Source organism: Carassius carassius, chromosome 3, assembly GCF_963082965.1.
Source record: "Carassius carassius chromosome 3, fCarCar2.1, whole genome shotgun sequence".
Taxonomy (NCBI): domain Eukaryota; kingdom Metazoa; phylum Chordata; class Actinopteri; order Cypriniformes; family Cyprinidae; genus Carassius; species Carassius carassius.
The window spans coordinates 25,570,335-25,858,692 of record NC_081757.1 but is presented as its reverse complement, the minus strand read 5'-3'; the positions used below and the strand labels follow the sequence as shown (position 1 = coordinate 25,858,692).

The following is a 288,358-nucleotide window of genomic DNA, read 5'->3' as shown; positions in this document are numbered from 1 at the left end:
CCTTTGCTGATTCTGCTGGTGGTGGGGGGGGGTTTGTCGCACAGGGCGTGGTGTCCGTCTAGCCAATCAGAGGCCTTTTCTCGTACAAACACTGGCCTTTAACCACCGGCACGGATATAAACAGACTAGAGACAACAAGACCAAACAAACGTCGGCGTACGGCATTGACTTTTAGGCAGCATGGCAAACGTGGACGTGTCAAGCAATCTGGAGCGTCATGTTGCACGTAGGACCTTTCCTCTTCTCGCGCGCACAAAGGTTTGCCGTAACCTCTTCGGACCCGTGGATCACGAGGAGCTGCACGGTGAAATGAAACGCAAACTCCAGGAGATCTCCGAGCGGGACCAGATCCGGTGGAATTTTAACTTTGAGACCAGCTCTCCTTTGCCTGGAGATTACGAGTGGGAGGCTATTTCAGAGGACACTGTGCCGTTTTTCTACACGGATAAAGTGCAAAGAGCTCTCTCAGCCGCGGCGTCTGTTAACGCGACAGGAGACGCGTCCGGCGCTGTTGACTGCGGGTTAAGTGGGGTTTCCAGGGATCCGCTAGTTCAAGAATCCGCGGACGTCCCGAGTCGAGCCAACGAAATCAACCAGGAGAACCTCTCAGGTGCACTCAACTCAAGACCAACTCGGTCTCCGGTCCTCAGAAACAGGCGGAAGAGGTCCCTCATCCCAGAGACCCCCAGACACAGCACGCCACAGATTACAGGTAAATGCCTTGAGAACCAGAAATGAAAACAAAGGAAACTTTTAATGTTTGGATATTTATTGTGAAATGCGAGCAAACGTGTCTAACAGTTTATTGATTTCCACCAGACTTCTTCCCGAAAAGAAAAAGAACCCTGGAGGCCAAGCAGGATGAGCGTAGCTCGCTTCAAGCCGTCACATCCACCAGCATTGAAGTCACGCCACGCAAAACAATACGATGGTACGTATTAACTGCGTGTGTGTCGAAATGTCTGTATCAAGGCAATACTATTAGAATTAATTATAATTATTATTTTTGTTAGCCTGTTACTAATTGTTGTAATCTTTTAAGTGATTGACAACGAATTCAGGTTAATTCTCTTTAATTTAAACGCCAGTACGCTCATGAAAATCTGTTGAACAAACGCTAATTTTGTCGTTTCCTTTGCTTTGCAGATGTTTGCACTACATGCAGCAGTCCACCTGTGTTTATCTGCAGAGCGGATGAAAGAAAAAAAAAAAAAACAAGGAGATGAGATTTGTACTCTCTCTCAACACATGTAGCAATAATGGCTCCGCCAACAGAGACTTTGTTGCAGTGTCACAATGTCTAAACGGTGCAATTTTATATTTTGCTTTTGTTTTAAATGTGTAGAAGGTCTAGGCCACAATGCTCTAAATAGACTGGAGCGATACTGTTTGTTTTTATTTTTTTAAAATATACTAACTTATTTTATTTATGCTCATAATAGTTGGTTCCTCTTTATTATTTACAGTTATTGTTATTGTTTTTTATTATTTCGGCCATATTTTATGTTGTATTTTATTTAAGTTTTTGTTTGCAACAACATGCAAGAATGTTTCTTAGCTGTGTTTGTTCAAATATATTCTGTAGCTCACGCTGTACCTTTGAATCAAAGTGTAAATTAAATTATATTTTTGATAACCTGGTCGTATTCACGTGTGTTCCTGTGAAAGTCATGTTTACTGTTCAACTACATAATTGTGGATCATGGGATGTGGGTAAACGGCAGGGGGGGGGGGGGGGGGGGGGGGGTGTTTGCCGTTCACTTTTGAGGCGTCAACATTTTGCCTGTGACAAAAAGAGTAAAGTTTGGCCTCTAAACAGGAGGGACTCAGCTGTTCCGCCCTCAGTGTTTGTGGGGAGGGATATGCGGGCAGCTGCGTGCTATAGGGAGGATTTAAATGCCATTTTCTTTCCATAATGAAGGAGGCAGGTGCCCTTGGAACCCCGCTTTGTCCACATAAGACCTTCATTTTCAGCACCCTCTCAGCTATCCCGCTAATGAAACACTTACCAAGACTTGAACAAAATGGGCTTCTTCTATTTACACGCCAACCACCTGCCTCCCATCCCCTCCCCCTTACCTACACACTATCTGTGAATTACATTTACTACAGATACCACCACACGCCAGATCTTTATAATGTGATTGAGATAGGAGAAAAGCTAAAGGGAAACGAAACAGAACAAAAAACAATAGACAAAATAATGACCAAAACGAAAAGTAATGGGTGAGCAAAAAAAGGTAAACCGTAACCAAAATATTCAAGCTAGAATTTTTTATTAGTCTGTCCAGTACTATATAGTTATTTTTATTTATTTATTTATGAACTGATTCGTTTAATCTGACCATAGGTTATTTAGAGTAGGCTATCATGATTCTTAACTGCATAGCTCATTGATCTCAAATGACGAAAAAAAGCAACAACCGACGTAAAAAAAAAAAAATTATACCAACGTTATGAACAGCTAAGTTTGTAGGCTAATTAGAGTAATATTTGTAAAACTTTGATAAACTTGGAAAGGAAGGATAAAGCGCTGCTGCACAATAGGGAGAAGGTTTAGCTTATTATTTGGATTTTACACGAAATCGAGAAATATTGGGATTTATAAAAATCAAATAAATCTTCTGGAATATGCTCATCAACGAATTGTACACATTAACCCCCCCCCCCTTGCGTCTTTCACATTTGGTATAGCATTGGCGAAGAGTGCCAGTGTTTCGCCAGATATAGCCTTTCTCTAAAGAAGTTTCCCATTTCCATGACCATCTGGCACCAAAAAAGGCGAAATAGAACAAAGGCCACTAAAGGCGTAAGGCGAAGCGAGTGCCATCGCATTCACCTGCAAATGAGGCTTTGTGCTCTCATAGAAGCACTCGGTGCTCACAAATCCTGTTTGCTTTTGTTTATAGTCCGTATCTAGTCGTGTGCGAGAAAACAGAGATACTTCAGTCCGTCATGCAGCGACTACACGTGAAGCACAGTTTCAGAAAGATAGTTTGGGTAACAGTTTAAATAATCATGTAATTTGAACGTAAACATAATCAAGTAGAATAGTAATTATAATAAAAAAAACGTAATAATTTTATTACGCATTTTGTTACACTCTATATCCAAAACTACCATAGGCCTCGAATTACTACTGATGTAATAGCTATAGTCTATAGGAACAGGTGTAATGTGAGTTTTGTAGGCCTATAAAGGTTTATGCAATAATAAGCATTATGATAAAGAAATGCAATTATTCTATCTATCTGAATTAATTTATCTTTGGCGTGTTAAAATATTATGTTTGTGAACGCTGCACGTACGCGTATAATACATATAGCAGACACGCAAATATTATTACACCACCGTGCTTCATAATTATTAATGAAAAACGAGGATTTTAATAAATGTAATTGTGTTACTTGTAATGTGAGAAATCCCCCAGGGTTTATCTGGACCTCATTATTTGAGCTTTTACACTAAAATCATTATGTCCAGATTGACAGTGTTTCCAATATGTTCCGTTATAGCTCAGCTGGGTTTCCTGACCAGATGGATCACCTCCTCAGGCTCAAGGGACCTCGACTTTTATCAGCAAACCCCACAGAGACACATTCACCCAGCCCGTGCAGTCTGTACATCATTAAATGAAGTTAAGAGCTCAAATCGAATCCTTTTATTCTGACTAAACCATTATTTAAATCGTTCTCGTTTATTTAACTAAAAACCAATATGAAATATTGCGCAATGATGTAAAGAAAAACTTCTGGATTCAAAATACTACAATAAGCTATTCGTACTAAACAAAAAAAATATGATCCAGCAATTGAAATAAGTTAAATTGTTATTGTAAATACAAATATTTTCTTTTACCAATTCTTACAATTTTTTTCTCCAAAAACACTGACATTTTTTTCAATTTCAATTCATGTGAAGAAAACAAATAATATGCCAAATATATATATATATATATATATATATATATATATATATATATATATATATATATATATATAACAATTCATCTGCAATTTGAAGCAAAACCATCAAACCATTCATCTCTGTGCTGTAGCCCTTTTTATTTCAGAGCTGGTTCTCTTTTACTAATAAAACCAATAAAACTAGCAGAGGCACTGGCAAGCTGTGTCTTCAAGGCTGGATACACCTCTATGGGTTCACTAGCTTGAATTAATGGCATTTGGTCCCAAAGTTTGCTCAGCGGTCCCAGAGACAGTGACAGCAGTACGTCCTTTTAAACGAATAACAAAGGCTTATCATTTATCTGGCGGCATATGGGCCAGACCCCCTCTGTAGCAGGCCTGCTCTCTGTGGTGTCTGCCAATACTGTTGTCCTGTTGATTCCTTTGTTGACATAGTTGTCTTGCCATGAGGAGGTAAAGTGTAGCAGGCACTTGTTTTATTCCTCGTCCCGTTTGGGACTATTTATTAATTTATTTGGAAATTAATAAGCCAGATATGAACTGGATTGGTTTTATTGACTTGAGATTAAGTTGGCACAAATGGTTAAAGAGGAAGCTGACATCCTGGTTTACTACTTCAGCTTTCCCAAAATGTAATCCTAAGCCTTCAAGAAAGGCACGATGAAGACAAAATTGTCATGGTTTTCAGGAATGCGTATGTGACGGAATGTCTGATTTGTTGCACATATTACAGGTGACCATGGTCCATACGAGGAGCTGTGCCGAACAAAGGCAGAGTGGACAGCCGTGTTAAGGATAAGGTCAGAGGGTGTGCATGTAGTCATCCCCATAGCAACAAAACCCCTCACCCCTGAGAGCAAATGTATTGTTATAAGATCAGAGGTCACGGAGCTCCCCATATGGTCGTGTGCTGCATAAGTCATTGATCTGTCGGGATGCTCTAAAGGAATTCTGAAAGTGTCACCGAAAGACTTTTAGAAACCAAAAAAAAAGACAACAACTGCTCCCGAATGCCATAAATGCCTCCACAACAGCATAAATAGCACCATTCTGGGTCTGATGGCGAAGGGAAAGAACGGGAAGCCAGATTGCCCACACACTTGTGGCGTTTGACCTCACCGAAATATGGCAGAAATTAAAACACTGCAAACATGGGAAAAAGAAAAAATCAAGATGTTTATTCAGGATAGAACTTTTGTCAGTGTTGCAGTTTTGACAAAGTACTTCATAAAAATCACAGTTTGGATTTTACTGGGGAATTGAATCAGTAGTGTTTCTAGGATACAGTATTTCTTTTTTTTTTGTACAAAAACTAGTACATTCATATTGGTGAATGAATATACATAAAACATGATTGAGAGGACAGAGCTAAGTTTTTATGCTGCTGAAGTTAAGCAGTATTTACACATTTGTGTGCCTCTAAAAGCTTATTAGTGATTCATAATCAAGAGCAAAGAGCACACATTTTGTTCCTGTCAACAGAAATCATTTAAAAACATTCAGCAATTCATAACCCTCCAAAATAAGGTCACAATGTTCACATGTGTACTCCTAAAAATAAAGGTTCTTTATTGGCATCTATAGTTCCATGAAGAATCTTTAGCATCCATGAAAACTTTACACGGCACAAAAACTTCTTTATAGTTAAAATATTCTTCACAATAAGAAAATGGTTCTTTTAAGAACTGTTGAGTAAAAGGTTCCTTTGGGAACCCATTAGTACTTGGCATCACTGCAAAACCCCCTTTTAGAACCTTTATTTTTAAGAGTGTGGAGCAGAAGTAGTCAAACACTCACAAAAAGTATTATTTTAATAAGAAAATAACTGAATAAACAAAAACTCAAAATCATACTTAAACAATGGTATTCTAAAAATATGAACACATCTTGTTGCTTCAAAAGAAATTCAACTGTCTAAAGATGAACAGGATTAGTCAAGATCAGCCTATGCTGAACCTGAGCAAAACTGATCTCTTATATGAATTCTGTCTGAAACAGACCCAGTGTCAGGCGCTCTGTGGTTCAGTGCTGCTTTAGCATCTCAGCTGTCCTCATGAATAACAGTTGGTGTGGACAGTTGCTCAGAGCTGGTCAGGCTGTCCTGTCTGCTCGGCATTGAGAGGCTGAAGGTGGCTGATTGGCGGTGGAAGCTGCTGCGCAGTTCCTTCCCTCTGGCCAGATCTCCCCGTCTCTCCCTTGCCAACATGAGGTTAAGAGATTCTGCGACGCTGTTCAGTGTCCTGTCCATGTGTGTGATCTGTGGGGAAACGAGAGTGTGACCTCAGCACAACTTTCAAAACAGTGTCTAAAATAACTGTCGGTCTGTAAATGGCATGAACAAGAGTCAAACTGTCAATACAAGCTGTGAAACACCAGCGCCTGATATAAGATCCCATCTGTATGAATAGGCTAGAAAAGGCAATAAATCTATTCTTTATATGTTGAAAATGGGATTAACGTTTGATCAGTTAGGTGATGATGAATAGTCGAAACATGAGTAGATTAGGTCACACTAATTTGTTAAAAGTGAATTGTGAGTGGAAACTATTTATAACCAGGTCTACAGTTGAAAAAGAACCATAAGTAACACTGATTTAAATGTAATATTTTCAAGTAGAAAGACTGAAAATAGTATTTTGTAAAGTGGTATTCTAAGTTTTATTTCAAATTTCAAAAATAATGTTTTCTAGAAAGTCTAAGAGCAGTTTATGTTACTGTCTATGTGCATGAAAAACATCATCAATACCAGTGGGGATTCTTGTTAAATATTTAAAGGGATTCTTGTTTGAAAGGAAGAAAACTGTCAGAGAAATACTTTTTATTTTACAGTTGGGGAGCCAAATGTCATGAGGTTCTTTCCCTTGGGAAGAGGCTAAGTGATGTGTGGAGCCAGTGCTGTCTACACCCCATTAGAAATAACCAGACGAGTGTCTCCGTGCTGAACCACAGTTTACACAATGATAGTGGCACCACGGTCACATACAAACACATCCCAACATACAGAGTGCGGCAGGAGATTAGAGCATGTAAACAAATACAGCCGTTCCCCTTATAGACATGAATTTATGGACACTGCTAACCATGCAGAGAAAAACAAGATCTTGAGTCGAAGCTTAAAAGGAAAATTCTTCATAAAATACAAATTCTGTCAATTATTCACACTCCCATACAAGTTAAAAGTAGAAAAAAAGTACTATACTATAAAAGACCACTTTTAATATTTCTACCATATAAACCATAAAACTATTCTCTGTGAAATATTATAAACTTGAAATTTGATGGGAAATGTATTTTTTGATGGGAAAATATCTCTTATCATCCTGAAAGAATTCCAAAACAAACTTGTTATGGTCTCTACAATAATATTAAACAGTACATCCCCCCCCCCCTCTATAGAAATCGCATTCCGGGGGCCTATAGACCGGACCGAAGGGGCACTTTAGCGTCGGCGATTGAAGGGGCAGGGGACCAAACACTGCCTGCTTCCTGTTTACCTCAGAATTATGGGAAGAAGAATGACACTGTAAGGGGCAGGGTATCCTGTTCACATACTCTTCAACTAATGACACATTTTCAAACAGGTCTTTATAGAAAAAAATGTTAAAAGACTGTGTGTCCTGCTGGGAAATACTTAATTTGGCTACTCAATGCATCAGTCACTAGTATTGCCACAGAAATGTGCCATTGTGCCAAACATTAGCAAGCCAATGAGATCAAAACTATCCTAAAGTCACCAACTTTATTATTATTATTATTATTTTCATATATAAACCAATAAAAGGAAACACAACTGAAAAAAAGATGTCATCTCTCCCTAAAGATATGTCAGCTATGAAACCCGTAAAAAAGATCTAATTTCTCTTACAATGCTTTTCTAAACATTCTCAGTAAAGAATTTAAAACATGTCGAACAGGCTATTTTCAGGCATTTCATAAAATGAGTCAATTTGCTTCTTACTCAGACATCTACAAGAGACAATGGGGGAGAAAGAGAGTGAGTGAGTATGTGAGAGAGAGAGATCATGTGAACAAGTGTGCACGCTGTTTCGAGTTCGTGTCTGGGATGAGAGCTGTTTGTAAAAGGATTTATGGCTGGAGTGGCAAATGAACAGGAGCAGAGTGAGTGTTTGTACAGCTCCTGAATCCCCGTCATCCTGAGAGGCCTACAGACCTCTCACGTTTACACACACACACACACACACACACACACACACACACACACACAAACAACCCAGAAAGCTGTTCTTTTTAGAGTCTTAACTCCTTTATCAGCACACATCACTCACAGAAAATGTTTGAGAAGTATTCAAAAAGTGATGTTTGATTGAAGGCAGAGAAAGAGAGAGGTTCCTTCTGTCTCTTGGTTAAGGCTTGATGAATGAAGCTTACAGATCCTTATCAGTAGAGTCCTTGCTGAACCAATTGTGCTGTGTGCATTAATAAACTAAAGAACTGGAACTTGTTATTGTTATACTAATGAGTAACCTCTTGGAAATGCTTGGTTTTCGGAGTTTATAGCGCAGTAAAATTCAAAAGCACATGGTATATACTAAAAAGATGTTTCAGAAACTTCAATCCTCAATAGTAATAAAGTTTTCCCTGTGCTTTTAAAACACAAAAATGCTATGACTGTCCAGTAATATTCAAGCGCTTACCTTCTCTTCCATCCTGTTGAGTCTGGAGCCAATAGTGTTTATGCCTTTGTCTTTCATGCGCTCTAAAAGAGACAAAAATGGTGCTATAAAAAACGCTTGAATGTGCACTAAGACTACAAGACAACAATAAACACCAACATTAAGAACAACAAAGGGGTCAAACTGTAGAAAAACAATGTGTAGGGTTGAGCAATGAGAGAGGGTAATGAGTGACCTAGCTTTACCTGAACTTGTCTGGAAGAAAGACAGCTTCCCTAAGGACTGATCCAGTCTGTCAGGGCCAAGTATGCAGCATGGGAAAGGTTGATGTACAGAAATGGCAGATGAAATGTGAGACAGGGATGGATGTACTCTTAACTTCTCAGCTTTATTTACCCAAAGGTCATGAAACAGTCATTCATTTCGCTATTATAAATGCCATCCATGTATAGAAATGTTAAAGTCCTCATCCCACCTTCTCTGTAGCTCCTTGATGCGCACCATGAGGTTGAGATGACCCTGTGAATACTGCTCAATGACATCCCTCACATCATACGGTTTACGTGCTTGCTGCAAAAACAGCCAAAATGATAGAATATTTCAATTATAATCAAATCGTAATGTTTAAGACAAATACAGTACTATTCCAGGGTTTTGTTAACGTTACTGGAAAAAGACTACACGTATACATACACACAGACATTTGTCTCAGTATTATTTAATGAAAAGTTGAATAGTATGCTCAGTATTCACTTCAAACATAAATTTTTATAGATGTCTTTACTGTCAGTTTTTTTTAGCAGTTTAATGCATCCTTGCTGAATAAAAGAACAAAAATGGTATTGTATAAAAGGAAAGATGTGCATAGGACCTATGTTAATATTTAACTTAAATGTTTATATTTAACATACATTTAACTTATTATTATAGTACATTAAGTTTTTATGATTTTAAGATTTTTTTAATTATTGCATCATTCTTACACTTTGAACTCATATTGAGAGAATGCATTTGTACTTTTCATAATTAAAACTTCCTTATACGTTTCTACATTTTAAACATAAAATCTTGATATGGTCTTGCCTAAGGCCCTACTGGTTGGCCCTGTATATGAGTGAAACTTTAGGTTAATAAAGTCTGAAGAATCAAATCATCATCAGGGTGAACTCTTTACTTCATACAACCAGCCTACAAAATCAAACCAGCCCAAAGGGGAAATATTTCCTTTTGATTGTCAACTTTAAGGAAACGGATTCTTATCTGCTGACACCAAACTGATCAAACGCTTAATCACTGCTCTCAGAGCATAATCGAGCACAGGTGATGATGCTTATGGCTATTTCAATTTATTTGAGTTCCTGACTAACCGGGAAAATGTGTGAAGCTCCACGTTTGCTACAGAACTTAAACTCAGTTTGATTAACGTCAGTGAAATAACCAAACGTTCACACATCTCCGGAACAAATTACACACTTCAGGAGAAGCTTAATCCATTCAAAGGAGGGTAAACACCGTCATGACATCAGACAGCAAATCTAGCCAGCAGCATTTGACAAACAGTCCAAAGTGCGTGTTCTGTGTCGCAAGAGTGTGTGAGAGGAGGGCAGAAGGACTTGGAGAAAATAAGGGGATTGAGAGATGACTGAGGCTATAGCGGTTCAAATGAAAGGATGGTGAGAGGATGGGAGGGCAAAGGGAAAGGACAAACAAAGTGCAGTAACGAGTATCAAGTGTCACGAAATCGCACAAAGAAGAAGAAACTGTGTAGGACAGCTATTAAGGTTAGCAAGTATTTTTAAGGACTCCGGCAGAGCATCTGCTATTACCAAATGAGTCTCAACTCAAGATCTTCCCTTCTATACGTTTCAAAAGGCAACTTATTCACTGCTTACACTGAAATTCATTAAGGAATGTTACTTGCTGGAAACGTGAATTTAAAAGTCACAGATGTTTCTTTATTATCAAATATGCATAATAGCATCACATTCACGAAACATCATGCTAATTTGATTACATTTTTGTTGTTTTTGCAAGCAGAAAAAATTAAATCTTACCTGGAAATTCTTTCTGGCTACAAAGTAGAACATTCTCTGGATCACACGAATGGCAGCTCGGTGGGAATCCCGCAACCTGTGTGTTTATGTGTCATGATTAGTATGGAGAAAGATACTTAAAGCCCATTTTAAAGGGACAGTTCACTCAAATTGAAAACTGTGTTATTGTATGACTTTCTTTTTCAACTGTGCAGTACGGATCCCCGCACATGTCATGCAGGAAAAAATAGTAGGCTAAATTGTGTGCACGATTTACTAATTAATTCCCTCAATGTACTAAAACGTGCACACGATTACTATTGCGTTCCCTCAATTTACTATTTTGTTTACTCGATCGAGTGATAGATCACTTAAAAATGAAAATTATGTCATTAATTACTCCTGTCATTCCAAACCTGTAAAACTTTTGTGCATCTATTCTCCTGAAAACATATTGAAGACTGACACCGAAGAGAAGAAATTGTTGAATTGTTGAAAGATTGAACTAGTGATTTCATATTTTGACAATGACTTTCTATCTTTCTGGGCCTTAAACATGGCAGTTGCATTGCTGTCATTCCAGTATCAGAAAGTTCTCGGATTTCATAAAAAATACCTTAATTTGTGTTCTGATCATGAACGAAGGTCTTATGGGTTTGGAACGACATTAGGGTGAGTAATTAATGACAGAATTTTAACTTCCCTTTAAGTCTTAAGATTATTGAAGAATTTTACAGTTTTAGGAAATGAAAACTGCATTTCTGATATAGATGTTTTATCTGTTTATTATTTGTTCATAAACAACATTATGGTTGTTTATGTCACCCCTAACTAACGAAGCACAATCAATGACCTTTCACATTTTCAAAACCATTTGCAAAACAATCCTATCAGCCGCCTCCAGCAGGGCCTTCAGGTGCAGCCCAAAGCCACTCCAGATGCTGTTTATGTGGTCAGGACCTTTGCAAGTGGCCATTGAGTACAAGGGTCACGACCAGGACACAGTGTCTAAGAGAAAATACAAGGCTCTCTTTGCTTTTCAAAGGTTTCAAAATCCACAGCACTGAGATTTGATCGGGGAAGGGCGCTGACTCCCAGGAGACCCAAGGTTAACTAGAGGAACAGGACATTTTCTCAAAGAAAGCTTAAGTATGAGAGCTACACTTTCTATTGCACGTCGGCTATATACGATATGTGCCTGTATCATGTTAGCATGCTAAGGCTCGTGTCTGTTGCATGTCACTCTGACAAAAGATTGAGTGCACTCACACAAGTTTCTTTAAAATGCATTAGCAGAAGACTGGCTGCAGGCTATCAAGCCTCATTGACTTAATGGACATGGCTGGCTGACAGTTTCTGGTTTCTCCCTTGCTGCGGGCTACAGGGAAATGAGGGATATGCCGTGCTCCAGGCAACTGCCAATTTACTGCTCTTTGGCAGTGCTACTCTAGACTTCAAGCAGCATCCCTCTGGGTTATTTTGCCAGTGGTTAAATAGCAAGCCTTCATAGCTTTGAGCATTATCATACAAATGGTAATGCAACCCCTGTTAATAGAGAAGAAAAAGAGGTAATGGAAAACTTCAGAAAGTAAAAACTGATACTATTTTGCATATTTAGTATAACTTAGTTTATGATCTATTTCCATGAATATATATTCTTAGAAACAGATACACATTATAATTATGATAAAATAAACAAGACTAGTATAACAAAATTGAAGCTTGGATTTCCTCTTCAGGAACTTAAGCGTGACCGGCTCTGAATCATGTGTGTAATCAGACCAATGGATGTGCGTGACGTCTTAGGCGGGTGATGTCAGACACCAGAAAGTTTAAAAGCATGTGCAGCAAAGCCGGCATTTAGCCTCCTGTCTTTCAGCAAGTGCTCTGTGTGTGTCTGTACATATTAGTCTTATTTAGGGTTGTTATGTCCCTCCCAACATGTCAAAAACACCTCAAAAGACTAAGCACAAACTGGGTGAAGGCAGGCAGCATTTCAAGCTGTGTGTTCCTCACTGCCCGCAATACACTACGATTGGGGATACACAAAGTTTGTGTGCTGTCTGCCTTGGAGCGGAGCATGCAGAGTCACAGTTTGATCTGGCGGAGGGAATGGAGATGGGCGAGTCCCTATCTTCTTCCTCACATGCCAGATCCAGTACCCATTCTCAGGGATCCGAAGCATGCTCCAGCGCTACTCCCCCCCCACCCCCACCCCAGGGAGAAGGCTCGATGCTTCACCTGTCTTCCTCCAAGGAGGTTGACGTGGTAGGCGTTGATGAGGATTCGCCCCCCTCAGTCACCCCAGTATGAGGAGCTGCTGGAGATGGTAAGATGAACTTCGATTGGCCCACGGAGAGATAGATTGAACCGCAGAATAGCAAGTTGGATAAGCGCTTTCTGCAAACTAAGCCACAACCTCCACACCGTAGCCTGCCTTTTTTCCACGATTTGCACACCGAGGTGTGTAAATCATGGGCAAAGCCCTTCTTGTCCCAGCTCTTTATTCCCACTTCTGATCATTACGGCAATGTAACGGTGATGAGTGAGCGCAGCTATAAGACTGTCTCCCGGTACGTCATCATCTTTGAAGGACCCGTCATTGCCCTCCAAGCCACTACGTACCACCTCAGCGCTGGTGGGCAAGGGGTACTCAGCAGCGGGTCAGGCTGGTGCATGTCTGCACACCATGGCAGTGTTACAGGCATACCAAACCGACCTGCTGAAGGAACTAGTTGAGCATGAGCATGAGCATGTAAAATCTGAGGATATCCAGGAACTCAGAAGTACCCCAGATTTGTCTCTCCGTGCTACCAAAGAGAACACCCGTGGCATTGGGCGATCTATGGCAGCTATGGTGGCTGTGGAGAGAATTTTGTTGCTGACTCTTTCAGATATGAGGGACAAAGATAGGGTCTGCTTCATGGATGCCCTGCTTGTGTCCTCGGGCCTGTTCGGCAACACCGTTAATTCCATTGTTGACAGGTACAAGGAGGCTCACAAACAGGTGGCGGCATTCCAGCAGTTCCTCCCTCATCGTTCTTTAGTTCTAGAAGCTGCCGGGCGGGGACAGCTTCCGCCGTGTACCAGCTCCTCATACAGGGAGACACAAAAACCATCTCATTATAAAAACTGCTTTCCTGTTGGCGATATCTTCTCTTAAAGGGTTGGTCCACCCAAAAATGAAAATTATGTCATTAACAACTCACCCTTATGTCGTTCCAAACCAGTAAGACCTCCATTTATCTTCGGAACACAGTTTAAGATATTTTAGATTTAGTCCGAGAGCTCTCAGTCCCTCCATTGAAACTGTGTGTACGGTATACTGTCCATGTCCAGAAAGGTAAGAAAAATATCATCAAAGTAGTCCATGTGACATCAGAGGGTCAGTTAGAATATTTTGAAGCATCGAAAATACATTTTGGTCCAAAAATAGCAAAAACTACGACTTTATTCAGCATTTTCTTCTCTTCCATGTCTGTTGTGAGAGAGTTCAAAATAAACCAGTTTGTCATATCCGGTTCGCGAACGAATCATTCGATGTAGGCGGATCTTTTTGAACCAGTTCACCAAATCGAACTAAATCGTTTTAAACGGTTTACGTCTCCAATACGCATTAATCCACAAATGACTTAAGCTGTTAACTTTTTTAATGTGGCTAACACTCCCTCTGAGTTAAAACAAACCAATATCCCGGAGTAATTCATTTACTCAACAGTACACTGACTGAACCGGTGTGAAGAGAGAACTGAAGATGAACACCGAGCCGAGCCAGATAATGATTCGTTCACGAGTCAAGAACCGTTTCTGTCAGACGTGTCCGATTCGAGAACCGATGAACTGATGATAATGCACGTGTGATTCAGGGAAGCAGACGGACACACAGAGCGTCTGAACCGAACTGATTTTTTTGGTGATTGATTCTGAACTGATTCTGTGCTAATGTTATGAGCACGGGTAAACCGAAGGCTTGAATGAAGGGCAATCATCGCCAATGACGGCATTACGTCGAGCACAAAAGAACCGGTGAACCGTTTTCTTTAACCGGTTTATTGAATCAAACTGTCCGAAAGAACTACTGGTGATCCGAAAACCGATGCAACCGGTTCTTGACTCGTGAACGAGTCATTATCTTGTTCGGCTCGGTGTTCATCTTCAATTCTCTCTTCACAGCAGTTCAGTAAGTGTACTGTTTGAGTACATTAATTACTCCAGGATATTGGTTTGTTTGAACTCAAGAGGGAGTGTCAGCCACATTAAAAAGGTTAACATCTTAAGTCATTTGTGGATTAATGGGTATTGGAGTCGCGAATCGTTCAAAACAATTCAGTTCGATTTAGTGAACTGGTTCAAAAAGATCCGGCTACATCGAATGATTCGTTCGCGAACCGGATATGACAAACTGCTTTGTTTTGAACTTTCTCACAACAGACACGGAAGAGAAGACAATGCTGAATAAAGTCGAAGTTTTTGCTATTTTTAGACCAAAATGTATTTTCGATGCTTCAAAATATTCTAACCGACCCTCTGATGTCACATGGACTACTTTGATGATGTTTTTCTTACCTTTCTGGACATGGACAGTATACCGTACACACAGTTTCTATGGAGGGACTGAGAGCTCTCTGACTAAATCTAAAATATCTTAAACTGTGTTCCGAAGATAAATGGAGGTCTTACTGGTTTGGAACGACATTAGGGTGAATTATTAATGACATAATTTTCATTTTTGGGTGTACTAACGCTTTAAGAGAGTTGGGGACCTACAGGCCCTCTCCTTGGCCCCTTCCTGTATAGATTTTTCGCCTGGTCTGGCCAAAGCTTTTCTCTACCCTCGAGTGGGGAATGTGCCTAAGGTCCCCTCTTCTACACCACGGCCTGTCATACTCTAGGCCTTCAGTCTTCCCCCCTTTAGGGAGCCAGACCAGAAGAAGCTTAATTGTATGTGTCCAGTGTGAGCAGTTATTAGTTTGTTATGGTCCCCCTAAGAGAGGTCTTTCCGCTACAAAGCAGACTTTCAGTTGGTGGATAGTAGATGCCTTCTCTAAAGCCTACGAGTCCTCTGATCTCCCCTTGCCCCTGGGGGTCAAGGCTCCCTCCACCAGAGATGTGGCGGCCTCCAAGGCCTTCTTAGTGGGTGTCTCTATGAAGGACATCTGTGATGCTGCGGGTTGGTCCATGCCCTTAACCTTTGTCAGGTTCTATGGACTAGATATGGGAACCGCTCCAGGCTATTCTGTTCTCTCACCCTAGTTCTGTAGTTTTCCACACTATGCAGAGATTTGTAAGTCTGGCAGCGTGGGTGTTCTTGTTCCCAAAGCATTCTCAGACGCAGCTCGAGTTCCTGAAGAGGAACATCTCAGGTTACACATGTAACCATGGTTCCTCGAAGGAATGAGATGCTGTTTCGCAGTGCTACACTTCCGGCATCTGTGCCAGGGCTTGCTTCATTCCTAGAGTCTAAATGCCGGCTTTGCCACACATGCTTTTAAGCTTCCTGGTCTCTGACCTCACCCGCCTATGATGTCTTGCCCATCCATTGGTCTGATTACACACGATTCAGAGCCTGTCACGCTGAAGGCATTCCCAAAGTGTTCTCTGATGCAGCTTCTCGTTCCCTCAAGGAACCTTGGTTACATGCATAACCTGAGACGCTATGCTGTAAACAACAGTTTTTATTTAACAAATATATATTACTGACTCTTTACTTGTTTACCGTTTTTTCTTCACTCTCCAGTCCAACTTATCTATCTTAAAAATACATAACAAATATAATTAATATATTAATTTTGTAGAAAAAGTTGTATTGGAACAACATAAATTTGGCAAATGTGAACTATTTTCTAGCCTAATATTAAAATACTGCATTTAAATATATAAACCATGAAAGGTCTTTATACCATGAGAAATATTCAGTCAGATATGTGGAAACCTTTATAAATACACTACTGTTCGATGGTTGATTAGTATGCTGTTATTTATCGATGAACAGTACAATTTATAACGCTTTTCTAATATAATATAATATAATAATTTTAAAATGAATTTTTTGTGATCGCAAAGCTTTGGTGTCACTTTCAGAAATCTTTCTAATGTGCTGATTTGCAGCTGAAGAAAAATGAATGAATAGAAAGCTGAAAAGAACAGCATTTACTTAAAGGGTTTACATCATGTGAAGCGCTGAATGACTCTTGAGCAATAAATATTTATGGTATAATGATCAGTGTGACATGAATCTCAGAGATAGATATGGAAGGATGATCACGTTTTGGTGGAACATTATTTGAAACTACAGAAGCTAAATTGATAAGCTCAGGTTGGAATCTGCCAGCGATCTGCACAGAGTTCAGGAATCATACCTCCCTGGGTGTTTGTCATTCCAATGGAACATGCAAAGATGACAGAGAGAGAGAGAGAGAGAGAGAGAGGTGGAGGACACAAGAGATAGAACATGGGAACCACCCCATCTGTCCCTAAGGCAGTGCCACTTCCTCTCTCCAGTCATGGTTACCAGCATAGCAACGCTGGTCTCATGACCCCAGCAGGGTCACCATCTGCCTCTAGTGCTGGCACAAAGCCTGGCTAATGGCGAACACTGGTGGAGACGTACGCAAAGGGAGAAAGACTCCCACTGGGACAGAGAGAGAAAGAAAAAAAGAAAGAAAGAAAAAGATGGAGAGAGACAGACAAACAGACAGATAGGGAGAGAAAGAGAAAAGGAGACAATCATATGATGTCTTATTTCTGCCAAAGGCAGACTGCAAATCTCTCTTCCCTTCCTAATATATATATATTTTTCTTTTTTGAGCCTGCTTAACAATAGCAGCCAGATGTGAAAGAAACTGCAAATCCACTGGAGGGCCATAGATCACTGAAACATACAAAGAAGTTTGTCTAGGCAGCATTAACCCTACTGACATTGTGATTATTACAAAACAATAATCCCACAACAAGCAAGACAAAATCAAAGGGATAGTTACCTAAACAAATGAAAATTCTGTCATCTCTTATTCATGTCGCTTCAAACCTGTAAGCATTATTTTTAATCCTTTATGTATAATGCATTTTAAAGGTAGTCATAATATATATTATATATATATATATATATATATATATATATATATATATATATATATATATAAACAGCATAAAAGTCAAAACAGCATGAAAGTTTATATCTAACAGCTCACAACTTTTTTTTACACACACATACATACACAAACATATAAAGGAGAGAGAGAGAGAGAGAGAGAGAGAGAAAGAGAGAAAATTCAAAGAAAAACAGGAATTGTGAGATTGTAAGAACTTTAAGGCATTGGTTCACATGTTAATGTACACATCACAAATTAAATCCATTATGAAATAAAAATCAACCAATTTTTTTAAGCAAGCTGAAGATCTGAGTTTGTGTGCCTGTTTATGTGAATAGCAAGTGATGTCGTATTTGTGACAAAGGCTGTCATAATTGCACCAAATAAAGATCAAAGACGTGCGTCATGGGACAGGAAATAAACACGCCATTGGTACCATCAACACATCAGGCCAAAGGCTCAATCTCTCCACATCCAATTAACTCTAACAGGGCGTGTTCAGCAATATTTGGTCTGAGGAGGTGATCTCAGCTTGGCCAATTGTGTTAGGTAAAGACATATACCCTTCTGTGCATCTAACCCTCATTAGTGGAGGGTGGATGAGAGAACACCTTATCCAAGGTCAGCAACCGCTCCTTAGGGCAACATGTGCAACATCTTTTGCATTGATTATTAGTGCTAAAGTGATTTAATTTTGGGGACGGAGGGGAGGAATTCAGGGGGGAAGGAGAAGCTTAAGCGATGAGGACATATAACTGACTAAATTATGGCTTACTGTGTATAAACTGCAAGAAATAACTGAATCTGCAAAGGTGATAGAAATTCAGTGGCATTTTATTTGATTGTTTGTAAGGTAGGAAAATGAGCCTGTTATTTGACCTCCCTCTGCTAATCTGAGTGTAATTAAATGCAGATAAACAGAAAACATAACAATCACCGGGCTTCTCTCTGTTCTTATCACTGGAAAGCATCCATGTACACACACACAAACACTCTCTTTCACACCAACATGACCTCCGTGGTACTGCAAAAGACAAACCCAGTCAGACAGATTTATGACTAAATGAGAGCATGCAAAATTACAGAAGCATAATGGTAAATTTATGTCCAGCACATAAAAAGAAAGAGATTTATGGAGATAAATTGTTACTATACCTACTGGATCCATTTCCATAAGCTGTTTTATAATGTTTTCATAATTATTAAAAAATTTCAGAATTGTACATTTTACTAGATTTACATTTTTGGCAAAAATCTTTTTTCCACTTATTAAAGAAATTATTACTTTTATTCAGCAAGGATGTATTAAATTGATTTAAAAGTGACAGTAAAGATTTTACATTGTTACAAAATAAAAGCTGTTCTTTTCATCTTCTGTTAATGATTTAGTTTAGGGACCGATTCTCACTTAGCATGCCTATTATTAAAATATTGGCTGTTTATTAGGACTTATAAAGCATATATTCTGCATAGGGCTGTAACGATTTACAAAATTCACGGTTCGGTTCGATACAATACACTGGTGTCACGGTTCGGTTCGGTACGGTTCGGTACGTTTTAGATACAGAAAAAAGAAAAAATTGGCAGATAAATTTCCTTGATTTTTAAAAAATGTTTTATTTATTAAAACTAACAAAGTATGTTTTTTTTTTTTTTTACATTGAACAATGATGGAGCTATTCTTTACCCATCTTCTATGGTGTTTTCTTAGCAGCATACTGAATAAAACAAAAACAGCTCCTTATAAAAAAAAAAATGAAAATGTTATATTAGTTATGAACAAATACAAAGATGTAACTTTTTATATGGAACTCTATAACTCTTTATATTGAGTGTGTATTTACTCAGTTGGTTCTCTATAGGGCTTATGTTTTTTGGAACAAAGCAGGAATTACGGTCTGTCTGAAATGGGCTCGTGAAGGAATATTGTAACGGGGCTCAATTACATTAAGCATGTTCTTAAAACCTACGTTTTCCACTACAGAGTAAGGCGCTCGCTCACTCAGTACGCGCTGAAGGCTCGTTGCAAAATGGCTAATGCGTTTAACAGACCAGAAATAGAAGATCCTCCAATAACCAACAGGTCTGGTGTTTGGGTGCACTTTGGATTCCCTGTAAGCTATAATGGTGATGATAGAATGAATGGTAAATAGTAAGGTCTCATATCCGCGGCTATAACGTAAATGTAGCCTACCAATCGCCGTGGTGATGTCTTTTGCCCTGTTTGAATCCGTTGGAAATGTCTGTCTAAATGCTGTGGGGATAGTTTGTTGCGTGTATGTTTCTCCTTTTTTCCGTCTTATCCCAGATACTGACACACTAAGGTGATGTCGGTGTAAATGAGTTGACATGTTTCAAGTATCCCCGCTGGTGTTTTTTTTTATCCACCACTCTCTTGCCATCACCATTATAGCTTACAGGGAATCCAAAAGTGCACCCAAACACCAGACCTGTTGGTTATTGGAGGATCTTCTATTTGTGGTCTGTTAAACGCATTGGCCATTTTGCAATGAGCCTTCAGCGTGTATTACTGAGTGAGCGAGCGCCTGACTGAGTAGCCTAACATAAACATATAAGTTGGTGTTTTTTTCTTCTTCGGGGGTGTCAGGGGCGTTGCCTGTTACGTCGTTTGGGTTATTGGGCTACCTTGTTGAATGCATATCATTATATTTCACTTTTTTTTTTATTTTCCAAATATAATTAATTAGTCCAATGAACCGTTCTTTCCATAATGCGTACCGCGTACCGAACTGAAAGCCTCGTACCGAACGGTTCAATACGAATACGCGTATCGTTACACCCCTAATTCTGCATGATCATAGGCTGCATCCCTAAACTATACCTAAACTCTACAACCACCTTATAACCTATTTATATGCAGCAAATTAGGAGTTTATTAAGGCAAAAATTGTGGTTCATGGTTTGTTAATAGTTAGAATTGCACCTTAAAATAAAATGTGACCCAACTTTCTATTCATTAAAGAATCTTGAAATAAATGTATCATCATTTTAACAAAAATATTATTCAGAACAACCACTTTCAACATTGATAATAATAAGAAAATGTATCTTGAACAACAAATCAGCATATTAGAATGATTTCTGAAGGATCATGTGACACTGAAGAACAGACGAAAGTCTGCTAAAGATCCAGCTTTACCATCACTGAAATAAATTATATTTTAAAATATATTAAAATAGAAAACAGTTATTTTAAATGTTAATAATTGTTCATATTACTGTTTAACTGTATTTCTGATCAAATAAATGCAGCCCTGGTCAACATAAGAGACTTGTTTTCAAACTTTGGTATGTGTGAGTATATATACTCCTTTTAACTGATTTGATTTTAAAAAGCAGCCAATCTGTAGGAATAAATTTTGCCCCAGCAATTGTAATTTTAGATATAATTTACAACTCAATCATCCCAAAGTAGCGACCCACATACTCAAACCCTCCCTAATGTTTTGTTACGTCATATGATGAATCATAAACACATGTCAATTACTACAATACCCCCCTCCCATTGAAGCCATTTGCACTCTTGTGACTCATCTCAGAGAGTCAAAGCATGAAGACCTTTATGTGGCGGTGTGCACCACAAGCTGTAGGATCGTGGCACTGTGACACTAAAAGGCTCATGGGGGCCCTGTGTGTCTAAGAATAGCTCTGTGGACGAGGAGGGGAAGAGTGCTCCGATTAGCTGCCGTCTGAGAATCACAAGGTTTAGAGGGCACGGCTGCGCGGTACAGGGCATTATCCCAAATATCAGCTCTGTCTTCCCCCTCAAGCTCAAATACCTCAATGACATTTTAATAAGTGGTCAGCTGAGATAAGGCCACTGAGGCAGTAATGACTGATAATAGTTGACCAGAGGCTGGATGTTGTATGCTGGGGTAATGGCCCGGGGCGGAGTCTGGGCCGCTGGCTAGAAGCCATCACACACACACATATGTGCGCACAAAGGCGTGCGGGAGCAAGATGCTCGCACACACACTCAGCAGGGGTTCCTCTGGCTTCAGCCAAGCAAAGATCTCTTTCATCCCGAGCATCAAAGCGGCAGGCGAATATGGAGAGTATTAAATGTCCTTATGAGGAGTGACACACAGCGAAGCAGCATTCACTTTGACATTGAGTCCTCCGCTACTATACACCATGACTAAATGGCTTATGTCCTATACTTGTGGCCTCATATGATCCTAAACATTACAGCAGCAAAGAAACTGACAGAGTTCATTTCAACGCAAGTCCTTATACATCACCAGGGGCCTCCGAGCCTTTTGTCATATCGTGTTGCCAGCTAACAAAGTCACTAACTTTGCCGGGCCGTCTGAAAGAAACCCGATATGGAACATTGATATTATTTTCACAAAGTGAAACGGAAATATTAGTGCTCAGAGTTGTTAAATGTATTGTTAAGAAGGCAAATGTATTGTGTGAATTTTTTTTAATTTTACAATGTTGATGCAAAACCAGAAATTCTGTCATCATTTACTGTCCTTTCTCGTCATTCCAAACTTGTATAACTTTTATTCTTCTGCAGAACATAATAGTATTTTAGTATAGTGAGGTCCGAAACAACACTCCACCACATTGACCTTCATATATATATATATATATATATATATATATATATATATATATATATATAATATAACATTGAGAATTGTTTTTGAAATATATTCTTACATTTATTCATTTAGAAGACACCTTTATCCAAAGCAGTGCACAAATGATTCATTAGGCAATTACTGATGCAAGCAATACAAGTTTCAAACATTGTCCAAAACAGTACAAGCTTAGGAGAAAGTGAACGGAAAGCATTGAAAAATAATAATAATTATTATTTTTTATTTTTTTTATTTAAGTCAGCAGGATGCAGTTAGGTGCAATGAGTTTCAGACATGTCTTTAATATTGTCTTGGATTTGTCTGGCAGGAGACAGGTCAGGTTTAGAACACTAAAGCCTGGTTCACACGGGACGATTTTAAAATTGTTGGCCGATTTTCCAAACCTGAGAGACCCCACACACGGCGATAAAAAATCACGGCTCTAACAGTTTTGGTCATACAGTGTGTGGTGTGCAGCCACACGGCAAAATCAACACATCACACACGAACCGATTTGACACCCGAGCATTCCCAGGTCAGACGGGAAGTCTCGCAAAATCCCTCGAGATCAAACGTGACTTCAGAGTAAACAATCATGGCGGACGAAGACGATGCAGTGGCCATAGTTTGTGCTTTGTTTGTAACCGAAAAAAAAAACATAAGAAAAACAAGAAAAGGCGATGGTCAAAGAAGTGGAGACAAAGTCCTCCATCTCCGACGTCCACCGGACTTTCTGGTGCGCCATGCCGCCGGCTGTTTTGATTTTGTTTCCCGGTACTTCCTCGCCACCTCGTCACCTCGCTTTCTGATTGGCTACATGCCACAGTCCACAGGCTGCATGATCGTTTGTCCTCGGGGGACACCACACACGAGAAGAAATCGGGCCAAATAAATCCAACATGTTGGATATCCCCGATTTGACATCGGAACGGTCCCGATGTCCTTCCGAGCAGAGGAGAGCAGTCTTAACACACCACACACGGCAGGAATATCTGATCAGATTATTTTACGATAATCAGAGCATCCTTAAGATTGTCGGAAGGTGTCAATCGGGGCTAAAATCGGCCTAATTATCCTGCCGTGTGAACCAGGCTTAAGAGAGTGAGTAAATAATGACAGAATTTTTGCATCAGCTATCCATAATGTCCAAAAAAAAAGCTGCCAACTGCTGCTAACAGGAATTTTTCAGATTAGTTGTCAAGTTCACCATGTGCAGTGTTCTGTTACAAACTTCTACAGAGAGCCTTGCTGGGCTTTTGGTCTGACAGCAAATGAGAGAATCATCTGGGATGTGTTCTTTCTTGCTGTGCAACTCTCCCTCTCTCTCTGTCTGCCTTTCACTGCTTGGCTGACTCTCGCTCCATGTCCCTCGTTAGCTCTAACACACTGTAACGAAACACAATTACTGTTAAGGGGGGAAGAAAAGGGGCCATGACGGGCAAGATAAAGAAACTTGTGCTGGCAAGCCGCGCTGAAGAGGCATTAGTGAGCCAATGTTTCTGTGCCATTCAGCACGCCTCACACTCCAGATCACACAGGCATACTCTCATCACACACACTAGACTCGGTTCTAACAGGCAAACCCGAGTCTGTGTGTGGGAAATATTTCATATATTTAACTGCTGAATCAAAAATACCATCATGAACATGGTGTCACTCAAAAATAAATAGCTTAGTAGTATGTTCAGCTCTTAGGAAAATTTTTATATAATGCAGTCACATTTAGCATTTCTGTAAAATTACCAGCATGAAGATTATTGCTCTGGAAGACAAGAGTGTTTCCAACAAAAGTCACTGTTGCACTATTTAGCCCAGAAGCCCATTACGACTTGGACCGCTTGTCAATCAGGCTATTGTTGGCGTGTGTAGAGCTGCAGACAATGGCTCTTTGTCTCTGCACCAGTGTAGACGGCCAGGCTTGGCCTCCGCCACTAGAAGTCCTTCTCTGTTTACTGAGAATAAATCAATCTTTTCAGCTCAGGTCTCCTTTGGTAAACCTCACACCACAGCCCTACAAGACTGCAACAGCAGATACGTGCGAGTACAAATGGGCACTTTCAGACACAACTGCGTTTGCTTTGATTTCATCTTTATACCGGTGTCGCTCTGGACGGGAGTTTATTTTCTTTGATCCAGGCAGCTGCGAAAGACACCTTTGTATTTGAAATGAAAAAAAAAAAAACATCTATGACTACTTTCTACATTCAAAACACTTCACTTCAAATCACAAATTCATTAGTTACCACACCTCATTGTGCCACAACCAATCCTAAATTAAATATTTTGTAGTAAGAGTGTGTAGGTAGTGCTGATATCCTCCAGTGTGTGTTTAAAGAGAGATGTTTCTGTGGCATTGTTCTTTCCCCACCCCCAACGCAGCCCAACTGTTTCAGCTGCAGGCACGAGGAGGCTTTTGTGCCTCTCCCACCTCTAGAGTTAACAGCCTGGGTCAAAGATAGGAGCAGGACAAATGTCCTAAAGGAGAGGAGAGAAGCAGACAGGAGCAAAGAGGAGAAGAGATTGAGTAAGAGGAGAAAAGATGAGCAGAGAGGAGAAGAGACATTATGGTTCTGGTCTGTTTGAATCCCCACCCTGCTCTGCTGGACATAAACAAATAAACATGTACTCACACCCACATTGAGCAGGAGAAGAAAGAGAGAGAGGGAGGGAGAGAACAGCCAGCTGTTGCCATTGCATCTCAGTGTGAAGGCGAATGAAAGCTCATTAAACTTCAAAGATCAAATGAAAGCATGTAGTGACAAGGCTCCTTTGTAGAGGAGATGCAATATGTCTCTTAAGAATGTGGATTTAGAAAGGAATCCTACTTATGATACCTACCTAATTAAAATTCAAATCTCTTTTAAGTTGCTTTGGTGGAATCCACCTACATTTTTCCAGATGATTACATTAATCTCAGCGTATAAGCAACATGTAATTGTAGCAATTCTGAGTCTGAGTTTAATATTCTAGCTACTTCAGCTACCGCTTCAGCTCCATCAAGGTCAATGTAAATATGCAAGAACTGTGCAAAGATTGAAAATCAATCTTAGACTACAATAGCACCCTGATTTTTTTCCCTCATTTTCTTCCCACGCCACCCTGTATGAATATAATACACATTTAAACCAGCAATAGTACGATTTTGCCACTGTATACTCAGAGAAACTCATGCTTTGAAGTTCCAGAGAAGGGTATGGGCTACAAAACTCCACTGCCCTCTTGTGGTTTCTCAACATAAATGGAAAAAACCCTGAATATCTTTGTATTTTCCTATAATCAGGTAATAAGAGGCCCTAAGGTTAGACAATCTAGAGTGGAGGATCCCATCGCAAATGGAAAGAGGCTCTCTGGATAATCTAATGGGCTGTATACCCCCAACAGAGACATGGTTCATTAGATTATTCAGAGACGGGATTGCTGCATTGCCCGTGTAAGTAAATGGTTTGCATTATACACAGGCCCTGCGCTGTTCCACATGCTGAACAGCTAATGGGCCAAAGAGATTCTGATAATGACCTTCTCTCAGGCAAAACACAGCCTGCAACATAACCACACTTCATGGGAATGCTTTGGGGCCCAGAAACATACACCGTGCACTTCTCCCAGCCACGTTTTCACTTGAGGTGGGTGGGCTTGGAAAGCTGAGATGTGTTCCAGAAGAGATGGCGCAGATGTGTTAAAAGTGTTTTAAAGATTTGAGCTGAGAATCCAGTGACTGCAGAGATTAGCAGGATGATTAGACCCCATTTGCATTTACAGAGGCAATATTGTGAGTGTGGATTGTAGGGGTGTGCTAACTCTGACACCATCAAGCTAACACTTTTTTAATTGCCTATCCTCTAGATATTGCATGACATGCCATCCAGGAGAGTTCTGAAAGGTTGTAAGTAGCGAAACTTTCTGAAACTTGAATAATTGACTGTCTGCTGTCTACAGTTTGGCAAATGGACTCGGTTTAAATTATGCTAAAAATGGTACGTTCTTACTCACTGAGACACATGAGTGACTGGAACAAGCGATATCTCTCGCTCCAGCTCGGTTTCCATATCATCTGCAATGCTGCTGCTCCTCTGGAGCGTGGGCCGAGGCTGCACTTCCAAAATCCCAGGCTTTCTCCCTAAAGACACACAAAACACACACATAATTTCAGACTGAGATGTCTTTGCATTTCTCCATTTCAGCAAGCCAACAAAGTTTTGATACCCACCTGGTGGTGTAGGGAACTGGAAAGAGGATAGAGAGTTCCAGGATGGCACCCGCTCTGTGAGGAGAGAGATCAAGCTCAATGCTTTTAAAAATAGCATGAATGATGGTACATGGATATGAAGCTTCACATACAAAAAATGGCATGTGGGGAAAATATTTATTTGATCCCCTGCTGATTTTGTAAGTTTGCCCACTTACAAAGAAATGAAGGATCTGTCATTGTTATGGTAGGGTTATTTTAAACGGATTGAGACAGAATACCAACCAAAGAAATTCAGAAAAAAACACATTATAAATGTATAAAATTAATTAGCATTTCACTGAGTGAAATAAGTATTTGATCCCCAAGCAAAACATGACTTAGAACTTTGTGCAGAAACCCTTGTTGGCAAGCACAGAGTTAAGACATTTTTTGTAGTTGGTCAAAAGGTTTGCACACATCTCAGGAGGGATTTTAGTCCACTCCTCTTTACAGATCATCTCTAAATCCTTAAGGTGTCTTGGCTGTCGTTTGGCGACTCTTAAGTTTCAGCTCCCACCACAAATTTTATATAGGTTTGAGGTCTGGAGACTGGCGAGGCCCCTCCTGACCTTAATGTGCTTCTTCTTGAGCCACTCCTTTGTTGCCTTGGAGGTATGTTTTGGGTCATTGTCATGCTGGACCCATCCATAACCCATCTTCAGTGTTCAGGCTGAGGGAAGGAGGTTATCGTCCAAGATTTCGCAGTGCATGGACCAATCCATTTGCACCTCAACGCGCTTAAGTTGTCTTATACACCTAATGAGCTGACATTAGGAGTAACTTCTTAAAGTGGCAGGACTATTCTGTGTTCCACATGGGCACATAACCAATCTGTGGGAGCCAGTATTCTTGCTGGTTGGTAGGGGATCAAATACTTATTTCACTCATTTAAATGCAAATAAATCTCTAACGTTTATATAATTTGTTTTTTTTTCCTGGATTTTTTGGCTGGTATTCTGTCTCTATCCATTAAAATAAACCTACCGTAAAAATGACAGACCCTTAATTTCTTTGTAAGTGGACAAACTTAAAAAAAAAAATTAGCAGGAGATCAAAGAAATATTTTCCTCACTGTATTTGTCTGTGAAAAAAAAGCAATAAAAACAGCCATAGAGGGAATGGTAGTTATCAAGTGAGTACAGACACATAGACACTAACTGGAGTGCACCACATCCTCTGTGTGTGTTAGCCCCTTCTGTGAGAATGGAGAGGGGAAATCAAGGATATCAGAAGGAGAGATGCTTCAAGAGCATGAAAGGTAAAAAACAGAAAAGCGAGAGAAATGGTCAGCAGTATCTTAGTTTATTGCTGGCAATACCTGACTGTTGAATACTGCACACTGTATCTGGTCCACCGTCCTTCCCATCATCTAAGGAGTCATACGTTATGGAAGGTATGGTGGGAGAACTCAGTCCATCATCCCTTTCATTGCTCTTCATTTTCTTCCTCATCTTCACCTGGCCAAAGAAAAAAATGACAATGATTTTTTTTTTTTTAATCGAAGAACTTTAGAGTAACTTTAATGGTACTACTTATTCTTTGCTGGTACTCATAGACTATTTTATAATTATTTCATCACATAAGTGAGGATATCTGGCCCTCACAAGCATAGTTAAACACACACACATACAATGAAAATTGAATGAAAGTTTTAGTTTTTGTCAATTGAAATAAAGCTGAAGTAAAATAAAATGATAAACAAAAACTTAAAACCAAAAATGTTGTTTTGGCAACTAATTGAAATAAAATAAAGTTGAAGTATTAAAATGGTTAAATCTGAAACTGAAACAAAACAATAAATTATAGCTAATATTTCTTAACAAAACTACTAAAACAAACTAAAATGAAAACTAAACTAAAAATGAAAAATAAAGCCAATTCCAAAGATTAATAAATTTGACCCTGGACCACAAAACCAGCCATAAGGCTCTTTTAATATATATATATATACAGGTCTTTCTCAAAAAATTTGCATATTGTGATAAAGTTCATTATTTTCCATAATGTAATGATAAAAATTTAACTTTCATATATTTTAGATTCATTGCACACCAACTGAAATATTTCAGGTCTTTTATTGTTTTAATACTGATGATTTTGGCATACAGCTCATGAAAACCCAAAATACCTGTCTCAAAAAATTAGCATATTTCATCCGACCAATAAAAGAAAAGTGTTTTTAATACAAAAAAAGTCAACCTTCAAATAATTATGTTCAGTTATGCACTCAATACTTGGTCGGGAATCCTTTTGCAGAAATGACTGCTTCAATGCGGCGTGGCATGGAGGTAATCAGCCTGTGGCACTGCTGAGGTGTTATGGAGGCCCAGGATGCTTCGATAGCGGCCTTAAGCTCATCCAAAGTGTTGGGTCTTGCGTCTCTCAACTTTCTCTTCACAATATCCCACAGATTCTCTATGGGGTTCAGGTCAGGAGAGTTGGCAGGCCAATTGAGCACAGTAATGCCATGGTCAGTAAACCATTTACCAGTGGTTTTGGCACTGTGAGCAGGTGCCAGGTTGTGCTGAAAAACGAAATCTTCATCTCCATAAAGCTTTTCAGCAGATGGAAGCATGAAGTGCTCCAAAATCTCCTGATAACTAGCTGCATTGACCCTGCCCTTGATAAAACACAGTGGACCAACACCAGCAGCTGACATGGCACCCCAGACCATCACTGACTGTGGGTACTTGACACTGGACTTCAGGCATTTTGGCATTTCCTTCTCCCCAGTCTTCCTCCAGACTCTGGCACCTTGATTTACGAATGACATGCAAAATTTGCTTTCATCCGAAAAAAGTACTTTAGACCACTGAGCAACAGTCCAGTGCTGCTTCTCTGTAGCCCAAAGTGGCTTGACCTGGGGAATGCGGCACCTGTAGCCCATTTCCTGCACACGCCTGTGCACGGTGGCTCTGGATGTTTCTACTCCAGACTCAGTCCACTGCTTCCGCAGGTCCCCCAAGGTCTGGAATCGGTCCTTCTCCACAATGTTCCTCAGGGTCCAGTAACCTCTTCTCGTTGTGCAGCATTTTTTGCCACACTTTTTCCTTCCCACAGACTTCCCACTAAGGTGCCTTGATACAGCACTCTGGGAACAGCCTATTCTTTCAGAAATTTCTTTCTGTGTCTTACCCTCTCGCTTGAGGGTGTCAATGATGGCCTTCTGGACAGCAGTCAGGTCGGCAGTCTTACCCATGATTGCGGTTTTGAGTAATGAACCAGGCTGGGAGTTTTTAAAAGCCTCAGGAATCTTTTGCAGGTGTTTAGAGTTAATTAGTTGTTTCAGATGATTAGGTTAATAGCTCGTTTAGAGAACCTTTTCATGATATGCTAATTTTTTGAGATAGGAATTTTGGGTTTCATGAGCTGTATGCCAAAATCATCAGTATTAAAACAATAAAAGACCTGAAATATTTCAGTTGGTGTGCAATGAATCTAAAATATATGAAAGTTTAATTTTTATCATTACATTATGGAAAATAATGAACTTTATCACAATATCCTAATTTTTTGAGAAGGATCTGTATATAAACGGTGGCCGAGAGAGCTCAACGTGCTGCAGATTGCAAAACACATGCAAATTGGAAATACACCAGCAAATAAAAAAAAACTTCTTCATCAGTTTGTGATGCAAATCCTTCACAACACATGCATATAACGAAACGCGCTGCAAATCCTTCACAACACATGTATATAACGAAACGCGCTGCAAATCATTACAACACATGCATATAACGAAACACGCTTCAAATCCTTCACAACACATGTATATAACGAAACGCGCTGCAAATCCTTCACAACACATGCATATAACGAAACGCGATGCAAATCCTTCACAACACATGCATATAACGAAACGCGCTGCAAATCCTTCACAACACATGCATATAACGAAATGCGCTGCAAATCCTTCACAACACATGTATATAACGAAACGCGCTGCAAATCATTACAACACATGCATATAACGAAACGCGCTGCAAATCCTTCACAACACATGTATATAATGAAACGCGCTGCAAATCCTTTACAACACATGCATATAAAGAAACGCGCTGCAAATCCTTTACAACACATGCATATAACGAAATGCGCTGCAAATAGCACTGACCACAATCGAAATGTTTCAAGGAGACCTCAAAAAGTGTCGGACCGGCTTGGATTTGCTTATCATGCAGTGGCTACTGGTCAGTGGAGTTGGTGAACTGAAAGGTGAGTTTTTTTTTTTTCATGGTGTTTTTTTAAACACCATGATTCCTTTATCTTTTGGATATTATTAGCCTGAATAAGTTGAGATGTCTTTGCATTTCTCAATTTCACCAGAACAGTATGGCACCAGGTGTCTTCAGTATTGAACCTTTTCACAATAATCTAATTTTCTGAGATACTGAATTTGAGATTTTCCTTAGTTGCCAGTTATAATAATCAAAATTAAAAGAAATTAACATTTGAAATATATCAGTCTGTGTGTACTGAATGAATATAATATACAAGTTTCACTTTTTGAATGGAATAAGTGAAATAAATCAACTTTTTGATGATATTCTAATTATATAACCAGCACCTGTATATTTCTGAATAAATAAGCTTTCCAGTGATATATGGTTTGTGGATAGGACAATATGTGGTTGAGATACAACTATTTGAAAATCTGAAATCTGAGGTTGCAAAAAATAAATAAATAAATCAAAATATTAATAAAATCACCTTTAAAGTTGCACTTAACAATGCATATTACTAACCAAAAATTTAGGTTTTATATATTTACGGTAGGAAATATCTTCATGGAACGATCTTTATTTAATATCCTAATGATTTCTGGCATAAAAGAAAAAATGATAATTTTGACCCATATAAAGTATTGTTGGCTATAGCAACAAATATACCTGTGCTACTTATGACTGGTTTTGTGCTCCAGGGTCACTGTAATTTTTATTTATATAAATTATACTATAATACTAATTAGAAAAACAAGAGTGGAAAATTCTGAGTACTACTGCTCTTCTCACACAACATGCAAAGTTTTGTGTTTGTAAATTGCTGTAGTCTGTTCGATCTGTGCATGCATGCTGAAGCAGGTAGGTAGCCTACCTTTAATTTAGGGCTGGACACTGAGCTTCTCATGTTCCTTTTCACAAATAACTTATAGGTGGCCGAATCACGGTTCTCTAGGGCAAAACACCTCCAGGATGCCTTCAGCATGAGAATAGAAGAAACTGATTGACTCTGGAAAGTCTGACCATCCTCATGACTGACAAATAATAAGCAATATTACACCTATAGGCAACAGTAAGGCACACCTGTATCAGACATGCAGCTGCGGGAATTTGCCTGTTGAAATGTTTTTGTCTCTGTTTCTGCTGCACCTTCAGAGCAAAACCGGAGCCTAGGATTCCCTGTGGAGAAATACGATCATTCTTCTCATACACTGGCCTGCTGTGCGAGGAACAATTGTTCTGGCTATTAATTCTCTGTAACTTACAGCAGGGAGGGCAAAAAAGGAGATGGCAAAGACAGAGAAACATGATGCAATGGTCTTCCCTATCCAAGTCTGGGGGACCTTGTCTCCGTAGCCAATAGTGGTTACTGTCACCTGAGCATATGTACAGAAAAGACATTGACATGCAACGCCCATTACTCAACATGATCCAGTTCATTGATGTATGCCTGATGTATTATCCATGTAATAGCCATTGTGTCTGTGAAAGGTATGGGTGGGGATCTACCTACCACACCCCACCACAGAGCATCTGCATAGCTGCTAAACTCTGTGAAACCACTATCATCCACTGCATCCTTCTCTGCCAGATACACGAAGTAGGAAGAGAAGATGAGCCCAAGGAATCCGATATAAAGAGTTGTGATCAGTTCCTAGAAAGAGGAAACACTGTTACTCTCTACAATGTTAAAACTAACAATTCTTCAATTATATTTTGCAGCTTTAGTGCTGGGTGGAGATTCAACTTGATTCCCAATTATTCAAGTGTTTCAAGTTATAGTGTTCATTTTGCTAACACTTTCATTATAAAATGCCATCTTTGCTAATGCTGTAAATTAGATTATAGAGGGTAATGTTTCCTGCATATTCATTCTGAATTATTTATTAAAAGTATCAGCTAAGAGAGTCATTTGTTTCCAGATTCTGTCTTCACTTATATTTTTATTCACTAAAAAATACACTAAACTAATTACCTAAATTAGCAAATTTGTTACAATACACTGTTTTTAGGCAGATCCTGCAAGGACAACTCAATAGAAAGATGTTCATTGCCATTATTTAGTGGTATACTGTCTTTAATGTATCACATTCATATCATTCAGACTGCAAACTTACACTGACAGTAAAATATGATTCATTAAAGAGTCCCACTGATGTTGAGAAGTGGTGCAGGAAACACTGATACTGAATTTGGTACTTTATGAAAATATTAATTTAAACCATTAACAACAAGGCACAGGTCACATCAACAGAATGCTGTTACATCTACAAGGGTCAAACTCTTTAAAAATATATTTTCAAGCAGCTACTGATAATTGATACAGAGTAAACAGGATTTTATGAATCAGTATTAGGACCGTTCAAATGAAGATCATTAAAATGAATATTTAACCCAGATAATGTCCTGCTGGTTTTCATTTTAAGAGCATAAAATTTAAATAAATCCTAAAACACTGGCATATTAATGGACAACTCCTCAGGGTAATGGATCCTTTTTACAGACTAGGAATGCACATTTCCATGAGAATGAACACTGTGAATTGAATATAGTTCTTTTATATTATTATTATTTTAATATTTTTCTTTATCTTGTACATTTATAACACTGTTCATATTAAATGTTAAAGAATACTCATAAAACACTTCTGTGAGGGGATAACTGTACATTTATGATATTTTTTTCTTCTGACCATACTGCATGTCCCTATATTCCTCTCTTTGAAAATCCATTGACAATTGGATTTTATTAAAAATTTTGTCCTTTGCTGTTGAAGAAAATGAGCTTTGGTCTACTGAGTACCTCTACAGAAATTAATCACATAAAACATTCTTAAAATGACATCTATGGTTCTGTGAAGAACCTTTCACATCATTCCAAACCCAGGAATGTGAAAAACAAAACAAAATATATGCCTCACCTGCCGATGAATGAAGACTACCGATCCAAGCAGCCGCCAGGTTCCTCCTTGTCGATCCACATGCAGCATTCGCAGGATTTGAAGAAAGCGGACTCCTCTTTAAACAACAATGCAAAAGACTCTAACTCTCATTAATCCTGTGCCACATGGACTTGCCATTATAATATTAACCTTACCTGACAGTAGAGGTGGCAAAAACCTGACCTTTAGAGCCAAATGCCAGTACAACAATGGAGGCCACTACCACAATCAGGTCTAGAGCAAGAAAAACAAATGGACAGGTTGATAACAACAACTAGAAAACTCAACAGGCCATCTTGAAAATGAACTTACATACTCACCAATAACAGAAATGGGCTTTCGGGCAAAGCGAAGCCTGCCCAGAATTCCCACATATTTACTCCTGCATCCAGCTGACCACAGACGTACCACATACTCGACACCAAAGAACACTACCAGTATTAATTCCTGCAGAATGAAAGAGACAGACACACTATGCTTACACAAAAGATCACTGAATGCATATATTAGTGATATTATGCACTCATGACAATGATAAATGATTGTAACTGAGACCTAATGTGAGATTTACTATAGAACATAACTATGTACGTATAAAGAGCTAATTGATTCGACAATGACAATGTAAAATGCTGTGCTACAATATAACTCTGTAAGTACAGGGAGGTAATTTATCTGAGCAATGAGACGTCTGCTTTGAGAATGGGTTTAACAAAACAGCATTATGAGGAAAATGTGAATGGTTGTCATTGTAGAGCTCTTTGGCGATCTAGATATTCCTCATGAGGAATAGTATTTTTTTAATATTTATGAGGTATGTCCAGAACAAAATCCTCCACTGTGTGCTGTGCACCTATTGCAACTCAATGCTGAAATCCTATGACAGAGATACATCAGCTCAACAGACAAAAATCCATTGAATTAATCACATTTGTTGTTTGTATTGAATAAAAGATAATAGCTGAATAGATAATTTAGTCACGTAGCATTTGGAACGTAGTTTGCAATTCATAAAGCATATAATACTAATATACAGTACATGGGATGCGTGTAACAGAGGCATATTAACACTGGCACAGGGCTGTGTGAAAACACAGGACGGCTGGTTCATGGTCATGGCCAACAACAGCAGTTGCCCTCGTCTCCTTCTTAAAGAAGAGAAAACAAAGGAAGGCTGAGAGTCTGCTGAGCGCAGGCCCTTTGAGAGCTGCGAGGAACCAGACATGTATGAGTTATGAGGCTGGCCGTGAAGCCCTCTGTCACATAAGCAGTCTGGAGAGCTGGATCCGGGTCTGAGAAGAGGCTAAGAAGGAGCTTGGTCAGCTGCCTAGGGACGGCTGCTGGCACAAAGCCGTGAGTTCACTTGCCTAGCCTGTCTAAAGCTCCTCCAAAATGAAATGAAATTGCAGGCACAGCCCTAGCCTGTGGGAACAGACAGAACATGAAGTGTGAAACAACTCACAGTAGCAGAAAAGTGAGTTGAAGCAGCTGAGGTCACAGCAGAGGAGAGCAACTGCAAGCAACTCGACTGAAAGTAGGCCAACTCACTGTTTATCAAGTCAAACGCAAGTTATAATTTTTTAGGAGCATAATAATCATTTCCCACTCCTCATTATTTATTTATTCTATTTATTTATAGAACAAACTGAAAACTGCCAATAGCTAAAATTATAGCACTTATGTTTTAAAGTTCTAATTTTTGAAATGTTTCAGTCTTTTCTAACTCTCTAATTAGATGTCCGATTAGTAGTTCCCACTCCATGCTACAGTTACTTGCTATCTAATTAAATCTAGGCCTGTGATCACACCGACCAGCTGGCATTCGAAAGGTCTGGGTGGACGGCCAGTGGGCGACAGAGGCCATGGGATCAGTTTTGGTGGGGGGGGGGGGGGGGGGGGGGGGGTTGGTGTAGGGTGAGAGGAAACAGGACCCCAGATGCAAGGGCCTCTCTCAGTTACCATGGCAATGAGATATCCCATCCAAAACGCAGCTGTAATGCGCTCACCAGGGTGAGCAGAGGGAGGGTTCACTGTAATAACAGCAAGGGCCAGCTGACCCTTGTCCTCAATCTTATAAGATTACATATAATATTAAAAATGGACTTACTATGAGCTCGTGACTTGGCATTGAGTGACTTCTGCTCATAAATAATACCTGGGCGGCATTGACTAACCCTTCACACTCTTGAAAAGAAAGACACAAAGTAAATAAACTACTGGTGTGGCACTATGTAGATTTTTAAGGAATTATTTTGGAATTAATGAACTTTTATTGGGAGAGTTCAACCAAAAAATGAAAATTGTGTTATCATTTACTAACCCCCTTGCCATTTCAGATCTGTATGACTTTATTTCTTCCACAGAACACAAAAGGTGATATTCTGAAAAACGTGTGACAGAAGAACTTTTATGTTCCTCAAAAGAACTCAAAGTCAGACAGGTCTGGAACAGCATGAGTGTGAGTAAATGATGACACAATTTTCAATTTTGAGTCAAATATTTCACTTTAACTCCCCTGACTGAAAAGTCACACATTAAAATGTTGTTTGAGAAGATCCACAGATTTATCTGTATTCTTCTTTACATCCTGTCACACACAACAGAAAGGCATGTGCTACTGTGTTTGGGGAGGGTAACTGACTGGATGCCGTGACTTATCAGTGTACATGAGATAAGGGTGATTTGTCCTAACACCTCAAACAACACCAGCATCAGAAATGAATATTTAAAAACTCCAGAGGGGTAGGAAGTCCTTTCACTTCATAACAGTGAATATCACTTTAGGCAAATAATCACACCTCATGCCTATTCTCTGTGGGACATCTTTTGGAAAGCTGAAATGCACTGGATAATGTTTAGATTCTATTAGTTGCATGAATCACAAAAAGCATAAAAGCTCCTTTGACCCAGGGTTAAAACATTACCGCAAATTGCTCAAATACAGCAATAAATGCTTATTGCACATTCATGAAGATTTTAAATAGGAAACATTTCATCATTATAGGCTTTTGTTCATTTACAGTTTTATTAGCCATTCATGGGGGGCCTCGGTTAACACAAGGCCCTTACTGACAAAGACAGACATCTGTGTTCTGTCCAATTAAGGGAGGGTTCTATCTGTAACTGATAATTGCCTGGAAAATGGGGTTAGCAGCACCTCATGGCAGGACTACTGTGCTCACAACACCTCGAGACAGAGCTTGATGATGTGGTATCACACTTAGCATATGGAGGAAGTCTGATGACAGCTAAGACGCTTCGTATGGGAAGCATGTGAGATCACAACCCTAGGGTGTGGGATTTCGCAAGGCGTGTGGTGTCGGGACAGTGTGGTGTCCTGCGTGACTTCCAGCACCTGTGTGTGGCGTAACGTCCTGTGTGAATATTGCCACCTACCGCAGTTACGCAGGTAATGATCAACCTCCAGAAGAATGACACACACAATAGTCTTTTTTTCGTCAGTTAGTAAGTGTCAGTGGCATGTGTGTGGCTGTAAGTATAGTGCTAATGTGCAGTAGCTCTCCCTGCTCACGGTGAAACAATGTCGGGATAATGTGGATTAACAGGGCCTATCAAGACTATTAGTGGCTGACACTGGAAAAAGAGTTGAACAATTGATCTAAGTTAATGATTAATCTGTGCTTAGTAAGATTTGCCTGATAAGCGTTAGCTTCATTTACATAAGCACTTACTCAAAGTAAAAAAAAAGAGAGAGAGAGAATCTGGGGATCTAAAACATGATATCTGCTAAACTGTTAGGGTAAATCATGTGTTCAATTAATTTGTTAAAAAATATATATGAAAAATGAAATACAGTGACCTCATAGATGAGTTTTCCTTTTTTTTTGCATTTCTAAATTTTTTTTTTTCAATTATCATTGTGGGACACTGTCTTGATATCATAATGAAGAAATGTAGAAGAAGAGGAGCCTAATTACGGTATACCTGTGAAATGTTATCAAAAAAAAAAATGTTTTCAACAAAACTGCTCCACTGCCTATTAATATACAAAATAAACTTTTGGTCACCATATGGTTCAACCTACAAGCATAAACACAAAACAGGAAACTATATACATATATATACAAATTAGCAAGACTTTTCTTCATTATACCATCAGTTTACCCCCTAAAATACATATTAATATTAATTTTCTAAAGTAAAAAATATGCTTTATCAGTCAGTGTATATATACAAAGGTCTTTTTTTTTTACAGATCAACATGTACCTTCATGTGTTTCACAATACAAAGACTTAATTTCAAAGAGTATTTATTTTATTTTACTTTTTTAATCATGGACACTCTTATATGTCTGTGACCCATAAACATTTTCATGTTGTAAAGAACTTTTGATCATGGCTTAGCAAGAAGTTTGAACGTCATGAAAAGACAAGGGGCAAGTCTGCTTTTGTTCGCCTCAACAGCTGTGAGACGCAATGTAGAGGGCCGTGTCTCATTAAAATAGGGTGTGAACTGGGTGGGGGGTAGGGATGACATGGTGTTTGGGTCTAAATGAAGGGTTTCAGCCCTTAAAAAAGGCTTCTACTTCCTGTGAGAACACCCTTCTCCCTCAAGTTACTGTAGTATCCACCCGTGCTAAAAGTATACTATTTGATTTTTGATAGTTACCCTTAACACACAATAGACAACAGCTGTTGTAAGCTTGGTTGAGCTCAGAGCTGTTGAAGCCAGATAGCTAATCCAAAAGTGCCTTTTCTGCATCAAGCCCTAGATTGTGGATTTAACTTGTGATGCGAGGCATCAGCTAATGAACACAGCGCATAGATTTAATCCCATTAGCCGGTGGTCGGATTGACCTCTGACATGCAGTCACTAGTTATAATCTCTATCCCTCCCTTTCTACTTTTTCTGCCAGCCTTAGACAATTGATTCTCTTTTGTCTCTGTTCTTCGACCTGTAAACAGGCAGTGTAAGCTTGCAAACAGGCATATTGCATGCTGGGAAATATTGACTTATCTAGACATATGGCATTGAGGCTCCGGACCTTTGACACAAAAGCTAGCTATTGTTTTTGAATCTGGTATTGATTATATTCATATTTAACATAGCCTCTGTCAGGAGGAAATGCTTCGACGAGCACAATAATTACTTGACAGACTGTGATCTGAATATTGATCAAAACAAAGTCTCAGTTGTGCTAACAAGGCCTGAAGCAATTATTGCTTAACAGAAACACTGCCATGGATTATTGAACAAAGTAAACAGAATGATTTAAGAGTGCCAGCTCAAGCTGCCATTCTAGACAACAGAACACCTTCATCTTCTGTGAACTGAGCAGCTTCACAGATACTACTTTGTGGTGTCAGTGTCAGTGTTGAGAGTATTATCAGGCCTTAAATACATCAAGGCAGTGGTTCTCAAAATGAAGTTGCCCACGTTCTCAAATTGTATTCACTTTTGCACATTTAAATATGCCAAGTACCCAATTTCATATTCCCTTTCTCCTTCTAATTGTGTTGACTGGCCAGTTTTGAAGGCAGAATAAAGAATTATGAGTAAATAAATAACAACTTTTCCTCACAACATATGACTTCAGAAGACCTGGAATATAGGGCACAGATAGTTTATTATATTTTTAGACTTTTGGGGCTTGGCAATTGTAATCTTCCCATCTATCATTCTTGTGTTCCACAGATTAAAAAATACCAAACAAAACAAAAAATAAAAAATAAGTAAATGATGACAGTTTACATTTTTAGGAGCATTTTCCTTTTAATGTTGCTCTTATGATTAATTACATGGGTGTTTCCTTTTCCTAAGTTAGATGGGGGCAAAGGTCGTTTTAGTTTCAAGAGGGGAGTAGCAAAAAATGTAAATCTACCGCATCAAATGACATGAAAAGTGATGACCTGCTGCCCTCTGCTGGACAACGCCGCTGGAAGCAGACATTCTGGAGAACAAGCTAAACATTGAGCTGCTGCATGCAAATGTTAACATAATCAATACCATATTCAAAAACAATAGCTGCTTTTGGGTCCAAGGTCCAGATCCCAATGCCATAGGTCCAGATTAGTTAATGAACCCTATACCTTAGTGTTCCTGTGGCTGAAGTGTTAGAGCATGCTGTTAGCAGCGCAAGGTTGTGGGTTCGATTCCCAAGGAACATATGTTAGTTAAAAAATGTTAGCCTGAATGCATTGTAAGTCACTTTGGATAAAAGTGTCTGCTAAATGCATAAATTTAACTTTAATTTATGCATTATGCCTTTTTTCTATGTATGCTACCAATTTACAGTTCAAGAAACTGGGACATCAGTTATCCAAGGTCACCAGGTATTATATATTTTATTAGGCAGCAAAATGATTTAGATTCATTGAACAATATCTAACACACTGTAAGTGTAAAGCATTGAGACTCACCACCCAGAATAGTGTTTTATTAGCCAGTGTCTGATACTCATCAATGGTGGACAGCACACTGAGGATCAGGCAAGAAAGCACAATAAGAAATCTGTAGAGAGCAAGGAAGATATGTCATTTTAAAATGTATAATAATAATAATAACAATAATAAAACATTTCAGATTCTTCAGAGGACATTCAAAAGTGAACATTACGTATAATGTTTGCGAAATGAAAAATGGAATGTTCCCATAACCAAGAAAATATATTGTTTAAAACATTTGAAAAATAACTGGACATTTTGAATGTTCAGAGAAATGGTCAAAGCATTCTTAGAACATATTTTTGTCAGCTGGAATCAGCCTGAACATATCCGGAAACGTATCTTTTCTCATATTCAGTGACAACATTTTTGAGAGAGAGAAAAAAACAAAACAATATTGCATGTGTTGTAAAGGGTACAGATTGATTTCTAAGCCCCTGTAACAGTACTTTAGGTTTAACACATCAGGGCAAGGTCATTGTGTGCTCTCAGTCTAAACCAAACAAAGGCTTTGTTGTAACTTCTGAGAAAAAAGAAAAAGTTATTCTTTTGTGGAGAAAAGAGAGTTTGCTCACAGAGAGCTATGTGATTATTCTGACAAAATAAATCATACAAACAACATGATTTTAAACATGGCTTTAAACTTATTGAGCAGTCAGTCTAACAGCATATGAAGGAGAGCACAAAACAGCTTTTTTTGTATATAAAGATGTTATTGATTAATTAAAATGTAATCGTTTAATTAATAATGTATGTTAATCAAATTTTATAATCTAATCTAATAAGAACCAACAGCACAATATTCAGTACATGCTTTGTTAATTTGTAAATACTATTTCTCAGTGTTTGTTTTTTGGAGTGATGCTTAACCCATTAGAACAGCTCTATCAGCTCAATAATTCATCAGTCTGTCTGCATTAATAATAAAAATGAAACACCAAAAGGTATGAAACCCAGCTGCCACAGACAAACAGTGCCCAGCTGTTGCCTGTCATCACAAATTCAGAGGGAAGGGCCAGAAATGTAAGTAAACATACAATCAAAACCTTGGGGTAAGATGGCCGCCTGACAAATATCTATCTGATTATGTAATCGTTATTGCTGAATGACCTTGAACCTGCCGCAAACAAACTGTGAGAGAAGTTAAATGTCAAAAAACATGCCACGGGCTACCGTGCAATGCAACAAATAACTAATCTACCAGTCCAAGGCGATCAGTCAGGGATGATAAAAACAGCAAACTATTATGTTGCTAACAGCAATTAAAGGTAAAATCAACAGAAAATAATCAGAGCAATGAGAAATAGTATTTTGTAGAGTGGAGCTAAACAGAATCAAATATGCAGCAGGCTATTTTAACAATTCATACCTGCAGAAGCCACTGAAATTTGTAGTATTTAACAGAGTGAAAAGGAAAGTCTGGGGAAACAATGCAACAGACAGAATCAATTGATGAACCAAAACTGGGTACATAATTGTCTGAAAACTAGTATTAATCAAATCTATCAGATTCAAATTACAATTCAATTAGAACTGAATTTGAAATGAGGTAGAAATTTGATTCTTCAATAAAGAAATTCATATAATCATTTTTACCAGAAAATTCAAACTTGCCAATACAAACTTAAGAGTTTTGACTTAATAACGCCTTGTTTGAAAGTTCTGAAATACTTTTAAAAACCTTGAAGTTTGACGGTTTGAAATATCCAGATTCACAGACAGAGAGACAGGCTAGCAAACAGATTGTAGATCGACAGACAGATTCCTAGACAGACAGACAGACAGACAGACAGACAGATAGATAGATAGATAGAGATAGATAATAGATAGATAGATAGATAGATATATAGATAGATAGATAGATAGATAGATAGATAGATAGATAGATAGATAGATAGATAGATAGATAGATAGATAGATAGATAGATAGATAGATAGATAGATAGATAGATAGATAGATAGACAGAAAGCCAGACACACAGAACAAAATGAGATAGAAATTTGATTCTTCAATGAAGAAATTCATATAATCATCTTTAACCAGAAAAATCAAACTTGCCAATACAAACTTAGATTTTTTTGCTTTATAACACCTTGTTTGAAGTTTTGACGGACGTGCAGACAGACAGATGGACAGATGGACGGACGTGCAGACAGACAGACAGATGGACGAACTGGCGATCGGACTGGCTGACAGACAGATGGACAGAAGGACTGATGGACAGACAGACGGACGTACAGACGGTTTGGACTGGCAGACTGGCAGACAGACAGACAGATGGACGAACTGGTGGTCGGACTGGCAGACAGACAGATGGACAGAAGGACTGATGGATAGACAGAGAGATGTACAGACGGTTTGGACTGGCAGACAGACAGACAAAGGGAAGTACTGGCAGACAGACAGACAGACAGACAGAGGGAAGTACTGGCAGACAGACAGACAGACAGACAGACAGACAGACAGACAGAGGGATGTACTGGCAGACAGACAGACGGTTTGGACTGGCAGACAGACAGACAGACAGACAGACAGACGGATGTACTGGCAGACAGACAGATAGACAGACTGGCAGACAGGTAGACAGACAGACAGACAGACAGACAGACAGACAGATGGACAGACGGACGTACTGGCAGACAGACAGACAGACAGACGGACGGACGGACAGACGGACGTACTGGCAGACAGACAGACAGACAGACAGACAGACAGGTGGACAGAAGGACTGATGGACAGACAGATGGACAGAAGGACAGACAGACAGACAGACAGACAGACAGACAGGTGGACAGAAGGACTGATGGACAGACAGATGGACAGAATGACAGACAGACAGACAGACAGACCTACTGGCAGACAGACAGACAGACGTACCGGCAGACAGACAGACAGACGGACGGACGAGACAAGACCACAGGAAACAGATGATTCTTCTGCACAGTCTGACTTTGCTGCAGCCTGGAAGTGAACTGCTGGTTTCGTCTGGTCAGAGGAGAACTGGCCCCCCAACTGAGGTTTTTTTTCTCCATTCTGTCACCGATGGAGTTTTGGTTCCTTGCCGCTGTCGCCTCTGGCTTGCTTAGTTGGGGTCACTTCATTTACAGTGATATCTATGACTTGATTGCAAATGAATGCACAGACACTATTTAAACAACAGAGATGACATCACTGAATTCAGTGATGAACTGCCTTTAACTGTCATTTTGCATTATTGACACACTGTTTTCCTAACGAATGTTGTTCAGTTCCCTGTCAAGGGAACTTCGAACTGCGTCCTCTGAGGGGACACTATGGGGAACACCTTGTCGTGACCCATGTCTGAAGCATACTTTGAAAAACTCCAACGTGTTGGCCGGCGACAGCCTCTGACGTCACTACCAGCGCGACTATAAATACGCGCCTGTAGGACCTGTCACTTATCTTCTTCCTCTTCATTGACTGTTTTGTTTGAAGCGACCAAAACGGTAAGAGCATAATAATCTATTATTATTATCATCATGGCTTCCACTAGCAAGGCGTTTAGACAGTGTGTGCATCCGTGTCAGCGTTATCTGAAACCCGATGACACACACTCTCTTTGCGTCTCTTGTTTGGGCGAAGAGCACGCGCGCGATGTCCTTGAGGGGGCGATCTGCGTGCACTGCGAGCGTTTTTCTGTGAGAAAGCTCCGCTCTCGTTTGTCTCTCTTTTCGAGGAAAGAGGGACAGCCATCTGGATCCCGCGGCTCAGGACCTGCCGTTGCCTAGGCACGGAGGAGAATGAGCTCGTGGGGATCACAGGTGGATATCCCTGAGGAGTGTAGAGAGGGACTTTCCCTTTCACACTCTCCAGCGGCGAACGAGAGTGAACTTCGGGAGGACGATGCGTTATCATTAACCCATTCTGACACTGAAGTTAGTGCTCTGCTGGGTTCTACGCAGAAAGAGCAGGAGATGTCTGAGAGTGGCGAAGAAGCTAAGGCTGAGCCTTCTCAATCCTCCTGCCCTGCGTATGAGGAGCTGTTAGAGGTTATGGATCGCGCCACGGCAAAATTAGACTTGCCATGGAAGCGTGCCAGAAAGGTAACGTCACGAGGTCGCCTCGATGAGCATTATTTGTCTGACCATAGCCCTCCAGCCCAGGTGAGCCTTCCATTCTTGCCTGACTTGCATGCAGAAGTCGAAAAGGAATGGAAGAGGCCGTTTTCCTCTCGCATCCACCGGTTTCAGCATACGAGCTATGCTAATATCGAGGGCATGCACGAAAACGGCTATGAGAGGATGCCCCCTGTAGAAGAGACGCTAGCTAGCTATCTCTCTGTGGGGGAAACGTCCTCTCTTAAATCTCCCTCTTTGCCATCTAAGCCCCTCCAGGATACATCCCGCTTAAATGGCAGGTCATACGCGGCAGCAGGTCAGGCTGTGGCTTCGTTGCACACGATGGCGGTGCTTCAGGCCTACCAGGCTGACCTGCTGAAGGACCTGGATACAGGCGAGGGCCTTTCACCTGACCAGGTAGCCAAGCTGCGCCGCACCACAGACCTCTCTCTCCGGGCTACCAAGCAGGCCGCCTCCGCCATGGGCAGGTCTATGGCTGCCATGGTGGTAACGGAGAGACATCTGTGGGTGAACCTGGCAGACATCGGGAGGGAAGAAAGGGGGTTTCTTCTCGATGCTCCGGTCTCGCCTTCTGAGCTTTTCGGTACCTCCGTCGAGATGGTGGTCGAAAAGTTCAGGGAGGCAAGGGCGCGCTCAGCTGCTTTTAAATCCTAAATTCCACGAAGGTCCAGGTCCGAGCCCGAACAACAAAGGGGTCCTGGCCCATCTCGATCTGAGGATCGTAGACGGGCGCAGAAGGCTAGTGTCGCGGCTCGCACTCTTCTCCCGCCTAAGGGCAGCTTGCTTGGGAACCTTTCTGTACACACTGTAAGCCTGTGTACTTTCTCAAAACCACATGGTGGTCAGTGTGCATGTGAACATTGTGCACACTGTCTGAAATCCACGTAAGTGATAAGTGTGCACGCAAGACTTTGCGCACTTTCTAAAATCCTGTACGGTAGGGGTTACGCGCTCCGATTCGTTCCCTTTCTTGAGATGATTAGCCCCGGTGTTCCTTGGGCTTCATCCAACCGGTGTGTACTTATTGTACACCTCAAGCCCCCTCAACATGGGGGGCTGTGTGGGCAATTCTCGCGGTAGTTTAGCAGCGCTCCCTTTTCTGAAAGGGTCACCTATGAGCATGCTGCTCGGAGCTCTGAGTCCTCCTCTCTTGGGAGGCTGATTCTCGGTTCTTTCAGAGCGCTCCAGTACTACATATTGTTTTGAGACACACTTTGAGAGCAGACATCCTGCTGAGGCAGGGGCTGAGGCTCGGGGAATGGCGCCTTCGCACCAAGATGTTGAAGCAGAGTTGGAGAGGTTGGCCAGACTTGGGTGGATCGGTTTTGCGGCTCGAGAGAGCATCGCACTATCCCCTCTGGCTTCCTCTGACTCATCCAGCTCCATTGGGGGCTGGACAACATGGTACAGGCGCGGCCGAGGCTTCATCTGTACGTTCCGTCCTCCAATTGCTCTGCTTCCGGGCCATTCCTTCTACAAGCTGCTCTATCAGAGTTCCACGAGAGCCCCTCCTTAGAACAGTATTTGTAAATCCATGTTATGGTAAGTGTGCATGTGAAGTCTTTGCACACTTTCTGAAATCCACTCTGTGGTAAGTTCGCACGCTAGTACTCTGCATTCTTTCTAAAATCCTATATGGTAAGGGCTTCGCGCGGCTGCTTTGTGCCCTTTCTTGAGTCGGTTAAAGCCCCGTTAATCTTGGGCACCACTCCACCTAGGTATCCTCTGATACCTATCTAGAACAGGGCGCCGCTACTAGAGTACTGTTGGGACAGCTCTTTCGGCAAGTTTTTGCGAAAGCTAGCAGTAGCCCCTGTGTGACAGGCAAAGACTTGGTAGAGGAAAGTGCCAGGTTCTTAGCCGTATCCCTTTAAAGGAATCTTTTGTGATTCCAAGCCTTCAGCTCTACCCCGGGCCAGGGCCCTACAGGTAAGTTGGGTATGTAGCTTAGGCCTTTGGCCGTAAGGGATAATGTCATAGACAGCCGTCGAACCGTCCCAGGGGCGACTCCCGGTGAAGCGGTAGAGTTGGTACTTAGTGTTTGCCATGATTCTGGTCTGCACTCCCCTCAGCATGGCGGCGTGGGTATACTGTTCCCCATACTGTCCCCTCAGAGGACACAGTTCGAAGTTCCCTTGACAGGGAACGTCTCAGGTTACGAATGTAACCATGGTTCCCTGAGAGGGAACGAGACACTGTGTCCTCTAGCTCCCTGCCATGCTTCGGACGCAAGCTTCACGAAGAAGATAAGTGACGGGTCCTACAGGCGCGTATTTATAGCCACGCTGGTAATGACGTCAGAGGCTGTCGCCGGCCAACACATTGGCGTTTTTCATAGTATGCTTCAGACACGGGTCACGACGAGGTGTTCCCCATAGTGTCCCCTCAGAGGACGCAGTGTCTCGTTCCCTCTCAGGGAACCATGGTTACATTCGTAACCTGAGACGTTTCTTTGACGCAATGTATTTTGTTTAAAGGGCTATATAAATAAAGGTGACTTGACGTACTGGCAGACAGACAGACAGACAGATGGACGGAAGGACTGATGGACAGATAGATGGACGGAAGGACAGACAAACAGAGAGATAGATGGACTGGCAGACAGACAGACAGATGGACGTACTGGCAGAAGACAGACAGAAAGACAGAGACAGACAGACAGTCAGACAGGCAGGCAGGCAGCAGACAGACAGATGAACGTACTGGCAGACAGACAGTGAGAAAGACAGACAGATGAACGGATGAATGGACGGACTGGCAGACAGACAGACAAACGGACAGACAGAGACATAGACAGGCAGATAGATAGATAGATAGATAGATAGATAGATAGATAGATAGATAGATAGATGGATAGATGGATAGATAGATAGATAGATAGATAGATAGATAGATAGATAGATAGATAGATAGATAGATAGATAGATAGATAGATAGACAGGTAGGGAGGTAGGTAGGTAGGTAGATAGATAGATAGATAGATAGATAGATAGATAGATAGATAGATAGATAGATAGATAGATAGATAGATAGATAGATAGAAAATGTCATTCTTGAAATATCACTGACATGAACATTTTATTTTGTATTTATTTAAACTGAATTCTGTATTGTGTGATTAACTCAGTTGTTTCTACCTTTCTTCTACATTTTTCTGTTGTGCTTAGTAAAGACTGCATGACATCGAGGGAAATTTCATTTACATATACTGCTGGGCAGATAACAATAACAATGTACGGCACGCAATTACTAGTTTTTCCAACAGCATGTGCACATTTACACAAACAGGGGTCATGCTTTTATAAGTGCCTTTCTTTCCCCCATGGCTTTGCAGGCTTTTAAGCTGTGAAAAGCTTGTGCACATTCTTGGCTAACATAGCCGGCCTCCTACACTCACACAACCAAAGAACGCTTCCGTATTCAGGTGAGACTCTTCAATTTCCTGCTGAAGCTAACAGTGTGGTCAAGTGGTCGACTAATGCTCAAGGCCCTGGGCTAGTAATGCAACAGGTGGGGATGAATTACACACTGAGGAGCCCAGAGAGCCCAGATGTGCCCTTAAGCGATACAATTAACCTAAATTTGTTCTATAGGGACCATCACAATATTAGTACACCATAAATCACTTTGAATAAAATGCATGTGCTACATGACAAGACACCAGTTAATTACAGACTAACCTCCAACCCTCGGCCTCATGCTCATCATTCTTACAAATGCATTAAACAAGTATCAGTCAAACGATCCACGATTAGTGAAGCTGTTAACACAGTTTCTGCAGGACGATGCTGCATTTGACACCCTCACAGATTCCCATGTTCTCCTGGCATCTCTGCCAAACACAACTGAGTCACAGGGTTACCAAACCCACAGGGCCCCTGCTGAACAGAGTCACCTCTGCAGCCAAGTTTAGCCGCCCGCTATCACCTCCTCTCCTGCTAGAGATATCATGAAAGGTACAATGAGTCCAGTCAATTTGAGAAATACAAAACAACTACATTCTGCTGCAAAGCATCCTTTTAGGTTATTCCTTACACTCTAAAGATGATCTTATATCAAGGACTTGACCCAGTTAGTGATTGCAATCATTTTTGTTTACTTGCTATTCCAAACTTCTTGCAATTTACAGAATATTAAATAATGCAGCTTCTATGTTCAGTAATCTGATCTGACTTTTTTTTTTTTTTTTTTTTTTTTACACTTTCTGCTTTTACAATTTTAGTGAGTGTAGTGAAGATAGAAACGCAAGGCTTAGCAAGATGATTGGGATAAGGACATACAGTAATATGCTTTTTCTGTGCACAGGCCACTGCACCACAATTCTTTCTGCATTTTCTGACTTTTTAAAATCCAACCAACTAGCATTGTAGGTTAGCTGGATTGATGGATGTTTTGAGTTTAAATAAAATTGTTTATTTCCATTTTATTTCAATTTTTTTTCCAGTGTATCAGTAATACATCAATTGGTTAATATTTAAACCACAGAAAAAACAAAAAAATAAAAAAATAAATAAAAAAAAATATATATACACACACACACACACATATATATATATATATATATATATATATATATATATATATATATATATATATAGAAATCAATAATAGTCTAAATGACATAAATTGCATTAAATTAATTAAACATTGTTTTGGAAGACTTAATTTCTGTATGCTGGAAGGCTGCACTAAAGGGAAAATTATTTTATGCTGAATTAAAAGTGACCTTGAACGATCATCTTGCATAACACTGTATGAAACATTAATAAAAGCGGTGCCTCTTGCAACAATACGCAAATATATATATATATATATATTTCTGAATAGGAAAACATGTTGATGTTGTAGACTATTTCTCATTCTCTAGAGCAATCACAGTTAAATACTCACACTGTAAAATGATACACAAAGCATTTCCAACCTGATGGTCTCTCCAAAAAATTATATACACGTCCTTGAAAGTAGGATCTAGAGAGAATGGGACGGGTGGCGCTGTACACGGACATGCGGGGATGGAGGTGAGATGCCTGGCGTTGAGTGATCACTGCCGGCTCGGCGGGCGCCGAGGGACTCCTGCCGAACCACACGCTGTCATTTCGCATGTGCAGACCGTCGCTCATCCCCAGTTCTGTAGGTCCAATAGTCCACGAAGACTCCGTCGCTGTACTGTGAGGTGGAGAGGTCATGCTGCTACTGAGAAGAGACTTTCACGGATGATCTCTCACCCAGTTCAAAACTACACCAACTTTTGATGTGCCGACAACTTGGTTTATGTTGGTTTTATCCTATGCTTCGCCTGCGCTCAAAAAAGTAAAAAGCACTTTTTGCATTGCTTCATTGGTGTTTCGGGATGAACATCAGCATCCGAGAATGAAGTGCAGCTGGCAGGACAGGAGGCAGGCAGCATAACGGCATCAGCAGCGGCACTCCACTGTGTCTGCATGAAACTACAGCCATAAATACTCATAACTCAGCAGTTAGTGACGTACCAGGAAACACATAGCCACATGCCAACAAAGACAAATCATTGATTTTTCTTTCAAATAAGTAAAATATCAATATTACATTTATATAAATTGAATTCTATGAAATCAATGTTTAATATTGATAAATATATAAACATATGAACCAAAAATGAACCTTAAACCCTAAGTTTAAGGCTATTCGTCTAAAGAAATAAAACAGTTAGGGATTATTTGTTTTTGGGAAAGTTGAAATTGCAGTTGCATTCAGCATGACCTTGAATTGATACCTCACCTTGAGAACTCAGGAAGGTATTGATTCACTGAGACACAGGTTTCAAATACTGTCATGTGGCAGTGAAGTGATGACAGATACTGTTGTCAAGTAGATATTAAGATAGGCCAGAGTGAGATGTAGGTAGAGATCATATGAACATAGTGTAGCTTATCCTCAAATACTTTCAGCACAACAGACAATGGTTAGACTTGCTATAAGGTCAGATAAATGTATGATTTCTTTTCAGTTGATGCTATAGAGGAATAACTGTGGTGCTTTTTCAGTTACCAAAGAATGACTGTTGAGAATCATCTGTATTGGTGTTTCTTCTATGAAAAAAAGAGAGAAAACTTGTCTGATAAACATACTTTTTGTGTATATCTGAGTTTAGTTTTAGACTTGATAGACTCACTTTTTTGTAGTCACCAAAGCCTGAGTATTGCACCATACAGACTGATCTCTGAAAAAAAAACAAAGAAAACGTTTTTGTAGGAAAAAATTCAGCTGCAGTGTCTTACAATATACAGCAGAGAGCAGTATTTTAACTGACCTCTCCTCCCTTCCTGTGTCAAAACAGCAAAATATTATCAGATCTTACTATTCATCTGATCTCCTACTCTACTGGCTTGCTCTGTTTGAGTTTACACCTACCTGCTTAAAGTGAATAAATTATTAGAGTGGCATCGCGGAAAACAGCATATGCCTGCATAAGCCTAAAAATCTAGCAAGAAACAAAGTAGATACTAAATGCTATATTCTTTATGAAAAAATACAGTCTTCCTGAGAAGATGTTTCCCCTGTATGGAATAGGAAGACATTCACTTTAATAAATGGGTTACTCACATATTGTATGCTCTTTATATCTACAGGCTCCAGAGGGGTTTATTTCTGTAAAGAAAAAAATAAATTCACCTTGTGCTTTATTCCCAAAATGCTGCAAGAGTAACCTGTTACTGTTCATTTTTGGAAGTGCTTATATGACTTGCATTTGACAGCACTGTGACAAATCAAGCCACATATAATGTTATTTGTCAAACTTAGTATGCCCCTTGCTGTGAAGAAATCTTCCCGAGCCTTTCCAGAACAACCTTGTTTTTAGAAGTTCTTAGCACAAATGGTCTCAATGGCTCTCAGCAGCAGGAGCTTTTTCCCTGGCTTGCTACATTCTGAACTTTTTGTAGGAACTTTTCCTCCCCTACTTTTTGATCCCAAGGACAGAACATCAGTAATAATAGCTAGAATGGTGATGCAAGTCCCTTACTTTGACTTCAACACGGGCTGTAAGCTTTAATTAGATCCATCTGCTACTTGGATCCTCCACAGAGCCCTCTAATGGAGGTAAACGGAGGTATTGGATCTAAATGGCAGAATATGGATCTGTAATGATCCATTTTGCTTGAGAGACAGGGAAGAATGACTATTTTTGTCCTTTATGTGGTTTGTTTTGATGTTTGGAGCAGATGCTAGAGCTACCTATGACTCCCTGCTGAAGAAAAGTGCTGGCTGGTGAAATGTCATGAACACTTTCTTTATATAGTGGATTTAATGCAATGCTTTTGAGCACCAACCATACAATGAACTGTATCATAAAGCACCTATTGGGGTGCCTATTGATTTAGCCCTGCAGAGCTCAAATTCATTATAGCTGGAGAGGCTTTTGATGACATTTTTTATGTATTGCCTAGAAAAGTGCTTCTCTCAAACTGAGTAGACTCTGTCAATTCTCAGAAACATGAAATTAACCATTGCCAACCCTCAAGAGCAGTTACCTCGCTTCACTCCAGCACACCTTGAGGGATTAAACTCCTCGCTTTGCACGACTTTGTAAGCGTGAGTGTGTGGATGTTCTGCGGGAGTCTAAGGTAAAGCGTGGCTGCATTGAGCTCCTACTCAGTGAAGCGAGAAGAAGAAAAAAATCACTGGATATTTTTATCCTCAGTGCTGGATTTAAACAACTGGAATGGGCTGGGAGTGAATGTTGAGTGTCTTCATGAGATAAAGAGGTTTTGTTATAACTGACGAATTCCCAAGAGTTTCTCTGATCGGGCTGGTGGGTTACCAACAGATCTCCTGTCCTGGGAAGAACAAGTATATTTGCTTGGGAATTCAATGGTTTCTGTCTTTTATGCCTAAAATCATTGATCTTCAATGCATTTCATGTTAAGCATGTCAGCGATTGGCTGGGATGAAGTCCCTGGGGCAGTCCGTGAAGCTGTACAAAACCTTGAACAGGTACTGACTAAAAAGAGAGGATTCATTGCTGACATCAGGAATACTAATGCGGTTCAAGGTTTTTTACACCTGAGATGAATTGGAACAGAATAGCTCTTCAGCGCGCCCTTGCTTGTCTATCTCGTGGAGTGTAAGTGCTTTCACCTCTCCTCAACTCTCAAATGTTATCGAGGCAATATACATCCAGACTAATGGCTTATAAACGCTCTTGTGCCGCCACGTCACCGTGTTGAAAGAAAGTGTATGTCGGGGAAAAAGCACAAAAGATGGTGACAAGTGAATGTCTGGAAAGAAGTTGCATGGTGTCTCAGACCATTGCAAAAAATTTTATTAAATAAAACATAATACAAATGAGTACTTTTTCTGTGAATCCATTACAGACAGTGTTTAGTACATCTAGCAGTAAAATGTTTTTTAAACGTTATAACATTTACCAAAAAAAAATACTTTAGAATAGACTATTGACAGTAGTTAATGTAATAGCTAAAAGCATGTAATAATGTAAACAGCTGCACTGATCTTGGTTAATGTAATGTTTAATATTAATATGTATATCAATTTGTCTCTCTATACAGTCTATAGGCCTAAACATAATCTGGATTAATATAAATTCATATTAATAAATTAATATATAATAATGCATATTAATTAGTTTAAGTTGTATAAATTAAGTTCATGTATTATAAATCAGTATGAATAGTTGATCATAAAAATGAACAATACTATTATGAACAAATATAAAAAATTAATATGAACAATAGTGCTTTTATAAATTAGCATTAATCTAGATGAATAAGTTCAGTCAATATAAAATCATTGTACTAATCTGAACTAATTTAACCTAATTATACAGTGTTATCTTTAACTGTTCATATGAATAAATAAACATCTAATGGGATTCATATTGCTCTAAACCGGCTGCACTTTTGGTGTGAGATATCACAGCATGTGTATTATTTGTGTTTCTATGCTTTGGTCCATTTTTAGCCTAGGTCTAAATGGTTTCCAGTATTTGGTTCCATTGATTTTTCTATCTCAGAGATACTATGTTTAGACTCACTGTAAAAGTATCTTCGATTACTTTATGAGTAAGTGCTCCTTTGGTGGTGTTTCACACACACATACGTACCAGAACAGATTCATGTTGACAGGACAACGGGGGCTCTTCACCTCCCAAGAGCTAAGAAATGGAAGAGTTCACCATTTTGTGACATCACGCAGTAATGGTTGAGGAGAGGATAGGTTGGTGAGTCACTCTTTCCCTCCAAGACACTTTTTATTTCATGCTGTTAAACTAATGGGATCAGCACAGAACTACAGCGACTCTGTTGAATATGCCAGTCTCAGACAGATCAGGGGTACGGCTCTCAGCTCACGCTACTGTCACAGGCGCCATCGTGCAATGGCACAAAGTGACTTATGGGTCGACAAATGAAACATCACGTCTCATGTGGCTGGGGACGGAATTCTTGCAGAGAGGTGATCAATCATCAGACCCATGCAAATGTAGCCTTTGTTTTGTTTATGCCTCAGGAAATTCAAAATAAGCAACATGTGATGCATAACAATTAAGAGTTACTTTGGATTCTGTCTGTTATGACAACATGAAAACTAATCTGCAAAGGAGGAAACATAGATTTGCACTTCGTTTTCTTCAGGACGAACTGTGAGGAAGGTTAGATACTTTGGCCCAAACTCGTGTGAGGAAGCAGTGAAGTAGAGGATGGTGACAAAATTGGAGTTCATAATGAAGAATTCTTCATACCCTCTCCACAGTCTGCTATCTTGAATCTATCTGCTCTAAGGAGCACTACTGGGAATCCTTCCTGTCTGCGACCATTAGGCTGTACAACACTGTTTCCTCCTCACATGCTTCCCCACACATTATTCCTAGTCAGGAGTAGTGACATTGAACAAGGTCACTCTTTCCTATGCAAGAACCCATTACCATTAGCGGATAACACATTCATATCTCTCACTGTAGGTAATGGTATCTCACTGCATGTTCAGTTTTTTTTAATTGCCATAGGGGGATATATATCATGTGAGCTTTACCCTGCTCCTAAATTTCCCGCAGGGATCAATAAAGTACATCTATCCATATATGCCATAGAAGTAAACCTTATATTTTGACAAATGCGCTTGAAATCAGCAATGACAAGTTGTCCAGTGTTCTGTGGTCAGCTTATTTTTTCATTTTGGAGAATTTGTAGGAGAAAGAAAAATAACACATTATCTAGAATTCTTGTTGTATATAGGGGATTTAAATATTTAAACAATACCACAAGGCTGTTGTGATATTACAAGAGTGATATTCCTTATATACAACAAGACATGAATATTCATTTCAGACACAATATTTCCATTTGCTTTGTCTATTTTTGCTCTGCCAATGAAAACTGATTGAAATAAAGCTATGGTAGAATTAAGTGTCTGAATGGATCAGTGTTGGGAACAAATTGGTAGAGCGAATGATTCAATGAGTCACTGGCTTCGTTCCTGAATGAACCACTGTATTGGAACAAAATGATACTGACTCTACATAATAACTTAGAGTACCATAATGTTTTTTTTTTTTTTTTTTCCCGAATGAACCAGTGTTTTGAATGAATTGAATAAACCATGCAAAAAAATAATAATCATTTGTCCCCACCTACTGGTGTAATGGTGTAACCTGCAGGAAGAGTCACTGAAATTCACTTTAAAATAATCAGAAAAAAATATTTTTCACTTTAATAAGACACATGATAAATCAGTTGCAGTCATTTCTAAAAAATGTTTAATGATAAGCATGAAAACCTTCAGCAAATTAAAAAAACCTGCAGCAACATAAAAAGGTTTTATTTTTTTTGCCACTTCAGAGAGGGGCAAAAAGACGTGATCCTGTTTCAAGTGTGAGAGCTAAGCCATAAATGTGATGTCTAGATAAGTTGCCATCAAGGTGATCTTGTGATAAGGGCAAGAAGTGACATTTAGCACTTGACAGAGTTTGTCTTGCTCATCTGCCTTCTGGAGACCTCATTTAAACATGCCTCTGAAAGTAACTAGACACATTTAGATTGAACACAAGCGTTTGTTCTTCCCCAGCCTAAGCCATGTACATTTTTAAGCTGCATTGTTCATAAGAGAGAATATGTGTGAGACATTTACAAAATATGTTTCTGCATTATCCTGATGTAGTATTTATGCCCGTCTTCAGTGTTCAATTATAAGAATAAAAAAAAAAACCCACAATGGCACACTAATGGTAATGAGTGAATAGACATAGTGTGCTCTGTGATGCCCTTTTGCATTCTACACCAGGAAGCCAAAGTGAGCCTGTTCTGATGAATACCAGATGAGCTTTGGCATCTTTCAGCAAGCAGGCCAGTTTAATTAATGCATAAAATTCTCTCTAGTGGTAAATGCTAATTATTTTTGGCAAACCAGTTGCATTACAAACTCTGTATTTTCTTATTGTTCTGTTTATTAGAGAGCATTAATCATGTTCCTAAAGCCATAAATGGAGGAAATGACAGATCAACGGGGAAAGGAAACCCCAGAGTAAACACAACAATGGCTGCACTGTTTGTTGAAACCATGATATGTGGCAGTGAAATGTCTCTAGTGTGTTGTGGGGCTCAATCTGAAAGATTCATTGTGAGATATGCCAAAGTGGAGCAGATGAGCCTGTCAACAACCCTTGGAAAACCGAAGCAGAATTGTGCAAATTTCGGTGGACAGACCCGGAGTTGTGTCAGCCTGTATAGCAACTTCCCACTGACAAAGCTATGTCATGTCACAGATAATGAGAAGAAGATATTCATGGCACTCTGCCTGGGATCACAATCATTGCTTAGAAGGCTTAACTATTGAGAGGCATGAAATGATATAGGGTTCGGGTCTTCAAGGATTGACATGGACTAAAATAACACGGTTAGAGAGTCCGAGGCAGACAAAGACTAACAAAAGACAAGTCTCTTTGCTTAGAGGCATAAGAGAGGATTAATATGGCTTGAAATTTAAAGTCTACTTTTAGAAGGGAAAAACCTTTACCTGCGTGTCTGTGAAATTAGACCAAAAAGATTGTGCCACAATGGAAAAGAAAGTAATAAGCACCGACAAGAATGAAAATGTGCCTGTTTCATGTACGGCACTATTTTAAAGGGGCATTCGAAGTTGAAGCGTGTAATTTTTTCGATGTTAAAATAAATGTTCCTTTCCTAGCTTAAAACGCAGAGACAGCTAAGCTATAACTAAGTCATCTGTAGGTTGAGTTCCCCAGAAAAGTCACCTGAAATCTATCATAAAGAATAGCTCTATATGCACCAGCTTGAGGAACATTGCTTCAGCCAATGGCTCAGGGCTCTGTGTTTGGATGAACAATGGAAGACAGTGGAAGTGTTTTGGGAAGCCTGTTTGAAAGGAATCATTATTTTTGCACTTCTATTGAGTTTAAAGCTGCATATTTTCTGTCTCTGGCAAATGGAGAGTGAGCTGCATGGAGTTCTGTACATATGGTAATAATACACATTTTCAGATATGATTTGAGTTTTGTTTGTGGTGAAATATTTTAAATGAACTTTTGTGGCTTGATCATATGCAACAAATATACATTTTGTAATCAAAACGATGAGTGCAAGGTGAGAATTACCAATGGCATTCGCTTATCAAAGTGAAGTCTTAAAGCGGTACCAAGATCAGTTGAGTAAACTTCAAGCAGTCAACGAGCACTTGACGAACTACATCCAGTCGCTTCCATCAACCATGCCTAGAGCGGTGAGTTTTGCACTACCCGATAAATTTGATGGTTCAGCTGATAGATGTCGGGGCTTTGTTCGTCAGGTGAAGATTTATTTTGACAATCAGGAAGACAAATTTAATTCTGACGAAAAGAAATGTGCCGTCATGATGTCTTTATTGTCTGGGAATGCGATCAACTGGGCTGCAGCCGTTTGGGATACTGACATGAGATTCAGACGATCCTTTGACTATTTCCTGCAACAACTTCGAGAAGTGTTTGTATATCCCACCGGGGGCAAGGATATATCAACTCAACTTCTGCAACTGTCGCAAGGAAACAGAACAGCCGCAGTGTACGCCATCTTGTTTCGCACCCTCGCTGCTCATAGTGGGTGGAATGTCGCTAAAAGCCATATTCCAGAGAAGCCTCAACACGGATCTCCAGGCAGAGCTCGTATGTAAAGGAGAAAATTCATTGTTTATTGACTTTGTCTCGCTTGCAATCAAGATGGATAATTTGATGAGACAAACTCTGCGAGGAAGGTATGTGAAAGGAGATACCGCCTGTTATCCCGACTGTAATTAAAACACCCGAAGAACCCATGCAAGTCAACGATACCAAACTTTCGGAAAGTGAACGAGCACGGCGATGCCATCTCCATCTCTGTTTTTACTGCGGTGAACCAGGCCATCATTGCCAGAGATGTCCACACAAGGCCCAGAAGCCCATTTTGGTAAATATGTAACACTTGTCGATCCCAAATAATCAATCTTTCAAACTTCCCCTTACCTTAAAAACTGAAGAACTGTCCATCTCATTGACAGCAATTATCGACTCCGGAGCAGCATTAAATCTCATTCATGAAGATATCGTCAAGAAGTATAACTTACCCGTCCAACCATGTAACCCACCCATTAAAATCAAGGCCATCAACGACACAGCAATGGAACTGGCATAATTCAACAAACTAAGACTCTTACATTACAAGTGGGGTTATTTCACCAGGAATCCAAATCCTTCTATGTTGTTAACTCTCCTAAGCACGAAGTCATCCTTGGATTCCCATGGCTGTCCATTCATGACCCCGTCCTGTCCTGGCATCAGGGTGAGTTGACCAAGTGGTCAGCCTTCTGTGAAAATAACTGTTTCTCGTCAGTGCCCCAGCCTTGCTGTAACACTAGTGTTGAAAGCCCTTCAAGCACCAAGACTGTCAATATTCCCCCCTGTTACAATGACCTAGCAGAGGTATTTAGCAAAACTAAGGCAACACAACTACCACCTCATCGTCCCTGGGACTGTAATATTGATTTACTCCCCAATGCCATGCCTCCCAAGAGTCATGTATATCCCTTGTCTCGTACAGAATCCCAAGCCATGGAGGATTATATTGAGGAGGCCCTAAGTTCAAGACTCATCCAACCTTCCACTTCTCCAGCTGCAGCAGGGTTCTTCTTTGTGGAGAAAAAGGACAGAGGACTCAGGCCCTGTATTGATTATCGGGGATTAAACAACGTCACGATAAAATTCCACTACCCTTTACCATTGGTCCCTTCAGCTCTGGAAGAGCTCCGTGAAGCAAGGATTTACACCAAATTAGACTTACGAAGTGCATACAACCTCATTCGCATCAAGGAGGGCGACGAGTGGAAGACTGCCTTCCTCACCACTAGAGGGCACTATGAGTATCAGGTCATGCCGTATGGACTTGCCAACGCACCTGCTGTCTTCCAGTCTTTCATAAACGAGATCTTTCGGGACCTGCTTAACCAGTATGTAATTGCTTACATTGATGACATTCTCATCTACTCCAAGTCTAAGGCAGAACACGTTAACCATGTCAAGACCGTCCTCACTCGGCTCCTGAAAAATCACCTGTACGTCAAGGCAGAGAAATGTGAGTTTCGCGTCAAGCAGACATCATTCCTGGGTTATCACATTAGTCATCAGGGTGTTAAGATGGACGAGGCCAAGGAAGGCAGTAAAGGAGTGGCCTCAACCTTCTACTATCAAGGAACTTCAGAGATTCCTGGGATTTGCTAACTTTTACCGAGGGTTCATTAGAAACTACAGCATGGTTGCAGCCCCACTGACATCACTTCTCAAGGGGAAACCTTCCAAGCTCAGGTGGAGTGAGGAGGCTAGTCAAGCATTCAATGTCTTAAAAGTAAAATTTAGCCGTACTCTCTCAGCGCCATGGTCAACCGGGTAAACTGTACCCTTGTGCTTTCTTTTCCAGGAAGTTAACGGCAGCCGAACAAAACTATGATGTAGGGAATAAAGAACTCCTGTCTATGAAAGCAGCAATAGAGCAATGGAGGCACTGGATCGAGGGAGCAGTCCACCCGTTCCAAGTGATTACTGATCATAAAAACCTAGAGTACATTAAAGGTGCAAAACGACTCAACCCTTGCCAAGCTCGATGGTCCCTCTTCTTCACTCGCTTCCAATTCTCAGTGACTTATCACCCAGGAAGTAAAAACAGTAAGGCAGATGCTCTATCCAGGCAGTATGATCTCCTCATTGACAACAAAACCCCAGAATACATTCTTCCCCCATCAGTAATCATTGCCCCAATTACTTGGGATATCATGGAGGAGATTCAACGAGAACAGATCCAAGATCCAGCTCCTACCAACTGCCCACCTAACCTCCATTACGTTCCACAAAGTCTGCGCCCCAGAGTCATTCAGTGGGTCCACTCCTCAGTCAGCTCTGGCCACCCAGGGAGCTCTCGCACTCTACACCTGGTACGTAACTCATTCTGGTGGCCTTCAATGTCCAAGGACGTCACTAATCATGTCAAAGCTTGTCAGGTTTGTGCTCAATCTAAGACCCCCAAGGAATTACCCTCTGGACTCCTGCAACCTCTGCCCATTCCACAACATCCCTGGTCTCATCTCTCAATGGACTTTGTTACTGACTTACCGCTGTCCCATGGTTTCACGGCAATCCTTGTTATTATTGACAGATTCTCCAAGTCCTGCCGGTTAGTCCCCTTGAAAGGACTCCCCACCGCCATGGAGACTGCTCAGGCTATGTTCCACCATGTGTTCAGGAACTACGGAATCCCGGAGGATATAGTCAGTGACAGAGGTACCCAGTTTAGAGCTGGATATCAACGTCAGTCTCACTTCTGGTTATCATCCCCAAGCCAATGGTCAGGTGGAACGCTTGAATCAGGAACTAGGCAGATACCTACGGTCCAATTGCAGCACAGAACAGCATCATTGGTCAGAATTCCTTCCATGGGCAGAGTATGCACAGAACTCACTGACTCATTCGTCAACAGGCCTAACCCCTTTCCAGTGTGTCCTCAGATACCAACCGCCTATGTTCCCGTGGTCTGGCAAACCATCATCAGTCCCCACTGTGGATGACTGGATTCGTCGGAGCGAGAGGGTGTGGGACAGTGCTCACGTCTGCCTACAACGAGCTGTCAGAGTACAGGAACTCCAGGCTGACAAGGCGACATCAACCACATCCATCCTACCAACCAGGACAACGGGTCTGGCTCTCAACAAGGGATCTCAAGTTGTGGCTAACGAGCAGGAAGCTCAGCCCAAGGTACATTGGCCCTTTCAAAATTCTAAGAAGAATCAATGAAGTCACGTACCAATTAGAGCTTTCTGCTAATTACCGTATCTCTCCCTCCTTCCATGTCTCACTGCTGAAACCGGTCCACACGGATGCTGACCCCAATCATGAGGCTCAAGAGCCACCACCGCCACTGGACATTGATGGAGCACCGGCTTACACGGTCAAGGAATTACTGGACTCGAGAAGGAGAGGGGGTCAGCTCCAATATTTTGTGGACTGGGAGAGCTATGGACCTGAGGAGAGGTCATGGGTAGCCGCCAGCGACATTCTGGATCCGTCTCTCATGGAGGACTTCCATCGAGCCAGACCCGATCAACCAGCGCCATGACCACGGGGACATCCGCGTCGAGTGCCAGGAGGCAATCCTAGGGAGGGGGATTCTGTAACGCCACACCAGCAGAGGGAGCCCTCACCAGAGTATTGACTGTTCACCACTCCCTCTGCTTCTACAGTCTTTTCCTGCTATTTATTTGACATTACTATTCTAGTATAGTATATAGTACTATAACTATTTAACATGTTCTAGCATGTCACTTCACTGCAAAGTATTGCCAGTTAACCTGCCTTACCAAGCGTTTTCCTTGTGAGTATTCTGACTGCCTGTTTGATCACGTTTCTGCCTGATATCTCGTTCACGTCTCTTGGATTGTCCCTTTGGATATATTGCTTGATTGGACTGATGTTTGTGTTTGACCTGTTCACGTTCGCCTGCCTACTCGTCTCTGCCTACTGGATAATCCCTGTGTATGTTGAAAGATCGGACTGCCCTTACGGTACTGACACATTGCCTGGTAACACGACTCTGTTTGTACCATCTTCCTTTAATAAACTCCTGCAAATGGATTCACATTCTGCCTCAGCCTCTTCGTTACAGGCCGGTTTGAGAGTTCTGTGACTGCCACTAAAACAGCAATCTGTGTTATATACAGGTCTGCGATCTGTGTTATATCTATATGTCTGCGATATATGATTTCGTCATATTAGTTTTTGTAAAACAATTACTCTATAGCTCAAATAAATAAATAAATAAATAAAAATTAAATGTTGAGTTTATGTTAAATAGTTTAATATGTCAAGAAACTTCAACCATATTGTATTTGTTTAAATGTACTTTGTAAGTGTAAGTTGAACTAACTTATTAAGGTTGTGTATTTCATATCTTTCAATTACAAACCTTGAGATTCCACAGCACATAGCTATTTGTTGAGCGAAAGAGCGGTTATGATGTGTACAGTGCATGACAAATATAATTAATATTGAATATTTGCATTTGACTTATATGGAATTAAAATGCGCAACTCAAATAATTATAATAATCCATTTTAATGAAAAACAAATAACTCTGTTTCATCATGAACAATGTATTTGTTGAGTAATTAGAGCGAAAGGGGATTTAATAAAAATCTGCTCTTTTGACTTTCAGTCTTGACTGTGATCCATTTCTCACTGCCATCTGCCCAGCAGTGTGAGTTATGAATATGTCTCTCTCAGACTCTCCAGCACCAGGGGGTAGAATCACTGTCCTCCTTTTCAGCCTGTTACTTTTCACATGCCTGCTAACAACACTCATGCAATCGCACTGTAATTAAGCACAGCTCCGAGCCCAGCTCTTTGTTCAGCATCTGTATCATAGCACAGGAGAAGGAGGTTGGCCCGTGCCTCTTTTCTGTTCAGCTGTCCCTGCGGTGACATCTGCTGCAGTGGAAAAGGCAGAGTGTCTGGTCCCCGCTCTGCTGGAGGACTCTCATTATGGACACCATACTGCCGCTATGCCTGGAGGCTGCGTGAGCTATGGAGGCCCCTGCGCTCTCTTTTTTCCCCTGTTCTTTGCTCCCCTTGCTCCCTCTCCCCATCCACACAGAGGGGGTTGTGTCATCCGTGATGCACCACTCAGCTCCGGTGCTTCAGGGCAGAGCTGGAAAACAATGCCAAACCTGACAATCAAGTCAAAGACCCCACAATTGCTATTGGTTTGCGAGCATAAACAAGGGACCCTCAAAACGTAGCAGTGGTAATTACGTCTGTCATCTTTATGTGCACTGTTTAAAACCTCAACTAGGGTGAGCTGCTCCCCCAGGCTGACCTCTGACAAACATAGTTTGGCACCAGTAGAGAGTAATGCTCCCAGACAGCTGTTTCCTCCTTTCCAGGGTTTATGCTTTTCCTGCAGAGAATGAGGCTTGACGACAGGGTACACGCATTACATGGGATGAATTAGCTAGAAGTTGAATTTGCACTCTAACAGACTGCCTATTTAAAATGAGTGCAGATGCAGAACCCAGATAAACAAACATTTATATCAGATAGATGGGTGAATAATGGATAAGCCATTTAATATTAAATGACATCAACTGGGCTAGAAATTATTTTGCCATGGTATTGCTTTGGCAGGGCCTCTGGAGTGATGCCATGATTCTCACTATTAACTCAATCACAATTTTCTGTCAAAAGAAGCTGAGCAGTTTTTCAGCTATTTAGAGCCACAATAAATATCTCAGCGTTCAGTGTCACATGATCCTTCAGAAATCATTTCTAATAGACTCAAAAAACATATTTAGGCCCAATTAAGATTTATGTGTTTCAATTGCATATAAAATTTCCAGACATTTTGATGACATATTTTTTACTTTAACAAACTAATAAACTTTATGTAATGCAAATTTGCCAACTTTAAGTAAATGAAACAAGTAAGTAATAAGACTTATGTAATAGTACCAATAAATCCAATTTGTTTTAAATGCATAAGAAACACGTGTATGTATTATCAGGTAATAAATCCAAAGTACTTAAAATTCATAACATTTAAATAATTTTTATCATAAATCCAATGTATTTCATATATTTAATCCTACCCCACCCAATCTGTACTACAACAAAATCTAACTACTACAGCACAAAAAAGCAATACCTCCTTTTACATTATATCAATTTATTAAGTGTATAAGAGTTCATACACTTGTGTGCAACAACAAGTGCCTTCATATTTACATGCACATTAAGGTTGGACACTATTTTTATACATGTTTGCCACAATCAACCTTTCTGCAGAAATAAATGCAAAAAAAAAAGAAGTAAAAACTGAAAAACAAAATGTAACCATTTTTAACAGAAAAAAATGCCATAAGGCTCAAGGGTTGAGTGGCTCTGCACCAGCACACTTTCCATGCATATTTAATTACATGAGTACGAAAGGAACATTCTACATCTACATTTTAAACTTTTAACACTTAAATAGACTCGAGTACAAAAATTTGAGAGTTCTTTGGTGACAGCTTGGTTGTATCAAGGATTTTCTTCAAACGTGTCCTTGAGCTCCGTTGCGTAGCTTCAGTTAAGAACTTAAACCAGTCCAAAAAGCTTCAAACACCCAAGAGTGACACTGCAGAACTTCCACACCAACATCTGCAGGTTTGTCTCCAGGACCAACACCAGCACCCTCTGAATGAAAGATGTACATGTCCACTGTTGTCTGTACAATTCCAGACTCAGACTCTGCACTTTCACAGTCCTGCAGGATAAACAAAGAGAATGAGAAGTGTTCCAATGCCAGTCACAGTGACGTATTCAGAAACACTGTTTACAAACTCTGACATTTTGGATATGTAGACTCATTCAAATGTACATTGCCTGGTCAACAACAACAACAACAAAAAAGTAACCATTTGGATTTAAATAAGCAAATGCTGAAGAATCTAGAATTGTGTGATTATTACAGTGATTTTTTATGTTTCCTTCTTGTATTTTGGCAATAATTATTTTAACCCAAACTGATGCAATGTGTAGCTTTTCATCTCTTAAACAACCACATCGAAAGACGTACCAATACACATTCCAGCAAGACAATAATAAAACTGATCAGGCTCAATTTGTGAACCAGTGGTTCAGTGAGCACAAGGACTCATTTTCATGTATGAATTGATCACCAGTCCTGAGTTTAACTCTACTGAGTGTCTTGTGGATGTGCTGGAGTAGACTTTACAGAGTGGCTAGACTCTCCCATTGTCAATACAAGATCCAGGCCAAAAATGAATGCAACTCTTGATGGAAATAAATGTTGTGATGTTGTATAATGTTGTTTAAACAATGCCACAACAAAGCACAATGTTATGAAAGTAATAGGTGGTCCATTGAAATATTAGAGTGTGCAACTCCTTTTTGGACAGACTATGTAAAGTCGACTCCAACACATCCTTAAGACTTTCAATAGGGATTAGGTCAGGACTCCGTGGTGGACAGTATTTCACAGTTTGAGCCTGTTATCCTGGAATGAAAAGACATGGGTATGACTTCTGACCTAATTGTTTGAGAAATAAAAGGCTACGCACTACATCAGTTAGGCCTAAAAGAATTATTGCCAACCACACAACATGCCAGAAACATATTAATCACTTCAAGTAATCAGTCAATCCAAGTATTTACTCATAAATCCAGACAGCCACCTTTTTTGGACTAGCAGTATAAAATAAGAATTAAATGTATAGCCAGTTATTCTGAACCATAAGGAGAAGAAAATTCTGATGGAACACAGCCAAGATTAAAATTGGCTAACTTGCTGCATACTACACACACATGAGCAAAGCAAGACTGTGATGCCAATAAAAGAATTAACATAACTATCAATGTATATATATCCATAAGACATTTATAATGTAAAAAGAGCAGGGTAACATACACTTACCACATATTCTTTAATGAGTGTCTCCATGTCTTCATTGAGGGGGATACTTGGGCTCCTTGGGATGTAATTGCAGTTGATTTTAGTCTTCATTCTCAAAGATACAGAACAACAAGATCCCAAAAACACGACATTAGTCATTGATTTACTCAGATATAAAGTTAAAGCGGAGTTAAAAATCTTGCTTACTAATGCTGCAACTGTACAATAAATCCTGTCAATTCTTACATTAGTATATTACAGTGATTTGTAAAGAAACTTTTAAATTGCATGTAAGGCAGTTTTTATATTATTATTATTTTTTTTTTACATAATATTTCTAATGATATTATTATTCTTCTCCAGTTTAAACAGTGGATTTCATTGCTTGTTCTTTATTCAAAATTACATTAAATATTGAAGAACAGGTTAAGTAAAAAATATAATTAATGTCAATTAGCAAAATTATCCTGTTTGTAAAATTTTTCTATTTAAGTAACAAGTTTAGAGTTTATATTCACTCAATGGATTTCTGTGACATTATTTACAAGCCGCTTCTTTGAAAAATGAAAGTCATGACATTTGCCAAGTATGGTAGCCCATACTCAGAATTGGTGTTCTACATTTAACCCATCCAAGTGCACACACACAGCAGTGAGAAGTGAACACACCCCTGGAGCAGTGGGCAGCTATAGATTCAGCACCCGGGGAGCAACTGGGGGTTCAGTGTCTTGCTCAAGGGCACTTCAGCCATGGGTATTGAGGGTGAAAGAGAGGGCTGCTCATTCACTCCCTCCCTCCTACAACTCCTGCCAGCACCGAGACTTAAACCGGCGACCTTCTGTTAACTAGTCTGGCTCTCTAACCGTTAGGCCACAGCTCTTTGATGTCTTGAAACTCTGACTGAGTGGTTACATGAGATGTGATTCTGTTTCGTTCAACACCTTCTGATGATGGTTCATGTTTATTTGCTGTGGTAACTAGAAGTAAAGAGGAAAAGATGATCGATTCATCCGAGTTCTGCACTGCTGCTTGTACTGAGGTGCTAAAATTATCTTTCACCTTACATTTATCACCAAAACTGTATTTATTGTAACTTTAGTGATACAACTGACAGAATCTGATATCTAACATTTTGTTTCATATCACAAGTAACAAAACTTACTGTGATTCATTGTGTTTCATTAAGTTTTGTTCACGCATCAAGTGAAAACAGCATCTATCGATTCTTAGGATTTACAATGAGACCACAATGAGAAACAATTAAAAACGAAAAACAGGTTTCAACCCTCAACGTTCAAAAGAACAGCATTTATTTCAAACAGAAATGTATTTCATTGAATAAAAGTAGCTTTTTTATTTCCTTTTAAACATTTTTTTTATGAAATGCTATGTTAATAATGTTAAGCCCCCACGTTTATTATTTTTTATATATATATATATATATATATATATATATATATATATATATATTTTTTTTTTTTTTTTTTTAACCAAATATTTATTCCTTATTATGGTGGATTTTAGAGCTTTTAGGCATATGTGTAAAATAATAATAATAATAATAAAACATAATATTTATACACTGCAATTTTTACAATAATACCCTTACCCAGCTGGCCTTGCTTTAATTATTTAGAGTATTAAATGGTGTGCCCAAGGGGACAGTGCTTGATTCATTATTATGCTAACCACATTGTATTATTTTGTACTGTTTGACGTTTGACTCTTTCACTCGTTGACTGCAGTAACATTTCTTTTCTCCTTTTCCCATTTCTGAAAGTACAGATATATTTGCAGGCCTGCGAGTGGCTACTTGTATACTTACCACCCACCAAGAACCAGATGTTTCACCTTGTCAAATCTGAGCTTTCCCTAATGCAGGATGTCACCTTTGAAATTGAACATTTGGACTTAGTGGCCACGTTTTCAATTGAACTTACACTAGATTAATTGCATGGACGGTCCCTATGGAGCAACTTAGCTAAAAGTGCTTTTCTCAAGGACATATTGACGGCAGAGATGGATTGTGATGTCAGTAACCCTCCAGTTGCTGGCTCCCTCCCATTACCCAGCAGGGGAGCCAGCCCAGATCTGTAATTTCTGTGCTATGACCATCTCTATCATTCCCTTTATTAATGAAACCTGAAAGTAGAGTTCTTTATATCCATATACCTGAGCATGTGCACATGTGAGTGATGATACTCATGCAAATCAGCCGCTCCTGCCAAATCTCTTGTGAAAACATGGGAAAAAGACTGATCTACAATGACAAACAACTCTAGTCAGTTCTTGGCTGTTTCCTTGAACTGTTGGAACTCCCACACTGCAGGCCAATCATTATCTATTACTTGACTTATGAAACACATCTAGGACACTGCTACATATTTGGACTTCAGCCCTTAAACCCAAATGAAATCCATTCTCCTAAGTATTACTTAAAACATGCATTAACAGAATTGTGTACTAATCATGACAGCCTAACTTTTGCTTTTTCCTGAGCGTTCCAGACAAACTGTCAGTGGTAACACTACTTGAAGCTTTTATATAATGCATTGTAAAAGTAGTTTTAATTAATTAATTATGCATTGCAATGCACCTTGTAATGCATCTCATAATTGTGATCCCATGAATAATTGCAAAGGTATAATACACTAAAATACTTTTCTATTCATTGTTACAACTTTGGAAAGTATAATGCATTAAATCAAAACCTTCAAATATTATAATACATTTGAACTTTGATTACAATTATTTATGAAAATATATAATGCATTACGATATACATTATGAATATCTTTATAATGCATTTACATAAAGGCTTTACCCTGTCAGTTTGTGGAGACTCTTTCTGCAGTTTTTTATTATTTTGAGACTTTTAACTATTCATTTATGCATTTTATTCAAAAACTGATGCTTTTAGGATCAACTCACTGATTTGTTGCCGAGAACCATTTATCCAGCCGTGCCTTTGTTTGAAACTATTTTCATTTGCTGAGCTAAAATAGACAAAGTAATGGCAATATTGTGTCTAAAACATGATCTACTTACTTTTACTTTCTTATTTATGGATTGTTATCAACTGTTTTGTAAAAGCAATATCACTCTTGCATTTGTACTGTGGATATGAATTTGAGCTGTAATTACTTGCAGCCTCATTCTATCACAGCTGATATTCAGAACAACTGTTCAAAAAAGGGTTACTGCTGAAATATTTTATCCTTTTGTCACAATATAAATGTCCATGTGTGTGTTTATTGCCACATCCTTTAAATGCATCAGTATTAAAACACCAAATACTTATTAATGAACAATTTTGCTCTGAATATGTATCATACAATTTCTTTGCAAAATGGCAGGCATCTCAAACGTGTCAGACACTAATTCTCTTATGTAAAGTACCTTTGGTTTGGCACAAAGTTATATTATTTACCAAGGGCAAGATGAAATCTCTTATTCAGAAAAACATATCTTATTCTTTGGGATTTAAGTTATAAAACTTAGTAGGTAATTTGATTTATGCCCATACAGAAGTCTCTAATGAATCCTCAATATGCATATTGAAAAAAACAGTAATTTCTTCCCACAAGGGGCGAAAAAAAAAAATCCAGAATAAAGAAACTGTAAAACTTACTAACAAGACCAGAACTTAAAATCAATGGCCTAATCACAGGGAACCTGGTGCATCAGTTAAAATCGATTCCATGTATGCAGTGGTGAATAAATCAATCTGAAAACATGTCAGTAATACATCTTTCCGGGAAACTTAATGTATGTGTTAGGGGTTACTCAAAAGAAATTACTCAAAACAGGATGAAATTAAATGAAAGTAAATGAAAGTAATCAATAAACACTGGCAACTGTTCACAAGAAGCTGCATGCAGATAAAGCAAATAAATGTGCCTTTTAGGTCAAGTCTCATTTATTTGTGCATTGCTGTATACAATACAGATTGTTTCAAAGCAGCTTCACAGTTTTAAAGAGGAAAACAACAAAACGACTTGGTTAAACTTCTTCAAATCTGAGGCAAATTCTAAAGCTGCTCTAAATCAGCAGTGGTTTATTATTCAGCCCCAGTCAGTTCAGTGTTGATTCAGTTAAGTTCAATAGTAGTGTTGCAAAATTCATCAATTATGAAACCAATTTGATTCAGGCCAAACTCCATGATGTAACAGAAATGCAGGGAGGGCTGGTAAACATAGTGTGATTTATGATTCCAGGCTGCATCTCAAGTCAGATTTATAGATTGATTTTATTCAAAAATGTTGCATCCATCCAGCTCCTTCTGCTACTTGATACATCATGCTGGCATTAGGTGAGAAAATGGAAGAAAGTGTCTATTCATCTATTCAGCATAAAATCTAAACCACAGAAGAATCTTCAGTTAAATATGACATTCCACAGATGCTTTTCATATGAGACAACTTAAGCTCATTTCAATTTGTTCTAAAGTGCCTCACTGAAAGGTACAATAAGATACTTAGTGCAGCTTGCCAGCTCACAGGTTGCTCCTACAAACCCTCACGAAAGCAGAGTTGTAGCACCAGCGAGTTCTATTTTTGCCCCATGGTTCTTTTTAATTGGATATTTTATCCAACATGCACAGATGAGCTACTTAATTTATCAACTGACACACACAGATGTAATGGCATAATCCCTGGAAGACACCACTTACCAAGCCATACACCCCACTCTGAAGCATATAATCTCTCTCAGGGAGAAGAGGGTTCCTTCTTGCCAACATATTATTAGCAGGAGAAAGCTTCATTTGAGGAAAGCAGAAGGGAGCTAGACATTAGGAGAAGCGTGCTGTTGTGGCTGTCAGTGCTTGGTGATGCTTGCGATGTCTGCATCTGGGAGCTTTCACGAAAATGTGCCTGTGTACCTGGTAATGGGAGTGACAGGTCTAATGAAAATAGGACAACGTGCATGGAAACAACCCAGTGCTCACAGCGTGTGTGAATCGCAAGGGGGGCGAGGAGGGAGGGTGAATTGAAATCTAAATTAGGGGAGACGGACATCCCTAAAGGATGCGTTGATAGAGTTGCTTATGAGAGTGTGAAAAAGAAAGCCTGGGAGGACATTTTTTGAAGGGGACATATGGCTGATTCACTCAAATCCCACAGACTGGTTTTTACACAGCGTGGGTGAGGCCTGAACTTGTCACTGCAGGAGCAAGCCACAGTGGGAAGAGAGGAAAATCAATATTTGCTCTCGGCAACCATGTCTCTGGCCCGACTCTTAGCATGTTCTGAAAAGACCTTTAGAGTCCTCCACTATTGTTGAAATCTTTCGAATACAGTGGCTAAAGGACTGCATTTTTTTTTACCATCGTAGTCTTGAGATATATTCAGTTTTTTTACATTTTGGCTAATATTAATAAAAATGTATCATTTTAAGTTAGGAATGTAACCCAAATCTTATATCCAAACCATTCTCACTCCAAATGCGTCAAAAACCGAAGCATGGTCAAGCACCTCTAGCGTCACTTTTATGACTCCAAATGTGCCTCTCGACGTCGCAATATCGACGCACTACGACCTTCATTGCTTTCAGTGGGAAACATTTTAGCGTCAATATTCGGACGCGAGAGCATGAGATGTTTATCGCTATGAATTCACGTTCAAGAAGTCTCATTCAGCACACATCGCGATACTTGCCATCAGTTCCACAGTTTGGGTGAGTAGTCATAAATACGCTCTTTTAATGCCTGTTATAAAATGTATTCTGCTTCTTTATTAATCAGATTAGCGCCATATATTTAATCGCTGTATTATATCGGTCATCCGCGGCTGTCTTTGAGTTTAATTGTGTTTAACTAAATGAACACAGCTGCTAACTAGTGTGATTAAACTCTATCGGTCACGTGACGTGCCATAGACCTGGGATCCGTTTTATACAGAGGTGGAAAGAGTACAAAAATATTCTACTCAAGTAAAAGTACCATTACATTAATGAAATTTTACTTAAGTACAAGTAAAAGTACCAGTCTAAAAATCAACTCAAGTAGAAGTAAAAAGTAGCTCATTTAAACTTTACTCAGAGTAAAAATTACTTAGTTACATTTTAACAGTGGGAGGGAGTCAAAATGGGACAGGCCAAGGGTGTCAAACTCAGTTCCTGGAGGGCCACAGTCCTGCACAGTTTAGATATAACCCTAATTAAACACACCTGATCCAGCTAATCTAATCATTTAGGTTTATTTGAAAACTACATGATATGTGTGCTGGAGCAGGGTTAGAACTAAACTCTGCAGGGCTACGGCCCTCCAGGAACTGAGTTTGACACCCCTGGGATAGGTCTATTAATCTCAAACTAGTTGTTTTTAATTAAAGGAATCAGTTATTTAGAATAATAAAACATTTGGGCTGTTACCAGGCAAATCAGTATCAACAAACTCATCTTTTAATGCAGAGGAAATGCAGAAGATTCATTGGAAGTGGCATTTAGATGTATTACACTGTTTAGTGCAGGACAAGAATGCATTTAACCTGCAGTTACAAATGCATGAATAATGTTTTGATATACAAGACATAAAATGTTGAATACTCATTTGAAATGATTAGAAATTAATTATTTAAAAAAATCAAAAGATACTTTAAATGTGATATTAAAATGGCCAGTATGTGTCAGCAAGTCACTGTTAATAAGTGAGTCATTGCGATTGAACTGAATCATTTAAACGGTTGATTCATTCAGGAACGAAACACTTTAATGTTGCTCAGAGACGCAAAACTGTGCTTTGGTGGCTGTGTTTGGAATTATTTTCTGTTGTAGAAATAGAGCTAAAAAAGGCAATATTGTGTCTAAAACGCAAGTCTCTTAATTAACTTGTTTACTGAACTGTTATATATATATATATGTATGTATGTATATATTCATGATGATTTTTGGAGGAAAAGAGGGCCTTCTTATTAAAATTATATAAATATGTGAATTTTCTGCCCCTATATCTTCAATTTTGTGATCATTCTAAATGCATTTTATGAGACTGAATCACACAGTTAAAGAACGCAATATAAATGCGCGCGCACATCATTAAAACAAAAAATATGATATTATCGCAGACGATATATATAACACACTCCTCACCACTGTCTTTTTGGCTAATTTGTGGAAAACCTCTTGCTAACATGTCAAAGCTTCATTTTAACCACCAATGCAACGATGCAATTATTTAGCTTACCTCTACATTCTTGTGAAGGGTTGATGTCTTGTCGAGATTTTATAAGCTGCTAGTTTGGTCTTCCTAGGCAAGTACAGCTTACACTGCATAATAGAGTGTACATATGGCCAGGGGTTCACTTAATTTCCTTCGAGTTCAACTTCAGAATATGACGGGGTTTCGTTTTCAGCGGTGTCTGCACCACTAACGCCTGTTTTGTCCGTCTGCATCTTTCTTGTGATTTTTGCGCCAGTTTGCCCTCCTGCCCATTATTTACTGACGTAGTTTCCAGGGAGCGATTTATTTATTTTTTTTACTCAGTAATTAATGTGTTTTAAAATGTAGCGAAGTACAATACTTTAAACAAAATATACTTAAGTAAAAGTAAAATTACAGATTTAAAAAATTACTTTAAAAAGTATTAGTACACAAAAAAGCTACTCAATTACAGTAACGCGAGTAAATGTAATTCGTTACTTTCCACCTCTGGTTTTATATTAATTTCAGGTTCAAAGATGTAGGTTGTATTTGTAGTAAAATTATCGTAATCACGACACTTACAATAGTAATAAATGAAATTTAAAGTTAAAACAGTAAACGGGACATTTACCATGTTTTTACCACAGTAACTGTAGTTTTACTATGGTATAGTAATGGTAAAATAATCACCAAACTATGTATCACTGTAATGTTAGTGTTTTATGTGCTTTTATATGACAGATATCACAGTAATCATATACAGTACCATGCTTTTAGTACCTTTTAATGTAAACCCAAAACATTAAACACATTAAAAATAAATAAATAATAAAACAATTATTTTTTTCCATCTTGCAGTTCATTCATATCAGTTTATATCTAAATATTTTGCTCACAGATCATTATTAACATTCTGTATATAATTCTATTTTATTTTCTATTATCTTTTATTATTTGTATTTTTATTTTTAGCTGAAAAGACGTAAAGGAAGCAGTCATCCCAGTGGTGTTTTTGGAGCGGTATTCCTTCAGAAATGGAGAGGACATAAAGCTGCGGAGGCAGACATTTGCAGCTGTAAGTCTGTGATAGTTTGTCCCTTTTATCAAACATTCCTGCTGTTATCATTTGTACAGCATTTGTTGTTTCTTAAACTGTTGCACTGTCCAAATACCCACACTTGCCATCTTTGCACTTCACCACTTGATTACTTATTTGACGTCTTTTCTGTATTTGGCCTAGTGTTCGAGTGAGCATGATGACCACAAGTGTGTGTCGAAATTTTCATGACCTGATGGTAGTGGAGATGTTCAAGATCATCATTAGACCCAGCATCAAATCTATTAAAAAATAAATTTAATCCATCTACCCATGTATGACCACCTGGGACAATATACCTTCTTACTTTATTTTCATGTCCAGACATCATATTTAGATCTTTCCAAACCCCTCTCACATACTTTTGTTGTAGTTTCTGTTCCATTTTTAACTTATAACTCTCTTTCCCCTCTCTAACCTTAACTTTCAATAACCTCTGTACTCTCTTTTGGTCATCCTTATCACCCACTAGAAAGGCCCTTTTTTCTTGTTTAATAATACTTTTAACTCAGAGGTAACCCAAGTGCTTATTGTTTGAATAACATTTAATCTTAGCGATAAACATCTCATGCCCTCGCGTCCGAATATTGATGCCAAATGTTTCCCACTGAAAGCAATGAAGGTCGTAGTGCGTCGATATTGTGACGTCGAGAGGCACATTTGGCGTCATAAAAGTGACGCTAGAGGCGCTTGACCATGCTACGGTTTTTGACGCCTTTGGAGTGAGAATGGGTTGTTATATCATATAGCTTATCTATAGTCTTGGAATTGGAAACTTGGTTGTCAGAAACGTTCCAAAATTTTTGGGAATTTTCTGCCCCTTTGCTCAGTGGCAGTTCTACACGGAGGCCTAGGTAGGTCACACGTGCCTCTGTACACATGTCCCTGGCCACCCCTGTGGCCACCCCCGCGCTGTATAAAAAAATGTAAAATAATAATAAAAAAAATGTAATAAGATTTTACACGCGAGCGCCAAAAGCGGAACTAATGCGACGCAACGTTCTACACGGGTAAATTAGTGCAGCGCATCCAAACACTGTTGCCTGCAGGCGGGAAGGAAGTCGACCGGAAGTTGAAGTCGGCCGCATGCCGCCATCTTGTAGCAGAACTTCACTTGCGTTAGCATTCCATTGACTCCCATTCATTTTGGCGTCACTTTGACAGCGAATAACTTTACATCTGAGGCATTTAAAGACTCCATTTGTCCATTATTTATTTCTAAAGATACACGACAATGTATAAAGGGCTCCATTACCTTCTATGTTACATTATGGCCCCGTAGAAACAGTTTTTGTAAAAATAGGCTAACGATTGCGTCATAACCACTCGACTCTCTGTCGCACAGCAGAGAAATTACCGTACAGACAGGAGGAGAACCTCGCAGGCAATCGGGGAGACGTCAAGAGAGAAGCCCATATCAGAATAATCAGAATACTTACTCCTGCTCACTCACGCCAAAGAACTCCCCGCTCAAGCTCGCCGTCTCTGCAAGATTAACGATGGCAGTTTGCACGCACAGCTACTAGAAGATTTACATCTGTCAGACAGGTTGCTGACGTCATCAAGCTTAGTTTGAGTCTGCGCGTCAGAAACGGAAGTGCTAAAAATCGCTAAAAATGGGCTTCACTTGTCTCAACTGAGTTCCAATGGGGTCGCTGTGTCCATTTCTTTTACTGTCTAAGGTTGCCTGCGGTGCTGCTCAGTGAATGAGAGCTCAGCAACTACTGGAGAGAGGAGTTACGATTTCTTCTTTTGCAAGAGTCGAAGGTAAGCAAAATTATTTTATCTCGTAAGTGACTTGTTGTTCTTGGACATAACCGTGTTACTTTTCTTCCTCAAACTGATAATGAAATCAAGTTTGTAAATGTCTGGTCTGATATGTTTAGAAACTTAATCATATTCAGGGATGCAAACAGCGCGCTTTTTGGCGCCTCCCACTTTTTTCACACCAGTTTGGGTGACTATGATTTGGTGATTATAATTTCACAAAGTCATCTGAAGCCATTCCATAGCTTAATGTGAGAGACAGAAGACTATTTACATCATTAAATTAAAGTTTACGGAAACCTTGTTTTCCCTCCTCTGCGGCTGTCAATCATTCTCCATTCAGTATTCAAACAGCGCGCGCACGCTACGTCCGGTTACAGCAGGATGTACAGTAAAACTCTCTCCAATATGATATATTCACATTATAATGCTTGATCTGTAGATAAAAAGGCTGTGGATTTGCATAAAATGACTTTATTTTGTGAATTTGTATTTTATGTTTGTTACTGTTTTTAAATGACTCGCTTGTGCCTGTTAGATCACACACATCACAACGACTATGAATCAGCATCAAATGCACAATAACTGGAATTTAAAACTGTGAAGAAACAAATGATAAATAAACTGTTGGACAGATATACACTAGGATTTGTGCGCTCAACATTTCTTTGCTTTGTGCCATGAACTTTTAAATGCTTTAAAAGCCATGAACTTTTAAAAACGCTTTGTGAGCTGTTTTGAAGCGTTTCATATTATCATGGTTTTGCGCACTGAAAGCTTTTTAAAAACGTATATATTTTTGGCCTGCACAATACATTTAAAATAAGCATAATTTAATTGTATATTATTTCTGTGTAGTGTAAGCATTATAAATATATACACTTCGGAATTCTTGACATTCATATATAAATATAAAATTGTGAAATGTATGATTGCCTGATTGAATTTTATAAGTGTACTAATAGTAATTTGTTTTTATTAACATGTTTAGATTGTATAAAATTTCAAGAATTTTTTCAAGAATTTCTTTTTGCTGCTGATACACTCACTAAGTTTAATAAAAATACATAATACATTTATTTAGGTGTTAACTGTAATCTTACACTGCAAAATGATAACTTACAAAGGATTAAATTCATCACAATTATGTAAGTATCTGGATATTGCCGCGGGGCTTCACCATTTTTAATGTGACCCTCTGGTTAAACACTGGCCCCTCCTTGGCCCCCCTAGTAAAATTTGTTTGGAGCCGCCACTGCCTTTGCTAGCCTATAGTCTCTTGAGCTTGCCAAAGCTGCAAAAGACAAGAATAATAATAATAATAATAATAATATTCTGAAATATTAATGCAACTTAAAAAGGAACTCTTTTCTATTTGAATATATTTTAAAATGTAGTGTATTCCTATAATGCCAAGGCTGAATTTTCAGCATCATTACTCCAATCTTCAGTGTCACAATCATTCTAATATCTTTATTTGGTGCTCATGAAACATTTGTTATTATTATCAGGGTTTAAAAAGTCTTAAAGATACAGTAAACCTATTTATAATGTTACAAGATATTTCTATTTCAAATAAGTTGATAATAATTTACTATTTCAAATAGATTCATAGTAATTGAGCACCAAATCGACACAGAATCACGTGCCACTGAAGTCTGGAGTATATTAAATTATTAAATTAGAAAACCGTTATTAACACACACACAGTACACACACGTGTCTATTACATGTAGTGAGTAAATGTATTTAATGCAGTCGTTTCTAGGGCTCTTTTTTAAGCGGAGAATGTGGTTGTTTTACACTGCTTCATTCAGAATACATTGCTGTTTGATTTGTTGTATGCTAGGATATGTAGCTTTTCCAGGAGCTTATCATTTGACAGACGGGATGCTTTTGATGCAAGATGCTTCATAATGAGGGATGCAGTCAAAAGACAGGAGCTGTCACAAGCGTAGCTGCTAGAAAAAGGCAAAGGAAAAAAAACACAAACAACAAAAAACCCTTTCCCTCCAGAGAAGTCGCTTCTAACATTGCTTTGTGTGATTTTGTGAGGCTATCTAAAATGGTTGATGGAGTTTGTGTTGTCTCTCACCTCCTGAAAAGCACTGGTGACCTTTCATTCATACAGCATGATGACTACTGAAGCCCTCTTTTATAAGCGTGGATGTACCTTTGCTGACAAAACTCCCATTTCCCAATGTTTTCCCTTTGTACCAGTATATGTTCTTGCTCACAGGCTGATTGGTGGCAGGTAATCAGGCAGTTTGCATCGGTCCCAGTGCTGCTAATATTGCTGACCACTAATGCTTTATTTTAAAGTTTGAAGAGGCAGAATAAAAACAAAGGCAGGAAAGGTTAATGTATTCAATTTTCTTACATTGTCCATTTTAAGGGGAGTGTGTGTGTGTTTGTGCGGGGGTTTACTCATCTCGCACTCACCTCTATGGCCCATTTGCATTAAAATACAATGGACTGTTAAACAGTTTCATTATTACACAAATGAAATTGGGTCCACAACAAATTATCGGAATCCAGATAGTACTGGATATACAATGCAGTCCTGCTGAACAATCTCAGTGGACTGTGTGTGTTTCATTCAGTTCTCAGTACCAGATTGACAATGCATTTGTGCTGTTCTTATTTCTTTTATAGAAAAATATCAAATGTAACCATAAGTAGTTGCTTTTAAGATGCCATAAATTCTTTAGGATATTGTTGTCTTTAGTATATGTTTTTATCAGCATAAATCTTAATGCTTCAGTAAATCTTCAGAACATTCTCATTATATAAAAATATTAAATGTAACTATACCATAAACAGTAGCTTTAAAGATGCAATAATGTGTCAGGATATGGATATCCAAATAATATTAAGAGACTATAGCCGCTTCAGCTGTTCAAAGCAATAACGTCTATTACATTGATCATATGTGCTTCAAATCCTCTCTTTCCATGGCAGTTCCACAAACATTTTGAGGGAATGCTCCCTGATTTTTGTCAGCAGAAATCACAATGCTTCAGCAGTAAATCTTCAGAGCAACTGCAACAATTCCGGCTGACTCAAAAGACCAATTTAGCATCTACAACAACACAATCAACTGCAACAGCAACAACAACATATCATACTGAATTTGTGACAATAGTGTAAATAGTTGTTTTTTCATGTGAAATCACAGATTCTTTGGTTCTGGCTCTTTTCTTTTTAATCTATTTTCTCCCAGCTGGTGTAATAGTGTTACAATAGAATAGACCATAATTGGTTGCACTGGGTACATGGAGAAAACCAGCTAAACTTATTGCCAGACAATCAATCATAACTTGTGCATTTCACAATATCACGTGTTCAGGAGTAATACAATTAAACCACTATTACTGTGTGCTAAGCTGGCATTGCTGGTGGACTATTACAATGAATTTAATGTGAATCATCCGTGCATGGACTCAACATACAAAACTCAATTGAGGCAGTTATCCAGCATAAGGGTCAAGCCACCAAATTAGTGCCTTTTGCGTCCCTAAGTATTAATCAAACATAGATTTTATATAGCAACAAATACATTCGCAATTTAAAAACATAAAAATACTATGTATTCTTTCATCAATATTACATCAAAAAAGTCAATTAAATAGTATTTTAAATTATTTAAAAAGCATCATGTTGATAAGGTTAAGGTTTTTGGCCTGTCCCAAACTATGATTTTTCTTTTGACATTTAATTTGCAAAATGAAGGCAAAATGATATAACAATCACATTTGCATATTGCAATGTTTTTAGCATAAGTATGCTTTTTTTTTTCTATAAATTAGAAATAATTTTATTGGTGTCCCCGGATTTCATGTCAGCCTTTTTACCCTCATCAAAAAACCCTTGTGAAATAACATTCATTCATTCAAGCAGTGTCAATACTGTTACCATTTTTTAAAATGTATTTAAACAATGAATTATTACATTTAATATAATCAGTGACTTCAAGTACCATCATTTCATAGAGTACAATGTGCTTTTGAGAACTTGACTAATTAGCAAATTAGTTTCAAATCGTCAAACCTATTACTGTCATCTCTGTTATTTTTCAGGGTAACAGGTTTTGACATTTGTGTCTGGAATTCATGGCAGCTTTCATTGGCCAAGGCCCCGCCCACGAGGCCGTTTGACCGACATGTCCAAAAACCAATCATAGTTTTTACAGTTATTGTCGCCACAATAACAGACCGGTGTGTAAAACTCCCTGATGTATTTTAAAGACTTTATGCTGTGAACTTTAAATATTTCACATACGTTTGAAAAACAGTTGTAAACACGAAAGCTTTCTTTTTTCGTGAGGGGGTTTGGCGCCACGGTATCTTTGTTTCCAGGTGGAATGTTAAAGAACGTGACACACACGTCTCCCGGAAATCCTGTAGAATTCAACCATTCTGAAAACGACTTTGACATTCCTGAAGTGTTTCCACTTTTGTGTTCCATATGCATCAGACATTTAGCAAACGGTTCGTGGGCGTGACGTCTGAGGCTGAGACTAACATAACATTTTAAAGATTGTCTGTGTAAAATTTTTAAAGGTTTTAAAGGTCACCCTAGCTGTATTAATAAGCTAATGCCTATATCATTTAGAGGCATATGAGCATCAGTTAAATTTTTAGTTAGTATTGTCTGTATATTGTTACTATTACTATTATTGTTAATGGATGGGATAAGATGATCAGTCTCAATAACCATGAAACAATGAAACAATTGAAACGATCCCAGTGAAAAGAGAGACTAAATGCTGCTCATATATGTGAAAATCACATAGTTATAATTAAACTAATGTAATAATGCTTGTGTTGGTATCGGTTGACAAAAATACCAAAACATGAGGTAGAAAAATACTCATAAAATAATAATTTACATAGTCTGAGATGGCACAATACAATTTCTTGTCTTTTTAAGGTGTCTTCATTTTACGTATATTAAATAAAAAAGTTGATTAAACTTGGAAAATGCACAGATTTTGTGGAATGACCCGTAATTTTACATGATCATAAATATTATTTAAAAAATCATTAAAAGTGACACCAGCATATAGACCAGACTTTTAACTGTATATGTATTTATTTATTTATTCTGTGCTTGTCTGTGTTCACAGCAAACCAGACTAGAGTAGGTGAGAGCAGGGAGAAATTTAACACATTTTGCTAATTTATTCATAATCTATTTAGCCTAAGACATCTTGACATATTAACAGTCATTAGCCTTTACATTTAAAGGCTATTTAATTAAATATAGATTACTTAAAACGTAATACTATAATTCTAACCATTATAATTGTATGTGATAAATGCAATAGTAAATGAAAAAGGTAATAAAACTAAAGATTAGTTATATTTTATGTGCACATACTAATGTTAGTCAATACACAACACATGCTCAATCACTAGGCATATTTTAATAATAACAAGGAAACTTGCTGTGTTTTACTACAGTACATGTAAACTCACAGCAAGACAAACAAGCCAATTTGGAAATACATGTTTTAATCAAATTTTAACCTCAAAGACACACTTTATAAAACTGGATAATAACAGAATTAGTTACCCCCCATTCACAGTGTAATATGAAAAGTTATGTCAAATGTATGCTTAATGCATTCTTCATGTGCCTTATAATTAATCATTGAATTGTACATGCTTGACGGCCCTGCCTTTAGCTAAACATATAATTTTGTGCATGTCATCTGAAGTGGATGTAGTAGTAAAGTAGTTCTGTGGCCACAGGAGATCTACAAAGTGCCTCTGAGCTGTGTGCAATATTTCCCTTGGAAATTACAGTGCATAGACTGCCTTTAATTGTGTGTTCTAGTTCATTTTAAACTCCAGCTGAGATGATCTCCAGCACCCTCACTGCTCTAATTAATGCACAGTGAATAATTCCCTTTTTTCCTTTTGGGTTTTCTTTCCATTCCTGTTGACAGAATCAAGAATCATGAAAAAACAATGCAATAATGCTTTTTGTATACAGTGTGCAGTGTACAGACTCAATAAAAGTGTACCATTTATTGTACTAGCCATCAGCCATCCTGCACAGCCATCTTTTTTTCTTTATTTATTCCAGAAGCTATAGCAGCAACATTGAAAATGTCAATGTCCACTGGCTTGCCATGCAATATAGTCTTGCCATGTGCCAGTTACTTTGACTTGATTATCTTGTAATGTGTGCAAGGTTTCACAACCTGCTGAGTGTCCAAACTTGCACAGTGTATGCCCAGTTTTACTTGTTGCAAAAAACGTGGACACCCAACTCAAACTCATGTGCCCCTGCCCTTTTTCAATGATCACGAATAATAATCAGTAAAACAAAATATATTTTATTATAATTACATTAAAAAATATATTTAAATATTTTTATGTATCTGTCAGTCTAAGATGTATTGCTATAGGTTGTGTGTGTCTTACTTTGAGCATGACTGAAAGACAGGCACCTGACAACACAAACTTGCTTTCTAACATTGTTCAAGATTTTTATTTATTTTCTGCTATAAAAACAAAATACAATGCATCAGTAGTTCCATATTCATAATTGTTACCACATCTATTTACAGCAGTGGACGGGAGCCTTGGTCGACAAGCTATATATGGCTCTTTCTGTGGTTGCCTATGGCTCGGCAGCAGAAAAAAGTAAACCAAACAACTTTTCATCAGTACCTTCAATTTTTCATTACATCTTTTTTCATCAATAACGTCAAATCTGCCATTTTGTCAGACAGGAGAGTAGATTAAAGTCGGTGGACTTGAACTTGAAAAATGGTGTTTATTGATGTCTTTCCGCTGTTGAAACAAGAGACCTTTTGATGTTCATTGATGTTTATTTTGTGCTATAACTAGTAAAGAGCGATGATCGGTTCAAGTGCCACTTAAACTGATGCACTACAGCGATCTGTCATGACACATTAAAGAGCCACAAAATTGTATCTTTTGTTTGACAAAATTTTAAAACTGAGTCTTTGTTTCATACCAACAATAACCTGCTCTGTCTTGTCTGTCGGCGCATTCTCAGTTACCTCTTTGTTCTGCAATGTATTTCTCACTGTGTGAGAACATGATGTGTGGCGCGAGAGAGACACACAAACAGTTACTAAGGAGGTCAGGTCTTTGTGAAGGTGTCAATTTAATAAAAAATCCCCAAATTACATAGTTTGGATTGTTAAATAGTTTAACAATGCCTGTTTGTCATGTATACATCAACAAAACAAGCTCAAATGTCATAAGACAATGTAAAGTGAAACGGTAAATTCCCTGTCTTATTCATAAATCGGTTAAAAAATATATACAGAAGCTACTGTCTGTTTTCATTTCTGTTTTTACAAACATAAAATGGCTAAAAGAAAAAGACGACAAGCATTGCTCTTTACAGTCAGAATGGACAGACGAATTTGCATTTGTGGAGCGATCTGGATTGTCTTTTTTACATTTGAGCCCCTGCCCCTGAAGAACTCTCTGCACATCACTGCTCAAACTATCATCTGTCATATATCTCAGACACCCTGACTATTGATTTTTGGCATATTCAGACAGTCCCAACAATAGTGTTGGTGATTGCTCTTATAGAAAGTCACAGCAGTTGGCATTTTGGTATGGTAGTCCTCCCAATCATACCCAAGCTGGCATCAGAGGCCTGTCATCTCCGTATGCAGCACAGACACAGCTGGCAGCACCTATCAGAGAGGAAAAGCATATGAATTACTTGATTACTTACTGCTGTTAGCCACATGGGAGCGGTTCCATTAATTCATATTTCGCCTCCTCACTTAGTACTCTGCGATGGTTAAATACCACTTCAGCATGTTCATGGTTGGCAGTATCTCACTCTGTAATCTAATATAAGAGCCAATGTGCCACCTGTCTCCACTGGTCAATCGGGATGAAAACTGCTCTGCACTCAAGAATATAAGCGCACTGAAAGTGCATTTGATGGACATTATGCCCAGTGCATTACTGTGGAATGAGCTGTGTGATGCAAAAAGTCTCCCAGCAATGTGACATTTGTAGGGTTTCACACTGTGACAATAGGCTAATCTAAAGATCTAAAGATTGTGTGCATCCCTATATGGCTGTACAGATATAATTTCACGAGGTGGTGTTAGTTAATTACATCTGCAGAGTATGCTTTTTGCATACAACTGTGAATATAGTGCAAACTGTGATGGCCACATCACAAACAAGGGACTCTAATGAACCTATTTTGTTTAATGAGTTAGTCAAAAAGATACACAAAACAGTCTCTAACTCATCTGTCATTGTGCAAATTCCAATGGGAAGTAAGCATCCATATGGCATCTATGACCTCAACTTTATAAAATGTGCATATCCACTATTACATATTTCTTTATTATGAAACTTATTTAAACTACATACTAATAAATGGTACAATGTGTGTAATATATCACAGCAAAGATAAACTACTTGAATTCTTCATACACGTTTAGGTAACACTTACAGTAAGGTCCAACATGAACAGTTTGAATCTGACTCTCTGACTCTCTGAATCATTCAGAGGCATTACTGAATCCTCAGCGGACTCATTAATCACTGCAAGCATTTTCGTTATGTCCAATTTGAAAAAAAAAAAAAAACCTGTGTCTTAGTACTGAGGTTCGATTGTAACGTAATAAATTATATGGGAAACCTTGTACGAGAGTAAAACTGAGATTTTAATATTTATTTACAAAAAGGCAAAAAATGTTTTTGGTTGAACTTAATTTTAATTGTCTACTTTAGACATTTTACTAATAAGGAACTACAGGTTAACTAATTTATTGAAGTATCAGTAGATACTTCACTAATAGGTTAGGAATAGTGGAATAAGTTACTTACAGTTCATAGAATGTCTTTTTGGGGACAGTCAAATAAAGTGTTAATAATATTACACACAGTCTTCTAAATACTCTAATGACTGGTAGTTGACATGTAATTTGTAATTGGACTATCTAAATAAAGTGTTACCATATACCATATTACCATATTTCAAAAATCAGAGTGACATTTATATGGGATAAATACAAAGATGCTCACTACATTGACAGCTTTTTTCTCTTAAGGTGATCCTGACTGTAAAGTATTATGTATAGAGAATGTACAAGGAATAGTGAGCCCATGTGGTGAGCCTGTGACACCCTGATGAGTGCTATTCTCCTCCATCACACATACGCTTTGTGTCATTGGCTCTCAGCAGTGGCCAATCTGCCTGTAATTACTCTCCTCTGCTGCAAGGCTCTCTTCCTGCATCACCATGGCTAAACTGATTAGTAATCTAAGAGCTAAGTTTGATTGGTGAAGCTAATTTTTAAAGGAAATGATCACGCATCATTATTAAGTACAACAGCTGTATATAGAGTTTACACTGAGGGCTTGGCTCTAAAGGACACCAAACAGTGCAACTTCCATTATGTGACTCGTAGGTAATGCCTCAAGAAAAGTAACACAATTATGCCCTGTTTGCGAACATTACAGAATTACTCTACTTGATCCCAGCATAGGGGCTGCACTACAAATAAAACTATTCTGAGAGTGAGCCATTTTCCTTGCTGCTTTATGCATGAAGAGCAAGACCACAATGCCAGAATAATTCACTCTCTATACATCTACTCTTCCAAGGTTGATTTTTTTTTCTGTTAGCACCTCAAAGAAGTGAATAGCGACATAAAATCATACTGTCATTCCTTAATCTATATGTTTTGGCTGAGCTTTAGCTAATATTATGTATTTATAATTGTTCGCTTTAATTCTGTGCCTCATGCAGCATCCCTTCTACAGTTTATTAAGATTTCTTGAGATGTAGTAAACACTTAATCGTAGGCTAAACTGCTTTTAGTGCTGTATGCTGTTGCTCTGTGACTGCATGTCAACAGTTAAACAGACTGAAAAATATAAAATGGATAATTCAAAATGACCTTGACCGACACCTCCATATTTGATAAAAGCATATTTTTGATACAGAGAGGAAATCCTACTCATGAGTGATTTTTTTTTTTTTTTTTGTAATCTTTAAAGTTTAGGTTTAGATAACATTGCAATGATTACATTGTAACCTTATTTGACCAATCTTCTGTTTATCTTATTTTCAACCTTTATGTCATCATATACAATCTATATGAATATTTCAGTTGCAAGGGGTGACACTATTAACAACAACATTCTTTTGAATATACTAGAAAATTATATTGTTAGTGGAATTGCATTGGCATGGTTCAAATCATACTTATCTGACTGTCTGATTGTAGCAGTGAATTAAGAGGATTTATTTTGATTACAAGTGCAGTATGGAATACCACAAGGCTCAGTACTAGGACTTCTGCAACATGGTGTTAGCTTTCAGTGTTATGCTGAAATATTCAGCTCTATATTTCTTCTCTGCCTGAAAAAAAACATACCAATTTGAAAAGAAAAAACAGAATGCATAGTTTGATATTTTAAAAAAACTGGATGACTAGCAATTTCCTACTAATAAATTCTTCGGACAAAAAAACTCTGCATGTATATAATAAAGGTTCAACTTAATATGTGTGTGTAAAAACCATTAAAGAATAATGTTATAATTTAATTTGAGAAGGTTACTTTTACTCGTGTTAGAAATTACATATTTCCACCTCAGGCCCAAAGTATTGAATATCATACTTTTTTCTTCAATGGCCAATTCTTAAATATGAGGAAATAGTAGCTTCCTAAAACAATAATGCAGTGTTACTGTCTTACCTCTAAGCTCTACATTATTTCAGTCTCATCACAGAACTGCAGAAATTATGTACTTAGGTAGTGGGTAGTATCACTCTGGGTTTCTTGTACTAAATCACACTGAATCACATATTGAAAAACAGAAAATAATAACCCATGACATTTCCCTTTTAAAACATGATTTGTGGAACACCATTAATTGTTACAGAAAAAGAGGTTGAAGAAGGTGAACACAAAATTGACTAATGCAGGCCTTAACTGTAAAAATCATTGCACATTATTCACAGTCAATAGTTCTGTTTTTTTTTTGTGCAAAAACTGATCACTGGTGCGAGGTTGAAAATATAATAGAAAGTCAAATTCTGCAGCAGCAAGTCTAGTATAACATTATCTATCTATCTATCTATCTATCTATCTATCTATCTATCTATCTATCTATCTATCTATCTATCTATCTAATCGCACACTTTTTAACAAATCATATCATGATGCTTCCAACATTATATGTTTTCACTGATCCAAACCTGCATGTAGCCATCATCCTCTCACTGTAAGCCATATGAACAAGTTCTTTATAAGTCAGAGGCTTCATACAAGAATATGCTCCTCAAGATAAATGAAGTGGCATAATCTGACATAATTAAAGACTGGGCAGTTCCCTTCATCTGCATAACAGGAACACTTACATCACAAGACGTCATAGCTAATGAGTGTTAGTTTATCCAAACAGCCTCTAGGATTAACAAAATGCATGACCATTTTGTGTAACAGTAATCTACAAGTTACAGTGACAGAAAGCTTCATTATGATCAATTACAGTCAGACATGCACGTTGGTTTTAAAATATGTTAGTGTATTATTAATTAATTCAGTACACCATAAATTTGTATTGAAGCTATGAAATAATTACTGGATTACATTTTACAGGAAAATGCTATCTCAGTCTTTCTACTTGGAAAAAAAAAAATTAATTTAGTGCATTACCTGCCATTTATTTGTAAAATAGAAAACTGTTTCATAAGGACATTTAAACCATTTTTTTCCCTCCAAAAATTGTAGTAAAACCACTAGACGCAAGACCAAGTAGGCAGAATATATGAATTTCCAACAGAGAGAAAATAATCCTTGTCATCTTTTACATTTAAATTCATGTTGTATTTGCAAATAGTTTTTAAATATTTTAACCAACTTTGTATTAACTTGAATAAAAATTTTTTAGAGTAACAGCCTCTATTACCAGCTTTGTTCTTAATGGACATACCTCACTAAATATTAATTCTCTCTATTCTTTAATTTCAGGCATATGGAGTACACAACCTATAATTTTAGGTTTATTTAACACTTCAAATCCATTCTCACTAACGTCATGATGTGTTCTACCCATTAACACTGAAATGAGTGTTTACAGAGAAAAGATGTTTTTCAGAAAATGTTGAATAGTAATATGGTGTGTGAGGGAGAGCGGAGGTTTTAGGAGTACATTAGTGAAGCATCTCTATCTTCCTGTGTATCTTACCAGCTCTCAAGGTTTAATTCATGGAGCAGAGCAAAAGAAATAAGCAAAGACATTGAAGTATAAAAGCTTGTCATTTTAATATGTTTTACAGCCATCCATTGTCCCAAAATCAGCACTGTAAGTGTTTCAAGGGTTGTAGAACACATTTACCTACCGAGTAACTCCTGCCTCGTGAGAGTGGTAGAAAATGCATCATAGAATGGCAAATTGACGACATTTTGATGACTAAATCAATAAAATTGTAAACTTTTTACCAGTAGGTAAAAAAAATAAAATAATAATAATAAATAAAATAAACAGATCTGTCAGATGGATAGTAGTTTAGTGTAAGTACAACCACAGGTCCGATAGTTTTGTCATATGTTCAGTCAAAGCAAATGGCTTTAAATTCAAAGCTACATCTGGCTTTATGATACTATGTAAGCTGTCAAAATTGAAATCGCACCATCAAACCATATTTCATGATTAATACTTGACCTTTGAGATATTAATGATTGTCAAGCCTAATCAATAAATCATTTTAAACAAATTAAACTCTTATAAAGAGTTGGTAATGGACATTTACAGTGATTTATTTAGACCTATACACTTTGCATGTATCTAGATATTGCACATGCACTCCAGTAGGCTCAACAACCCATAACCTCTGATTGGCTGCATTCAACCACTGTATTGCCCAATGTACATCGAAATAGTTATGTACAGAAAAGAAGACAAAACCTCCTGATTCTGGCTTTCACACAAATTTCCACAGTACTATGTTTTTCAGCACTTACCCAAACAAGTACACAGATTTTTGAAAGCCTCAAATGGCCTGTCTGTTTTCCCTCTGAGGACACAATCCCTGCGTGATTGATCTGTACAGTCTATAAAAAAAATGTAAAAGGATTTTTCCAGGAACATTGTTCTTTTCACAATTCTGCAAGGGGTTCCAAGGTTAGTCAGTTGTCAAGAACACCTATTCACGTAATGCACACACAATGGCAATTAGTCTTTTAAATCATCTTCATACTGATCTTGTGAGATCCCTCAGTCGGGCTGTTTTCTCCATCTACTTTCCGTGGCACATACTCAATCTCGATGTTTGGCTTGGCATTGCCTTTCCCTCGGCTCCAGAGGAACAAGAGCACCAGACAGAACAGCACCACTCCGAGGAAAGAGATAAACCCCATGGTGGTAGCGATAATGAGAGTCTTCATATCAAAAGGAAAGGGATTTGTCGCACCAGTTCCATTGGCACTGTTATCATTGGGCAGGTTCGAGATGAAGGCAAAGGTCTTATTGGGCTGATGGGGCCAATTGGGAGAGTAGCTATGAACGTGTAGGTGAGCCAAACGGGTGTCGTTTCCTCCTGCATTGACGGCAATGCAGGTGTATGTGCCATTGTCTTGTATTTGGGCGTATCTAACCTCGAGGGTGCCATCTGGAGACACCGACAGCCGGCCAATGCTTTTAGTAGTGATGAATTGCTTTTTTGGAGACTGCCACATAATCATGGGAGCGGGGTCTCCATCTGCTTGGCAAGGAAATTGGACAGTGGTCCCCTCATCCACAAATCTATGAATGGCTTTGTGATCCCTGACCTTGGATTTCTGACAGGTGAAATAATTTGGTGGGAGAACATCCGGGAAGTCTTTGAATTCTTTACCCTGCAAAAACTCTGGCGATTCACAAGATGGCTGCTGGCGGTTGAAGTTAAGTCGCCATCGGCGGCGAAAGACCCAGAGGAGACGACAGTCGCATGCCAGGGGGTTGTCGTGAAGAGCCAGTGTCTCCAGGTTGCCGACAGAGTGAAAGGCAGATTCCTCTAAAGTGCTTAGACTATTGCTGGAAACATTGAGAACCCGAAGGTAGTTGAGTCCTCTGAAGGAATAAGGCTCAATGCTGACTAGCCGGCCCCCAACCAAGTGAAATGCCTGGAGCCTCAGCAAATTGTGCATTTTGTTGCCCTCCACAACCTTGATCGGATTGAAGGACAGGTTGAAAAAGCGAAGGTACACCAGGTGCTGAATGGCCTCATAAGGGACGGCAGTGAGATTGCAGTTTGTGATGCTCAAGGTTGTGATGTTAAGTCCATGGAGGGACTTTGTGGTCAAGGTTTCTAAAAATGGCCAGTTTGCTATCTCTAAGACTTTGAGTCGATAGAGCCTCCTGAAGGAAAAGTCTCGAATGATGTTGATGTTGAGATGCCGCAGCCTGAGGTTCAGCAGGTTGTGAAGATGACTGAAGGCCTCTGTTGGCACAGAGGTCACGTTGCATCTTTCCATAGTGAGTTGCTCTAGGCTGCTGAGGCCATGAAAAGCTCTGTGAGAGATGAAGACCAGGTCGTTGTCCCCCACCTCCAGTTCTTTCAGGTTGTAGAGATCTTGAAACATGTTGTCCAACAAAATGACAATTTTATTCTCACTAATATCTAATCGAGTGAGGTTACTGAGGCCAGTGAAAACACCCAGCTGAATCAACTTCAGCTTGTTGTTGCGTAGCCCCATTATTCGCAAACCAAGGAGGTTGCTGAAGGCTCCTGGTTCAATGACGGAAATGATGTTCTCGTTGAGCTGTAGCTCTTCCAGGTGTTGATAGTTGAGGAATTCCTCCGGGTTGATGGCTTTCAAACGGTTCTTGCTGAGATCTAACAGCCGTGTGTCAGTGGGAATTCCCTCGGGGAGGGTGATCAGCTTCCGCCGATGGCACACAACTGAGCGCTCTTGGGCACTGCACTCGCATCGAGAGGGGCAGCCAGTGGCAGAACCGGACAGCACGGTACCCAGCATCAGGATGAGAATGGGCTGCCAGCACGCCACCAGGTAGCTGTGCCCACTTGCCTCTCTGGCCACCATTTTGATGGTAACCTGCTGAGAAAAAGGATAGAGAGAGATTGGGTTTCATTCCAAGGAAGAGAAAGGCAAAAGAACTGAGAGACAATCACATTGCCTCTTAAAATAGCAAGAGATGGTTTTGGAGAAAATGCTGACGCTTGAGAAATGTAACAGACTACTGCACTGGAACATGCTGCGTAAAGGCAACTCATAGCTTTGATTAATGATATAACAGAGGCATTAAAAAGTAAAAGATTGTTTGAGAAAAAGAAAACAACCATAAACAACACTGACCATGAAGACGAAACAGCCAGTTTATAAGGCAGTCCTATAGGGGAGATATAAGTATATTGGCTACATTTACAGTGGAACAATTTTGTTCTTAAAGGGTTAAATCCAAATCAACTTTGACTTACACTTTTTTACTGTGCATAAGCCCTGAACCTTCAAACTTGACTTCCCAAATTGATCGAGCAAGCTCAATTTCAATCTCACAGCCACTTTCAACTGTGTGCTTTGATGGAGATCTTGGTTTAGGGCTTGTGAAGGGACTTGTGAAAAACTGACATGAAGGAACTCAAGACACACATAGGACTTGCCAAAATGACACACGAGTAACATTCCATGAGACACGAGGTTGCTAATTAAACTAGTCAAATACAAATCATGTTAAGTACACAGGCCAACTTTAATAATTGATTAGGTAAACTTTAAGTAGCTCCCATTTGTGAAGCAAGTGAAAGTGACCCAGAATTAAATATTTCTTGCATCAGTGAATTCACATACATTTATGCAAACTCAGAGGATGCATTATGATATTATTTAGGTTCAAGAGTAGAGTGCATATTTTAACACAACTTGTATTTACACATTTGCAGTATCATATCTCAAGGGTAGCCATTATTTTTTTTAATATATTTTACTTAAAAAAATATAACTTCCCCAAACTATAGTGTTCTCTGAGAGAAAAGTAGAACACAACTCAAAGCAATGTGAAGCTAGGGGGACTTTTGAGGTCTGGTGCAAATAAGACATTCAAAAATACATAGACAATAGGCTCATATGAATGCATCAATCATTAAAAGATTGTGGTCTTCACTCGGAAACAATCTTATTCCTTAAAAATGATGATTCCGCTATGTCTAAACCTTTGAAATTACAATCACATGGGAATTTTTATACCTCATCCAGGGAGAGTTATGAGTTGCAAACAATAACGAAATAATAATGAAAGTATTGCATCTTAAATTCATTTAAATTAATGCATATTTTTAAATAGACTCATTTATGGCATTAAATAAAACTTTAGCCTACATATTATTTTATTTGTTTATCTAATGTTTTGTCTCAAAATCATGGGAGAAACATGATCTCTATTCTAAAAATAAAATATCCAGATACATAGCTTAAATTATCATTTATTATAATTATAACATTACAATGTCAGTTTTCATCCAGTGTGCCAAGTTCTGCAAACCAACAACCCACCCCCCCACACACACACCCTGGTCCCCCTTTCTTTTGGTCCGTTCCGATCCATGGCTCAGACTATTTTGATCAAATGAAACTGCAAAGAGAGGTGAAAAAAGGCCTAGATGCAGCCATCTGTCTAATGCATAGTTTTGCTGATTCCAATTCTGATTGTCTTCAGGTGTGTCAGAAATGTGTAACAAAAGAAAATATTCTTTTGAGTTCCGGCGTGAAATAAAGGAAATGGTTTCAGCGATAACGGTTTCATATTAGTGCTCCTCAGCTAGATCAAAAGGGCTGTTATTGTCAAGGGTGCTTAATCCCTCGTTTATCTATCGAGTGTGATCTGCATACAGTTGTGGAGCAAGGCGATCAGGGTACTGTGAGAGAATTACTACATCGATTAAACGACTCGTGTGGCATGAGGAGCTGTGAGGGTGAAGGTCATGACGTAAACAGAGCTGCCAAGAACGGGATGTTTTAATCACGCTGAATCTATCACTTTCTTCCCCGGCTGAACAGGCATCAAGCCTCTGGAGGCATAGCAGGATTGTTTAAACTGTTATTATGTGTGACATCTCCTGCAATGCAAATTTCTGTTCAATATGCATGGCTCCCAAATATCTGCCAAACAACCACCTTTGACCTTTGACTATAATTGGGAGAATTTGTCTGAGGAGAGAACAGGTCAAAGGTGTTGGCTCATTAAAATTATTGACAAATTTGCCTGGTGGTTTTAAACAAGCAAACAAAAGCAGATGGAAATCATTTTAAAATTATGGTAGGTCTGCATGGTGTGATCACAGTTTCCCTTATTAAACATGGCCGTTGCTTCCAATATAAAAAAAATCTTATTTTGTTTACTGTTGTGGTGTCACATAGCACTCCCACAGGAAGAAATTAGCTCGGCTCATGGGCAGAAATATGTACCTGTTTTACCACTGATATAAAAGCAAACTGTAAACATTTATGCTGTTATTTCTTGGCCTGCAACTTGTAAATGCTTGCCAGTGGGCAAAGTGAAAATTATGATAGTTTAAATAAAAAAGAAAAGCCAAAAAGTGTAATTATCATTTAGCACAAATGCTGTGGCTGATTTCTGTTTCTTCTTCAAGATCTAAATGTTGCATTACATACACACACACACTTCCATCTTTTTTCCAAATCACTGTAACCTTTGTTTTAGCCCAAATGCTAAGGTATGCAAATGCTTTAAAACTAATTTGGCCCCGAGTGGTCAACTGATGGCAATTGAAAAGCCACAACACAAAGTGTTGGATTTATAATCCAATTAAAAGATTAAATCATCGCTCAGAAAGCCCCCATTCTGTAAACATACAAATCGAAGTCTGTCAGGTGACTATGAATAATGTATGAAGAAGGAAAAAAAAAACTGCTTCTATCTGTTGCATTGCTGGAATATTGCATTGACGTAGTAATTCTCAAAGTAGTAAACTCACTCACATGGTCAATAGCTCACCGTTTTAGTCAACAATCCCGCATTAATTTCCATGCAGAGAATTGTGTCTTTAAAGGCATATCTACCTCAGGGCCGTTCCTGGCATGCAATAAATTCAGATGGAAATGTGCTCCACCAAGCAGCACACTTGTATTAAATTCTTAAATTTGAGCCAGTTCTGTAACAAGTGTAGTGCCCCCTGCCCTCTTAAGATGGCCTGACCCAAGCTCTATCTATTTCTTAATCAATAGAATAAAGCTACGCTAGTAATAACCAATAGGTAAATTCAATATGAATAAGTACAGATCTTAATACTCAATGTACAATATGAATACACAGAATAAAATAAACAATGTATCCCCTATGGAAATGTACCCAAATCGATGATTTTCAAAAAACTTTAACGTGTCTCACTCATAAACTCATAAAGTCAACTCATAAAGTGTAAATTCACAGTGAAATATTAAATTCAGTAACTCACTTAACACCCAGTGCACTGATAACCAAATTATAAAGTCTCACAGTGAATATTTTCCAAGCAGAGGGTATAAAGTAAAGTCTTATGAACTGTGACAGTAAAATGGTAATACGATTTCAATAAACAGATTGTAAACCAATGTGGGCAGTAGCACCCCACTGCGAACACAAGATATGGGGTGGAGATTGTATGGAATTACATTTGGTTCATTAAAAATGAACGCAACTTTATAAAACTGAACGTAACTTTTTCAGAAACTATCAAAAATATGCCATTACAAAAGAAGAAAAACACAATGAAAATGAAAAAAAAAATGAACTCAGTTTAGAAATGTAGCAGGCTCTTCAAATATGCCTCATTCTTTGTTAATGTTTTTCAAAGATTCGTTTTCGCTAATCGTGGATTCTGAATGCATTGCCACAAATTTCGCTTATGCTTTGCAGTTTTTCGTTTGGTGTTTTGACACAAACCTCTCATGGGGGCAGGCTTAACAGTGATCTACTCTGATTGGATAGCAAGCTTTTGATGGACAATTGCTCTCTGACCGGGAAGTACAGACGCCACTCAGTGGTGCGCATATTGGAAAGCTCTCGTGGATGTGGTGATTTGTATTACTAAATATGTAAATAATATTTACGTTCAGTTTTATAAAGTTTCGTTCATTTTTTTTGAAGCAAATATAATTCCATAAGATTGGTAGGTTTAGGGGTGGAGCTCTGGGAGATGGGTAGCCTTAGGGGTTGAGATGTATGAGATCTTACTTGAGAAATCAAGTAAGGAGCCATTGGCTCTTATAAGGAAAAAATGTAGGCGCCAAATAATTTATTTTAGGTGCCACAGAATGAACATGTTTTATTTATTTTATTATTATTATTATTATTATTATAATTTTGTTACATTTTAACATTTCAATCATACTATCATGTGTTAATGTCTCATCTTTTCTTGACTTTATCAGCATTTTAATCCACCTTGTAGATGACCTGGGAACTAAGGTTCACTTAAAGTGGGAATTAAATGTCTTTTCCAACTTGAAATATAAAGTCACAAAGAATTATTCAGTACAAATCTGTATCTTTACAAATATCATGGACTATAAGAATAACTTGGTCACTGAGCGTAGTTTATAGTCACTGAGCTCCTCCTCAATACATCCTGTAAATGTTGTCATACACTCTTTAAAAATAAAGTTGCTCACAGTGTCATAGAACCTTTTTTGTCTAAATGATTTCATAAAGAACCTTTAACATCTGAAACTCTCTTATTAAATAGCCTACCTTTTCAGAGGCGTTATGCCCATTCAAAGGGAGGGGGCACGTGCCCCCTCTGATTTTTGAGCCAAGTGGATTTTGAATGCAGTTTCTAAAAGACAAAAAATTGCCGATTAATATTGTCTATATTTGATACAATCAAACCGGTGTGATTAGAACGTTCAGTGCATCTTACCATTGGCTGCTAAATTCAAATCTGATGTCAGCTGCGCTGAGCCAGAGACACGCGTTTTTACAGCACTGCGCATTAAAACCAATCACACACGATTCTGTTGAACTTATGAATGCTATGGCCAATCAGAGGTGTTTTCCGATGGGTCATCGCTAAGGCTGGTGCTTCACTCGTTTGCTGACTGGATACCTCTTTCTGTCGAATTCTCTCATCAGAAACAACAAAGTGCAGATTTGTGTACGAATCTGTAAGTAAGATATTGATTTCACACTGTAAACAGCTTCAGTGATTTAAATGGGAGTGATTGAACTCTAGACTGTCTGTGAAAATGTTCTTTGATAATGCAAATGTTCTTTGTTCTCTTTCTGTACAATGAAAGATAAGTACCCTAACTTACAACGTTTTTATTCACATTAACTTACAATGTTAAATTCAAATTTAAACACAAAAGTATTAAAAATATGTTATAACACGACACCCATATCTGTTAGCCTACTTAAAGGAAAACTTTTCAGTTTTTCCATATTCCACTATGTTCTTCCCTCAACTTAGATGAGTTGATGCGTACCTATCAGTGCGTGCACTCACTCACTGTAGCGCGCGGCGCCAATATACTAGCGTTTAGCTTAGCACCATTCATTCCTTAGGATCCAAACAGGAATAGAAGCTACTACAGTACCAAACACTTCCATGTTTTCCCTATTTAAAGACGGTTACATGAGTAGTTACACGAGTAAGTATGGTAACACACACACACAAAAACATTATGACTATAATGTATGGCGGAAGAGCACTTAGCAGCACTTCGACCTCGGCGCAGCAATATCATCACTCCTGAAGTGTAGTCAGTAGATTACATTATTAAGCTATTTGACCATTGCATATTAACTAACATTTTCAATTGTAGGTGAGAATCTTTATATTTCATGATATAGTTAATGCGTTTGGGAATGTTTCAGTTAAAAATAAAACAAATAAAACACAGGCTAAGTGCTGTGGCTGCTGTGTGTCACATGAACCCCCACCCCCCAAACCGTGCCCCATCAAAAATAATTAGTGCTTGACGCCCCTGCTTCTGATGTTAATTCATGTTCAGGGCTCGACATTAAGGTTTGACATGAGCTTGTCCTTCGGACAAGTAAATCAACCATTTACTTTTAAAAAAGTTACTTGTCCGGGGGAAAAAAAAGGGAGAAAATGTTTTTTTTTTTTTTGCCACAAATGTAAATTATTCTGAAGCAGTCTTATCAGTGCTCTATCAGATATTACTTTAATCAGCATATTTTTTATATCTGCCTTAAATTGTTTGCTGTTACACTTTTTAACTTTATGAAGGACAATATTTTCCTAAACTGATTAAAGGCACATGTCTCCATTTACATTGAATTCTTACATGTGGTCAATAGCCTACATTAAGTTAGAATAATAAGACACTATGGTTGTTACTATTCAAATGAAATCATTATCAACAAACTTCATCTGTCCAAATGTATAAATAATGTTATTAGATTAATGTTTTACTTTTTTGACATACAAATATGAAAAGTTGGAAAAATGCAATGATACTTTTAAATATGAAATTAAACCACTGGTAGGTGGTGGCAAGTCACTGTCTTAGTGACTGAATCATTGAATCAACCGATTCGTTCAAACGGCTGATTCATTCTATAAATTAGAGTAACCGTTTTTATAAATGGCTCACGGAATCATTGACTCATTCAAAAATGAATCTCTACCACTTGCCCGATCGTGCCTGCTGTATTAAAGAGCGCCAAAAAATTTATTTATTGTATTGTAAAAAGTAACAAAACACAAAGCTTTTTGCGATTACTGGAAGAACGCTTAAGCATACAGTTGGTGGTTGCCATTGACTTCCATAGTAGGAAAAAATACTATGTAAGTCAATGGCAACCACTTACTGTTTGATTACTAGCAATCTTCAAAATATCCTTTTTTATGTTCAGCATAAGAAAGCAACTCATACAGGTTTGGAACGACATGAGGGTGAGTAAATGATGACAGAATTTTCATTTTTGATCTATCCCTTTAAATCTAGCGGGTCTGTTGTTACTTGTGTTGCGATTTCAGGTAGTGACGATCAGAGATCAGCAGAGTTTACACATCATGTTTCGGTAACAGTACGTTTGGCTATTTTAAAATGAAAATTATATTTCAACACACTCTTTTAAGGGAAACTCATCTACTTTGCTGTGAAGCTACTTTTAGCTTATATAAGTATATAAATATACATATATAAACTTTCCTGATAAGGGGGGTGCACAAGCGAGAACATCTTTATCGTCATAAATTTACCATTCCCTCAAAAGCAAACTAAATGTGCAGTTGTTTACATTAAAAGCGTAATGTGTTTAGTATATGCATCAACATTCCCATTTTAGAACGGCACTAAGCATTCTCTTTGTTTAATAATTACTACCCAACATTCAGTCACACGACAGGCTGTGCGCCGTCTAAAGCGAGTTGCTCTCCCAAGATCTTTGCGGAGGAAATTACATTTTCTCCTCTGTTCTTTTCCCTCAGTAACAGGGGAAGGTCATACCCATTCAACCCTGCCCGCTAGCTCGAAGGGAAGAAATAAAGTGTCAACCACAAGTTTATTTTAACATAGTGCTCCTCTGAGAACAGGACCCTCAAATGTAATGCCCTATTTTGCCATTTTGCAACATCCACTGTAACTCAAACTCAACATGGCCTGGGTTTGCAGAGGAGAAATTCAGAAGACTGTTGATCAGTCGAGTTTAATCAGGAAATAAAATATGAGCAAGTTAATTGAAAAGTCAATTTCCGGTTCATACTCAAAGGGTCTGCCAACACGCTTTTCAATTATCTGTTGTCAGCAGGTGGGAGGAATTAGCAAGGCTTCCTTCTCACAAGGTGTCCGCCGACTGATGCCTCCTTCCTTTCCTAATGGAGGACTAGATCTCTTTTAGATTACTGCACCTTCCCAACACTCATGAAGTTAATAAGTGTTGCGCTTCAAAGATTTGTCCTCTTCTTCACTATTTGTTACTTTCAGGGATATCTGTCAAGCTAGAGAGCAAAATCAATTCTGCCTCCAACGTTGGAAAACGGAGCTATTTATCTGTTTAAGCTAGAGACCCTCACGGAGAAATTAATGTTTAAGGTTGAAGCTCTGAACAAATATGAGGATTTACCTGTCAACAAAAAAACAATACAAAAAAAATGTTTTCCACAAATGTTTTGTTTCGAGGCAAATTACACAGACGAAACCAAACACGTCCATCATGGCGGTATCGAGATTTATCGCCATCTGAAACCATAGAGGATAGCTTTCAGTTGAATTGATTTTATATTTTCATGTTACTCCGCTCATGTTTTTGAGTCCTCACAGGATGATATTCTGTCTCTCCCACTCACGTACAAATGTAATTCAACCCAAAGGTCCATCTTCCTGCTCTCTCTCCCACTCTATCCCCTCTGTTTCATCCTGGCTATAACCTTGAGAAAAAATATCACGTCGGACCATCTACGCAGTCTTCTTATTTTCTCTCCCTATTCACCATCGTACTTCTGACCTTGCCAGTAAGCTTCTGCTTGACCAAACAAGACAAATAGGCAAAGCTCGGGAGTGACCCACTTGCACATTTCTGTTTATTTTGGTTTTATAGGCTAAAATAAGAGTTTCAATTGACAAAATATATATCATATTGTACTTTTGGTCATAATAAAACAATACTTTCAAAACACAACAGTGTTTAACTAGAGAATATAATGTTTCTTCTTCCTACATTTGTGCTAACACATTTAAATTGCACTGGGTTTACTTCAGTTGGAATGGTTTTCTCTCTATGCACATTAAACACACTCCTGTTGTGGCAAATAAGTGTTTCAGTCAGGGATTTAGCTTCTAGTTTAGATAAAACAGTCATGAAACAACATGTTTTAGATAGTAATTAATACCTTGTTTTGATCTCCAGAGAGTTAAAATGTGGGGGAGAAAAACCATTTCAGTTGGGCTTTTGTGCTTTTTATTAACAATATTATATCAAAGAAAGAATGATTTGTTAATGGTGTGGTGATTCATCATTGTGTATTTTTTTATTTTTAATTTTTGAATAAAACGTGTTATTTATTGTACCATAGTGAGTGAAAACAGATTAAATACAGATTTTTTTTTTTTTATTAAATACAGATTAAAATTTTCTAGGCTTTAGAAACTTTAATTCCAGTTAAATTAAAATTCATGATTCATAAATCATAACACCAAACTGTAATCCTGTTTATAATATTTCAAATATTTCACAAATGAAGAAAATTTATTGAGAGAAATATTGAAAATAAGCATCGTTTTGAGGTTAACCACAAGTAAAAACTATTTGCAGTCACAATTATAAAATGTTTCATTTTACTTTGATTTTTATTACATTCTTTCAGAGAAGGATAAAATAATGATTCATTTGTGCCAGCAAATAATACCACTAAGCATAATGTTTTATAATAAGCACAACAGTCTAATAGAAAGCTACTGTGAGTTGAAAGTAAAGCGAATGTAGAGTGCAGCAACTAATTGGCTGTACTGGCCTGAGGGAGTTCATTTTGTTCCTTCTTCCAATCTATTTATTCATCATCCCGTTCCTTCTGCCTGTCACTCTCTCTTTTTTTCCCTCTCTGGCATCCCTGATCACACTGCACACATTTCATGGTATGAAGCAAATCAGTGGTTAACAGCTATCTAAATATTCTCAATACATAAATAGTTATCTGCAAAATTGCTGGTAATTGGCTGTCTGCTCTCATGCAGTCTGCTTGTGAAATGGCATGGGTGAACCATTCGTTATACAATTCATTTATACCCTGATCTTAAGAACTTTTATGCAAAGAAATATTTTATGGATACAGTTGTGACAGCTAGAGTCACATTCATGGGATCACTGTGTTGTTTGCAGAGTAGAATCAACCAGTGTTTTTACTCTTTATTTTTATTTGCTTTGAAATATATGTTGGTCAGTAATTGTTATAGGCACAACTTATTAGCAAAGTGGAGTAAAAATGAAATAGTCTGTTTAGAAATATATCTGGATGCTAGGTCACTGAAAATATTGTAAAGGCCACCCGAGTTGTGAGTGGCAAATCAAGTTGCTACCATTCATCACAACATAAGCAGGTGTCTTTATCGGTATTTACAACAGCACTTAATCAGTGAGGACCTGAGCCAAATCAATAATCAGCTCTGCTTGCCCCATACATTTGTCTTCTTCCTACCCCACACAAACAACTTTGTATACCAAATCAGCTTGGGTTTTAAGCCTACGGATTTAGCATTCAAAGCAGAGACGTATCTTCCAACTGTTTGTTTCCATTTGACTCCTCTCTCTTGATCTTGTTTTTTGATGACAGTAAGATTTAGATCAAAGCCCAAGGTTTGGAAAGCTACATTTCACTAAAGGAAAAACTAACATGAACCTTGATGTCGAAACATAGGGAACTCTAGACTTATTGAAGCGAGAATGTCAAGCACTACGCTGAAATTTATACCAATCAAACAAAAGCTATGACTAAACTGTCAAAATGAGGCTTTTGCATTAAGAAGAGTATTATATAGACACTATATGGAATTGAAAGTAGCATGCTGATACAACACAAATATATATATATATATATATATATATATATATTTATTTATCTGAATACATATTCTCCATGATTTTCCCTCACAGCTTGGCACTCTTTTACTCTAACAGCATTTAGAAGAGAAATCCAAAGAGAAAATGAAAACCGGTATAAAAAAAAAAGACCAGGAGCAACCTTCTTTGTGCCAACTGGTGGCCTGGAAGTTTCATGCTATCATAAATTGAGACATGATTTTTCAAGTCCAAGCAAGGTTGAGATTAAATATTAGTCTTCTTACTAACTGCCGATGGAGCAATGTGTGATGCTTGCAGTTTAAACAAGCATCCTTCAAGGGCTAGAAATGAAACAGATGCACTGCATTACTGTCTCTTACTCTTGACAATAAAACACATCCATTCCTTGTAAGCGGCATCAGCATGTGCCCACCCATCAGCCAGCTGAAGCATTATAGGTTATTTCAGCTCATGGTCTGGCTAAATTTGCAAAGCTATGGCTGCTGTCAGTTACCTTGTCATGGCGCGAAGTCTAATTGGGCCCAGTCCCATGTCAATCCTCCCCTCAGCTTTCCGGCAACGGTTAATAATAATTCCATAAAGTGTTTTTCATTCCTCATTAATGCTCTTGAGATTCACTTTAAATTCACCACTACCAGCAGGCAAAGCTGGTAATTACTCCAACCGCTCTTCCTCTTTTAAACACAGGGCTCTTTGTTTTGGGTTTAATTGAAACAAAAGTAGAGAGAAAATGTGGAGAGAATATAGGACGACCGTAATGCCAAAAGCAGTCTAGCTCAAACCGTGCTCCTTGGAGTTCTTTATCAATAGTTCTATTAGAAAGGAGCTTATCTCACAAAATTAGCCATGGGATAATCACTCTCGAGCTTTCTGAATTATGTTAGCATTGTTCCTCTGACCAGCACTCCATCCGAGGCTAATAATTTGATTAGTCTGACTGATATGATCAATGATATCTTCCTCTCGTCTTTCTCAAGGCGCAAATTTACCCATCAGCAAACACCCAGATGATCGGTGGAGATACGAAAGCATCGCTAAAGACAAGTAAACATAATTTTAATTCACGTAACTCTTAGAAACGCGGTAGCAAGAAAGGAAAGCATAGGCCTAGTCTCGTATTTTTTTACTTTATACATAAAGCTGTTATGATTAAATTTTAATGGGAGAGTCTGCTGCAGAGAAGCGACTCTGTGACCTTCTGAATACATTTGTGGGAGGCTGGAGTGAGTTTGCACTGTCTGATATGCCACTTGGTCGCCTCTCACAGCAGCCCCTCACTGGCTTTCCCGCCATGTACAGCCCATTTCAATAGTCCCTCATTTTGTGTGACAGAAACAAACTGCTGCGCTGATGGCGTCCGATTCTTCACATCACTCCACAATGAGGACAAACGCACATCCGGTCTGTCCACCGTGGCCGAAAGCAGGCCCTCACTCACTGCTTAAAAAAGTGAATAGAAGAGAATGAATAGGGAGGCAGAGAGGGATGTGGCAGGTTCACAATCGGATTTGAATTTCAATGATTTTTGGGATTTGGACCCTTTTTTGTGCTCAGGCTGTATCATTCACAAAAGCTGTGAAAACACGAGGTCTGACAGGCACAGGCTCTAATCTATGTGTGAACGCACAGCACAAGAGCGTGAGGTGATGCAGTTCTCCTGTAGCACTGCCTTATCTTGTTTCATCTGTTGTTTGTTATCAGACTGCAGCATTATCATAATGGCTATTACCATCAGCTGAGAATCTGCTCAATGAGGAGATTGCCTTTTTACACAACCGCCAGCATACCGAAACATATCTCAATTTATAGGCTGTTTTATTTGTATCACTATTCGGTGCTAGATTTTCAGCCACGGCTCTTGTATTTTGGCCTGGATTTCTCCACTGGCAGCTACATTATCTTCAAAATTTGGCCAGGATACTGTTGCCATGCAGTTGTTTCATGTTCCCATCTTCCTACCCAACACAAGCCTATATGCATATTGCAGATGCATTGTGTTTTGATGGATAACCCTGTGTTCGGGGGGGAGAACAGCAGAAGGAGGTTTTTGCAGAGCACATGGTGTCTTGGATTTGAATCTGAGAATTAGCTCACACCTCATGTGAAAATTATTGGACTGTGTATATATTAAGGTGAATAATAAAAAATGTATCTTGGTTTTACAGATGTATACTGACAATGCACCTTTACATAAGAAACTATGGATCTGACAGCTGTAAAGGATGTACCATTGAGAACACTAAGATAGCATGAATCTTTGATGCATTCAGTAAGACTCCTCTTAATGTATTTTTGACAGCCTGCCAAGATTAAGAAATTAAGTGTAATGTTGTTATTCCTTTAAACGCCACATTAGCTGCAGAGGAAGTTGCTTCCAAGCGGTAAAACAGGGAGAGAGGAAAAAGAGAGCAAGAAAGAGAGAAAATTAGTGAGTGAGTGAGTGAGTGTGTGTGTGTGTGTGTGGGTGAGAGAGAGAGAGAGAAAGAGAGAGGGAGAGAGGAAAAGATGAGAGAAATAGGCTCTATAATGAGGACTGTGCATTAAAGACTCAAACGCGTCAAAAGCAAAACACTATTTTCTTCCATAATGCATCTTGCAAAATAAATATCATTGAGCAATAAACCATGACAACAGCACCAAAAATACACTCAGAAGTCTCGCATATATTCAATCATACACCACAGACAGCATGTATCAACCTGACCATATAGAAATACTCAAAAAAGATGAGGAAGGAGGGTGGGAGTGAGATTTTCTTTCTTTTTCTTTTTTATTTTTTTTTAGAAACATTGTGCAGATGAAAACATGCATGCAAGCCCACACAGCCAGATATTAATTTGTAGCAAATTACCCCCTTCTTGTGCAATGACAGTCTACGGTATTAGGTCCCGTGTCTAGTTCAGAAGCATTATTCAGCATCTTTTCCTCCGGAGCCTCTGCCCTATCCTTCTCAGACACATTACCCCCCTGAAAATCCCAATCTTGTCTCCCTCTTTCAGACCTTTGCAAATTCTTAGAGTTCTCGAAACGCTTATCTGGCACTGAATGCAAACTGCTCTTACCAGAAACGTCATGCGGTGGAGTCTAAATTTGGCAATTCCATTCTGCCAGAGTGCAGCTTAGATCCGAATCGCTCCAGAGTGGCAGGGTGGCACACAAGAGGCCTTTGAAGAATTTCATGAGTGAGAGGGAAAACAAAAACGGCACACAATTCCTCAAAGCAAGCAAGGGGGTTCAGAAATTTCTCAGAGTGTGGAGCACGAGCAGCTACAGTCCCCAGAATGCGTGAGAGTCTGTCCCAGGCATGCATGTAAACAGGAGTGCACCCGCTCACATACATGCCATACCCAGCAGAGTGAGAGATGGAGCGTGAGTGAGTGAGGGAAGAAAGATGGAGAGGGAGGAGTCGACGCTGTGCAAGGTGGAGGGAGGAGCTGTGGCGCATTGAGATGGAGAGATGGAGGAAACGGAGGGAGCGAGGGAGGGGGAGAGAAAGCCTAAGACTGGCAGGCAGAGATGGATAAGAAGTGAGAAGGAGGGGGGAGGAAAAGAGAAGCGGCACAAAGCTCATAACAGGGACAATGTAACTAATGAAATTCAATTCTGCTGTTCTTTAGACCGACTGTAGCGGGAAACAGGAGCAGGGACAGAGGGATGCCGGGGTGGGGGGTTGTCCCAGAAATTTGACTATACCTTTGTGAAACCAGTCTCTACCTCTCCGTCATCCTGTCAGAACACAGCAATTAATGCTGGGCTTTTATGCAAAAGGCAGCGTTCGTCAAAAGCTACTGGGAGCTGCAATGTGACAAATGGATGACTCATGGAGGTAAACAGGCAGGGTGGATAAACAACAGCCAATGGAGAGAGAGTGAGCGAGAGCCGGAGACACAAAATGGAGAGAGAGAGAGAGAGAGAGAGAGAGAGAGAGAGAGAAATGAGGAATTTGTCCGAATGGGCTGAGTCTGCTTAGCCAATCGCAATAGTGAACTGCAAGGTCAGTCTATGGGGGATTCGCCCTGCGGGATAAAATCAGGTGTAAATCCTTGTAAGTCCACACACCATTATACTAAACAATAAGCGAGAGGAGGTGGCGCGGCAGGTAGAGAGACGAGCGAGATTAAGGAGGGGGGGATAATCAAATGCAGATTTTATGGGGGGGGGAGAGGGGTAATGTGGAGCACGAGACACAGGGGTTGTTAAGCTGCACAAACAGACTGAAGAGGTGCCTCAATATTCCTCTGAGTGAGAGGGCAGAGGAGGAAGATGGAGAGCAGCAGAACCGACCCTACATGTGTGAGGGATTTATCTCAGCACAGTACAACCAGATCAAGGCTCGATGTGGGAGAGGGAGTGTGTGCGTGTGTGTGTGATCTGCTGTGGATCTGTCCTAGACGTTTTGTTAGCACTCTAATCTTCCCATGGAACACCAACGCAGAGCTGGCGATGGTGTGACTTATTAGATGAGCTGTTGTGTGGTACATGGCACCAGTCGAGGTTCTTGTGATAGAATTATCACTACATATTACAGAGCTGTGCATTACATCAATGGCAGTTCCAAAGTGGCTTTTTGCATGGATCCTCTGAACAAGCTGCTTTTTCAAGCAGACAGACAATAAAAGAGTCTAAAAAGAAAGAAAATCGGATAATCATACCACAAAAGCATTAGTACTTTGTGGCTGCGATGCTGCAAGCTGCAGAGCAAAATCTCAATAATTGCATAAGTGTAAGTAGACTTATGTATAACTAACTCCATTTCTGCTTTATGTATTTTTACAAGGGGTGTAACGGTACGCAAAAATCACGGTTCGGTACGTACCTCGGTTTTAAAGTCACGGTTCGGTTCATTTTCAGGGAAAGAAATGCAAACATTTAACTGCAGGTTGTTTATTACTATACACTTTAAAAAAAAATACTTTTTAATAGAATATATATAAAACAAAAAAAGAATAAGAAATAAAATACTGCTGCAAAGTTCTCCACTAAATAAAATACTCTCAGTCTCAAACCAATATCATATAATAAAATATAATGAAAAATATAAATAAATAACTATGATTACAGTGCAGCATTACCAATCCCAGCTTGTAGGCGTTCTTCAGCAGAATCGTGCCAGACGCGGTGCTGGCGTGCTGCTGCTACTGTAAGTGACATAGAGGGAGACCACCGACAGACCAGGCTCTTGTCTTCATGACAACAATATCTATACTTCATGTTGAGCATAAATATAAAGCCTACTGATAAAGGACACCGTCAACAGTATTGACGACAAAATAGACTGTTTGACAGGTGCAATATTTGAAAATTGATAATTATTGATTTATTTTTTAAATTACATTTATATCTGAATTTATGTCAACCTGTAGACTTTCCAACATCAAAGTGTCATGAATTAATATGTATTTGTGTACAAAATGACATATAAACATATTTTCCTATTCTATTTTGCCTGGAAACGCTTCCAACATGCTTGCGTGTCGCGTGAAAAATAGGCGTCGGTTCTATTTCTAGCATGCACGCGTTTTCCGCGTGGCTCTGAGATACGCGTCTCACGCAGGCAGTCTGCAAGCTCTAACCTGTTAACATGGGAGCCGAATTAAAAACGGACATGACACGCAGCTGAGACGCATGCTTGCGCCACGCATCCAGTGTGTCGCCGGCCTTAGAATCAACTGCAGGGCGGGATCAGGCGGGATTTGCGCTGAACGCGGAGACTTCCGCCACTTAATATGTTCGTTTGGAAACACGAAAATGTACTTATGTTCCGCAAACAAAATATTGCATTCCGTTATTCGGTACACACGTGCACCGTACCGAAAGCCCTGTACCGAAACGGTCCGGTACGAATACACGTACCGTTACACCCCTAATTTTTACACAATTAGTTCACAGAAATAACCTGATTTGACCTGGCAAGAAAAGGTCTCAAGTGCCCATGAATCTCTCCTGTGTTGTGTTTTCTATTTAAAGCAGGAAGTTTCGACAGGACCTATTGAGTAGCCTTTGAACCATGATTTGCTAGATAGAAGCAAGTGGTATTAGCAGGAGGGAGAGCATTGATCTGACAAAACATTACACCCTTTAAAGGGGTCATGAACTTAAAAATGTATTGTTTTTATTCAGTGGTGGAAACAGGCTTCCATATCATTTTTACTATAAAAGCATCCTGTAAGTTTCAGAACTCTATATATAGTTTAATATAGTTTAAGAAATTTCTCATTAGTCTAAAATCAGCCTATATTGAAGCCAATCTGCCAAAATGACAGGTTTCAGAATTTGCTACTTTATGATGTAATAGTGTGGCTAAATACCACCTCCACAGAAGAAGATCGACGCCTGCTTCTACATCGCTACATGTTTAGCTCCGCCCACAGATTCAAACAGCTAAATGACAAGAGTGGCAAATGCAGGTCTACACAGAAACCAAACGATAAAACATGATTAATTTTATTTTTAATGAAGTGCCAGACCACATCAGTAAGAACTTGGTCTTGTGTTCACTTAATTTTACCACGGATTTGTTTACAAACAAGGCACAATTTATATATATTGGATATATAATATATTGGATCCAACAGTAATGTCACATCACACAAGTGTGAGTAACTTTTTATTACGTGGTCACTATTGTTTTGTCTGTTATTAATTGCAAATCATTAGATATGTACTGAGTGTTTATGCATTTCTAACCTAAAACACAGAAGGGTCCATTTGTGAAGGATGTAGGCTGTCAAACTCGGGAACTGTTGGCCAATCATAGCAGTGGACATTTATTTCTACAAGTCTACAATCCACCACGGCCGTTCAAACGTTCAGATGAGGGAGATTAAAAGCAGAACAGAAAATAGCCTGTTACCTCTTAATTCTGATGTTTTTATGTAAAAATCTTGATAACATTATAAGTGGACATCGAGAACAGTACAGAGAGAAAAAGGCAGTTCATGACCCCCTTAATGCAAGATGAATCATGTGTTTTGTTCTATATTCCCCAAAACAGCACGACTCACAGTGGTGGATCTCAAATGGTTTTGCTGCAGAATCCAGATTTTACATTGCCATGACCCGACCCAACTCTTGTCATTTACATGACCCAACCCAGCACCAAGATAACTAATAAGTAAACAAATGTATAACTATTTATATAATATATAACAATTATATTTACAGTGGGTACGGAAAGTATTCAGACCCCCTTACATTTTTCACTATTTGTTATATACACTATTTGCAGCCATTTGTTAAATCATTTATGTTAATTTTTTTCCTCATTAATGTACACATAGCACCCCATATTGACAGAAAAACACAGAATTGTTGAATTTTTTGCAGATTTATTAAAAAAGAAAAACTGAAATATCACATGGTCCTAAGTATTCAGACCCTTTGCTGTGACACTCATGTATTTAACTCAGGTGCTGTCCATTTCTTCTGATCATTCTTGAGATGGTTCTACGCCTTCATTTGAGTCCAGCTGTGTTTGATTATACTGATTGGACTTGATTAGGAAAGCCACACACCTGTCTATATAAGACCTTACAGCTCACAGTGCATGTCAGAGCAAATGAGAATCATGAGGTCAAAGGAACTGCCTGTAGAGCTCAGAGACAGAATTGTGGCAAGGCAAAAATTTCTGCTGCACTTAAGGTTCCTAAGAGCACAGTGGCCTCCATAATCCTTAAATGGAAGACGTTTGGGACGGCCAGAACCCTTCGTAGAGCAGGTCTTCTGGCCAAACTGAGCTATCTGGGGAGAAGAGCCTTGGCGAGAGAGGTAAAGAAGAACCCAAAGATCACTGTGGCTGAGCTCCAAAGATGCAGTCGGCAGATGGGAGAAAGTTGTAGAAAGTCAACCCATTACTGCAGCCCTCCACCAGTCGGGGCTTTATGGCAGAGTGGCCCGACGGAAGCCTCTCCTCAGTGCAAGACACATGAAAGCCTGCATGGAGTTTGCTAAAAAAAAAAAAAAAAAACACCTGAAGGATTCTCTGGTCTGATGAGACCAAGATAGAACTTTTTGGCCTTAATTCTAAGCGGTATGTGTGGAAAAAACAGGCACTGTTCATCACCTGTCCAATATTGTCCCAACAGTCAAGCATGGTGTTGGCAGCATCATGCTGTGGGGGTGTTTTTCAGCTGCAGGTACAGGATGACTGGTTGCAATTCGAGGGAAAAATGAATGCATTCAAGTACAGGGATATCCTGGACGAAAACCTTCTCCAGAGTGCTCAGGACCTCAGACTGGGCCGAAGGTTCACCTTCCAACAAGACAATGACCCTAAGCACACAGCTAAAATAACGAAGGAGTGGCTCCGCCCAACAGGAAGTTGGCTATTTAGGGTTTAGTATTCATATTTGTCGTCAAAGTTTTGGTGGCTTTTGGGGTCCTTAACATGCTCAAAAACTCTTGAAAATTTGCGCACACCTTGGAATCTGTGGCCTTTAGGAGGCCGCAGAGGCTGGGACCCGGGCGTGCAACAGGGACTCTACTGCGCCCCCTGGAACACAGTCAGAAATGTTGATGTATAGCTCACACATACTTGCACGTATTAATATGAAACTCATTACACATATAGTTCTCATTTTGCCGAACAATTTTCTTATTGCATGTCATAGGCTCCGCCCAACAGGAAGACAGCTATTTAGTTATGTAAAAACCACATGCTCTGGAATTTGATATACTTGTCATAGGTTTTTTTTACCCGATTGCCACCAAATTCAGTCAACATGATCTCAAGACATTGGGCATGAAAAATTGCCAGGGGATTTTTGATAGTTTGCTCGTGGCGAGGCGTTGAAATTATGGAGAGAAATGATAAACAGGAAGTGTCTAATACCATCCACATACATTTCCTGATTTTAATCAAACTTCATCAGATTATTCGTTGTGTGATGTCAATCGCATATATGTGACTATTAGGAGTCAAAGTTATAGCGCCACCAACTGGCAGCAGGAAGTGTGTCATTTTCAAAATGCTTTGAATTCAGCATCTTATTTTTACTCGATTTGCTTCAAACTTCATCAGAATAATGATAAAACACAGCTGATATAAATCTGCAAGTAGTGATGGCAAAATCGAGGCCTCGTGAACCAATGAAACAGTTGAACCAAATGTGCCATATTGTTTCGAGGCTTCGAATCAATCCGACACCCGTCTCAACGATGACACCTAGTGGTCACTTGCAGGTGTTGATCTGAAACAACCTTGACGAGCCATTAAAAAAATGTGTTGTTTTTTTATTATTATAATGTTCTAATATGTGAAGCTTGTAACCTATAGGCTCCTCACTGTGCATAATGTTATTTTGGTCATGAAAAATGAATATTAATAAAAGAAATCAAGCCACAATGTCTCACTTTTTTAGAGATAATTTTTTTTTAGAAAAATATTAATTTATCTGCTGTGGAAGGACTTAGCCTACTTCTTTTTTTACAGATAATTTCTCCAGCCTTTGAAAAAATCCTCTCACAAGGGACACTTGTTGCTGGCATACAAAGATATTTTTTTGCAAGGACATACAAATGAGGAAAGATTACTGCTCTCTCTTTCCAGTAAGTTAGTGGATCATGAGTTCTGGGTAAATACGCATCGTTGATGTATTTTTTCACTTCCACTGTGGCATCAGCTGTAGCATTGTGTATCATCTTGGTTTGATGGATGCGAGTATCAAAAAGTTCCCATAAACTGTCCTGTGTTTCTACTGGTGTTGATGTTGATGGTGATGGTGATGATGATGATGATGGGTGTGATGTTGACATTTCTGGGTCTGAATAAAAATGAAAACAGCAATTAGTAACAAATCCTAAACTGACGGCATATATAAAGGATATATTATATTACATGATTCAGATTACATAACATAACACAGACTGAAACTGCTCACCAGGATTTGTGTTTGAACGCATCAGTGAAGCACACTCCAGTGTGATATGCTTTTCAGCTTCCTGGGCTTTGGCAGCATTTCCAAATGCCACATTTTTGAACCTTGGGTCCAGCAGTGTAGCCAGCGCCAAGGCTCTAAAACTCTCATAACCTCCACATCTGGAGTGCAGACCTTCTTGCAGATGTGAGCCTATGAGCCAAAACAGGAGAAACACATATTTATAATAATGACAATAATATGACAGTTATGGCCAATCACATGGGTAGTATGGTCATTGTGGCCTACCTAATTGAACAGTTGATTCCTGCGTTGCATTTCCTTTTTTCTGTGCAAGCTTGTGCTGCAACATCCTGTACAGTGGTATAAGCTTTGAAGCAGACACTCTCTTTTCCTCTGACATCTCTGTTGTTGCGAGTTTGAATGGTTGCAGTATTGACAATGATTGTTTAATAATGTCATAATCAATACTTGTCAGGGGAGCAGCATCATTGTTTAAGTTGTAAAGTGCAGCAGCCACTGGTTCACGTTGGTCATACAAGCGCTGTAGCATGTCAAATGTGCTGTTCCATCTCGTGTCAACCTCCTGTATCAGTTTCAGAGTTGGTCTTCCCATCAAGCTCTGCATCTCCACAAGCTTGTCCTTTGCTTTGCAGCTGGATCTGAACAACCCCACTATCTTTCTGGCCTTCTGGCGTATTTCATTGATGACTGGGGTTTGATCTAGTGCCTTTTTCACAATCAAATTTAAAGTATGAGCAAAACATGGGACATGGCGAAGGTGGAGTAGCTGGGCACTTAGGATCATGTTAGATGCATTGTCAGTCACCATGCACTGAACTTTGGAGGTTATTCCCCACTCAGCCATTAGCAAGGCTTTAGCCTCCATGAGATGCTGGGCTGTGTGGGTTTGGTAAAAACTCCTTACACCCAGTACAACAGTTGCCATTTTTGCCTCTGGTGTTATGTAATGGCAAGTCACACCAAGATATCCATCCATATTAATGGAGGACCACATGTCGGCTGTAAGGCTAACAAATTCGGCCTTTTGTAGGTCCTCCATTGTCTTCTCCTTGGCTTTGTTGTACTTTTCGCTGACCATTATTTTAAGCACCTTCCGGGATGGGAGGACATAGCTTGGATCAAGCTTGTTCACAAATGCCCTGAATCCCTCATCGTCCACGATGGTGAAGGGCTGCAGATCCTTCACCACCATGTTTATAAGAGCCTCATCCAATTCCCTCTGTCTGACTTTTAAAAGAGAAGACAAAACATACTTTCAGACAAATACATTGGAAAAATACAGCTTCAATTAGTGCACATCTATTAAAAGTATAGCCTACTGGTTCATTATTTGGAAACCTTCCAGTGTTTATAATCAGTGCTTTATATAACTTATAAACTTTATAAACAGTGTCCCAAAAGGTTGTAATTATATTTCAATTATAATTATATCCCAAACAATGCATACCTTGCTTAGATGGCCCAGCAGTGTCAGTAGCAGGCCTAGGTACAGGGGGAATGCCATCCTCTGCACCCTGCAAAATGGCAGGATGAGTGCTCCTCAAATGGCGCATCATGGATGATGTATTGTTGCAGTAGGCTAGCTGCCGATCACAATACACACATCTCACTTTATTTGGGGTTTCTAAATGGAAATGCTCCCACACCACAGATGTACGGCATCTCTTCTGGGGAGCTTCCATTTTATCTATCTATCCAAATCTATCTATCTATATATGAATCGATCTATGTATCTAAATATGTATCTATAATCTATGTATCTAGATATGTATCTATAATCTATGTATCTATATATGTATCTATCTATAATATATGTATTTATATATGTATCTGTAATCTATCTATATATGTATCTATCTATTAATCTAGCTGTCTATATATATTTATATCTATGTATCTATTAATGTGTCACTATATGTATACTCGGTCTGTCTCTAGCCTCTCAGTCAATGTGTTGTGTAAATTTAAATGTAAGTCTAAATTGCCTATAACTAATCAAATCGCACTATGTCACTATATCACCAAAAATCCGCTATCTCAAAGTCAAACTCCTCTCACAAAAACCCACGAGGTCAAAATGCGTTTATTTCACTTTTATACAGATGTGCAATTGTGTGGTCTGTTCCCGACCGTTCCAATCAAACGCTGATTCGGCGGACCACACCTGATGAAACAATTAGTGAAACACTTCGAGGCTTCGTTTGGTCATAGTCACGTGACATGGGTGTTTCGAATCACGCTTCGGATCAGTGTTTCGACACATCTGCGCTTCGGGATCTCGCAAAGCTTCGGAACGACTGTTTCGCTTCAGCCATCCTTATCTGCAAGGGGGATATTGATATCTAAAATATTGTTGCCGTGGCAATATGTCAAACTGGAATACTTCTCAGGTGATTTTGAGGCATATAACATACTTAGAATTTCACGAAACTCAGAACACACATCAGTATTTCTGATAGCTAGACACTGGCAAAAGCTTATTAAAGGGCGTGGAAGAGGCACTCTATAGCGCCACCTTTGACAAAAGTGGGGGGTTAGTTTTAGCTACAGACACCAAACTTGGTACATATATTGATCTTATCAAGACGGACAACTTTCTAATTCACAGTCATCAGCTACGACCAACAGGAAGTCGGCTATTTTGATTTGAATATGGATTTTTGTAAAGCTACAGCTATGAATTACTGCATACTGCTCAGAATAGAAGTACACCATACACACCAAACTTTGTCTACATGTTGCAAAAACATTGAGGAACTTAAATTGTGAATGGATTTTGGATAGCTTGAATGGTTTTGCCGTGGTGATTTTTTGAAATGACCGTAAAAAGAGAATCATTAATTGTATTGTATTTTTAAATTACAGCTTCCAAACACGTCAAATAATTTTTTCATACAGATGAAAAAGTCATTCTGAGGAAATATGCATAGTTTTACGACTTTACAACACTGTATGGATAACAGAAAATTAAAAAACTGTCAGACATCTCATCTCACTTGTTCCTCTGTTTGAGTATATGTGCTTAGACTTCCATTGTCTGAGAGAAATAGCGCCCCTACAGGTGCAATTCCCGGACTGAAAGGGAGGAGACTCTTTTTTAGTTTCACTTTTAAATCGGTTAAAAATACAAATAAATACTCAGATATAATTCACACTGACAAGCTAAACCAACATATATGATTATTACCGGGTCAGGGCTCATTAATAATTTATGTGTAGTCAGTGATACGTGAGAAATAAGAGAGATGAATCACCGCTCATGCTGTGTGGAATGACGAGCTCAGAAAAACGAGTTTATTCTTGTTTTATAGCTATTAGAAATAAAATATTACAGCGATATCACACAATTCACCTAGAACACACCAAGAGCTAAATTCAGATGTTTTTGAACTGTTTGTGTGAAAATTAAATATTTGCGGCTGCCTATCTGAAATCACCGCCTCCGATCAGCGCGTACAGTTTCACGAGCTCAAAACAAACGAATTTATTCTTGTTTAAGAGCTTTTTAAAATAAAATATTACCACAACAAATGCACACAATACACCCATTATAACACAACAAGAGCTAAATGCAGGTGTTTGTGACCCGTTTAAGTGTGAAAGACTGGCAGAATAACATATATCTATAACATATATATAACATATAGCTGCAGGATTCTGCCTTTCGTCGTACGTACGAACGAACACATCACGGACAAGATTATTTCGAAATACGTAATAGCTTGGCGAATATAAACGAAAACAGCCACATGAACATAAACTGTTGAGAAATAAATCTGAAGTGGATCTACCCGATTTGAATATTAAAGTGACCGCATTTACCAGCTGCTTCAATTTTAATCTATAAAAAAAATACAGAAAATAATTCGTCTTGGCTGCTTTTTTTTTATGTGTGTACGTATTTATTTATTTATTTATTTATTATTTTGCTCTAACAAGAATTAATCTATATTTAATTAAATCAATTACATTTTATTTTACATTTGATTTGTCCATTTCTGCATCTAAACGCCTAAAAACCTAAAACATGCTCTATTATACTATTGTTAACAATTTCTTTATCGTCCAATTTATCTGGTGTACACACTTTTTTTTCTTAATAACTTGTTTGTTAGATTATAGACAGTTACAGTGGTCTATAATAAATATTAACGGGCTTTATTCAAGCTGTTTAGAATGATTGCAGTAGGCAAATTTTTTTAAATGTAAATCCAAAAAAAATAAATTTAATAAATAAATAAATAAAAAACATTGGAAAACAATAACTGTTGTACTTTTTTATACATTTTGTATAATTTCATAGTTTATGTATTATAATTATAAAAACAAAAATAAATTTAGCCACTCACATAGAAATATCTTAGGCCTTATCCTTTTCTGACAGTTTTAGGGATTTTTTAAAATCCTAAAAAACCTTATTTGTGCTGCAAATAATAATTTCAAACTCATTTGATACTAACCTATGACATCCTGTGACATGACATTTATCTGAATTTACATAATCTCATGGATGTAACAGTAAATCTGTTCAGCTCACAGATGAAGACTAAGATGTAATGCAAGCAGAACTTTCACAAATGCTTGTAGGTCAATAAAATCATTACAAAACACTTATAAATCATTTAAGGATTTGATAACACTGTAAAATAATGTCTAATTTGTTAACATTAGTAAATGCATTGGTAACACTTTATAATAACTGCACTCATTAGTAAATAGTCAGTTCATGCTTTATAAAGTCTTGTCCCAACATTAATAGTCATTAGTAAGCAGCTTATAAATACAGCTATAAATAACTTTTTCTTGGTTTATAAGGACATATATTAAAAAGGAGAGTAAAGGGTCAGTTATCTTCCTAAGAAAAATAAAAATCAGCAAACACAACACAGATTGATAAAGAGCTCAGAAATATTTATTTCAATATGCAATAAAAGGAAACCATACACTTGAATTATTTATATATATATATATATATATATATATATATATATTTATATATTTATATATATATATATATATATATATATATATATATATATATATATATATATATGTGTGTGTGTGTGTGTGTGTGTGTGTGTAGTAGGAGCCATTTTGGGGATGGTAAAGGTCTTGTCCACTGGGTGGTGCTGTGGCTATGTTTAATTAGAGCACCTGAGCAACATGTGAGTGTGTTGGTATTTGGGAAGCACAGTTTTTGAGCGCATGGCAGAGAAGCTCGCAAAGAGGATTCTAGTTGTATGTGGTCCATAAGGTATGGCTTTGTGTGTACATGTGAACAAGGAGAGAACACAAGAAGTTTGAGATCATGTTTAATGGAGCTCAAGTAATAAAGAAAGACATTTTTGTTATGCATCTACATCCGTCTGCATGGACTCTGTTTGTACGTGTTTTAAACTTGCTTACCCCTATTATTAACGGCATTGGAAAGCCAGTACACACACACACACACACATATATATATATATATATATATATTAATTTTTTTTTCAAGTGTACAGCTGTACAGTTTCATTTTATCAATCTTGAAAAAATATTTCTGTGTTCTGTATCCCTCTGTGTTGTGTTTGACTTTTTAGTTTGGTAGATGAATGTTCCTTTAAATCTCCTTTGTGAATGCTTTAAATGTACAAATAGTCCTCACTTTAGATGAGTTCACAAAAATAGATAGCTGGAAACTAATAAATGTTTTATAAAAACCTGACTTTATCATGAATTACAGCAGGAATATATGTTAATAAAGCAGTTATTAACACACTGACCAACTATTATCATGTGTCTAAATAATAAGATTTATATATTTACACTAAAATAGTTTATTAATCATATAATTTCACGTTCTTAATGATCTCATGAGGCACTGACAACTCCTAAATAACTTGTTTGAAAATAACGTTATTATACTTCAAGTATGAAAATACAATGATTGAACTTTATAGCTCAAGAACAAAACATTTATAGCTGTATTTATGAACTGCTTAATAATGCCTATTAAAGGAGTGCTATTATTATTTTTCACTTTTTCAACTTTAGTTATACTGTAATGTTGCTGTTTCAGCATAAAAAAAGTTTTGCAAAGTTACTAAGCTGAAAGTCCAATTCAAAAGGAGATATTTTATTTAACAAAAAACACTTTATAAAAACTATAATGAACAATTTGTTTGGACTACAACAAATATTGTCCGGGATTTGTGATATCACAAATATGGACTAATAGGATGAGAATTGGTTGAGCTGCACTATAGAAAGCAAAGAGTGTGATATATATGTAGTTGACCATGAAGGCTGGAAGAGAAAAACAAAACTCCTTATTGTCACGATCGGCGTTACAGGAAACACAGGAGAGTTCACTGGCACCTGACTCGACTCTGGAGAGTTCACTGGCACCTGACTCGACTCTGGAGAGTTCACTGGCACCTGACTCGACTCTGGAGAGTTCACTGGCACCTGACTCGACCCTGGAGAGTTCACTGGCACCTGACTCGACTCTGGAGAGTTCACTGGCACCTGACTCGACTCTGGAGAGTTCACTGGCACCTGACTCGACTCTGGAGAGTTCACTGGCACCTGACTCGACTCTGGAGAGTTCACTGGCACCTGACTCGACCCTGGAGAGTTCACTGGCACCTGACTCGACTCTGGAGAGTTCACTGGCACCTGACTCGACTCCGGAGGGTCAACTGGCACCTGACTCGACTCCGGAGGGTCAACTGGAACCTGACTAGACTCCGGAGGGTCAACTGGAACCTGACTCGACTCCGGAGGGTCAACTGAGCCGCTCATCCTGTGCAGCGGCGCTGGGCAAGCAGCCATTTTAGGCCATGACTCTGGACAGGCGGCCCTCTTGTACTGTGGTGCTGGGCTGGCGGCCATCCTGTACTGTCGCGCTGAACCGGTGGCCAATTTGGGCATTGGCGCTGGGCTAGCGGCCATCTTGTGCTGTGGCGCTGGACTGACGGCCATCTTGTGCTGTGGCGCTAGGCTGACGGCCATCTTGGGCTGTGGCGCTGGACCGGTGGCCAATCTGGGCATTGGCGCTGGGTTAGCGGCCATCTTGTGCTGTGGCGCTGGACTGACGGCCATCTTGTGCTGTGGCGCTAGGCTGACGGCCATCTTGGGCTGTGGCGCTGGACCGGTGGCCAATCTGGGCATTGGCGCTGGGTTAGCGGCCATCTTGTGCTGTGGCGCTGGACTGACGGCCATCTTGTGCTGTGGCGCTAGGCTGACGGCCATCTTGGGCTGTGGCGCTGAACCGGTGGCCAATTTGGGCATTGGTGCTGGGCTGGCGGCCATCTTGGGCTGTGGCGCTGGAACGGTGGCCAATTTGGGCATTGACGATGGGTTAGCGGCCATCTTGTGCTGTGGCGCTTGGCTGGTAGCCATCCTGGGCAGTGGTGCTGGACTGGCGGCCATCTTGGGTTGTGGCGCTTGGCTGGTTGCCATCCTGGGCAGTGGTGCTGGGCTGACGACCACCCCGCCGGAAGAGACCGAAGTGGCTGGGGCATCCCACCGAAGCCGATGCTGCAGGTAGCGCACGAATTCCCAGAATTCCAGTGTCTCTAACTGCGCCATCTCCTCCTGAGACACTGGATCATCCAGCCCGCCATTGAAATAGTCCTTGAGGGCCGCATCGTTGTAGCCCATGCCCTCGGCCAGGGACCAGAACACCTGAGCCAGGGCCCCCACTTCATTGCCCTCTTGGCGGAGGGCGATCAACCGAAGGTACTTGGTTCGCCGCTCCGCCATCTTGGCTGGGGAACGGAAAAATGACATACCACTGGTTCCTAATGTGACGGAGTCCTTCTCTAATGTTGAAAGTTTATTCATGTCCGTCGCTTCTTGCCTTGACTTGCCTGCAATTGGTTCCCTCTCCGTGTTTGCTGTAACACCGAACGTGACACTTATATTCAGGTGTGAAGAATTATTAGGCATTTTTTCCTTTACAGATAAAATGAGCCAAAAAAAGAGGTTTAACTCAGATTGAAAAATGTGTTACTAAAGTTATATATATTGTTCTGTGAATGTGATTTCAAAGTCTTGATGATTCGGATTAACCCTTTAACTGCCGTATCCCTTAAAACCTGACTGCCAGAGGGCTATTGTGATTGCATGTGCCCGCTGGGCACAGTTAACTGATGCCACCAGGGTGATGTTGCACTGATGGCTTGAGCCCGCCATCGCTGCTTGCAGCTATATTTTAGTTTTTCTTTTTTAATAAATGTGCAAAAATGTCAACAATTCTGTGTTTTTCTGTCAATATGGGGTGCTGTGTGTACATTAATAAGGAAAAAAAAAGAAGCAAATGGCTGCAACATAACAAAGATTGAAAAATTTAAGAGGGTCTGAATACTTTCCGTACCCACTGTACATATATATATATATATATATATATATATATATATATATATATATATATATATATATTAGTGCTGTCAATCGATTAAAAAGTTTAACTAGATCAATCACACATTTTTTCTGTGATTAATCGCAATAAAAAAAGAAATGTTTTTGTACGTTTTTAATATATTTTTTAATGTAATAATTTCACAGTTATATTTAAATACTTGTTTAAATGACATCTTTTTATGAATGAAGGCCAGTATTACTGATATTAATACAGCTACTGATTTTTTTTTTCTTTTTACATTTATTACTAGGCTTAAAAAATATAACAGTTTTTAATTTAAGTAAACTTAAAACAATGCTAACATAAACCCATAATAAATGTCATGTTTACTCCTGCCCTTCCTGTCTTAACAGTTAGGAAATATACAGAAATTTAATAAAGTTATCAAAATTATATGCAGTCTGCACTGCATAAACTATAAATTAAATAGTTAATCCTTATTAAAGCTACAAAAGTTATTTAGTCAAGAGCAGCGAGTCATTTTCTCTGTTCCCTTTGTTCTTTAACTTTACTGACAGGAAGCTTTATTGGCTGCTGTCCCTTTAAGAGCAGACAGACACGCGGATCTCACCGTTTATATACTGTCTATGGATCTCGCCTCATTCTCTCACAACTCTTTTTGTTAATTTTAGACTTTATATAAATCATTTAAGATTGCTCTTATGAGGTTAATCGACAAAACTGGCACTTTGGGATGTTTATTGTTAGTTCAAGCGCTTAAGAGAACTGGATTCTGGCGCCCTGTCTATGCATTGTGTGTGTGTGTGTGTGTGTGTGTGTGTGTACGTGTGTATGTGTCACATAAGGGCATACACAGACAGCGCATTCTCTTTTGTCTTGCCGCGCTTGAAATGTTTAAAAGCATATAAATGAATAAGAGCGTGATCATATAATGTAAAGCTAGCCAACGGATGGCAGAAAATACCGATGCTGCGTTAATTGCGTTAAATATTTTGACACGTTAAACCAGACAAAAATTAATCTCATGCGTTAACGCGTTAACGTTGACAGCACTAATATATATATATATATATATATATATACATACACACACACACACACACACACAACCAGTCAAAAGTTCAAAAGGATTTTTACAGGAGTTTCTTATGCTCATCAAGGCTGCATTTATTTGATCAAAGAAAAAAAGTGTATATTGTGAAATATTATTATGATGTAGAACCGTGATCCTTTTTTTTAGGTTTCTTTTTTGAATTAAAAGTTAAAAAGAAGAGCTTTTATTTAAAATATAAATCTTTTCTAACAATATACACTACAGTTTAAAATTTTGTGGTCAGTAAATTTTATTCTCTTATTTTTGAAAGAAATTAAAACTTTTATTCAGCAAGGATGTGTTATATTGATAAGAAGTGATAGTAAAGATTTATTGTTAGAAATGATTTATATTTTGAGTAAATGCTGTTCTTTTTATTCATCAAAGAGTCCTGAAAAAAGTATTGCAGCTTTTGCCAGAAAATAAAAATAAAATAATAATAAATAAATAAATAACTGTTGCCAACATTGATAATTCAGAAATAAATCAGCATATTAGAATGATTTCTGAAGTATCAATAGATACTTTATTGGAGTAATGGCTGATGGACATTCAGCTTTGCATCACAGAAATTAATTATATATTAAAGGATATTAAAGGGATAGTTCACTCTCAAATTAAATTTTTATATGTTTTAGCTTACCTCAAGGACATCCAAGATGTAGGTTTCTTTGTTTCCTCAGTATTTCCCATTTTTATATTTTTAGGTCCAACCATTCTTGTCTGTGACTCACATAATGGATGTCTATGGTCACCTCCTCAAAGAGCATGCACAGAGAAGTCCAAATTAAACAATTCCCCATCATAAGTACACATTGATGACCTAAGACACGAAACGAGCGGTTTGTGTAAGAAAACGAACAGTATTTATATAGTTTTTACCTCTTGTACACAACCACGTCCAACTGATCTGAGTGTGCGAGTGCTTCCCGATGTGACGTGCGCGCGCGCTCTGGCTTAGTCTGTGCAAGCACGGAAAGCCCCGGATGTGATCTCTCGCGCATGCACATCACTCATTGTTTACCACACGGTACGCCACCAATCTGCACTGTCTGAAATATAATGCAGTAATTGTAATAAATTAATTTGTTTATAATGCACCCTATAATCGTTGCGTTTATAATAAAAATACAACACATTACTCACTCTATTGACAGCATGCCATTGGGTCCCTCTGGCATTGGACGTCGCCTCCAGTTTATATGTGGCAAACTAAACACAATGTGCAAAACGCTGGGTCTCAACAGCGGAGAAAACTCAGGATCTTCAGTCAGGCAGGTATGTGATGCGATTCTGTCAATGTCCTCGTCGTCGTCTTGTAGTTGTTCCATTCGTGACAACATATGCTCTCCACTTCTGTTGGCATCTCACAACACTTGCTACTAAAACACCACCAATTTTGAAGAGATCTCTGTCTCTGAGGCTTGAAGACGTGCTGCTGCAGCAGATCGCTCCTGAGTACTTGGTCTGTGTATTCTGTTTCAAATAAATATGGTTGTGAAAAAAATTCTACGTTGTCTATGGATATATTGAAATCGTCTTCCATTGCAATTTCCTGTACGTCTAAATATGTTTAGATCTTCACAGTGAAAGGTAATACTTCCGAAATCTGTGTAAACCATGAGCTGTAAGTGTAAACAATGAGTGATGTACATGCGCGAGAGATCGCTTCCGGCGCTTTCCGCGCTTGCGCAGACTTACTAAGCCAGAGCGCGCGCGAACGTCACATCGGGAAGCACTCGCGCACTCAGATCAGTTGTACGTGGTTGTGTACAAGAGGTAAAAACGATATAAATACTGTTCGTTTTCTTACACAAACCGCTCGTTTCGTGTCTTAGGTCATCAATGTGTACTTACGATGGGGAACTGTTTAATTTTGACTCCTCTGTGCATGCTCTTTGAGGTGGTGACCATAGACATCCATTATGTGAGTCACAGACAAGAACGGTTGGACCTAAAAATATCAAAATGGGAAATACTGAGGAAACAGAGAAACCTACATCTTGGATGTCCTTGAGGTAAGCTAAAACATACCAAAATTTAATTTGAGAGTGAACTATCCCTTTAAACTAAAAACCATTATATTGTAATAACATTTTGCAAGATTACTGTTTTTTTCTGTATTTTTGATCAAATTAATGCACCCTTGATGAGCATAAGAGACTTCTTTAAAAAACATTACAAGTCTTGCTGATCCCAAACTTTTGAACGGTATATGTTGACTGGAATGTGCATTATATGCTTACATTGCACAAAGTTGCAGTGGGTTGAATTGTAATATCCTCCTGATCATGAATCCGCTGTGGAGCAGATTTATTATTTATTTTAATTTTTTGATGCCTATAGGTATTCTTGGGTTGTTGGATAAAATATATACAATGACAGAAACAAATAAAATATTAATACAATGTGTTACAAACAGCCAGCAACAAGTATTATGTGGTCAAATCTCAAAATAATGAATATATCATACACAAGAGACTCTGCAAGAGAGGACCATTGAGAATCTCTCTTTTTTTCTGTAATATTTCTCAGTGTCCCTCTCTTTTAAATAATGCAGGAAACAGAAATCAGATGAATGGCATTATGGATGTCAGTAGTGCAGTAGAGGCCATTTTGACATAGGACATTTTGACATTTAAGGAATAAGCTCATTCTCCTGAGAGTCCCTGGAATGCTGTAAACCCTGCAAATGGGTAATAAGAACAAAAAAGTCCTGCAGCTGAAAATGCCCTGAAGTATTCACACCTGACAGTGACAGTGATGGAAGAAAATAGGCTTACTTTGGGGATGTGGTCGGTAAAGATGTGCTTCAAAGGGAAATGCCATCTTCCTAGCAGCTCTCCCAATTGTCTCCTGAACCTCTCGGGTAGGGACACACAACCACAGGTGGCAAATGACTACATCAAAGTCTGACTTTAATCAAACTTGGCTTTTTGATCCTGCCATTTATTTTAATGAGTCTTGGCTGAAGAAAAGGAAATCAATTTCTCTCATTCTTGACGTCTCTAAGAAACAATCTTCATGATGCTCATGGGTTCAATTTGGGCGTTTCTGTTCTATTTTGCGTGCGCTCCAAATAATTTCTATTTTCATAGCAGCTGTTTTATGGTTTGAGGCAATTTAATTTTAAAATACATAATGCTCATGGTGTATGTAATACCCAGTGCCATCATAAAACAAATCTACTCTGTCTACAGGGGCATCAAGTGATGACAAGCATATGAAAACATCACGCATGCTATATTTAGCTTTCCACAGTTCAGAAACACAATGTAAACCAATTTTTGACCATAATATATAAACAAGCATCTTTTTGACACTATTACATCATCCAGCTAAATAGGTGTGTATATAAAGTATTTTCCCCTGTGTCTTTTACAAGTGGAACATGCCATGTGGGATCATCATGGTTCTGAACAAAATAGAAATAAAACTTTAAAGTATAAGTTTCCATTAATTAAAGACATCTATTAAAGGGGCCATATGATGCAATTAAAAATTTTCCTTTCACTTTGGAGTGTTACAAGCTCTTTGTGAATAAAGAAGATCTGTAAAATTGGAAAGACAAAAGTCTCAAATCCAATTCCTCACTCTAGCCCCCAGCCGTTCCTCACTCTAGCCCCCGACCTTTCCTCACTCCAGCCCCCGACCTTTCCTCACTCCAGCCCCCGACCTTTCCTCACTCCAGCCCCCGACCGTTCCTCACTCCAGCCCCCGGCCGTTCCTCACTCCAGCCCCCGGCCGTTCCTCACTCCAACCCCCGGCCGTTCCTCACTCCAGCCCCCGACCGTTCCTCACTCCAACCCCGGCCGTTCCTCACTCCAAACCCCGGCCGTTCCTCACTCTAGCCCCCGACCTTTCCTCACTCTGGCCCCCGGCTGTTCCTTACTCTAGCCCCTGGCTGTTTCTCACAGACCCCGGCCATTCCTCACTCTAGTTGCCGGCTGTACCTCACTCTAGCCCCCAGCCGTTCCTCTCTCTAGCCCCTGGCCATTCCTCACTCTAGCTCCTGGCTGTTCCTCAATCTAGCCCCAGCCTCACTCTAGCCCCCACTGTTCCTCACTCCAGCCCCCGGCCATTCCTCACTTCAACCGCCGGCCATTCCTCACTATAGCCCCTGGCCGTTCCTCACTCTAGTCACCAGCCATTCCTCACTGTAGTCACCGGCTGTTCCTCACTCTAGCCCCCCGGCCCATGTGGTGCGACACACAATAAGTCATTATAATCAGTAATTATGTCCCCAATGGATGCAACAAATGCCTCATTTGTAAGGGGTTTTATTGTTTTTGTCCAGCCACGCAGGTGTTCTGAGTATCATAGTATGGTAAGTGGCATAACATTTTCTTCACACGCTTGAGGCATTCCACCAATCCCAATGCACTGGATAGGTAGCCAACTAGAGCACACCTCACTTTTCAGACCGATGATTTTTGTAAAAAATGACGCGTTTCAGAAAAGTGGGGCATGGAGGAGAAACGATAATGTACAGTATGTGGAAAATAATGTGTAACCACAGAAACAAATTTCATTACACTAAATAAACTAAATAATGTACTTTTTAGCATCATCACATGACCCCTTTAACACATAAGAATTAAGAACTAAAAACATGTTTTTATGTACAGTATTATGAATTCATGTTTTTTAGACTAAATTATATTCATTTATATAATCTTAAAATTATTATTATAATTATTAAACATTAGCCTAGATTAATAATAATAAAAAAAATGTATTAAAGGAATAGTTCACCTCCCCAAAATTTTTTCCCCTACTACGGAAGTCAATGGGGACCATCAACTGTTTGATTACCAGCATTCTTCAAAATATCTTCTATTATGTTCAACATAAGAAAGAAACTCATACAGGCTTGGAACGACATGAGGGTGAGTAAATGACTATATATATATATAGTATATGGAGGGAGAACTATGTCCCTTGAACTAATGCCAACACAATGTGTCATAGAGGATTCAAACAATCAGACATTTAGGCAGATCACAGACTCACATTTTGCCCCGGTTCCAGTGTTTAGTCTTTTAACACCCCAGTGTGGTATGTGTTTATAAAAGCAGATGGATTTTTACCACACAACAAAATGTCTTCCAACTTATAGGGAGTTTCACAACTCCATGAATTATTAAACACCACCTGCAGCAAATTCTTTTCTTTTGTCCAACTGTCCGAGAGTCACAAGTACTGCTCTTCAGACATTATTTATGCCCGTAATGAAGTTGTATGCCGCGCAGGGCTATTCTCTGAAGGCGTCATATCCCACTGGACAAATACGACAACAGTTGTTATACCCAATTGAGTCCTTGGCCAGTGAAGCAAATGCCTGACAGTTTGTGGGAGCTGAGAGCATGATCTTCAGGCCAGGCGGATGAATTACTATTCAGCAGCTTGACTTGAGGACAGATTCTGTATGTGATCTATAAACATTTTCACTCAAAAGTGTCATATAATCAACAAATACGTTATTCTTTAATTTAAATACTTAAAGAGTTGGTTCATCCAAAAATGAAAATTATGTCATTAATGACTCACCCTTATGTCATTCCAAACCCGTAAGACCTCTGTTTATCTTCGGAACACAGTTTAAGATATTTTAGATTTAGTCCGAGAGCTTTCTGATCCTCCACTGAAAATGTATGTATGGTACACTGTCCATGTCCAGAAAGGTAATAAAAACATCTTCAAAGTAGACAGTGTACCGTACATACATTTTCAGTAGAGGATCAGGAAGCTCTCGGACTAAAACTAAAATATCTTAAACTGGGTTCCGAAGATGAACAGAGGTCTTACGGGTTTGGAACGACATGAGGGTGAGTCATTAATGACATAATTTTCGTTTTTGGATGAACAAACCCTTTAAAGTGCCTCTTACTTTATCTACTACCAAACTGGGGCTCTGTTTTATTTCAGTTAGAGTATTAAAAATGGAAAGGTTTGAGTAAAAAAATGAGTAAATGAGTAAACGGTAAATGTTATCTCAAACTACCAGAAACCTTCTGGCTTGCCTGGCGGGCGTGCTTCATTTTACATTAGAATTTCATTTCAGGAAATCAGAACAAAATAACAGTGGTGTCTAAAACAATTACAGAAGAGAAAAGAAATGCTCTAGCATATGTCACTCTTAGTCATTCACATTCCGGTTGGTAAAAAAAAGCAAAACAACAACATGCGATCCATCAGAAATGCATTCAGCACTTCATCATGCAGACAAACTGCTCAGGGACAAAACCAATGAAATTGAGCTGCGGAAATCATCAGAATCATGACAGGCTGCCATTAGCTGAGACGACTCTGTCTGTTCTGTCATTATGAGTCAGGTTTGCCGCCAGCCACCCTTTGTTCCCAGGCCGCCCAGCTCTGCTGCATCAAAGGACGATGAATGACCTCATTACACGCAGCAGACTGCAATATCAGTATCACCAAACAAAGGTTGCCTCCAACATCCCGGCTTCTTACATCACTGGTAATTTATGGATGATACAGGTAAGTGGGGCTTCTGGTTGGTTTGATTTTAAAAAGCTAATGTAGGACAGGATTTGTAAATGTTGATCCAGAGGCCAAAATTTACATTTCAATGAGAAGGTGTGTTGCTTCGTAGATATTGCTGTTTTCATCTGGCCTAGATCCAACTGCACCCCAAAGCAGCCCTCTGGTAGATCTCCCAGTCTCTTGAACAACCTAGAAGTCTACATTAAGGATAGCTAAATGTTGTGGAACATTAATATTTTTAACCGCACATACACTGTGGGTTTGAGAAACATGTCAGGGGAAAACAAGACTAGACTAACATAAAAGCAATGTGGGTCACCTTAGGCAAAACTTAGTCATTTTCTCCTAAACAGGTTTTAAGTGCACTAATAGAATAAAATAAAGACATGTTGATATAACTAGAGAGAAATACCCATGGTGGAGAACAATGGAAACAGTTTTAAAGTTGGCCAATTGGTATGCTTAAGACTAAGATGGTTTGTAACTTTGTGTGAGACCCAAGGGGCATATGAAAACTAGAGCTCTGCTGTCCACAGATGTTGTGTGTTTAGGGCCCTATTAAACCTGCGGGGGAGTAGATTTGCTTAGATGGAAAGATAAATAATAATGTGTAGCCTATTACCTGTCCTTTTGGGGGTGATTGTAAATGTTAGGACACATCTCTCCAGAAAACCTGCATTTAGCAGTCAGATATTTCCTAATATTCATTGTTAGGGACAACGCTGTATTAGACCACTCATTTTGGTAACTAAAACTGGCACTACTTTCATGACTCTCATATCACATCACAGACTTGCTCTCTCATTTCAAATGCAATTGCAACTATCTTGCATCTCTTGTTTTTTTTTTTTTTTTGACTGTAGTGGACATGCCCTTGGAGGACTTCAGTTATAATATTGCTCCAAGTGTTCATCTTGTTGCTAGGCCAATTGTTTCCTATACCCTAGTGGTGTATGTTTTATGAGAGGAAGATAATGAGGCAAAATTTTAAGATCAATATTTAATTTCCACTTATTTGGTGAGCAGCCTTGTAACAAGCAGGACAATGTACAGTTAGCAGGTCATTACTGCATAATAAAGCTCTTCAGGCTGATAGAAGACCCTTGTGCTCCACACTGGGGTCCAGACCACAATGTCACAGTTTCTTCTGCAACAATACTCAACAGAGTGTACTGTACATACTCTATACAGCAGGAACATCTGCATTGTTGCTTTTCTACTGGATTGTGATTAAGGGTTGAGGTCAAATACATTCTGCGTCACCTCATTTAGCTGTACAGAGGCACACAATTTACAACTCATGACCTCAATGACACTTTAAGTACTGTATCAAATTTAGCTACTAAATTAAATTTCTTCCTTTTATTGACTGAGTTGCAACAGAATTAACCTCAATGGAAAGGACCAATGTCAAGGTATATAGCCTTTTGCTTACAAAGTAGTCATGATTAACTGGCAATGTGCAACTTTGTGTGACCCACACAAGACCGCAAATATACAAAGGCCTAAATGTTCAGAGTTTTTCTTCACTGTGAGAGAACACAGCAAGCCGTCAAAGCTCAATGCAAACCTCAGGAGGAAAGGACTAATATGTGTCAAGCAGCAGCAGCCACTCATCCATGCCCTCCTCCAGAAGTAAACAGCATGATGCCAAATAGCATGGCAAGCTGGAAGACAGCACTGAGTGAGTCAAAACAAATGAGGTGTTTCACTCCATGAGACCATGGGAGGATGAAGATAAGCCTAGGCAATTCAAATATACCCATCTGGAAAGCGTTTCTTGTCATTTGTGTATTTTGGCTGTAATAAATTACTCTTTAATGCTTTAATCCATCACCTTGTTTCACGGAATGCAAATTGATTGTTTATTTTCAGGAGTTATCAAGCTCTGCATTGTAAAGAATCCAACTTGTTAAAAATCTTCCTGACAAAAGGAAACTGAGCAAAGGTAAAACCCCAACTAATAACAGTTGTGCTTATTACATGCAATATCATGTAAGGTACTTCATCTTACTACTGCTAGCTCAGAAAGCAGGGCCGTTTGTAGCTTTTCATCATTACTGGGGCACAAGCCCTCGATCAAAAATGTATGCCTATATTTTAATACTTTTTATTTGATACTATCGTGGATATAAATTGTCATTGACTGTGCTAGAGTCATCCACAAGCTCCATGTGCAATAAAGAGCTGCTTCGTCATTGACAACCAATAGAAACATTAGCAAGTTTTGTTTCCTGGATTGTGGCTTATTCTGTGCTCTTTTTGTATCCTGTTACCATTTTGGTCTGAGAAACCTCTCCAAATGATTCAGTGAATGAGTAAATGAGCCTAAATGTAAGGAACCCTTAACTGGACTGCTATTTTCTCCTGGTCGGCAGGTGGCACCTCTCACCAGACTCCTGCTAAACACTATCACTCATTATGCCTGATGCATCACACCTGTATCTTGCCCTATTTAAGTGTGTTTGTGACATGCCTTATTGTTCAGTTTTGAGTCTATGTTACCTGTTGCAAGCTAAGTCTGTTAAAGTTTAAGTCTTTGGACCCTTGTGTCTATTTTTCTTTGTACTGTTTCTTGGAAGCCCGGCTTCTCTTGTTTTGCTGCACTTTTTATGAGTAAAGATCCATGACTCCATGCCATTTGATAACCCCTGCTCTTGGATTAATTTAGTGGGTAGTTAGCTCAATCCGTTAACTCCGTGACTTTGAACACAACAGACCCGGGTTCAATCCCCCCTAGAACAGCCCCTTTATTGCAAAACTGAACCCCAAAACATGAATCCAGCGGAGGAGAGTCCCCCACCCTCTGTGGATCGCATTCTGTCTTCCATGTCTGGTTCAGCAACTTGAGATTCTTCTACGTTTAAATCTTCAGACTCCAGTCTCTTCTTCACAAGAGCCTCAACTGTCACATGGTAATCCTTATCAAGCAGTGGTAGCTGCCCTGTCAGAACCAAAATTACCAGCACCAGAATGATTTGAACGCAGTCCTGAGAAGTGTTGTGGGTTTGTCACTCAATGCACCCTAGTATTTCAGTTACAACCTGGCAGCTTCCCCACAGAGAGCAGCAAGGTTGCTTACATCATCAGTAGCTGCCCTGTCAGAGCCCAAATTACCAGCACCAGAAAGATTTAATGACAGTCCTGAGAAGTGTTGTGGGTTCGTCACTCAATGCACCCTAGTATTTTAATTACAACCTGGCAGCTTCCCCACAGAGAGCAGCAAGGTTGCTTACATCGTTACCCTTTTTACTGGCAAGGCTTTAGACTGGGCCTCGGCTTTGTGGGACCAACAGGCACCACTCACTGCAAACAGTGGCAGCTTCATTGCAGAAATGAAGAGAGTCTTCCACCATCCAGCCAGCACAGGTGATGTGGACTACCGTTTGCTTCGACTATCTCAAGGCACTCGAAGTGTGGCAGAGTTTGCCATTGAGTTTCGTACCCTACCTTCAGAGTGGTTGGGACCAGCGAGCCTTAAGGGCCAGATTCCACCAGGCCTTGTTTCCGGAACTCAATGATGAGTTAGCTTTTAGAGAGCTTTCTCTGGATTTGGAATCCCTAATCGAGATGGCTATCCGAATAGATCATTGTCTCTGAGATCGAAAACAGGAACAACGTCGGGATACCAGCGTGTATCGTCCTCAGGAATTTTCCAATACTGTTGAACCACTTGGGAAGCCCAGTGATCTGGAGGAACCCATGCAGCTGGGTCGAACCAGATTAACCCAGACAGAAAGGGATCGACAGATGAGGGAGCGAAGCTGTTTGTACTGTGGAAAGTCTGGCTATTTCCGATCCAACTGTCCTGAATTGGCGGGAAAAGCCAGTTCCAGAAAAGTCATCTTACAACATCTGGAGTTACTATACAAGCCACCATCTTCCACAACAACCAGAATTACCAGCTTGGTGCTTTCATCGACTCTGGGGCTGTGGGGAACTTTTTGGATCTAGATGTAGCCAGGCGTTTGGGCATTCCATCCGTGCTCCTCCAGAAACCTCTAACCACCATTGCTCTCAATGGCAGACCTCTGGGGTCGGGACAGGTTAGTCCCGGTCCCTGCACTTCATTTATTCAGTTTGAAATTGGGGGTCACAAGGAACTAATACAGTTTTTTATTATCCAGTTATCAGAACTCCCCTTCATTCTTGGAATTCCATGGCTAACTTGTTACAACCCAAATATTGACTGGTCGAGGTGTAGTTAAAGGTTGGGGAACTAACTGTTGTGTTTCTGCTCTTTCTTTTTGCCGTTCTACTGAGAAACTGGAGGTATACCCAGGGCCAATGTCAACACTATCCAGGTGGCCTGCCAATCTCAATACAGACAGGTCTCAAGGGCTCACTCAAGGGCTACCTGTTTCTCAGTTTAAATCTGCCACCATGAAGTGCCCAGCATTTCATCCTGAGTCGTCTTGAGTTCCCCAGGCCACGCATGCACCACAGCTTCCTATTTCAAAAACCCAGAGTATTATGCCCCTGTGTTTCACCCTGAACTGTCCAGAGTTCCTCCAGAGTAGGCTGATCTCAAGGAAGTCTTCGGCAAGCCCAGAGCAACCTCCCTTCCTCCCCACAGACCATATGACTGTGCCATAGACTTGGTTTCTGGAGCATGCCCACCGTGGGGTAGGCTTTACTCTCTTTCTGCCCCTGAGAGGGCTGCTATGGAGAAGTACCTCAAGGAAGCCTTCGATAATGACTTTATTCTGACTTCGACCTCACCTGCTGGAGCAGGGTTTTTGTTTGTTGAGAAGGATGATGACCTCATGTCTTGCATCGACTACAGGGGTCTCAAAGACATCACCATAAAGAATCGCTACCCCCTGCCCCGATGACCTCTGTTTTTGAGATCCTGCAAGGTGCCAGCATATTCACTAAATTAGATCTCCGAAATACCTACCATCTGGTCAGGATTCGAGAAAATGACTAGTGGAAGATAGCTTTCAACACCCCGATAGGCCACTATGAGTACAGGGTAATGCCCTTCGGCCTAGTCAATGGCCCAGCAGTCTTCAAGGCATTGATTACTACTGTCTTGAGGGAGATGCTGAACAAGTTTGTTTTGTCTACCTTGATGATATCCTAATTTTTCACGCAATTACCAAAAACACATTCAACATGTTCGACAGGTCCTGTCCCAGTTACTTAAACACAGCCTCTTCGTCAAGCTGGAAAAGAGTGAATTTCATGTGTCTTCAACCCCATTTCTTGGCCTCATCGTTTCCAAGGGCAACATCCAGATGGATCCTGGCAAGGTGCGAGCAGTTCAGGAATGGCCTCAGCCTAATTCTGTGAAACAGGTACGTTTTCTTGGGTATGCAAATTTTTATAGAAGATTTAGAAGAAGCTTCAGCTCCGTTGCAGAACCTTTCTCTGCACTCACCAAGAATTCTGCCCGATCATTCATGTGGACTGAGAAGGCCAATCCAGCATTTAACAAGCTGAAGACTCTTTACATCTGCCCCTATCTTAACTCTTCCAGACCCAGAGTTGCCCTTTGTGGTGGAAGTTGATGCTTCTGATGTGGGGGTAGGGGCAGTCTTGTCCCAAAGAGCCATGGTCAACATCGGCTTCACCCATGTGCTTATCTGTCTCGTCAATTAACTGCAGCAGAGAGGAATTATGATATTGGAAACCGAGAGCTGTGGGCACTTAAGGTGGCATTGGATTAGTGGAGGCTTTGGTTGGAAGGGGCCAAGCACTCATTCCTCATCTGGACAGACCACAGAAACCTAACCTACACTGTAAAATCCAATAGTTTACCTTACTTAGATTTAATTAGTTATCTTTACTTAGTCGGTTTTTACTTACTAGGTTTTATTACGTTTCAGCTACTTTCAAGGCAAATAAAACAATTTACTTACTGTTTTGAGTGACACTTACTTAAAATATTCAAGTAGCCACAAAGGAACCAATGACATTAATAAACCAGTGAGAGGCAGCAGTACACTAATATGTTGCTAATTGCCGTTTATTTTTTTTTTAGCTCACCATTATAGTTATTAGCATTCCCTTTGGTTGGGCACTTGAAACTTAATTTATGTTACTATAATTTTCTCTCTATTAATGGAGAAATGCATCATGAAATCAGAGTTATATGATTTCAAAGAAAAGTAATAAATAGGTTGCTTTTATAAAATGACCTGTTTTTTAATAAAAGCATTTTTATGTGTGTGTTTAATAATGACCTTTTTGAGTTTTATTTTTCATAAATACCTTGATATGCTTTTTATATAATCCTTAAATAGTTAGTGGTAATATGCTGAAGTCACACACAGACTTAAACATTCATCACGTGAATGACAACAATGGTAACAATTAAATTTAATTTATTTTCATTAATTGTAACAATAGCCATTTTATTTGCTCTTTTTGTTGTGCTACTGCTGACACAAGACAGCAAATAAAATTGGCAAATAAAAACAACAACTTTAAAACAAAGCAACTGCATAATTTATTCTGCGCAGTGCATTCTGGGAGTCAGTGAGTAGCTATACTAAGTCATGAGTAAACCTAAATGAAAGGATCAAGTATCCCCTACAGTTCTTTTTTAGTTACTAGAACTCTTGTGTAAGTAAACTATACTAAGCATTTGTCAGTACAACATACTATTCCTATTTCACTTTACTTAGTTTTTTCAAGGCAATCAGTTTGCATGCTTTTTTTAAGTAAGCCCAACTTATTAGATTTTACAGTGTACATTTGGGAGGCCAAGAGACCGTATTCCCACCAAGCACGCTGGGCACTGTTTTTTAATCTGTTTGACTTTGTTCTTTCTTACCGTCCAGGTTCCAAGAATTCAAAACCAGACGCACTTTCAATGCAGTTTGACTCCCCAGAGGAGGAGGCCAGACCAGAACCCATCCTTCCCACCTCCAGAGTAATAGCAGCCATCCAGTGGGGCATTGAGGCTGCCATTAAGAAGGCCCAACGGCAGCAGTCGGATCCAGGTAATGGTCCAACAGGACGTCTTTTTGTTCCTAACCGACTACGTTCTGATGTGTTGCAGTGGGCACATGCCTCCCTCCCCTCTGGTCATCCTGGGTCCACTAGAACTTGCAAGCTCATCCAGAGGAGATTTTGGTGGCCAAAGTTGCAAAAAGACATCCGTGATTTTGTCGCTGCTTGCATTGTGTGTGCCCAGAACAAGGAGCTCAGAACCCACCCTCAAGGACTACTGCATCCTCTACCTATCGCTAAACATCCTTGGCTGCACGTATCTCTGGACTATGTCACAGGTCTGCCTGAATCTCAAGGTAATACTGTCATTCTTGTTGTGGTGGATAGATTTCTTCCAAAGCCTGTCACCTCCTGTCATTACCAAAACTTCCCACAACTAGCCAGACTGTAGAGCTCCTAATGCAGCATGTGTTCAGGATTCATGGCTTCCCCCAGTATATCATCTCTGATAGAGGTTCACAGTTCACCTCCCGGCTCTGGAAGGCTTTTGGCTGCCTCATTGGATCTGACATCAGTCTGTCATCTGGTTTTCACCTTGAGTCTAATGGGCAGAAAGAGAGGGTGAATCAGGAGATATAGAAACCTTTGAGATGTTTGGTGGCAGACCACTTGGAGCTCCCGATTAGTTTGGGCAGAGTTTACACATAATACTCTCTACCATTTTTCCTTAGGCATGTCCCCTTTTGTGTGCCAGTACGGGTTCCCTCCCATTTTGTTCCCTGGACAAGAGCCAGAGGTATGTGTTCCTGCTGCTGCTCAACTGGTTCGCCGTTGTCAACGGGCTTGGAAGAAGGCCCAGGCAGCTTTACTGAAAGCCACTCAACAGCAGCGGAGGCAGGTGAACCGGTGTCGAAGGTTGAGACCAATGCTTCGTCCGGGTCAGAGGGTGTGGCTCGCAACCAGAGATCTGCCTCAGCGAGTGGAATCTCGTAAGCTGGCTCCATGTTATATTGGTCCTTTTAAGATCCTCAGGAAGATAAATCCAGTACCTTACCGCCTACATCTGCCCTGGTCCATGAGGATTCACCCAACGTTTCATGTCTCTCGGTTAAAGCCTGTTGTTTGTTCTTCTCTGTCCCCAGCTCGCAAACCTGCCCCAGCTTCCCATATCGTTGACGGACAACCAGCTTAAACTATGCATAGGTTGGTGGATTCATGTCAGGTGCGTGGAAAAGTACAGTAATTGGTCGACTGGGAGGGTTACGGCCCAGAGGAGTGTGTGTTTGTGCCATGCCTTATTGTTCAGTCTAGAGCCTATGTTACCTCTTGCAGGCGAAGTTGGTTAAAGTTTAAGTCTTTGGACCTTTGTGTCTATTTTTCTTTGTACTGTTTCTTGGAAGCCCGGCTTCTCTTGTTTTGTTGTACTTTTTATGAGTAAAGATTGTCTTTTGTTGAAGATCCATGACTCCTTGCCGTCTGATCTTGGATTAATTTAGTGGGGAGTTAGCTCAATTCGTTAACTCAGTGACTTTGAACACAACAGACCCAGGTTCAATCCCCACCTAGAACAGCCCTGTTACACTGAATGCATCAACTGGAAAAGTAGTTGTAACAATACCAAAATTATTGGAGATAATTCATATAAAAAAGCACCAATGCCAGTTTAATACCATACTAAAATCCATTGGACCCCACTAATTTTAGCGATATCAGTATTTGAAAATTATAGCCAATATAAATGTATTAACTACTTAAGCACTTATAACAGTTCTAAGTCAATAATTTGCAATAATTAGCAAATAGCTTTCAATTACTTTTCAGTATAAGCATCGCTATAAAAGAGTCAGTAATAAGAAAAAGAACATAAACACATTACAAGTAAAAGAACAACAAGTTTTAATAGTATTTACTGCATCGCGGTTTCACTTCCAGTTGAATGCATTTGTCAATCCCAACATTTTTCATTTTATGATGGTCATCTTAGCAACATTTAAAACAAAACTGATACATATTACATACGGAAAGTGATCAATGTAGCGCTATCGAGGAAACCTAATCTTTTCATCAAGTATTTATCAGTATTTTTTTACTGGGGTATTTGACAGGGGTTCTTGCCCCAGTAAAAAGGCCAAGCAACACCCCTGTCAGACAGTAGTACTTCAACCAGCAACAGCATCAAGAAATCATTAGTGTTTCTGAGGAATTTTCTAAATTCTCAGTTTCAGTCCTGTCTCTGACATATCAGCACGGCACAACATGATTGTTTGCCAGGAGATTCAGCTTATTGAGGCCTCTCGATGGATATGTCCATCCTTAGATATGAATGCCTCAGCAAAGGCAGAGGAACAATAAAGGAAAACACAATCTCATCCAGAGCTGTCTGACAGAGCTGGGCACCATTATACATCACACTTAGAATGGGCACATGTACAGGAAGAGCCTGAAGAGAGGGAAATGGGGAGTCGGTCCTGATGCACAGGGCCATTTGTCAAATCCCTGTAATGCTGGCAGAAATCTGATTACCCAAGATAATAATGGAGGTATGATGCTTGGACTCGAGTGCACAGAACAGAGAAAGGTCTCGAACTGTAAGTTGCCCAGAGGTATCGCTGTTTGGCTGGACTTCTGTTCTCACACCTTGCCGAGCCATCAAACAGGTCTTGTATCTGTTGTCAGAGGTCTCCAGTCTGAAGAATAGACAAAGCACAGGGGACCTGAGGGGAGTCTGATTTGCCAAGTGGACACGGATTGGGGACAAGCGACAGAAAATCACCACAGGATCTCAGCTTGAAAGGAAAATGAGACACAGGATATGTCATTGAAAGGACAGAATAAATTGAAATCTCCTTTGAAATCTCCCACCTCTGAACATTTGTGTGAGTGAATGAGTGAGAAACAGTTTTGAGTTGGTTTTTAATGAAAACCTGATTTTGATCTTAGAAGGGTCCCCCTTGTTAATTGCAGATTTTAACTATAACCGTTTTTCCACATACCTCATTGATACAAGTGGTTGTCTCTCTTTTAAAGGATTATGCCCTTATGATAAAATCATATTTGTCTTTGTGCAATTTACAGATCTCGAGAGATTGTTAATGGAGCTTCAAAAGACACACTGACAGAGTCTGAAATGGAGATCAAGATGTGACAACCATATGTATGGGTCATCACCACAGCTGAGGGCTCATTTGACCTCCACTACGTTAAATGAGTATTAAGCAGAACGACTACTTGAATTTGCATTAATCTGTCGTTTCAGATCATCATGCAATTTCTGATGCCCCCACGGGCAAATGTCACGCTGAGGGTAAAGTCGCAATGAGACAGAGAAACGTATGAGCTGCTGAAATCACATTACCATATGTAGAATATTGCCTACATATTGCAGCATTGCAAAAGCAATCCAAGTAAATGCTTTAGAAATACTTCAAAGCTGTTTTCTTCACATCATGCTACAATATTTAGTCAACACATAAAAGGAAGAGGTCACAATGACTAAAATTACAGAGAACCAGTGTTACTAGACTGTTGCAAAGCATTTGTTGTGTGGCCATGCATAATTTATGCACCATTCAGTAAATCTACTCTGTCATCTTTATTTTCATGCAATCTTTCACTTATGTATTCACTTTATGCCTGCAGCCTTTCAAATTGCCTTACTTTCACATAATTTTCACATGTAACATCTGCAACCTCTGCCTAAACTGTTTAATAAAATGTGTGTTGCTGTTATATTTCACCTATTTTGATACAGTCACACAAGAGAGGATTTTCAAGGCTTATAATGCTTCATTTTTATGGAGTATCATGCCCAATTTAAGATCTATCACAAGGAGTCATCATGAAGGGCAATAAAGTAATTGACATGGGGGATTCATTGCTATAGATGTCTGTGGATTATGTTCAGATTTTAATGATATTTTTCAAGAAAGAGCAAAGAGTACAGACACAAAACACTGATCATATACAGAAAAAAACAAATGCATAATAATAGAACACATTTTATGGAGAATCATGCACAATTTAAGATCTATTACTACTCGCAAAAAATGCACTTAATTGCACTGAAGGCACTAAAGTCTAGATGTATTTGCATTATTATATATGCTTCAACTTCAACAATAAAAATAGCTTCCAATTCCTTTGGAACTTATATATTTCCCAGCTGAAGTATATAAGCCCACCATTAGACCAAGCAGTTTTGCATTGAGGCCAATCAGAATTTTCAAAACAGTTGTTTTTATCTAGAACCACACTGTTATGGGAAACAGGTCAATATTGTTCCTGGACAAATAGTGAATTGATTGTGCTGGCCTGCCTGAAAGCATCCAATAAGAATGATGCCATAACACTTTCAAGCCCACAACAGGGCCTTTGCCAGTTCATTTAAGTAGTCTATCTCAGGTAATCAGATATCTTGAGATGAGCCAGCATCCATCCCTCACACTGCTTGTCTTAACGTAATCAAGACAACTTGTTTCCCTCAACCACAGAAAGCTGTGCAGCACCTCTGCTTTACATTTTGTATGTACTATAGACCAATTTTAGGTTTGTAAACATTCAGGATGTGCGCGCATCATGGTTGCAGAAAACCCAGGAGCGAATAGCCTTTATGGACAGAGAATTACACGGATACAGTATAAAATTGTTAGATTGACAATTATATTGATTAGATGTTATTTTCAAATTGTTCTCTGCATATTACAAGAGCTTGTCACTCAGTGATAAGCACGGTTATTCAATGAAATTGACGTTAGATAGTGGGATAGTCTTACTGATCCGAAACAGGGATGACATTTTTTTGTGTGCAGAGACCATCTAGTGGCAGAAAATTACGGTTTTCAACTGGAATAAAAGAATAAAATAAAAAAAAAGTAAATTTGATTTTGTATTTCAAAATTCGGAGTTTCGAGATTATATCTCACAATTCTAATAAGGAGAAACAAATCGTCATTCTCTCTTTTCCCCTCAGCGCTTCAGGTTTTTGTTTTGTTTTTTTCTCAGAATTGACAAACTCAACTCAAACTATTCTTGTTATAAAGTCTTCATTTGGATATATAAACTTGCATTTGCGAGGAAAAAAGTCAGAATTGTGAGATTAATAAATGTTATGTAAAAATGTTAATAGTAAGGTTTGTAGGGCTAATACAATACATCATTGAACAGCAAATGTGAATATTATGTAGACCTATTGTTTAAATCAAATGTATGCTGTAAAAGTAGAGTAATCATAGCAGTTTTCGTCCAAAATATGTCAATTTAAACGTCAGCTTTTAGCTTCAAATGGTGTCTTAGACGACAGTATTCTATAAAAATTATTTGCATTCCGATCCTGACATCAAAAGGCACAAAAATATTTTTTTTTTTCTCTTATTCCATGGATTTTACCCGTTTACCTCCACTTGTTCCCAGTGTTTTTCTGCAACCACTATGCACGCGCAGCTGCAAGTGACGTAACTGTGACGTAATTGGTCTATATGTACCTCGCCATTGCATTTACTCAATAAGACCAGAGGGAAGCACAAAAAAAGCACATTTAATTCAGACTGTCATAGGCTGAAATAAACATTATACACATTCGTAATGAAAAACAAACAAACAAAAAACCCACAACAGTACATCTAAATTAGTAGGCTTTTTGTTTCCAGGAAGCAGTGAGTATTGTGGCTCGCTAATTACCTATGAATATATAAGGTCAATGGCCCTCTACAGACCACAGGATTACTTCATTACAGACTTCTAGAATAGTGGATTGGGACTTGTCCCAAATAAATCTGTGCCAGTCTCACCTAGAAGACCTCAGTGAACTAACTGGCCTCTCAGAATCAACATCTTATCTCGTGTCCCCTTAAAAACAGAGCTGAAGTAATGTGAGAGAATAATTACAGGGCTTTTAGTCTTTTCAACAGTAGAAATCCCCACTGACTGTGTGAAATTGTGCCACTGCTCCAAAATAACCCTGACAACATGATGAATATTTCTCTAAAAGAATAGTTTACCAAAAATCGAAACAGTTTTTTGGAAATTGACGCGTTATTGGCACGTTTGTTCAACATTTGGTGTATATCATGGAAGTTTGGTACAATGTGAGGCTGAGGTAATAAAAAAATGCTAAATGTTTGGAAGAAATATTTCTTCGAGATGATGAAAAAAGGTCAGCAGACTGACAGTTTCCTATTTTTCCATGTAAGTGCACTGTAAGATCATCTCAAAAGTGAGAGGATAAGCCAGCGACTCTTCTTGGTTCCATTCCTAGGGCAAGATCAAACCCAACTCAATGGAGTGTTCAACTGACCTCCCATCTGAGGGTTTCCCTAATGGCCAACATTCCTCCATCTGCCAGTCTTCTAAATATGTCTCAGTGATCATTTTTCATCTCTGCAAATAGAGTTAACATTTTAAAGCACAATAGTTAAATTCATAAATGTCTAAAAACATGTTTTAATACAACCCGAATTCCGGAAAAGTTGGGACGTTTTTTAGCCATTTGTTGCCCCCGTCCCAACTATTTTGAGACCTGTAGCAGAAGTCAAAATTGAAATGAGCTCATTTTGTGCATAAAATTGTAAACTTTCTCAGTTTAAACATTTCCTATGTTATCTATGTTCTATTGTGAATAAAATATTGGCTCATGTGATTTGAAAGTCTTTTAGTTTTCATTTTATTAAAATTTAAAAAACGTCCCAACTTTTCCGGAATTCGGGTTGTAGTAACAGCTTCTTGAGGGTGCAAATGTCACTTCTGGAGCAGAATATTTCTCTCACAGTCAGCAACTGTTGTCTTTGGTGCTCTGGAACGGCTCCAACACTCATATGCCAACAACTGTTCCTGCACCACTATAACTGGCTTCACTCACTTGCCCTAGAAATGTCCACAGTGCCATATTGCACTCACTGCTGAAACTTCTCAGCTCACCAAATTGTTAAAATATTACTTAAAAACTATTGCACAAAATCCAACATGAGGGTGAAAAAAGGCTGTATAAGAATGTGACATCTCATTTATCCCGAATCAGCATTTTGTCTGTGCCACATCAGAGAATTTCATCTAAACCACAGTAAATGTTACAGCATTGTAGCTATAGCAGTGGCGGGATGTAGCCCCTCCAGGCCTTTTAAACTTCAGCATGACTCCAAAGTAACATTCTTCTGAACAACATCTATTACCTGCAAAATTATTTCCTGCTCATTCAGATTTCTGTTGTATACCTTGCAATAGTTGAATAGTGTTTATAGTTTTGAGAAATTAGTCATGGTGTTAGAAAATGTAATTATAGTTTGAGTTTAGAGTGTGTGAGCAATTGAGAAAAACTCTCAGAGCTGATTGGGAACTAGTATAAATTTGGACCCACTGCACCAGTTCAAAATGCCCATTTGTGCAAATCATTATTGTTGATTCAGTAACATGCAAGGAAGCTAATTTTATTTACTATGTCCTTAAAGTGAGAGTCTCCCTCTGCTGTCGTGGGCCCCTCCATACAGCACTGTTCATCACAACTTCAACAGAATCTCCAATGTTCTCTGACATGTCAAAATAAAATAATAAAACTACATATTTTTACAATTTCAAATATTTCATTGTATATTACTAAATTATATGTTTTAACAGTGAGAGATCTTTGAAGGGCAAGAAATATGTCAAGAAAAGAATTCTAGTCAACAAATTTGAAATGTTAGTGAATATAATGGCAGTAAATATTCTATGTATACTTACACTGTACGTTTTATACCACAATAAATGCTTCAGTACAGCAGCAGTTGTCATTTGAGTCATGACCTTCTATCATGACTTTTGTCACATCATCCTTATCACATATTTAAAGATGCCTAGGATATAATATTTGGAGAAAGCTATTTGTTGGCACACATTAATCTCATTACTCACACATGCCTGTAGACTGAACACATAATGATCATGTGCACAGTGTCATCGCTTTCACATCTTTTCAATGATTTCAACGAACCCACAGAAGAAAATCTTAAATCAGCCATCTTTGCTCATGATGGCTCATAGGTCTGCTGCCAGGTTGTTCTGAGTCAATCACCTTGAGCCATAAATGCCATGTGACTAATTACATTGGAGCCACACAAAGCCACGATGGGACCGCAAGAATGTGCACAGTCCCAAAACCTTCACAAGTAACTAGTCTGAGAATTGGAAATTATAGTAAAACATCTTTTATAAAATCATGAATTATTATTATTTTATTTTTGTTTTTTCCAGATGTTGCAGAACACACAAGTCATTTTAAATGGCCATCGATGTTAAAAATGCTTCTAGGTCCAGATGGTGTAGTTGTGTCATCTACGAACCTGAGCTAAAAGAGTCATGCTAACCAGGCAAATCTTTTAATTAAATCTTTTGAAATCGGTTTAATTAAACAAGTTGCATCCATTTGTCATCTTAGAAATAAAAAGGTTTGTTTGCATTTTTATGGCCTATATGTAAAAATGTATTCACATTTAGCAGTCAGAAAAAAAATGATGACATGAATACATTTAAAATGACTTCTGGCTCATCTATCATACTGAAAATGGAAAGTCAAGTCAAGCGGACTGTATTTGTTGGATACAGTGCACCATGCATACAGACAAATTGTATTATGTTCATATTTTCTGTAGCAATAGTAAGTATGGTAGTATGTTATTCCAAATAGAGCTGTGTATTTCTCTATGTCTGCAGTATTGCTTACACTGATCAGTCACAATACTAAAACCACCTTTCATATCATGCAGGTTCCCCTCATGCTGCCAAAACAGCTCTGATGCATTGAGACATGGACTTCACAAGACCTTTAAACATGTCCTGTGGTGTCTGACACCAAGGCAGCAGATCCTTTGAGTCCTGCATGTTGGAAGATAGGGCCTCAATGGATTGGATATGTTGGACCAGCACAACCTACAGTTGCTTAATTGGATTGGGATCTTGGGAATGTTTAAATGCCATGCCAACACCTTGACTTTTTTGTCATGTTCCTTATAATTCCCACAGAAATTCAAATGGTTGGGGGGAGGGGAGGGGGAGGTCCTGGTTGAGTGCATCAGACAAGACAACGAAGAAGTAGTAGTTCTGGTGTAAAGTCAATTTATTACACATGCGCCTGAATAATTATGTATGTAAATATGTATGTTACAATTATGAAGACGTTTTTATAATAAATTGCTGAAACTGTCGGCACAATACTGGACAATGATAATCTGCAGAATTTACACTTCAATTATGAGAGTGTGGGCGTTTTTATATTACTGTATTTCTAAAGGAAACCAACTGTCTTCAGAAAATTGGATGTCATAGCGCTTGTGAGAGGAGTGCTGCTTTGTGTACAACGGTTACCAGGGAAACCTCAATCTCTACCACTCCAAGAATGAATTTGCATATATATGCCACCACAAATAGATTAAGTATTAAAGAGACAGAACGCATTTTCTGCAGCGAAAGGCGCCTTTTTAAAAATTGTTTTCTGTTGGCAGTGAGCATTTTGCATTTTGCCCTTCATGACAACTGTGAGGGGTGATTTTTTTTTTATATAACTCATCCGTTTAAATTATATTAAGCCTTAAAGTTCTGCATAATTAAGGGCGTGGCCACTAGAGTGACGCTGCTGTCACCACCGTTGACCTACGTGGGCTAACTGGGCTTGGTTTCAGCAACCAGCTCCTACCTCTTTGCCCCTTTTCGATTGTCCGGGAGTGACGCGCTGCCAAGATGGCAAAAAACGCTACAGTCTGTGGTTCTAGTACACCCCCCAAAACAACTTAAAGACTTTGTAAAAGAGTAAAATAGCACCCCTTTACGATTACTTAATTTTAAAGCAGATACACCACAGCCCTTGCAATAGTTAACATTTTCATTATGTAAGTGTAATTTAATTTTTTTCTCAGTAACAGATTACGGTTACATTTATTTTATAATTAAATTATGTAATAATATAGTTTCTAGTTAGGGAAGAATGCAATTGAACCATAACCAATGTAACCTGCAAAAGAAATCACTGAATGCAACAGCCAACATGTCTGTTTTTGAATCCTTAGTGAACGGATTCAAAAGAATCGAGTCACTGAGATGAACCACTACTTTTCCTTTTGTCAGAGAAGGCGGGAGGGTAAATCCCAAGCGTGTACGTCTGCAGACTGCAAGACGGGGGCGTAACTTGAAGTGGGCGTAACTTGAAGTAGGAGGCGTAACTTGAAGTTGTCCAAATCACACAGAACCACGCGAGATCTCAAAACGATAAGTTGTTGGCAATATGGCGGCTTTATTTAGGGCACAGAGTAGAATATTGATTACGTTTAAGGGGTTTTAGGCAGGATTTGATGCATGATGAGTGTGTAGATATTAATGTTAGGGGACAATGTGAGAGATGTGTACGTTTTAGTAGGAAAACGTATTATCTGATCCACACTCCGGAACAGAAGAGCGCGGTAATGCACCAATAAGCTGGATGCCAACCGCCGTTAAACTGGAAAGAAGACGAATATGACAGCTTGCTGTGAGAGACAACGGTGAGAATATTTTTTTCCCGAAATAATTATTTAAATTGAAGTGTATAAGTCATTTTCATACAGTGGTATTGTTTTTGGAGTTAATAATTTATTAAAACTAAGGCGTAAAGTAAGCAACCTATAAGCGAAAGGTCTAAAGACGCTATCCTCCGGTTTCACAGGCTTAAAGGGATAGTTCACCCAAAAATGAAAATTATGTCATTAATAACTCACCCTTATGTCGTTCCAAACCAGTAAGACCTCCATTTATCTTCGGAACACAGTTTAAGATATTTTAGATTTAGTCCGAGAGCCCTCAGTTCCTCCATTGAAACTGTGTGTACGGTATTCGGTTGTTAAGTGATGACGTAAGAAGCGCTGTTTCCGGGTCCAAGCCTTAACTCGCTTCACTGGAGAATACGACCTCAGCAGCCGTTTATGAGCACTGTTTATTCATATTAATAATTTAAGCTAAACGCTTTCAAACTTACGGTATACTCTACAGTCTCCGTGCTCACAGCGTCCCAAACACAAATAATTTGTATATTTTTTTTTTATATTTATATTTTCATTGTGTGCCTATCTGGGACATCGGTATGGAGTTAAAGGCTAAGATTATAACTTTTTCGCTAGTATTCTATCACATTGTGAGTTTATATTAGCACCTTTTGTTGTTTTCTCGTGGTAACTGATAGAGCGTTTGGACACGGAAGCGCTGCTATGTGACGTCAGACTTAACAAGCGAATACTGTCCATGTCCAGAAAGGTAAGAAAACATCATCAAAGTAGTCCATGTGACATCAGAGGGTCAGTTAGAATTTGTTGAAGCATCGAAAATTATCTGGCTCGGCTCGGTGTTGATCTTCAGTTCTCTCTTCACAGCAGTTCAGTCAGTGTACTGTTTGAGTAAATGAATTACTCTGGGATATTGGTTTGTTTGAACTCAGAGGGAGTGTCAGCCATATTAAAAAAGTTAACAGCTTAAGTCATTTGTGGATTAATGCGTATTGGAGACGCGAACCATTTCAAACGATTCAGTTCGATTTGGTGAACTGGTTCAAAAAGATCCGGTTACATCGAATGATTCGTGCACGAACCACACGAATGACAAACTGCTTTGTTTTGAACTGTCTTATAACAGACACGGAAGAGAAGACAATGCTGAATAAAGTCGTAGTTTTTGCTATTTTTGGACCAAAATGTATTTGATGCTTCAAAAAATTCTAACTGACCCTCTGATGTCACATGGACTACTTTGAAGATGTTTTTATTACCTTTCTGGACATGGACAGTAGACCGTACACACAGCTTCAATGGAGGGACTGAGAGCTCTCGGGCTAAATCTAAAATATCTTAAACTGTGTTCCAAAAATAAACGGAGGTCTCACGGGTTTGGAACGACATGAGGGTGAGTTATTAATGACATAATTTAGCAAATTGGGCGAACTAACCTTTCAATCTAAACCCTGTCTGTGACCTATAATATAGCATATTTGTGATTTTGCTGTAAACATGTTTTATAATGCATAACTAACAGGGGAGCTCCATTAAGTACACGACTCAATAGTGGATTTGCATAAACCATATATACTTCTTTTACTATTACTAAAATGTCTATTTATGATCTGACTGGATAATGTTTGATAAGAATTGTAGATGAGCACATCTAACAGACATGAAACAGGTGTCTGAGTGATGTGTGTATGATATTGTGTAGAATTCACTTTTGTCAACACTGCTATAGAGGAGTGCAAGTCATGTAAACAAACAAATCTATGTAAAGTAACTAAACATAAGTTATCTATTTTATTTGTCGATTTGCAATATTGATAATTTAAGGAACATTTGTGTTGGATAAAAAGTGAGTTACATCAGTTATTAACTCAACATATAAATGCAGTATATCACAGATATATGACAGAGGAGACTGACTCTTGTCTGGATGTTACAGGGACAGATGAGACACGTGTGTTTTTCTGCTGCAGAGACACTGATGAAGGAATGCTGCCATCAAAGGATTTGTGTAAGTACACTACAAAAATAAATGAAACATTTTAAATCTTTTTAGTTGTATTTTATTTTAATGTAATTTTAAACAACTATTACACTTCTTTTCTTATTCTTGATTTCTGTGCATTTGCCGCAGATCTTTTGTGGTGGAGCAGGACCTGCAAGGAAAGGTGAAAAAAATGGAAAACCTGAAACAAAAGAATAATGTAATGACTTTTTGTATTGTGTATGTGTATTTTTGTAGGACATGAAAATGTGTGTAGACTGGTGTGTGCACTGAGGATGGAGAAGACCACAGCATCATCCTTGAAATGATCGAGAGTCACAGATGAGACGCTCCCTCACTCCACCTGCCCTTTACTGCATGGGTGACTAATGCAAATCAACAGATGAGGATCAGAGAGTCACTTCCTGTTTGTTGTTGGCGGCTGTACTGCGTTTGAGCTCCGTCACTATATTCTTTTCATTGACTATTTTTAACTCAAAAATCAATTGTATACATCATCGTTTCCGTTTATATAACGAGTGAATATATCCTCTATTGTATTCTACAACAAAAACAATCAGAGCGCCTCGCTATCACTAGTTTTATTTTGATCTGCCGGGTCCGCTATTAGCTTTTAGCCCGTTAGCATCAGCGGCGTGGTTGCAGCTAACTGCGCTAACATTGCTAATACTCTATTCACACACATTACCACTGCTGTACTCACTGTTACTTGCTTTAATGGCGGATGAATGTCTCCACTCTGTGCAGCTCGAGCTCGAGGCCGTGGGAAAGCAGATTCGCGACCTGGAGGTGAGGCAGGCCCAGCTGAGAGAGCGGAGAACCGCGCTGGAATCATCCCGGGCTGACGCTCACAAGTCCGGGGTAAGTATACAGCGATCTGTTAACAGTCCCACCACGTCTACTCCGTGTGTTTCTCTGCACAGGCCCGGTGCACCCAGGACGCGATCTTCCCAGATGTCCTTCACTGCGACGCCGGGACACCACGGACCCTGGGTGCATCCACAGCGGAGGACGCGAGCCGGGTCCCGGGCGACGACTTCTCCCCCTCCTGCCTTCAACATCTCCATCCGGAACCGCTTCGCTCCCCTCCGCGAGACAGGACGCGACGCTGTGATCATCGGAGACTCCATCGTCCGACACGTAAGTGCTACGTTAGCCGAAGGTAAAGTGCACACTCATTGTTTGCCTGGTGCTCGTGTTCTCGATGTTTCTGCGCAGATACCCGCGATCCTGAAGGTCGACGAGAGCCCCAGAGCGGTCGTGCTTCACGCCGGGGTTAACGACACCACGCTGCGGCAGACGGAGACGCTGAAGAGGGACTTCAGCAGCCTGATCGAGACGGTTCGCAGCACGACGCCCGCGGCGACGATCGTCGTGTCAGGACCACTGCCCACGTATCGACGAGGACACGAAAGGTTCAGTAGACTTTTTGCTTTAAATGAATGGTTGTTGTCATGGTGTAAAGGACAGAAACTGCTATTTGTTAATAACTGGAATCTTTTCTGGGAGCGTCCTAGGCTGTTTCGCGCTGATGGATTACACCCCAGCAGAATCGGAGCGGAGCTGCTCTCTGACAACATCTCCAGGACACTTCGCTCCATGTGACTAGTAAGACAATTCTCTAATAACTATTATGATGAGTTTTGTTCCACCCGCTTAAATGATAAAAGTACTTGTGCTGTAAAAACTATTAAGACTGTGTCTGTTCCCCGAATAGTGAGGTCAAAATATAATGTAGGATCTAGAAAAAATCTTATCGTAATTAAACCAGAAAAATGTAAAGTAAATGAACAAAAACAATTTTTAAAGTTTGGGCTCATAAATATTAGATCACTCACACCCAAAGCAGTTATTGTAAATGAAATGATCACAGAAAATAGTTTTGATGTACTCTGCTTGACTGAAACCTGGCTAAAACCAAATGATTATTTTGGTCTAAATGAGTCTACTCCACCAAACTACTGTTATAAGCATGAGCCCCGTCAGACTGGTCGTGGAGGAGGTGTTGCAACAATATATAGTGATATTCTCAATGTTACCCAGAAAACAGGATACAGGTTTAACTCTTTTGAAATACTTCTGCTAAATGTTACACTGTCAGACATGCAAAAGAAATCTAATGTATCTCTTGCTCTGGCTACTGTGTATAGACCACCAGGGCCGTATACAGAATTCCTAAAAGAATTTGCAGATTTCCTCTCAGACCTTCTAGTTACAGTTGATAAGGCGCTAATCATGGGAGATTTTAATATTCACGTTGATAATGCAAATGATACATTAGGACTTGCGTTTACTGACCTAATAAACTCCTTTGGAGTCAAGCAAAATGTCACCGGGCCCACTCATCGTTTTAATCATACACTAGATCTAATTATATCGCATGGAATCGATCTTACTGCTATAGATATTGTACCCCAATGTGATGATATTACAGACCATTTCCTTGTATCGTGCATGCTGCGTATAACTGATATTAACTATATGTCTCAGCGTTACCGTCTGGGCAGAACTATTGTTCCAGCCACCAAAGACAGATTCGCAAATAACCTGCCTGATCTATCTCAACTGCTATTTGTACCCAAAAATACACATGAATTAGACGAAATGACTGACAACATGGGCACTATTTTCTCTAATACATTAGAAGCTGTTGCCCCCATCAAATTGAAAAAGGTTAGAGAAAAACGTACTGTGCCATGGTATAACAGTAATACTCACTCTCACAAGAAAGTAACTGGAGAGAAAGTAACTTGGAAGTTTTTAAAATTGCATGGAAAAACAGTATGTCCAGCTATAGACAGGCTCTAAAAACTGCTAGGGCAGAGCATATCCACAAACTCATTGAAAATAACCAAAACAATCCAAGGTTTTTATTTAGCACAGTGGCTAAATTAACAAATTACCAGACGCCACCTGATTCAAATATTCCACCAACGTTAAATAGTAATGACTTTATGAATTTCTTCACTGATAAAATAGATAACATTAGAAATACAATAGCGAATGTAGATTCTACAGCATCTAACACTTCAGTTTCATCCATCGCACCCAAAAATAAACTGCAGTGCTTTACAAATATAGGACAGGAAGAGCTAAATAAACTTATCACTGTATCTAAACCAACAACATGTTTATTAGATCCTGTACCCACTAAATTACTAAAAGAGCTGTTACCTGTAGCCGAAGAACCGCTTCTCAATATCATTAACTCGTCGTTATCTTTAGGTCACGTCCCAAAACCATTCAAGCTGGCGGTTATCAAGCCTCTTATTAAGAAACCAAAACTAGATCCTAGTGTACTGGCAAATTATAGGCCTATTTCAAATCTTCCATTTATGTCTAAGATTTTAGAAAAAGTTGTGTCTGCTCAATTGAGCACCTTCCTGCATAAAAATGATCTGTATGAAGAATTTCAGTCAGGTTTTAGGCCCCACCATAGCACAGAAACTGCACTTGTTAAAATTACAAATGACCTGCTTCTTGCGTCAGATCAAGGCTGCATCTCATTTCTAGTCTTACTTGATCTTAGTGCTGCGTTCGACACCATAGATCATGACATACTCATAGATCGATTACAAAACTATACAGGTATTCAAGGGCAGGCTCTAAGATGGTTTAGATCCTACCTGTCCGATCGCTACCATTTTGTTTACTTAAATGGGGTGTCATCTCATTTATCATCAGTAAAATATGGAGTGCCACAAGGATCCGTCCTAGGTCCCCTTCTATTTTCAATATACATGTTGCCCCTTGGTAATATTATTAGAAAATACGGAATTAGCTTCCACTGTTATGCTGATGATACTCAGCTATATATTTCAACGAGACCAGATGAAACTTCCCAATTATCTAAGCTAACAGAGTGTGTTAAAAATGTAAAAGATTGGATGACAAATAATTTTCTCCAATTAAATTCGGATAAGACAGAGATATTAATTATTGGACCAAAAAACACCACACAGAATCTTGTAGATTACAATCTGCAACTAGACGGATGTACTGTTACTTCCTCTACAGTCAGAAATCTGGGTGTTATATTAGACAGCAATTTGTCTTTTGAAAATCATATTTCCAATGTTACAAAAACCGCATTCTTCCATCTTAGAAACATTGGCAAGCTACGAAACATGTTATCTGTTTCTGATGCAGAAAAGCTAGTTCATGCTTTCATGACCTCTAGACTGGACTATTGTAATGGACTTCTAGGTGGTTGTCCTGCTTCGTCAATAAACAAGCTACAGGTAGTCCAAAATGCAGCAGCTAGAGTCCTTACCATGTCAAGAAAATATGATCATATTACCCCAATTTTACAGTCTCTGCACTGGCTACCTATTAAGTTCCGTATCTGTTACAAATTATCATTACTTACCTATAAGGCCCTAAATGGTTTAGCTCCTGCGTACCTAACTAGCCTTCTACCACGCTACAACCCATCACGCACCCTAAGGTCACAAAACGCTGGACTTTTGGTAGTTCCTAGGATAGCAAAGTCCACTAAAGGAGGTAGAGCTTTTTCACATTTGGCTCCCAAACTCTGGAATAGCCTTCCTGATAATGTTCGGGGTTCAGACACACTCTCTCTGTTTAAATCTAGATTAAAAACGCATCTCTTTCGCCAAGCATTCGAATAATGTATCTCTTAAATTGTGAGTGTAGTTGCATCTGCATTTTTATTCTTTAGCTTGGGTTAAACTAATTTTACTTTGTTGGATCAGCAGCTATGCTAATGATGTCTCTATTTTGTTTCTATGTTTTGCGTAACTAGGATTTACACAAGCTCCAGTCTGGATCCAGAACACCTGAGAAGAGATGATGCTGACCCTCAGAGGACCCCAGATGATGCTAACCTTGAATCAACAAACAGAACTAACAATTATTGCTACATGTGTGACTGCATCCTATAATTACTATTAATTAATAATATTGATAGTTCATCATCTAGCTGACTACGTCTTGTATTATTATTATTATTTTTATTTTTCTAAAATCCTGTCAAACGTGCACAAACTACTAGCTACTACTAAATATTGTAGAAACATAATTTTCTGTAAAGTTGCTTTGTAATGATTTGTATTGTAAAAAGCGCTATACAAATAAACTTGAATTGAATTGAATTGAATTGAACTGTCTCATCGGGACCAGATGCTGCTGTGGTGTCTTCATCCTCAGTTCGAATACCAGGGAACACTTGTTAGGTAAAAACAAGTTAGTAGTTAGTCTGAATGCACTGTAAGTCACTTTGGATAAATGTATAATTTATTTATATATTTTAACCACTTCAGTGGTTTAGCCCACTTCAAAAGTAATAAATCAATGCATGTCCTTGTAAAACTGTGTAAATGTTTTTCAGGTAGTCGTGCTCATGGGGTGCAGGCACATGAAAGTTTGGAGCAGACACAGCAGTCAGATTCTCCTGCACGTGTTCTTCTGCTCTCGCTAAGAGGTTGTGTGGTTCAGAGAGCCGACATCATGGTCTTCCTCATCCTTTTGCTCAATGACATCCCCATTGAGAAGAGTGAGATTGTGAAGTGCAGCAGCAGAACTGTATCAGCTGTGTTCAGATCGCAGGAGGATGTTGGGTTCACCATCTGTAAATACTTGATTGTTAGAACAATAAGTTTGAATGAAGCTTTGTTTCATGTGTTGTTAACTTGTACATGTTTGCATTTATTGTGATGCTAACTTTTATACATTGTTTTAATCATTTAGACATGTTTTTTGTTCTCAGTAAATAAAATATAAATATTTTATCCATTCATGTATTAATTGCTTGACTGAAAATTGATGTATTCACATCGACTGCATTTGTTTAACTAGTATATATTCATATATAGCTATGTCACAAAAGAAAATACATTTTGCTTCTTTTACTAAAATGTAATTTAAAAAAAATTATATAATTATTGGTTGGCATTTATCGTTATTATTGCATGTAAGTGTTGGGGTGGTCAAAATATGCAATTCATTAAGGGGTAATGTTAATTTTTGAGTAGTAATACTTACATTTTTAGAGTATAAAATCAACAATCTTCTCCAAAGGTGAGATCTTCGAGCAGCTGATCGAAGTACCCTTTGTGCAGATATTGCAGAGTCGCTGTGAGGTGTTTGTGCACCTGACCCTCTTTTTTATTATTAATGCCAAATTATTACATAAAAGATCATGGTAAGACGGTTGTATCTAACAATAAACAATCATAATGCCATAAATCAGTAAATTAAAAAAAAAAAAATTCATCATAGTATGAGATACTATACAAGAAATTTTTTTTTCACGTAAAATAATTGAAAAAAAAAAAATATTCAAGAGATAACGATTTTGGGTTTTCTAATAATAAAAAAAATGCTTCAAGGATAACACTTGATCACATTAGTGGAGTTAAAAATATAAAAAAATTAAAACCAACAGTATTGGCTATACTACAATCACAAAATAAAAAGGCAGCCGTTTCTGCAACACGACTACAACATGGGCAATGTTCTTCATTATCAAGATACTTACAAATACATTAATTAAACCTGTCACTTTTTTATGTTTAGTTTTTATGCTTGTTTTAACTTTGTAGGTCACATGATCAACATAGCGGATGATGATATACAAATTGCATTCATACTTCATACATACGCATTTAGGCTGTAGAGTACTCTTTTAGAGTTCGTTAAGTTAGTACTTATTGAAATTAAGTGCCTAATTAAAGGGTATGCGGTTTCGAACGCATCCCGACAAAATCTCGTTTTGACATCTCGCGTGGTTCTGTGTGATTTGAACAACTTCAAGTTACGCCTCCTACTTCAAGTTACGCCCACTTCAAGTTACGCCCCTGTATTGCAGTCTGCAGTAAATCCTGCAAGAAACTGGATATATTCGAATTTCACCAGCGCGCCACCAATCGCTGTTCTCGGTTGGAGTTTGTTGGTACCGCCTCCTCCACGGCCACGCCCCCGACAGAGAGGATCCTCCTGCTGTGGTTGTTTTCCCATGTTAGCCAATTAGCAACCTAGCTTGCAATTTGAGGTCTGGCGTCTTGAGTGAATGGTGCATTTTAATTTACCATTCAAATCCGAACCTTACACGATTCAACGTTTGAGAGCGCTTTTACCAGGCTTCACAGGCTTTGATTTCTCGGCGGAGCAGAAAGAAGTGATCCGGAGTGTGTTGGGGGGTGAGTTGGCTCTGCGTGCTAGCGGACGCTCGCTAGCTGTCGTCGTCGCAGTGCTTCATTCAGGCTAAAAGTAGCTAACTCTCACAGTTAATGACGCGAAAACAGCTGTCCTCTCCAAATGGCCAGTAAATCACCCGGGTGACGTGAAATTAAAAGATACCGACATTAAATCATGTTTGTTTTGAAGTGATGTATGTCAAGCTAGTGATTATATAAGAGTATTTGTCGAGGCGCTAGCTAGCCGCACTTAACTTAGCCTGAATGGCTACACAAGGTTTTTAATCTGTGCTGTGTTGATCAGCTGCTCATCCTGAAGGTCTAACTATCATTTTCTGCCTTTGACCTGTCAGCGATCAGTGCTGGCTTATTGGAGTCTTCTGAACTAACCGTACTGCTTTGATCAGCGAGCAGTTGTGTGTTTACCGGCAGAAACCATTCAGCAGGACTTCCTGATTTGTAGCTAGAAACACTTGGCAACATCGAGTGCTTATCGAGTCTTATCGCATGTTCTGGATGTTTGGTTGGTAATTAGATGTTATTTGTCGATTTTTATCAATTAGGGAAGAGTTAGTGATCGAATGTTGTTTTTATTTTGGTGTGATCAGTTTGTGTTGTTCTGAACTCTGCATCGGACAGAGGCGGTTACTGCTCGCCGCCTGTTTTTACTCCTCGATAGAGGTTTCAGACTGCGGTGAAGTTAGTTTGACGTTTGACATTCATTAGACATTCGGTTTTATACCAGTTAAACTCTTTGCGCCTGTTTTGTTTTTAGGCCGAACTAACACAGATAGACATAAATATATGCCCTTTACTTTGCACAAGGCTTCATTTCTAGAAGAAGAAAAAAGAAAAAAATACCATATACATTAATTAAACAATTTAACTACATGACTTTATACTATAAAACCAATACTAAAATGTTCAGGAAAAACATCCCTGATATTGCACAACGCTCCGTTTTTGGAAATACCATTTTATGTGTGTTATAATAATTGTAAAACTTGTATGCAATTTTTTTTCTGATTATTCCTGTGTTGTTTTTATATATGTTACAGAGACCATATTTTTATGTTTAACATACTGTACCTACTTTAATTAACCTCGTGACACTGTTTGAGATAAAGCTATCAAAACATCTGTAAAATATTCAGAATATTATTCGCTGTAATGAGCAAGGCTTGTTTTTTTCATATTTTGCTAGTATTGTTTTTATATACAGTGCTGACAACATATTTCTGATGTGGTTAATATACTATACTTTAATTAAAATCTGACACCGTTTGAGATAAAGGTATCAAACCACCTGTAAAAATCTCTAAATATTATTTAGGCTTATTTTTCCAAATTGGACCTTTATTTTTTTTATAAACAGTAGTGAAATCTAATTTTTATGTTTTATATACTGTACCTACTTAAATTAAACCTCTTTCCTCATTGTGCTTGTATTGTTTTTATATACAGTAATGGCAACATATTTTTGATATGGTTAATGTACTGTACCTACTTAAACTCTGACATCGTTTGAGATAAAGATATCAAACCAACTGTAAAATATTAAGAATATTATTCCCTATAATGCAATGCTTTGTTTTTCAGGTTATGCCTTAAACCATGTTTTTGATATGTTTAACATACTCTCCACTAGATGTCACACTCTTATTTACCTTGCGTGATGTTACAACGGAAAGCCTGTCATTCATTCAGCGCTTATCGTGGCGGAGATACTGTTGATGAGAACCAAGAGTAAAGCCATACGCGTCATTCACAATGCTCAGGTGTAATGCTAGGAATACTATAAATCTGTGGAAGCATTTAATACCATGCATAAGGCTCCATGATTTCTGCAATCAATGAATAAATGGTGGATGCCACGGGGCACTGTTTTGTTTACTGACATACATACCGTATTTTCCGGACTGTAAGTCACACTTTTTTTCATAGTTTGGCTGGTCCTGCGACTTATAGTCAGGTGCGACTTATTTATCAAAATTAATTTGACATGAAATGAGAAATGAACCAAGAGAAAACATTATCGTCTACAGCCGCGAGAGGGCGCTCTATGCTGCTCAGTGCTTCTGTAGTCTACACTGAAGACATAGAGCGCCCTCTCGTGGCTGTAGACGGTAATGTTTTCTCTTGGTTCTTGGTTCTAAATAAATGCGACTTATAGTCCAACTTATACGTTTTTTTCCTCGTCATGACGTATTTTTGGACTGATGCGACTTATACTTAGGTGCGACTTAGAGTCTGAAAAATACAGTACTAAAGCACGGATGACGCTTGTGGTGTTCTCAGCTTCTTCCGTCTCAATATGATGGTATGAATACGCGAATATCATCTCCAGCTGCTCTGAGAGTCACTTCATTAGCTTTTTACCGTTTCAACCAGTCAAAAAAAAAAAACGTTTAACGTTAAGAAATGTCAGAATATATTACTATTTAGCAGTCTTAAGACTCAAATGCTACTACTGCTGATACATATTAAAGGAATAATAACATTTGTTTTCTTTTTTTAATTTTAACAGTAAACCTCTGTTGTGCAGCACTTTGTTTGCCAAAAAATAAAAGGGTTTAATTTTCATTTGATAAGAATAAATTAAATTTAATGTTTTATGCCTTCATCTGATTACCAGAAAAAAAAATAAGAAGAACACTTTATAGGTCCCTATTATTGTTTAAAAAAAGACCCTATACAAAAAAAAAAAAAAAAGGTTTTAAATACAGGCCTGTGGTTCCTAATTCCTTTTTATTAATTCACCATTTGTAAGCTGATTTTTTTTTTTGAAATGTCAATAGCATTTGTATTAAAACTATATTCACTGAATGTAATAAAAAAAAAGAAAATCGAGTATCAAATGGAGAGCTTGCAAATCAAAATCAAATCAAATCTGGACATCTGAATTGATACCCAGCCCTATATGTAGAGATGTATTATTTTGCAGTTGGTTTAATACTATTAGCTAGTGCTGGGCGATTTGACCAAAAATGTATAGACTGTATTTTTTTTTTTTTTTTCATAGTTATACTGGTTATATATATACTACTTTCATGCATAATCAGGTGTACAATGCATTTTCTGCTGGTTAATATTCCAAGACGTGCTTGCGGCTAAGGTACTGGAGCAAATTGCTCATGTTGCCGCCTTTGGCGACAATTTTAGCCCGACAGCACTTGCATAAAATGGATATTATTTATGCTTAATCTGCCTGCAGTGCACATGAAGTCCGCAGCACGGACTTATTGTGCTTTCACACAGGATGTGTTTGCAGTCCGCTACTGATCCGCATTGGTTTAGTCCACAAACACAACATTTGTTCATTGTTTTGATTTCATATCATGTAAAAAAAAAAAAAACATATATATATATTAGAGCTGTCAACAACGCGTTAACGCATGCGATTAATTTTTGTCTGGTTTAACGTGTCAAAATATTTAACGCAATTAACGCAGCATCCGTATTTTCTGCCATCCGTTGGCTAGCTTTACATTATATGATCACGCTCTTATTCATTTAAATGCTTTTAAACATTTCAAGCGCGGCAAGACAAAAGAGAATGCGCTGTCTGTGAATGCCCTTATGTGACACACACACACACACACACACACACAATGCATAGACAGGGCGCCAGAATCCAGTTCTCTTAAGCGCTTGAACTAACAATAAACATCCCAAAGTGCCAGTTTTGTCGATTATCCTCATAAGAGCAATCTTAAATGATTTATATAAAGTCTAAAATGAACAAAAAGAGTTGTGAGAGAATGAGGCGAGATCCATAGACAGTATATAAACGGTGAGATCCGCGTGTCTGTCTGCTGTTAAAGGGACAGCAGCCAATAAAGCTTCCTGTCAGTAAAGTTAAAGAACAAAGGGAACAGAGAAAATGACTCGCTGCTCTTGACTAAATAACTTTTGTAGCTTTAATAAGGATTAACTATTTAATTTATAGTTTATGCAGTGCAAACTGCATATAACTTTGATAACTTTATTAAATTTCTGTATATTTCCTAACTGTTAAGACAGGAAGGGCAGGAGTAAACATGACATTTATTATGGGTTTATGTTAGCATTGTTTTAAGTTTACTTAAATTAAAAACTGTTATATTTTTGAAGCCTAATAATAAATGTAAAAAAAAAAAAAAAAAAAATCAGTAGCTGTATTAATATCAGTAATACTGGCCTTCATTCATAAAAAGATGTCATTTAAACAAGTATTTAAATTTAACTGTGAAATTATTACATTAAAAAATATATTAAAAACGTACATAAACATTTCTTTTTTTATTTCGATTTAATTGCGATTAATCACAGAAAAAATGTGTGATTAATCTAGTTAGTTTTTAATCGATTGACAGCACTAATATATATATATATATATATATATATATATATATATATATATATATATTTATGCATTTTACTTCTAGGTTTGTATAATAAGCTGCTCAAGCAAGCGGCAAAACATTTAAACACAATAATTAGCCTACTTTTCTTGTTAAAATATTTAAAATTAAAACACCACAGACAGAAACCGTCTCGTGCATTTTGCATTTAAATCTTTATCACAAGCAATCCCATGGGTCTTAATGAACTTTGTTTTTCTTCTTCCATAAAAGTAAACCTATATATTGTTTATCTAAAAGTGCTCTTATTCTTTTGAACCTAGCCAAAAATTTTCATTTTTCCCGCGAACAATGCGCTTTCACTTTAATTCGGGGCCTGCAGCACAGCAAAAATAGACTCGGTACGTTTACAATCGCTGCACTGCTGCAGACGCACCGCTCCTTGAACACCCTGACCACAACCTCGTGCAGCTGGAATCCGTTTATACGCACAGCAGACAGACTATGTGTGAAACAGGCGTTATAACGTAACACCAGAGCACTGCTGAGTTTACCCTCACCACGCATCGCAGTCACAGCTTAGAAGTGCAACATTGTAAAGTGTCCGTCTGAAACAGTGTCGCGCGGCCGTGGCGCAGTATAACGTTCGTTCCGAACGCTGAGTAATTAAATACACCGGTATGGCAGTATATTCAAAGTTAACATCGTAACGAAAATATACACCGGTTTTCGGTATGAACCGGTTTACCGCCCAGCACTACTATTAGCAGTATTATATATTTTTATAAAATACATGTAGGTGGGTGAATAATACATCCTGCGGATGCACTGGGATGCATCATCAGTGATGTTTCCTGGGGTCATCGGGTGTTTCAGATGTTTCAACATAATACGCCCTCACCCAGGTGACCTGGCCTGGGATGATCAAGACCCAACCTGCTTCACAGCATCGTTAAGCCATGGATCACCCCTTTTTATCCACTGCAATATTGAAGCTCTTTCTGCAGCCTCTGTAGCGAGTCTAATGGCTGCTGTCTTCTGTTGTCCACTCAACCCTAGTGCAGTGAATGCTCTGTAGAGGGAGCGGCCAGCAAAGCCCCTGCATCCAACCTCTACAGGGAAACCGCAAGCTCTCCAACCCCTCACTCTGTACTGATCAATCAGCTCTTTGCACATGGCACTTTTCCTCTGGAATGCCTCTTCCATTAGATCTATCCAGGGTACATTCAATCATATCAAAGCAAGCTGTTCTGAAACCTCAAATAAAATGATGATGTCAGGTCGCAAAGATGTTACTACGATGTGTGTTGGGAATTTCAGCTGCTTCTCCAGGTCAACTAAGAGCTGCCAGTCCCGTGCTGTATGAAGAAGGCCTACTGGAGCTTTGTGCTGTTGTGTTGGCTGTAGGGCTGGGATAAACGATTATTTTTATTATTTATATTATTTTTTAAACGATTAATCTAGCGATTATTTTTTCGATGCACCGATTAATCTAATGATTAATTTTTCAGACCGATTTGATTTCGATTATCTCCCCATTAATTGACTACTAACAATTTATACATGTTGATTTACATATCTGAATGAAAAAAACATCAATTGCTTAACATTGCAACATATGTTTATTGCTCTTAAAATTACAAAATAAAAGACTGACTAAGAATGCATTACTTTGCACTTGTATAGAGATCGCATTCAATAAAACCTTGAAACCTTGAAAACACATAGCTTACTGAAACAAGCTTACTGAACACATAGGGCCTAGCTTATGAAAAAAGAAGTTCTTTCAGATGAAAATAACAACAACTTGATGTCTAGTATTCAATAAAAAAGGTCACCCAAAATACTTGTTTAGAGCAATTGAAAGAATACAGTATGTAAATGTAAACTTGAGGGCTTTAAGCTAATACAGAGAGTGCTTTTACAAAAAAAAAAAAAAATTAACAGTGGGAGCCAGCAGCCTGTCATGGAGAAAAAAAATCTCTGATTGCTCCACGTGAAACTTTGGCGTTCCGCCCTTTTTCTAATATGCACAAGGGAGGGAGAGAGCAAGAAGCGCTCGTGTAGTTTGAAGACTGTGAGTGCGCGAGCGCGCGTTAAACTTTGGTGTTTCGCTCTTTTTCTATCGTGTTTAATGATTTTGATTAATATGCACAAGGGAGGGAGAGAGCAAGAAGCGCTCGTGTTGTTTGAAGACTGTGAGTGCGCGCGCAGCCGGGGCTCTCTCTCATACGCGCCCTGTCACTGTCACTCACCGATCAAATAAGGCTTTGACAGCCGCCAAAAAAAAAGATCAATGCAGAAAAACCCCTGGATTGGTTATATAACGTTGGACAGAATGTTGATCCGGCCATCGCGTATATTCAGCGCACATAAGGTAAACGTTTTGCAAACGTTTTTTAGAGAAATAAAAACAGGTCGACGAATCGATGCGCATATTTTGCGTCGACGTATTTTTTGCGTCGACGTCATCGATGACATCGACGCGTTGTCCCAGCCCTAGTTGGCTGCTCTCCTTCTTTCACAAAGCGTATTTCCTTCCTAACTCGATGATGGTGCTTGCTATTTGCAATGGCCAGGGATACACCCTCCGCTATTACCATTAGAACCGGGTCATGGCACCAGCGATAGCAGCCATCCCCAAGAGCCTTTGGGCAGCAACTCAGAATGTGTTCTAGTGACTCTTTTCCACCTCATCCATGCCCCTTGTTGCCTCATGCCTGCCACTTTACTCATGCAGATTTCTTCCACTGTTGCCCTCAAGTCATCCTGCACAAGGTATCGCTTTTCCTTGTCGCATGATTTGCTGTAGTTTGGCATTGGGAAACAAATGAGCCCTGCTCTTTCCCAAGCCACTGCCCCCTCCAGCTCCCTTGAGGCTTTCCACTTTTTTCCTGTTCGGGGTCACTGAAGTCTCTATACTGCATTGTTTCTCTGGTGCGGGAGACCATGAACTTTTCTGTAATGCTGCTGAAAGTGAGCTGCAGGGTGTTACTCTTCCCATACAGAGCTGTAGTACTCAAGCTGCGAGGTAATCTGAGCCATCTGCAGAGATAGCTACTAACTTTCCTCTCCATTAGTTCAACTGATGAAATCGGCACTTCATGTACCATGAGGCGATAGAATCCGTGGCAGGATGCCATACTGGTATATCCATCACTTGAACTTTTCAGGCAAACCAGATTTATCTACATTTTTGAACCACTTCTCAAGCTCACCGATGGATGACTGGATAGCGGCTGTATCTCGGATGCTGTGGTCAAAGAGGTTTCCGAGACTCTTCACTGGCTTCTCACTAATGGTTGGAATTGGGGTGTCCTCCAACATGAAGCAGAACTTTTCCATGATTTCTTCAGGTAAAGTGATCTAGATTTGGCAAGCTTGAAGCTCATTCTTGCCCACTTGATGAGCCTCTCCAGGCCTTGAAGGATCCATCTGCTGCCTGTCGAGACTATGAGGTCATCCATGTGTAAGCTCTTATCGGTGGTTGGCGCACCCCATCTTGGACAGCGGGTCTCTGCACTCCACCTAAACAGCTTTGGCATCCATTTTCATGGCCAGTGCAAAGAGGGTTACTGAAATTGTGCATTCAGTAATGATACCCTTCTCCAGCCAGGCATCCCAGAAGTCCCTCCTTTCTGCACCGATGTATCAATGTTACCATTTTTAAGCAGAAAGTCAGTCATCCGCTTGGACAGAATGCTGAAGAAGAATTTGCCCTCAACACTGAGCAACGAGATGGACCTAAATTGCTCAATGTTTGTGGAATTATCTTCCTTGGGTATCCACACACCTTCAGCATATCTCCACTGGCTTGCAATAATTCCACTATGCCATATTGTCCACAAGAGTTTCCTGAGCAATCGCAGCAGATCTGGGCAGCAGTTATAAATAACAGGGCACGCCACTTGGTCCCGGGGCTGAAATGGATCTAGCTGTCCTCACCACCTCCTGGATTTGAAGTCAGCCTTTAGGGCTGGTGGCTCAAGAAGGGCCTTTTGCTGTTCCAGGTCCAGCTCCCTATTGGCATCATGCAAGGTGTCATAAAGGAACTGTAGTCAGGGCTTGAGGGCGACTGTCCGCATCACCTTTCCAAATGTTTGACGCAAGCTGTGGGCTGTTTCACTCGTACTTCTTGGTTTACTCTGCCTGGGGCTGGGGCTTCTGTTGCCTGGAGGTACTGGGCATTGTGAGATGATTCCGGTGATCTCTGTGCATTGCACTATTGGCTCTAGTGCTGGGAAATAATTTGATAATGATAATTATCGTGATGTAATTTTCCTCAATAAAATGATATGAAGAGTTTCATAAATGTTGGATGTTATAGTTATGCATCAAATGCGGAACGAAACAACGTGATCCATCTGAGACACGCCACAAAATTCAAACTGTCGTGCAGCGCGAGCTCACTAGAGCAGATGTGTTTACTCGGTCAAGCGAGCATTAAGTAGCGCTGTGAGATCCACTGTTTGAATTCAGCGATGAACACAACTGACTTCTTAAAAGTAAGTTTAAACGGGTGAAACACTGTGCAACGAGACAGTCAGAAGGCTTTTCAATCTAAACATCATTTACCAAATAGTTATGTTTTTTCCCATGGTATTGAGGTGTTATGTGTGGTTTTAACTGTGTCCATCATGATTTAAATGTATGGTACTATGGGAGACCAATGCTTAATTAAAAAATAAATAAATATTTTTTTATATTTAGATGTTTATTTTGTTAAAGGTATAGTTCACCCCAAAAATTTAATTGTCATTTATTCAACCTCATGTAGTTCCAAACATGAATGAGTTGCTTTCTTATGTTGAACATAAAAGAAGATATTTTGAAGATTCCTTTGTAATCAAACAGTTGGTGGTTACCATTGACTTCCGTAGTAGGAAGGTATTATAGTTGCCGTCTTGCCGTGCTGTCAACTGTCTCTCCAGTAGTCACTGACCTGTTTGTGGTTGTCAACCAGCCTACTCCTGGCAGGCCCTGGCACAGCCAGAAACAATATGTGAATAATACATTCTGCAGGTGCGCTGGGACACATCATCAGTGATCCTTCTCATATATACATCAGATTATTAATCAGGACAAATATGCCATGAGCATCAGTTGAGTAATTTAGAGTTGGTTTGATTCCTTTATTTGAAGTGGTGTCCCAAGTTTAATGGATTTAAATTTGTTTCCAGGACTGCCTAAAAAAATATCAGATTAATGATAAAAAAGCCTTCTGCAGAATAATAGGGTAATTTACAGTTGGTTTGACACCTTTATCTCAAATGGTGTCCGAGTTTAATTAAAGTAGGTAGAGTATATAAAACATGACACATGGTTTCAGTTCTATAAATAAAAACTATAAAGACATAATCTGTAAAACTAAGCCTTGTGCATTATAGGGAATAATATTCTGAATAATTGACAGATGGTTTGATACCTTCATCTCAAACTGTGTCAGTTTAATTTAAGTTGGTACAGTATGATAAACGTATCAAAAATATGGATTCTGTACCATATATAAAAACAATACAGGCATAATCAGAAAAAAACAAGCCTTGTGCATTATAGGGAATAATATTTAGAGATTTTTACAGTTTGTTTGATACCTTTAGATCAAATGGTGTTGTTGTTTAATGGATTTGTTATAGAATACATTTAACATTTTTTAAATTACCGTATATTCCGCACTATAAGGCGCACTTAAAAGCCTTTACTTTACTCAAAAAACGACAGTGTGCCTTATATATCCCTTGTGCGTTGTTGAGGACGTTTTCGTCCACTAGGGAGTAAAGTTGAGTCTTATTTTGGCCACAACTTTCTCTGTGTTTGAGCTAATGGAATGATTTTTGGTGACATCTTATTTTGACCCATATTTTGGGAAAATGCTTTGAAATTTTTCAAAAACTCAACGGTACACTGTGGGCAAATTCACTACCCTTTCGGGATGTTCGTGGATGAAAACATCCACTAAATTAAACTGCTGTAAAAATGTATCAGATAAATATTTCTTTCATTTTTTTTTTTGCATAAATCTATTAATCAACCTCAGTCCTGATCAAAACTACCAAATTTGTAAAAAAATTCCAAGATTTTAACTTTTTAATTATCAAGTTCATAAATGATGTCACTGATTTGGGAAAAAACACACAAAATTACATATTTTCAATATAAAAAGTGATTGTGGACTGGATTTTTTTTAACCTTTTATCACAGTCTTGGGCATGTCAAAGATTAGTAACAAGATTGGCTTTGATGCATTGTTAGTTTTTGTGCAGCATTAGATTTACATTTTTTCTCCCTAATTTGTTGTTGTTGGCTGTTTTTGCCCCATTGACTTCCATTATAACGACATTTTTTGATTGCAAAGCCATGACACCATATAATCATGCATTGTTGATTGTTTGTGGTTTTCACTTTTGGGAAGAGGTAAAAAAAATATTTTTACAGTTGATCACTAGGTGGGACCATTAACCCTTTAGATAGGCCTGTGCAAAAAAAGGCTTGGTTTCTGGCTTGTTTAATTGGTTAATCTTTTCTAATGTCTTCTTTTCCCCCTTCGCAGTCAATCAATAGGCCTACTTTCCAGTGCTTTGTGGCAAGCTTAATGTGCGCGTGAGCGTGCAATAGGCTATAAATGCCTATTTATTAAAGGATGATTTAATAGGTTATTATATTAATCAATTTAATATAAACATGGGACTAGTTGACTAGGACAAATAAAATAAAGAACGGTAGCAAAAACGAAAATATTACCAGCGCAAACGAAGCACAAATCAAAGATGATTTTGGGTAAATTTGGAGCATGTGGGGTGCTGAGTGACATCAGAAAATGACCAGTAAACATTATTCTAATATCTTAAAAACCTAAGCAGCACAAACAAATGTTTTTACGCGGCACAAACCAGCACAAAGGACGCACAAACAAACAAGACTACTTTCGTGAATTTGGAGTATGGGGCTGAGTGACATCATCGCCTATAACTCAATATCTAATATTAAAAAAACCGAAGCAGCACAAACGAAAATATTACTGGCACAAACCAGCACAAACAAAGCACGAACAAACGAGTCTATTTGGGGTGAATTTGAATATATATTGAATAAATATTACCGGCACAAATGATTAAACTTGTTTTGGTGAATTTGGAGTATGTGGGGGGGCTGAGTGACGTCATCACCTATAATTCAATGTCTAATTATGTAATTTGAATTATATTTGTTATTTCTAAAGGAGGGAAGATAGATAGAATGTTAATTTTAACAGCACAAATGGGCACAAACCAGCACAAACGAATGGTGCCGGTTTGAAGGGATTTGGACAGTATGGGGTGGAGAGTGATGTCACTGGCCCATTTTGTATTTGTTATTTTTGAGGACAGGAAATAGATCAGTGTAAATTTGAATGACACAAATCTAGCACAAACGAATGACACCGGTTTGGAGAGATTTGGATGCCATGGGGTGGAGAGTGACGTCACTGTTCGTAAAAAGTTTATTTTTGTTATATAAAAAAAGTGGTCATAGTTACAGGGTTTCTTTTAACAGTACAAACCAGCACAAATCGAGCACAAACGAATGACACCGGTTTGGAGAGATTTGGACGCCATGGGGTGGAGAGTGACGTCACTGTACAGAATTGTTTTTGTTATTTCTATGAAGATGAAATCTATTTGACGTTCATTTCAACAGCACAAACTGACACAAATCGAGCACAAACGAATGACACCTGTTTTGTGCGATTTAGACGAACTGGGGTGGAGAGTGACATCACAGCCTCCGAAAATATTTTGGATGTATCTACGGAAGGAAAATAGATAGTGTTTGTTTTAACGGCACAAACGGGCACAAATCGAACACAAACAAACTGCGCTGGTTTGGAGCGATTTGGGCGACATGGGATGGAGAGTGACGTGACACGATCAAAAAAAGAATGTTTAATATCTCAAACACCAAACCAGCACAAACGTTCGTTTCTGCAGCACAAACGTAGCACAAACGAATGGCATAATTTTGGTGATATTTTTCTTTTTATGGGGTGCCAACTTCACGGAGGTCAGACAAAGCCTTATTTTGTTTATATGAAGAGATTTTATTTTGTGTTATTTATTTGATTTGGGGCTTGTTTTAAAACTTCAGTCTAGTTTTCTTATTTACATTTACATTCTATGTAGGATATTATTATAGTTAAATTTAAAATTCACGAAGAAATAACGGCATTTTGTCCAAGCAATAATAAATGGACACATTTAATTCATAATTTGTCTTAAATGTCATTTTGTTTAAAAAAATAAAGTAAAATCGTAAATTGATTCGAATCGTGGAATCAAAATCGTGAATCGAATCGTCAGTTGAGTGAATCGTTACATCTAGAGCTGAAACAACTAATCAATTTAATCAGTTAAAATCGATTATTAAAATATTTGTCAACTAATTTTGTCATCGATTAGTTGCTAAACAAATTTTATTTGCCATTTTGTGCATATTTTAAATCTGCGGTGACCAAAGTGTGGCAGTAATAAGCCACCGCAGGTTTTACTCAGCCAGTACAGCAGGAAAAGTAGCGAATAGCCAATAGCTGGCCTCGTGTTATGTCACGTGCTTCCCGAACTGCGTCTGCTGCATTCAGCGAGATGGTGGAGACAGACGGCAGTGGAGTAAGCTTGAGAAAGAAAGAGAAAGAAAAAGAAAAAAGCGGAAGATAAAACTAATTGAACGAAGTCATCCAAAGTGTGGGAGTACTTTACTTTGAGCCTTCAAAAAAGAAGAGTAACCTGTTAACTCTGCACAACTGAACTGTTTAACTGTTTAAGACTTTTATTTGTGCAGATTCTCCAGTACAATGTTGTTTGCAAATGTTTCGTCATAAAAAGCTAATAACATTGCTTTTTAACAGTTAACATTTAAAGATTTACAAACATGTTCTGTGATCAGTTTGTCGTTTACTAGTTCATAATTCAGTCTTGCAGCCTAATTATGACTGAATGAGAGATGTAAATGTATTTGAAATGCACTTTTTTTCTAAGTATTCACTGCTCTTTTTCACACAGCAGGTTTTTTGTGTGTCAATTTTTTTTTTTCTGGACAACCTTCTGATTGATTTTACTTTAAAATGTGAGTTCCATTCAGGTTTCATGCCACTGGCACTTTATTCGAAGGATTGTTTACAATTTCACAGCATAAGCTATAAAGTTGTGTGTTTACAGGAAAAAAATAATAAAATGCAATGTTTTATTCTTATTCTTCATGAACATATTTTCTGAAAGATTCCTTAAAGGGTAACTAAACCCCTGGTCAAGGTCTGACTCCACCCATTGGCAATATTTGAAAAATGCTGAAAAGTGGGCAGATCACAGCGGAGATAGAGGGGACGAACCTAGGGCGGGGCTGAGCGAATGCGGCGTGAACCTGAGACCCGCCGTGATGGATTGATTGACAGCTGCTCTCAGACGCTAAAATGGAGAGAGACTGTAATGACGCAAGTAGCTTTGCAACGGAGTGATCATTTGAAGTAGAGGACTTTTCTCCCCCACTTTTACCTGAAGTGGAGGGTGTCGAGGTGTCTGTTCATATCAATTCAAGCCGCTGGCTCAAAATGCGGTCTAAACTCCCGCACCGCGTCGCTTTTCAGCGCGAGCTGTGTGGAGAAACCCAATTCCACTTCCATTGCGTTGGAGAAGCAATCCCGCGTAAAATGAAGTTTGCACACTCCAGCTCTAGGCGGGAACTCGCGGTTTTCCAGGCCAAGTGCATGCAACCAGCAACACTACACCTACGTACCATCCTGACCACTGTACTAAATACAGATAAATCTACGCCAACTTGAAGCTATTCTAACTGATGCAATACTATGCTACTAACTAACTGTGTTCAACCTGAAGGGGGCAGCACTCAGACGTTTTTACACCATATATTGTAGAATTAAAACACTTTATACTCAAATGTCAAAAAAGTTACTCGAATCAATGAACCGCACTAATAAAGCCCCATTCTTATAGATCATTAACTAAAAAAAGTTGGTTTAGGGTTTAGTTAATCTTTAATAAGCTTTGTTCGGGATGTTAAACTACTTTAGGAGCCCTAAGGACTGCCATGGTGAAAACATTATTTGAAATCTCCTTGTGAAATTTGCTAGAGTATGGGTCAATGTTTTGATTGCAGAAGAGTTTGACAAAGGATTACTAACACATAATAAAACAAAACTCCAGGTATATTTTTTATGAGGATATGACCATGCAAAATGGTTAAAATCTCTATAAAATCCATGTTGAATGATAAAGACCCTTTGTTAATAATTTAATTGGAAAAAATGGGCAAAACTAAAATATAAGTACCTAAAGATTAATCGATTAATCGTAAAAATAATTGACAGATTAATCGATTATCAAAATAATCATTAGTTGCAGCCCTAGTTACATTGCTAATCATTAGAAACATGAATTCAGTCAAGTGTGTCCAACGTTTTGTCTGGGAGCGCATGTATATTTAGTGGTAACTTTCATATGAATATTTGCTATTTGTTTGTTGTAGATTCCACCGCAGTGAGGAGCATGCGTACATAATGAAGCGGCGCTTGGAGGATCAGGACACCGTGATCGGCTCTCAGCGCCAGCTACCCGGGGGTGTGGACAGCTTTCAGCACCGCGTCCTTAACTCTGCCTCCTCCCTCTACGAGACTGCACCAGACAACATGCAGCCATCGTCCAGCATGCAGTATTCTGTCTCACAGACCTATCAGGTACAAACGCCATCAACAGTTTTGCATTATTTTGGTAAATATGACTTTGTTTTTATGTATTAAATATTATAAATAAACATATATATAAAATAATAGTGTAAACTTTATTTAAAGAATATGTATATACAGAATATGTGAGTATATACAGTGGCATGCAAAAGTTTGGGAACCCCTTGCAGAATCTGTGAAAATGTGAATAATTTTCAAAATTTAAATAATTTCTGAAGATCATGTGACAAGACTAGAGTAATGATGGTAAAAATTCAGCTGTGCATCACAGAAATAAATTACACTTTAAAATACATTCAAGTAGAAAGAAGTTATTTTAAATTGTAAAAATATTTCAAAATTTTACTGTTTTTGCTGTACTTTGGATCAAATAAATGCAGGTTTTGTGAGCAGAAGAGACTTCTTTAAAAAACATTACACATCTTATGGTTCAAAAACTTTTGTCTGATAGTGTATATAATATATTTAAGACCCCAATTTTTTATATTAGAATGATGAAAAATTTGTTTAAATCACTGATTCAACGACTCACTCATAAACCTACTTCACTTGTTTCATTACTGGATGAATCAGCGTTTTTGAACGATTCTCTTGAATGAAAATGTCATCTGTTGACAAATACATTTTTAAGACACTTGTCGCCACCTAGTGGTGAAATAATGCAATTGACACGAACATTATTTGAAGCGCAGTACATTCAAAAGGGGATTTGCTCTATTTTGATCGCTACAATATAGACATCAATGTTTATATCTGAACTATAAACTTTATCCCAGTATTTCTGTGATAATATGAATGACTGTAAGACAGAAATAATATTGTGTAGTTGAAAAGACAGTTTGTGAAGATGTTTCTTAACCAAACATGCTAACTGCTCTCTCTGTGTCAGCAGCAGTGCGAACACGGATTTAAATGATCCGGTAACGCCCGTTTCACACATACTCCGTCTGCAGTGCGTATGGGTTGCGTATTTTTTTACGCACCCATGTTAACGGATTCCAGCGTTCATACTGCACGCGGCTGCGGTCCGTCATTGCGTTCCAGGAGCAGTGCGTCTGCAGCAGGGCAGCGATCGTTTACGTACCGAGTCTATTTTTGCTGTGCTGCATGCGCTGAATTAAAGTGACAGTGCATTGTTTGCAGTAAAAATGAACATGGATTGACACGGAAATGCACTAAATTAAATTAAATTTATGCATTTAGCAGACGCCTTTATCCAAAGTGACTTACAGTGCATTCAGGCTATCAATTTTTACCTATCATGTGTTCCCGGGGAATCGAACCCCCAACATTGCGCTTGATAACGCAATGCTCTACCAATTGAGCTACAGGAACACTAATTAAATACTAATTAATACTAATTAAAGCCTACTGTGTTTCACACGCAACACATGGGTTTTGGCTAGATTTAAAACAAGAAAAAGAGCAACTTTAGAGAAACAAGGCAACATTATATATGCACTTTTATAGAGGCAGAAAAACAAAGTTATTTAAGACCCGTTGGATTGCATGTAATAAAGATTTAAATGCAAAAGGCATGAGAGTCGACTGTTTCTGTCAGTAGTGAGTTTTAATTTTAAATGTTTGTGATAGCCTAACCTAGCCTAGAGCCTCAGCTCTAGTCCTGAATAAGATATTTTACATAAAAGATGTTTGCCTTTAGTCCGCAAGACAAACAAATGCTGAAATTATTAAAATAAACCCATTCAAAAGTTTGGGAATCCTTCGTTCTTAAAGGGATAGTTCACCCAAATAGCAAAATTATGTCATTAATAACTCACCCTCATGTCGTTCCAAAACCCATAAGACCTCCGTTTATCTTGGGAACACAGTTTAAGATATTTTAGATTTAGTCCGAGAGCTCTCCGTCCCTCCATTGAAGCTGTGTGTACGGTCTACTGTCCATGTCCAGAAAGGTAAGAAAAACATCATCGAAGTAGTCCATGTGACATCAGAGGGTCAGTTAGAATTTTTTGAAGCATCGAAAATACATTTTGGTCCAAAAATAGCAAAAACTACGACTTTATTCAGCATTGTCTTCTCTTCCGTGTCTGTTGTGAGAGAGAGTTCAAAACAAAGCAGTTTGTCATATCCGGTTCGCGAACGGATCATTCGATGTAATCGGATCTTTTTGAACCAGTTCACCAAATCGAACTGAATCGTTTTAAACTGTTCGCGTCTCCAATACGCATTAATCCACAAATGACTTAAGCTGTTAACTTTTTTTAATGTGGCTGACACTCCCTCTGAGTTCAAACAAACCAATATCCTGGAGTAATTCATGTACTCAAACAGTACACTGACTGAACTGCTGTGAAGAGAGAACTGAAGATGAACACCGAGCTGAGCCAGATAACGAACAATAGACTGACTCGTTCACGAGTCAAGAACCGGTTGCATCGGTTTGAGGCACTGAAACACAACTATTAAAAGGTTCAAACGTTCACTGATGCTCCAAAAAGAAACAAGATGCATTAAGAGCTGAGGGGTGAAAACTTTTGGAATTCTAAGATCAAGGTAAATTGTACTTCATTTGTGTTCTGGGAAACATGTAAGTATGTTCTGTTGCTTACGAAGGGCAGAACTAAATGGAAAAAAATTATATTTCAACAAAATAAGAAAAATTTGGATATCTTCATCATGTTCAAATGTTTTCACCCCCCCATCTCTTAATGCATCTTGTTTCCTTTTGGAGCATCAGTGAACATTTGAACCTTTTTAATAGTTGTGTTTCAGTGCCTCAATTGTCCTCTGTGTGAAAAGATGTATCTCAAAATCATACAGTCGCTGCTGGAAAGGGTTCAAATATGCGAAAGAAGCTGGAGAACTGATTAATCTGCAGGACCTTAAAGAGTTTTCTGAAGAACAGTTCTCAGTTTAACTGTTCAGAACAAACAAGGGACTCATGCACAACCATCACAAAACAGAAAGACAGTGATGGATCATCCAGATAACAGCAAACAGTATTAAGAACCAAGGGTTCCCAAACTTTTGAATGGGGTTATTTTAATAATTTCAGCATTTCTTTTTGTGTTTTCAACTAAATGTAAACATCTTTTTATGTACAATATCTTCCTCAGGACAGTACTAAATAAAAACATAACATGCATTTAGTATGATCTCTCTTATTTTGTTAAAATGATTCACATTTTCACAGATTCTGCAAGGGGTTCCCAAACTTTCGCATGCCACTGTGTATATTGGAAAACATTTTAAAAACACTTGGAATATCTAAGAGGTTTCAGTTGTTTTTGTTGAATTGTCCTCTACAATACCCATAAAATGAACTATTGCCTGAACTACCTGCGACAGAAGGAATCTGGACAGTTTTATTGTACATTCAAAGGAAAGCCTTAAAGCACATTTTGGGATATATTGAAATGAATGAGAATTCATCACATAGTGTTAAAGGGAAATTACATTTCACTTTATGTAAGCAGTCCTGATAATTAACCATTTCTCCTTCTGCTCTAACAGTTATCAGTGGCCCAGAGTTCTGGTGGACATGGACATACCAGCAGTTCAGCTGTGCACACTGGGCCTCATCACCATGGGCCAGCTGTCCAGCCTGTGGGCCAGGGTCATTCTCATGCTACCCCTACCTTTACCCCTGCCCCTGCCCCAACACTGGGTCAGCAGCAGTTTCAAAGGCTCAAGGTAAGAGATCTGTTTAGAAGAGCATGGGAATTATCTGCATTAATTTAGATGGATTGAGAACTGAGATGTATGAAATTTCAGGTTGAAGATGCTCTTTCCTATTTGGATCAAGTTAAACTTCAGTTTGGCAATCAGCCGCAGGTCTACAATGACTTCCTGGATATCATGAAGGAGTTCAAGTCTCAAAGGTCAGTTAGAGTTTTGTTTTTTTTAGATTTTTTGTTTTGTTTCTGTCCCTTCTAGTTCGGTCTAACTCCATACCTCGAATGGGTTGGTCTAGTTTTGGTGAGCGCCCTTGGGACTTTATCCTCTGCCAAGGTAGCTGAGAGATACTAAACCTGTCTTTGTATGTGTTTGTGGCTGCTGTTGTACTCTGGCCCCTCTTTCTTTGTCAGTGATAGAGGAGAGGAATTGTTTGTGCCAGTAGGCCAAGCATTGAAGACAGTAATTCTTCATTTATTTTGAAAGAACAGTAATCATACCTGTGTGCAGTACTTTATTTGTTATTTTCTTTTAAAATTCCTTTTTGAATTACTGATGAATTATTTTCTTGCTTCCAAATGTTGTGCATTTCCAGATCAAAGTACAAATGCTTTGCAAGGCAGCCAAGTATATTATTTTAAGGTGTCAAGCTTAATGTTAAATTAGAGCTGCTCATTGCACTCAGTATTGATCTTGAGTGTTAGAATCAACAAAGCACAACAGTTTTTGTCACATCACCAGAGATCAGTCACATCACCAAATTTTTGAAGAGTGTAGTAGGGCTGAAACGATTCCTCGAGTAACTCGCTTACAAAAAATGATCGAGGCAAATTCCTCTTTTTTTTTTTCAATTCAAGTTTATTTGTATAGCGCTTTTTACAATACAAATCGTTACAAAGCAACTTTACAGAAAATTATGTTTCTACAATATTTAGTAGTTGCTAGTAGTTTGTGCACGTTTGACAGGATTTTAGAAAAAATAAAAAAAAATAATAATAATACAAGACGTAGTCAGCTAGACGATGAACTATCAATATTATTAATTAATAGTTATTTTATGATGCAGTCACACATGTAGCAATAATTGTTGGTTCTGTTTGTTGATTCAAGGTTAGGATCATCTGGGGTCCTCTGAGGGTCAGCATCATCTCTTCTCAGGTGTTTTTGGATCCAGACTGGAGCTTTTGTAAATCATAGTTACGCAAAACATAGAAACAAAATAGAGACATCATTAGCATAGCTGCTGATCCAACAAAGTAAAATTAGTTTAACCCAAGCTAAAGAATAAAAATGCACATTTGATCAGATGCAACTACACTCACAATTTAAAAGATACATTATTCGTATGCTTGGCGAAAGAGATGTGTTTTTAATCTAGATTTAAACAGAGAGAGTGTGTCTGAACCCCGAACATTATCAGGAAGGCTATTCCAGAGTTTGGGAGCCAAATGTGAGAAAGCTCTACCTCCTTTAGTGGACTTTGCTATCCTAGGAACTACCAAAAGTCCAGCGTTTTGTCACCTTAGGGAGCGTGATGGATTGTAGCATGGTAGAAGGCTAGTTAGGTACGCAGGAGCTAAATCATTTAGGGCCTTATAGGTAAGTAATGATAATTTGTAACTGATACGGAACTTAATAGGTAGCCAGTGCAGTGCCTCGAAGCCTCTTTTAATTTATTTTAAATCTCACATCAGGTTCTTTCGCAATTATTTTTTTAATGTGACACAACTCGTTTACGTCTCTCACAAAGCGTGCAAGGAGTCAGCAGTGTTTTGATTTGAGGGCGCGGGCAAAACGTAAAGAGAATGTCGTGGCGTGTGTCCAGTGCAAGATAGAGCTGGCATACCACAACTAGGGCCCTATGATTTCCGCGATGCAGAAAACGCGGAGGGAATCGCAGAATCCAGTCATAAAAACGGAATTTACAGTTTAACGCGGAATGGCACGGAATTTGCCAAATTTTGAATGATTTAATCAAAAATAGGTCATTGCACTTAAATCAAATCATGATATGGACTAATATCTGTAAATATTAAGCCGGAAAAGTCTATTTAAATATGAATCCTACATGTTCTGCGTGTCTGTGTTAATAAATGGAGCAGAAGCGTGTCTTCATTCATTAAACACACGGAAGCGCACGTGACGCTCCGGTGATTTCAGCTTCTGCTGTCTCACTACATAAGGACGTAAACACATGAACAACATCTCCAGAACTGCTCTGACAGTCACTTCATGAGCATTTGACCGTTTGATTTGAGTAAAACTAGCATCACATCACATACCCAGAACTGTAAAGCTACGTCAACCCGTCAAAATAAAAGTCCGGTTTAGTTTAGTTATTGCGGTTTAGTACCAAAAAGTTAAGTTTGCTTAATTTCAATAATTAAAAGTTAAATAAAATTAATGTTTTATGTGTTTAATGTGCATCTCAGAAAATGCTTTATTTAAAACCCCAACTGAATGGCACTTAAATGCACTTAATTTATCTGTCAACTTTATTGTCATTGTTCACAGTACAAGTACAGACAGAGAAACAATGGGTACTAATTAAATGTTTATTTTTGATGTATGCATTGCATTCTATGCATTTAAAAAAATAAAAATATTTTTTTTCTAAAAAAGGAAACTTAGTTGTTCATTTTAAGTGACCCAGGAGTCTTATTTTCTCTTGCATAATTTATCAAAATTAATTTGACATGAACAAAGAGAAATGTGTGTGTATATATATATATATATATATATATATATATATATATATATATATATATATATATATATATATATATATATATATATATATATATATATATATATATATATATATATATATATTATACAACTGATTAGTAACTTTTGATACTTTGCGGTAAAGATGGCTCTCTGATTGACTCTGCCTTATCAGTGCGGCTCCCATGAAAAAAAAAATAGTGAAGACCTCTGACAGTCCTACAAACATTGATAAGAATGTAACGTTACATTTTATGTTATGTCTCTGTAAAGGCAATTTTATTATATTTTATAATTATATTTTGTATTATATACAATCGTGGCCAAAAGTTTTGAGAATTACATAAATATTCGTTTTCAAAAAGTTTGCTTCTAAACTGCTTTTAGATCTTTGTTTCAGTTGATTCTGTGATGGACTGAAGTATAATTACAAGCACTTCATACGTTTCAAAGGCTTTTATCGACAATTACATGACATTTATGCAAAGAGTCAGTATTTGCAGTGTTGGCCCTTCTTTTTCAGGACCTCTGCAATTCAACTGGGCATGCTCTCAATCAACTTCTGGGCCAAATCCTGACTGATAGCATCCCATTCTTTCATAATCACTTGTTGGAGTTTGTCAGAATTAGTGGGTATTTGTTTGTCCACCCGCCTCTTGAGGATTGACCACAAGTTCTCAATGGGATTAAGATCTGGGGAGTTTCCAGGCCATGGACCCAAAATTTCAACATTCTGGTCCCCGAGCCACTTAATTATCACTTTTGCCTTATGGCACGGTGCTCCATCGTGCTGGAAAATGCATTGTTCTTCACCAAACTGTTGTTGGATTGTTGGAAGAAGTTGCTGTTGGAGGGTGTTTTGGTACCATTCTTTATTCATGGCTGTGTTTTTGGGCAGAAATGTGAGTGAGCCCACTCCCTTGGATGAGAAGCAACCCCACACATGAATGGTGTCAGGATGCTTTACTTGTTGGCATGACACAGGACTGATGGTAGTGCTCACCTTTTCTTCTCCGGACAAGCCTTTTTCCAGATGCCCCAAACAATCGGAAAGGGGTTTCATCGGAGAATATGACTTTGCCCCAGTCCTCAGCAGTCCATTCACTATACTTTCTGCAGAAGATCAATCTGTCCCTGATGTTTTTTTTTGGAGAGAAGTGGCTTCTTTGCTGCCCTTCTTGACACCAGGCCATCTTCCAGAAGTCTTGGCCTCACTGTGCGTGCAGATGCGCTCACACCTGCCTGCTGCCATTCCTGAGCAAGCTCTGCACTGGTGGCACTCCGATCCCGCAGCTGAATCTTCTTTAGGAGACGATCCTGGCGCTTGCTGGACACTCTTGGACACCCTGAAGACTTCTTTACAAGAATTGAACCTCTTTCCTTGAAGTTCTTGATGATCCTATAAATTGTTGATTTAGGTGCAATCTTAGTAGCCACAATATCCTTGGCTGTGAAGCCATTTTTATGCAACGCAATGATGGCTGCACGCGTTTCTTTGCAGGTCACCATGGTTAACAATGGAAGGATAATGATTTCAAGCATCACCCTCCTTTTAACATGTCAAGTCTGCCATTCTAACCCAATCAGCCTGACATAATGATCTCCAGCCTTGTGCTCATCAACATTCTCACCTGAGTTAACAAGATGATTACTGAAATGATCTCAGCAGGTCCTTTAATGACAGCAATGAAATGCAGTGGAAAGGTTTTTTTGGGATTAAGTTAATTTTCATGGCAAAGAAGGACTATGCGATTCATCCGATCACTCTTCATAACATTCTGGAGTATATGCAAATTGCTATTATAAAAACTTAAGCAGCAACTTTTCCAATTTCCAATATTTATGTAATTCTCAAAACTTTTTTTGGCCACGACTGTATAAATATATTTAATACATACACATAAAACATCTCTCATAAATATTTACATGCATGTGTGTGTGTGTGTGTGTGTCTATTGATATCGCATATCCTGCCTGAAAAGACCATAAACGTTACTACAATTCACGTTTGAAGTAATAATTAACATACATGAATCCTAAAAACTAATAATGCATGAGCAAACATTGACTTTTCACTTTACACCTACCTTTAACTAGACATAAGATTTAGTCTGAGATGTAGTACTACGCATAGATTGTGCAACAGGTATTAATTCTACGCACAACTTAAAGGAGATTTTACATCCAGCCTAGTGTTACTACAGGGTGTATATCCTGCTGGTGCAACCGGCCCTTGGGTGTTTTCATTGTCTGCCATCTCACCAAATGAGGACATAAATACATGAACACCATCCGCAGAAGTGCTCTGGGAGTCACTTGATGAGCATTTTGCTGTTTCATTTGAGTAAAACTATTGTAAATCAGAGCAGAGCTCAACACTGAGCCGCACGGTGAAACATCCAATCAGAGCAGAGTTGAACATTATTATTCATGACCCTTCCAAATAAGGTAAAAACAGACCCTTTCTTTCTATGGACAAATCCTTGGGCAAATTTCACGACTTTCACTTTCTATGGCATTTTACATTTTTACGAACTTTAAATAAATTTGTTAAATTGTATACGTTTATTGATTTTTATTTAAATATATTTTATTTAAACATTAAAGAGGAGTCCAGAAAAGTGTAAATGAAAAAACAACAACAACAGGATTTAAAAATAAATAAATCAGAATTTAGAAAAAAGAAAAAAAAAAACATTTCATAGGGCCCTAAAATAGATCCTAGAAAATCTATTCAATATGCACATAGATGTAAGAGAGTCACAAATCGCCATTCCTTCACTGCTGTTGGTTAGTTTTGAGTGGCCAGTAATCATTCTGTCTTAGTGTAAGGGAAACGGGTCAATTTAGCTCAAAGGGAATAATTTAAGATTTTAAAAGGAATTTGAACAGAATCACTGTTTCACGGCTGATCACTGAGACGCCCTGCGATTCACTGAACAAGCCGTTTAACATCAAATCTGCACTGGATTTTAATATCAAAAGTATAGTGAAAACACTATTAATTAGCACAGTAACAAGATCGGCAGTTTAAGACATTAACTTGTAAGCAGAAAACACAAGATACTCTTTTCAATATGTATAAGGCTTTATTAGATCAATCTAAGACATATAAACTAACACATAAGCACACGCACTCACACATTCACACAAGTTGCAGGAAGATCGAAAGTTAGGGAAAGATGAGTTTAAGAGAATGGAAATGTGGAATCCCAAGTTTACAGCAATATGTGAAATTGCATAGACATGAACAGCCATCAATCACTTAATTAACCCTCGCATTGAGTTCCTCAATGAGGTTAAAATTATATTAGATACACCAGTACAGATCAGAGTCTGGAGGTACTTGCGTCGCCTGTGTAACAGGGTTCCCATTGATGTCATTGAAAGGGGGGTTTCCCGAGGTTGCTGATTGGCTGGAAGTTCAGTAGTCGTTGAAGTGACGTCTTGGGAAGCCCGTGGTTGGGCGTCATCTGACGATGCGGCGTTGTGGGCTGGTTGAAGTTGAACGGGCACTCGAGGTCAGACTGGGAGACACAGAGTTACAAAACTTAACTCAGAACACGAAACTCTCAACGGAAAAGAAAAGAAACTAAAGTAAAAGAACAGAAGTAAAGTTTGATGAGACTAGGTGGTGTTTCTACTCATCGTAGCTAAGTAGCAGCAGGCGTGCAGGCCGATGCACGCTGGCACCGTGCTCAAAGAATGCTTAAAGTGATGACTAAAAGCAAAAGCTAAAAGCAGGCTAAAAGCCGGCATGACTGATAGCAAAAGCTAAACGCAAGCTTAAAGCTAAAAGCCAAATTTGATGGTGTCCTGAGCATTTAAACTGGCCTTTTGGCCACACCTCAAATGTTGTCTTGACCAATTAGATATTGTCTTTGCTTGGGGAATCATAAATCATATGTTATCCTATCAAGCATGTGGTCCGAATTTTCCCGCTCTTGCAGGGTATTATTTTTGACATGATTTCTATAACAAGAATATGATACATTTTACAAATAACTGATGGTCAGAAACATTTCAAGCAAGCAGTACATACACAGAAACACATACATACTACATACTTGAAACACATACATACTGTAACGATAAAACCTTCATATTCATCCGGAAGAAGGAGGCGGGAACCGGCGGACAATCAACAACATTTTAATAAAGCAAAATAAACACAAAACCAGCGCACCAGCCCCTCACGGACGACTGGTGCGCGCAAATAAAACCCAAAACACAACTAAAAGCCCAGGCCTGGTCCTCTCTCGTCCTTCACTGTCGTCGCTCCAGTTTTATATCCTTCCATCTCCTCCATGGGCCTCGAGACCGGTGGGACGAACAGGTGTAGTTCATCTCCAATCACTCCCCCGGCCTCGCTCCCATGTCCCTCGGCCCCGCCCCACTCGTCACACATACTAAACATGAATATGAATCCATAAACTATTCAATAGTTATAAAAAAGGCATACACAATAAGTGATTAAAAACATGATAGTCAAATGTGTGGGTTTCATTAATGATATGGAGTTAAGCAATGGACTGATATTCCTTTAGAAGTCCTTTTGAGTTCATTTTGGTACATCTATAAAAGACAGTTCCTGTGCCATTCTCTGACATAAGTATGTTCTGTGGAGACCAGAGGTTAAAAGGTCCGCTTAGGAATTTCAGTCTGGTTCTGCTAGGTGGGGGGAAGCCAATCCAAGGATCTTGTTTACTCTCATGGGTTTACATGTGATGGTCGGCTGTGCAACTCTTTGACCACCAATCTTGATTACTTGCCCCAAATTTGACAATCTCTTCTCCGAATTGAATTTGTTAATAATTGTTCTAACGGTGTTAATGTTGAAAGCTGTTCTGTGAAAGAGTTGGTTGGTTATCTTGCTTCTGACTTGTGGCACTAGGAATTGATTTACAACATCCTGTCATTTTCTGAGGAATTCGGCTCCTCATGTTTCAATGCTCCTGATCGACTCTTTAATTTGTCTGGTTCGGGTCTGATATGCTATACTTAGTAAATGGGAGATTTTGTAATTTTCAGCATTACATTTCTACAGTATAAAGTATACAAAAACATAACTTTATTATCATGTTAAAATTAAATAATGATATGATTACAAATGTTTTAATGAGGTGTTTTTAATTGCAGATCTTTAATTCTTGGTGTTAAGAATTTAGGAGAAAGGAATATCCATAGAGTGCTTTTCTTGCAAGCACTTTTATGATTGTGTTCTTAAACTCAAGGATACTGCAAATCAAATACCATAAATGTACTGCTCCTGTGTTGTCAGCATTGATACACCAGGTGTGATCAGCAGAGTCTCCCAGCTCTTCAAGGGCCATCCAGACCTCATCATGGGCTTCAACACCTTCCTGCCTCCTGGCTACAAGATTGAGGTTCAGACCAATGATCTGGTTAATGTGACCACTCCCGGCCAGATCCACCACATCACCCCGCATGGTATCTCTGTTCAAAACCTTCCCATAACCCAGCCAGCACAGCACCAGACTCAAACAGCGGCTCCCACCAGCACTGCAGCCTTGGTCATCCCTAGCCAGCCAACCCCTGCCAAGATCAGCAAGGTAAAACTGAGATGTTTTACCCTCTGTACATATTTACCCTTGTACATTTGCAAAGTTGTTTAAATTCATTTTATTTTCCACAGCCAGTGCAGTCTCCTGCACTTACCCCAACGAGCCAGCCTAATCCGTCCATTCCTTCATATGCCTCCCCGCGCTCGCCTTCGGTCCAGTCCCACACTCCCATCAGCAGCAGCACTGCCGGTTCAACCCCGCTGCAGAACAACCAGCCTGTAGAGTTCAACCACGCTATCAACTACGTGAACAAAATCAAGAACCGTTTTCAGAACCAGCCAGAGGTCTACAAATCCTTCTTGGAAATTCTGCACACATACCAGGTGAGAGCTGAGGCACAGAGGACAATATCTGTATGTCAGAATGCTCTGTACCGCTGTGTAATACAACCAACCTTTTTACTCACCCAAGTACGCTATCAAAAGTTTGGGTCAGCAAGACTAATAACACAGTACTTTTTTTTTTTTTCTGTATTTTTGTTCAAAACTTTTTAATAAATCCTACCAACTTCAAATTTTTAAACACTAGTGTGTAGGGATGCACCAACATTTTTTTTTACCTCTACCTACCACTTACCACCTGATCATAAACCTTCTTTTTAATATTTTGTTCCTCAGATATATTCCTCTTTTTGTTTACCTGCCATCTCTCTCCATCTATAGTTGATCTGCTAATATCCGTCCTGTGCTCTCTTCTTCTCTTTCATTACAAGACACGTCCCCTTACTGCTGATTGTCTACAATTGTGATTTGGGACTCGGTCTGTGATTTTTAAAAGCGTTTTTCAAATATTGCTTAGTGCACCTTTAATTCTGAATTTTTTTTAACATTCTAGCAGACATCATACCAACAAAGCACAGTTTAACTTGAAATCAAAAAAAAAAAAGAACTTCAATTTATTCATTTTATTTTATTAAAGAAGACTGCTTTTTGTGGTCAACAGCAGATTTATTAATAATGTTTGTCACACATATCACACAGTCAGATGACTTCATAAAAGGTTACTGAGCAACTGAGGAGTATCACTGTTTCAGGGCAATTTTTCTTTGGACTTTGAACCCTGACTTACAGGCAGATATCACTTCGAGCTTGTGGCGCGCTGCCAGAAAAGATGCAATACATGCGTGTATTTACTCATTTGTATAAGGACGTTTCGTGATTTCAATCATCTTACAGTAATCAATGACATGAGATACGGCACTAAACAGTCTCTCGCTGTCAGTGCCTGTAATGATTTTTGCGTCTTCCTCCGACAGTTATAAATGCCTCCACACTGCTGACATGTTTGCTGCATTAGTGTGCACGTCTATTTGATCTCGTCTTTCTCTTATTTCTGTTATCGAACATCCGGTGCATCCCTAGTGGTCTGTGTTTACAGGCCTTTATGCTGCATGCTTATTGTAAACTCGTGCTTTGTTTGTTGTATAGAAGGAGCAGCGCAATACTAAGGAGGCAGGGGGAAACTACACACCCACTCTCACAGAGCAGCAGGTCTATGCTCAGGTGGCCCAGCTCTTCAAGAGCCAAGAGGACCTTCTTTCAGAATTCGGCCAGTTCCTGCCAGATGCTAACAGTTCAGTGGTAGGTTTTGAGATCTGGCCTGTTGAGATCTGTGGTAATAATATCTATATTATTATATCTATAATATCTCACTTGGTGTTTTTCTCTTATCCTCAGTTATTGAGTAAGACTACAGCTGAGAAGGCTGAATCTGTTCGTATTGATCATGGGGTGACCGTAAAGAGACCTCAACTGAACAATAAGCAGAGGTTTAATCAGAATGGCTGTCCAATTCGTAGACACCCAGGGCTGCCCACTACGCCCCCTGTTAAGGTAATTTTGAGTAAAACGTAAAATTAAAACATTGAAAATTGCTGTTTTTTTTTGTTTGTTTGTTTACATTGTATTATCAACCAGCATTATTCATCCTCTTTTAACTCTTCAACAGAAAAAGCAAAAATTTATGGTAAAAGACCATTCGATGGCTGAAGCCAGTAAACTTGGAATTGGTGCTGAATCTCTCTTTTTTGAAAAGGTGATTGCTTTTACTATGGTCTTGCAGTAATGCAGTGGAATGCAAAAATATGCGAATTAAGTTGGTACAGTAAATATTACAAGGATTACAGTGAGTTATGTGGCTTGTACACTGTGTTCCCTTCTCAGGTGCGGAAAGCTCTGCGGAGTTCAGAGGCTTACGACAATTTCTTGCGCTGTTTGGTCATCTTCAATCAAGAAGTGATCTCACGGGCTGAACTTGTGCAGCTGGTCTTACCATTTTTGGGGTGAGTAGAATTCAACTGAATTTCATATTGACATACTTTCAGTCTGATTTAAAGGCTTTTATGCAGCCATTATTTCATTTCATTAATTATAAATCGGAACTCAATAAAACTATTAGTTAAATTAGTTCTGACATTTTTGTTATTATTATCAGGAAATTCCCTGAGCTTTTTACATGGTTCAAGAACTTCCTCGGCTACAGAGAGTGTGCCCTTATTGAAAGCTTTCCCAAAGAGCGAGCCACTGAAGGCATTGCAATGGAAATTGATTATGCATCCTGCAAAAGATTGGGCTCCAGTTACAGAGCCCTTCCCAAAAGCTTCCAGCAGCCTCGATGTACAGGCAGGACTCCATTGTGCAAAGAGGTGAGTTCACCATCCTTTCACACCTAGTACAACTTTAATTTATTATTTTTTGCAGGCTTAACACTCAAAAGCTAAAGATTTTGCAGCTGGTGTTGGTTGATGGTATACTGGTACTATGGGGTATCCATTTGCTAAGGGTTTGATTATTTCAGCTAATGTTGAATAATTTTCAGGTGTTGAATGATACATGGGTGTCATTTCCATCCTGGTCTGAGGACTCAACCTTTGTCAGCTCCAAAAAGACCCAGTATGAAGAGCATATATATAGATGTGAAGATGAGCGATTTGAGGTAAGCAGAAAAAGTGATATCACATGTTTATATTATTTCAGTTTACCAAAGCTTCATTGTCTTCAGTGTAATAGAATATTCATTTCAGTGTCATGTGTCGTGCAGCTTGATGTGGTTCTGGAGACAAACCTCGCCACCATCCGAGTTCTGGAGGCTGTTCAAAAGAGGCTCTCGCGCATGACGGCTGAGGAACAGGCCAAGTTCCGGCTGGACAACACCATCGGAGGCTCCTCTGAGGTCATCCATCGTAAAGCTATTCAGAGGATATATGGTGATAAAGCTCCAGACATCATAGATGGGCTTAAGACGAACCCTGCTGTCTCTGTACCAATTGTACTCAAAAGGTCAGCATAAATGTTAATGTCTGAAGGTGACTCCTTCCTAGCAAATTCATAAAACTATAAAAATGTCATGCACTGTGGGGAGAAAAGGCTCTTTCTTTGAAAGAGGACAGATTAGAAAGTTTTTAAAACTTTTTTTTCTTTATAGTACAATTTAAATATCATATAGTACATGATTATGGAAATCATTCAAAAGCATATAGGGCTGCACTGTTTTTCAAATAAAAATAAAAATTTTGATTTGGCCTAATGCAATTTTTAAACCTCAAACTTCTCCAGGTTCACTTTCATGGCTTCTGTAGTTTCGCAACATAAAGTCTTAAATGGTACAAGAAAGTCTTAATTATGATTTTAAGAGGTCTTAAATTTTTAAGGACCCACAGAGAATAAATGTGCATTTTCAGTCAGCCAAGAAGCGAATGCATTATACAAATCTAAACCATTTAGATACTAATTCCGCATTTCCACCGAAATTACCCGGAACATTTGTACCAGGACCTTTTTTTCCCCAGGAACTTTTTCCCCCCAGACCTGTTGCTTTCTGTGATTCCACTTCAGTCTAAAGTACCGGGAAGATTAGGCAAATAGTCTGGTGATGTAGGTCTGCACACGTTTCTCGATACAGAGTACGCTGATTTTGGACTTGCATCCTCGGTAGTTCAGACTTTGCGCATTCGACTCGGGAGTGTTATGTCCACGACAACGTAAATCCGGTAATTCTGCAAACGGCAGCCTACTTGATAACATCAGTCAGCTCGCCTTGGCTACTGCAATTTTCCTCACTGTATATTTACAATAAAATTAAATAGGATATCAAATACCACTGCCTCCTTTCATTTTCATTTAAACATAATAATAGCCATTACAATGAAATGGAATATTATATCATTTTGCCTTTTTTATTTTCATTTTAAAGGGATAGTTCACCCAAAAATGAAAATTGTCATTAATCACTCACCCTCATGTCGTTCCAAACCAGTAAGACCTCCATTTATCTTCGGAACACAGTTTAAGATATTTTAGATTAAGTCCGAGAGCTCTCAGTCCCTCCATTGAAGCTGTGTGTACAGTATACTGTCCATGTCCAGAAAGGTAAGAAAAACATCATCAAAGTAGTCCATGTGACATCAGAGGGTCAGTTAGAATTTTTTGAAGCATCGAAAATACATTTTGGTCCAAAAATAGCAAAAACTACGACTTTATTCAGCATTGTCTTCTCTTCCATGTCTGTTGTAAGACAGTTCAATCGAATGATTCGTTCGCGAACCGGATATGACAAACTGCTTTGTTTTGAACAGTCTTACAACAGACATGGAAGAGAAGACAATGCTGAATAAAGTCGTAGTTTTTGCTATTTTTGGACCAAAATGTATTTTCGATGCTTCAAAAAATTCTAACTGACCCTCTGATGTCACATGGACTACTTTGATTATGTTTTTCTTACCTTTCTGGACATGGACAGTATACTGTACACACAGCTTCAATGGAGGGACTAAGAGCTCTCGGGCTAAATCTAAAATATCTTAAACTGTGTTCAAAAAATAAACGGAGGTCTTATGGGTTTGGAACAACATGAGGGTAAGTTATTAATGACATAATTTAGCAAATTGGGTGAACTAACCCTTTAACATATAGATAAATTGAATACAGACCAAAGATTACCTGTTAGATTTACCCAAAACAAATTTTATGTTTAACCACTAAAGAGACATCAGAGCCAGCGGCACATATCAGAAGGTCTAGCCGAGGTGAGGCTGCTCTCAGCGGATACATGAGCACTGAGCTCCCGCTTATCGGGTGGAGCTCACCGTCTCCTAAATCAGCGAGAAACATTTTTAAATAGGCGCTGTCTTTATAAATAAACCACAGATTTGAGTTTTAAACTACATTTTAAAATTACATTTCATGACACAGTAACATTAATATTTTGAAAATGATCCGAATAAATGGTGTTTGAAATCACAATGCTGCGTGAACTCAACCAATCAGCATGTTTAGCGCCCAAGTCCTACCCCCGAAAGTTCCGTAACTTTGAAAAAGTACTACCTCGCCAGCAGGGACTTTCTGAGGGGCATTTTTTTTACTTGGAACTTTTAGTTCCTGGTTCCTGCAGTGGAAACACACCGAGTACCAGTCCAATGTCCCTAGTTCCTGGGTAAAGTTCCTGCGGTGGAAATGCGGCTTTAGCGATGTATTTATATGTTAGGTTAATATGACTACTATTTGATTAATATGAAGATTAATAATTGTTTAAATTAATGTAATTGATACTTTTGACATCCCTTTAAAAAAATGAAAATAATAATAAATGCTGAATTGTAAAGTTCATCATTTTATAAAACTTTTTTTTTGTTAAAGCCTATATATCTGAACTGGAAATCATGCTTATGTTAATTTTTTTCAGTTCCTATGTTACCATAAATATTGTCCTACCTGCTCATATGGTATTCATTTTATTAAAAAGCCTTTAAAAAGTTTTGCATTTGATTTTAAGCCTGCAGATATCCTGACTTTATTTGAAGGAAGAACTAATAGCTACAAAAATATTTTAGTTTCTGAACACAGTAAAACTAGAGACTTTAAAATATATATATATATATATATATATGAATGCTGTTAAGGCCAATTCACACCACACAGTCAAACACCAACAAACAAGTTGTCTCAAGTTAGCTCAAGTTGGATTTGGAATTTATTTGAGTTCACAGTGCCCCAACAAACAGCAACAAACTTTTAGTCAAAGAGAGTCATGTAACACCGTGTCTACATCAGTCGCAACAGTTGTCGCATTGTGCCACATCCACTGTAGACCGCATCAATGATTACAATCAATATAACTTCATTGTATTTTGCCTCTCTCGTCCGGTGTAGATGGTGTAACACCAGGGAAGTCTGACTGGGGAAGAAATTAATGATCCTGTCGCCAAAATCAAAAGTTTACTGTTATTAATGTCTTTGCGTGTCATTTTTTCGCCTGAAAGACGCCAAATAAAATGAAAGCGTGATTGAAGCTCGCTTTGAGTGAAAAATGTTCATCGTTGAATTGAACTACTGGTTTCGTCTGGTCAGAGGAGAACTGGCCCCCCAACTGAGCCTGGTTTCTCCCAAGGTTTTTTTCTCCATTCTGTCACCGATGGAGTTTCGGTTCCTTGCCGCTGTCGCCTCTGGCTTGCTTAGTTGGGGACACTTCATCTACAGCGATATCGTTGACTTGATTGCAAATAAATGCACAGACACTATTTAATTGAACAGAGATGACATAACTGAATTCAATAATGAACTGCCTTTAACTATCATTTTTTCATTATTGACACTGTTTTCCTAATGAATGTTGTTCAGTTGCTTTGACGCAATGTATTTTGTTTAAAGCGCTATATAAATAAAGGTGACTTTGACTTTGATCGTCATGGAAACGGTTCATGGCCACATCAGATTACGTCAGAGTTTTGTTGTCGTTTGTTGGAAAATCATTTCACGCTGCTCAGACATTCCACGATGCAGTCCAAGTACCAAAGTAATTACCATATTATTGCTATCCAGTAGCATCATTGTGTTTTCTAATCATCTCAGATACTTTTTTTTTTTTTTTCGTATAGAGAGAGCTCGGTCTTAAACAGTTCTTTTCATTTCAGGTTTTGCTCAGAGAATTCATTATGTTTGTCGTCTTAGGCTGAAAACTAAAGAAGAAGAGTGGCGAGAGGCACAGCGTGGCTTCAATAAGATCTGGAGGGAACAGAATGAGAAGTATTACCTGAAGTCTTTAGATCACCAAGGTATTAACTTCAAACAGAATGACACAAAGGTGTTTCGCTCCAAAATGCTGCTCAATGAAATCGAGACTCTTTATGATGAGGTATGAAACGTTGCAAATGTATGTTTTCAATCAAAAAATTTTAAATATTTTAAGTGTTGTCTGGCTGCACATAATGGCCTTTTCATCCACTTAGCGGCAAGAGCAGGCTTCAGAAGACAACGCTGCCCCTCCGTCAGGTCCTCACATGACAATCATGTATGAGGACAGCCAGATCCTGGAAGACACGGCTGCTCTCATCATCCACCATGTGAAGAGGCAGTCCGGGATCCACAAAGAGGACAAGTACAAAATCAAACAGATTATATACCATTTCATCCCCGACATGCTGTTCGCCCGACGCGGCGAGCTTTCTGATGTGGAGGAGGAGGAAGAAGAGGAGACCGAACCAGATGAAGACGGGACTAAAAAGCACAATGGGACTACGTCAACGAAGTCTAAGCTCCTCTTCAGCCATACAGCAGCTACCCAACAGAAGCTGAGTAATTGTGACGATGCCTACAACCTCTTCTATGTCAACAATAACTGGTACATCTTTCTGCGGCTGCACCAGATCCTGTGCTCCCGACTGCTACGGATCTACGCGCAGGCGGAAAAACAGATAGAGGAAGATGCCAGAGAGAGAGAGTGGGAAAGAAACACGTTGGGAGTGAAAAGAGAGAAGAACGACAGCCCGGCCATCCAGCTGCGTTTGAAGGAACCCAGTAAGTTTCAGATTTCACTCAGATTTTAAGCAGGTATTCAAAAATGATGTTATTGATTACATGGTCATCAAGGATACACAGAGCGAATCTGGCCAGCCATGCCTTTGTTTTCAAAAGTCTCTTTTTTGGTTTATTTACACTGAAACGCAACACCAGAATTTTCAAACTAAAACGGGGTCTGCAGCATTTTCAAATAACAGGCATAACCATAGAACGCATAGAAGTTATGCATTTTAAAACAAAACGCACTAGTGTAAACGGGGCCTACAGGCCTTTTCACACTGAATGTGATAAAGCAAAACGAATTTCGGACACAATGACGCGCTGTAATAAAGCAATATATTTCTATGCATGCTTCCACATAGGCTGCAAACATTCGCTCACCAAAATTGTGAATTGTATTTTATTTTTCTCACCAGTCCGACGAATCTTTTCAGTATCGCAAAGCGAAAACACGGGCCGTACAATAAGATTTGAGCTCGTAACCGGAGTAGCTGCTGTTGCACTAAAGGATGAGAATGGTGGCGCTTTTAAGAAAACCAGCTAAAACAAACACAGAAGAAGGGTATCCCGCATAAGAGAGTGGATGCTGAGTTCTTGTTACCATTGGTATTTAAGAAAACAAATGTATTCTCACGTGTTCTTTACACAGAATAACATTTCTATTAATTGTCCATTAATTGTGATCTGTAGAGCACTGTCCGTTTTCTTCCATGTGCACGAGTGTTACAACTCAGGGCGCGTTCACTATTTTTCTACACATAAAATATGAAAGAAAATAGACACGATTATGACAATATATTTTCTGTATGTGTTTTGTATGCAGCTCATGGTATTTTTTTATAGCAATAAAGGATGTTTGACAAATATTAGCAGTGTAGCATTATTAAACATACAAAGAGTGCATGTGTCTGCTTATTATAGAATCATACTATGTATCATCAACTAAAGATCAATCGGAAGTTATTAAAAGCACTCAATGATTGTTTAAAGTAGGTAAGCAAATATATTTTCGAGTGTAGATTGATACTAATTGTACTTATTATATTTTAGGATGTAGCCTTCTTGTAGCTATAAGCATTCTAGATAGTTTGTTTCTGGTGTAGAACCTTGTTTATCTTAATTTAATGCTTTATATTGAGCATCATATGTATACGAGATGCATATCTGAGGAAAAATGCATTGTTGGCCAGTGCCACCTAGCATGCAGGCATGAATTAGCAGAAGGTGAACAATTGTTTCAAGCTGGTGTGAAAGCACTGTTCATCAGCGATTTGCCTCCCTTTTTCTCATCATGCTCAGTGTGGAAAGGCCTTTAGGCTGTAATTTGTTTATTTATGATGCTAGAGTTGGAGATTGATTCATTAGAAATGCCCTGGTTGTTTTTACAGTGGACATCGATGTTGAAGACTACTACTCTGCCTTCTTAGAGATGGTGCGAAACCTCCTGGATGGCAACATGGAGACATCTCAATACGAGGACCAGCTGAGGGAAATGTTTACCATCCATGCCTACATTGCCTTCACCATGGACAAACTCATCCAGAGTATAGTGAGACAGGTAGGGTTTTTTTGTTTTAAGTTTTAAGTAGAGGTTTTAGCAAGCGTTTTCAGTGTTTTAAAATCTCATCTAACAGTTAATCTTTCTTTCTTTTTTTTTTTTTTTTTCACAGCTCCAGCATATAGTAAGCGATGAGATCTGTGTACAGGTGACTGATCTTTTCCTTAGCGAGTTTGCCAACAAAGCCACAGGTGGGTCCCTGTCCACCCAAGCTTCTAGAGGAAGTGCCGAATCAGCCTACCAGCGCAAAGCTGAGCAGCTGATGTCCGACGAGAACTGTTTTAAGGTATGACTATCTCTTTTAATTTACCAAGTCGCACTTGCTGAATGTCAGAAACCGCGTAGGTACTACATTTGAATTTGAACTTGCTTTGCGACCATTAACAAAGATTGTTCTGTAGAGTATGAATATGGGAAGTGATCATGAAATTTGGAGTTCCCTTTTAAGGGAACTTCGAACTGCGTCCTCTAGGGGTCGCTATGAGGAACACCTCTTCGTGACCCGTGTCTGAAGCATACATTGAAAAAACACCAACTTGTTGGCCGGCTACAGCCTCAGACGTCACTACCGGCGTGACTATAAACAGGCACCGGGAGAACACGTCATTCTCTTCTTCATCTTCACTGACTGTTCTGTTTGAAGCATGCATCTGAAAGAACTGGTAAGAGCGCTCTTTCTCTGTATATCATGGCGACTACTAGCGTTTAGACAATGTGTGCATCCGTGTCTGCGTTATTTGACACCCGATATCACACGCGGTCTTTGCGTCATTTGTTTGGGTGAAGAGCACGCACGCGATGTCTTTGAGGAGGCAAACTGTGTGCGTTGTGAGTGTTTTTTTCAAGGAAAAAAGCTCCGCTCTTGTTCGTCTCTCTTCCGGGAAAAAAGGAAAAAAAGGCAGCCATCTGCTTCCCGCGGTTCAGGACCTGAATGAGCTTGTGAGAATACAGGTGGATCTGTTTGAATGTTTTAAAGAGGAATTTTCCCTTTCGCGCTCGTAATAGCGGCGGAGGAGAGAGAGCCTCGGGAGGATGATGTTATATCTTTAACACTATCTGATACTGAGGTTAGTGCTCTGCTGGGTTTTTACCCAGGAAAAAGCAGGAAATATTTGAGGATGGTGAAGAAGCTGAGGCTGAGCCTTTTCAATTCTCCTGCCCTGCGTATGTAGAGGTGTTAGAGGTTTTGGATCGCGCCACGGCAAAGTTGGACTTGCCATGAAAATGCGCTAACAAGGTGACGATGTAAGGCCATTTAAAAAAAAAAAAAACCTTTGAGCGTTATCTTTTCTGAACATAGTCCTCCAGCTCAGGTGAGCCTTCCATTTTCTGCATGATCTCCATACAGATATCAAAATGAAATGAAAGAGGCCGTTTTGTTCTTGCATCCATCGCTTTCGGCATAAGAGTAAATCTGCCGACATCGAGGTGATTCGCGAAAGCGGCTATGAGAGGATGCCCCCTGTAGAAAGAGCTAAAAAAATAAAAAATGTCTTTCTGCGGGGGAGACATCCTCTCTTAAGCTCCCTCCTTGCCATCTAAGCCCCTTGAGAAATTCATCTGGCTTAAATGGCAAGGCATACGCAGCAGCAGATCAGGCTGTGGCTTTGTTATACACAATGGTGGTGCTTCAAGCATATCAGGCTGATCTGCTAAGAGACCTGGATGGAGGCAAGGGCCTTTCTCCCGATCAGGAAGCCGCGCCGCACCACGGACCTCTCCATGCTACCAAGCAGGCCGTCTCCGCCATGGGCGGGACTATGGCGGCCATGGTGGCAGTGGAGAGACATCTGTGGTTTAACCTGGCAGACATCGGGAAGAAAGAAAAGGCTTTCTTCTCGATACTCAGGTTTCACCTTCTGAACTTATCGGTATTTCCATTGAGACGGTGATCGAGAAGTTCAGGGAGACAAAGTCGTAATCTGCTGCTTTCAGATCCTTCGTTCCACGAAGGTCCAGGTCTGAGCCTGAACAACATAGGGGTCCTGGCCTGTCTCGATCTGAGGATCAAAGATGGACACAGAAGGCTAGTGTCGCGACTCGCGCTCCTCCCCCACCTGCATGCAGGGGTAAGAGGAATCGTGGGTCATGGGGAAATAAGCAGAACCTAAGGGATGTGATCCAGACGAGGCAGCATTCTCGTCTGAATCAGAGTGATAGAAGGGATTTTGCACTTCTGCTTTTATCCTCCCCTTCCTAATTCCCGTGTAACCACCAGCTCTCCACCTGATCGAGGTTAGGTGGAAACCTTTCGCATAACACTCTCCTATGCTGGACCTATAATGTTTTTGGCTGGTTTTATGTTCTTAGCAACCACCTTACTGATGGTCCGGACTAAAAGAAGGCGCCCCTTGAGCGGGGCTCCAGCGCAGGAGGGTGGGTGAGTATGTAACCCTCTCCGTATATACTTCTGTATATTAAATTGCTGGTGGTTATGTGTCTACTAATAAACTCTGTGAGTTTCCTTTGCAGTGCTCAATTACAGTGTTTACTAAACACTCGCCAGCACCAGCCATCCGGCTTCATGTTCCGGTATTAGGTGGCTGAGATCGCAGGCTTCTGCGGGAGCCTCCTTGATCATCAGGCCTGGCACAGCCCTGCAGGGAATTTCATTGATGTCCGCCAGGTCACCCTGAGGGGTCTCCTGGTCGCTTAGTGGTGCTGTCGCATCTAGCGGGAATTGAAGGTGGCAGTTACAGAAGTCTTTTTGTATATGCTGCCTCAGGTGATGCTCTCCTCACCTGAGGTTTGTAAAATTGAGCTTGCCTCTCCCGTGCGATTCAGCACCTCTGCGATGCTTAGGAAACTTTAGGTACACACACTAAGCTTTGTGTACTTTCTCAAAACCACATGGTGGTCAGTGAACACTTTGCACACTTTCTAAATCCACATAAGTGGTAAGTGTGCACGCAAGACTCTGTGCACTTTCTGAAATCCTGTAAGGTAAGGGTTACGCACTCCGCCTCTTTCCCTATCTTGAGATGATTAGACCTTGGTTCCCTGGGCTCCATTCAGCCACTTTGTATTTGTTTATACACTTCAAGCATCGCTTCCCTCAACATGAGGGGCTATTTGGGTGATTCTCGAGGTAGTTTAGCAGCTCTCCCCTTTTTCCAAAAAGGGTCGCCTATGAGCGTGCTACTCTAAGCTCGGAGTTCTTCTCTCATTAGGAGACTGAGTTCTCTGTTTTTCCAAGAGTGCTCCAGTATTGTTTCCATAGAACGATTTGATGACTCTCAATCATACTGTGTTTCCATCTATGAGCTGCTCTATCAGAGTGCCACGAGAACCCCTCCTTAGTCACAGACAGTCATCTAAATGTCCCAGGGGCAACTCCCGTGGAAATGGTAGAGTTGGTACTTGGTGCTCGCCATGATTCTGGCCTGCACTCCCCTCAGCATGGCGCCGTGGGTATACTGTTCCCCATAGCGACCCCTATAGGACGTAGTTCGAAGTTCCCTTGTAAGGAAACGTCTCAGGTCTCGAATGTAACCATGGTTCCCGGAGTAGGGAATGAGACACTGCGTCCTCTAGCCATGCTTCGGATGCAAGCTTCAGACGAAGAAGTGAATGACGTGTTCTCCCGGTGCTTGTTTATACTAGCGCCGGTAGTGACATCAGAGGCTGTAGCCGGCCAACAAGTTGGTGTTTTTTCAATGTATGCTTCAGACACGGGTCACGATGAGGTGTTCCCCATAGCAACCCCTAGAGGACGCAGTGTCTTGTTCCCTACTCAGGGATCCATGGTGACATTCGTAACCTGAGACGATCTCTGCAATGTTACTGTCATGTGACCTACCTGCATCGGTTCACTGCCATTCATAATCCTCTCTCGTGGTCTCATGGGATAGTAAAGTTTCAATCAAATGCACACTTCAAAATTTCACTGCAAGTAGAAGGTCATCTTGGTACCATACTCAGACTTTCTTTTCAAATACCCTGAATTTGTATGTTTTACCATTTCAGGTTACTGTTTTTCAAATATCATATAGTGGGAAAGTTTTTGATTTCAGACCCAACAACTGTGTACTTCTCTCTTTATTATGGAATTGGTATGGTATGGATAAAACTACCAAAGATGTACATTTAAAGCTCAAAGTATACTGTAGTTTTTAGGAATAATCTAGGTAAATATCGTCTTCAAAATAGTATTGTATACATGCTGTACTGTACACATGCAGCCTGATTCTTCTTACCTTTTTTCACAAGGTGGCAACACTTTCACAAGGTGGCCCAGACCACTATTTCAAGTCAAAAAAGAAAAGTCGGAGACAGAATAACAACTAGAGAGTACTAGAAGTACTAGAGGTGGTGGCAACAACAATGTCTTTGTTGATGAGTACTAGTGTCAGGGCGTTAAGAGACACTCCGTTCTAGTTTAAATGAGTACAAAGACATGTTTATAACTTAAAGGGTTAGTTCACCCAAAAATGAAAATTGTCATTTAATAACTCACCCTCATGTCGTTCCAAACCCATAAGACCTCCATTCATCTTCGGGACACAGTTTAAGATATTTTAGATTTAGTCAGAGAGCTCTCAGTCCCTCCTTTGAAACTGTGTGTACGGTCTACTGTCCATGTCCAGAAAGGTAAGAAAAACATCTTCAGAGTAGTCCGTGTGACATCAGAGGGTCAGTTAGAATTTTTTGAAGCATCGAAAATACATTTTGGTCCAAAAATAGCAAAAACTACGACTTAATTCATCATTTTCTTCTCTTCCATGTCTTTTGTGAGAGAATTCAAAACACAACAGTGTAGTGATATCCAGTTCGTGAACGAATCATTCGATGTAACCGGATCTTCTTGAACCAGTTCACCAAATCGAACGGTTCACGTCTCCAATAAGCATTAATCCGCAAATGACTTAAGCTGTTAACTTTTTTAATGTGGCTGACACTCCCTCTGAGTTAAAACAAACCAACATCCCAGAGTAATTAATGTACTCAAACAGTACACTGACTGAACTGCTGTGAAGAGAGAACTGAAGATGAACACCGAGCCAAGCTAGATAATGAACAAAAGATTGACTCGTTAAAATCACCTATTTTAAATAAGTATTTTTTTAAACAGCCTGATGTGCTTTTATAATAAAAAAGTTATTTTAGCACAAAATAGATTTGATAATTTTTATGAAAATGTAGCCATGTGCAGTAATATTGAAAACTGAGATTGTGACGCATTGTGATATTGAGTTGATAATGATAATTGGAATTGAATTGTGAAACTGGTGAAGATTCACACCCCTATTTTTAAGATGGCAGTAGTGACATACAGAGATTCCAACTATAAACAAAAAGCATAAAACTGCAATTTTGTTTAAGATGTAAAGTTGTAAAGATGTATTTGCAAAGCAGAAGAATTAGTTGGGGAAAAAATGTACATCAAGAATCATTTTGTAATCGGATCGTGACTCTCGGGATCGGATCGTAAAGTGCCTGAAGATTCCCACCCCTAACAACATTGTGATGCATAGATGCATCGTTAATCATATTCTAATCGAATCGTGGGTCTTTGAATCGTAATCGAATCATGATATACCCATAGATTCCCACCCCTAGACATTAGACGAGGACAAAATTTTGTAGTGTGCTTAAAACTTTGAGGTTTCACATTCGTTTGCATGGATACACTAAACATTTTTCAAAACTGAAGCATACTTAAAGTTAAAGTTTTACACATTCCCCTAAGGAAAGCAATTTACAAAAAGTGTTGTAGTATCAGTGGTATAACATGGTTATGTATATATTGTGCCATTCTTGCCAGATCTATATCTTTCATTAAAAGTCTGTTTGCAAAGCCTGCAAATAAATACATTTACGTAGTTGAAATGAGTCCTGAGTCCTTTGGAAAGTAATGTTACATTTAGGGCTGCCCCCTAATAGTCGACTAATCGTTAGTTCTTGTTCGACAAAAATGTTATTAGTTTCTTTGTTACAGAAAAAAAAACAGGGCTTAAAGTTCTCTGTCACCGTGCCGGATTTCTGGCGTGCGGCGTTTAATAATAATCTTGTTGATTGATATCACTTTCGAGTCCATGAGTTCGCCTACCAATGGTATGAGATGAGCAGTTTTCACTCTCAACCAAGCTAACATTACTAGCCAATCAGAATGTTTTACTCTTATAAACACATGACACATATAATATAGTATCCAATTGCAGAGTCGCAGTCCTGATGTATGGAGAAGTGCGACAAAAAGCTGCGAGTCGCAATGGTCAAAGATGTCCATCTAGGGCATATTTACATAGAAAAGCTAAGTATAAAGCAGCGGAGCTTTGTAAACAGCTCAGACTAATCACATCATCTCCATAAGAACGATAAGAACATATTCACCAGGTGTTTTGAAAAGGTCCTGTTCACACATGATCTCTTAATGGTAACTTTACGAGTAATTTACCAGTAAAGACTGTATGTGTGAAAGGGGCTAATCTCTTCCTCTGTATACGCTGTGAATTTGAAATGCTGAACGTAATCTGAAAAAAAAAACTGTGCATTATCTCACCAGATTTGTATCGTAAATCATTTATAAACCTTTGCCAAAACAGAAGAATACATCAACCTGTCTAAATATGTCAGGTATTGTACATCGCGATTTCAAAATAAATGTTGCTGCATGTGGCCAAATATTAAAATGTAATGGATTTTAAACATTGTTTAATCACGCTGTAAAGTGAAACGTCACCAGGCCGTGGGAGCCTTCTACAGGTATTTGTTTTAATACATGTACCGTACTTTTCGGACTATGAGTCGCACCTGAGTATAAGTCGCATCAGTCCAAAATTACTTCATGATGAGGAAAAAAACATATATGTCGCACTGGACTGTAAGTCGCATTTATTTAGAACCAAGAACCAAGAGAAAACATTACCGTCTACAGCCGCGAGAGGGCGCTCTATGTCTGCAGTGTAGAGTACAGGAGCATTGAGCAGCATAGTGCGCCCTCTCGCGGCTGGAGACGGTAATGTTTTCTATTTGTTCATTTCTCTTGGTTCATTTCTCTCGGTTCATGTCAAATTAATTTTGATAAATAAGTCGCACCTGACTATAAGTCGCGGGACCAGCCAAACTATGAAAAAAAGTGCGACTTATAGTCCGGAAAATACGGTACATGTACTCAAGTCTGTTAGTTAATATTATATATTTTAACAGTGTTGTTCAATACAATCATGTAATTTCTTGGTTTTTATATTTTATTTGAGCCAATTATTATTGCCTCATTGTTAGTTTATATATTAATAGTCAGACTAAAACCTGATTTTCACTTAATCTGTTTGTTACTAAAAAATATCAGGTTGCTCAGTTGTCAAAATAATCAGTAGATTCAAATAATCATTAGTTACAGCCCAAGATTAGTTAAAATATATCTAAATACAATTGCATTGTTTTACTTTTTGAAATTAAAAGACAAATATTTTTTTATAGAAAATTTCTTGAAAATAGTTTTCAAATATCGACATGTTCTAGTGAACCAAGTATCTGTATTTTGTCTCATCTCATGAGTTAAGTGATTCTCAAATTCTTAGGTTATGTAATGATCTATGTGAAACCTGCATACAGGCACATCCACTACTGTGGAGATGACAAGAAAGCACTTGTTTATCAGTGTATTACTAAAATGTTAATGCAGCCTCCTTACTGTTTTTCCCCGACACATTCATAATCATAGCTTTATGAGTGTGCTTATTAGACTTTGTGAGCAATTAAAGGATCATTATAATGATTTAAATGGTTTATTAATAAACGTGCGATTAGTCAACTAATGCTTAAAATGAACAACTACTAGTCGACCAGAAAAATCCTTAGTTGAGGGCAGCCCTATTTATTTTTAGTCCAGTGATCCTGCTGTAGTATTTCTTCTGTCTGTATAACAAATGAGTGGGTGGGGCTTAATAGACAATGATGAAGTAGTAGGCGTTGATCTGTCTGTGCAGATAGTCTTCTGCTGATATTTTCATCTCTATTATGTAATAAAAACCTGGAAGCAGAAAACGAGTCATTTTGGCAGCTTGGATTCAATATACTTGTGTATATGTGTTCAGTTGTATGCATATGCCACATTTCCACATCAAAACTGAAGTTTACATTTGGATTTTTATGCTTTCACTTTTGAGAAAAGCAAAAAGGATTAGATTTTTATCAGTAGTGTAGATGAGATATTATGGTGTGTTAAAAGAAATAAAGTGCTTTTTCTGTACTACAGTTGTGTTCACAGTTACAATGTTGAAGTCACAGTAAAAGATGGTTGTAAAGGAAATGCTGATAAGAGTTTTTCAAGCAAACCAATTGACCATCCATCAAGCTATCAGTCAAAGTGGCTTAATCGGCCAAAATCACTGCTTTTTGTTTTAATGACCACATTTTTCAATTTCACGCTCTTATCTGCTGCCTCTTTTTTTATCACCTTCTCTTTATTTAACTACTTTGTTTAACCACAGTTTCATCTGTGTAGATAGATACGCATCTATAGAGTCTTTTTTCTCAACATTTTAGGTTAAATCCTGTGAATTTATTAGGGAGAATGAACAGCTTACATGGTATACCTAGCATGACTCCTTATTAAATATTATTTGCAAATGAAAATATAGTTCAGATTCCATTTAGTCTCTCTATTTATATGAGTCCATAGAAACTAAATGTATTATTATAATTAGTAAAATACAGTCTACAAATAGTTTTAGATTATGGGTCTGCTACCCATGCATATTTATACAGGACTTTTTTTTTCTTTTCTTTGCAGTTATTGTTCCAGAAGTCTAAAGGGACTGTGCAGCTGGCCGTGGAGCTGTTGGACACAGAGGAGGAGAACTCGGATGGACCTGTGGATACTGAGGTACATGCCTGATACTGTGCTAAAGATTTTGAGTGTTAACCTATTAAACCTACCTGGACTGCTGGTGAAGTGTTGTGGCGACATCCTCCGCCAAGTTTACTTTGCAGCTTATTCAGTCCAAGAACCTACTCATTACTGGAGCTCTGTTCCATTGTGCTGCTTTCTGTGCTGTGCAATAGGCATTCTGCTGACTCGTTACTTGAAGGCTGAAATCCATCCTTTAGAGGAACAGATTTTGTCATTCTGCTGCATCGCTTTATCCGACAACATCTGCTACATCTGTGCCACCTGCTGCTGCAAGACTTGTTGAGGGGAAATGACGAAAATGGTGTCATTTCCTTATTGCTCTTTCTTGTAGCACCTCAGAAGAGAGGTGACAAAGTTCATGAAGCAGATATTAAGCCAACAGATGTTTCTGACTTGTAAGAACAGCTGGGAACACACTAATGTCTAAATGGCCCCAAATATAAGAAAGAAATGATGTGCCATGGCAAGACTTTGCATTGAGCCAGGTCTGCTCAACAGACTATTGTAGGAGGTCTCTTCTAGCACAAATCATGTCCTGCACAAAATTCCTGTCTGGTTTTGATATGGTTTGTATAACAGTATTTCTGAAGATAGACTCCATGAGGAATGTAGGGATGCCCGCAAGATGACTTCTTGCTTTACAGATCATTGCTGTTGAGAGCTGTACTTCAACCAGCATCAGAAAAAAACCCACAAAGTTGAACAAAAAAACATTTGTGTGACTCCATTTGTGCTTGGGATTGTGGAGGGAACATCTCTTTAAGCACAGTGCATTTTGAGTTATTACTCTGTTACAGCCCTTGTGGATGAAAAATTGTTGGACTGACTACAAGCTTTTTGTTGACGAATCTTACACCAGTTCCTCACTCCTCAGGGACTTCCTTAATTAATTGGTTCAGGCTTGTGGCACTGTTTGGGACGCAGGACAATGTGTCCCGAACAGCTGAACCAAGGGACCCTCCCTGCAGTAATATCCGTTGGATCAGAAACAACAAGGTGCTGTTTAATGAATGGAGGAATATGTGGGAAATACTGATCCTTCCATAAAACCTACAGAGATAGTGACAGACAGTGGACCCTTAAGGATGGGATGCTGTGAATGTCTACATGAAATCAGACAGTGGTGTTGGATTCATTGCCATTATGAATGCCTTCAGCATACTGACAAGGCGAAGAAGACCCACACAGAATTCTAGGGTACAGTGGTTGTGGGTCTTGCAGGAAGATGGTTGTCAAAGTACATTCGCTTCTGCATCAGCTCGTATGGTTCTTCAGGATTTTCTATATTCTGAAGCCCATCAGCCCGTCAGTAGCACAACTGGACGGCAAAGGTGCAGCCCCAGCCACCAGCCAGAAAAAAAATGTGTGTGTGTGATATTGCAGTGTGTTCACAACTGAAGTAATATTTGATTCATCTGTGCATGTTGTTAAAAAAAAAAAGGTTGGCTTGATTGTAAAAAAATATATATATTGAAAAGAAAAAACACGATTGAAACAAATTTTTAGTTTCTGCAATTTATATTGCTTTTTCAAATATTCAGAGTTAATAAAATAATTCTAAACACCTATTCTGTCCTATAAATTTTTGTATAAAAATGTAATACTATTATAAAAATCATAATAATTTCTCATTATTATACAATTATTTGTTTAATTCATTAAGGTCATTTATTAGGGGCCAAGCACTGAAGGTGCGTAGGCACCTATTGTATCTGTTGGCGCTCTTTTTTTTTTTTCCTCTTTTCTGCTTCTTCTACTTCTACTATTGAGTCTATGGCAGCCAATAAAACCGCTTGCTGGAAAGTTGTTACACTAATGGAGGAGAGTCCCAACAATAACCATAGCAAATTTGAAGTCTCTAACTCAAACTCTTTAGCGCCACCACTTGTCCAAGTTTGCACTCATGTTTATGCTAATAACTTTCGAACCATAAGGCACAGAAGGAAAATTGTTTCAAATTCTTTTCAAATGTAAAAAAATCGTAAGGTTTAGTTTTTTCGCTAATTTCAATTGTTCGAAAAACCTACTTTTTCAAACTTGTTTTAGACGGTTTGTCTGATTCTCAACAAAATTGGCTCAAATCATCTTCAGACCATGCTGGCAAAAATGTATGGAATTCAACTTGATTCGTCCAACCATTGTCGAAAAACTTGCGAACCGATTCGACGAAAAGCACAAAAAATGGATGTGAGGCTATATCTCCACGTTTTGGCTTATTGAGACCAAACTTGGTGTGTGTAATAACAAGCATGACCTGTGACTACCTGCAGTGTTTCGGCACGGTGCCACCTAGTGGTCAGGAGATAAAAAAAATCATGTTTTTGCTTACTTTTTATAGTTCTTTTATTCTGCTCATTTTACATTTGACTATGTCAGTTTTGGTCTTGAGCTTCAAAAAGAGACAATTTGTCAAGAGGTAAAATTCATGAATAGAGCTGTTGCATTATATATGAGATTCATTAAAGAAATTAATCTTTCCAAATACAACACACTAAAATGCCATGCAGGACATATCCTGAAGGTTATTGTATTTTCATTTATTTCATGTATTAACAGTGACTCTTACTTCTGTAAAAGTAACTTTGAATGTCTGCCTGTGTGTTTCAGCGCTGGCCCGACTACGTGGAGCGATATCTGAACACCAGCTCGGCCTCTCCAGAGCTGCGAGAGCACCTCTCCCAGAAACCCGTGTTTCTACCCAGGTGAGGCTCAGCCAAGTACACCCATCTTTAGAGCCGCGAGTCCTTTAAACTTCCCATGAAGCGTCAGCTCAAGACAGGAACATCCCAGGAATGCTTTCGGTAGTCTTTGGAAATGTCTGGGAGTCAGACTGTACAAGTGCTGCCTGTATAATCACCTGTTTTTGTTGCTGTTGTTGTTTTTTCTACCCAAACACACAAGCTCTCCGCTTACTTGCATTTGCACTTTATTGAGAATTTATTTCATGAAAATTCATTGTTAGGCTGTTTATCTTTGCTCAGATGTGGCCACAATACAGGCATATTGTTTTTTTTACGCTTATTTATAAATTGTAAGTATGGTGTGTTTGTGGGAAATGTGTGCAGAGGTTTAATCTAAAATGATGTACCCCTTTAATGAGGTGAAAATTCCATTTCATTTTTAATAATTGTTTTTTCATCTGAGAATATGGAATATGGAAGATGTTTTTATATACCTGCTTTTAACAGGGTTCGGTTGAGACACCATGTTCTTTGGAAGAGCAACTTTCTAAAGAGGCTGAAGACATTTAGATAAGATGAGCCTGTTCTCAAAAAAAGCAGAGTGCTTTGTTCAGATCTGTACTTTCTTTTGAATAGATTTTCATAATCTTTTTAAAGTAGCCCACTTTTGGGTTTCAGACAACTTCCTTGCTTTCTCACATAAAGTGTGCTGTGGTCTGTTTGTGTAATTCTGTATGTGACCTGATTTCATGATTGTGTATAAATGCTTTTATAGTCTGTAAGATTTGATGCTGAGATCTCAAAGACAATGTGTCCTCCCATTGCTGATTCGAGATTGAGTTCAATTGGGGTTGTCAGTTTACAAAGTGGTGTTGTGACTCGAACTTAAATTTAAACTCACCACGGTCTGACGGCTGTATTTCAGAGAGGGGCTTGTCAATAAAACTCTGGTCTGAATTTTATCCTCAGATGTGCGTGCAGTCTATTTCTTTCCAACAGACGTTTGAGCTCTAGCATGGGAGGATGATTGATTTGCTTGTTCGTAATGCATGTTTTATGCGCAGTGCCGGAGAGATGCTCTTGATGTCTCCATGTTCATCCACAAACTGACAGTCGAATTTGTATTTATTTTTGGATTGATTCATTACTGTTTACGTGCAGTGCAAGGTTGAGAAGCTGACATTTGCACCACCCACTGTTTTTGCTAAGAGAATTAATGCAACAAACACTTCTAGTGCATGGTCATGCAATGCATAATGCTCAATGTCAACCCATATCCTGGCCATTTAACCTTACTCCCTACCTGGTTTCTATTTTTTGTGTGACGATTGGCTAGTTTCTTTAAGTGAAGTCCTGAATTCAAAATAAGAGTCATGGTTTCTATGCCCATTCACATCTGTAACCTTTGGTGAGTACACTTCTAATTTTAGTCTTTAATTGAAGCAGGGAAATTACCTTTTTTTTTTTTTTTCATCCAGTACCTTGATTTGGCACTTGATCAATACGGTTTTGCCACGGATATGAGTTTTCAGTGGAGATTATCACTTTTGTTGATAATTTATCATATCTATTGAGACCCAGGTGCACTGTAGACAGTTGCATTGGTGCATAATTTTTCTTTTTGATTAGGATGTCCGTCTCTTTAGGCTGTCAGATGCTAAGCCTTAACATGTTTGATAGCATTTGTACTAAATTTAAGAAAGATTAAATTGTTTTGAAAATTAAACGATGTGGATTTTTCTTTTTAAGGAACCTGAGGCGAGTCCGGAAGTGCCAGAGAGGTCAGGAGATGCAGGTGAGAGAGGCCAAAGAAACAGCCAAGAAATCCTCCGAGGGTGGCGAAGACTCAAAAATGGAGTGCATGTTTAAGCTCAACTCCTACAAGATGGTGTACGTCTTCAAGTCGGAGGACTACATGTACAGACGCACTGCACAGCTGAGAGCGCATCAGGTATATAGATGATGGATCAATGGTTCTCAAACTTTTTGATTCAAGAGCCGCCAATTGTCCGATTCAATATTTGAACTAATACATATTAATACATTTCTGATGTTTCTACTGCATTTATTATGGTTATTTTTTTATTAGCAGAAACTGGGAGTGTTGATATATTGAATGAATAGTCCATCCAAAAATTATTTCAGCATTTATTAATACTCAAGTCATTCCAAACCTGCATGACCTTTAAGTTCTACTAAAGAAACAGAGATATTTTGAAGAATAATCGTAATGAAATGGTTTCGGTTCCCATTGACTTTCCTTGTATGGACACAAAATACCAAATGGCAATTGGAAATGTTTGGTTAGCAATATTCTTCAAAAACAATAGTTTTTAAGAGGAAAGTATGATTTCAGCTTGAATCTTTTTTTCATGTATTAGCATTTTAATAAAAATTATTTACCCCACTTGAACTTAATAAATTAACTTACCAACTTTTTTACTAACACGATTGATTGATTTCTGTTTATCTTGATGATTTTCAGTCACATCAGAGAGTAAGCACTCGTCTGCATCAGCGCTTTCAGTTGTGGCTAGACAGGTGGCAGAAAGAGCATGTGACCAGCGACATGGCGGCCGCCACTTACACGTGGCTGATGGGCGAGGGCCTGGAGGGGCTACTGCCCTGCAGAACCGTCTGTGAACCCAAGATCCTCCACTTCCAGAACATCAACAAATACAAAGTCACCTACAGCACTACGTTGTAAAGCTCAAGTTTTTAAGAGAAGGAAGGGCTTTTCCCTCCATTTTATGTTGTTTTTACAATGACTGTAGCACTGAAATTAAAATCTGACCGCCGTTGAGGACATGAAAAATGCTCAATTTCGTTCCTTTTTTTTTTTTTTACCTTTTTAAATTTTTAGATTGCTGTCTCCCCCATCCCCCCTGGACTTTATACTCAGTTGTTTAGTGACCTTCAATCATGAGGGCAAGAAAACACTTCTTGCAAATGCTGCAGCTCTAGTCAGACTTTTATTCGATTTCCAAGAAGATAGGAATCGGTTTGGTCTTTTTGAGCGGCTTTTTGTGAAAGGATGGTTTACAAATACAGGTCAAGATCATGCCCAATTTTCTATGTTTTTTTTTTTTTTCATCTCTTCAAGGTGAATAGTAGTTTATTAGCAATATGTCTTCTGTGGTTCAACTTCAACCACGTACATGTTCAGAAAATGAGAGAAAATCTCAAATTGGTTTTTAAAAAAGCCTCCATGTTTGAGGCTATGCAGCTAAACCAGGACTGGTGATGTGAATTTCCCAAATGTATTGTTCGCAATATACATGAAATGTAATCAAGGTCTCTTTTCACAGGTTAATTACAGCACCATTAATGAAGGTATTACCGTTAATTAATAGACATCTAAGATACCAGCCACAATGTGTCAATCAGGAAAACCAGAAATAAGTACAGTCACAAAAGCTCTTGTGATGTAAATACGATGTATATATGCCAGACTGTTTATATTCAGACAACCTTCACTGTTACGTAGTTCAGTTTTTAGGCTTCCTTATCAGCTTAGTGGAGGAGGCTAATGCTGGGATGTTTAAGAAAACACTTTATGACTATTCTTACCAAAGGGAGTTCTTGTTTAAAGTGTTTGTCTGGTCACTCTGTCTCCTCTCGTTATGTAGTCATGAAAATGTTCGTTTTCGGCAGCTTCAAGTTTGTCCAGAACCTGAGATGTTGAATAGGATGATGCTATATTTGGCCCCTTATCTGAACTTGTATTCAAATTTGTGATATCACTGCCTGTGTTCTGAGTAGAACTTAGAAACAAACCTGTTTGGTCCCATTTTGCCCTCTTGTACCGAGAAGTCTGGAAATGTAACTTGGGGCACATTTGTATGTGCTTTAAGGCTTTGGTTTATGCTGACAAATATGTAAAACATATTTAAAGAAGGCAATGACAGCATGTTTCTATGTTCTCATGTACAGCCCTTTTATATTATTCATTATTGTTTTAAAGATTGAAATAAAACAGAATTGTAGTAGATTACCCTGCTGTGTGTCGAGCTGCCTGGAAGTATAAGGATCAATAATGCATGTGTGTTTTCTCACTGAATTACACTCATGTACTCTTGAGTGTTATTGAGAATGCATAATTCATGTGCACTGAAACCCACTGTGTAGTTTTCCCACACTGGCGGCAGAGGGAGTGTTTGGACATTCTCCTGGGGTGCAGTATAATGTTTTACACTCAAATGTGACTATAGTTAAACTTAAAACATTAGCCAAACTCTCATGATCACATTGAGGCATGTAGTTATTAATTTGCAACACTGGAGCTCTTACACTAAATCTCTACGGTTTTTATTAGGAAATGCAATTAACTCTTAACAGTCTTTAGAGATTTTTAAAATTGTGTAATATTATGTTTTCTTTTTTTGCCCAAAAAAGGAATAAGCGTTTAAACACCAAAGAGAGTAATAAAAGTCTACAGTGACATTTAACCTACCAGGAGAAAAAAAAAAAGGAAAGGTGTTCGATATGGTTCATTATTTAATTAGGATTTGACCCCATATTATAATTAAGCGGTCCCTGGAGTAATGGCTGCATAAAATTTGGGTTTGCCACTACAGGAATAAATTAAATTTTAGAACATATAAAAATAAGAGTTTTAAATGGCAATAATATTTCACATTCTAAAATTTGGGGTTATTTCTTAATGGGTTATTACTTTAAAAACATTACCGATCCTCAAATATTTGAACAGCAGTGTTGTCCTCTGGAAAACATGCATTTTATGTGTCTTCTAAAGGGCAGTACTAAATGATGTCACTGTAGGATCGTTAGCTAACTATGGTTGCGAGCTCCATTGAACTCTTAGCAATGACGGAACTTGCAACCATAGTTGCTTTTGAGAAATACACCCCAGGACAAACAAGGGACTCATAAACAACTATCACAAAATATATAAATAAAAAAAACACAGATTCAATAACACAAGATTCAAGTATATATAAACGTAGGTTTCCAGTGAAACGTGCTGGTTAAAGAGATTTAAAAATGCACAATCATATCATTAACAATTATATGCCTTTATTATTTCATGCACAGTCAATGACTACAAAAAAGTTAATAAAGATTATTAGACATTGCTGTAGTAAACCATTACAAGTGTTTGTCAGATATAACCATGAATGTAACTAACACCAGGTCTGCTCAATTCCTCAACTGTCCGGCCCACCTAAAGTCATCTTAGCGCTTGAGCCAGGCCTGACTAACACTACATTAAAAACATTATTAAAATGAATCTAATGATTAAATTGAATAAACATAAATGGTGATAAAGTTGGAACAGAAAAAAGTATCAACTAACACAGAACAGTGCAAGTTAATCACAAACAAAAATGTTATTCCTCCAAAGCTGCAAGTGCTGGAATCTCCCTCCATCCAGTGCTTATTCACGTACATAAATCCGTGTGCACACCACGTCATCGGCCCCAAAGGTCTAAGCAATGAAAATAAATAAAGAGAGAACGCCATTAACTCATTCATTCTTTCAGTGTTACTCACAGTTCATTTTGTTCACCATGATTTATTTGCAGTCATAGAGTGATTATATGTGACACTCCTAAAATGAAGACATGTAGCTCTGATGTAAACAATTTGTTTGTAGCTTTCTGGAATTGTTTATCACTCAAGTGCTTTGACCGATGTATTGATGGGATTGAGAGGAAGTGCCTCTGACTTCTCAGTGCGGAAACGTTTGGAAATCACATCAAAACTGAACTAGAGCAGCTGACAACACCATAGACCAGCTGCGCTCCAGAGTAGGACCACCTCACGCACTCTTGAAAAAAATGTTATTAGGAAGGGCCATCTGCTGTGTGCGCCCGTGCCGTGGGACACATTAGAGAGAGGAGTGTCAGGCCCTTACACACCGCCAGATTCCTACATCTAACATGATCAATTAGACCCATTTGCAAAGCGTTTTCTGGGTCTGCCAGCAACTTTGCTCCTTGATGCCAGCTTTACTGAAATGTGGCCGTTTTCACAAAAAGCCACACACATTAATCACTAGAATGAAAAAACAGGCAAAAATTAAGTAAACTTCATGTAAACCATTTATAATGAATGACAAATGGTTTCAAGTGGTTAATTTCAGTAAACAAAAAGACAGAAAGCAGCTGCCATTATATTAATATGCAACGAGGCATTTTTTTTTTTTAATTAGCTGCAGTTGGTCATGATTATTCAGCTCATGACAAAACAGCTGGTCGTGAATGAAAAGACATGCATCACCATCATGCATTCAGAAGTCTTCTCCTCATGAGCCTGAAGGAGTCTTGATGTGAGCCAGCTGCATTACCTGTTCACTGTGATGCATTACATTTTCTGCTGTGCCTAATAAGACACAGATGTGACTTCAACATGTCTTGTCCAGCATGCTGTAATGCCACCAACTGTGTCAAGGTCCATGAGCGCATTAATGTGGACCAAAAATACCACTGAATGCAAGTTGTGCTGTGTTAATGGTTCAGCGTATTTCCCTGTTGAGCTCATTTATTTAGCAATAACTTTCCATGAATAGAGCACAGCACACAGGGTCTGAAATGGCCTAGTAAATAGCTTTTTCAACAAATGTTATATGAATGGCAACATAAAACAATGCAAAATAAAAGAATAAATGCATGCAAACTGCACATTTTGCCTATTGCTATCACTCAGTAGCAGCTACTGCTAATTTGGAACCAAATGTTGGTTTGTTGTCAATATATATATATATATATATATATATATATATATATGTTTCCCCCCAAAAAGCAAGATGAATATTTGTTTTGTCAAAAACTTGAGTAACAAGGTTGAATGTTTGTTCATGATGGAGGCCATCAGTACTTAAATGTTTTTTTTTTAACTATGCAAATGAAATTGAATCTATTAGAATATTATGTACTTATTTCCTGTCAGTGTGTATAAAGTGTCAAAATAATGTTAGATTTTAGGTCTAAAAAAGACCTAAGATAATGTCTGAGAGGGCTCTGGGTTGTACACAAAATTGGTAACCAAAACTTGTTAATTAATACATATATATATATATATATATATATATATATATATATATATATATATATATTTTTTTTTTTTTTTTTTTTTTTTTAATCGAGTATATCGGTTCAATAATCAAATTAATGTTATTTGTTGTGCATAGTACAAGTAACATTTCATCTTAAAACTTCTCAAGCAGGACAGTTCAATGTTATGCAAGATAACACTTAGTTTATATATATATATATATATATATATATGTATATATATATACACACAGTACAGACCAAAAGTTTGGAAACATTACTATTTTTAATGTTTTTAAAATAAGTTTCTTCTGTTCATCAAGCCTGCATTTATTTGATCAAAAATACAGAAAAACAGTGATATTGTGAAATACTATTACAACTTAAGATAATAGTTTTCTATTTGAATATACTTAAAAAAAATAATTTATTCCTGTGATGCAAAGCTGAATTTTCAGCATCATTACTCCAGCCTTCAGTGTCACATGTAACATCCAGTCTATCACATGATCCTTTAGAAATCATTCTAATATTCTGATTTATTATGAGTGTTGGAAACATTTCTGCTGTCTAATATATTTGATGAATAAAAGGTTTAAAAGAACTGCATTTATTCAAAATAAAAAAAAAATTCTAATAATATATTTTGTTTACTATCACTTTTTTATCAATTTAACACATCCTTGCTGAATAAAAGTATTGATTTTATAAAAAAAAAAAAAAAAATTACTGACCCCAAATTACTGACCAGTAGTGTATATTGTTATTACAAAATATTTATATTTTAAAAACATAGCTTCCTTTTTTTTTTTTTTACTTTTTATTCAAAGTATCCTACAAAAGTATCACATGTTCTGAAAAAATATTAAGCAGCAGAACGGTTTCCAACTTTGATAATGAATCATCATATTAGAATGATTTCTAAAGGATCATGTGATAATGATCCTAAAAATGCAGCTTTGCATCACAGAAATAAATGATAATTTAAAGTATAATAAATGTAAAAACAATTATTTTAAATTGTAATAATATATCACAATATTACATTTGTTTTCTGTATTTTTGATCAAATAAATGCAGGCTTAATGAGCAGAAGAAACTTCATATATATATATATATATATATATATATATATATATATATATATATATATATATATATAACATGGTGTTTGTGCTTCCATGCTTTAAAAGAAAAGGTGAATTTTGCACAAGTGATTACTGAACACTGCATAGTAAGCAATTTCAGAACTGGGCCTTGGTTTTAACAGAGCCTCTATAAACTTTTAAGTATGGCCTACACATAATGCTACTTATAAATAGCATGAACTTTATCAGGATGCATGTGAACCACAGACGAGTGCCACACAAGGTTAGATGCTACTGTAGGTTGTATTCGCTTGTTATGCATCAGTTACTTTTACTGAATGCTCATGAGCTGCTTTTTATGGCACATATTTTCAGTGACCCATGTGAAGAATGTGAGCGAGTGTGAGTGTTTCACCATCACAAGTCCTTCCCAAATCTGCTTTAAAGTTTACAACAGATACTTGAATGAGAGAGAAGACATTTGATGTCCCTCAGGGGCAGCGAAGCCAGTGAATAAAGCCAGTAATAAACCTCCTCAGTTATAAGGCCAGTTTACTGTTGTCCATCTGGCCTATAAAACGGAGCAGGCCAGATGTTTATCCAATCCTGCATTTTTGTAAAAATTCCAAACAAATCCAAGCGATCAGTTTCTCATGGGTGTCAGTAATCACAAAGCAGACTGAAACATGTCACACTCCGAGACATTAAGCACAAAACACACAGTGACAGACACAGAATTGTTTTAAAAGCAACTATCAAAGCTCCTCACCAGAATGAGTTCGTTCCCTCTCAGCTCTCGTGTCCAGTACGTCTTGGGGCCGTTTCCATCCAGAAGGGTTTGCCTACAGGTCATCTTGTTCTCTGTCTCCCATGTGACCAGGCTCTGTGGACAATTACAGGCAAATGGCAATTCCCCAACTGGATCACAATCTGTATCTACATGCACTGCACACTGGAAGAACATTTTTTATTTTTCTCAGAGGAACTCGTCTGTCCATTTGCACTTGAATTATGATGTCCATTGAATTTTAAAAGCTTTTAGGACATTGATTTGAGAGAATGAATCATAAGTAATGGAGTGAGGACAGATGACCACCTCAGGTGACCTGCGACGTCATGCCAATGAGTCATAGCTATATACATTTTACCACCCTCTGTTCTTAATCTTTTGTGCTGCGTTTAACTAAATACACAGTTTTCATTGTGTTCATTTAATGTTGCCCTTGCCAAATAACTAAACAGTAAAATGAAAAATGCTTGGGTGTCCGTTTCTGTCAAAAACAGATGTTTATTTTGTGCTAGGCCTGTGGTTGCTTTTATTTGCTTGTAAAAAGGCAGCAGTCATAAAGGTTAGCTTGTTAAAAGGCTTTCTAGCACATGACAGTTCGGCCTGTCGCCACCCATTGCCCTTTCAGCTGCCTCTGATGGGTTGACAGGCTCAGACTGAAAACACATCCTGCTCATCGGTCTTTAGTATGCTAACATTATCTTGCACGGTGCTAGGTGTGATGAGAGCAGCCGTTTGAGCCGGAATCCCATCAGATCCATTCAAATCCGGGAGATTAAAGGTGGAAGGCATAAGGGCGACTGTAGCTAGTTTAGATAAGCCTGCAGTGTTGCTTTGATGCACTTTGTGTGTCATATAATCTATTTTACCAAACTGTCTGTGACCTGCCTTAGAGGTGAAAAACAGATTATTACGGTCACAAACTGTCTATTTAGCTTTAGTGATATTCTTCCATTTCATATTGTGCTGTATTGTGCTTATTACTTTTTTAGTTTTAATTAAGACAATTAAAACAAAATTGTAAACATCTTGTAAGTAATTTAATTCTTTTTGCACACCTCTGCACTACACACACACACACACACAGGTTTCCATTTTTTATGGCAACATTCTATAGATGCAATGATTTTTATTCTGTATTATACTATATTTATACTATACTATATACTGTATTATACTATATTTTATACTATATTTTCTAAACCCTTGCCCCTAAACCTACCACAACATTTTCTCATGGGGACCAAAAATGTTCCCACAAGGTCAATAATTACTATCATTGTGGGGACATTTGGTACTGTATAGGGAATATAAGACACACACACACACACACACAAGTAAAACAAAAAATTGGGTTGGTAAGACCTTAAAAATATTTGTGAAAGAAATCTCTTTGGCTCAGCATTGTGGCATTTAAAAATAAAATACAACAAAATTAGTACTATTGTGAAATATTAGTAAAAACCTACTGTTTTTATAACCGTTTTTGATATTAATGTTGTAAAAAATTATTTATTCTTCTGACCTTAAAGCAAAATTTTCAGCAGCCATTTCTCCAGTCCTCAGTGTCATTATTTATTTATTTATTTATTTGTACCTATTTTGAAGAAGCCATGATACATTTTTTAGGATTCTTTGATTTACAGATTGCAATTTTTTTTATCATTTTTTGAGTCCTGTCTGTGTAATTTCTGTGTGTATATATATAATATATATATATATATATATATATATATATATATATATATACACACATATACATATATATACATATACATATATACATATACATATATATAAAGGTATGCAATAAGGTTTGACATGCTAATCTTTAAGCAAGTACGTTAAATTATGCCCTTCCGATGCAAATATATATAATATTAAAGAACAAGTGAATAGTACTATATATATATATATATATATATATATATATATATATATATATATATATATATATATATATATATATATATATATATATTATATATACATACATCTCTGTATTCTGTATTCTCATTTCTATAGAATAAAGATACTGATCAAAAAAAGAGAAACCTTGCACTTGCGCCCATCTACGGTCTCCTCGTTGAACTCTTGTCCTATCTGGAAGTTAATTTCCGTGGTCCTCACGGTGGTGGAGGTTTTGATGTAGAACTGTTCGCTGTTCTGGCGGATCTCCACATGGGGTTTAGAGGCTGCAGCACAGGCCACCTTTCTCAGCATAGCGTTCACCCCTGCATTACAGGAAACATCTCATCACGCCACATGAGTTACGTCAAATTCACCACTTTGCTTCTTCAAATGTTTTCAGTTTTATGTCACTGATACAGAATGAAGAAAACAAAAGTCTCCAAATGAAAAGATTATTATATACAATAAATGATTGAATAACCCCATGAAGCATTCATTGCTCGACTGTGCTGTAATTATACACTTGTATATCTCGCTCTAATTCCCTCAAGATGGCTTACATCATTTATTTGAATCTGCTGCAATAGATACTGAGGCAAAGGGAATATCTGACCTGCTTTCACTTGTGTGGCTTTCATGTTTATAATGCGACTGACGTTAATTTTTCCTAGTCATAAGTGGGGCAAGTTAAGCATTCATACAGCCACGGTATGCCATATTTTCTGCATAAATAGTTATTAAAGTGACCACAGAGTAGATTGTTATCAGCAGATGTTGCAAATAAGGAGTTGCAATGACAGGGTGTTGACTGGAAGGAATGCCACGGCTCTTGGACTTGTGCAGCACCTACATGGACAATCCTGAATCTACAAGTGCTAACTGCATGTTTGTGGCACAGAATTGTAGTGTAAACTCTAACCACTTTCATAAACATTTCACTACTCAGAAATGTCTCTTTATGCTTAGCAGTTTTCTGGGGAATTGTAGTCGTCAGTTTCACTCTGATATCAAAAAAAAAAAAGCTCACTACCATTTAAAAATATGGGGTGAATATAAAAATAGTTTTATATTTGAAATAAGTGCTGTTCTTTTGAACTCTCATTTAAGAATACTGAAATCATGTATCACCGCTTATACAAAAATATGAAATACTGTTCGACATTGATGATAATAATAAGTAATGTTTCAAATCAGCATGATTTTTGAAGGATCATGACGCTGAAGACTGGAGTAATGGCTGCTGAAAATTCAGCTTTGCCATTACAGATATAACTAATATTTCTAAACAAATTAAAATAGTTAAATATATATATATATATATATATATATATATATATATATATATATATATATATATATATATATATATATATTATATTATATATTATACTAAACCATTTTTTACTGTAGGTTTGATTAAATAATTGAAGCCTTCTTTGGCAGCTTTTTTCAAAAACAAAACTCTTATCCCAGACTTTTGAACCTTAATGTAAAAAAAAATAATAATAATTGTTCAGACCTTTTGATCAAATCGTAATTTCTGGGCTGCACAAAACTTGTATTATTATTATTGGTATGAAACAATTACATTTCATAAAAAAAAAATCTATTCCACTTTGTTGGTGCATTTTTGTGCCCTTGCTAAATCTCTGCACTGTCTCTGTAGCTTTGAGAATTTGAATAAGAATCCAGGCAACTCATGCTGCCAAAGAAACAAAAGAGACTGAAGACGTAGTCCAACAGCCCGAAAATAATAGTGATTTACTCTTCACACTAGTTAATCCATGAATATGCTATTGAAGACTAAACAGCAGAAGAAGAGAGTATTCTGGACGGGGCCTAAACAACAGGATAAAACAGTCTATAGTAATCACATACTACACTCTTAGTGAAGGATGAAGTGAGTGAATCACTTACCGAGCGCTTTGAGGAGTTCTTCAAAATTTTCACTGCTCTTCATCTTCCAGGTTCCAGCAAAATTCGGCATCTTGACCTGGTCCTTTTTATCACTCCGGCTTTCAAAAACTTTTAATTCAGAAACCCAGTGAACAGATCTTCGACCACTTTTTAGATCTAAGAGGCTGTCCGATTCTTCTTCTCTTTCTCACCCTGTCTCTTCTAGAGTGTCACCCTCTCTTTCTTTCGGTCTCTGTGTTACGCCTTCTGGACCACTGCTGATAGCAAGCATCTGTGACGTACGTCAGTGGTCCCTCCCTCCCTCCCTCTCTCCCACCCAGATGGATGTGATGGCTTACAGGAGCTTCTTATTCATCTCACATCCTTGAATTCATTGCTTTAATACTATCCGGGCTGTCACATTTATTCTCACATAAAGCTCCTAAAGACTTTAAGTAATCACTTCATACTCTTCTATGGGCTTTTTTTATCGCTTTGCCAGTTCTTTAACTTTTGGATTAAAGTGAAAGTAAATTATAGTTTTCATTTTCCGCCAGTGCACTTTTTTTTTTAATCTATTCAGCAGTGCGGTCACAATATGAATTATTTTTACAAATACATCCGGTTGATGAAATTAGGAGAATGATTATTGGAGTACATTTTATAAGAAAATACTTTTTCAGCTTTTCTTCTTCAGAATTTCATCTTTAATTCAGTGCTGCTTGTCATTTCTTTGTAATTTTTTTTTTTTTTTTACATTTAGCAGCAATTTCTAAATGAACAGTGTCTCAAAGTAAATTCCACTCTAGATATACATTATATCAATTTGAGTCAATTTTCTTGTCTTTTAAACAACCCACAGCACATTTAGAAAACTGCCCCCGACACATTTCCCATGAAGACCCATTCATCCTGGATCCTGCCTCCCAAGAGGAGAAGGACAGGAGCCCCAGGAGAGAAAGAGGGGCCCCAGGCCGAACTCCCCCTCCCCTCCAAGGCAGTCTGATTTGTTCCTGTCCCGATGTGGTTTCATTTATCTCTTTGACAAAGTGCTTTTGAGACAGCAGTTGATAATTAATGTAGAGCGAGGGCAGAGAGCACTTTGTCATTTCTTCAGGAAGTATCCAGGAGAAGGAACGGACCCATCCACTCGCTAGCGCACCCTCATCAGCCACCGTTTGTCCCATCAATCAATTGATTTGGTATGGGCCTTCAGATGTTGCCGTGTGTGAATGTATCTTTTCTCTTCTTTGTTTTTATAAGGGCCTGGTGAATGTGCCAATGTGTGGTCCATGAAATAGATTTTGCCATGCCAAGACCATGATGTGGAGGACCATTGTTCCTCAAGAACATGCAGAAAGCTTGCATTAACATACTGTATTGTATTGCATATAGTTATTGCATTAACAACAGACTAGAAAATGGAATGTTGCATTTAAACACTTTTGGGTAAAATTTTTAATTTACAGTTTCCCTTGCTATAGTAATATTAGTAAACTATCCATAATTACAAGCCTAGATCCCTAAATCAAACCCCATATAGTAAATACATTTCGTTAGTCAATATTACTCCGTACATTATTGTGTAATTACACTGGACGCCTTAAAAACAAGGACGCCTTAAAGTGTAACCCTATGGTAATGCATTAACTAACGTGAATCAACAAAGAGTAAAATATTGTTATGGCACTTGTTAACCTTAAATTTGGTTAAAAAAAAAAAAAAAATACAAAAAACCCTGTTCATATCAGTTCACAACACACAACTTTCGATCTGAAAAATGTATTACTAAATGTTGAGATTAAGATTAATAAATGCTGTTCATTGTCAGTACGTGTCAACATGTTAACAAATCAAACCTTGCTGTAATATATTACCAACATATGCCTCTTTCTATTTGTCTTTCTGCAAACACTCTTGCACTTTTAAAAATGGAGGTTTTTCATTGGCATTATGGTTCCAAAAAGAATGTTTGACATCCATGGAACCGTTTCATACCACAAAAGATACTTTATAGTGCAAAATGGTTCTTTAGATTTTTAAAACGTTCTTCATACTAGGAAAACGTTTCACTGCAAGACTCTTGGAAACCAGAAAAGATTCTTCAATGACATTGTTGAGAAACCCCCTTGAGGAACCTTTACTTTTAAGAGTGCAGATGGACCTGGCTTAAGGTCATACCAGATTAAATCACAAATCACCAATCGACATACACTAATGGAGAACATCCATCAATGTCCAGCTCTGCAAAAGAGACATGGCCCAGTGTGACAACACCCTGTCCACTGATATCACAGATACAGAGACCTCCAGACTCGTTAGGACATCTATTATGCTCAGTCATTTTTCACTCAGAAATGTACCTAATGGTTGTCACTCCCAGTGGGACAGCACGCGTCAATGCCCTGAGCGTCTGACTATGAAGAGCAGTGCTTCAAACTCCAGTCCATCTGATCTTTGCTTGATCATTTATCTGCATTGACCTCAAACTAATCAGCAATTGAGTCATCAGACCTTAGCTCGCAAGCTTCCCATCTGCTTATCACTGAGTGTTTCTCTAAAACAGGATTCTTTAATTAGGATTAAGAAAATTTAGTAACAACAAGGTATCATGTTTACATTAAGTAACTACACCAGTAAACATAGATGAGCACAGAACAATACTTCTACTCTATTTGTTAAACTTAGACTGCATATGAAATTACATACTTCTCCAAATTCACATTATTCATACAATGTTAGTAGAAAAATAGCCAGATGATGCACCACTTCCAGCGGGATTCTGTACGCATCAAATGGAAACTTTACCATCCCAGGAGTCCACAATGACAGCATTGCAACTGAAGCTGGTAGGTCCCATGACAATGACATCATGGCGAAAGTAGTACGTCCAGATTATATTCATACTACATGTTTTCATACTATATAGAACAAAACTTTTTTTAACAGTCGCAGAATAATAAGTTATTCAAAATTACCTAATCAGAGAGTATGGGTTTTTGGACGCAGCCGGTTTTGGTAATTTTAACATTTATTCGTTCGTCTTTGGAACACAATTTAAGACATTTTGGATGAAAACCGGGAGGCTTGTGACTGTCCCATAAACTGCCAAATAAATTACACTGTCAAAGTCCAGAAAAAAGCATCAAAAAGTCACTGATCTGCCATCAGTGGTTCAACATTAACATTATGAAGTGACAAGAATACTATTTGTATGCAAAAATAAAAAAAAAACGACTTTATTAAATGATTCGTCTTCTCTGTCTCTCCCCATCACTGTTACGCCATTTTGGAGAATAGAGCTGAACGCAAGCTGCTTACGCTCTTCTGTGTAAGCAGCACCACAAGGATACGTTTTCTATGTGTATTTACGCAATGATTTGAAAGAAAACAGTGCATTTGTGTTCCAAAGATGAACAAAGCTTTTACGTGTTTGGAACGACATGGGGGTAAGTGATAAATGACAAAATTTTCATTTTGAGTTGGAGTGTCCCTTAACTAACTTGGATGAACAATGATTAAAAATTAACAAAGATGAATTTTTTTTTTAATGCTGTTTTCTTGATAAATGTAAATAAACCTAACATTACAATACAAATGTAACAGACAAATATAATTGAATAATAATGAAAAAAAAAAAGTATTTTCAGAAAATGTGAGTTTTATGGGAAAGGACGGTAATGCTCTTTTCAGTGGACCATAGCCGTTGTGGGTGTAAGATAGAGGTTTTGGCTGCAGTGATGAGGTCTGTGCCATCGTGCTCTGGCTGAGACATGGATCACTGGCAGCACTTTCTTGGCCTGAAGGCTGAGGCCCTATCACAGCACCAGTTAATCACAGCTGCACGTCACACCCCAACACAAAATATTGCAGCAAACACACTGACAACAGGCCATTGTTCTGTTACGATTTAATTATGTTGCTTCAAATCTTGTGCTGTGTGAATTATGTAAAAGCAATGGCATATTCTGTGTGCTTTCTTTATTCTCAGTGCATTAACTGTTGCAGTTTTATTTATTTTGATTGTTTGTGGTTTTTCTCAGTTATGATATGGCATTTGGTATACATAAACAGAAACCATTTCACCTGCATCCCAACTGAGTAAATACATTTCGAACTTATGTTTAAACCTATATAATGTATTTTTGTTTGTGATTTGAAAGTTGTTTTTCCCAGATCTTGCTTCAGCAGATTCCTTAATTTTAAAGCTTTCCTACTGACAGAAAAGGAATGATGATATCTTGAGATTTGAAATGTAATGTTTGAATGAGTAATATCTTCCCTTCCTCTCCCCAAAGTTCTGTTTGAAGCACAACTAACCATCATATGAATGTAGCTACAGGGAAACATTTGTCTCATCTCTAACCTCGGGCTTTACAGAAGCACTGCTCTGGCACTAATCATTAGAACAGAGCAGAAATAATCTCCGCTGCCTTAAGACAAACACACTGTACGGGCAGCGCACTTGCCCTGAAATATAACTAATGAATATACTCTTCTCAAACGGTCTTCAGTTTCTTCTTCTGCTGCAGTGTTGAAGACATATATCAGTAAAATTCCTGCCACTGCTTTTATAGTTACTATATCAATTTATAGCTATTATGTTGTGTTTTCTGCTAGAAATTAGTCCCCCATTAAGATTACATGACTTTTATGTTTGTTACAGTTGCTGTACTACTGCACTGATTTTTTTTTTTTTGTACATTTTGTTTGGCAAACATATTAGCATAGAACAGATAAATGTATATTCATTATAAAAGTGCCCACAATTTATGATTATATTACATTAACTGACTTCTCCACATTTAGAAATCACACTATTAAAATAAGAGCTTACTTGTACCTCATGATTATTCATGGCATTTGTTAAGGAGGTAAATTAAAAATAACAAATATCTTGTTTTTAATTATTGTATGTGTGTTATATATATATATATATATATATATATATATATATATATATATACAGTACAGACCAAAAGTTTAGAAACATTACTATTTTTAATGTTTTTGAAAGAAGTTTCTTCTGCTCATCAAGCCTGCATTTATTTGATAAAAAATACAGAAAAAGACTGTAATATTGTGATATATTATTACAATTTAAAATAATTGTTTTTAAATTTATTATACTTTAAATTATCATTTATTTCTGTGATGCAAAGCTGAATTTTTAGGATCATTATCACATGATCCTTTAGAAATCATTCTAATATGATGATTCATTATCAAAGTTGGAAACAGTTCTGCTGCTTAATATTTTTTCAGAACATGTGAAACTTTTTTAGGATACTTTGATGAATAAAAAGAAAAAAAAAGAAGCTATGTTTTTAAAATATCAGTATTTTGTAATAACAATATACACTACTGGTCAGTAATTTGGGGTCAGTAATTTGTTTTTCTTTTTTTTTATATATATATAAAATCAATACTTTTATTCAGCAAATATGTGTTAAATTGATAAAAAGTGATAGTAAAGAAAATATATTAGAATATATATTATTGGATATTTTGTATTTTTATTTTGAATAAATGCAGTTCTTTTTAACCTTTTATTCATCAAATATATTAGACAGCAGAACTGTTTCCAACACTCATAATAAATCAGAATATTAGAATGATTTCTAAATGATCATGTGATAGACTGGATGTTACATGTGACACTGAAGGCTGGAGTAATGATGCTGAAAATTCAGCTTTGCAAGTATATTAAAATAGAAAACTATTATTTTAAGTTGTAATAATATTTCACAAAATTACTGTTTTTTCTGTATTTTTGATCAAATAAATGCAGGCTTGATGAGCAGAAGAAACTTCTTTCAAAAACATTAAAAATAGTAATGTTTCCAAACTTTTGGTCTGTACTGACTATATATATATATAATTTTATTATTTTGTACTTGTGTGGAGTGAGTTCTCAATTCTTGGTTTAAGATGTTTGTGTATTTATTTATTTTTTATTCCCATGAACTATTAATTTGTTGATGCTAAAAAAAATAAAAACAGATTCCTCTATGTACAAGTTTAAATTATTCAAAGCTAAACTATGGATTCGCTGTCTGTCTTAGTAGCCGGGATGAGGTTAAAGTGAAAATGCAAGTAAAAATACTTCAGAACAGCAGCAGTTACTAAATATATAATTAGTATGACTGGAATAAATTTATCTGGCTTATATATGACTGAGCAACTAGATTACACTTTTTAATAAGTGGCTGCTCCCTAGTGGTGACAAGTAGAGTTACACAGCACGGTATGTTTGAGCTAAAAGCTTTCCTTCAGGATACAGTTACACTGTGGACCAGTGGCGGACTGGGACAGTAAATCAGGCCGGGAATTTGACTCCACCCCAGGCCACCTCTGTTGCTGCAGTCACCACCACCAAATTCATGTGTCCACCAGACTGCTAAACACTTTGGCTCTTTCAGTTGTTTGAATTGGGTTATTCTTAAAAAATAAATCAAAATCCTTAGACTGTGGACGGGCAAAATAATCAAATGAAGTATCAAGAAGTATCAGGGCATTCACTGTCTCTATCAACTTTTCCTGAATCCCCCTCTCTCTCACTCTACACATTGAGTTAATCTGCAACATGAAATAAGCACTTTCAATAATCTATAGTAATTATGGAGTAGGGGTGTAACGGTACAGGGCTTTCGGTACGGTGCACGTGTGTACCGAATGACCGAATGCAATATTTTGTTTGCCCAACATAGGTACATTTTCGTGTTTCCAAACGAACATATTAAGTGGCGGATGTCTCCGCGTTCAGCGCAAATCTCGCCCTGCAGCTGATTCTAAAAGGCCGGTGACACACTGGCTGCGTGGCGTGTCCGTTTTTAATTCGGCTCCCATGTTACACGCGTCTCAGGCTTGGCTCGAGCCTCGCAGAAAACGCGTGCAAGGTGTTGTATAGGTGTATAGGTTGGCTACATATTGTAGGCTAGAAATGGAAAATCTAAATTTCTGGTCAATTTTGGCACTAAAAAAATACTATATCCCCATATGTAGAACAGTGTGCTAGTGTGTCATTAAGATGCTCTTTTAAAACATCTATCATTACATACATTTGTAATATATATATATATATATATATATATATATATATATATATATATATATACGCCTCCAAATTTGCATATGCCAGACCATGTTCGAAGCCAGGCGGAAATCATCGGAAGTTTCTGCAGGTTGAGAAACAAGCGAGGATCATAGAGAAAATGGCAGATCATATATATATATATATATATATATATATATATATATATATATATATATATATATATATATATATATATATATCTATTGTAAGTTGCTTTGAATGAAAGCGTCAGTCTGCCAAATGATTATGTAAATATTAAGCTGGAACAGTTTAACTTTAAGCGTCTCAGGCTTGGCTCGAGCCTCGCAGAAAACGCGTGCATGCTAGAAATAGAACCGACGCCTATTTTTCACGCGACACGCAATCGTGTTGGAAGCATTTCCAGGCAAAATATAATAGGAAAATAAGTTTATATGTCATTTTGTACACAAATACATATTAAATCATGATATTTTGATTTTTGAAAGTGTATAGGTTGACTTAAATTCATATATAAATGTAATAAAAAAAATAAAAAATAATGATCGATTTTCAAATATTGCACCTGTCAAACATAGTCTATTTTGCCGTCAATACTGTTGACGGTGTCCTATCAGTAGGTGTGTAAAAAAAAGTTTATATTGTTGTCATGAAGACAAGAGCCTGGTTTTTCGGGGGCCATCAATTGTATGTCCCAGTGATCACAGTCCTACTACTGATGACCTTATAAATCATAAAAGCACATATTTTTCTAAGAGTATAGCCAGCATGTTTAGTTTTGCTTATAGCTTAAACTTTACCTGAAGGCAGGGGCGCTGCACAAGATCCCGGGCCCTATGCATAGGCAGTCCTAATGGGCCCCTCCCCCCTTGAAAATATATATTCCAGACTTTTCAAGGGCCCTCTCTTCCTTTAGGGCCCTGGTAATCAGTACTGGTTTTACCCCCAGTCCGACGCCCCTGCCTGAAGGTTCCTGCTCTGACTCAAAAGCTGAACTGTCCACCCTTTTGTTCAACAGCAGGAGCACTAGCAGCACTAGTGCTACTGTTGCTTCCTTCGTCACCTTCAAAATAAATAAGAATTGTACACTAGGCTACATATTGTAGGCTAGAAATGGAAAATCTAAATTTCTGGTCAATTTTGGCACAAAAAAAATACTGTATCCCCATATGTAAAACAGTGTGCTAGTGTGTCATTAAGATGCTCTTTTAAAACATCTATCATTATCATTATGCAAATTTGGAGGCGTATATATATATATATATATATATACACACGCCTCCAAATTTGCATATGCCAGCCCATGTCCGAATCATCGGAAGTTTCTGCAGGTTGAGAAACAAGCGAGGATCATAGAGAAAATGGCAGATCACACACACACACACACACACACACACACACATATATATATATATATATATATATATATATATATATATATATATTTTTTTTTTTTTTTATAGATTGTATCTATTGTAAGTTGCTTTGAATGAAAGCGTCAGTCTGCCAAATGATTATGTAAATATTAAGCTGGAACAGTTTAACTTTTTCACAGTTCGGTTTGTTTCATGGTTTTAGAGTCACGGTTTCGGTACCGTTGTATGTGCTATGTTTATGGAAAAATACTTTACTATAAAAAAAACTATAACTATAAAAAATGTATATATATTATCATATTATTAAGAATATTCTAACTACAAGCAACCGCAAAAAATAAATACAATAGAGTAAAGATACAAATAAAATTAAGTGACTTTCAGGGTTTTTTTAGGTACGTCTTGCATTAGTTTTTAGGTACAGAAATTAAATAAAGTAATCAAATGTAAAACAGCATTGCATTTTGGACTATAAATTAAAGATTATTCTTTATTAAAGTTAAAAAAGCTTTTTAATCAAGAGCAGTGAGTGCTGTCTTTGATGTTGCTGTTCGATTAAATATAAAGACTGTCACTTTAAAAGAATGCACCGATAAGTGTTCGTATTAGTATTGAACAAGAGTCAATGATTTGTCCAGGGTTTTTTTTTTTCATCGTTGTTGTAATGTCTGGGAATCCAGAATGCGCTTCCATCAGCCGAAACCTATTATTTGAACCCTGCTTGTTTTACGTGTTATGACACCACCACATGACCAAACATCAGCGAAGCACTGCCTAATCCAAGTAATTGGCTTTATCCAGACAGGCTTTATCTTTATATCGCGCAAAAAAATGGAGCCGTAAACGCAAAGGAGGAGCAGAGAGGGAACGTATAAAAAGGAGAAAAGCCCTGGCCATAGACGCAGCAAGTTGCTTCAAAATCCCAGCCATGTTCGTCAGTAAGGGAGCAGGTCGGTCAGAATTACATTTATATTTAGGGATGGGAAGGTTCACTGAAAAAACCGAACCGTTCAGTTCACCACACGGTTCGGCACGCGCTGAGACCGCTCTTCAACTTAAATCTGACAAAGCATCTGTAATGTGGTTTACTATTCACTCCGCGATCGCCTGATTCGTAGATTTATAAAACCGTCAATTAATTAGCAGTTGCATACCAGAATTAACATTGCGTCATCATCTCTCATTTCTTCTAAATATGGAAGCATATGGGTAGCGATATTCAATTTGGAATGTAATATGCAAAATGACAATGCAATATGTAAAATGACAATGCATTTCTGTATTTACATTTTCCAGTAGATTTGTGCAACGTTTGGTGCAAAATGAAAATGAAAATTAAATTACATAATTTTCATTTGCCATTTCATACACCAGTTTTAATAGCTATGTAAAATGAAAACTAATTTTAACGCTTTATAAGTTGCAAAATTAAAATGAAAATGTATTACAGAAATGATTAGATATGTATAACATGTTCAAGCAAAAACTGTGGCAAAATTATCATTTAAATGCTATTTTTCTTAAACGCATTAACACTCACAGTCAAGACACTTCGATTGCATTTTCATTCAGTGTGCCGCAATGAATGTAGCAAAATTCAATGTGCACATTGAAAATGCATTCCGAGCCGATCACGTGTCCGCCCCCTCCCGCCATGTCAATCACTGCGTGAACAAGGCGGGGCTTGCAGAAGGTCAAGAGACTCAAGACTCAAGAAGAGGATTCAAGTGAGAGAACATGGACAAGACAGTTGGTCCGTGTACGTTTTGATCATTTCAGTTTATGGCTTTAATATTTCATTTGCACTGGTGGATGGAGCTGAAATGCTGCTTTCATCTGATTGGTCAAATCGCTCCATCTTCAACTCAGTCTTTTCATTCTTTCAGGCAGAATAAGAGTCAGTGCGAGTGAAGCACTGTAATGTCTGAAACCACCGCTCACTGTTAACTAGCATAATATTTGAATCAGATGTAGCTGGCCACATAATTCGTGCTGCTGAGACCTGCAAATTATTTCTAGGTTGTAGTATTGTATGAATATTGTATCACTGATAAATACAGTGCAAATAGTTCTGTCTCTTTGGAAAAAAGTGAAGTGGAAATAAAAATCAATAATAGACTGAACAGTTCCATGTCTGTAACATTTACCACTCTCATCTTTTAAGTCATAAGGCACTAGGTATGTGTGTGTGACATTAATAAATAATTGTAAAAATTAATATTGTTACATTTCTGAAATAAAAATAGTAAAATTAGCTCTATGCTGCTCAGTGCTCCTGTAGCCTACCCCAGAGCGCCCTCTCGCGGCTGTAGACAGTAATGTTTTCTCTTGGTTCGGAATAAATGCGACTTATATATGTTTTTTTCCTCGTCATGACGTATTTTTGGACTGATGCAACTTATACCGAAAAATACGGGTAACATTATTATTATTATTTATTATGAGAGTAATTGACACAGACTAGAACTTTAATGTTTCACCAAATTCAGCTCAGATCTCATGTTGCTGTATAACTGGCCAGACTTACCTTCCCAAAAAAATCCTATTTAATTTTATTTCATAAATTTAACTATATTTATTTCCACTTCACTGTTATCCAAGGAGACAGAACTATTTGCACTGTTTTTATCAGTGGGACAATATTTATACAATACTATAACCTAGAAATAATTTAACGGGGTCTCTTGCAAGTCGCAGCAGCATGAATAATGTGGCCAGCATCATCGGATTCAAATATTATTTTAATTAACAGTGAGCGGTGGTTTCAGACATTACAGTGCTTCACTCGCACTGACTCTTATTCTGCCTGAAAGAATGAAAAGACTGTGCTGAAGGTGGAGCGATTCGACCAATCAGATGAAAGGAGCGCTTCAGCGCCGCCCACCAGTACGAATGAAATATTAAGGCCATAAACTGAAATGATCAAAACGTACACTGACCAGCTGTAAAAAAAAAATAGCATTTAAATGATAATTTTGCCACAGTTTTTGCTTGAACATGTTATACATATCTAATCATTTCTGTAATACATTTTCATTTTAATTTTGCAACTTATAAAGCGTTAAAATTAGTATTCATTTTACATATTAAAACTGGTGTATGAAATGCCAAATTAAAATTATGTAATTTAATTTTCATTTTCATTTTGCACCAAACATTGCACAAATGTATTGGAAAATGTAAATGTATATACAGAAATGCATTGACATTTTGCATATTACATTCCAAATTGAATATCGCTACCCATATGCTTCCATATCTGAAAACTGTTGCAGAATGTCCAAAACTGTATACTCCAAAGAATTAAAGAAGAGTAGCAGAAGTTTGCACTTCTGTTGGATGATGAAGAAAAAGTTGAACTTCGTGCACAAGTTTTATGGATATTTTGACGCACATTATAATGCTAAGTTGATGCTAATGCTAAATTGTTAAGGAATTACATTTGTTTCAATAATAATGAACGAAACTTTATAAAACTGAAGGTAACTTTTTCAGAAACTATCAAAAATATGCCATTACAAAAGAAGAAAAACACTATGAAAATGAAAAAAATGAACTCAGTTGCACAAATTTAACAGGCTCTTCAAATATACTTCATTCTTTGTTAATGTTTTTCAAAGATCCGTTTTCACTAATCGTGGATTCTGAATTCATTGCCACAGATTTCGCTTACGGTTCGCAGTTTTTCGTTTTGTGTTTTGACACAAACCTCTCGTGGGGGCGGGGTTAACAGTGATCTACTCTGATTGGATAGTGAGCTTTTGATGGAAAGGTGCTCTCTGACCGGGAAGTACAGACGTCACTCAGTGGCGCACATATTGGAAAGCTCTTGTGGTGATTAAATCTGGTCTCTACCGCAAAAAATTCTTTTTCACAGACAAAGTGAAAGACATTAATTTTAAGCTCATACACAGGTTCTACCCTGTAAAGAAGTGTATACAAAGATTTAAAATATGACATTGATCTTACAAGCTCTTTTTGTTTGAGTTCTGAAGAAACTGTACCCTTATTTTGGTCATGTCACTACAATCAGAAACTTTGGGATGATATTGGTGTGTTTGTCAAGTGTAAGATTTTGCCAGGCTTCTCAGTACATATGAAAAACATTATATTTGGGTATTATGACTCTGACCCCACCAACGAAAATAACAGTTTTGTTATTAATTAAATTTTTTTTAATTAATTGTTTAATTCCTAAACAAATTTCACATTCACAAATGCAAATTCTCTGTCTTCTCTGTTTTCCTAAAATAAATGGAAAACTATATGAATGTAATCTCAGTGTCTAATAAGAAAGCTATAAGGACTGTTAGATTTGCTCTGCCTTTGTTCTCCTTGTTTAATTTAGTTTAGATTTTGGCCCTCTTTTTATTCTTCATGTTTTTATTTTTGTGGTGGATATTATGTGATGTGTGTTTATACCTTTGTATGTTTTTGTTCTCTGGATTAATAAAAATAGAAAAAGTAAAAAAAAAGCTCTCGCGGTGATTTGTATGCAATACGTCGTGCCCTGTGTTACTAAATATATAAATAATTTTTGGCCTTCGATTGTCCCAGTAAAGATGAGCTCTCAGGAGACACGGAGCGGCATCGTCTTCCTCCTCCTCTTGTCCTTCAAGGCAGCTTAAAGTAAGCTAGTGTTACTGAAGTAACCAATAACATCGATACAAGTTTTTCATGTTACAGTGTGCTACAGTTTGCTGCGGGTTATTATTGTCATTCAGTAACACAAGCTTACTTCAGGCTGCCTTGAAGGACAAGAGCTCATCTTTACAGACTGAGACGATCAAAGGTCAAATATTATTTACATATTTAGTAATACAAATCACAATCACGAGAGCTTTCCAATATGTGCGCCACTGAGTGATGTCTGTACTTCCCGGTCAGTAGGCTATCATGTCTGTACTACGTAAGTTCTAAGCGGCCATGCATTATTATTTTTTTTCCTTCTAATTTTCTTTTTATCTCGACATAACGAGCTGTTTTCTCGTTATAACGTCTTAATTTTCTCATTATCTCGACATACAAAGTTGTTTTCTCGTTATAACGACTTAATATTCTTGTGATCTCGACATAATAACAGTTTTTTTTTCTTTTAAACAATGATTGTTTGATCTGCTGTTGTTATATTAACGAACTCAACTTTTGATAGGCATCTGATGGATAACCAGGCGCTCTTACTGTAGCCTATATTTCAGCAATTTTTTTTGAAAATTGCAGGTTTAGGCTCACTTAAGTGACTGCAACTTAATTAAGAAGATTTGAATTATTTAGCCTGACATGTTTACTGTTCCAAAATGTTCTATCTGTTTCTTAAAAATAAAATATACTGTGTTCAGTGAAAAAAAAAGTTTTTACCCAGACATTTAAAAATAACATATTTTAGCTGTAATCACAATACCATGAAACTGTGATATTGTTATCTAAGGTTATCATACCGGCCCATGCCTACTGGGGGTTTTCACAGGACCGGTTTGAAAACCACTGCTCTTCTGATTCAAATAAAACGGACCACTTGCACAGTTTCATGTGTCACTCACGTCTTTTAAAAGAATAAATAATAATACGAATAAACATTTGCATGTGTCGTTTTGTGCATGTTCATTTTGTATTAATTCCTGGTTCAGACACTTTAACTGACCATGATAATCTTTAGTTATTTTGATCATAGCATTGTTAATTCTGACTTTTTTTCGTATTGTGCAATACAATGACTGACATGAAGACTTATTTATATAGACTTCATATTTTCTTTGCTGTATACAGGTTTTCCTAGCACAAACTAATTATAATTATTATCTGAAATAGCTGGGTCGTCTGGGGACGCAAAGGCAGCTTTTTCCACCTTTTGACCACAGGATGTCGTTAGTGTGCACAGTCTTGAAAAGCTTCGAGTGATGAACCTTTTTACGATACAGTTGAAGAGAAAGCCCCGGTGCTTTGCAAAGCTTCCATCATTAGTTCACACTGTCTCTGTAACATATTGCTGTCTTAAATCATGCTCAAATAAACACTGCCAGGGTCAACGATTCAGAGAGTTCAGCTGCTTTGTAAATGCACGAAGTGATAGTATGATCTGTAGTGGCTAGTCAGCACAATATTCTGAGTTTTTATGGCGCTTGGCAAACAAAAAAAAAAGGTGCATTCCCGCCACTTACTGAGCTGGAGTGGAATGGAATAGTAATAATAAGGTTAACGGACCGATAATAATAAATTGCCTTCTAAATCCTGTTAAACCGATGCACCTTTCTTAAATATTTAATTAATGCTTTATATATTATATTACTTTCCATTTTTCAGCAGTTTTTGTGTGTGTGTAATATTTCCTATCCCCATTTCTTTTAACTCTTCCACCAGAATTATCCTTTCATTTCGATACGCAGTGCAATATTAATACATGTTCTACATCGTCATCAACATAGACTGCAATTCTCAGACTCATGTTTGTTCATTCTGTACAGGGAATAATTCTGAGTAAGCCCAAGGTGAAGTCTGGTAATGATTGTGTAGATTCTCTTCTACTGCCCGACTTCCTCTTTCACCACCAAATTTTATTTTGAATCTGATAAAGATGTCTTCTTCTTTCCTCCTCATTTTATTTTACTACTTGCCATTTGCCTTTTATAGCTGTTCGAATTATACCCTTAACTTCTTTACAAAGTGAATTATTCAGTTCTACAGAAGATCATTTCAGTGCCTCCTTTGCTAGATGATCCACTTCCTCGTTTCCATCTACTCCCACATGTGCTGGAACCCACAGGGTTTTCAATTTCATATCGAATATCTCCCACTAATTAGACTTGATGATGCTGAGAAAGAATCTGAGCATTTCAACACATTCATTGGTCAAGAATCCTCCATCCACCTTGTAGCTAACAATATTGTGCCTTCTCCTATTGTGTAAACTTCTACTTCATCAGATACCCTTTTACCAATCTTAACTTATGTACTACTTCTGGATATTTAGATCCATCAGTGAAAACTGTAATCATTGAACTACAATCCTGCTCAAGATACTGCATATCCATTGCATCCTTAGTTATCACTCTATTTTTATCATTAATATTGTTTTTGCAAATGAAGATCTTTGATTTATTTCTACCTGTAAAGCAGGAACAGGAGAAGACCTGATAGCATCAAAACATATTCGTAATGCCTGTGACTGAAAAATTTCTACTTCATGCATGCAATGTGTTGAACGCAGACCCCATACATCCATAATCTATGGTTGGCCTAATTAGTGCATAATACATTCTCTTCAGTGAATGATGTCTGATCCCCAATTCCACCCCAGCTAAACATCTTAAAATATTTACAACTTTTTTGCATTTATCAACATTTTTTTTTGTATAGGAGTTCCAAATGTCAGTTTAGTATCCAGCTAAACCCTAGTCTCAGATGCTTTCTTTAACGTTCCTACTAAAAAGTCATTAATCATTACATTTAATGGGGCTATACACACTTCCCCGAGGAGTATAATATGTTTTGGAGAATGATGAACCCACCCTGACTTGAATAGATCTATCAAAAAAGGAAACAGTTAAACATACTTCTACCAATACCCATCTGATCCAATTTAATTAGAAGTCTCTCTTTCCACATCATGTTGTGGGCTTTCTCCACATTGAAAAATATTCCTACTAAAACTTCCTTATTGACCTGCAGCTTCCTTATATCAGACTCTAGACGTAGAACCGCATCCATAGTGTTCCGACCTTTCAGAAACCAACTCTGGTAAGGGACCGTTCGGTATTTATGGAAGGGGCCACCGGAGGAAAATAGGGGAGGGTCATGTCTTTTTTTTCTTTGCTGAGGGGAGGGTCATCAAACTTTTTTTTAGTCTAGGGGGAGGGTCACTCAACTTTTGTATTCATGAAAAAAAATCAACATTTCAAAGTGGCTTTTTCAGTGCATATTTTCCATGTAGCTCCCCTCAGTCCCACCTCCCTCCCCCCAATCGCTAGTAGATGGGTCTGACCCAACAAAAATCGCACCATCCACCCATTGATGCACAACACCTGACCCCACCCCAACAATCAGGTTTGCTTGCGCTTTATTTCAAAATGGATCACAGCATTCTGAGGACGAAAGTACGGACCGCAAGCTGGAAGCACAACAACTTAAGGGTTTCACTCCAGACGCTCTCTGGTGAGGAAACTTAAAAAAAAATAGATTATTTTATAGATAAATTCTGACAGTCCACAATTGCGGGGAGTCCAGAGGTGTTGGAGGAGTTGCTGGTAACGTTACCCTATGAAGACAAGCCATGTGGTGTACTGCACATGGATTTTGCATTCGAACTGTTTGCGTCATTTTTTGAGAGACAAACAGTCGAAAAAGAATGGTTCCGGGACTGCATACTGAATCCCATACTGAATACTGATTATGGGATACCTGTTCCCTTTCGAGAGTACTCTCGTACTGCGTAAGCTAGCTTACGCTATGGGAAAAGGTCCCCTTTTCTCGAGAATATGAAGCCAAAAATTATCCTTAATTTTTAATAATGTAAAACGCAGTGCTGCAGCACAGCAGACCTAAGCGAAGCGGCTCGCGCGCTTATTGGCTGTGCTGTGGCAACTGCAGCAACCTATGGTGAGGCGGCGGAGAGGAACGAACCAATGGGGGCGCTTCGCGCCCATTGGACATCAGAGCGCGCCAAAATAGGCGTGGCTGGAACTATATAAGCCGCTGCTTTGCCATAGGGATCAGATTTCATCTCCTTCAGCGATCTCACCTGCACTTCGCTGTCTTCTCCGGAGAAGCCTCTACACGCCGTCGAAAAGCCTCTCAGCGGGATAGCACTGCAACGCAGATCTGAGGACGTCGGCTCGTGCTTCATCCCGACGCCGCCTTCAGCATTCGCTTCCTGCTGCGCCATCCGGCGTGACTATATCCTTTAAAAAGCTAAGTGTGTTTGCCGCTGCATCACACTTTTTCGCAAAAGAGCAAATTTCGAGGCGTTGTTTCAAATGCCTCGGGCCTGCGCTTCCTGCCGAGGCCCTCTGCCCAGCAAGGACCGCCACATCCTCTGTGTCTCCTGCCTGGGCCGCGAGCATGCTGAGAATGCACTCTCCAAGGGCGGCTGCCCTGAGTGCGACAACATGGCTATATCGACCCTGCGGGCTCGATTAGCTCAAACCAGCCACGACGCTCCACCCGCTCCGCCTCTTCTCTCTCAAGTGCCGCGTAAGAAACGCCGCGATCAGAGAATGCCTGAGCACACTGCTACACGCGAGCTCACGCCGGAACACTCCCCGCGTGCCTCGCCCGCTCTCTCTCCTTCGCCTGTCCTCTTCGTGGATGAGCAGCGCCAGTCTCTGCTCACCAGCGCCCCCTTCTCCTTCGGAGCGCCTGAGGCGGAAGAAGACAGACACGACAGCCTTTCTCTCGCTGCGTCCAGTAGTGAGGAATGGTCGGGCTCCATTGCGGACCCCCCCCCCTCTACAGCCCCCAGCTGCACCGGACAACGCGCTGATATCGACGCGGAGCTTACTCGCGTGCTTACAAGGGCTGTCAGCGACCTTCAGCTCGACTGGTCTCCTCCAGACGAGCCCGCTAAAAGCAGGCTGGACGAATGGTTCTTGCAGGGCGCCCTTCGGCCCCTCCGCAAAGAAACGCCCCCTTCTTCCCGGAAGTTCACGATGAACTCACGAAGTCGTGGAAAGCCCCATTCTCCGCACGTTTGAAAACTTCTGTCTCGTCAGCGCTCTCCTCTGTCGACGGCGCCCGAGACCACGGTTACGAGAGCCTCCCCCCTCTCGAGGAGGCAATTGCTGCACACCTCTGCCCGCCCTCAGCCGCAGGATGGTGGTCGAAGCCCGTGCATCCATCCAAACCGAGCCGCACCACCTCTGCTCTCGCTGGCCGAGCATACACCTCCGCTGGTCAAGCTGCTTCGGCTCTACACACCATGGCTGTGCTTCAGGTTTTTCAGGCCAGACTTCTCCGTAACCTGGACGAGTCTGCCCCAGATACCTATGATTTTAAAGATCTCCGCAGCGCTACTGATCTAGCCCTGCGTGCGACAAAGACCACAGCACAAGCGATCGGCCGAAGCATGGCAAGCCTCGCTGTTTTAGAGCGACACCTCTGGCTCACGCTCACGGAGATGAAAGACGCCGACAAATCGAAACGCGCCGTGGTCGAAACGAAAGTGAAAAGCGAAATGACACACGTCCTTCGCGCCGAACTGATAAACCTTCTTGCAAAAGGGGCGATAGAAACTGTCCCCCCTGCGCAGCGCGAGTCAGGCTTTTACAGCCGCTACTTCCTCGTACCAAAAAAGGATGGCGGTCTCAGACCCATCCTAGATCTCAGACGTTTGAACAAAGCGCTTATGACGCGATCGTTCAAAATGTTAACTACCAAACAAATACTCGCGCAAATTCGCCCGAGGGATTGGTTTTTCTCAGTGGATCTGAAAGACGCTTACTTTCACATTCAAATAGCACCTCATCACAGGCCATTCTTGAGATTCGCCTTCGAGGGGCAGACTTATCAGTACATGGTTCTTCCATTCGGCCTCTCCGTAGCGCCCCATACGTTTACACGGTGCATGGATGCCGCTCTCGCACCCCTGAGAATGCGGGGAGTGCGAGTATTGAACTACCTCGACGACTGGCTAGTTTTAGCCCATTCCGAGGAACTACTGACGACACACAGATCCTGGATCATCAGCCATTTAGAATGCCTGGGTCTCACGATCAACACTGTCAAGAGCGCTCTGTCTCCCAGCCAGAGGATTTCCTTTTTGGGGATAGACATAGACTCTGTGACATGTACAGCGCGTCTGACGTCACAGCGCGCTCTCACTATTCAGCATCTAGCCATGTCGTTCAAAGCCGGGTCTCTTTACCCGCTCAAACGATTTCAAGAAATGCTAGGTCTGATGGCATCAGCCTCTGCGGTTCTCAAACTGGGCCTGCTGCGCATGCGCCCACTACAACGCTGGCTGAGAGACCGTGTTCCAGCGCGTGCCTGGATTTCCGGCCGCGCGCGCATCAAGGTGACCCACGGCTGCATCACAGCTCTGGCCCCTTGGAAAATAGCCAACTGGTATCAGTTAGGCGTAAGCACGGGCGCTGTCTCGAAATGGAAAGTAGTCTCGACAGATGCATCCAACCTCGGTTGGGGCGCCCTGTACGAGGGCAGGTCTGCCTCCGGCCTCTGGTCGAGCCCGGAGCGACTGTTACACATAAACTGTCTGGAGATGATAGCGGTCGAACTATCCCTGAAAGCTTTCCTCTCATTTTTAAAGGGCCACCACGTTCTGGTCAGATCAGACAACATGTCAGTGGTGGCCTACATAAATCGCCAGGGTGGTGTCAGGTCAAAAACCTTGCACACCCTGACCGAACGTCTTCTGACATGGGCACATTACAACCTGCGCTCGCTAAAGGCAGCGCATGTACCTGGCATCCTGAACCGGGGCCCGGACATGCTTTCCAGGGCGAATGTTCCCCCTGGGGAGTGGTCTCTTCACCCACAAACGGTTCAGTTGATGTGGAGCATCTTCGGTAGGGCAGAGGTCGACCTCTTCGCCTCAGAAGACAACGCTCATTGCCCAATATATTTTTCAAAGAGCAGGGACGCGCTGGCCCTCGATTGGCCCAGACGCCCGCTTTATGCCTTCCCACCGGTCGCGATGCTACCGCAGGTCATCGATCGGGTCAGGAAGAACAGATGTGCTATGCTGCTAGTAGCCCCACTCTGGACGACCCAACCTTGGTTCTCCGAGCTGATGCAGCTGTCCAGTACAGCCCCATGGCCAATACCGCTGCGGAAAGATCTCATCACGCAGCTGAAGGGCGCGCTCTGGCATCCCCACCCCGAACTTTGGGCCCTTCATGTATGGCCCCTCAACGGGTACCCGGGAACCTCCCTGAGGGAGTGTTAAAGACCATTACGGAAGCCAGAGCGCCCTCAACCAGGCGCCTTTACGCGCAGAAATGGTCAGTGTTCTCCACCTGGTGCGGGACACGGAACCTAGACCCTCACTTATGTGACGTGACGGAGATACTCTCCTTCCTACAGGAGCGTTTAGATGCGGGCAGATCCCCGTCTACGCTCAAAGTGTATGTGGCAGCCATTGCAGCTTCTCATGCTCCGGTGGCCGGCCTATCACTGGGAAAAAACGAACTGGTCATTCGTTTCCTTAAGGGAGCTCGTCGGATGAACCCTCCCCGACCCCCTTCAATCCCTTCCTGGGACCTGTCTACGGTCCTAGAGGCCTTAAATGGCCCCCCTTTTGAACCGCTTCAGTCTGTCGACATGAAGCTTCTTTCGTTCAAAAACGCTTTTCTACTGGCTCTGGCCTCAGTCAAGCGAGTGGGAGATTTACATGCGCTATCTGTAAGCGCTGACTGTCTCGAATTTGGGCCTAATGACTCCAGAGTCATTCTCAGACCAAGACACGGCTATGTCCCCAAGGTGCTCTCAACACCGTTCAGAGCACAGGTCATCTCACTGTCAGCCCTTTCCTCGCAAAGCGACGAAAGCAACACGAGCTTCATCTGCCCCGTCAGGGCTCTCAAAACCTATATTGCGCGCTCCGCCTCATTCAGGAGGTCGGACCAGCTCTTCATATGCTTTGGTGGGCGCACCCGAGGTCTCGTCACCACGAAGCAAAGCCTATCGCGATGGATAGTAGACACTATCTCGCTGGCTTACAAATCTAAGGGCCTTCGCTGCCCGTTCGGCATCAGAGCCCATTCCACCCGAGGTATGGCCTCATCATGGGCGTGGTCCTGCGGGATACCACTGGATGATATCTGTGCGGCGGCAGGCTGGGCCTCTCCGTCCATATTTATTAGATTCTATAATCTGCAAGTCCCTGCCCTGCAGGCCAGGGTACTTTCTATATAGACGTGCTAAGCCTTATCACGTCCCCCTTTTTTCGTTCCCTATATAAAGATCACTAAGGTTGGCGGTTGGGACTGGGATTTCTCCTGCTATAAAGCCCCGGGCTCTCGCCTCGGGCTGTGACAGGTCGAAGTTCCAGAGCATGCACAGCGTTTTACATTGTGTTCCCATAGCGTAAGCTAGCTTACGCAGTACGAGAGTACTCTCGAAAGGGAACGTACTCGGTTACTAACGTAACCTCGGTTCCCTGAGATGAGGGAACGAGTACTGCGTAACCTGCCGTGCTATGTGCTCGGATCGGGTGATCGCTTCAGTCGATTTAAAACCTGATCCCTATGGCAAAGCGGCGGCTTATATAGTTCCAGCCACGCCTATTTTGGCGCGCTCTGACGTCCAATGGGCGCGAAGCGGCAAGCAGTGGATTATATTGAACGACGGGTCGGCATCAATGGAAAACATTTTCCTGCAGCTTGTCAAAGACGACGACGAAAAACAGGACCAAGACATCGAGGACGTCAATACTGAAACGGTACGTACAGTTTGGTTTTGAGCTACTACGAATGTTTTTTGATGTGTCTGGTGTAACGTTGCGAGTATCACAACAGTAGAGTAGCAGCTAGGCCTGTTTCACACAGCCTGGCCTAGTGTTATGTCATACTCATCCAGGTCAAAGTGAGAGAGATTGGAAGGGAACTGACAGGCTGAGCCCCAAAGGAATTGTAATATTTTATGTTTTCACTTTCATTTGTCGATTTCATGACATACAGAACGTATATGGATGACGTATACAGCCTCGGTGTTCAGATATGATCTGATCAATGGGGTGAAGAATCAGTCATTTCTTTGAACAAATCCTTAAATGTATCCATGTAGGCCTATATAAAACTCTTGTGGGATCACATTAATTTTCATTAGATGATAAAGTGTGTGTGTGTGTGCGAGATAATTGTATGTATACTGACGTTCCTACAATACATAAAACGGATACAGATTGTTTTCCCTCCTTTCATGCCCTGTCTGTGTTGACACCCCTGCACAGTTTTTCCTCCGCATTTGCATTTAGTATAAAAGCAGCTCAGCAAATACAAAATGAAATTGTTCCTAGAAATTCAAACATGACAGAAATGAGTAACACTGCATGTGTGCTATTAAATCAGTGTACCGGTTTTACTGCATTCATACAATACTCAATATTGATATTGTTATTCTCTCCACTAGATACACTGGCTCATTGAATCAATGACCAATGAGTATGATCGAAGAGTTGCCACTGCTCTGTTAGTCTGTGCTGGAAAAATGCATGGCATGACTACCATAAGAGCGAGACAACTCTTGCAAGATCTCGAGGAACAACTGGACAAGTGGGAGGCCAGCAAATCAGCTGCAGAGGTCTTTGTCTCCCAGAGGCTTGATCACCGCATAGAGACCCTGGAGGCCTGGAGACCCTGGAGGCCCTGCTTTGACAGAGCAGATACAAATAGCTTCCATGAGATGGACTCCAGAAAGGGTTGGTGATCTAGAGAATGAGAGGAGCTTTCTGCAGGACACATTAGAGAATGTGAAAACTCAAAGTGAGTAGCCTACATCTTCAGAGACATTTAAAGTGGAATAATCAGCACCATTTCATAATGATGCCTATTGAGTGCAATGTGTTGCCGTTCACTACAGCTTAAAGTTGATGCAGTATAATACCTGTTGTGGTATTAAGCATTTGTGCTATTTTTTCCATATACAGGCAACTGAGACACCGTACACCAGGCAGTGTTTCAAACAAGCCGTGAAAAGGAAGGCAGACCAGATTGCGGAAGACAAGCACATCAAGAAGAGGGCACGAGGTGCGGGTCACAAAAGCATGATGGATGAGGAGGATGTGATTGGCTAAGTGTATAGGTAAGTAAATTACATGCGTATTTGTTTTTTTTTCCTAAGAAATGTAAACCTTTATCATAATACTGTTTTTATAGTGAACTATGGCTATTGAAAACTATTAATGGAAGACTTAGCAACCAGGATTTTTGTATTCTCTGCTATTTTCAGAGGACAAAACAACAGTTCATGGTCGTCGGCATGAAAGCGTACTCTACACCCATCATAGAGTGAAGTCACGGGATCTGCTGAAACTGACCAACTACAGAAGGCTGAGACTAGGTCTACCGTTGATTCCTGCTGTGTCCACAGTACATAGCAGAGCCAGAGCAAGATGTCTGAAATCCCTTCAGAGCAGGAGACATGTAGGTCTCAATATACATTTCTAGGGCTTTATTGTCTGCACATGTGAGTCAGTGTGTATGTGCGACTGACTGTATGTGTGTTTGTTGGTTAGTGCATGTGTGGTTCGAGTACTGAAAGAATGTGTATTCATTTAAATTGTTGGTGTATGCCACTATTTTTCATTAAACTGTGAGGTTTAATTCTTTACAGATAAATATGATAGTATATTTTTGTTTTAATGTTTTCTTTAGAAGGGTTTAGGACTCTGGTGCTCAAAGAAACCTCCAAAAACAGAGGAAAGAGAAAATGAATGCACTCACCATCAGAGGAAACACGTTTCTCTTGCCAAAGAGCATCTGTTTGGAGTTGAGGCTGGGGAGATGAGAAAGTTTGCTGTGGCCATCAGCATGGACGACAAGGCTTACCTTCGCCCTGGAACCTCAGGTTTGTTGTGTTGAAACGGTATTATTAATGTGCACCACTGTAAATGGGTGGGTGAGTCACAACTACTTATATTTTCAGAGGGATTCCACAGATGATCAGGTTGCAAAAAGGCTACCAGTTCACGACTTCCCAGAGCCTTCCATGTACATCACACCCTCTGCTTTCCGTCTGCTCAAGAAAGAACATTCTCAGTTGGAGGCCACTACCTTGGTATCTTCAGATGATTCCAGTATGGCAGTAGTCCACCCAAAGGCCTACATCGGGACCCATGGGACAACTTGGGCCTCCAATTATATGCATCTCAGGAGGGAGTGCCCGGATGATTTTGAGGTTCCTGGGACAGCGGTCCAGAAGGATGTGAGAAAGCTCTTCTGTCGGACCAGAGATGCCACAAAATACTTCCTTGACACTGCAATGGAAGCTGATGTAAAGTGTGTTACAAAGGGACCAGACTGCCCTTTCCGCTCATACACCAACCTGCAATTGAAGTCATTCAAACAGCAACTGGAACAAGGCACACAGGACTGGTTTCAATTCAAAGACTGTCTGTCTGCTGCTTGCATTGCATTAGGGAGTGAGGTCATTAGTCAGGTATCTGGTGTAGTGACTGCAGTTGAGAATGCTGTAGCGACACTGGCTTCCAGTTCAAAAAAGAATGGGTGGGACTGCTACAAGCCATTAATGAAGTCCTGCCAAGATTTGCTGAAACATCTGGATCTCACCCCAGTGCCCATGGTTTGTCCCCAGATCATTGAGCTGACAGATGCTGGACCTGGAGTTGGTGTTTCAAATTTTGAGGTACGTTTTTCAGTCAACAGACTACATGCATATTTATTTCATATTTTCTATGTCTGTGAAAATTTCCTCAATACAAATATTGACAGTTTGAAAATGGAAATGTCTTTCAGGTACGTTTCATTCAACTGTACATGGAGTTCCTCAAGGGAAGTTGCAAAGGTGAGTTTGCTGCATAATTTCATTTGTCTGAATGTTAAGTCCATTATTTTCTCTTTCTAGAATTCCATTGGGGACCAGAAGTGACATTTGTTTATTTACTGCAAAATGCGTATCTAACATTGCAACTAAAAAACAAACAAGGCCTATTTCGGAACGTCTATATTGTCATAATGAAAATAATAGTGCTGCAGCATTTTCCCATCCCTATCTCTTGTTTGCCATCTCTTCCTATAGACACTATTTACAATCTTGGGGGGAAAAATTAATTTGTTTATAAATAAGGTGGAAAACACTCTGTTGAACATGAGTTTTGTAAAGAGAATGTTATACTGACATTTGCTTTTTCCCAATCATCAGGGTCAGGGGCTCTCTGTGACTTCTGCTCTTCAAATCCCCTCTCTGGACCACCAATTACAAGGATCCCTAGACCTTATCCAGACCACCAAAAACTGCCAGCTCTGAAGTACTGCCCTTACAACAGAACCCCAGTTGATGGTCGACTGCCAGATGACTTTCAACCACGTGCTCAACTTAAGAAGGCTGTTGGACGCAGGGACGTCCAGCTAGACAATCCAGTCTCCATCTCAGAATTCTCACAGAAGTATGTGGTCGAAGAGCGTTGTGTACGTGAATATGTGCAGCATATGAAACGCATGGACTTGATGAAAGCCAAGCGATCTGCTGAAATAGATGACAGAAAAGTGCAGTCAAATGCAAAAACATATGATGACTATGACTGGGAGGAACTATACAGACAGGGTCAGTTATCTAAACTGCGCGTTTCAGACTTGGACAAGTATTTGTCCAAACATGGGATGCAACAGACTTGCAGAAAGAGCATCAAGCTAGAGATGGTGGGAGCTCACATATGCAAAACTGTTTGCTCAAGTGTTCTCCGTGATCTTGCAGCTCTTCCAACTGATGACCCTGCTTCAGACACTGAGTCCGAGTTAGACTTGTCTAGTGACTAGAGTGAAGATGAAGTAGTTTTAGAGGTTGGTGACGGTGATGCTGCTGATGTTGACGGGGATGTTGTAGAAAAGGAGCCAAATGTATCTAGATTTGGTAGACTGAGACAGAAGGTAGTGAACACAGATTATATCTTCTTCTAAGGTTTTTTGAGACCTCTTATAATGCCCTCAGAATTTAAAAAAGATGTTAGACTTTTGTGCATTGTGCACTGTTGTATTGTTCATTATGCTGTGTTTGTGAACGCATTTGTCTGTATTTCTACAGATCTTTCCCAGACATGGATTACCTCTTAATAAAACTATATGCTTTACTGCACTACTGTTTCCCAATAGTTATTTGAGCTGTATCTCATATATTTAAACACTTGCTGCGTATTGTAGTAATGTTTGTAGGCTATTTTTTTTTTCCACTGAAGCTAGGCTTTCCATCTCTGATTGCCTGATGTATAGACATGAGTGGACCATATTTATGGCATACAAAATTCTCATACTGTCACAAGACTCACAACAAAAGTGATGAGGACTCTCACACAGTAATAGGCATACAGATGCATGACATCTGGCTTTAATCAGCAAAAAGTTGACCGGTGAATAAAACAAAAGAACATTTTGTCTGTTAGACCATCTTCATTTTTACTATCACAAAAAGATAACTTTAATAATGAACATTGCTTTGGGCTTAGTCTCACTGGCCAGACTACTTTGGGCTCTTCTGGTTTCCCTCTCCTCATTTTTTCAACTCTAAATATAAAGTGCAGTACTGTACACAGTGTATCATTCAAATGAACGAAAATACATTAACAAACACAAATGCTGAAACAAAACCTTGAGTTTAGAGTGCTTTGATTAACTGTACTACATCCTCTGCAAAGCAACCCTCTGAAAGTGGGTGGGCTAATTCTGCGGTGCCCTCTGCATTCTCAAAGACCTCTCTGTCCCGTTCTGCCATACCTAGCTGTGGCAAGCCTGTAGCAGAGGGAGCATACATGTTCCGGTGAGTCTGGCCCCCAAGGCTGCGGAAAAGAGCTGCCGCTCTTTCAAAGAAGGGGCAGTCTTCAGACTCACACTCTCCCATACATGTTGCATGGTAACTGAGATGAGCCACCTGGTAGCCTTGTCTACCTGTCTTGCTGAGGTTGGCCCTCAGGGTGAGTCGCGAGAATTAAAAAATGGGTCGGTTTAATTTAAAACCATAATAAAAAATAATCTGTTTTTTAACCATAGTATTGATACTATTAAATTTGAATAGAATTACACCGAATGCTAAAATTACATTTTCAAATATGCTTTATACTCCACATGTCACATGACCCACGTACAATCTCGTAAAAGCTCGTAAAAAAAAAGAGCGAATGTGATTTCTGGCGCCAATACGAAACTCTTCAAATGTCCCGGTGATTTGAAATTGTGCAAACGACAGCCTTTTCAAGGCATTTGAGAAGGAAGGAGTACATGCAAGCTCCCAAATTGACGCGCGTCTGAGAAATGGAGTTTTGGATGTTCAACTTCGGCAGCTTTTAAAGGTAAATATACTGACTGAGGAAGCCTAGTTACGAGTCCATAGCAACCAGTTAATGTGTTGAATTTGTTATACCCATGTGCTTTGTTGAATGGTAATGTTTTGTTATATTTCATGTAACGTTAGATGAGTATGCAGAAAGTGTTGCTTATATTGTGTTTCAACAACGAGTAAATCTACTGAAATGGCCACAATAACAGTGGGGTGCGATGTGTAACGTACGCAGAGGTTTGACGTTTTTCATTGTTAAAAAACAGTGGCTTCTGAACATCTTTGCCAAGCGCAAACCAGTACAGAAATCAATTAATTATCGGGGAGGGTCATGCATTTTTTTCACAATCATTTTGGAGGGTCATAGAAAAATTTATTGCTGGCAAAGGGAGGGTCATGTCTTTTTTGACAACAGATCTCAAAACTCCTCCGGTGGCCCCTTAAATAAATAACGAACAGTCCCTAAGGAGAAAAATATTCTTTATTATCCAGAACATGATTCAGTCTAAATATAATCATTCTCTCCATTATTCTACATAGATTAGACGTTAGGGCTGTAGGCCTGTAACTAGATACTAATGAAGAGTTCTTTCCTGGTTTTGCAATTGGAATAATAATCCCATGTTTCCAAACTAACTGTACTAATCCTCTATGAACTAATAATTTTAGATTATCTCTTAAACCGTTATCTCTATGCCTTCTCATACTGTCGGGGATATTATCATTACTATGTACGTTTACAAAAGCTTTGGCTAAAGCTTTTCGATATCCAAAACATCTGGTTTATTTCCATTTATTGTAACTGGAATACTATTATTTCTTTGTATTCCATTCATCTTCTTGATCATTCCCCACATATAACTTACTTCAGTTTCTTTCCCTATACTTTCACGATATTGTCTCCATCATTTCTTTTTGTATTTTTGATCACCTCACCTTGCCTGTTTTCTCTAATACTCAGTAAAATCATTCAAAAATGTAGTTTTTCCTATAACCTTTTTCAGATCTTTATTCTGATGCTTAGCTTTATTTCTTCACTACACTTAGCATTCCACCACGGGACTGGCTTCTTCTTGTTTTACTTTTACCAATTACTTCTGCTTGTAACGACTGGGTGAAGGAGTGGCAGGAAGCAAGTGCGAGATTAACCCTCTGGAGTCTTGTTTTGTCAATGCCCTGACATTTGTGCTTTTTTCAGTTTCTTATAAATATCTAAATGGGTAAAGTCTAATCTCACTGTAATCAGCACATACTGGGCTATAATAATATGTGAAATGCATGCATGTACATGGCTGTATTTTTGAGGAAAAAAATGTTATGCGTGGTTAGTGAAAAACTGAAAAAAAAATGTTAAATCACTTGAATAAGGCCATAAAACATACAGAACATTGGTTCCCAGGATTTTTGAGAACTGGAGCTTGTAGCCTAGAATTTTTCTTTCTAAATTATGTGAAAATCATCTTGTTTACTAACTTACAGAAAACAATATATTGATTTAAATTTTCTAAGACACTTTTTGTTGGTAAAAGTCATATGCGAGTAGGCGTCAACTATCATGAATATCATTGTGATTTACACCTGAGAAGACAAAGGCCTGCATAATGAGCTGCATAATGAGCCTCTCAGTCAGCTGTGCCACTGAGAGGGAGGAGTTAAAAGAAAAAATGTGAGGACAAAATAAATCTATATAATTTTATGTTTGTAGTTTATTTAGAATATATTTAATTATCCCACAACATAATTTAATATCCACTTGGGGGAGCAGTTAAACAGTTTGTTAGAACAATCAAAGCTTACTTTCAAACTAATATTTTGGCATCATTGTGTGACTCCAGTCACACAAACCTTCAGAAATCCTTTTAACAATCTTATTTTCTACAAAAAAAAACATTTATTGTTATTATTATTATCATTATTATTAATGTTGAAAAGAGCTGAGAATATTTTTCAGGTTTTTTAGGGGGAATAAATTGAAAGAACAGCATTGTTTTTACATTTGTTACAGTTATTTATTTGTTACATTTATATTATTTACATCAAGCTTATGAATGGTAAAGTATTGTATATTGTTATTGAAACTTCATAATGTTTCACTTGATTATACATTTAGTCAGGAATAATAGTTTGGAAAAAGTTTTTGGAAAAAGTCTAACTAGTAAAATGTTTACACGTTATGTGAAAACTAGTACAAGTATATAAATAAATAAAAAGAGACTTACTCATGTTCATGATCTCTGCTGAATAAAGTGCTTCATTCTTTTTTTTCTGAGGAAATCCATTTCTCAAATCCTCAACCACATCACATCTTTTTGGGGTGATGTATGTCTTATTCCTCTCATCGCAAAGCAAACAGTAAAATAAAAAAAACTTGAACAGTCTCTCTGCGTTGTCTTCTGTGTGGGCGTATTCTAGCCGCATGCTTCAGTTTGAATCTGAATAGCTTGATCAGCGCGGGGGCGTGGTCACATTAGATATAATGAAAGGAGACTTGAAAAACGGACATCGCGTTGTTTTCATATGGATTACTTTATCACAGAATATCTGTTTTTCGCGGCACTTGTTTAGTTTAAAAGTAGACATGTCAAGCTTTCTATAGATATCTCTCTCATATCTCTTCGTTGAGTATTCACGGAGTTACAGTTCATTTTAATGACGTGTTTGTGTATGAAGATCAGCGCAGACAAAGGCTGCAGACAGCACACCTTGTTTGTTGTCTTTATTTTATAAGTGAACAAAGTTTTGTTGTTATTATGTCTGTATCCAAAAAAAGTAGACCCTTTACAGATTCGATTGATGTATTGCTCTTATCTGTACGATTAAAACTGAAAGTGTAATTTAAGTTCTTTTCGGGGTTATCAGGAGAAAATGACTCATAACGCGTATCCGCGTTAATCGACTCCAGAGGGTTAATGAGATTTAATGAAGACAATGAGACCATACAAAACTGAGACACAAATAACGCTGGGAGGAATGCACAGTCCAAGATGGTGGTGAGGAATGACGAATCCGGAAGGCGGAGGTGAGTGGTGTTGCTTGGTGGTGGGTTGCGTAGAGTGGACGGGGTTCCGGGGAGACACGGACATCCAACACAGACAAGCCAATATATAGGGATGAGTAATGAGTGACAGCTGTTGCTGATGACAATTAACGGAGACGCCCACAAAGTAATCAGTGCTGACGCGTAACACACAGACTTCACCCACAAAGTGCAAAACCCAGAGATCACGGTTTACCAACCGTGACAGTACACCCCCCCCCTCTAAGAACGCCTCCTGGAGTTCCCAGAAGGGCCTACCTGCTGATTGTAATCATCAATAAGGGAGTGATTCAGTATGTCCCTAGCAGGTACCCAACTCCTCTCCTCCGGACCGTAACCTTCCCAGTTCACCAAGTACTGGAATCCTCGTCCCCTCCGTCTCGAGTCCAGAATACGATTAACCGAATAGGTCGGTTCCCCATCTACGAGACACGGCGGCGGGGGAACCGGGGTAGGCGGATTAATACGTGAATAAAACACGGGTTTAATTTTGGACACATGGAAGGCGGGATGTATCCTCCTGTACGCTGGAGGTAGTTTGAGGCGGACTGTCACCGGACTAATGATTTTGGTGACAGTAAACGGACCAATGAATTTGGGAGCTAATTTGTTAGAAATGGAACGGAGAGGAATATTGTTAGTAGAAAGCCACACTTTTTGACCCACGACGTAAACGGGAGGCTTTGACCGGTGGCGATTGGCCTTGAGAGGAGAGTGAGAGGAGGGGACCGCGACTTCAGATTCCAGACTAGGAAAAGCTGGTGGCTGGTAACCTACGCTGCACTGAAACGGAGAGAGGCCCGTGGCTGACACTGGAAACGAATTGTGAGCGTACTCCACCATAGAGAGTTGTTGGCTCCAGGAAGAAGGATTCTTGGAGACCAAACATTGCAACGTTCTCTCTAAACCTTGGTTGGCTCGCTCGAATTGCCTGTTACTCTGGGGATGATAACCCGAAGACAGACTAACCGTCGCTCCTAGCAATTTACAAAATTCCTTCCAAAATTTGGATATGAATTGGGATCCCCTGTCAGAAACCACATCTACCGGGAGGCCATGTAACCAAAAGACGTGATCTAGGACAGTGACCGCTGTCTCCTTGGCTGTAGGTAATTTGGGCAAGGGAATGAAATGTGCCGCCTTCGAGAACCGGTCCACTATGGTCAAAACGACCGTCATGCCATTAGAGGGCGGGAGGGCGGTAACAAAATCTAGTGCGATATGTGACCAGGGTCTCGAAGGGACAGACAGCGGTTGAAGAAGCCCATCAGGAGGCCGGTTAAACGACTTACCACTGGCGCAAACTGAGCAAGCCAAAACAAAATCGTGGACGTCACGAGCCATAAGTGGCCACCAGAATCGTTGTTTAACTAACCCCTTGGTTCGGCTTATCCCCGGATGACAAGCAACGTTAGAGCAGTGACCCCACTAAATAACTTTGGACCGTAACTCTTCCGGCACTAATAAACGATTCGGTGGGCAACCGGGCGGAGGCGTTACGCCTTCTAAGGCCGTCTTGACCTTCGATTCGACCTCCCATACGAGTGCTGAGAGGACTATTTTCTCAGGTAAAATACACTCGGGAGTCACCGGGCAGGCGGAGGGATCAAAAAGACGTGACAAAGAATCGGGTTTGTCATTTTTGGAACCCGGGCGGTACAACAGAGTAAAGTCAAAACGACTGAAAAAAAGTGCCCACCGAGCCTGCCTGGAATTGAGTCTTTTGGCAGTTCTAATGTACTCCAGATTCTTGTGATCGGTCCAAACAATGAAAGGTACCCCTGACCCTTCCAACCAGTGATGCCACTCCTCTAAAGCTAATTTGACGGCCAACGATTCTCTGTTACCAATGTCATAAATGCGTTCAGCAGGAGATAAACGATGAGAGAAAAACGCGCAGGGATGCATCTTATCGTCCGAGGCAGCCCGTTGGGAAAGAACTGCTCCTACCCCCACCTCTGATGCGTCGACCTCCACCACGAACTGCCGTGTGGGATCAGGGGCTACAAGGATGGGAGCCGAAACGAAGCGGCTCTTGAGGTTGGTAAATGCAGTTTCGGCTGCATCCGACCACCTGAACGGAGTACTGGGGGAGGTCAAGGCCATCAGAGGTGAGACTAGTTGGCTGAAATTACGAATGAAATGTAGATAAAAATTGGCAAACCCCAGAAACCGCTGTAGGGCCTTACGGGAATCTGGAGATGCCCAATCTATCACAGCCTTAACCTTGTCAGGATCCATACGTATTCCCTTGGACGAGACGATATACCCTAGGAAGGGGACAGACTGTGCATGGAATACGCATTTCCTCGCCTTGACAAAAAGCCCATTCTCGAGTAACCTCTGGAGCACTTGTCTGAAGTGTTGAACATGTTCCTGGAGAGATGAAGAAAAATCAGTATGTCATCCAGGTAAACATATATAAACTGATCTACCATGTCTCTCATCAAGTCATTAACGAGTGCTTGGAAAACCCCTGGCGAGTTGGAGAGCCCGAACGGCATCACCAAATATTCAAAGTGCCCTTTAGGGGTGTTAAAGGCAGTTTTCCATTCATCCCCCTTCCTGATGCGGACCAAATGATAAGCGTTACGTAAATCCAATTTTGTGAATACGGATGCTCCCTGTAACCTCTCAAAAGCTGAAGACATCAATGGTAATGGATAGGTGTTCTTTATCGTGATGTTGTTCAGCTCTCGGTAGTCAATACAAGGTCGCAGAGAACCATCCTTCTTACCCACAAAAAAGAATCCCGCCCCCACTGTAGAAGAGGAAGGGCGGATGAACCTCAATGCCAAGGAATCAGAAATGTATTCCTTCATGGCCTCCCTCTCCGGAATAAGAGTAAAAAAGAGAGTAAAGCTTGCCTTTAGGCGGAGACTTACCTGGCACTAAATCTATAGCACAATCGTAGGGACGATGCGGAGGAAGAGAAGCAGCACGGGACTTACTGAACACCTCCTTCTGGTCCAAGTACAACCCGAATTCCGGAAAAGTTGGGACGTTTTTTTTTATTTTAATAAAATGAAAACTAAAGGAATTTCAAATCACATGAGCCAATATTTTATTCACAATAGAACATAGATAACGTAGCAAATGTTTAAACTGAGAAATTTTACACTTTTATTCACTTAATTAGCTCATTTAAAATTTAATGCCTGCTACAGGTCTCAAAAAAGTTGGCACGGGGGCAACAAATGGCTAAAAAAACAAGCAGTTTTGAAAAGATTCAGCTGGGAGAACATCTAGTGATTAATTAAGTTAATTGATATCAGGTCTGTAACATGATTAGCTATAAAAGCTTTGTCTTAGAGAAGCAGAGTCTCTCAGAAGTAAAGATGGGCAGAGGCTCTCCAATCTGTGAAAGACTGCGTAAAAAAGTTGTGGAAAACTTTAAAAACAATGTTCCTCAACGTCAAATTGCAAAGGCTTTGCAAATCTCATCATCTACAGTGCATAACATCATCAAAAGATTCAGAGAAACTGGAGAAATCTCTGTGCGTAAGGGACAAGGCCGGAGACCTTTATTGGATGCCCGTGGTCTTCGGGCTCTCAGACGACACTACATCACTCATCGGCATGATTGTGTCAATCACATTACTAAATGGGCCCAGGAATACTTTCAGAAACCACTGTCGGTAAACACAATCTGCCGTGCCATCAGCAGATGCCAACTGAAGCTCTATCATGCAAAAAGGAAGCCATATGTGAACATGGTCCAGAAGCGCCGTCGTGTCCTGTGGGCCAAGGCTCATTTAAAATGGACTATTTCAAAGTGGAATAGTGTTTTATGGTCAGACGAGTCCAAATTTGACATTCTTGTTGGAAATCACGGACACCGTGTCCTCCGGGCTAAAGAGGAGGGAGACCTTCCAGCATGTTATCAGCATTCAGTTCAAAAGCCAGCATCTCTGATGGTATGGGGGTGCATAAGTGCATACGGTATGGGCAGCTTGCATGTTTTGGAAGGCTCTGTGAATGCTGAAAGGTATATAAAGGTTTTAGAGCAACATATGCTTCCCTCCAAACAACGTCTATTTCAGGGAAGGCCTTGTTTATTTCAGCAGGACAATGCAAAACCACATACTGCAGCTATAACAACAGCATGGCTTCGTCGTAGAAGAGTCCGGGTGCTAACCTGGCCTGCCTGCAGTCCAGATCTTTCACCTATAGAGAACATTTGGCGCATCATTAAACAAAAAATACGTCAAAGACGACCACGAACTCTTCAGCAGCTGGAAATCTATATAAGGCAAGAATGGGACCAAATTCCAACAGCAAAACTCCAGCAACTCATAGCCTCAATGCCCAGACGTCTTCAAACTGTCTTGAAAAGAAAAGGAGATGCTACACCATGGTAAACATGCCCCGTCCCAACTATTTTGAGACCTGTAGCAGAAATCAAAATTGAAATGAGCTCATTTTGTGCATAAAATTGTAAACTTTCTCAGTTTAAACATTTGCTATGTTATCTATGTTCTATTGTGAATAAAATATTGGCTCATGTGATTTGAAAGTCTTTTAGTTTTCATTTTATTAAAATTTGAAAAACGTCCCAACTTTTCTGGAATTCGGGTTGTACTCTGCGGGCACGTTTGATAACACCATGGTCTGTCTGAAAGACAGAAACAGGCACAACAGGACAAGCAGAAACCAGACAAGACTCATGACAACTTTCACTCCACAAGGTGAATGTGTTGGAACCCCAATCCACTTGTGGATTATGTTTGATTAACCAGGGGTGAACTAAAACAATGGGAGCTACAGGGGAGTCCATGAGGTAAAAGGATATGGTTTCACTGTGGTTGCCTGAGGTGAGCAGAGTTATGGGTTCAGTGTAGTGGGTGACGTGTGGCAGTTCCTGGCCACTGAGTGCGGTGACATGGATGAGATGAGACACCGGAAGGACTGGAAGGTTCAAGTGACGTGGAAGGAGAGTCAATGAAAGTACCTTCGGCCCCAGAGTCCAGAAGGGCGTGACAGTCGTGAGTGTGATTCTCCCACCGCAGTTTCACCGGAAGGAGAGTCAATGATGTGGTTGAGGACTTCCCGGCGGAGATCCCACCCGATAGTAGCCTCAAACTTACTACCGGGGTGGCTCTTTTTACCGGGCAGCAATGGATGGAATGCTCCGAGCCACCGCAATATAAGCATAGTCCTTGGGACCTCCGCCGCTCTCTCTCCCTCCGGGAAAGCCGAGCTCTACCCATCTGCATGGGTTCGTGATCGTCGACGGGACCGACCATGTTCTCTCGACTCGAGCGGCCCCTTTCCGGAGAGACGTAATGGCGTGTAGGATTGACTTGTCTACCCAGGCGGTTAATCCGAGCGTCCACCCAGAGTGCCAGGTTGATTAGGCCGTTGAACGTTGGGGGCAGATCGAGGAGGTAGATCTCCTTCTGAACACGGTTGGCCAGCCCATGCAGGAATCGATCCCACTGCGCCGCCTCGTTCCACTGGCACGCGGACGCCAGGGTGCGGAACTGAATGCAATAGTCCGCCACCCATGATTCTCCTTGTTTGAGGTCCGAGAGTTGGTGAGCGGCCTCCCTGCCGGTCGCGGCTCGATCGAACACCCATTTCATCTCTTCGGAGAGGGCGTGGAACGAGGCACAACACGGATGTTGATTCTCCCACACCGCCGTCCCCCATAAGGCGGCCCTGCCAGAGAGTAGGGTAGGAGCAAACGCAACCTTGGACTCCTCTGTCGCGAAGGTGCGGGGCTGCAATGCAAAATGCATGGAACATTTGTTAAGGAAAGTCTTGCAAAAGTTTGGCTCACAGGAGTAACTCTCTGGCTCCGGAAGTCGCGGCTCTGGCCCGAAGTGGTCCTGGGAGGTCTCCCGGGGGACGGGCGGCGCAGGCGGTGCGGTGGGCGCAGTGGGAGACGTGAGTTGATGAATCTGCTGGGTGAGCTCGGACACCTGTGTCATCAGCGCTTGGATCGCGCGTCCGGTGTTCACGATGCTCTCCTGCTGCTGATCCATGTGGTTGATGCTGTGGTGAATGAATTCAGACAGTGAAGTGGTGCTCGCTGCTTCCATGTTTGGGGTGAGAGCGTTCTGTAACGACTGGGTGAAGGAGTGGCAGGAAGCAAGTGCAAGATTAATGAGATTTAATGAAGACAATGCAAAACTGAGACACAAATAATGCTGGGAGGAATGCACAGTCCAAAATGGTGGTGAGGAATGACAAATCCGGAAGGCGGAGGTGAGTTGGCAGCAGGAGAGGGTGACACAGGAACTGCGGGGAAGCGAGCCAAAGGTGAGTGGTGTTGCTTGGTGGTGGGTTGCGTAGAGTGGACGGGGTTCCGGGGAGACACGGACATCCAATGCAGAAACACACAAGAAAGCAAGGCACAGGTTACAAACATGAAACAACGCTCTCACGAACACAAGACGCTAGACAAGCCAATATATAGGGATGAGTAATGAGTGACAGCTGTTGCTAATGACAATTAACGGAAACGCCCACAAACTAATCAGTGCTGACGCGTAACACACAGACTTCACCCACACGTGCAAAACCCAGAGATCACGGTTTACCAACCGTGACACTGCTGCCTTACAAAGACTCGCTTATTATTATATTCTTCAACCTCCTCTACTGAGTTTCCTCATCAATGTCTCACTTACCTCCTTAAATGTATCCCAGTCAGCTGAATTTCCATATCTATTCCTATTTTACAAGTAATTGGATAATGATCTCGGACCAATACAGAGTGTGCTCTTCTCCTTGCCAGATTTCCTGAAACAATGGTTAAGTCTAAGTCAGTTGACTTTCCTTTTGCTAAATCAATTCTTGTTGCTCTTTCATCATTACAACAAATTATTAACACTTATATAACACATCCTCTATAATGTTTCCATTAAAATCTTTTTTTTTTTTCACTTCCCCATAATATACTGTGTCCATTAAAATCTCCACACCAAACAAGTCTATGAAATTTCTCTCCCCTATAATTTTTCTCAAGAATATCACTACTTAATCTTAATCTTTTATGGTAATTAATTATTCTCAAATTCTGATCTCCAGCCCATACCTCTACCTCTACTACTTCAGATTCATTACCTAATAAACTGTACCCCTTCCTTTACAAAAGTAGCCACTCCTCCTCCTACTCCATATATTTCGTCCCTACGAACACTCTTATAATCTTGCAATTTAAAATCCAAATGAGACTTAAGCCTTGTTTACTGAATGTGAACTACATGTGGTTTATTATTCTGTTCTGCAACAATTATTATTATTATTTTTTTATTCTTGACCATTCGCTATTATGCTCCTTGCATTCCAAAGCAATATCAATAACACAATTAGGATCAATCACAGCTCTCTCATCTGACATTCTAATAAAGGTTCAAGTTCATCGAACAGGATGTTAGAAATACTGTAGGTGTCAAAATGTACACTTATACTAATTAACCCTTTCACGCATAGTGGTCACTACAGTGGACAGCTATTAAAAAAGCATTTTCTTGAATTTGCACGGGTTTTTATGGCAAAGTTGCACATCAATCTCTTCATTGGACCCTGGTGCATCATCCTATAAATTGCAACCAAGTGGCAAGCCTTTGTGTTTCGATTTTTTCCCCCTCCAAACCAAGATAGCCAAGGGTCAGTCAGACATGCCAAGTTGCTCCAGAATATCCACCCATTCCTTCTATCCTAGGAGACTCTTGTAGGTAAAAAAAATATTGCAGCATAAAGCAATATCTAATGAGTCATATCACAGTAAAATTTTCCAAGTTTTGATTTTAGATTGAGAGAAAACTCTGATTAATCACATGTCCACTGTAGTGGGCGTCATGCATGCAATGTCTATATTCCAGCTACAATTCATAATTATAATGTGAATATTGTTTTTGAAATTTAAAACTTAAAAACTTAATATGCATTGACTTTCCTACTGTAAATAAATGTATTTGTATTATTAGAATGTAATTTTCATTGACATTGAAAAAAGTCATGTGATTACATAATGTATGACACTTGTAATGCATTACTTTACTTGTTAGATCAAAAAGTAATCTGATTTTATAATGCATGTTATTGTAATGTGTTTTTTTACTAATAACATCAAAAAGTAATCTGATTACATAATGCATGTTACTTGTAATGCGTTTCCTTTCTCATAACATCAAAAAGTAATCTGATTATGTAATGTGCGTTATTGCAATGCGTTTTTTTACTCATAACATCAAAAAGTAATCTGATTAGGTAATGCACATTACTTGTAGTTAATTACTTATTAGATCAAAAAGTAATCTGATTAGGTAATGCATGTTACTTGTAACACATTACTTTACTTGTAACATCAAAAAAGTAATCTGAATGGGTTATGCATGTTATTTGTAATGCGTTACCCCCAACACTGATCATTTCAGATGATATTGAAAAAACGTATCGTTAGGTTTTCTCAGAGGAGGGCTATGATAGAAATGTGCATGTCCATCTTGAACATAATCATAATTATCAGCTAATAAGGGTAAATCTCCATACTCTGGTGCACTGGAGGGAGCATCTGAGTGGTTTCCACAGTTGTACCTTGACAGGCTGTAGAAAATTCTGATGGAATCACGTCCTCATGTTCTGATATCATAGATACGCGAAGTGCAACTTGTATGAAGTTGTATGAAGCCATTGCAATATTTTGCATTTATATTTTTTGTATATATTTTATAGTTTTCACATTATTTGATATAATTGCATTGATTAGTTTGTTAAATTCACATACTTTATCTGTTTGATTATTGTCTTATATTTAATACAGTATATCTTCAGTTTAAACCAACCGCATGCTGTCCACTCAAGTGGACATCTGAAGATCTCTTTGAAAAATTTGTGAAAAAATAAAATAAAAATCAATTATTGTTTTTCATGCCCTAAGAGCAATAAAAACACATAGGAAAAAAATCCTGACTGAGGTTATCATAATTCATGCATGAAAGCGTTAAATTTTTAATTTCATTAAATTTTTATAAAAGCATGCCAGCTACTGTAACTGATTGTGGGCATATAGGTGAGAGTCTATGTTGCAGCTCTTGTCTACCTCCTATAAAACCATTGCTGCTAAATGACCTTGATATGTATGCATTTGACATTCAGTTTGTTTATTCCTACATGGTTTTGTGACGTTTTTTTAGATAAAAAATAAATAAAAATGCCACGATAATGTGCAGTTTCAAATACTTACAAAGAAAGACAGAAAACTGATGCTCCTTTGTCAAAATATTTACTAAGATTTCATGCTTCATTTCATTCTCATGCTTCTTTTATAGTTGTTGTTTGTTTGTTTGTTTTTTGCAGTAAGTGAGCCTATATGCCCTGTCTTGCATTGTAAATTTATAAATTGTATAAAGAAAGAAACAAAGAAAGAAAGTCTTTCTATCTGTTACTAAGACTATCTATTAATGCCTTTGAAATAAATTCTCCATACCCGTACCTTTCCAAAATGCGATATAAATATGAATAAATGTTCCTGTTGTTATATTACCAAAAGCACTGCAGATATTGTAGCTGGAGTGGAAATTTATTAACAATTTATGTATTTGTAAAAAGGCTTAATTACATTTCCATTATGTTCATTTATTAAGTTGTTTTATTTGTAGTTTCACTGAGACCATGTCAATTACTGATTCACTGAGTGAAATAAAAATTCACATTACATTGCTATAATTCAGATTACATTTTTTTTTGTCATAAATACAATTTTGTCATTGGATGAGATAAAACTCATCCACTGAGAACACAAGGATCACTCTTCAATGCATATATCACAGGCATGATATGTGAGTTATTATCAGCCATTTACACACACACAACAAACCAGTTATATTGCCATTTTGATATTTAAACACATTTAAATGTTCAGTGTGAAAATGTGTGTCTCTTTAAATGATCAGTAAGGTTAACATTACTCTATTACTTTTTTCAGTCACTGAATTACCCTGAATGCGCCTTTACAATGTTAGTTTTGAACAATAACTACTGTTTACTGATTTTGCATTTAGTGGATTTAGCAACAGTCTACAAGAATTATGTGTGACCACAGGCCTTTTAGTCATTCTTCTGATGGGTGAGTTTGTTGTATAGTGTAGACCATAAGATGCAAATCTCCAGCAATGGATGCTATTAGATGATCTTGTTTTACAAGCTCAAAGCCAAGGTAGCAGAATGTTCTGGTGAGGAGCACTGCAGAAGAGACAAGAAGAAGTCACAACTTCTCAAAAATACATCAGATTTTATAGAAGATTTATGTCAACCCCTCTAGTGAAATGTGAGTATTGTTGTCATGATAGTGTCTTAAAACACAGTTGATAATTGAGAATGGTGTAATGTATTGTGGTTCTTTGTAACTGTTACTGTAAGACCCAACCCAACCCATTCCCAGCTAATCAAAACCACTCATCCTGAACTTACATTTATCAGGCCTGTTCTTCATGAACCACACAAATACATGGTTGATCTTCAGTTTCTCCTCTGCAAACTCCAAAACAGCAGTGAGCCTTCAGGATTAAGGAGAATAAAGAAAACATTTGTACAAATTCCCTTTAAGGAAAGTAAGTTCAATCTGACACCATATTTGCAATGCCTCCTGGTTATTGCGGACATGCAAGAATAACTCCCATCTCAAATGGGGAAATACTGAGATCTCAAAAAGTGCTGGACAAACTCACATTTGAAAAAAATATCTCAAATCAGTAATAAAACCTGACAAACCTTCCAATAAATGTTGTTTCTTTTGCACAAATATTGTTCAAAAGTGTGTATTTCAGGTTGGTTCAGCCAGACATGAGCACACGTCTCAGGACACTGACTGTTTATGGAAACTGGAGCTTTTAATGGTCCTGCAGTGACGTAACTAGTGCTTTTATTTAGAGAGCAGAACTTATTAAGACATATTGTGCATTGCTCTTTCTGCCAATCTTAGTTATATGAGTGAACCGCCAATGCCCTCCACTCAGCACTCACACATCTGGATAAAGAAGACTCATACATCAAAATGCTGTTCATAGACTTCAGTTCACCACTCAACACAATCATCCCTCAACAGCTCATTCACAATGACATTTCTAATTGTATCATCAAATGTGTTTGGCTGTGAAGAATCTGTTCCTTTTGGGATACAGTGAGAGTGCAGAAAGTAGTTATTCAAGACCTTTTAGGCCAGGATTAGAAGGTTTTGAAAAATGTATAACCTCTATTAATATGACAGTAGTGGGGCTTAGTGATCCATTCCCAGTGTATTTTTGCTAAAATAGGTCTTATAGTTCAGTCCATACTAATCGCTTACCCTTCTTTGGTGCCTTTAAGAAGTTCTCCATTTGGTAAACCAACAAAGAGGCTGCGGCCAGAGAACACAGTCTGCATACTCCATGACAACTGCTCACTTAGCTGATACTGAAAATGCAGAATAGATGATTTGTTGTCCAGTAAGGTCACCTGCTGTTTCACAGTTAACTTCCCATCCTGCATCAAAGGATGACATAAAAATTATATTAGCAAAAATGACTTTACTTTCATCTAGGCTTAAATAAAGTCACATTCATCTCATAAACCTGGAGAGAAGCAGGTGCTTATCCTTTGGACCACTGAAGCATTGCATTAGATTAGATATTTTTTAGATGTGGCTGTAGTAGATAAGCATATCCATTGTGAGGTTGTGATGCCCTCACCTTAAGAAGGAGCACATCTTGAGTCAGATCCCTGCTCGTGCTTAGCCCAGCTGTATTCATCCCCTGTGGGTGAGGAGCATCAGGAACACCACTGAGGCCCTGGAGCTTGCTGCCTGAGCCAGCGGAGCACACAAGCTGAATCCACAAGTACCACTCTGCACAGACACAAGACTTTGAGTTTATGGTATGAGTAATTCATGTTAAACAAACAAGACACAAGACATGGCCAGTTTGACACAAACTCTCATTTGGCTGCATATGGCATAGACCTATTATGGCTATATGGCATATATTCTCATATTTCTTTTTTATATTTATTTATTGGCAGTACTGCGAGGTCAAACATTGCGTAACGTACTTCTTGAGGACGCTCGCGCGCTTGTCTAATAATTGTTTAAACTGCTTGACACCGGAGGAGCAGTGCTGCATTACAAACTTTAGAAATAAAAATACAGAAAATAAACGTAAAGATCAGACACACAATGATAGAGAAATGATCTGATAGGACAAATGTGCGGTACTGATGATGTAAGAACATGATGTACTCTACACTGTCACGACTCTAAATACACTGAATACACTGAGTCTTAACCAGCTCATCAACAATAGCGAGGGATGATAGCTGTTGATTTGCAGACACTGTAAATCAGATATGAATCACTGCGTATTATTCACCTGAATTCCGGATTACAGTTTTTCCTGTAGCCTACTGTATGTACAGGTAGCGGTTCATCTGCAGAATATCAGTGTATTTTCATTTGGACGTAATGCACATATTACAAAAATAATATAATAAAATAAAATAAAACGGGTATTAGGAGACAATCATTGAGTCTTTTCCAGCACTGACGGTTTCTATGAAACGCCAAACCATGGCTGATGCTCGAGGAGGTACTGACCTAACCAAGGAAACAAGAAAGAAACAGAAAAAAACAAAAACAAACAAACACGCGACTATTACTTACCTTGCTTGAGTGTTGATCATTTCTTCTCTACGCAGTAGATTCGGGTGAGTTGTCCTGACGAGTCTCGGGTTTAAGGAAGTCCCTTTGGAAGATGACAATTATGATCCTTTGTTAGACCTATTAGAACCAAAGACAGATCACAATCGGGGATTAAATAGACGTTATGACGCTGCGTCCTCGCGCGCGCCCTCTCCAGTGGCTCGAGTGCTGGTGCTTACTGCTTCAGCGTCATTTCAAGAGGTTGGATACGGATCAAAATGTTCCCTTCACGGATCATAATGGGCGACAGGGAGCCAGTCTTAGTCACTTGTTATGTCCCAACATCACCACTAGATGAAGCAATAATCCTCATATTTCAATCCTGTCCTCCACTGTCGCCTCATATGGAAAGCCTTTGTAACATTTAATCTATAGGCACGCCTCATGAGTCCTTGCCTAACGCTGCTCTCTCTAGTGCAAATAATGTTTAATTGATTATTATTATTATTTTTGAATCCATACATTTTATAATATTTTTGTAATATTTCAGCATTTAAAATTACTATATCAACACAGAACTATTAGCACACATACACATATAACTAACTATAAAACCTAATTATAAAACTATGTTTTACAAATTTTGAAAGTAGTGTCAGTAAATTATGAAAATCTATATTTGTGTACTGCTTTGGTGTCTGTGTATGTATTAACAGACCTGGGTCTATTATGAGGTTTGACTTTCTTAGGTTGTTTCACGTTTGAAACTGCATTTCATGTTAAAATTTGTGTTGTAAATCAGTGATTATTAAGATTATTGTCTTCATTCATCTGTAACATTACCAGAGTGAATTTAATAAGAAGTAACATATTATTAACACAACCCTTTTATTGATCTCTCACTACTAAAACTACAACTCCTCAAAACTACATAAAATATGTATTTACCTTAAGAAAATATAAATAACACAATGTTTAAAACAATGTCCTGAATGAAGGCAGAGGTTAAAATATTCCTTTTAGCTTCACAGCGTTCTGTACTTTTTGTCAGTAGAACTGCAAAATCACATTTAGGGGTGTTTGTCTTTTTTGCTTACTGGAGGTTTACTGAGTAGGTTTAGTTTCTCTTAAATAAGACACATTAATCAAATCATTTGGTGATTATATTACATATATATCAGTATAAGAACACAACCCTGTCTAATATTTCAAAATGAAATGACCTCACAAAATGACTCAGTACAAAAACATGATCCTGCTGCTAGTGTGGCAGTGAGAAAGAGGCTCTTGGCAGCGCAGACTTTGCCTCATTAGATAAAGAGGCATGAAGCGGAGGCTGGTCAGTCTAAGGGGAGGGTTGTCTAATCTTCCTCAGTAAAAACATGACTCTGGAAGCTTGTGGAATGCCTCTGCTGTGGGGGCGGCAGAGGGTCAGGCTGAGGTCAAGGCGGGTGGTATACATCAGCTGACAGATGACATCGCCTACCCCCACCACCCTCAAACACTGCCAAATACTGCCCACACCAGGGACACGTTTAGGGTGTATGTCTATACATTAGTCTTGTTTGAAAAGGACAAGTTAAACAAAACTTTGGATGATCCTTGATTTAGCGTGAACGTGTAAAAAATGTCCGTCCTTTTGATTTTATAGTATAAACATGCACCAAAAAAAGTGGGTGTATGAAGTTGAAAAAAGCTAGTAAACACTTTTTACTCAGAAATTATGAGTACATTTCTCAAATGTTTATATATATATATAATATTACAGCAATTTTGACAGTAGTTTTCAACAATATCAAGACCTTATGTAAAAAGGAAAAAAAAATCACATAAAATATTCAAATAAAGTATATAGACATAATAATATTAATATATTTTTATTACTATAACAAATCAAACATCAACTACAAAAATAACTTATTTTTGTCGCCTATAGTTATCAAAGAATCACTTCTCATTTTCAATTAGCTAAACTAATAAAAAAACACACACACAACCAAAGTGACTAAAACATTAACAAAAACTAAAATGTATAAAAAAAAATTAAACTGATTAAAACTTTAATAGTCCGATCTGACACTAAAATGAACTATGATCCCACAATATGTTCTTCATAATGAAGTAAATATTTGATCATTATCTAGAGGAAAATCTAATATTAGAATTATTAAAATGAATACAAATGTTACAGAATAACTATTTTTCCATTTACTCTCTCAGTGACATTTATATTAGCTGAATTGTATTATTATTATTACATTGATTAATACTGCTTGACCTGAGCAAGCAGCTGTCCTCCTGGCTGCCTGTCAGTAGGCCTTTTGTTCCTCATTCTTAATCCTACCACTCCACACACACTGTGTCCACTTCTCTGGGCATAACTGTGTCCCATATTATGTAAACAACAAAGGTTGAGCGAGGTTGTGTTTGAAAAACTTTTACCACTTGCAGTTTTCCTCCTTGCGGCTGAGTCATCACTGAGTCTGGTACAAGCGCAAAGTTTCAAAGCTGTACAGGCAAAAGAGCAAGATGCACATTTCTGATCCTGTAAATGTATGGTTACATTTAGGCTGCTTTATTTATCATCCCATATGGCCCTGTTTTTTAAAGCGACATAAAGTGCACAGCATGGAGCGTCTGAATAATGCACACTGTACCGTCCTCTTAAGTCCAGAGAGAGTGTGTTGTGCACTTGTGGAAAGAACAGGAGCTGACAGACCCATACAGGAGGGAGGGTCATTATCAAATATTCATCTTTCTTAGAGGCCGAGACAGACTTTAGTAGATGTGATGGACAGCTGCGTAGTGCCCAGTCCCTTGCTGTATTTAAGTCTGACTTGTAGCGATTTCATGTGATTGTCCACACTGTCTACAAAAACACTGATTGAACTGAGATATAGATTGATGTTGAGAAGATATTAGAACCGTTTCAAGAGAATATAGTATCTGGTGTCATATTATTGCATGTTCACATTTCTGGAATACCATAATGAGTCAATACCAAAACATTAGTGACCAATTTCATTTTCAAAACCAAAAATCAGTTTACTTTTACTTTCATATCTAATATTGAGAAGGTAAATCTTAGCATATGCATGCTCCATCATGCACGCCCCTTATTCAGCCCTTAACAGTCCCATGCATCACTGAATCACTCCCCCGACTTCTGTTTAATATTTCATGAGATCAGTTCCTCTTGACTGGTTTTTGTGTGTTTCTGTAGTTCTACTTTGCAGTCTGTGCTGTGTGAGAGGTTTAAAATGGTTATATGAAGTTCTGCTTGCACCATCAGAAAAGTGGGTCTCAAAAGCTGTTTGTGCTTGATGGTAAGTCTTAAAAAAGCCTTGCCGATGATGACCGTCCCCTAAAATCAAGTTTCAATACTTATTTGCTACAAAAATATAAATTTAATTTAAGACTTTAGACTTTAATTTGCACACTCTTAGACTGGGCACATAGACTTTATGGTAGCACCATATAGAATTTTCAGCAAACAAAAACTGCATAAAACTGATTTGAATGTTACCATTGAAAAGACTTTAAGCCTGTCTGTCACAGCCTTGTTTTCATCCCCGTAACATTAATATGGCATCTTCCCTGACTAAGGTCTATACAGTGATGTTGTAACATATGACCTAAAATATGATTAAATATTTTATAAATTAAAATAACCCACATTTTGTTGAGGCTCAGCATAGCACTCTTCCAAAACCCTTATGGAGAAATGGTCAGAGTTTTTATTCTTGTGCATTTTGTCTTGTAGACTCAAATTGTCCTTAGTTTACTGTATAATTTGAATTAATAACTATCATATTTTTTATAAGTATTATTATAGTCATCCTGTCTTTTCATATTGGACAGCCTCAGTTCAAATTGTCATTTGTCTGAATACACGGTAGCTCACGTTTGTTCCTCTCAGTATGAGCTAAGCCCAATTATTTGAGATGGAGCACTGAAGAGCCTCATTGAGGTTTTTTTTTTGTAATTTGTCCTGTTTGGCAGCCAGTCTAGGCACAAGGGACAGGGACAAATTTTGATGTTCCCCTCCAGTTTCCAGAGTATTTACTATTTCAGTCCTTGAAGGGTTTTTTTTTTGTTTGTTTTGTTTTTCTACATTATACATAGTCTTCATGAAAGTTTGGCTGGGATTTAATTTCCTAAATGCATGAAATGTTTATGTAAGACAGTGTCAAAACGCCAGAGTTCTGTGCTATCAGATCCCAATTTGTCTCTCTGGGAATGTGTTGCCCTTTGTTTTAACAGCATAACCTTTTATGTGCATTTTCCAAATTTAAACAGGAAACATGGGATCACTTGTGAAAATATGAGGGAGTACATAAAATAAATAGCTCTTTAATCAAGAAGACATAGTAAAACTTTAACAAATATGTGAGCAAAAGAAAAAAAATACATTTTTAAATATATTCTAACTGCTTGGAAGTTAAAAAAAAACTTTATTTATCATTTGCGGTTGTCTTTGTAGAGTTGTTTGCTTTAATATAAGAAAAAAACAGATGGCAACAGATAGAGGAAATGACAGATTAACACAATAGCTTTTGTCAACTCTGATTTGGCAGTCCAAGAGAAAACAGATGCAAGAGAAAGCTAAAGGGCATACTAATATCCTTTGGTCACAAGGTCTCATTGCTTCAAGAAGCAAAAGAGGCCGTAAACAGGAAATAGACTGTATTGATGCAAGCAGCACTTACCATTATTTTGGTTGTGTTTGTTTCATCCGGCTCTGCATCAACAATTATTCCAGAGATTCTACACCAATGGTTTGTTTTTACAGTGGCAAAAATGTCCCTGACCATGAGGCAATGAACTGTGGTGACTCTGTGTTTTAGGTGATGGCCGAGTAGGAAGGTTTCTTGAGACAGTGAGCATTTTCCCAAAATGCCCGGCTGAAATACACTTCACAACTTTTAAAATCGTAACAGGTTTTAAAATACTAGGCATCCTAAACTTAACTTAAAACTGAACAGCTATGGATCACACACCACCAGACTTTGAAATCATTCTGAATACAACAAACTCATGGAGAAATTCTACAATTGTCTTAAAATATCAGTAATGTTTAATCTCCTCCGACTGGATGGAATCATATATTCTGAAGCTAAAATGTCTGTATTTGTTCCCATCACAAACTATGCAATTTTCTGTCAATTCTGCAGACTTTTGGCAACTAGTGACTCACCCAGACTGTAAATTGGGGCAAAAATCAAAAAGCTGCGTAGTATATTCCAGCCTTTACACCAGTGTACACCAGCCAAAAATTATATGCGTCTTATTAATGTGGATGCATCACTGAGGATCATCACTCACAACGTGAATCCCAAAACTAAAAGAACTCTCAATAATGTCACCACTTATACATCTAAAGTGTGAAAGCCTTTCCAAATGGAATATTTTTTGACTTGAACGTCTCTTTTGAGCGGAAAGAAGGAGCGCTGTAAATGTTGGATATGCAGTGAGGCACAGAGGACACAGGGAACACAAGCTAAGTGCTCTGGAGCTCTATGACGCCAATGTGATGGGACGGGGCCAGTGAGGCGTGAGGAGGAGGAGTGTGGATTGAGGTGGCTTTTGGGACAATGGGCCTGCTCTTCTCCAATAAAACATGAAGGCCTCATCACAGCATTCTGGCCCCACTGTACAGGCTTTGTGTTGGGGAGCTCACCACTAACAAGGAGATGACACGAAACGGGATGTCGATTACCAATACGCCGAGAATTTGCAGGGATGAGCTATACCTGTCACTTTGATGATACTATGTTGTGTTTTTTTTTATTTTTATAAAGTACTAGAAGGAGTTTAAATAATTTGGTCTGAATGTCACTTTGCAGTGTAACGTGTCAGACGAATGCCAGCACCCTTCTGACTGTGGCTGTGCACTCCAATCTGCGCACTTGTCATTCTTTAAGAGCCTGGCACTGATACGTTTATCAGTCTGTAAGCTTTGGCTCTGTGTACCTGTGCTCTGTTTGACTTATTTTTAAAACCCTGAGAACAAGAGGAATAGGTTACTATTAGAATGAGTGTTAATGGAAAAACGGACATCAGGGCAGTCAACCTTTCATTTGATGTTGTTGCAAATGGTTTTTCAAACTATTTGTTAGTACATTCAATCTTTATGGCTAGTGCTGTCAAATGACTAATCGCAATTAATCGCATCCAAAATAAAAGTTTTTGTTCACATATACTACAGGTGTGTGTCCTGTGTATATTTATTATGTATATATAAATATGAATGTATGTGAATGTATATATGAATGTATAAACCCATGAATGTATGTATTTAAGAAAAATGTTACGTTTATATATATATATATATATATATATATATATATATATATATATATATATATAAATTATATGAATGTAAATATATACAGTCCAGACCAAAAGTTTGGACACACCTTCTCATTCAAAGAGTTTTCTTTATTTTCATGACTATGAAAATTGTAGAGTCACACTGAAGGCATCAAGGGCTATTTGACCAAGAAGGAGAGTGATGGGGTGCTGCGCCAGATGACCTGGCCTCCACAGTCACCGGACCTGAACCCAATCGAGATGGTTTAGGGGTGAGCTGGACCGCAGACAGAAGGCAAAAGGGCCAACAAGTGCTAAGCATCTCTCGGGGAACTCCTTCAAGACTGTTGGAAGACCATTTCAGGTGACTACCTCTTGAAGCTCATCAAGAGAATGCCAAGAGTGTGCAAAGCAGTAATCAAAGCAAAAGGTGGCTACTTTGAAGAACCTAGAATATGACATATTTTTAGTTGTTTCACACTTTTTTGTTATGTATATAATTCCATATATACTTCCACATGTGTTAATTCATAGTTTTGATGCCTGCAGTGTGAATCTACAATTTTCATAGTCATGAAAATAAAGAAAACTCTTTGAATGAGAAGGTGTGTCCAAACTTTTGGTCTGTACTGTACATGTAAATACTTGTAATTATTTTCGAAATATATACTGTATTTGTGTGTATTTATATACAGTATAAGCTACAAACATATACACAGTACACACAGATATATCATGCAAAATAATCGCGATAAAGGACTACTTTAAACATCCAGTTTGGAGGTTGTAACTGAATTAAGCAGTCACTATAAGACAGGCCCTCAAACAAACTGCAAGTCTGTGTATAAACATCTGTAGGATTTATAAATAGTTCATAGTTCCCTTATGCACAATGGAATTAGAGAGGCCTGGCAAGAATGATTTTGTCTATAATTAGACTTAGATTTGTACAAAAAACCTTCTCAACCATTAGCGCACCCGATGGCTTCAACAAGCTCATTTACTTTGCGTGACGACACAATGTCAGGAAACATGACAGAAGACCAGCTGAAGGTGCAAACAGTTTAACATAACATTTATGAGCTTTACAGTACAGTACAGGCACATTTTTACCACACGGTTGGTTCCCTGCATTGTTTGTGTGTCTCGCCAAGTTTAAAGAAAAGTAGCTTTCCTTTTAAACAGATGTTCCCATAATTAAATGCACTCAAATGTCAGGGTTATTTTTAGAATAGCTCAGTTTTTCAACAAACAAAAAGAAGATGTATACATCCTGACCCTTTCACAACTGCCACCCATAAAGAAACTTCAAAGTAAGTTTTACAAAGCTTTTATATCTCTCGAGTAAACGAATTCCTCTCTTTTATTTACTCTCCTCCCTCCTCCTGATACAGTTGATATGAGATGTCTCCAATAATAAAAGGAGCGGTTCTAATTGGTCCGTACTTCCCCATGAAGGCGATGATTTACTAATAGAGGGGTTGGCTTCTCCACCAGCTGCAACGCCGCTCTCGAGCCTGCCCCATCTCTCTTGATGACCTAATTGGCGAGCAGGTCAACTATGGAACAGGTTCTACCCATGAGCTCTGCTTTCTTTGAAATTTAACATTTAAAACGAGGTAAATGTGAGGTGGCAGCGCCGTTTCTCTTCCCCTCACCACCACGCACTGCACTTCTTTTCACCGAGTCACCTTCGCGTCTTCAGTTCACCTGGCACTTTTGACACGACCTCAGTGTCCCGCACGAGTTCTGCTGAGTCCCGCACGGATCGCCATCAGGATCCAGTCGCACTTTAGGACGCTGAAAAAAAACGAAACTTCTGCCGGTCCTTTTGGGTGTCTCAAGTTTACGTTCAAGATGAGTATCAAGTCTGACTCCGAGCCGAACAACAATGTCCCAATTGAAGAGGAGGTGAGAGTTCGGAGTTTAAAATTAGTCAATGAGGTGTTGTATTAAAATGTACAAGTTTTTTGTTACAAACTTTTGAAGTGTGAAGGGGAGCCTCAGCGTCTCTCCATTAAGTGTTGTGTGTGTGTGTATGTATATATATATATATATATATATATGTGTATATGTGTGTGGTTTTTTTTTTTTTTTTTTTTTTTTCTTTTTTTTTTTTTGCTGAAAAGTAAGGAAATAATCACAGAATTAAAAGACGGTGGTTTAAAGTTAATAATTTCAGATTGAATATAAATAGTTTTGCATTAAATCAATGACTTCCTATTTACCTTGCCATGTTATGTTTTTGTTGAGCGGTATGTTAATGGCGCTTCCTTCAAACGTTTAGGGAGTTACATTGCGTCAGGTGTAAAGTTTGTTCGTGTTTGGGTTAGCTTTTTTGGCCAGGGTCTCAATAAAATACATAATTTATTCAAGTACTTGTTTAGAAGCCGCTCAGTAGATTTAGTTTGTTGTCTCAAACTGTCACACAGGCGCAAATCACCGAATAGTTTGAAATTTGCTTCCGCGTCACTGACCCTTAATGGTTGTATACAATTGTTATGGTCGTAATCCAGCACGGCGTAATAATTTTGTGGTTTCTTCATAAACCATGCTTTTAAAAATGCAAACAGTTAAAACTAAATAAAATAAATGGCTTAAAGCATATTTCAGTCTTATTGGTGTCTGTGTATATGTGTTTTTATATCCCTTACAAACCACAATAAACCTGTGACATATAGTTTGTGTGTGTGTGTGTATATATATATATATATATATATATATATATATATATATATATATGTGTGTATATATATTAAATAAATAATATTAGAGCTTTTTTTTTCTTTTATTTGCTTATTATTATTTGTAAATAGACACCACTGCCATTATGCAGGCTGTTTTGATCCATTAATGAATGGCATCTTAAATAAGAGACAATCCTCTTCGAAAACTGTTTTGGATTGTGGTTGTCAGTATCACTTGCAGCTGTTGGAATAGTCAATGAAACCTGAAGCTATTAATTAATTTAAACTGAACCTTTATACATGATCATTACAACACAGAGGTGAGGGGTTGAGGGCCGAGGAATGGTGTTGTGTTGTCGGTGTTGTTGTTGGGTCAGGGGAAGGAAGTGCTGTCACGCTGTGCGACGTTGTCCATCGCTGTTCCACTGGCAGTCCATTGTGGCTTTGAACCCCCCACCAAGTCAAAGCGAGTGGATGTGCATTTGTTTATTTCTGTAGCTGAATGTGGCCATGTAGCTGAATGCGTTTGTCATGAATCTTTGTACTGTAAGTTTTGAGTGAGGCTTTTTAAAACCCAATTCATGGCTTTTTGTATTTTTCAGGTCATTGCAAACCATGAGCATTTTTTATTTTATTTTTTTACTTTTTTATTAAATAAATGCAGACTTTGTGTTCCAAGGGTCATTGATCACTTCATTTCTGTTCCGTGTCTTAACTAAGTCATCTCCTTTTGTGTTATCTAGAAATTTTGCATGCATTTTAAAATGTAGTATTTTGTATTTTACAGGTGCGAACACTATTTGTCAGTGGTCTGCCAACAGATATCAAACCTCGTGAACTTTATCTGCTGTTTCGACCATTTAAGGTAAAAACAGATGTTTTAAATGGTAAATCTCATTGACAGTGTTTAGTCGAAACTCTACTTATAGCTCCTAATCGTTGTGGTCACCCAAGCAACCGTTAGAAATTCTCACTGAAACAATGAATTGACTGGAGGGGAATAATGAAGTTTCTAAATGGAGTTTTAGAGTTGTAAGAATTGGAATAATTCTTAGCAGCAGAGATGTTCCAGTCGCACAGATTAGCAGTGCGGTAAAGTGCATCCTCTCTGATAGAGTTGGCCTCTTATAGGGAGTGAAGCAGGAATTTCTTCCTTTTCAAGCATGTGACTACATTGCTGCTAATTGGATTAATTTTCCTTTTCAGGGTTATGAGGGTTCACTTATCAAGTTAACATCAAAGCAGGTGAGACATTGTTTGATATTAGCTGACCAGGCCTGTGTGTTGTATTAAAAACATGTACTTTTGCACTTGTGTTGCGGTCATGCCTTTTTTATTTTAGTGATTATAAACCTATATTTAGTACTGTGTAGTGAGCAATCACATTTATTATTATTATTATTATTTTATTTTTTGGTTCGTTTTGGTAATGAAAATTACACTTCCCACATCTCTTGTGTGTTTTTAATAAATTACACCATGGCCATTGATGTCTTTCTTTGTTTTTCAGCCTGTTGGTTTTGTTACCTTTGATAGTCGTTCCGGTGCAGAAGCGGCAAAGAATGCATTAAATGTAAGAAACCAGTTATCTGTAAGCAGTGGCTTGAAATATTGATAATCTGTTGAATGTTCTCAGCTAGGTTCATACTTAATAGGGTTAAATGCATTATCTACTGTATATACATTAAGAACATTTTCTGCTGTCAATTTGTACAATAATGGCCATAGCTTGCATCTCATTTGACTATTAAAACATGGTGAGCTTGGAGAGATACTCCATCCCAAAATGAAAATTGTCATTTAATCCCTTACCCCCATGTTGTTTAAACCTGTAAAAGCTTTGTTCGTCTTCAGAACACAATTTTAAGATATTTGGGATGAAAACCAGGAGGCTTGTAAGTTACAGTCAAATTCCCGAAAAGTATGAAAAGCATGGTCCGAATAGTCCATCTGCCATCAGTAGGGCTGTCATGATATTAGATTTTTCATATCATGGTTATTGTGGCCATACAAATTCACAATATAGATAAATTGTGATATCTATAGAATCCTTGGGGGGGTGGATATCAAATTATTTTTTTTTCCTTTTTCTCCCAACGAGCAAAATAATACTGAAACGCAGCTCACAAGACTGGCTTTCTCCGTCTCTCTCCTTTGAAGCTCCTATGAAGTAACAGGAAAATACTGTCAAGTTCAACAGTATGATGAATCAATATTAATGCTAACACTTTACAATAAGATATTAACTATCATGAACCAGGAACAATACATTTATTACACAATTTATTAATCTTTGTTAATGTTAATAAAAAGTCATTCATTGTTCATGTTAGTTCACACTGCATTGTTTACAAACACAAACTGTGATTTTAATGCATAAGTAAATGCTGAAATGAACAAACTAAGATTAATAAATGCTGTGGAAATATTGTTCATTTATTTAACTAATGTAAACTAATGAACCTTATTGAAGAATGACCGTAGATGAGGCATTAAGTGCATGGCACTGCGACCAACTTAACATTTTACATAGTTTAATTTAGCAATGTGGTTGCTCTGTTATTCAAGATCAAGGTTGTGGGTTCGAGTCTCGGGCCGGCAAGGCACTGAACCCCCAACTGCTCCTTGTGCACCTCAGCATAAATGGCTGGCCACTGCAAGTGATTAATAACAAAAATTTCATTTTGGGATGGAGTATCCCTTTAAAGGAGTCTCATATTCATTGTGTTCCAATGCATTACAAATAAATGCATAATGTTTATTTCTGAGCGCCATGATGGCCCGAGAAGCCACTATACAGTAGATTACCAGTAATGTGTTTCTTTTTTTTTTTTTTTTTTTTTTTTTTTTTTTTTTTTTTTTTTTTCTTTCCTTTAGTGTGTAGTATGTGTCCACTTCTGTTTAGGTAACCACTAGCTTTGCTGTTCATTCACTAGTAGAAACGTTCACTGCATGTGGGCACCAGCTTAAAACGCACTGCACATTTTGACCAGGGTCTGGCAGGCACAACCCATCCCCATTACTCTGTCCCCCTCCCTCCCTTGTGTCTCCAGGGGGTTCGATTTGACCCTGAAAACCCGCAGACCCTCCGGTTAGAGTTTGCTAAGGCCAACACGAAGATGGCAAAGAGTAAGCTGATGGGCACTCCGAATCCCACAAATATCCACCCAGCTCTAGGAGCGCACTTCATAGCACGGGACCCATGTAAGTTCAAGGCCAACACTGTAGTTCACACACTGCAGAGACAGGCATACACAACTACAGAGTAGGTCTTAGAAAAACACAAGAACAGACTTATCCACCTCCACATGCATGTGTCATTAGCAAATGGCCTTTTCTGTTCTCTTAGTTCTATTACACATAAGTTGAGTCTTGGCGCTTCACATCTCATTCAACCTCTCTTCTGTTCCAAGTCACAGAAATGACCAGAGATCACACGGGTATCAGTATTTAGTTCCTGCCTCTTTAAGAGTCTTTAGGAGTGTTGGTGCCTCTGGCTTGAACAACGTGTCACTTGGTTTTGAAGTGGTGATTTCAGTCATGTCTGACATACTGAACTCAGCTGGCCTGAGTCTGAGGTGATGGTTTGCTCTGCTCATCCCAATCCTCAGATGATTTGACAGGGGCAGCACTGATCCCAGCACCTCCAGAGGCCTGGTCTCCTTACCCTCTCTATACCCCAGAGCTCAGCCCCGGCCTGCCCCACACGGCTTTCACCTACCCAGCAGCGGCCGCTGCAGCAGCAGCTGCACTTCATGCTCAGGTGAGGCCATCTGTACAATATTATTATTATTATTATTATTATTATTATTATTATTATATATATATATATTTTTTTTTTTTCTTTCTGTTTCTCGGTCTTTTCTAGATTTTTCACTTTTTGGTTTTTGTATTTTTTTTTTTTTTTTTTTCTTGCATGGTTTTTTTTCTTTTTTTTTCCCTCTCTCTTCTCTGTTTGTTTTTAACTTTTTTTTAAAATTGCCATTTTAATTCTTTAATTTGTTTTCATTACTGTACTAGATTCCAGATTCATCTTTATAAATGTTATGCACTAATTTATGGAAGGCAGTGTTGTTTCACAAATTAAATCCTGCTAGTCATGTCAAAATCAATGGATTTTATTAAACTTTTTCCAGAAAGAAAACTATGCATTTAATGTAAAGATACAGCAATATGATGATTTGTTGGAAGATCTTTTAATGCACTATTATGAATGTTTATTAAAAATGTGAATAAAAGTTTGCGTATTCTTTCTGGGCAATAAGTCAATGTAGCAAGTGTAATTTAAGTAATTTGAGCCATTGAAGTCTTTAAACATTGTTTTGTGTATTATTTACCTGTTAAATGATCTGGCGCAAAAGTTGTTATAATTATTCAAAGAAATCAGCTGTCAGCTGTGACTGCTTGGGTCACATGCTAATGAATTGTGAAGATTTCCTTAGCTCTTTCACAAAGTCTGAAGGTGTTAACTTTTTTTTTATGGTTTTTTATTTATTTATTTATTTTTTAGATGCGCTGGTATCCCTCCACATCAGACTCATCCCAGCCTGGATGGAAATCACGGCAATTCTGTTAAAATACAGTAAGGCCATTCTATTCCTCTCCCATGCAACATGTGATTTATAAAATGTTCTCTTAATATTTTTTTTTTTCCTTTCAGGTTTCAGAAATGGCGTCTTCCAGCTCCTGTTTAAAAATGGTCCGGTGCATTTGAACTTTAGGCTTTTGGATGTATTAAATCTTTTGGAATTAGGCCATGAAGAGATGAAATTTGAGTTTGTATTGCTCATTGATCCTGTATTGAAATTGGTTCTGTCAAACGATTAATCGATTAATGTTTGCTTGCGTAATGCGTGTGTTCTGTGTATATTATATATAATTACACACAGTATATCTTTGAAAATATTGACATGTATTTACATGTCTATATATTCATAATTTATATTCTAAATATTTAAAAAAAAAAAAATCTGAAATGTATGTGTAATTTATCATACAGCACACATACATTATGTAAACAAACCTTTTTATTTTGGATGCTATTTAATCATTTGACAGCACTAATTGAAATCATTGCCAACAGCACAAAAATAGACTTTAGCAGTTCTTAATGGATTGGTCCCTTGAACCCTCCCCCCCCCACCACCTTTTTTTTTCTTTGTATTGAATAATTTAAGATAAGATACTAATTTATTCGTTCATTGAGATATGCTCTGGATCGACATAAAATGAAACTATCAACTGAAGCTAACATTGAGCATGTTAGTTTTGGCATGAAGTGTAGCTCTGTGTGTCATTGTATGTTTGTTGCTTCTATGATCGGTGTAACCTTTTTCAGTTTGTCTTGTTTGGTAGCATGGTCATTTAAAGTTGCTTATGTTATATACAAAACTTTGGCCAACTTATTTTGGGTAATGTGATGTCCAGACAGTCATATGGTTCCCCCCACTAATGTCCAGTGTAACACATCACAGAGGGTCTGGTGACTTTACAAAATATGAGCCCACCTCAATCTAGAGTGCGTGACTGGGGAAACAAGAGTTTGTGCAATTGAGATGAGTAATCTGTACAAGTTATTGGTAACCCTTTCTTTGTGTTGACATTTGTTTTTGTATCCATGTCCTTTTATAGTAGTTTCAGAGGTTAAGTTGTAGTAAATTGTGTTTTTTTTTTTTTTTAAATGTGTCAGTGTGGCACGAAACTAACAGTATATGGACAGCAAATTTGCTGCTAACATGAAATTGCTGTTTCAAGTTAATTCTCTGAATATCAAGAGATGCTACAAGTGTGCATGGGTTTTAATGTGGGTATAGTAATGGTTTATTCGAACATTTGAAATGCAAAAGTTTTTGGAGTACAAAAATACTACTGTATTAAAACAAAAATGCATTAAAATGTCTTGTGTGTACTTTTATTGAACTGTGCAATACAGTTATGTTTCAATTGCAGCAGCTTGCATGCGTCTGAATTTAGGGGCATAATTTACAGAAGTAGGCTAAAAATATGGTCATCCATACTCATGTTTTCAAATATGCGTGACTTTGTAGCACAAAAGGGATGTTAGACAGAATGTCAACAGTCTCGCCTTTATTTATTTTTGGCATAAAAAATCTGAGACTCTCATGTCCAACATATCCCTTTGTGTCATTAAAGAACGTCAAACAGGTTTACAACAGCATGAAACTTTTACTTTTGAGGTGAACTGTCCTTTAAAGTGAAGACCCTAAGAAACAATGTAAGTGCTGCCCTCTAGAGGAAGTGAGTCGGTAGTCTGTCATTTGTTTTAAATGGGCTGCCTGCCCTGAAAGTAGCTGCTGGTCTCTCTTGCAATGTGCCTGTTGTTAATCACTATTGTATTTACTGTATTATAGAAGTCTTTAGGCACAAACTGTGTGATTTGTCTTAACAAAGGCCTAATTTATAAATGCTGCTCTCCATGGTCCTGATTTCTGTCAATAAAATAAATTTTACACGCGACGTGACTCATTACAAATACTAAGGCCGCACTCGCACTGAACAATTTAGATAATGACAAAAAAATTAATCTCATTTATGTTTAGATCTAAATATATTCATAAATCTGCAGCAGGCTCTAAAATGCATAACACATCAGACGCCACGACCAACTATAATATTTGTTGAATGAGAAAAATTAACTTGTATGAGAAAATGAGACTTGGACAGGAATCAGAAATATTGTGATACATTTTATAATAATATAGATAATTTGGGGGCATTTAACAAAAAATTACGGTAGTTTTTGAAACCGTAAATTGGCCTATGGAAACTGACGTCACGACAAGTCCCCGCCCCTCATGAATAAATATCAAAATGCAATCAGTGGTTACTCAAGAGAAGAAGTGGATCCCAGGAGAGAAAGAGGTGCTTGACTCGAGCACAGGTGTTGTGAATTAGGCCAAAAGTTCCCTCGAAAGGTTTAAGTAGACTTAAGAGACTTAAATAAGGCGTTGTTTTCGATCATTTTGGTTGATAGTCCTACGATGGCGTTTTCTCTGGTGAGTTTAGGTGTTAGTTCGGGTTTGAATTTTGCACCACTTTTATTAGCGTTTTTGTGAGCGTGTTAAATTTTTCTTTTTTTGCATTTGACCCGCGTTTACTACCTCAATAAAAGTTTGGGGTTATTTAGAAATGAAAAAAGAAGTGTTCAACTCCATTTTTGGTTGTTGAGCATGCAGAAATGCAAGTTATTATGCTGACCTGTATCTGTTATCAGTAATGGTTGTTTACAGTGCGGTATGGGTCCCCTGATTTGGGCTTGTCAGATTTAATAATTGGCTGCTTTGGTCAATTTAACAGCAGGAGTGGCAAATTAAATTATAGGCATATTGTTTACCATCACTCTACTGAAAGTGGACTGCAAAAAATTTCTCCTTAACTTCAAACATTGTTATAATACTGTTTTGCTAACTGAACATAAAATAGTGTGGCAAGGGATGAATCAGGCCTGTGTTTTACCATTTGTGATGTCTATCTGTGTTCTGACAGAGCGAGAACCCCAGACTTCTTAACTGCCTGGATTCTGATATTCCAGCCCTGTCTACATGTAGCAATGCAGACACGTTCTCCAGGATGAACACCATGCTGGGAAACTCACTGGATCTCAGTGGGGTTTGCACCACTCCCACTGCCAAATGCAAGCGAGACCCTTTTAATGGTAAACCCTAGTTTGTGTACAAAGAGATTCACTTGTTAATTGAGCGCTAGAATAAACAACAAATGCAAGCAGACAATTCTTGTGTGTGTGTGCAGGCTCTGTAACAAAAGAGCTCTTTCTGTTGCCCATGTTCATGTGCGTATGCTGCGTTGCTGTTCGCACCTTCAGCTTTGGCCCTACATTCGAGCTTCATGTGTGCAGGGAATCATTACAGCACTGGTCATGCGACATCATGCAGATAAGATGGAGGATGCTGAATCAGGGCTGGAGTAAGCAGTTGGATGCGGTCCAGCTCTGCACGAGAAGCCCAGATTGCTCATTCCTCAGCTACTTAGCCAATAGCAATAGTGCTGTGATTCACTGGAGTTTTCGGTCTCTTAGCCTGCAGCTAGCGGTGAACTCTCTCTCCCTGCCACCTCGAGTGTCTGAGCCAGAGGTGGGAGGGGGTGCCGTCTCTTTGCAGGGGAATTTGTCAGGAATGCTCTGTGGTGTGGCATCGAGGAGGCCAGGGACTGATGTCATTAGCAAGGGGCTGTGAGGGCAGCAGCGCCTGGGTCACATGCAGGGTGGGTCGTCTCTGCAGAGACCGTTGCTCCGGTGCAATTTAGCCAGACAGAGGGAGGCGAGCTGTGATTTTTTTTTTTTCCTATCCGTCTAGGGAGCCGATGTTTTCTCGAATGTGTATGCCTTTTTATTTCCACTGCTGATGCGGAGTTGCCAAAAAGTATGTTTGTTTCTGCACTCTGTTAACAGGTCGTCCCGACTCAGACTTGTCTGCAGTCCGGAGCAGGATGCTCTTCCCCAGCGGTGGGCAGGACTCCTCTAGGGGTCTGCCTGACGTCAGTAACTGGGGTCTGGGCCTACAGTCCCTCAGCCTGTCTGACTGGGAGAGACCATGGAGCAGCCATGACTCGGATCCCTCTGCACAGACTAACACAGCCTCGCGTAAGTGGAATGAGTAGCAGTAAAGCAACAGTATACATTTTAAGCAACCTTGATTTATACACTATTGATTTATAGTGCATGTTTTCAGTAGGCTCTTTTTCTTGTGGAATCTCTTTCTGAGTCTTTGGCCTTGTCCTAGCTAGAGCATGTTTAAACCATTCTCACTTGGCCTGTAACCGTGAGTCAGAGCCTTTTGTTGACTATGGTCACAGATTCTCGGCCTGCCTCTTGCACTGGTAATTCTCATTAGTGCTGCAATATAACAACTGTCCTCTTCAGCTGTACTTGTTTGAGACTTGTAGTGCTCAATTTATTCTGAGGGTTTGGTGAGCAATACAAAAATCTATTCTTTGGCTTTTCCTTGCTACTTTGACTTTTAGTGTTACTGTAACTGTTTTTAAACCCATTTGTTTTTCAGTGCATGGGATTTTTGGGACTCCCAGCCATCTCTCCAACAGGCTTCCGAGCTACTCTGAGCCTTCCATTGGTGCCACAGACTTCCTAGAAAGATTTCCCGGCATGGCACGCTTGAATTCTCAGTCTTTCCTGGACTCTAACTCCATTAGCCCTGTGGACTCTGAGACCAGCGGCTTCAGCTCTGGTTCTGATCACCTCTCAGACCTGCTGGTAAGCGTTTTGGGACAGTGTTCTGTGTGGTTTCTGCCGGGGCTTTTTTTTTTCCCTATTTATAAATGTATAAACCCTTGCAATAAGTTTCATTGACTATATCACTGTGTCACTCTTATAGCAACTGCACTAAATCCAAAATGGGAAGATCTCAATTCCGATTAAAATTGAAGTTTATTTTGCCCATCCTAAAACCGCTGTTAAACCTGACACCGCAGTGTGACACTTTCTGTAAAGCTAATCAAAAGTGCTATACAAATTTGACTTGACTATTAATTAAAGCAGCTGAGTGTGGAATGGTGTTTTTGAGGCTAGTTTTAGAGGTAGCTCTTGATGATCCTTGAATGTTCTTCTTGGCAATGCTAGCACTTTTCTCTTTCCTTTTTGTAGTCGTCTTTGAGGATCTCGCCGTCTGTGCCCTTCCTTATGTCCAGTATGCAAAGGGATCCGCTCAAGCTAGCTCTGGGCTCTCGTTTGGACCACAGCAGCTCCCCTCTCACCCCACCACCCAGTGCCACCTCAAGCGGTGGTCTGTCCCACCGCTGGCCTGGTGCCTCCATCTGGCCCAACTGGGACCTAATGAAGACCCCTGAGAGCCCCTTCAGCATTGAAAGAGAGGCCTGGCTTCACCGACAGGCAGCCTGTATGCCCATTGCATGCCACTAGTGCATGAATTCATAAGCTATCCCCCACCCCTTCACCCTCCTACCAAAACTTCTTAATGTCCTTTAACACTTCCATTTAACAGATTCGAGCAACCTTGTTGCTGCTGTTCACGGTGTTTTTTTATCAATCCATAATGCAGGTGCATTGATCTTGTTGTGCTCATCTTGAGAATTTGTGCTCCACAGCCATCAATGAAGCTACCTTCACATGGAGTGGACAGTTGCCGCCCAGACACTACCAAAATCCCATTTATTCCTGCAAGGTCTTTTTAGGAGGCGTTCCCTGGGACATCACTGAAGGTAGAATAACTGCTTTTATACAATGTGAAATGCTAGTTGGTTTTATCTTAATTATGGTGCTTGGAATAGATTACTAGCCTACTAACTGAAATAAAGTTTCAAATGACTACTTGATTAAAATGTTTTTGTGCCACGTTGACTCATGGTCTATTCCTGTAGGAGGTGTGGGATCTTTGTTTCTGCACCTAAGAAAATGTTAATTGACTTGTGCCATTTTGCTTTCTGTTCTCCACCTTTTACTCTGTGCTATATCTGATTCTGGTTTTTACAATTTACACTGCCATTTAAAAGTTTGTGGTCCGTAAGATTCAGTAAGTACAGCAAGGATGCATTAAACTGATCAAGAGACCGTAAAGGCATTTGTTACAGAAGACTTCGTGTTTTTTTTTTTTTTTTTTTTTTTTTTTTTTTTATTTACTCCTGTTCAAAGAGTCCTTGGGGAAACAAATTTCACAATTTTAGGCTGCACACGTTCTCAACGTTTATGCAGTAACTTGCTTCTGAAGTGTCATGTGACGCTAAAGATTTGAGTAGTGGCTGCTAAAAATTCAGTTTAGCTATAAACTGGAATAAATTGCCATTTCGGGCACAAAACCGAAAAAATTCTTGGATGAACTCTAGGTTCTTCGCTGAACCATTAGGTGTAATATTGAACGAGTAAATTTGTAATCCTTTCATTACTACTATTGCACGAGATTAAACGAGATTTCCAAAACCTAAATCTTACTTTTCCCAAACTTTGAAGGGTAGTATAGATATGCAATAGCCCTGTTTGCTTCTAGACTAATAGCTTCTCTGTTTTTGTCCCCAGCTGGTTTGATAAACACTTTTAAATGCTATGGCCCTCTCAGTGTGGAGTGGCCAGGTAAGGATGGCAAGCACCCTCGCTGCCCTCCGAAAGGTAATATGCCCAAAGGTAATGCTGAAAGGGTAGGAAACCGATTTTATTACAGCACTGTTGTGGGATGGTGTGGCTCATGGCACTCAACTTATTGGTGACTACAAGAACCCTTCATACACATGGTGGTATCTTTTTCTGGGAATTGTGTTTTTTTTTTTTTTTTTTTTTTTTTAACTCCCTTTGCAAGAATTTCATACCCAAGTTTGTGCAGTCTACAGTTATGCAGATGGCTGCAAGACCTTTAAACTGAATAACATTTTGGCCATGTGACTTATTTTTATTCATCTGATTGCTCCCCAGGTTATGTGTACTTGGTGTTTGAATCGGACAAGTCTGTGCGTGCCCTGCTACAGGACTGCACTGAGGACCTGCTCCATCCTGAGGGCTACAGCGAGTATTACTTCAAAATGTCCAGCAGAAGGATGCGCTGCAAAGATGTAAGCTGGGCTTTAGGAGTAGATTTGGTAGCATTTGATGCAGTGGGGAAATTGTTTTTCTTTTTTTAGATACATTAACACCACTTGATTAACCCCTATACAGAAGTGACTCATTGGCTGCCTGTTGACCTGCTTCCTGGATAGTTTTAAAAATGTAATTTGTAGGTGAAAACCTTGTTCCTTAATATTGATGAATCAGAAACCTGTCTTTTTTGGTCTCTCAGGCACAGGTGATCCCTTGGGTGATTTCAGACAGTAACTATGTGAGTTGCCCCTCTCAAAGGCTGGACCCTAGGAACACTGTGTTTGTAGGAGCCCTGCATGGCATGCTGAACGCTGAGGCCCTGGCCAGCATCATGAATGATCTGTTCGGAGGTGTTGTGTATGCAGGCATCGACACAGACAAGCACAAATACCCCATTGGTGAAGATTTAAAAAAAATTTTCCCCCAGGGTTGACAAATTATGCAGAACCTCTTATACTGGGGTTACTTAACGTAATTTTTTGCACCCCCTCCTAGGATCTGGTCGTGTAACCTTTAACAACCAACGCAGTTATCTGAAAGCTGTAAGCGCTGCATTTGTTGAGATCAAGACGCCCAAATTTACAAAGAAGGTACATAATGGGTCTATATGGCAATTTGAGTTGAGTTGGCACTGTCACACTTGCTAATGTCTGCCTGGCCGTGTGATTTTAAGACACTTTAGTATTATGGTAGTTTTTCTTTATGGAAACGGTCTTCCTCTCAGGTTCAGATTGACCCATACTTGGAGGATGCCATCTGTCAATCATGCAGTCGTGAGCCTGGGCCATTCTTTTGCAGGGACAAGGTGAGGTGGTGTGGGGTTTTTATTTTTTTTTTTTTTTTTTTTTTTTTCTCACGCGTGTCTTTTGTTAGTGCATTAATCTGTACGTTATGACTTTCTCTCCCCCAGACCTGCTTCAAATACTACTGTCGCTCCTGCTGGCATAGGCAGCACTCCATGGACATCCTCAGTAACCACCGCCCTCTGATGCGCAACCAGAAGAAGCGGGATGCCAACTGAAACCACGCATGGCAGCACGATGCCTCAGCCTGGATGTCCATTGCGCCTGCTCTCCTCGGGGAACCGCTTCAGAGTCGGCCCCCCTTCAAAAGGCCCTCCCAGGAGTTGGGGCATGGGGAAACACTGTAGAAAGTTCACTGTTGCACTTTCTTTTTAGTTTGGCTTGTTCACTTTGGCACTGTACACGGTGAGATGGGTTAGCTGGGGCCCATGGATGGGGGAAGAACCAGAGTTTTGAACTAAGTAGATATTCAGGCCATTTTTTTTTTCCTTTTTTTTTTTTTTTTTTTTTTTCTCTTCCCTTTTATAGGTTGCTATTTTGTTTTGGTAAATCAATTCTAAACTCCTTGTTTAACAGAAGGAAGCTATACAGTGCCTTTAATTGGCTTTCCCTTTCCAAAGTAGCTTTTTTTGCCTTTTTGTTTTCTTTTTTTTTTTTTTTTTTTTTTACTTTGAGACGCAACTATAAGCCAGATTTTCATCATGACGTTTTTCACAGTTTTAGTTTTCATAAATTTTTACATGAAACAGTTTTAAGGTATGGCATGGAAAAGGTTGAATAGCAATCTACCTGGCAGATTTTTTAATTTTGCGCCTTTTTTCTTTGTTTTTTGGAGTGTATTTTTGCCTTATCAGTGTTCTGTTTGGTAGAACAAGAGTTTTTCGCATAACCCTGCAGATCTAATTGCCAATCCAGATCAATTTCAGTGCGTGCCTCCCACTAGGCGTTGCTTTTACTGCTCTCGATCAGATTTCAAACCGACTTGATATATTAATCCTGAAATGAGAATGGCCATCGACCGCACGTAGTTTTATTGCACTTTTTAATTTGCACTTTGTAAAGGGGTAGGTTTTTAATCACTTATTGTACATCAGCAGGTGTTGTGGGTGTGAGCCCAAATGGCTGCTTGTTGAATTTAAAACCATAGACTTCCCTTGAATGTACCAAGAGCCTTAGCAGACTAAATGCAAATGTCACTTTAATCATCCTCTGCTGAATGTCTGAATGGATAACATTACTTTCAGAACTAAGACTGTCTTTTTCTCACCATATGCATTCCATGCAGAGCTATTTCTCAAGCTCCTCTGTCATTCTACCTCATTGTTATCTGCCAAGTTTGCTTACAAAGGTGAAGTTTGAATTTTTGACTGGGCACAATAAAGGTGTTTAAGCATTACTCGTGCTGTGTGACTAGGTTTCTTTTAAAAGGCGTGTGTGTGCTGTTGGAATAAATTGGTATGAATTTTTAAGATTAGTTTTAAAAAAAAACGCCACTAAATATTGAGCAAACTGGAGTGCTTTAAGTTCAATACATTTGAAGAAACCCTTTTGTGAGTTTCAACTGCCACTTAATGCATTTCTGCAAAATATTACTTAGCATGGACCTTTTGAGTGTTAGTATCACTGTACTAACAAATTATTAAACTGCACAACTCTTTAACATTGATGGAAAGTTATTGTAGGTTTAAACTGTTTCCAGATCTGTAAAGCTCATTTAAAATGTCTTTCTAAAATTCAGTGTCCTGAAAAAGGGTCCAGTTTCAGTGGAATTGGTGCATTTTTCAGGGTTCTCTATCGAGTTTTTCTACTACACTAACTCTTCTTGACCAGTAGGTGGAAGTGCTGCTTTTTTTATTCTGAAAGTAAGGCTTCAAGCTGGATTTAGTTTTTCCTCTCACCAGTAAAATTATTTTGGTAGTGCTGATTTATTAAATCGAGACTTGTAGTTTTTGATTTTCTATTTGCTATAAATGTGTACTAATGTCAATCTAGTTCTCAAAGTATATCTTAAATATAAGCGTATATTTCTGTCCCACATGGTAGTACTGTATGTGGAAGGAGGGATTTCTAAAATGAGAGGCCATTATGTCTGGAGGAGCTTATAAATGTTCTCCTCCTCGCTCCATTGAGTCACATGCTGTTCTCCAAAGGGTCGTAGTTTGGTTGGTTTGGCTATGACTCCGTTAACCCCAACTGGTAGATTCCATAACTACATCTAGCAGAAAACAAAAGCATCTTTCTCAGTTAATAGCCATTAAAAAAAATAAAAATTCTGATACAGCAGGGCTCTAAAAAGCCAACCCCTATTAAAATATCTATAGCATGACGAAATGGCAATACAGATGTTCCTTGCAAAAAATACAAGTGTATATAAATGGTGAAATATACTTTTTTCTGCCAAATGGTGTAGTTACCACATCTATCAGCAGGGGGCACATGTGGCTCTTCTAAACCGCTAAATGGATCCAAACCAACCAGGACCTTGAACGCAGTGGTAAACGAGGTAAAAGAGTGGTAAAGTGTGTGTGAGCTGTGTGAATCATCCAGAAATCACAGGTGTGTGGAGGATGACGAGCGTCTGCGTTTACATAACCTCCTGTTTCTCCTCCCCCCATACACATCCCACTGACACTACAAAAATAACACCCCAACACCATCTCCTCATCAGGAGGTAATCTGAACACGGCACGGCATCCTTGGCACAGCTCATTTAAGCTCACACATTAGCATGAAGAATTTTTTTCACTGACACTTTATGCACACATTAGTATATTACATCTGAATGGGGTCAATATAAGAAACGTGGGCTTAATGTGTTATAGTAGACTCACTTCCAGCCATCCAGAAGCTTGCCTAAATGGATAAACGCTGCCACTGAATGGAGTTGTCTAGTACAGAGTCTGTTCCTATGTGGTGTTGAAAGTGTTATATTGTGGATTTAGCTGCTAGTTTTCTGTTGACTTCACTGTGAAGCCATATACATGGGTTTATGAATAATCCCATTAATGCTGGAATCCAGCAATATTAACGTTGTTCAGTTCTGTTAAAACAAGCCCATATCAGACTCACCCTGTAACAAATGAACAAGAACTGAATTCTACTACTTAAATGTTCCTATTATAATCAATTATGAATAAATATAGCTTAGGCTTATTGGAAATACGTGCCTCTACCTACAGTACATCTGGCAAAATTCCACAATTTCCCTATAATTCCCTGCATTTTCTAGCTGAAGTGGCCATCAGTAGTACTAAAACCTCAAAACACTTCTGGTGCAGTGCATGATTTGACATTTATTACATATGTGAGGTTTTTCTGACAGTAAACTTGCTCAGTAGCTCACCTGGTACAGCATTGCACTTTGCAATTAAAAAGCTCTTGTAGAGGTAAGTTAAAGGCATGTTGCTTCAGAATTTTTATTTTTAATTTTTTGTTGTCATGCTTGTTTTTGCTCCCATTGTCAGTTAGGTTTAGAGTAAGGTATGGTGTAGTGTAGGTAGCTCATTATTTTCAAAAGAGAATGAGCATTAACCTTTTAAGTGCCAAATTCAAATTTATCTATAAAACTGAACACACTTTTAACACCACTTACTGGACATTCAGTCGATCATCATATCTGGAAATGGCAATGGCCTGCTTAGGCTTTTAATTTTGCCACTAATTCTAATTAACTTCACACTGGTTTTTTCTCTCTGGTGATAAACTTGGGGAACAATCAATGTCTTGGCATGTTTTGTATGGTATCATATTTTTATTTATTTGGATAAAGCACTATTTGTTAAACCTCCCCATTATTGCAGTGGAGGTGCTGTGTATCACGTGTTGATATAGTGTGAGAAAGAGTAAGTGAGAAACGGAAACATGGCTGAATTGTGGAAGTGTCTCCTATACCCCCTCCACCCCCCAGTGTTTGTAAACTAAAGCTGTTGCAGGAAACAGAGAGTAATGGGTTAGAGAGCTGTGCCTCTTTGAGGAAGCCTCTTCTTAGGACAGAGAGCTGCTAAACGATCGTGGGAAAGGGGGAGGGGCTTCGGCAGTATCTGCCACCACTTTACTCCGCCTTACAAACTTACTGGACCTGAGGGAGTAAACCCCTGCAGCTCTGGAAAACAAAATGAGCTGCTCAACCTTTAAATAGGTAGTTAGCAAACCTAAACCAAAAAACACATGTTCTTGCAGACACCAGGATTCCTTTTGGCATTTAAAAAATATCAGTCTGAACCACCATGTAAAAATAATGCGTCCCTACTAGAGTTAAATTTGGAATATTCCTGTTTAATTTCTCAGATTTCCGACCGTGAAGGAGTTCCACTCGGAACATTAAGCTACTTATAAAAACTAAAATAGCAATGCCTCTGTTACTTGTATCAGTGAAGGCATCTTCTAAATACCAAATTGTGGATGAAAAAATATGCTTTACAGTGTTAGCATTTATTTATTTATTTGCAGGTGTACACAATTTAACAGACTGGAACATTTTCAGAATCTACCTTCCTGGCTGTCGCCATCTTCATGTGATATCATATATTTGCATATTCTTTGAATTTGAATAATCACCTAAAATATACAGGTTTGTGATTTACATCCTGCGTTCAGGAGAGCCTGACCCAGACCTCTTTGCCTTTTGCCTTTGCCAAGGGTCACAGTGGCCAGTTGGCGATTGAAACAGGTGCAAGCAGTTTTAAACGGTTCACTGCATGATTCCTAAAAAGACACAGGTGTAGATGCATGAAAAATGAAAATGTTCTGGTGACAGTATATACTCACACATTTTTTACTCACAATTTTATTCAGCAAGGATAATTTCAATTAATAAAATGATAATTTTAATGTTACAAAAGATTTCCATTTGAAATACAATTTGCTTTAAGCTTTAAACTTTATGATCATCAAAGAATTCTAGAAGGTTCATGCAACAGTAAACTTCAGTAAAGACCACTGCAAAGTCAGCTTTGCAGGAATAAACTAAATTTTAAAATACATTAAAATATATATTTATGAGTATAAAACAAATGTGTATAATGTGCATATAGTTTATATACCTAAATCTTTGTGTTTTTCCACATGAACACCATTTCCTCCAGACATACCACATGAACTGCATGACTGTTCAACAGATCTTCAACATTCTCTCTCTGATGTCTGCTGTACTGCACAGTGTTTTAGAAGAAACATCTTCATCCGGTGGGAGATGAAGAGACTGACAGAATGAGGGAAAGAGATGGTTCAAGAGGAAGCGAGAGAGAGCGGCAGAGAGCAGCAGAGATGTGGACAAGCATGCTGATACTAATCTCCACATTCTAGGCAGTTGTCATGGAGACAGCACTGCCTCCTTGGCCTGGCTGCTCTTCATGATGTTTGTGTGAGAACGTTTTCCAGTGTGTGTGTGTGTGTGTGTGTGTGGTGTCACATTGTGATCATAATGTCATACTGTTAGCATGATAGTACAGATTGCATTGATAGACGTAGACAGTGTTAAATCTTGGCATGCAAGCTGATATTCTGTGAAATGCTTGTTATTTATGACTATCTGTGGCTGTGTTGCCTTATATAAAAGCTATTTGTAGCTCAGTGCAGCTGCGGCCTTTCATTATCATTACTGAGGCTAATGCTCCCATCTCTTTGCCTCTAGTTATGACTAGTGGAAGAAAGCATAAAAAGGCTGTTGTCGAAGGAATAGTTTGCTATTGAAGAATCTTCCTATTCACTGTGTGAATCTTAATTCATTATTCAGTGAGAATCTACCTTCATAGTGAGCTATTAACTCGAGAACTTACATTAAACCAAATAATCTGCTACAATCAAACTGATGGCTCAATCAGATTGAAAACGCTTCATGTAAATAGTTCAATGAATCTGACTGTTTCACAAATTGGAATGAACGTTTCAAATATAAAAAGAAAAAGGACTGATTTGATATGAATTTTCAACTCATTGACTTAATGATCTTAAACAGCCCTCAAGTTATAAAGCTATGATAACTTTAGACCTGTGTAAAGTTGATCTGAAATATCAATATTTATGTTTCACAGAAGAAAAATGGGTAAAATGGGCTTGGACTTCTATAAAGATGAGTAAATGATGATACTGTAGAATGTTTTATTTTTGAGTGAACTATCCAAGAAAATGAATGAAAATGAGATGAAATGACATGAGACGGAGAGGGGGGTTGTAAAGGGTGAGAGGAAATCTGGCTTAAGTACAGAGCTGCTTGGCCTCAACCCTTCTTCCTGTTTCAGCAGTCGCCCGTTCATATGGGGCTGTCTGTGGTTTGTCACGTTCCTCATGAGCAACCATAGAAAATATGTGTGTGCGTCAGCACTGAAGTACGTCAATTAACATAAAATAACCACTGAAATTATTTCTGACCACACAGAATAGTTAGAGAGCAAAACACGCTAACCACAAATTAAGCAGATATGCATCCAATGTGGATGTACACTATCCTTGTCTGATGTCCAAACTAGAAAAAAAAATCAACAGGAAGATGAGCACGGGCCAAAACATCATAAAGCTGTCTAAGTGATGGAGTGACCGCAGTTAAAACGTAAGTATCTGTACACCATTGCTGAGTCTTCAAAAACAGGAGAACCACAGGTCTTACATTGAATACTTACATCCAGTAAACACTTATTTCAATAAAAAAAATAACAGCAGAGAATGAAACATGCTACATGCATATCAATACTGAAAGTTTTGCATTTGTTTCACGGCAGTCAGTCTCACTGAAAATGACACATTAGAGTAAATTGTGACTCATGAGCAGTGCGGATCCAGAAAGCAAGAGTGATCAAGATCCTAAAACTACCATTATGGTGACACATGGTGAGAAGAGGATGGATTTGGTTAGTCAGAATGCTTTAGTACCCATTCATTATTTCCACAGAGAAACTGAACATCTTGAAACCAGATAAGCTTGTAGAGGGACAGCATGTAAGATCACTATTTGGACAACACATGACTAATGTCCGCTTACAAGTGGTGTGGATTCCCATTGTCTGAATGGCCATTTAATTCTATTCATCTCTATTTTGATTGATTGAGGTACAAGATGTGGAAAATGTAAAACGGGGAAAAAAACAAATGTCAGGCAACAATTATTATGATTTTTTTCCCTCTTGTTTTTGAAGACTTATGTTCCATGGAAAAGTTCTCCTTTTTCTGACGGGCTCTGAGAGGAAAGAATGATATGGAATGAATGGAGAAAACAGAGGTTTTTGCTTTCACCTCAGAAGGGTTTGTGGGTTTGACTGTAGCACAGTTGACTCTGTCTGCTCTGGTGAAACACCAAACAGCAGCAACTGAGAGGTCATGACTGTAACAGCCTGTATACTGTACATCTGAGTCCTTGAGCATGACTCTGAACCCTAAACTCCTCTAGTGGGACTGTGTCTGGATTTGATCGTTTCGAGTGGATTTTGAGTAAACTAGCCATTAAATGGGAAATTAACAAGTAACTGCAGGGCTTTTTATAATAAGAAGAAGTCATTCAAAGCTCCATCATTATTTTATTATCAGCACACACACACACACACACATATATATATATATTTTTAATTATTTGGAATTTTTTTTGGCTTTTATTTGATAGAGCAGTGAGAGCAGATGGGTAACAATGAGAAGAGGATAAGGCCAGGCTACAGCTCCAATATGAAGTCTTATTATACTTAAAAAATGTAATGTGCTTTAATTTTTTTTTATTTTGAACCCTTACTTTGAGTTTCAAACTATAACAGTCTGCCCCAAAAGCCTCTTTGCAAAATCTATGTTATTGTAACAGGTGCACAAACCACTGAAATGTGCCACTCAATCTGTTAAGGTCAGACGGAAATGATAGTTAAAAATAAATCTGCCACCATTTTCTAATGTTAGGATCTTTCAGAAGAATATATAGAGCAGCAGGTGCTACACACTACCAGATCAGGCATGACCTGCGCTGCATTTTACTATATTTTACTCTTATCAATAATTTCCTTGGTGTTTAGAAATATTTTGTAAGTAGTCATATGCCATTGCTTCTGCTGTCAACAATCAGAGGATTTTGAGATGTTTGTGCAGCTTTGTTTTAGTAAATAAGTTATTTATTTTTTATGAGAGAAAGGTTTACAGTAAGTTAAAGTTACAGTATGTGTTATTAGTACAGTAAACTCTTTGACCAAACTTGAATTAATTTATGAGAAGGTTACAAAAGGACAAGAGAGGGCAGATTTCTCCTCATCATTAAATCCAGGTGCTCTGCACACAGACTTGCGTTCACACAAACAGATTTCCACTTGTGTGAGTAGCTGACACCTTCCTTAGCTATTTAAAGCACTCAGTGGCCAAGGTTACTCATCGAGGATTCACAGTGAAATGGGAGATTTGAAGTCTCTAATGAGTGCTTTACTTAGAGCTTTAGATTCTATAGATATGATAGATGTTGAATGTTTTAGAAAAGTCTTAAATCTGTTGAATTTAATTGAATTTTTATCTTAATAATTTAAAGTATTAAAACTGTGTACAAGGTGAAAGAAAGTAAAAATGCTTCCTTTTTTAAAATGACAAACATACAGGAGGACAGTCCAGGATTGAGGAAGGAGAGGGAGAGAAAGAGGGAGAGAGACTGTATTGAAATGCAACTTAGTTTAGAGTTCATTGAACATGGAGAGGGCTATTGGCCCTCAGCCTTTGCTCATTAGGAGGAGGAGATGCATTCAAAGGCTGGAGGACAGGGGAAAGTGAGAAAGAGGACAAATGGAGGAGACAGAGAAGGAGTGAATGGGACAAGGTAAGAAGTAGAGTCTCCAGCTCCAGTAGTGTCACTTTTCTGTTTTGGTGCTCATCTTATCTGCTCTCCAAATTCTCCACAAACGTTGTCTTGCTCTCCATACTTTCCTTTTTTCTTTCTTTCTTTCTTTCTACACTTTTCTTTACTGTTGTTGATCAGAGGCTCTCTGACTTCATACGCTGGCACATTTCTCTATCTAGGTCATGCTGTCTACAGATCATCAAGCTCTCTGCCGAGGCAACAGCTTTGTTCAATCCACAAACAATGTGAGCAAAAACACGATAAATAATGTGAACACAGCTGTGGTAAAACACGGTTTTGCTTATGGGTTCTGATTTTGTGATTTTTCTTGCCAGTAGGATTTGTGTGAAATATATTCAGCAGTGCAGTAGAGTAAATTATGAAATAATTGTTCCCAAGTTGCACATATGAAATAAAATGATTTTTAATAAAATTATGCTGCGGTAGTCTGTATGAAAATCCACCAGGGCATCAACAATCAGGTGAATTACTGAGCAAGTACTAATATATGAGAGGAACTGTTTCTGTAATGCACAAGTTAAAAGGGCATGCATTATCGTATATATTGTATCACACTTTTATGAGTTCATAAGATAGTATTGTGCATGTAACAGCACAAAAATCTTTAGTCTGTATTAATGGTCATCTGCCCCTTAATAGTAATTAGTGTGTAAAGGAATAATTGACCTCTGTAATTATTAAATGGAAAGTTTGAAGTTTGAAAGTTTGAAGTAACCGAGACTCTTCCTACATTTGGCCGACTGGCCAAACTGGGCAAATGGTGGAGAAGGGCTTTAATAATAGAAGTGAGGAACATGATGCTCACTCTGGCTAAGCTCCAGAGATCATGTGTGGGATGGACAACCAGCACTGCAACTCCAACAATCTGAGTTCTATTGGCAGATTGGCCAGAAGGAAGTCTCTACTCAATGCATGACATGAAAGCCTGCTTGAAATGTGCACTACAAAAAGCATCTAAACAACATTCTGGTCTGATAAACCTCAGTTCCAAGCATTAAGTGAAGTGAAGTGACATACACCCAAGTATGGTGACCCATACTCAGAATTCATGCTCTGCATTTAACCCACCCAGAGTACACACACACAGCAGTGAACACACACACACTGTGAACACACACCCGGAGCAGTGGGCAGCCATTTATGCTGCGGTGCCCGGGGAGCAGTTGGGAGATTCGGTGCCTTGCTCAAGGACACCTCAGCCCGAGACTCGAACCGACAACCTTAGGATTAGGAGTCAACCTCTCTAACAAGTCTTTAGACTTCCTCAAAAAAATTCAGTCTGGAGCATCTTCTGCACAATACTATCCCAACAGTAAAGCATGGTGATGGTAGCATCATGATGTCGGGGGGTTTTGAGGGTATAGGTGAATGCAACAAAATACAGAGATACCCTTAGTAAAAACAACAAAAAACCTGA

At 38.9% G+C, this 288,358-nt stretch overlaps 8 protein-coding genes and 2 long non-coding RNA genes across 18 annotated transcripts in view; 6 read left to right on the top strand and 4 right to left on the bottom strand.

Annotated features, from left to right (window-relative positions):
- Positions 1 to 97: 97 nt before the first annotated feature.
- On the top strand, positions 98 to 1,218 carry cdkn1ca (cyclin dependent kinase inhibitor 1Ca). The gene is made up of 3 exons (XM_059522973.1): positions 98 to 712; positions 820 to 931; positions 1,147 to 1,218. Coding segments are annotated over exons 1-3 (645 nt in total). The 5' UTR covers positions 98 to 180; the 3' UTR covers positions 1,148 to 1,218.
- A 3,864-nt stretch (positions 1,219 to 5,082) lies between these two features.
- Positions 5,083 to 49,607, bottom strand: kcnq1.1 (potassium voltage-gated channel, KQT-like subfamily, member 1.1). 4 transcript variants are annotated; one of them, XM_059534455.1, is made up of 18 exons: positions 49,080 to 49,607; positions 40,065 to 40,155; positions 34,004 to 34,130; positions 33,839 to 33,917; positions 33,663 to 33,759; positions 32,256 to 32,396; positions 32,008 to 32,118; positions 31,826 to 31,921; positions 31,617 to 31,718; positions 27,841 to 27,979; positions 27,691 to 27,717; positions 26,502 to 26,555; positions 26,285 to 26,411; positions 10,615 to 10,690; positions 9,036 to 9,130; positions 8,806 to 8,852; positions 8,582 to 8,643; positions 5,083 to 6,183 (listed from the first exon to the last, which is right to left on the bottom strand). In XM_059534455.1, exons 1-18 carry the CDS (start codon positions 49,373 to 49,375, stop codon positions 5,968 to 5,970), a joined length of 1,983 nt encoding a protein of 660 aa, XP_059390438.1. In that variant the 5' UTR covers positions 49,376 to 49,607; the 3' UTR covers positions 5,083 to 5,967. The 4 variants fall into 4 exon arrangements, 3 of the variants coding, with proteins under 3 accessions (XP_059390438.1, XP_059390447.1, XP_059390461.1); XR_009426686.1 differs by having other exon boundaries at positions 6,143 to 6,183; positions 8,806 to 8,946; XM_059534464.1 differs by lacking the exon at positions 27,691 to 27,717.
- A 25,198-nt stretch (positions 49,608 to 74,805) lies between these two features.
- LOC132114693 (uncharacterized) lies at positions 74,806 to 152,734 on the top strand. The gene is made up of 4 exons (XR_009425349.1): positions 74,806 to 75,049; positions 143,784 to 143,925; positions 151,272 to 151,323; positions 151,363 to 152,734. It is a non-coding gene; the product is annotated as an uncharacterized LOC132114693 (long non-coding RNA).
- On the bottom strand, positions 88,304 to 104,451 carry lingo1b (leucine rich repeat and Ig domain containing 1b). Of its 3 annotated transcripts, none has more exons than XM_059534424.1 (3): positions 104,353 to 104,451; positions 103,722 to 103,823; positions 88,304 to 90,218 (listed from the first exon to the last, which is right to left on the bottom strand). In XM_059534424.1, the coding sequence occupies exons 2-3, from the start codon at positions 103,731 to 103,733 to the stop codon at positions 88,362 to 88,364; spliced, it is 1,869 nt and encodes a 622-aa protein (XP_059390407.1). In that variant the 5' UTR covers positions 103,734 to 103,823; positions 104,353 to 104,451; the 3' UTR covers positions 88,304 to 88,361. The 3 variants fall into 3 exon arrangements, with proteins under 3 accessions (XP_059390407.1, XP_059390424.1, XP_059390414.1); XM_059534441.1 differs by having other exon boundaries at positions 88,304 to 90,215; XM_059534431.1 differs by lacking the exon at positions 104,353 to 104,451 and having other exon boundaries at positions 88,304 to 90,215; positions 103,722 to 104,324.
- LOC132114690 (uncharacterized) lies at positions 125,894 to 137,155 on the top strand. The gene is made up of 2 exons (XR_009425348.1): positions 125,894 to 126,520; positions 136,502 to 137,155. It is a non-coding gene; the product is annotated as an uncharacterized LOC132114690 (long non-coding RNA).
- A 94-nt stretch (positions 152,735 to 152,828) lies between the features above and the next one.
- sin3ab (SIN3 transcription regulator family member Ab) lies at positions 152,829 to 203,808 on the top strand. Its single transcript, XM_059534413.1, has 21 exons — positions 152,829 to 153,081; positions 167,937 to 168,144; positions 171,631 to 171,810; positions 171,892 to 171,998; positions 179,801 to 180,092; positions 180,176 to 180,427; positions 181,532 to 181,684; positions 181,781 to 181,936; positions 182,052 to 182,138; positions 182,267 to 182,385; positions 182,538 to 182,748; positions 182,922 to 183,038; positions 183,144 to 183,382; positions 187,049 to 187,232; positions 187,327 to 187,894; positions 189,286 to 189,455; positions 189,568 to 189,741; positions 198,193 to 198,285; positions 200,920 to 201,014; positions 202,743 to 202,944; positions 203,479 to 203,808. Exons 2-21 carry the CDS (start codon positions 167,968 to 167,970, stop codon positions 203,698 to 203,700), a joined length of 3,798 nt encoding a protein of 1,265 aa, XP_059390396.1. The 5' UTR covers positions 152,829 to 153,081; positions 167,937 to 167,967; the 3' UTR covers positions 203,701 to 203,808.
- Positions 203,809 to 206,010: 2,202 nt separating this feature from the next.
- crabp1b (cellular retinoic acid binding protein 1b) lies at positions 206,011 to 213,958 on the bottom strand. Its single transcript, XM_059522944.1, has 4 exons — positions 213,713 to 213,958; positions 211,940 to 212,118; positions 209,867 to 209,980; positions 206,011 to 206,442 (listed from the first exon to the last, which is right to left on the bottom strand). The coding sequence occupies exons 1-4, from the start codon at positions 213,780 to 213,782 to the stop codon at positions 206,392 to 206,394; spliced, it is 414 nt and encodes a 137-aa protein (XP_059378927.1). The 5' UTR covers positions 213,783 to 213,958; the 3' UTR covers positions 206,011 to 206,391.
- Positions 213,959 to 253,711: 39,753 nt separating this feature from the next.
- On the bottom strand, positions 253,712 to 257,029 carry oaz2b (ornithine decarboxylase antizyme 2b). Its single transcript, XM_059534400.1, is given in 6 exon segments — positions 253,712 to 254,327; positions 254,556 to 254,641; positions 255,430 to 255,605; positions 255,812 to 255,892; positions 255,894 to 255,966; positions 256,777 to 257,029. Coding segments are annotated over 6 exon segments (567 nt in total). The 5' UTR covers positions 256,797 to 257,029; the 3' UTR covers positions 253,712 to 254,196.
- A 7,478-nt stretch (positions 257,030 to 264,507) lies between these two features.
- The window catches only part of rbpms2b (RNA binding protein, mRNA processing factor 2b), a 216,282-nt gene continuing 192,431 nt past the window's right edge, over positions 264,508 to 288,358 (top strand). The window contains exons 1-7 of one of the 2 annotated variants that reach the window (XM_059534394.1): positions 264,511 to 264,978; positions 266,542 to 266,619; positions 266,961 to 266,999; positions 267,265 to 267,327; positions 268,808 to 268,958; positions 269,366 to 269,517; positions 270,265 to 270,333. In XM_059534394.1, the coding sequence (XP_059390377.1) occupies positions 264,925 to 264,978; positions 266,542 to 266,619; positions 266,961 to 266,999; positions 267,265 to 267,327; positions 268,808 to 268,958; positions 269,366 to 269,517; positions 270,265 to 270,330 (603 nt within the window). In that variant the 5' untranslated portion in view covers positions 264,511 to 264,924 and the 3' untranslated portion in view covers positions 270,331 to 270,333. Of the gene's footprint in view, positions 264,979 to 266,541; positions 266,620 to 266,960; positions 267,000 to 267,264; positions 267,328 to 268,807; positions 268,959 to 269,365; positions 269,518 to 270,264; positions 270,334 to 288,358 lie in introns of both variants that reach the window. The other variant, XM_059534395.1, reaches the window with a different exon arrangement.
- On the top strand, positions 272,613 to 278,638 carry cpeb1b (cytoplasmic polyadenylation element binding protein 1b). 3 transcript variants are annotated; one of them, XM_059534390.1, is made up of 12 exons: positions 272,613 to 272,770; positions 273,261 to 273,429; positions 274,183 to 274,374; positions 274,793 to 275,001; positions 275,392 to 275,644; positions 275,853 to 275,966; positions 276,778 to 276,867; positions 277,168 to 277,304; positions 277,529 to 277,727; positions 277,825 to 277,919; positions 278,054 to 278,134; positions 278,240 to 278,638. In XM_059534390.1, exons 1-12 carry the CDS (start codon positions 272,756 to 272,758, stop codon positions 278,348 to 278,350), a joined length of 1,665 nt encoding a protein of 554 aa, XP_059390373.1. In that variant the 5' UTR covers positions 272,613 to 272,755; the 3' UTR covers positions 278,351 to 278,638. The 3 variants fall into 3 exon arrangements, with proteins under 3 accessions (XP_059390373.1, XP_059390372.1, XP_059390374.1); XM_059534389.1 differs by having other exon boundaries at positions 276,778 to 276,882; XM_059534391.1 differs by lacking the exons at positions 272,613 to 272,770; positions 273,261 to 273,429 and adding an exon at positions 273,643 to 273,995 and having other exon boundaries at positions 276,778 to 276,882.

Excerpts from the sequence above, each read along its gene's own strand:
- cdkn1ca (XM_059522973.1), top strand. The coding sequence starts at position 181 with ATGGCAAACGTGGACGTGTCAAGCAATCTGGAGCGTCATGTTGCACGT. Across the intron at positions 713-819 it reads CAGCACGCCACAGATTACAG|ACTTCTTCCCGAAAAGAAAA; the intron begins GTAAATGCCTTG and ends GATTTCCACCAG.
- kcnq1.1 (XM_059534455.1), bottom strand. The coding sequence starts at position 49,375 with ATGACCTCTCCACCTCACAGTACAGCGACGGAGTCTTCGTGGACTATT. Across the intron at positions 32,119-32,255 it reads ATGCTCTGTGGTGGGGTGTG|GTGACAGTAACCACTATTGG; the intron begins GTAGGTAGATCC and ends ACATATGCTCAG. Across the intron at positions 27,980-31,616 it reads TGTCCAGCCCTAAATTAAAG|GTGAAGATGAGGAAGAAAAT; the intron begins GTAGGCTACCTA and ends TTCTTTGGCCAG.
- sin3ab (XM_059534413.1), top strand. The coding sequence starts at position 167,968 with ATGAAGCGGCGCTTGGAGGATCAGGACACCGTGATCGGCTCTCAGCGC. Across the intron at positions 181,685-181,780 it reads CAGATGCTAACAGTTCAGTG|TTATTGAGTAAGACTACAGC; the intron begins GTAGGTTTTGAG and ends TCTTATCCTCAG. Across the intron at positions 183,383-187,048 it reads GTACCAATTGTACTCAAAAG|GCTGAAAACTAAAGAAGAAG; the intron begins GTCAGCATAAAT and ends TTGTCGTCTTAG.
- crabp1b (XM_059522944.1), bottom strand. The coding sequence starts at position 213,782 with ATGCCGAATTTTGCTGGAACCTGGAAGATGAAGAGCAGTGAAAATTTT. Across the intron at positions 209,981-211,939 it reads TAGATGGGCGCAAGTGCAAG|AGCCTGGTCACATGGGAGAC; the intron begins GTTTCTCTTTTT and ends AATTGTCCACAG. Across the intron at positions 206,443-209,866 it reads GAGGGAACGAACTCATTCTG|ACCTTTGGGGCCGATGACGT; the intron begins GTGAGGAGCTTT and ends TTCATTGCTTAG.
- cpeb1b (XM_059534389.1), top strand. Across the intron at positions 275,002-275,391 it reads ATCACCTCTCAGACCTGCTG|TCGTCTTTGAGGATCTCGCC; the intron begins GTAAGCGTTTTG and ends TCCTTTTTGTAG. Across the intron at positions 275,645-275,852 it reads GCTTCACCGACAGGCAGCCT|CCATCAATGAAGCTACCTTC; the intron begins GTATGCCCATTG and ends TGTGCTCCACAG.